The 287,123-nt window shown below is 48.8% G+C and overlaps 2 protein-coding genes across 2 annotated transcripts; both read left to right on the top strand.

Moving 5' to 3' along the window:
* Positions 1 to 6,381: 6,381 nt before the first annotated feature.
* Positions 6,382 to 225,219, top strand: MYO18B (myosin XVIIIB). Its single transcript, XM_061169252.1, has 43 exons — positions 6,382 to 6,462; positions 7,985 to 8,143; positions 13,103 to 14,365; positions 14,902 to 14,968; positions 15,857 to 15,969; positions 17,271 to 17,447; positions 22,195 to 22,393; positions 24,454 to 24,596; positions 25,413 to 25,513; positions 26,565 to 26,628; positions 35,488 to 35,632; positions 55,410 to 55,583; positions 58,689 to 58,779; positions 60,537 to 60,729; positions 63,982 to 64,062; positions 66,123 to 66,270; positions 72,370 to 72,529; positions 74,969 to 75,152; positions 75,961 to 76,183; positions 80,862 to 80,971; positions 91,201 to 91,266; positions 95,929 to 96,057; positions 96,878 to 97,021; positions 98,496 to 98,585; positions 111,679 to 111,798; positions 112,084 to 112,192; positions 115,390 to 115,514; positions 119,967 to 120,121; positions 123,777 to 123,900; positions 124,773 to 124,973; positions 128,699 to 128,809; positions 133,038 to 133,142; positions 141,991 to 142,143; positions 157,972 to 158,085; positions 159,530 to 159,646; positions 160,431 to 160,514; positions 161,557 to 161,694; positions 164,063 to 164,248; positions 193,059 to 193,189; positions 201,956 to 202,000; positions 203,266 to 203,403; positions 221,619 to 222,807; positions 225,041 to 225,219. Exons 1-42 carry the CDS (start codon positions 6,382 to 6,384, stop codon positions 222,793 to 222,795), a joined length of 7,638 nt encoding a protein of 2,545 aa, XP_061025235.1. The 3' UTR covers positions 222,796 to 222,807; positions 225,041 to 225,219.
* On the top strand, positions 171,054 to 171,370 carry LOC133075802 (transmembrane protein 258-like). The gene has a single exon (XM_061170173.1). It carries the CDS (start codon positions 171,089 to 171,091, stop codon positions 171,311 to 171,313), a length of 225 nt encoding a protein of 74 aa, XP_061026156.1. The 5' UTR covers positions 171,054 to 171,088; the 3' UTR covers positions 171,314 to 171,370.
* Positions 225,220 to 287,123: the final 61,904 nt, after the last annotated feature.

Raw genomic sequence — 287,123 nt, forward strand, 5'->3', positions numbered from 1 at the left:
CTGGGAGCTATGCGAAATTGCTCACCTGGCAAATGGTTGAAGGCTCCAGACAAGAAAATGGAGGGTGCACCCCATAGGTGTCACATGGGATGCCTTATCTGTCACTCCGACAGAAGCTCAGAGTCCTTCCCGTATAACACTCCAGACACAACCTCTCATCTATCAGAGTTGATATGTGAGTTGAAACCTACTTGCCCCCTAGCTGTACTGGTCAGGGTCCTGATAGGAAACAGCTTGACCTTCTCGCCGGGTGACCTCAGGCAAGTGCTTCAACCTCTCTGAGACTCTTGTCTGCTCTATGGGAGTGGTGCCAACCGTGTGGTTGCTGTCTTGGGAAAGAAATGTGATAATGGATTTCAAGATAATTAAATTTCAGGTCCCGTAGGAATTTAAGGGGGCCAGGGGCAGTTTAGGTGTAAGGTTTCTATCTCAGTGCTCGGCACAGTGTAGGTTCTCCCTAAATGTCGGTGAATCACCCCGTTCTGGTTCCTGGGCTGGGGCCTCCAGGCCGGCTTTGGCCATGGAGTCGAAAGAAAATGAAAAGATGATTGAAAGCAGTTACCAGTGATTAAGCATGTGGGTATGTGGCCGTCCTCTTCCCATTTTACGGCTGAGAAAACAGTCTCAGAGAACTTCCTGGGCGCCCACAAGGGAATAGTGGTGGCGGGACATGAACGTGGGCCATGATAACAGATGTAGATGCTGACAGCACAGGGGGACGTCAGAAATCCCCGCTGTAGACTTGCTGGCAACGGCCTGCTCTGCCCCTCCCCAGCCACGCTCCTAAACATTCATCCATTCAGTCACTCGACAAATATGTATGGAGAGCAAGTGTGTGCCAGGCACTGTCCTAGGCTCTGGGGCCACATAAGCTAACAAAACAGATGGAAATGCTGAACCTCTTAGGGGCCATGTTCTGCATGGGGAGTCAGAAACTAAACAAAGAACACACAGCATGGTGGACAGTGGTCAAGGGCTATGGGGGAAAAAGAGTAAGATCAGATGATGGGCAGTCCTGGGATAGGGTGCGGCGAGGTGGAATGGAGCTATGCAGCAATTTCAATGGGATGGTGAAGGCAGGATCACTGAGAAGGTGACTCTGAGCAACGACTTAAAAGAGCTGAAGATGTGAGCCACGCAGAAGGAAAAGCGTGTGAAGCAGAGGGAACAGAATGTGGAAGGGTGCATCCAGGTCACTCCTCACTGAAGTGGGGGAGCAAGGGGGAGAGACGTTAGGACAGGTGACCACGAGGGCCCTGTAGGCCACTATAAAGACTTGGGAGTTTGTTCTTTGAGACAGGTGAAGTCATTGGAGGATTAGCTGCTGGGTTAGGGCTGAACATTGAGATGTGAGAGGGAAAGCCTTGAGGGCCCCATGGGGCCACTCAGACCAGCATGTCTACATGGAAAACTGTTTCAAACCATCCCTGGCTTTGGGGGTTACTTCTCCTTTCACCAGCCTCCCTCACCTCTGAGGGGAGACTTGAGACTTTGTCCCACGAATTCGGAGCACCTGGGGCCTCCTCATGGGCTTAAAACAGCAGCTGATGAGGCAGGTGTGAGTTTCAGGCCAGGATGAGAATGTGGTGATAAGAACACTTGCTTAAATTAAGGCTTGACAAAGCCACCCCAGTAGAATTGGCTCCTGGCCCTGGGTCAGTGGGGCTGGCCTGGTGCCTTTGAGGGGCAAGACAGGAGGAGGAAAGGCCCGAGACTGAGCTCTCTCATTTCCCCCATGTGCTCTGGACCCCTGGGCCTGCCAGCAGCCCGGCTGAGGACTACCCAGACCATCAGCCAGGATCCCCCCTAGAGCCTTGAAGCTGAGGGCTATTCTTGGGAAGCAGCCACTGACCTGGGCGGGCCTGAGCCAGATGGGAAGTGTTGCGGGGAGGGCAGTGGCCAGGGCAGCAACCTCAGGTCACGCCTATTCATAACCTGGGCTCCTCTGCCCAGGCGTGTAGCAGAGTGAATTCTGGCTGTGAGTCACTTGGGTCCTCTCCAGTGTCTCCTAAGGGGATGAGTGGGGAGGGGGTCTTTTGTCCCCTTCTCTCCCCCAGCCCCTCTCGCCAGAGACCTGGGCTCCTGCTTATTCTCCAGCTTTATTTACCTCTTGTGCCTCTGCAACCTGGAGAGCCCACACTATGGGGCCTTCTTCTTAAGGCAAAGACTTGGCTGTTTTCACTCGAACATGTTTTAAGGGTCTCCCGTTGGCACGTGACCTCATCAGAGCTGAAATATCCCTTCTTGGGTCTTCGGATCTTGTGATTTCATCGTTGCCAGGCCCTGCAGGAGCGCTGCAGTGTCAGCCAGCGCTGTGCTGGTCAGTGTTTAACGCCCGGCTCTGGGAGCAAAAGCCCTGCTTTGTGGTATTTGCCAGTTTCTGTGGTGTAAACACTCCCTTGGCTGATTTCAAACTATCATGTGACAGCACCCCATGTGGAGTTGGAAAGCGGGGGGCCACAATGGGCTCTCGCGAGATGATGAGAGTCGCTTGACATCACCTCACGTGGGGGTTGAAAAGCGAAGTCACGGTGGGATCTCGCCAGATGAGGGGAGCGGGGTGATATCGCCCACGCGGAGCTGGAAAGAGGGCCACAGTGGACTCTCGCGAGATGATGGGAGTGGCTTGACCTCGCTCCACGCGGAGTTGGAAAACAAGGGCCGTGGTGTTGTCTGGCGAGATGGGTTCAGCTCAGCGCCACCCCGTGAGGTTTGTCTCATCAGCTTCCAGGATGTGCAGTTGTCTCTGCGCGGGGCAGGGTTTCCGGGAACGCTGCCCGAGCCGTCTTCTTATGGGTAAGTCCCTGAAAGCAGCTCTTTACAGGCCAAGGGGACCTCCGAAAACTCGTGAACCATGGTAACTCTGAGTGTTGAGGATGGGGTTATCTTCCAGGAGGGGGCTGGGAGGGGTCAGTGAGGGATCCTGCTCAGAGATAGAAGTGAGAAAAACCGAAGGGGGAAGAAAGAGGCTCCTTCCTCCCCTCTTGACCCCCTTCGCTAAGATCTTGCTGTATAGTCGTCCTTCGGTATCCCTCGGGGATTGGTTCCAAGAACCCTCCACAGATACCAGAATCCATGAATGCTCAAGTCTCTTATATAAAACGGTGTAATATTTGCATATAACCCAGCACAGCCTCCTTCATATACTTTAAATCATCTCTAATGCACTGTAAATGCTATGTTAGCAGTTATAAATACAATGTAAATGCTATGTAAAAACAATGTAAATGTAAATACAACGTAAATAGTTGCCAGGGCACAGCAAATTCAAGTTTTGATTTTTGGAACTTTCTGGAATTTTTTTTGCCCCAAGTTTTTTCGATTCACGCTTGGTTGAATTCGTAGATGCAGAACCTGGGCATATAGGAGGGCTCTTCATTTTCTGTGTGGGGTGCTTTGTTATTTGCCCATTTTGGATAGTTCTTGTGTGTGTGTGTGCGCGCGTGTGCGCCGTGTTGCCCTCTGCCTCCTTTACCTCACAAGCCAATCGGAGCACCTTCCAGTGTGATTGCAGATACTTCGCAAATGGGCCTGAGACACTGCAGGCAGGATGGGAAATGACTGCAGCCACTTTGGAAGACGGTTGGGCCAGTTCTTAAAAAGTCAAACATAAAGTTAGCAGACAACCCAGCAGTGCGACCTCCTGTGAATCTCCCTAAGAGAAGTGAAAACACATGGGCACACCAAGGCTTACAGGACTCTTCATAGCAGTATTATTCATCAGGGCCCAAAGTGGAAACAACCCAAATGTCCGTCAGCTGGTGAATGGATAAAGAGGATGTGGTTTATCCATACGGTGGAACGCTGATATACGCAACGATGCAGACAAACCTCAAAAACATTATGCAAAATGAAAGAGGACACACGTGAAAGAGTGCATTCTCTAGGATTCCATTCATATCAAAAGTCCAGAAAAGGCAATATGTAGAGGTTAGAAAGTAAATTAGTGGTTGCCTGGGGCTGAGGGTGGGAACAGCTAGCGAGGCAAATAGGCATGAAGGGCCTTTTGGGGGTGATGGGATTCTGGTGAGGGTTGCAAAACTCTATAAATTTGTTTAAAAAACTGTAAATTTATCAAAAAGCATCAAAGTGTATACTCACAATGGGTGAAGCTTACGGCTGGCATAGAAATTATACCTCAGAGAAAGCAGTTTTTTATTTTTACTTTAACAATTTAATATTTTATTTTATTATTGACACCTGGATATGAGGCTGACAGGTTCTTTCCACTTTGGGCTTGCTAATTTACATTCCCCCCCCCAACATTTCTATTTATAGTACGCGAATAAAGGAGACCGGAAAACTCGCTTCAGCAGGTTTGTACAGACACTGGCCTAGAAGGTCTGACGTGGGCTGAATAAAGCTGTTTTAAAATGTTTCCTAAGCATCCTTTTCAATGGGTTCATACTATTCCTTTAAGTCAGATGTGCTCTAATTTATGCAACTTCTCTAGTTATCGGAGACTTAGGTTTTTTAGTTGTACAAGCAACACAGTGGTGATATTTTCTGGTTGAGGATCACTTCCTCAAATTTGTTTTCCAGAAGAGGGCTTTCTAGGTCAAAAGTTATGTATGTATGTTAAGGCTTTCAAAATGATGCTAAAAATGCTTAATCTTTTCCCCAAAGCTCTGGGTCAATTAATAATAGTCAAGGTTTCCTACCCTTTCCTCATTTTCACGGTCAAACCGTGGAGCCAACTGCTACCGCACAAAAGAAACACACAGTCTTCTGTGGTTTTAGAAATCAGGAGAGTGGCTGTCCTCAGGGGAATAGTTACTAGAAGCGGGCATGAGGGATGGTCAAGGGGCTGGTAATGTTCTATTTTTTGAATTGAGATATGATTTAATACAGTAAAAATTTCAAGCTTAATTGTACAGCTGGATGAATTTTTACACATGCTATACTAGCGTAACCAACACTCTGTCAACCTAAATAAACTTAGAAGGCAGTAATCCAACAAAAATTTTATTGGGGATTAAAGAACTGTAATTCGGGCACACAGATTTCGGTAGCAACGCAAACAGTGTCCTGCTAGGGAGTAAAATTCAGAGGCTTTTAAAGGCAAAGTGGGGAGGTTTGCATTACAAAGAATTTTAATTGGAGTAGGAGGTCGAAGTTGGTCTTCGATTAACGTGATTGAGCGCTAAGGCTATCACTAGAGGGAAGTAAAAGTTCCTCACTGGGACAAATCTCAGGTGTTCTTGCAGAGTCCTTGGAATCTTTGTGGTTTGGACCAGTTCCGAAGTTCGTGGTTGCACCGGGGGAGGATGTGTGTAAGGTCCCCCTCCTTGATGGCCTAACAGCCCCATTGTAAAACCCCTGACATAGGTGACTCCATTTTATTTCACATTTCACAACTCGCATCAAGATACAGGACATTTCCATTGCCCTAGGAAGTTCCACTCGTGGTGCTCCCACCTCCATCACTATAGATTAGATTAGATTAGATTTGCCTGTTTATTATTTTATTTATAATATTTATGTATTTATATAATATGTTTACAATATTTACTATAATATTCATAAAGAATACTTCAAATTAAATTCAAATGTACTTTTAATAATTTTAATTAAAATTGTTAATTTTAATTAAGATTAAAATTTAATTTTAATCAACATTTTAAATTAAATTCAGTATACTTTAAAATAAAATCATGTTTTTATTTTAAAAGTTTAATAGTTTTAATTTGGTCAGGGTGCTAGTTATATAGTTGTGTTCTTTATGTGAGAGCCACTGAGCTATACACTTACTAGTATGTACTTTTCTGACTGTGTACATCAAGAGAAAGTTAAAGTGCGGGGTCAGGGGGCAAGGATATCAGGGCACTGTCCACTCCATGGCCAGCAGCTCCCTGCTGACCGCATTCCTCCCAGATGTAAATGACAGTGAGTTGTGCCCGGCTTTGTGGTCTTGGTTCGTGGCATTGGTGGGGGTTAGAGCTGGGCAGTACCCACAAGCTAACCTGTCCCTCTCTTCTCTCCCCTCTGTGTCTCCGTGGGTCAGTCTCGTGTCCATCATCTCATGCGCTACGTGTGTCCATAAAGCCGTATTCCGTGCTGCCTGGCAGAGAGCTTCATCCCATCCCATCCCATCTCATCTCATCTCACCTCATCTCATCTCACCTCATCTCATCTCACGGTCCTGGCACTGCCTCAGCATGGCCATCTCATCACGCCTGGCCCTGTGGGAGCAGAAGGAAAGTAACGGTCAGGGCTCGGGCTGCAGCCACATGGGCCAACTGGACCCTCCAAGGACAAGTCATGGCCCCGGTGACCCAGGCTGCCCCCTCCCACCTGGGGCCACCGGGGGCAGGGATTCTGACATCCAGAGCCTCCCTGGGGCATGTCCAGTCCCCCTTCGGTCTTCTGCCTCGGTTAGCCATGGCCTCTCCAACCCAGCCAGGCATTAGTGACCATGCCCTTGACTCCTCCCAGGGCTGCCTGGTCTCCGTCTGTTCCGCAGTAGGTGGCGGGGGAACAAGGGTAGACCAGCTGTCCAGTCTCCATCCTCATGGCAGCTCTGATGAGCATGAGGGTTGTGTGGGAGAAGTGTGGGTGGGGAAGCGGGGGGTGAGGGGGCAGAGGCAGGGCTGTTGGCTGCCAGGTTTATGCCATGGGGATGAGTTTCTGCGGTCCCTGCCTTCTGTCACCATGGAGAACTGGCAGCGGGCCCTTCTTCCCAGTGATTCTGCTTTTCCCTTTTGTGTTTCTCATAAGATTCCATGAAGGGCCGCCTCTTTCTTTGATGCTTGTTATCTCCTCTTCACCTCATCCCACGCTGTGGACACGATTTAATGAATTGGAGGCTGAAGGGTGGGGTGGTCGAGAAGCTTCTTTCTGGCTGCCTCTGCCCCTCCCAGGCTGATCTGGGTGTAGCATGGAACAATGCTGGAGGGAGTGGAGGTTGGCACCCGCGGAGCGTGCCTTTCACTCTCAGGTTTCAGTCCACGCGAGCGTGGTGTAAACGTGAGCCCACTCTCCGTGTGTCTCTGGCTTCTCTCTTCCTAGGCAGAAGTCTGCCTTATCTCCTGGCCTCTGCTGTGTCTCCTGGACTTTCCTATCTCTTTTAGATTCCCTTTTATCAGCAGGGCTGCAGAGATCAAGTCTTTGCCACCCTCTTGAAGAGGACCTTGATAAGGAGCTTATTTTAAACCAGTGTGTAGCTCTGCCGTAAGAAGCGCTGGAGATTTTTCTCTTTTTTAAACTCATGAGCAGTCACAATGATGCTGGTTAAAGACGCACCCCAGTCGCTCACAGCCAGGCCCAGGTCTCAGCCTCCAAGGTCTCTGTGGCAAGTCTCAGCTGCAATCCAAGTCCAGCTAGCTGGCTTAGACCACATTTCTGGGGTAAAATGCAGGCTTTAAAGCCCAGTATTGGGGAGCCCCTGGCTGTCCAGATTCTGGCTTAAGGACCATCAAGAAGTCACGGCACTGGGTCAGCGGAGCGGGCTGTAGCCATAGGGCTGGATCCTTATATAAACCATGACTTCCCGCCCTTCCCTCCCTTACCATGCTCCTGGCACAGAAAGTGATTAAAGTGATGAATTAAGTGCTTAATCTATTAACTACAAGCTGAGATGGGACAGGAGAGTGTGGATGGTTCCCTGTGATCCATCCCCTTCTGGAAACCTGGAAAAGCTCCTTCTGAAACAGGTCTTCCCAGAGATGGGTCTGTCCCACACCAAGGAAGGGAACCAGTGGCCTTGTTCATGCAAATTCGTATTATGAGGAAACTGGGTCCAGGCAGAGATCGCACCAACTGGAGTAACCTCTGAAGCTCGTGCATTCCATTTTCATTCGCTGTCTTGAGGCTTCCCAGAGCCTCGCCGAGCCTCTCCTGCTTTGCTGTGGCCTCTTGTACGTGAGCTTGGTCGTGTATGTCCTCTTTGGGCGCCTCCCTGGCTCTGTCGCAGATTCTTTAAAGGGCAGCTTGCCTCCACTGGTTCATTCACTGAGCTTTCTCCTTCCTTGCTTCTGCAAAACAGATTCGGGAAGAGGACAGGAGCCCTCCACCATCCTCGCCCCCTCCCCTTTTCTCTGTCATCCCAGGGGGCTTCATTAGGCAACTGGTCCGGGAGACTGAGAAAGAGTCGAAGGAAGCAAGACGGCGGAAACAGGCAGCACTTGCCTCCCCGGAACGAGAGGTAAGTGGCCCCACAGGAAGGGGACCAGGTGACTCTCAGTACCTACCATTCTGGGGACTTCCCTGGTGGTCCGGTGGCTAAGACTCCGCACTCTCACTGCAGGGGGCCCGGGTTCAATCCCTGGTCAGGGAGCTAGATCACATGTGCATGCTGCAACTAAAGATCCCGCATGCCGCAACGAAGACCTGGCACAGCCTAAATAAATAATTTTAAAAATACCCACCATCCTGTCCTGTGAGCATCCTTTGAGTCACTTGCCAGCCTTTGTTACTGCAGTCCCCACTTCAGCTCGATCTGTTGAACTCCTACACCTCTGTCAAAACCCAGCTCTAATGGTACATCTCTGGAAAGCTCTCCCATTGCCTTCCTTTAATTCCCACTCCACCCTCTATGCCTGTCTTAATTGTGGTCAGCATAGTAATTAGTTGATCATGTGACTTATTTGACTAGGCATTCCTTAAGAGCAACAACTCTCTCTCTCATTCGACTCTGTATCTTGAGCAGCTCTCATAGAACTTGACCCATAGTGAATGCTCAAAAATTTTTGTTCACTGAGTGAATGGATGGTAACAGTTGATGTACGAGGGGATCATTCTGCCACTACTTTTGTGAAAAGGGAAACCTAAATATTAACTGAGGATGTATAGATAGTTTGCTTTCATTTAAGCAGAAAAGATGTTCAGTTGGTGTTCTCTGATTATTGCTGTATTGGTTGTTAAAATTCTGAAACCCTTCCATAGCAGGTGGTAAATGCCATGGCCCCAAGTACCCCAAGTGCCCCCCAGCTGCCATGCTCAGCTAGGCCCCTTTCCTGAGTCCCTCAGAGTGGCCACAGCCAATGATTAAAGGCTCACTGCTTGGCACAGGAGGGACCTCAGGGCCCTGCTCCAGCTGGCGTCCCTTCTGACTGGTCGGTGCCCACTTACATGTTCTGAACAGCACTGCTGGATGGAAGCAGTAGGTGGACGAGGTGCAGTCCCTGTGCTTGAAGGACTTGCAGATTGACCCCTGATGGTGTCCAGTGCTGCCTCCCTCCTTTCCCCCGGCTCTTCAGCCAGGATGATGAGCCTGGACACCAGGGAAGCAGGCTTGGGGTGCTTGCACCTTGGGCATATCACAGTGTTAACAGAAAGTGCATCTCCTTGCATCTCTGCTATGCCCTCTTGACGCTGGGTGGATGCTGCAGCGGTTGGGCTGAGAGATCTGGTGGCCTCAGGGCCTGGAGTTGGCTTGAGCCCAGTGGCCACCCTGGCTTTGCCTCCCATGCCCCTTCAGCTGTTGTTTGCCTGGCAGGTCCCCCACGTGCCTGCACCTGTCCAGTCACAGTGACTCTGATGCATCAGCGAAGTCCTCTAGCAACTGAACGGCAGCAGCTGCTGAAACCCCCCTGCTGAGCCTTTGTGGGGGGGTGACAGGGAGGGCAGGCTCTGTCCCCACCCGTGGCTGACGCAGGCGTAAGTGGGGGCCAAAGTCCACCTCCACAGACTGCTCTTAGGTCGCGATGCAGTGTTACTGTGTGCCGTTTATCACTCGACAAGATTCACTGTCTTCTCAGGGGCTCATTTGATACCCTGTACAGCAAGGGGGTGGATGGGATTATACCCACTTATCAGAGGTGGAGACTGAGATTCAGAGAGGTCAAGGCATTTGCTCAAGGTCATGAGGCCAGATAGAGGCAGACCAGGGCCAGAGTCTGTGTGTCCTCTGCTCTGGCAAGCTGCCTGGGAAAGGGCCAGTCTGGGGAGTGAGGTGGCTGGTGTGGTGGCCACAGAGGCCTGGGGAGGAAAGGGTTCCAGGAGCCTGCAGGCTATGCTGGCTTTGCTGTGCACAAGTTGAGAAGCAGAGCTAAGCAGAGGACAGGGATAAGCTGTCACTGCAGGGCATGGATGGAGACTCTGAGTATGATGGACAGGCCTCAGATGACAACAGGTGTCTGGACCATGGGCCAAGATGTTCCCAGGGCTGGAGCAGGGCAGCCTCAGGACATGTTGCTGCGAGGCAGAGAACCCTTGCTGGGTCCTGCCAATTTAATTTTCTTGCCCCGATCACTAAATAACTTTGGCCTCTCTCTCCTCGCCCCAGCACAGCCGTTTCATTGGAGCCTCATATGATCCTTGCAGGGAGCCATTAGACTCCATCACCATTTTGCAGGAGTGGAAGACGAGGCTCTGGGAGGTGACTTGGTTTTCCTAAGGCCACCCAGCCAGTGAGGGATGGGGAGAGACTGGAATAACATCGGGGCCGAAAGAGATCCATATCGAATGTCAGGAGAATTGGGTTCTAGCTCTGGCCCCACCACTCTATGTGTTCCAGGCCAAATCCCATCCCCTCTCTTGGCCTTAGTTTGTTCATCTGTAAAATGGTTGGGCTGTGAGTTTCCTCTCAGCCCCAGTGATTCTAGATGTTCTTCTTCCCCCTTGTACTAAGAAGGCTGCAGATGGGATCTGAGGGTTTTGGTGACTGAGAAAATCTGAAGGAAGAGAGTGCACAGAGTAGAGGGGAGGGAGGTTGGGATGGGTTGTCTTGCTTGGCCCACCCCTGTGTTACTGTCTCCTCTACGGGGGTTTGGTTAAAAATAAGGCCCTGACTCACTGTTCAAAATGGTGTGGACAGTGGTGAGATTTGCCAGCTGCAGCCAATCCCCTTTCGAAGGTGGTGTCCTGCCTGGTCCCAGAAGGTCAGACTGAGCTTCCGGGCTCTGGCGTTCTCAGCCCCGGTTGCATGTTGCAATCACTTGGGGGGCCACCACCCAGACCAGCTGCATCAGACTCTCTGGGAGTGGAGCCGAAGCGACAGAATTTTTTAAAGCTCCCAGGAGATTCCAGCGAGTCCCAGAAAGACAAGCGAGGCTGTCAGTACTCAACAGTTAAGGGCACTGGCTTCAGACTCAGAGAGGCCTGTGTGACTTTCCATTCTGGGTTTGTCTCTTGGGCCCCCTACATCTCTGTGTTTGCTCCCTTATCTGTAGAATGGGGAGAAGTTCAGAACCTACTTCATTGGGTTCTTTATTAGGTTAAGAAGGATATTGCATTATGGCGATGTAGGGCCCATTGCAAGATCTATAAATGATAGCCATTATTATTATTATTATTATTGTCATTTTTACAAAGATGAAGATTGAGACTGTGCTCTGGAGGCATCCATCACCTAAAACAGGAGAGCAACACAAATCAGAGCTAGAACGGGATGCAGAATGTGGTCATGGTGCAGATGGTGCACGAACAGACAGGGCTCTGGGACTCTGGGGGTCTATGAGGCAGTTTCTGATTGAGGTCTTCAGGCACACGTTTGTGGAGGAGGGGGCATTTGAGCTGGGTATAGAAATACGAGTAGAATGTGGACGAGTGGAGAGGGCAGGGGCGTTCCAGGCAGCAAGCTCAGCGTGAACAAAAGCATGGAAGCTGGGAAGCGTCAGGTGTGGCAGGAGATGCCAGGTGTGGCTGAAGCATGGAGACGAGCAGGGACAGTGAGACCAGGTGGAGGTGGGGCCTCCTTTTCAAGAACTTTGAATGGCAGATGGCTGTGTTGAATGGCTTTCCTGGAGGCTCTGGGCAGCTTCCAGAATCTTTTGATGAGGTTTTAAATGACTGGCAGCAAATGGACAGGACATCAGCTCAGCGGCTGTGGCCGTGGCCCAGGTGAGAGAGAGTGGACCTGGGTTTGGGAAAGGAGACTCAGGTGTGAAGCTTTGCAGGTGGAATCAACGCAATCCTGGGACTGTTCTGGATGCAAAAGGATGAGAACCCAGATGCTCAGGCACAGGTGTGTGGGAGGCTGGTGTTAGCAGGGTCCAAAGTGGCAGAACCCAGACTAGGGCAGATGGTGCAGCCAGGCATCAGGGTAGAACTCCCCCCGTGGTCTCCTTCTGCAGAGGCAGAGGCAAAGCTGTCTCTGTGAGCAGTTCAGGCCACAGCCAGGCTGGTTTAAGGATGGAGGGCAGGGCGGGGCTGACATCACAAGGCAGTAGAAAGACATGAGAGAGGAACAGGCAGTGGAGACCCCTGAGTGTCAGGTACCCAGATGTCTCTGCCACGCAAAAGTGGAAGACCTCAGGGCAGATCCAGAGCCCTCACCTGGTGTGCAGGTGTGGTCTGAGGACCAGGGTGGCGAAAGTAGCAGGAGATCACTTTGTTCAGTTCTCTGCAATTTCCACATCTCAGCCTACAAAAAATCTGGATGGTCAGGTGGTATCTGCCTGCACTGAGGGAAAACCAAAGCTCAGAGAGGATAGGCGATGTCGTCCAAGGTCACCGAGCTGGAAAGCATCAGAGCCAAGACTAGAACAGGTCCTCTGATGACAGGCTCCATGTCCTTTCCCCATCCCTTCCTGGCCCAGCAGGAAGAATCAGGCATAAATAATAGAACAGTGACAACAGCACCAGTGACAGCAGCAGCAATAGCCCCTGTCACTGAGGACGTACTAGGTGCTGCGCTCAGCTTCCATATGCTACTGGGAAGCCTTACGCCCACCTGGTGACGTAGGACATTATGCTTCTTATTTTATTGGTAAGGAAACTGACTCAGAGAGGGGAAGTTTTTTTGTGTGTTTTGTTTTGTTTTGGCTGTGCTGCGCGGCATGTGGAATCTTAGTTCCCCGACCAGGGATCGAACCTGTGTCCCCTGCAGTGGAAGCGCAGAGTCTTAACCACTGGACCACCAGCGAAGTCCCGAGGGGAAGTAATTTATCTAAGGCCACACAGCTAGTGAGTGGCAGAGTTCGGAAGTGAATTTGGGTCTGTTGGGCTCCAAAGTCCACTCTCCTTTCATAATGTCACCTGGCCTTGAGGTTCTGAGCCAAAGCCTAGGGTGTAGGGTGCTGGGGTTTGGCCCATTGCCCGTAGATGCTTGAGGGTCTTTGGATGAATGAATGGCTGGCTGAACAAATGAGTGAATGAATGAGTGAATGACAAAGCTGTCTGGTCAGCAAGCAGCTCAGTATGGTTGTGGTGTCTCTTCTAGACCCCAGAGATTTCCACCAGCCAAGCCAACAGTGGCACCAAATCTGGAAGCCAGCACATCTCCCAGGACGACCAGTCGAGCTCTCCTCAGAGCTCAGACATTCTGGGCAAGAAGAGTGAGGGGGCTGGCACCATGGACCCGGTGCTGATGACCAATATCAATGGCGAGAAGCCCCAGGAGTCGGGCCCCAGTGTGACACCAGCCAAAAAAAGCCTGCCCTTCAAGAGAGGGATGAGGAGGGGCGATGTGTTGCTGATGGTGGCCAAGCTGGACCCGGACTCAGCCAAGCCAGAGCAGAGGACCCAGCCCCGGGATGGCCCCGCTTGCAAGACCCCAGCCACAGACCCTGGAGGGGAAAGAAAGGGGGAGACCCCAGGGACTCCTTGTGGCCCCCAGGCCAGCACCAAGGATGCAGCTCTGAAGGCTGAGATGACCCAGACCGGGGATCTTGGGAACCCAGGAACTGTGCTACTGACAAAGGGCGAGAAGGATCAAGGCACAGTGGGGAAAGGGGGTGGGGCCCCGCAGACCAAAGGGGCGAAAGGATGTGAGCCCCAGGGCAGAGAGGGGCTGGGTGAGGGGGGGCAACTGGGGGCAACGGAGAAAGGGAGAGGGGACCCCCCAAACAAGGGAGCAAAGTGGAATTTCTCCAAGGATGCAGCAGGTGAAGGGAAGTGGGCTGGGGCCCAAGCCCAGGTGAGAAAGTGGGGAGGTTCCCTGGGCAGAAGGAGCAAGTGGGACGGTCCCCAGAGTAAGAAGGACAGAGAAGGTGCGCTCCGAAGTAAGGCAGACAGGATGGACGAACCGCAGACGAAGGCGGAGAAGACGGGCACAGTGCCGGGGAATGTGGGGGAAGCTCCTGGAGCGATGGAGAAAGCAGGCGAGCCTCAGCGCATGACTGGAAAGGCAGGTGAGCCCCAGGGGAAGATGGAAACGGTGGGACAACCTCAGAGCGAGCTTGGGGAGGCAGGTAAAGCTGGGAGTAAGACAGAGAAGGACTCTAAAGCCCCCAAGGAGGTGGATGCACATGGAGAGACCCCAGTTACAGCTGGGAAGGAGGACCAGCCTGAGAACAGAGGGCGGAAAGCAGAGGAGGCCTGCACTAGAGCAGGTGATGGGGCTGGGGCCCTGGAGATGGAGCCGCAAGGACCCGGACAGCCTGCTCTGGAGAACCGTGCGGAAAGGCCTCAGAGGCAGGAGAGCCGAGAGGGGCCAGCCCTGCAGGAGGGGAGCAGAGGAGGCCAGAGCGGAGTCTCAGACCAGGTGAGGGGGCTGCGGCCCCGGGGGCGGGGAGGGGCAGGCCAGAGAAGGAGGGGTGGGAAAGGCCTGCCCCTGGAGGTGGACAAGGCAGGGACAGGAGATGGACCGGGAATGGAGGGCATGGCCAGCCTAGAGAAGGGAACAGGCACTCCCCCGACCACAAGCGGGGGTCTTGAGGACCCTGCAGCACCTGTCCCGGGATGAGATTCTCCACAGAGTGAGGGAACGTCCCAACCATGTGAGGTGTCCTCTCGAGCCTGAGCTTACGTTGTCACACAACAGTTCTTCGTGCTAGGTAAACAGCAGATTGCTCAAAATGCAGATTCCCGGTCCCCACCTTGGAGCTTACCATTCAGAAAGCTGGGGTGGGGCTGTGGCTTCTGCATTTAAATAAGCACCCTCACCCACACCGGAAGATTCTGATTTCGCTGGTCCCAGACGCACTGTGAGAAGTGCCCACGTAAGGGGTCTGCCCCTCACACGGGGGTTGGGGGAGGGCAGCGTCATCTTGGTCTAATTTATGTGATCTTTGCCCTCAGGCTCCTGAGGACAGATGGTATGAGGCGGAGAAAGTCTGGCTGGTTCAGAAGGATGGATTTACTCTTGGTAATTAGGGGTGTTAGCACATCTGGGGGCTAAGCCTCTCCCTCTTACGCCCTCTGCTGCTGCCAGCTGTATTTGCCAGGTCCTGATCCCAGTCTGCGGAGTAAGGGGAGGGAAGGGGGTAAGGGGCAGCTGGGCCTGGGATGGGGATATGTGGCTTTGGGGTGGGAATAGGTGGATGTCATTTCACCCTTGGCAGCTGGTCTGTTGGGTGCTGTTTTCGAAGGCATTTGTTCCTTGGTAATTAATTAATTTAACTAATTCATTAAAGCAGCAAAAGCATTGTTTGCTTCCTGCAGTGTTGCTCCAGGAACTTGGAGTCTAGTGCAGGTGGGCAAATGGATTTCATCTCAGTGGATTTCATTTCATTTCATCTTTTGCTGGTGATTTGTGGCTAGTGACCAAACGCTACCGAGAAGTTACTCTGAGTCCCATTCAGAACACGGCTGGGAAGAGTGATTGATTAGTGATGTCTGTCACGGGCCCTGGAAAGAAAAACGGCAGCCTGTATGCCATTATCTGCCGTCCCAGGTCTATATATGCATTGGGTCAGTGCACCCAACCATCTGGGTGCCTGGCATTGTGCCAGCTGCTAAAAGCCCCAAATGAGTCAGACCCAGCCTCTCTCCTCAAAGAGTTTGGGGTCACAATTCAGAACCCTCCCTGTAAATAAGCTCCAAGGGGAGGCGATGCTACCCATTTCTGACATGTCTCAGACCTTGCCAGCTCCTTGGCCTGGCTCAGCAACTCAGAATCAATCTCTCTTCTCCTTTCTTTTCCTCTCCTCCCCACCTGCCCCCGTCTTCTGCCCTCCCCTCTTTCCCTGCTCCTCTTTTTCTCTCTCCCCCCCCCACCCTCCCCTTCTCTCTCTCCCACTGGGTTGTCTACCAGCAACGGTGCTGAAGCCAGACGAGGGAACAGCCGACCTGCCGGCAGGAAGGGTGCGACTGTGCATTGATGCCGACAAAAGCATCACTGAGGTGGATGAGGACCACGTTCATCGGGTGAGCCCCCCGTCCCCCTCCCTGCCTGCTCCGCACCCTCCTTCCCCACCCCTGGGAGAGATTACCCGGTGCTTGACTGCACATAATACTTCGGCTTGATGCCCTGGGGGGGAATTATAGGGAAGATCACCATTGAAGTCATTACTCTGCTGGAGGTATATTGTTAAGGGCTCATTACTCTGTCCCATGGTGTCCCCTTTATGAGGACACACTAAGAGATGTGTTTGTCAGGTCTTGGGACTGGGAATTCTTCTGCTTGATCTGAGAAAGTGATTGTTTTCCTTTTTATGGACATTGCAAATCATGCTACAAAGCATGCTTCCTTTTTCACCCTGGCTGCCAGGGAATTCAGAGCCAAATTAGCAGTTTGCCATTGACCATAGCATAGGTTCCAGTGGCCTACCTTTTGGGTATCAACCTTTTGTTTTTTTGGTTGTTTTGCATAATTTTTGCACTACACCATGAATCTATTTGCGGATAAGTCGGAGTCTAATGATAGAAGTAAAAGGTCCTATCCTGATCCTTTTCCACCCCTCACAGCCTACTAATTGAGAAGGAGTTTCCTCCAGGAGTTCCATGTGGGCCTCGTTCATCTTCATCCCTCTTTGCTCCTTCTCTGCCCACCCCGGGGCCTCTACTCCCACCAGTGTTGGGTTGCAGAAGGCCAGTGTCCTCAGAAGAAAAACTGACACATAAAAGAGCTGAGGGTTGACCCAAACACCAGAGCATTAGGCCCCCAAAACTCCTTGAAGCTGGAAAGAATGGTAGGAAGGTTTTTAGAGTGGATGCCCTAAGGAGAGGCTGCAGGCGTCCCTTGCTTCTAGAAGGGTTTGGGCATATTTCCAAGCGATCAGTGTACGACGGGCTATCAGAAATGGGGCAGTTAGGGCATTGGCCTCCATCCTCAGTGTCACAGAAGCACACGCAGAGCTCCCCGACAAGACCCAGAAGAGGAGGAAACAGCAGAGGACACTTCCTCACTCTAGAGCACCACCCGTCTTTCGTGTTTGAGAGACAGAAGGTGCTTGAGTCTTGCTGTGTCGTCCTGAGAGCATCCCCCCTCCCGGTGCCATGAGCACAGGGAGGAAGGACCATGCGGGGATGGGGCGGCTGCACAAAGAGCAAAGGAGAAGAGGTGCCCCTGTTTCATTTGTAGCGTTTCCTCACTGTCTCCAGAGTCCTTGTGTTCTGTTCTGGTCTTTGGCACAGAGCTCTCGAGGGACAGGGTCACCAGGGCTGTGTGTGTGTTTGGGCGGGTGCGGGGCCCAGGAGGCCAGAGGACACTGTGTGCTGGTTCACAGGCCAATCCCCCCGAGCTGGACCAGGCCGAGGACCTGGCCTCCCTGGTCAGTGTCAACGAGTCCAGTGTGCTGAACACGCTTCTGCACCGCCACCGGGCTCGGCTGCTGCACACCTGCGCTGGGCCCGACCTGATCGTCCTTCAGCCCCAGGGACCCACGGCGCCCTCTGCAGTCAAGGTGAGGGGGGACCATGGGGCCAGGGCTGGGGGACTGCACAAGAGGGGTGGGGTGGAGGGGTCCCTCTGCATCTCAGGGGAGAGCAGGGCAGCCAAAGCTCCCTGCAAACATGTCTGTGGGCAGCATCCTGCAGACGTGGATTCTGGGGCACCGTGGGCATTGGGTAGCCTTGGGGACCACATGAACCCCGCTCCTTGGAGGGGAAGGATGAGTAACTGATAGAGCAACAGGAGCGTGAAAGACAGTAATAATAAGAGAGAGCATATTGACTGGCTATCAGCTGTGTACCAGGCACTGCTGCAAGCACCTTCGTGTGCATCTCCATCAATTCTCAGGCCCACCTGACAGGACAGGGACCATGACCAGCCCCGTTCCATGGACGAGAAGCTGGGCCAGCTGCCAAACTCATGCCCAGCAGGTGGAGGAGCTGGGGTGAAGCCCACGCCGCTGGCCCCTCTGTGCTCTGAACCCCATGCTGGACCCGCGGGAGTCCCAGGCACCCATGTGAACGGGGAAACAGAAGCCTCGGTTCCGCCTTTATTTATTTTTCCCTGTGGAGTGTAAAATGGCCCGTTTTTTGTTAAGACCACAGTCAGAGCAAAGGAAACCTGTCAGTGCCACCTCTTGGAGAGGTCTGCAGCTACAACTGAGTCATTTGCACCCCATCCCCTCCGTTCACTCAGTGGCTCCTGATTGAGGTATCGATTGAGGGTCCTGTATGCCAGGCTCGGAGGGAGGAGCAGGGAAGAAGATGGGCAGATAAATCTGCCTTCATGGAGCTTCCATCCTCGTGGGGGAAGACAGGCCCAACATGACAAAGAGAAACATGTGGAGGAGGAGACAGCAAGCTGGAGGTCAGGAGGAGCGGGGACGGGTCGTGCCAGGTCTCATACGTGGTCATAGTGACTCTGCTTCTACTCTGAGCATGATGGAGATTTTCAGCAGGGCAGTGATGTGGTCTGACGCTGAAAAGGACCCTCCTGGCTGCTCAGTGGAGGTTAGATAGAGGCAGACAAAAGTGGAGGCAGGGAGACCCACCGGAGGTCGAAAGTCTTATCTGTGCTCCATTCTGAGGACTTGTTGGTGGGAAGGTTCAACACGCCACAGGTACCTTGGAAAGATCAGGACACCTCTCCAGCCTGGGTGTTTTCATCTGTCAATGGAGGATGAAAAGCTGCATCTTACCCTTTGGCGTCCCGTGGGACAAAGCCATTCCTAGCCCCGGAATGATGCTAAGTCCATTAAAGAGGGGACAGTGGCCCTGCACCCCCTCCCCGGGGCTTCTCTTCTCCTGGACGCCCCCCCCCCACCCTTCGGTCGCCCTCCAGGCCCCTCCCCAGCCTGGCTGTTCTGGCCAGGGGCCTGGAAGGGCGACGCTGCACTCTCCCCTCCCTTGCCAGGGAGGCTGTGCTTCTGTTACTGCAGCCCAAGGCCCCGAGAGCCTGCTCTGGTTCCTTAAGGGCCCCTGGGAGGGGTGTTTGTCGCAGGTCTCTCCGCAAGCCCAGTTCTCTCGACCGTGACTGTCCTCGATTGCGGCGTCTGCTACACGGCCTGGGTCAAAGAGCCTAAAAGTGCGGGGATTGGGACCCAACCTGGTAGGAGGAACTTGAGTCCCGTGATCCCCCTAAGCCCCTGTAACCCTGCGGTGGGCGTGGGTCCCCCTCAAGTCACGCTGCCTCCCGCACCCACAGCTGCCTTCTGTCTTTGGCTGAGTCCCCTCTGGTTCCTCAGATGGCCACCAGGTGGGAGCAGAGACCTGCGGTGAGGCTGGGACTGAGGCCTCCTTGAAGATGGGCTAGGAGGGGTCCAGGCAGGGCTGGGGGCCTCTCTCACTGGGGGTCTGGGCCTGCCGGGTGGCTGGGAGCTGGGTGCGTGCCTGGGGGTGCAGGCCTCTTTTGGGGTGAGTGTGCTGTGACTGCGTGGGGTGTAGATGGGCACACCTGTGTGCAGAGGCCTCTGCAGCTGTTGGGTGCGTGTGCCCTTGAGCGTGCCCGTGTGCAAGCATGCAGGGGTACCTGTGTGTGACTGCGGGGCCTGGGTCTGCAGAATCCTCCCTGTTCCCCTGCAGGCCTGAGAAGGCTGACGATTGGGATAGCCTGGCCCTTGAACTTTTATGTTTCCAAAGCGGGAGGTGGCTCCGAGGCTCGGACCTCAGGACCCCCTGCCCGCTGCGTTCCCTTAGGCTGTGTCCAGCCAGTGTGGCGGCTTGTCCTACCTTGCTAGCTTTGGGGTCCTGCTGAGCCTTTTTTAGTCATTTATTTTTTTAACATCTTTATTGGAGTATAATTGCTTTACAATGGTGTGTTAGTTTCTGCTGTATAACAAAGTGAATCGGTTATACATATACATATGTTCCCATATCTCTTCCCTCTTGCATCTCCCTCCCTCCCACCCTCCCTATCCCACCCCTCTAGGTGGTCACAAAGCACCAAGCTGATCTCCCTGTGCTCTGCGGCTGCTTCCCACTAGCTATGTATTTTATGTTTCGTAGCGTATATATGTCCATGCCACTCTCTCACTTTGTCACATCTTACCCTTCCCCCTCCCCATATCCTCAGGTCCATTCTCTAGTAGGTCTGTGAGCCTTTTGATTTGTGTCAGGATGGGGACTCATTGCTGTTCCTGGGGGCCTCGGGGTAGGAAAGGCCAACAGTGCACTGGGGGTGCTCCTTAGCCCCAGGCTGGGGGTTCGGGGAGGGGGAGGGCCGCCACACCAGAGTTTGTGCCCCTGGTCCTGCCAAGCCACTGGGAAGGTGGATGCTAGCCCACTTGTCACCCGCTTAGCATCCTGGGCCTCCAAGGTCCTCCTCCAGCCAGGCCCGTTTCCCTGCTCCCTTTGGTGCCTTTCTACTGCCCTCACTACCTCCACCGCCCTCTTCCGTTCTCCCTGAAAACCACCAGGCTAAGCAGACATTTGTCAAGGTCACAGTGACCTCCATGCTGCCAAGCCCAGCGGACAATTCTCCGGCCTCCTCTGACTTGACCCTCAGCAGCACTTCAGGGGCTGGTCCTTCCCTCCTCCTGCCATCACTCCCTTCCGTAGCTCAGGAATTCCACTCTCCTGGTTTTCCTTCTGTCCCGCTGGCCCTCCCTCTCAGCCTCCTTTGCTGGTCCCTGATCTCTCCAAGGCTGGGTGCCCCATCCCTACACCTCTTCTCTCTCCCTCTTTAAACGCCCACTTCCTTGGTGATCTCATCCAAGCTCATGGCTTTAAAATGACTCCCGTTCAGTATAATTTAATTAGTTGGTTTTTTATCATCTGTCTTCTCCCAAATGAAAGCAGGCTCTACAGGCAGGGCTTTTTTTGTCTTAAGTCAGGTTTATTAAGGTATAATTTACATACAGTTAATGTCACCTTTTTTAGTGTTCACCTCTGTAAGTTTTTGACAAACACGTATAGTTGTGAAACTGTCTCCGCCATCAATTACAGGACAGTTCCCATCACCCCCAAAAGTTCTCCATACCCTTGTGGTCATCCCCTCCCCCATGTCCCGCCCTTGGCAGCCACTAATCTGTTCTTTTGTCCCTTTTCCCTAGTTGTGCCTTTTCTGAAAAGTCATATAAATGGAATTGTACTGCGTGTAACCTTTGGAATCGGCTTCTTCCACTTATCACAATGCACAGCGCATTTGAGATTCACCCATATTGTTGCAGCTGTGAGCCGTTAGTTCTTTTATTCTATTGTATTTTATTGCACAGCTTTGTTTATCTGTTCAGAGGGGGACCAGTTGTCCTGGTTTCCGTGGGAGGGAATGGTTTTTCTGGGACATGGGACTTTCAGTGCTAAAACCAGGGTGGCTGGTTATCTTAGTTCTTTAGTTGAGGGACATTTGGGTTGTTTCTAGTTTGTTGATGATTTTGAATACCTACTCAATATAACCAGTGACAGAGGGTTTTTTGGTGAACACAAATGTTCATTTCTCTTGGGTAAATACCTAGGAGTGGGATTGCTCTGTTGTATGACGAGTGTACGTATCACTGTAAAAGAGGCTGCCAAGCTGTTCTCCAGAGTGGCTGTATTGTGTAGCATTGTGGGAGAATTCCACTTGCTCTGCATCTTAACCAGAACTTGGTAGTGTGTCAAAAAAATTAAAAACAGGTTTTTTAGCCATCTTAATAGGTGTATAATGATATCTCCTCACGGTTGGCAGAGATTTCCTTTATTCGCCTTGAGCAGTGTTGTGCCCCCAGTGCCTGGGTTAGTGCCTGCTATGTAGTAGACACTCGATGAATATTTTTTTTTTTTTACTGAGTGAATGAATGTATGGATGGATGAATGAATGAAGTCAAAGGGGCTTCCGGTATCTAAATCTGTTATAGCAAATACATAGCACACGTACCGCCAATTCCCCCGTGCCCCATTCTGTTTCCATGGCAGACGTCACTAATCAATTGAGCCATTTTATCCACCTGCTTCATTTCAGACAGGTACGATCCGGTCCTTTGTGTAGCAAGCAAGATGAGCCCCATGAGCTAATGCAGCTCTAGTTCAAGCCTCTCATTGGCTGAAGAAGAGGCCAGGCTCAGAGCAGGGTCCAAGGCTGCCCAAGGACTCACAGCAAGCCAGTGGCAGGACTAGATCTCCAGGCTGGGCTCTCCCCAGAAAAATGCACGACGTCTCTGACAAGGCTGGAGTAGGATGGGAGGCATGGACGTGGATCTGGGCTTGAGGCTGGGTTGGAGCATTGTGGAGTGCTCCCTGGGCCCCGGCTGGGTGGGAAGGCTGATGCCGGCGATCTTCCTGCAGGTGCCCAGGAGCTGCCGGGATGGCCTACCCGCCCACGTTGGCTCCCTGGCCCAGCGGGCGTACTGGGCTCTGCTGAGCCAGCAGAGGGACCAGAGCATCGTGGCCCTGGGCCGGAGCGGTGCTGGCAAGACCACCTGCTGCGAGCAGGTCCTGGAGCACCTGGTGGGGATGGCAGGCAGTGTGGATGGCAGGGTCTCAGGTACAGTGGTCTCCAGGTGACGTGCAGCTGGGACGTGGTGGGGGCGGTGGCGTGGGGGAAGGGAAGGGAGAGTCGGAGGGGGTGCTGGGTGGCTCTCTCTTATATCTGCTCAGCTAGCGTTCACTGAGCACCTGTGTGCAGACCCTGTGCTGGCTTCTGGGCAGGGCCACCCCTAGTCTGTCGGGTACTTTTGTGTGAATTAGAAACAGGTACTCCTTGCCTAAGACACTCACTGCCACATGTGGAACAGTCGTCACACATTGACATTGTTAGAACCAAACACTTGACCACCGTGCTCTGGGCCATCATCCTAATAAGTATACAGGCCTATGGCTATCTGATATAAATGCTGTGCCCTTAGGTGTGGTGTCCTTGTGCAGCGCACGGCCCACTGGACTGTGCAGAGGACCCGATAAGTAAAAACAAAGACAAGGAGGCACTGACAGCCGGAAGGGAGACTCAGCTGCACATCTGTGCCAGACTCCAATGCTCTGCACCACTTGCTGGCCGAGCTGGGGAGGGGAGAGGCGGAGGGAGCACAGAGAAGGGGCCGGGGGGCTTCCTTGAGGAAATGATGTTTGAGTTGGGCATGAAAGAAAGAGTGTCAACATTGTAAATCAACTATACTTCAGTAAAAAATAGTGTCAATTGGTGATAATAATTACAATATTGATGGTGATCGTGGTAAATGCTTGCTGAGGACTTACGCGCCAGGCTCTATTCCAAGCAGGTTAACTTATTTATTATTTAAAACATCCCTATAAGGTAGACATTATTATTATTTGAATTTTATAGATGAGGCCATTAAAACGCAGGGAGGTTAACCAGCTTGCCCAAGGCCACACAGCTCATACATCCTAGCACCGAGATTCAAACACAGACAGTTTGGCTCCAGAGCTGTTACCCCTGGGCCAGTGTTCTCAATGTATTGTTGCCCCTCTGAGGAGCCTTTTCAGTTGTTCTTTCTCCTAATCGTCTCCCACCATGAAAAGTTAATGCCATAGATTCACCATGTATTTGTTTATGCAGTGTGTGTGTATGTGTGTATATATATACAGACACACACAGACATATATATATATATATATATATATATATATATATATATATATATATATATGTATGTATCTGTGCTCTATTCTATACGTAAGAAAGGAAAACTGCCCCCATCCTCAAGAATCAGTTTCTGCCCTCTTGGGGGCAGTATTCCCCCTGCTGAGAATATATGGCCCAGGCAGTATTGCTTTTCTAATAATAACAAACAATGCTAACACCACCATATTTGGAGCATGTTCTGAGCACTTTACATTATTAAATCTTTTAGTCTTTGTGGCAACCACGTGAGGTAAGTAAGTACTATTATTACCCCCATCTTATAGATGGGGTATCTGAGGCACAGGGAGGTTAATTTATTTGCTCCAAATCAGGTGACTAACAACGGGGAGAGGCCATATTCAAGCTTGTTTAACCATTGTACTATCCTGCTTCTCCACTGGGGTTATTCCAATGCTTTATTGATCACCTGTTCTGCACCTGGCCCAGGTTAGAGCCCTGTTAGGAGCTGGGGATACAGCAAGGGGAGGCCCTCCCAGAATGTAGTTCTGCTGAAAGTGTGTGTTGGGGGAGTGGGAGTCAGGCTAGGCTGTATCCAGGTGCCTAGCACATAGTGGGTGCTCGTTAAATAGTTATGTTAAAAAGCCTGGGACTGCAGGGCTTTTTGAGCTGGCTGTGATGGGCATTCCCCGAGAGCAGGTCCAAGAATGTTAATGCCCTGCCCTCCTCCTAGACTCCACCAGGCCCAGGAGGCCCTAGGGCAGCCCTTGTCACTCAGATCGTACCAATCCTAGGTGTGTGTATCTCCCCTTCTGGGCTCACTCTTGCTCCCCCCGCGCCCCTGCTTGCAGCACAGGGCCAGCCCAGCAGCGGAAGAGGTGTGGCTTAGAGCTGAGTTGGGGGAGTGGAGGGGGCCTTGCTGGGGCCTGGGGCCAGAATGGGGTCCTGTGAGAGGTGGGGGTGGCAGCACCCGGGCCACGGGTGATGCCCTGTCTGTGCCCCACCAGTGGAGAAGATTCGAGCCACCTTCACTGTCCTCCGGGCCTTTGGCTCCGTGTTCACCAGCCACAGCCGCCGTGCCACCCGGTTCTCCATGGTGATGTCACTGGACTTCAACGCCACAGGCCGAGTCACGGCCGCCCAGCTCCAGGTGAGGCCTCTGGGTGGGAGGGAGAGGGGGCTCTTTGGGGCTGCAGTAGCCTCAGCCCCCCTCAGCAGGGCCCACGCCTCCAGCTGGGACCCTGGAATGTGTCTAAATGGTCATCGCTCCCCAGGCCAAGGCCAGCTCCTCCCCACCTCGCTCAGTGCCCAGACATCTCCTCCCCGAGCACGGCGGCTCGTCTGTGCCTCGGAGTATCACAGGGATGAAATATTCATGAGTAGATACATAATTCAGCCGCTCATTAGCTGGGTCTTAAAAGCGGAAGCTGAAATTAAACAGGCGCTCGCTGGCCTTCTGCGGCAGCCCATGTGTGACAGGCACATGGCCTGATTGTTCCTCTCTCTGAAATCACCCGGCTCCTCCCCTTCCCCCCGCAAACATTCTGTTTGAACAGAAAACAGGATTAGGTTATTAGAAGGGTTGTTTGTATGTGGAGCTAGGAGAATACCCAGACTCGCTGGTGCACGATAAATCCCTTTCTGTCCCGGCCCTGAAAGTCTACCGTGCATCACCGTGTGGGTCAAGTTATTAAGGGCTTCGGTTGCATAAGAGTGTGTTGGAGGGCGGCTCTGGGTTAATTGTTAGTACCCTTGGATTCCTTCATCGGAATGAGCCCGTTGCATTCATTGCCTGCGTGGACTCTGAATCAGTGAGACAAAGGGCTGGCACGTTTTGATTTGGAGGCGTCCAGCCAAGTTGGGGCCTGAGGTGCTGCCTCGAAGAGTGGGCCTGGGGGTTGGTGGGGGTGTGCGGGCAGCCTAGCGGGGCCTCGTGCTGATTGGCGCCTGTCCTCTCCCCTGGCAGACGATGCTGTTGGAGAAGAGCCACGTGGCCCGGCAGCTGGAAGGGGAAGGCAATTTCGAGGTTTTCTCCCAGATGCTAGCCGGATTGGACCTGGATCTCAGGTGAGCGACTGGGCTGAGCAGGGACGGCCAAGGGCAGTGAGACAAAGGGCCTCTGCTCTGCAGGGCCCCAGCCCTGTGTCTGCCCAGAGCTGAGAGGCAGTGGAGCCCAGTGGTTAGGAATCTGGCCTCTGATTCCTGCTGCCTGGTACTGCTCCTGGGCTGGGTGAACCTGGCCAGGTGTCACCTGCTCTGAACCTCCGTTTCTTCCTCTGTAAAGTGGAAATAGTACCTTGACTCACCTTACAGGATTAAGTGAGATAATTCACATATGGCTCTTTATACACGCTGGGGGGGGGTGGTGGATGTCTGCTGTGACGGTGACATTTTGGTACAGGTTCTGACAGCAGCGTGGGAGGTGGGCAAGGAACAGCAGACCCCAAATCTTCCAGAAGCTCCTAAACTCTGTGAGAGCCTTGGGTGCACCTGAGGTAGCTCAGGGCGAGGAGGCACCAGGTGGAACAGCAGAGAAGCCAGAAGACTCATCTGGGAGGGCCTTCTGGGGGAGGTGGCCCAGGGAGTCATCTCTGCCCCTCGCTGACTCCTGGGAATTCTTGGACATGTGGCTCCCTGTCTCTGAGCCTTGGGTTTCCTCATCTGTTGAACGAATGAGTAAGGTTCTATCTAGTGAAGCTCCAGGGAGTGCTCACCCCAGGCGAGGGGTGATAATTTTCAATTTGCCTCTGCGTCCCCCATCATTTGTCTCCTGCCTTCCACCCCCGTCTGAAGGGCAGGCCCAACCTGTCCTGAGCCTCCTGGCTAAGGCCAGAGGGGCACCTTACCCTTTGGAGAGAGGGCAGATTAGAGAGGAAACTCCCAGTTTTCAGAGCAGGGTAACTGAGGAGTAAGGAAGCTTCTGGAAGGCCTTCACTTAAGGAGGGCCCATTGAGGGCAGCAAGTGAGGAATATTCGGGAGGCAGGGCCAGGGCCTGAGGCAGACCCCGGGGCCACCTGGGGCACTCTGTGGAGCCCCGTGCCATGATGCCCACCTGCCCTGCCAGGCCACTGGTGTGGGTGGGTCCTCCCTTACTTCTGGTCCCTTCTCTGTTTCCAGGACAGAACTGTACCTGCACCAGCTGGCAGACAGCAGCGCCTTCGGCATGGGCGTGTGGCCTCAGGTAAAGAGGAGGTCCTTCCGGGTGTGAGTGGGTGTCTGTGTCCCCATGGCCAAGATGGGAGGGTCCCCTGTGTGGCTCGTCCCTCTGCCACTGGGGTGAGTAGTTGGCAAGGGCTGGTCACGTGGGGGAGGCAGGGTTGCCTTTATGGGGCCTGGGCTTGTCAGGGAAGTGAGTCTTGTGCTAATAAAGGGAACCAGGAGGTGGTTTGTGTAGAGGTAAGGGCGCGGTCTCCGGGACAGGCTGTCTGGGTTCAAACCCCGGCTCTGACACTTAACTGGATATGAGACCTCAGGCATGGACCCTAGCCTCTCTGAATGTCTGTGTCCTCTTCGGTAAAATAACAGTAGCTAGCGGTATCTGCCTCATGGACCTGTTGTCAGGATTAAATGAAACGATGTGCAGAAAGCAGCTAGCACTGGGCTTGGATTACATCAGTCAGTGGCAGTTTTCTTAGGAAATATTGTTGATGATTAATGTGGCTTCCTGGAAGATGGGGCCTGGGAGTAGGGCCTTGGGAGGTGGTATTCGGTTGTTTAAAAAAGCACATTGTTCACTTGTTTATTCTTTTATTTATTTTTTTATATTTTAAAACTTGTTTTGAGTCACCCACCCCCACCCCCACTCCTACCATCACCCCCTGTGCCAGGCCTGTGCTGAGTGCTGGGATTATGGTCCTCATCCCTGAATTTTCACCCTATCAAGAGAGAAAGACTTGGGAATTAATGCAATCGTGTGGGATAAGAAAAATGCCAGAGTTTGTACAACATTCTGTACACCAGAGGATAGATGAAAGCTACTTGGCCTCAGTCAGGGAAGGCTTCTTAGCCAAGGGGACATCTGACCTGGGTTTTGAAGGATGAGTAGGAGCTTACCAGGCAGAGGGGAGTGAATCATTTCTACTCTGAAGCCCTTTTCCAAACATACGTGTCAGGGACACAAATGGCGCTGGAATAATTTGGTATCATCATGCAAAAAAAAAGAATTTCAGTCTACAAATTCACACCATGTACAAAAATCGACCAAAAAAAATGGATCATAGACCTTAATTTAAGACTTAAAATCATAAAATTTCTAGAAGAAAACAGGAGGAAAATTTCTGTGACTTTGGATTGGGCAAAGGCTTCATAGATGTGACCCCAAAAGCACAGTCCATGAGAGAACAAATTGATGAATTGCACTTTGTTGACATTAAGAACTTCTGCTCTTTGAGTGTCACTGTTAATATGAAAATACAAGCCACAGACTGGGAGAAAATACTTGCAAATCACATATCTGAAAAAGTCTTTGAATCCAGAATTTATAAATGACTCTCAGAACTCATAAATAACCCAACAAAAAAGATGGGCCAAAGATTTCAACATAGACTTCCCCAAAGAAGATACTTAGATGGCATGTGAAAGTATATTAAACATCCTTAGTCATTAAAGAAATTGAAACTCGAACCATGATGAAATAACTACTACACAATTGCTAGGGTGTCTACACTTGAAAAGATTGATCGTACCAATGCTGGTGAGAATCTGGGGTAACTGGAGCTCTCATACCCTGCTGGTGGGAGTGGAAAATAGTGCACCATCTCGGAAAACGGGCTCTTACAAAGTTAAACATACACCTCCCACGTGGCACGCTAGTCTAGTCCTAGGTGTTTATGCAGGAGAATGGAAGTGTACATCCATGCAAAATTTATTTTACATGCAAGTTCATTAGCAGTTTTATGTGTACTAGCCAAAACCTAGAAACTACCCAAAATGTCTATTAACAGGTGAATGGATGAATTCATTGTAGAAAACCATAAAGGTGGTATCCTACTCAGTAATAACAATGAACTGCTGATGCATCCAAGAACATGATGGCTCTCAAAATAATTGTGCTGAGTGAAAAATCTCAGATGAAAGAGTACAGCCATATAATCCCATGTATTTGAAACTCTAGAAAATGCAAACGTATCTGCTGTGACAGCAAACAGGTCAATGGTTGCCTGGGGTTTTGGTTGCAGGAGGAGGGGAGAGAGGATTATGAAAGGGAATTTTTGCGGGTGATGGATGTGTCCATTGTCTTGAGTGCCGACGCTTTCACGGGTGTATATGTCAAAGCTTATCACAGTGTACTTGTTAAAGATGAGTGGTTTATTTTTGCCAGTTACACCTCAGTAAGGCTGTCTCAACACTCTCTCTGCTGGGTACTATCCACAGAGTTACTGATTAAGTAGGTCTGGGCTAGGGCCTGAGAATCTGCATTTCTCACAAGTCCCCAGTTGATGCTGAAGCTGTGGGTCCAGGGACCCCGCTTTGAGAACCACTGTAGGTGAGTCTGTTTCGACAGTGAGTGGAGTGGGATGGAGTGGGGTGATGCGGCTCCCCCAGCTTCACCTGCCTGACACCCCCCTCCACGGGGGGGACTTGCAGTATGTTCTTCTTTCATGCCTCTTCTCCCCCTGGTTTCCGCGGCGCTAGGAGCCCAGACTGGCCCCAGCACGGCAGGGGATGCGAGGCTATCCCAGTGCTGGGTTTTCTTTAATGAAGTTGGGCCACATGTATCCATTTGAATCAGCAAGAGCGTTGTTGTTTGTTTTCTTGGTTTTGATGAGGAGAAGGGCTCAAGCCAGGCCCTCGCGAGCATCCCAGCCTGACCTGTTTGTTCACAGTCTGCATACAGGAATGGGGCACAGTGTGAACCCAATCAAAGAGGTGTTTGAAGTGGCTTTCTTTTTTTGTGTGTTTCTGGGGGTTGTTTTTTTAGACCAGTTGATCTGTGGGAACTGGTAGGGTATTTCTTTGTTCTCACCCTGCTACCTGGCAGGTATGGAGAGTGTTTTCTTTGTTCTCTAAGAGCAAAAATACAAGCTGGAAATTCGTCGGTCTTTGATAGAAGCCTGGGCTAGTTTTCTGGGATTGGGCCATCAGGTACTGACTCAGTGAAGGAATTTGGTGGTCAGGAAATCACCCCAAGAATGAGAGTTGCTAAGTACAAGCCCCCGAAGTCTCCAGAGTCAGCAAATAAAAATATGGGATACCTAGACCATATTCATCTTGTAACTGATCTAACAGCATGGTGACTATAGTTAATAATACTGGACTTACTGTACATTTGAAATATCCTGGGAGAGTAGAACTTATGTGTTCGTACACACCAAGAAACAATAACTGTGTGAGGTGATGGGTGTATTAATTAACTTCATTGCGGTAATCATTTTACAGTGTTTATGTATATCAAATCCTCACATTGCACACCTAAAAATATACAATTTTTATTTGTCAATTATAATTCAGTAAAACTAGAAAAAATACACGATGCCCGGTTAAATTCGAGTTTCACATAAACATCGAATACTTTTTTTTAACTTAAGTGTGTCCCAAATATTACATGGGCAGGCCTGGAGGGTTGAAGTGTCAGAGAGGGCTACCTGGAGGCGGTGAGTACAAGCTGGTCTTGGACTGTGAGAGAAGTTAGGCAGGTGCAGTGAGGCCAGCCTTCCTGCTGCACCGAGCTCCCGATGCAGAGGCAACGGCGGGGGAGAGCCAGTAGTGCAGTGGTTGCAGAGCACAGGGTGAGGGTGTGGGCCCGGGGGGCTGTCAGCTGGAGCGGCGGGGCCAGGTTGTGGGGAAGCCGGCCCTCGGGGTGGTGCTGGCCCTCCGTGGCCGCCTTCACTCGCTGATGGCCAGCTTCCCCTCCTTGTCCCTGCGCTGTGTCCTCCCTGCCTGCCACATTTCAGCTTTTACTTACTTATTTATAAAATTTATTTATTTTATTTTTGGCTGCATTGGGTCTTCATTGCAGTGCGCGGGCTTCTCACTGCGGTGGCTTCTCTTGTTGCGGAGCACGGGCTCTAGAGCGCAGGCTCAGCAGTTGTGGCGCACGGGCTTAGTTGCTCCGCGGCATGTGGGATCTTCCCTTCCCGGACCAGGGCTCGAACCTGTGTCCCCTGCGTTGGCAGGCGGATTCTTAACCACTGCGCCACCAGGGAAGCCCCACATTTCCGCTTTAAATGGAACTTATTTGAGATCTGTTAGGGCACCAGGACACATTTGAAATCACAAAGCTTTCATATTATTTTCTCCTCTATAATTTATTTTTCCTCAACCTAGACTGATGTTTTAAAAAAGTACCAGCAGCAGTGGTCATAATAATAATAATAATCCTTGCCTCCCAGCAGTTTGCTTCTGGCTGGCAGCAGCCAGGCTTTGGCCCGAGGCACATTTATTTTTTATGACCCAGGCGTCAACTGTGGAGGAATGGGCTCCAGACAGAAGGATGGGGGATCAGGCACTCCTGCCAGGGGCTCTGCCAGGAGCTTTCTCTTACTTGATTCTCCTAAGGACCCTTTGACAGAAGAGATTATTATCACATGTGTTGGTTGGGAGGAGTAATCAGGCTCAGAGAGGTGAAACTACTTGCTTAAGGGCACACAGCTTTTAAGTGACAGAAGCAGGGCATCCAGGTTGGCCTGACTCCACATTGTCTCTCTTGTTCGCCCCTCGCTGTCATCTCAGGTCTGTGCCCTGGCTGCAGACCGCATGCTCTGGGATGTGCCCCAGTGTGCAGCCTTGGGTCACTTCTCCTCTCTCAGCTTCAGTTTCTCCCCCTGTGGAGTGGGTGGAGCAACGCCCTGACCCTCGGTCTGCCCCTAGGGTGGGCGCTCAGTAGAGAATCTGGCGTATAGTGGCTCCGTCCCTCCCCAGCTGCGTGGCCTTGGACAAGTGCCTTAGCCTCTCTGAGCCTCAGTTTCTCCTCTGAGAATTGGAGAGACTCACAGCTGCCTTACAAGGTAAAAGCACCTAGTGCAGCATTGTAGGTGCTCAGTTAACCCTTCTCTTCTCCCTCCTTAAATGGACTCGCAGTGCCCGGAGAGAATGTGGACCCGTCAGTGTTGAGGTAAAGGGAGCCCTTGGCTCTGGCTGGACACCTGTCCTGCCCTCCCCATGGTCTCCGTCAAGTTCACCCCCCTGTGCAGGCACCCACGTTTCTTTTGCAAATGGATAGATTCAGTGTTCTGCATTTCCCTCCCGGATCCGGCTCCAGATCCAGGGGCTGGAACCGTGGGAATCCTTCCAGGCCTGGGTTGGTTGGTTGTAGAGACACAGGGGCGCCCACCCTGGCCCTGGAGGAGGGGGTGTGGTTAACATCCCCGTGAAGCAGAGTGCGACCCCGGGCCCGGACTGTGCTTATAACCAGGGGCAGAACTCCAGGGGCCGGTTCCCTCGGCCAGGGAGGCCCCCGGTGCCGCGCCCTCCACCGGAGAGCAGTGCCCAGCTGCAGACCGTGGCTCCCTGCGGCCCTGCACCCTGTGAGAGAGGCCTGCACGTGCCCCCTCAGGGGGCTTGGCACCTAATGCACCATGCCTTCCAGCCCCGCGCCCTTCTGCTAGGAGACGCTGCCTGCCTGCCTGCCTGCCCGCCCAGCACCCGCTTCTCCTGCTCGTGCTGGTGGCTTCATTCAGTGCTTCTTCCCAGAAGTCGGCTCCTTACCGCTCCCCGGGGCGCCCCAGGCCCAGCACTCACCCTGTGCTGTCAGTGTCTGTCTGCACATCTGTCCCCCTTATTGGACTGGGAGACCCTCAAGGACGGGCCACGCCTGATTCACTTGCCAGGGACTGCTGTGCAGCAGCAGGGAAGGTGTCCCTGGAAGGCCTGACAGCCTGGGCAAAGGCATGGGGTCGAGCCCAGCATTAATTGAGTGCCACTGTGTGCCGGGCACTGTGCTGGTGCTTTACGCACTTCAACTCATTTAATCCTCACAGTGGCCTGGGAGGAGGTTTGGCTGTTATTTTCATTCTACAGTGGTGGAAACTGAGCCTCCAGCGGAAGGGCAAGAGATTTGTGCAGTCACACCGCAGGGACGCAGAGCTGAGAGAACACGCAGTTCTGTCTGCCTCCAAATCCAAACCTGGCCTCTCTCTGCATTGTCGGAATCTCCTGGGTGCTCTAAATGCAGCCCGGTTGAATGTGGAGAGAACATTTTGGATTTTATTTTTTGCACTAAATTACCTGCCACCTTGGGTTAACCTTGCGTCTTTAATTGCATCAGACAAAGCCTGGGCATCTTCTGAGTCAGCTTTTACTTTTTCACTTTCTTTTTTTCAATTCAGTTGAGACATACAGTCAAATGTTTATGAAAGCACTAATTTTAAGTGTACAACTCAGTGATGATTATATTCTCACACGCACCTGCAACCCCACACCAGCTCAACATCTAGAACATTCCTCGTTCCAGTAAAGGCTCCCTTGAGTCCCCACCCCATCAGAGGCATCCCTCCCACCTGAGTCATCATCCTAACTTCTCTTCCCATAGGGTAGTTTTGCCCACATCTGGACTTCATGTAACCAGAATCCACAGTGCGTGGTCTTTTGTACATGGCTCCTCTGTCTCACGTGGAATCTGTGGGGTTCATACACGTGCTTGCATGATCAGTGACGTGATCTTTTTCATTGCTGCGTGGTACCCCATCACTGTGCCCTGGCTGGACCACCCACTGTTTATCCATTCTCCTCTTGGTAGACATTTCGGCCGTGAGTTGATTTATCCCACTGATCTGATTTCTATTTTCGTGATTTTGAGGCAAGGACTGGCTTTTGTCAGGGCATTATGCAGAGATGTCTGGCTCCCTAGAAGTTTAGAGAACTGTAAACATCCTCGTGATTCTAATTGCTTTAGATCAGAAGCATATATATTCATCCCTCCGTGTCTTCTGTTGCAGCAGAGACCGGGGGAGGCGGGGAGGAGAGAAAAAGAAGCAAACAAGCTTTAGTGGAAGTTTTCTAATTCTTCTGTTCATATGAGCTAAGTGGCAGATGATGGGGTCTGCCTGTAATTTAAAGTCAAATGCTCATGGCTGACAGTGGGAGCCATAATAAATGTGTTGCCACTGTCCTTTTGGTGTCCTTTCTCTGCTACTTTGAAATCTCATAAATAACCAAGAGCATGTTGGTAAGATGCCTTCCTCTCCTCCGTTTGCTCCAGCGGAGCAGCTGCAGTTGCTAGGTTGAGCTCCTCGTTGCTAGGGTTTTTGTGGTCCTGTGGTGCCCCAGAAATACGATGGATCAGTGGAACATGCTTCTGCTATTAATTGAAATGTTTCCACAGCGAATCTCTCAATGTCACTGCATGCTTTGACGTTGTCCCAATAGGTCGATGATCCTTGCAGGTTTCTTTCCCAGTTAGAAGAATTGGCTTGAGTGGAGGGGACAAGTGGCCTGGACGGGGAGTCAGAAAGCCTGATTCTAATCCTGTATCTGATACTAACTTGCTGTGTGACCTTGGGCAAGCGTTGTCCCCTCTCTAAGCATTGGACTCCATAAAATTCAAGGACCTGCCAGCTTTGACAGCTTACAGTTCATCACCCAAGCTCTGTAAACAGGCCAAGTGCAAATCAGGTCCTCATTATCTGTTGGAGGATTATTGACAGAAGAATTCTCATCCCCAACTCACTTCCTCTCAACCCAGCAGGCTTCTGGGTCGCGTCTCCTTGGCCAGATGGTGTGTGTGGAGTTAGGAGTTTCAGACTAATTTTAATATTCAATCAGACATAATTGGGGGGACTTCCCTGGTGGCACAGTGGTTGAGAATCTGCCTGCCAGTGCAGGGGACACGGGTTCGAGCCCTGGTCCAGGAAGATCCCACATGTCGCAGAGCAGCTAAGCCCGTGCGCCGTAACTACTGAGCCTGCGCTCTAGAGCCCGTGCTCTGCAACAAGAGAGGCCACCGCAATGAGAAGCCCGCGCACCGCAACGAAGAGTAGCCCCCGCTCGCCACAACTAGAGGAGGCCCGTGCACAGCAACAAAGACCCAAGGCAGCCAGAAATAAATAGATAAATATATAAATTTATTAAAAAAAACAAACATAATTGGGATCATAAATCTGAAAAAGGAAAAGTGACACCCTACAACCCATAAACATCTGGTCATATTATTTTCTCTTTCCTCCTGCTTAAAAGTCTTTGGCAATTTCCCTCTGCGTGCCCTGGGGATGGCAGACAGGGTCTCTTTCAGTTGCTGAGGCAGATCATTGGGTGGGGCTGCAAGGGGGGACATCCTGAAAAGAATCTGGACTCGCTGGCTTGCTGTGGGATCTTCATCGATTGGTGTTGTCTGCCACGGGTCCAGGAGTGTAAATAGGGATGCGTGTTTGTCCATCGTGGCTGGAGTTTTAAGCCTGTTCCCTTTAATATTGTGTTTGAGGCCTTCTCCATGGCACCGGCCAGCTTCTTGTGCTTATTTCCTCCCCCCGCTCTGTCTGCCCCACCTCCAAAAATACCTGCTTCTCTGTCCACGTTCAGTTGAGCACCTGTTGTCTCCAAAGATGTCCTTTGTTCCCGTTGTTCCCTCTGCCCGTCAGGCCTCTATTCCATCCAGTTGGTCAGCTCTGCCTATTTGTCTTTCAGACTTCAATCACAATCTTGTCTCATCTCCTGCGACATTCTCTTTGACTCTCTCGAGTGGGATTGATCGGCCAGGCCCTCCTCTGAGATCCCACAGTCCCCCACTTAGCCAGTTTCGCACTTAGTTGTTTTTACGTCTCTTTCCACTTCTAGCTTGAGAGGTCCTCAAAGTCAAGTTCTGGATTTCGCTCATCTCTGTCTCTCCAGAGCCCAGCACAGTGCAGAGCCTCAATAAATCTATTGAATGAACACACGAATGAATAAAAATCATGTCGCCTTCCAAAGTCAGATAGACATGATTTTTATAACTTTCCCAGCAGCCTGAGTTCGGTGTGTCAGTACTCCCCAGCTTAATCGTGGGTAATTTACCATGGTCATAAAATGACCACACGTTCCCCCTAGACCGAGCCCTGCTTCCACTTGCAAGTTTGCATTTCCTCCACCGTGACGGCCTGTTTGTCTTCCTCTCTCCCCTTGCTCTCAGCCTGAAGACAAGCAGAGGGCGGCGGCTGCCTTCGCCCAGCTCCAGGGCGCCATGGAGACGCTGGGCGTTTTGGAGAGCGAGCAGAGGGCCATTTGGCGGGTGTTGGCAGCCATCTACCACCTGGGTGCGGCGGGGGCCTGCAAAGGTACGTGCCTGCCGCTGGGCTCACCTGGGCTGCCGGCTGTCTCTGCCAGCAGGTGCCTGACAAGGCCCTTCTTTCCGTGAGGTGGGACAGGGTCAGCCTGTCATCTTCCACATCTCTGGGACTGCTCTCGGGGGGGCTGCCGAGCCAGGCGTGCCGAGAAGGAAGCGGGCTGGATGTTTCAAGCAAACCGCGTCACCCAGCACTGTCCAGTGGAGCTTTCTGTGATGATAGGGGGTGGCTCTCTGTCCAGCAGGATGGCCGCTAGCTGTACGTGGCTGTCGAGCTTTTGACATGCAGCTGGTGCAACCGAGGCGTTGAATTGTTCATTGCATTAAATTCTAAGTAACGTACATTTAAATAGCCACATGTAGCTAGGTAGTGGTTACTGTGCTGAGAAGAGACACCTTGAAACGGGTGAGAGAAGGCTGGGTCCACGCACTAAAGGTGATGTTTTCTGTCTGGACATCTTGGCGATGCTCACACCATATGCGCTGGAGCTGACCCAGCTCTCCTTCTCCTCCCAAACCTGCTCGCCATCCTTAACTGTCTTTTTGCTTATTGTCCCTGCTTCAAGTTGGTCTCCCCAAGTGATTCTCATCGTCCCTCTCCCTCCCCCATCCCTATCCAGTCGTTGACCTTGCCCCGTAGATACTTTCTGTGACGGCATTTCTGTCCTGACTTCTCTATTCTTACTATTATCACCTTAGACTAAGTATTTGCTAATCCTTTTTTTGCTTGGACTGTTGTGGTAGCGTCACTGCCGATGGCTTGGCTCCACCCTCATTGTGACCACTGGGCTCCTTTCTAAAACGTAGACCTGTTGTGCCATTCCCTGCTTAGACTCCTCCCGAGGCTCTCTCTTGTCTGCTACATCAAGTAAAATTCCTTGGATTGGCATTCAAGGCTCCTCGCTTCCCTAACCAGACACTTGTGCCATTGCTTTTGGCACTGCGAAAGGTCCCGGGGAGACGGTCAATATCGAGAGCAGTGTGGCTCCTGCCTTCATGGGGCTTATGGTACCTTATACTGTGATTGTGTCCTTGTCTAGCTGTTTCCTGTAGAGAGTGGCTTCCTTTGGGCCCAGAACATAGAGTTGGAATTTACTTTTTGAATGGACACACGTGTTCATGGAGGTCTGTCCTCTGGAGCTGTGTTGACTCTGGCTGACATTCTGGGCCATTCCTCTGTGGGGCAGCACACTTCTTTGGAATATGCTGGCATGTTATTCCTGCCATTCCCATACCCATGGGCCTTGTGGCCTGTTCTTTTGATTTTCATACCCTTGAGCTGCATTGGTCCACTGATTTGATTTTGGACATTTCTAGAAGTTATGCTGAGTCAGAAATAGGTAAGGTAGGGAGTCCACAGTTGGTCCAAGCCAAGGGCAGACATGCTTAACTGGGCAAACATGGAAAAATCAAATGCCACTTGCCTTTTCCAAAAATCAGCCGTGGGCCATGCCCAACGCCCTGACCATTTGGAAATCAGCCAGCTTTGTAAATGGACTGGGATTGGGGATGTCATTGCACAGTTCAGATCAGAAAAGCTGTTGAAGGTTTAGAGTTGGGGCACAGGCATCTATAGATTGGGGATGTGTGGAAGGAAGCAAACGTATTTTACCGAATAGAAAACTGAGGCTCAGAAGGTCTAGGTGCAATAAACTCTAGGCTGGGGCTTCCCTGGTGGTGCAGTGATTAAGAATCTGCCTGCCAATGTAGGGGACACAGGTTCGAGCCCTGGTCCGGGAAGATTCCACATGCCACGGAGCAACTAAGCCCGTGCACCACAACTACTGAGCCCGTGCTCTAGAGCCCGTGCTCCGCAACAAGAGAAGCCACCACAGTGAGAAGCCTGCGCACCGCAACGAAGAGTAGCCCCTGCTCCCCGCAACTGGAGAAAAGCCCACGCAGCGACGAAGGCCCAACGCAGCCCCCCAGAAAAAACTCCAGGCTATGGGCGCTTGAGGGAGGCAGATTTGAGTTCAAAACCAAACTTCTCTGAGCTTCAGAGAGGCCTCCTCTTTCATTGGGCCAAGACTGGGGTTGGTGTGAGGATTAAATGGAATAAAGAAGAGAAAGCTGAATTAAGCTGCTTTTCCCGGAGGCAGACCCTGAGACAAAAATTGCATGTAGGCTTTGGGGGAGGGGGTATCATGAGGAACCAGTAAGGAAGTGAGGGAAGAAAGGCAGGTGATGCTGGAGCCTTAAGGAGTGGATTAGCTCTGGGAAGTGGGGGGCCAGTATCTCTGGGGACCTCTGGGAGACTCTGAAGAACATGCCTCCTCATCGTGTATTATCTGAGGGACGAGGGAGCCGGGATATTGATCTACCACCTCCTGCTTCTCCCTGGTTGAAGGTTGCTCCTGGGGAGCATTCCCCCCTGCCCTTCCAGCCTGCCCCACGCATGAGCTGAGCATGTCCGGCAGCCAGGAAAGCAGAGAGGCGCAGACAGGTACCTGTAGTGACAGGCCAGGGACACGTGTGGGGTGGTATGTACGGAATGGCCAGGGCGAGGGGTGGTGGACAGGTCATCCATGCTTCTAGCTCAAGGCGGTCCCTCAGTAGATTGTGCTGTTGAGCCTGGGTTAGGTGACTCTCCCAGGGTGTCACAGCCACATGCCTCTCTGCTTTGCTCAACTCGAATAGTCTCGTTCCCTCCCGGCACTCAGCAAAGCCTAGGGAGAGGACAGGGCGGTTGGGACCTACCTTCCGATTTCCATTGTCACGCTTGAACCCTCTCTGCCTCGGATGCGACAAAACAGAGGCTAAGGGAGCCCCCAGTCTATTGACCTGTCACCAGAGAAGTTCAATGCCTGACTTTCTTCTCCTGAGGCTCATGGGGCACCCCCTCTGATGGGGGCTCGGGACTCATACCTGTAGCTGCCTGTAACGATAAAAGAGAAAGGCACGTTTATAAATATTTTATTAGTACATGATTATGGCAATAATTCCTCCCAGCCTCCCCCCACACCACCTGATAAATTATTTTAAGAGGAGCTGCTGTCAGTCTGCCTGAGAGGCCTGCTTGATGATTTACTTACTATATATTCTGCTTTGGAAGATTTCATAATAGGTTGCTCTAAAATCAGCTATTAAGAATTTCAAAGTCATATATAAATGTCTTTGCTTTGTGTCATAACAGATCATTTCGAAATATATTAAGAATCATTTCCGTTAATCAGGGTTTTTTTTTTTTTTTCATTAAAACGATGCTCTCCTCCCAGCGCACCCAGCTTCCTTAACTTATTTTGAAAGTCCTGATCCTATTTTTAAAAACCAGTATCAGTCCCTGTGGGGAGATTTCAGACCTTATAACTGGACTTAGGATATTTGAACTGTTTCAGCAGTAACGACAACCACCACTAATACTGGTTTCGCGTTTGATGGTTTCAAAAGCACTTATACCTCTCTTGTGCCTTTTGATCTGATTGGATTCATACAATAACCTGGTGAGGAAGGATAGCGCCATGGGCAAGAGTCAGCCTCCTGGCTTGGCTTCTCTGATCCTCAGTTTCCTCCTCTCTAAAATGGGGCTAATGATGGCACCCACTTTGTAGGCTTGTCATGAGGATTAAATGAGTCAGTGCCAAACGTGTGAGCACAGGACTTGGCTTACAGCTTTATAAGAGGAGGAATGCGGTTTACCTGACGTCACACAGCTAGTATGTTCCAGAGTGCAGTTTGGAACCGCGGCCGGTCTCCCTGCAAAGATCACTCCCCTGCCCTAGACTTTGCAGAGGGCTGTTAGGATCATACCTTGCTGGAGAATTGACCTGTTTTCCTGGGCCCTGTGCTGAGTGCTTACAGACGTGATGTCACTGCACAGCCTTAGACTAGCCCAGGAGGAGCGAGAACTATTAGATGCCCATTTTACAGATGAGGAGACTGAGGCCTGCCAGAGAGGTTCATCCTCATCCCCAAGGGCACACAGCTAAAGCCAGAGGTGGGATTTGGACCCAGGTCTGCCCAGGCACTGAGCCTAACCTCTGAGACGACACCTCTGGCCTCCCTGGCCCTGTGTGCCGCTGCTTCTGGCCTCACAGGCTCCAAGGGCTGGTGATGTCACTTTTTCACTGGGGTGCCCTGTTTTTACTCATGACACTTCTGGCACCAAATGTGTGGGGTTTTCCTTCACCAACCAGTCCTCTGATTCTCTGGACACCAACTGGGTGTCCTACAATTTAGTCCACTCCTGATACTACTTGGAGTTAATGCAGGTTACGGGCTCGGTCCCACGAGACTGTACCACTTCAGACATTGTTCATAAGTTTGGGCCACCTGTACTTCTGATGGACCAGCTATAAAGTTGGGCTCCCACAGACCCCTCCTTGGTTTGATAATTTGCTAGAATGACTGGCAGAACTTAGGAGGGCTTTTACTTACCAGTACCTGTTTATTGTAAGGCATACAACTCAGGAACAGCCAAACGGAAGAGATGCGCAGGGCAAGTTATAGAGCAAGGGGCTTCCCTGCCTTCACTGTGCGACCCTCCCGGCACCTCAGTGTGTTCAGTGACCCGGAAGCTCTCTGAGCCCCATCGTTCGGGGTTTTTGGAGGTTTCATTACACAGGCGTGATTGATTAAATCATTGTAATCAATCACGGCCCCAGCACACTCCTGGGGGCCCCTGAGTCTCCTCTCTTGGGGGAGTGGCATTAGGCCCCCACTGACCCCCGAGTTCCTGCAGGGCGCTGCCACCATGACCTTCCCCCACCACCTTCTGGGTCCCTCCAGCCCGTATGACTTGGTGTTCTTGACCCCAGGAGGCTGGCTGCCTGTGGGGCTCTGGATCACCCTGCCATCAGCAGTGCCCTGGGCAGCGTCGGAGCCAGAGAGGGCACCCCCCTAGAATGTGGCAGAGCAGCGACACAGGCATCTCGGAGTCAGCTAGTCCTGGGTTCAGGTCTCAGCTTGGCCTCTTACTTAGCTGTGTGTGACCTCCGCCAAGTTCCGGGGCTCGCCGGAGCCTCCTCTGGAAGAGGGAGAAAGGGCGGCGGAGAGCCGACTGGGGTCTCACGCACGGCTGCGGTGCTAGTAATGCTTTCGCTCTGGGCTGCGTCCCATGGACAGGCCCGGTGGCTCCTGGCTCGGCCGGCCGGTCATAAAGAGGCCGCGTTCTTCCCTCTCTCTGCAATGTCTCCACCTCCTTTCTGTTTCTCAGGCTCACTGTCCCTGCTGGGTCCCTTGGGAAGGCCGTGGGAGCGGGCCCTGGGGGCTGCCTCGGTATGGCAGGCAGAAAACCCTGGGTGATTTGACGCGGGATGGTTTGCTGTGAACCAAGACTCATGGCCTGGGCCGTCCCTCAGGAGCCATCAGGGAACCATTTATCCAGCCTCGTGTTTCTTTCCTTTGGCAAAATGTGGCCCATGGAACAATCAGCTGGCACCCATGGGTTTTGAATGGCAGCAAACAGTTGTTCTCTGGAGCTCACTTGACAAGGAGAGGGCGGGGGAGGAGGGACACGCTGGGCCCTGCAGTGGGCAGAGCCGGCCTTGAGTTCAGGCTCCTCCACCTCCTGGCTGTGTGATTTAACCTGTGCAAGAGATTTCACCTCTCTGGACCGCAGCTTCCGTGCCTGTAAAATGGTAAAACCCTGTCTACCTTCTACATCGTTAGTCAGGTAATGGCTGCATCCCACCCACCTGGCACATGGGCGGGGTTCAGCAAGCCCTGACTCTCTTTTCTTTGCAAAGTGCTTTTTGTTATCTCTTGGCTCTGTTGGCATCAAAGCCTGCCCTGACATGGGCCGGGTCGGGGTGGAGAACTCAAGCCTTCAGGGAATGCAGCTCATTGCTGAAGGGCACATGGTGAAACCTCTGTGCTAGTGAACGGCAGCTTCAGAACCGGGATCCAGTTCCAGACTCTCAGTCCAGTGCTCTTTCCACAGCTTCGAGGAAGGTTCTGAGGGCCAGGGAGAGTGTGGGGTAGTGGTCAGAGCAGTCAGGAGTGACACGGTCTTGTGCTCAAGTGGAAGTGAGGATTCCAGCACTTGCTAGCTTTGTGACTGGTCATGTGACCTTGCTGCCATGACCTGGCAGCCCCATGTTGTTCCGTGGCTTGAACAATGATCATTTTATTATCTCCCCAAGCTCCTGGGAGTCTGCAGTTTGGAAGGGCTTGGCTGGGCTGCGGTCAGAGGGTGGCTGACCCAGAAACAGTGGGGCTGGAGTCGCCGGGACTAGCCGGGCACCTCCGTCTTTCCGAGTCTCAGATCTCGGGTCCCAGCGTGGGCCTGATCGGGCTTCCTTGTGGCCTGGCGGCTTCGGGGCTCCAAGGAAGCTTCCAGAGAGCAGCATGGAAGCTGCATCACCTCTTCTGGGCTGGCCTCAGCTATCATGCAGTGTCACTGCTGCCATGCTCTGTGTCACAGCTTCAAGGGCCAGGCAGTCTAGACTCCAACCCTGGATGGGGGAGTGACGAGGTTCGAGAACATGTCGGGTGAGAGATACTGGTGTGGCCATATGTTGGTCTTGAGCAAGGAACTTAAGCTTTCTGAGACTCAGTTTTCCGACCTATACAATGGGATTGAAAACAGTAGTGACTTCACAGGTCTGCTAAGCAGATGAAGTGAAATGTATGTCAAGGGCTAAGCTCAGTGCCAGGCACTTGTCAGAGCTGCTGTTGTGAATTAGGGCGTCGCAAAGCTTGGAGATACTTGCCGGCTCCCTGCTGGGATGGCAGGAGGATGCTCCTGGGATTTCTGCTCCCTACTTTTATTACCAGTGCCCCCCAGTATCCTCTGATGCCCCTAAAGACCCTTTTCCCACAGGAGAGTAAATCGAGGAGGAACTCGGAGCCCTTTTTGCAGCAAGAAACAATTCTCTTGTCTCGGGACCTCTTGGCTGCGTGAGATTAAAACCAGTCACGACCCTCTTCTCAGGAATGTTCCCTGAACAAAATCCTCCCGGGGTCTTGCTGTCCTGCATGTCAGCCCAAGGCTGGGAGTCACTTACCTGTGTTCTCTCCTTTAATTCCCACGGCAACCGTGACAGGTAGGGAGGGAATTCCCACTTGGCAGTTCAGGCTCCTGAGGCTCAGAGAGGTTATGTAACTTTGCCGAGGCCAAACGGCACCACGTGGTGGGGCCAAGGTTAAAATCAGTGCCTGTCTGCCTCCAAAGCTAGTGTCCTTCTCCTCTGTGAGGCTGCTCATCTGGCCCAGTCTTTGGGTGCATTTTGGGTGCTCGGACCTCCACCTCTCCTCTGAGAGCAGCTTCTCAGCTCCGTCCCAGTCTCCAATCTCCGTTCCTTCATCTGGAAGGGCATCCGCTAAGCAGAACCGAGGCAGGAGAGCTCGGAATCGAGGCTAACAGCATGGGCTCTGGGGCCAGGCAGACGTGTGTTTCACCCCAGTTCTCCTGTGTGATCTGTGACTCTCTTCACCTCTGAGGCTCAGTGTCCTCATCTGTAGATTGGGGATAACAGTCCTTGGGAGGCTTAAATTATTCAGTTCGAATGTGTAAAGCTCGGCCACCCTTGTTGTTATTGCTATTATTATTGTTAATGGAAAACCTGCCCACCATCCAGGCATTTCCCCGGCAAAGCTTTGAGTCTACAAAGATGACTCGGGCTGGTCTTTAATCCTCTCCAATCCCTGTGGTCCCGTAGCTGTAAGAGACGTACACCCTCCCTAGAAAGTATGAGACTCTTTGTCACTCTGCCCGCTGTCCCTCATTACTCCATAAAAATGACAGTACTGTTCAGAATCCAAAATAACAAGGATGCGGTATCTGCCTTGATGGCCGAGTTGCTTTGCTTTCCTTTGGCTCTGAAGGCTGATGGGAGGTTTAATTTGTTTGTCTTTTACTAAATTTGCCAGTCTACTTGTTGCTGACCCCATTGCCTAATATATGATGCAGTCGGGCCCATGTATAACCCAGGAGGGGCCCTGTAATGGAGTGATGGAGGGAGGCTGCCAGTCGGCCACCACTCCGCGCCTGTTCTAATAAAGACATCAGTCCCTGAATGGATGGGGCCGTAACTCGGGGAGCCCGGAGGGGCCCGCAGGAAGAAGAGACGATTGTAATGATGACGGGAACCCAGCCCCCTACCTTCTGCTGGGAACCCGCCCACCCCCCCCGACATCTAGCAGCCAGGGGAGTCCGTCCAAGGATAGGAGGAGGTGGCCTGATGCTCCCCAAGCCCGGATAAGACCCTGAGCACAGAAGATCACGGGGAGTAGTAACAGTGATGCTGTCAACGCAAAGCAATCACCATATATTCAAGCACTTTACTCTTTTTATTGTTTTAAAATAACTGTACAAATAATACTGTAAAGTTGTCTTCCTATGAAAAATGGAAACAATACAGACGAACACAGAATGTCGAAAGCAGGTCCCCCCGACTCCCTTGATCCTCCTGACCTCAAAGGTGACCGTTGTTAAGGTGCAAAGGTGACATTTATTACAACTGATGAGCCAGTACTGATACACAGTTATTAACTGAAGTCCCCAGTTTACCTTGGGGTTCGCCCTTGGTGTTGTACATTCTCTGGGATTTGACAAGTGTGTCATGTCATGTCGTGTGTCCACCATGACCGTGTGATCCAAGCTAGTTCCACTGCCCTAACAGGCTGGCTTTTTTTTTTTTCTCTTAAACTTTTTGATTTGAAATCATCATAGATTCATAAGTAGCTGGAACAGTAACACATCGAGTCCCTGACCCCTTCCCCCAGTTGTGGCTGCGGACGTGGCTGCAGTCCCTCTCAAAAGCAGAGAGTGGCCGTGGCTGTGTCACTGTGTCCCCAGTGTAGGCCTCACCCTCAGGCCTTCTAGACTGAGCACGAGCTACACCTGTGCACGTGACAACTACGGGGGTGGCTGGCTGGCGCTGTTACAATATAAACAAGTTCACACCGGCTCCATTTCCACGTGCTCTGCTTCTCCCCGTGCCGGCGCGGCATGGGCCTCTCTGCCCGTGGCTCACAGCAGCGCCCCTTGTTCTCTCCCTTAACTGCAGGGCTTGCCTGGCGAGGGGGCCTCAGTCGATGTCGCACTTCTCCAGCTGATGAGCGTTTGGGCAGTCTCCTGCTTTGGGGGGTTCTAAACTGCGCCACGTGGGCATACATCCCTGTATGTGGAGGCGGTGCAGGGGTGAGCGTTCTGGAGCCATGGTGGCCTGGGCCTGGGCCTGCTGGACCAGGGGGCGTGTTTGAGGTTGAACATTTCCATGGACACGGCTCGATTCCCCTACCTGTATTCACAAGGGTCGGCTCACTGCAGCCTCACAAGCCTGGGGGGGATGTGAGACTGGAGTCTGGCTCTCTGAACACCTGGGCCGTGGCTGCGTTCATGCTGCTCCATCCCCCCCCCCCGCCCCCGCCCCCGCGGCCTCCTTTTCTTCATCCTCCTCCTCCTCCCCCACTCGCCCTCTTCCCCCTCCGCTCCCCCCTTACTGCTCTCCTTCCTCTCTCTCCTCTCCCTCCTTCTCTCTTCCTTTTCTTCTTCTCCTCTATGCCTATTGGATGGTAGGCCCTCGGCAACGCCGTTCTTACATTCCAAGACAAAACTTCCGTCTGATCAAGGGAGGGAGACCCAGACAGGCACGTTGGAGACGCCAGGAGAAAATTCTAGGCAGGAGACACCCAAAGTTCAGAGGGGTCAGCCCCGCCCAAGGGGTCCTAGGGCCTGGGACCCTTGAACCGAATCTCCCAAAGAGAGCGGAAATCAGGGAGGATGCTCCAGACAGAAGAGTCTCGGTGAGCAGAGGTGTGGTGGCCCGAGCAAGGCCTGGGGCCTCCGTGTCCCCGTCTGCGAGGCGCCAACCTCAGACCCCGGCACCGGTGCTGCGGGATTGAGGGAGGATTACCACGTGGCCCTAGAGCAGGCCCCGCAACCCCGGGGCTGGTCCCTGCCTGGGCCCTGTCCTCCGCCTGCCTTCCCGTGCCCACAGGCCCCCAGCTGGTGGCTTGGCTCCCTGCCCGACAGCTGCCGCAGCCGGGCCTATTCTGGGCCACAGGCAAGGATTGATTCTGCATTTTCTAAGGCATATTGAATTCATTTGTTAAGCTGGAATGGCGGCTGTGGGATGTAAACAGTTATATTATAAAAGCCACAAACCCCTGAAGTGGCTGATGCTAGAAGGCTTCCCTGCCGGCAGCCCCGGGCTTCAGGAGGGCAGGGGGAGGAGGATGGAACCCCCGAGAGACCCGACTTCAGGTTGGCTTAGCCACTCTTGCTGGGTGGCCCTGCAAAAGCCCCTCCCCTCTTTCTGGCCTCTGTTTCCCATAAGTAATAACAGCAGCTGACATTTATCCAGTGCTTACAAGGTGCAGGTACTATTCTAAGAGCTTTGGCCATCTCAATGATCCCCTGGAGTAGGCACCATTACCCCATTTTACAGATGAGGAAACTGAGGCTCAGAGAGGGGAAAGGACTTGCCCAATGGGGATGATGGACACTCTCTGGTGTCTCTTTTAGCCTTGCTCATCAGAGACTCCAGGAGGCTGTGACTCAGTGAGGACCTCACCGTACATGCATGTCTCACCCTTCAGTGACAGAGCATAACAATACTGCTGACAGCAATGATGATGATGCTAATGATGGGATTAGTAACCGTTACTGTTTCCTGAGAATCTGCTCTCTGCCAGGCTTGATTTAAGTTATTTAAGCTGTGCATGGTTATTTTATTTAATCCTTGTTAACTCTATATGGTGGGTTATACCCATCTTATGGGTGAGTCAGTGGAGGCTCAGAGAGATAAAGGCAATTATCTAAGGTCCTGGACTCAGCAAGGGGAGGAGCTCAATTTGGGACCGAGGAGTTGTGTCTTTGAAGCCTTTCTCCCTATTCTTCATGCGACGTTCTGCTGGATGGTCCACAGTGGTCATCAATAAATGGGGAATTAGTAATCATACCTTTTCATATGGTTCTTACACTGATGAGATTAAGTGCTTAGCACAGGGCCAGGCATGTGGTGAGTACTCCGGAAACACCAGCTGTTGTTCCTGGGCTTCCCTTGGGCCCCAGCTTCAAAGGAGACAGTGTGATAAGTTGAGGGACCCCTGCTCAGTCTACCTTGGTGAGGGACCCTTGAATATGGAAAGAATGTTGGACTGGGGGCCAGCCAGAGCCGGGTTTAATCCTGGCTTCTGCCTCACTAGCTGTGTGACCTCACACAGGTCACTCACCGGCTGAGCCTTTGCTCCTGCAGTTCCCCCAGGTGATGAGTGACGCCTTCGACTGAGGTCTCCCTGATGACTCTGCTTCTCAGGTCGGATTACCTGCTCTGGGGACACTCCCAGGCAGTTTCACACCCAGTGTCTTGTTTCATCCTTATAATGACCCATTGGGAGAGGAACCATCCCATTGTACAGATGTGGAAACTGAGGCTCAGAGAGGTGAGATTTCCTGTTTGAGATCTTGCAACCAGGCGGAAACTGCCTTTGGATGCCCAACCTCTGGTTCTTTCCACAACTGCCCACCATCCCAAAGATGCCATGCCTTTCTCCTTAAGCCTCTTGATCAAATTAGTCCAGGAGACCCCTACCCATGCTCCCCTTCTCCTGTCAACTCCCGATGCACATTGGCATACTCAAGGTTAGAGCAGTCCTGCAGGGAAGCAGCCCATTTTGGTTGGTTTAATTGGATGCCGCCCCAGCTGATTTGTCCAGCAAGCCCTCTTTGTCCAGAACGCTAGAGCATCAGGGGTGGTCCAAGTGTTGTCTTTCCAGTTGATAGGGCGTGAGCAGTGATTTATGTTGGATTATGAGTGACTCAGCAGCGATTTATTGACGGCTTGTTGGCCAGGCCTTACGGGGTGCGCTGACTGCAGATGGACAGGTGACTTTCTCTAAGGTCTGTCCAGGTTTGCAGGGCTGCGTGGCACCCGGGGGCAGCAGGAACAGGCGGGAGCCCTAAGATGCAGGAAGAGACTCAAAGTTTTGGCCTTTAACACAGTCCCATTTTCCAGGATCCCAGCAATTGAACTTGACCTGACGTCCCTGGGCAGAATTCTCAGAGTGTGATCATAATCCTGGACATTTATCCAGCAGATCCTGTGCTAAGCGATCTGCACCTGGAACCACGCTGACGCTTCACGAGGACTCCATGGGGTAGAGTCCCATTTTACAGGGGAGGAAACTGAGGCTCAAAGAGGTGACACGGTTTCCCCAACATCACGTGGCTTTTGGCAGCGGAGGTGGGATTTGAACCTGCGCAGTCTGTTTCTGGAGCGCTGCCTTTTCTCGTAGCACCCACAGCCTTTTAGGCTTGTCTGTTCCCTGCAGGTGGCCTCCTCCTTCATAGGCCTCCGAACTGTAAACCTCTGTGTGAGGAAATGTGAACCGGGTGCGCCGGCGTTATAAATAAGTCACATAACATTCAGTAGTTCAGCAGCAGCATGGCTACTGTCGGAAGGAGAAATAACTTGGTTATTAATAAATGCAGGAGGTCACAGTAATTGATAGCAATTGAACTCACGGTGCATGAGGGGAGAACAGTCGTGTTATTTTTTCCTCTTTCTCGGTTTTTTTTTTTGTATTGAGCATAAAGGGAAAAACCTGCCTTTGCAGGTGGATCTGAGGAGCTCAGAAACTACAGTTCCATAACTTTCCCTTACTCCTTTTTTTTCTTTTTTCTTTTTCTCGTTCCTCCTTTATTCATTCTTCTATTCAAATCCCCGCCTGCCTCTCACCAGCAGAGTGATCTTGGGCAAGTGACTCAGGTAAAGCAGTTTGCCCGCGGTCACCTGGTTAATCGAGGGCTCTCTCAGCTAAGCCAGTATTTCCTAAACCGGTGTCTCCTGGGACATTAGATCAAGATACTCTATAAAAGCATTCCAAGGCCAAATAAGTCTGAACAGAACATCCCCTTCTTGGAGCTTCATATGATATACTTTAAAGGCTCTGAGATGGCCCAAAGTTAAGAAACTTGTTTCACCAAAGCGATGCCCACATTAGTATAATGCAGAATTCATTTTTCCCCCGTGACGCTGATGAACGTTCCATGGAACAACCGCTATGAGGAGGCCCTTTGGGAAACTCTGAGCCCCAGCCGTGTGGCTTCTGTGCCCCGCTCCATATCCCTTTGGCCACCCGGGGAGTTTCTGACTCAGCCCTGCCCTTGGTAGCACATTGGCTGGGGCCAGGCCTCACCTCAGATGTGCAGATGGCTTCTGAATGATAGACAAAGGCGCACACACAACAGAGCAGCGTGCCAAGAACTTGGCTCCCTTTCAGAGACCCTTCTGAGGCCCTCTCTGAGCCTTGGCACTTTAAATGGGTGCAGCTGCTGAGACAAGGGTTCAAGGGGTAGACTTTCATGTGGGAGGTGATCCCAGGAAGTCCTGGGAGGGGCGTGAGGAAGGGAAGTAGGGAAGGAAGGCAGCCAAAAAGAGTCACCAAAACCAGCTGCCGCCGTGGGCAACTGGGGCTCCATCCCACTAGGGACCTCTGGGGGGCAGCATAGAGCACGCACCCGAGTTATCGCACTCAGAGGGCCTTACCTTCGTCGCGCCGGGAATGTTAATCCGTGCCACATCCTCCCATGCCCTGTTCTTCAGCAAATGCCAGCACGAGAGAAGGCCCTCAGCTGTAGGGCGCACAGTGAGCGTCAGGGGGTACTGTGGAGAAGCAACAGCCCTGCTCTGGTCCGCCCACCATGTTGCCTTCTGAAGTCTGCCCCTGTTTCCTTTTGACCTGACCTACAGCCCACGTGTGTGCTCAAGCTAGGTCTAACATGGGATGTTGGAGTACCAGAGCCGCCCTTAACCCCATGCCATGACCTGGGGGTCCGGGGACCTAGACTCAAGTTCTAGCTCAGCCGTTTACCAGCTGTGTGACTCAGGGCAGGGCGGTGTCCCTTTCTGGGTCTTGGTGGCCTCTACTATAAATCAGGCCTAACAGTATTCAGCCTGCAGATCTCGCAAGGCAGTTGGGAGATCAGCCAAGGTCATACAAGCGTTCTCCCGCTCCGTATAGACATGTCCAGGTGTGCATCCTCCAGGCCATGGTGAGGTGCATGGGCCATTTGCTACTGAGCATAATAATAGAACTGGTATTTGCAAGTAGTTCTTTAATACAGAACTGTTTCAAGGGTGGGCGGTCTTATCAGACATGCATTGTATTTATGTAAATCCAGCCACGCAAAGGCAAATGTGAGGCCAGTGGTTACAGATACATATTTTTTCATATGTCATGGGCCCTAAAGGCAAGCCACCCATTTCCTTTGGTGGTCCACTGGAGGGGAAGCTGGCAGTGTTGGACTTAGGGAAATATGCTACAGTACTGTACAATTTAAGAGATCCTCAAGGGTAATTTTAAGGGTACTTGATATTTCACCTTAGACTCTGGTTTCAGAACAATACCCCCTTATGAGAGAAAGCTCCTCTGCACGGGCCCATGGTTAGCATATTGAGAGCTGGAGTGAGAAGGCTTGAGTTCAAATCCTGCCTCTGCCACTTACCAGCTGCATGACCTTGGAAGGTCACCCTCTCTGCGGCTCAGTGTTCTCATAAGTCAAGGGGCGATATTAGCATTGACCTCGTAGGGCTGCAGGGAGGGTTAAATGAGGCAGTGGTGTCCAGTGCTCAAGCCCAGTGCCTGGCCCTGGGAAGGGGTACTGTTGGTGCTGCTGTCTGATGCTGTGATGTTAAGGTCGCCTTTGTAATACTGTTGGGCGTTTGCGTTCTGATTCTTTTTTCTTGGATGGGTGAGACAGAGGATAGGTGACGGGTGGGGCACCAGGGAGCATTTCCTGTGGGTCACCATCACATGTCCTTGTGTGATGTTTGCAGAAGAAGAGGCAGAGGATTCCTAGATGGTGTGCATGAAAGCCTATCGCAGAGCTGAACCCTGGGCCCGCCTGCCACGGGGTCCTGTTTCCCACCAGTGACCAGCAGAATGGCTGCAGCCAAACGCATATGCCTGAAATGGTCTCTGCACTTGGCGTTGGGATCATTCTGGGCACAGCCTCCTCGCCTCCTGCTGTATGGCAAGAAAGCATCCTGATAGAGTGTGTGATCCCCTATGGGGTGGGCTACGAGGCTGGGAAAAATCCACAGACCCTCCCCTCCAAGATTTTTTTGGTGCTCTCTCTCTGTTTCCATCTCTGGCTCGTTGCCTCTCCCCCTCTGTGTCTCTCTGCCTCTCTCCCTTTTGTTTTATCTTCTATTTGACCTTTCCTGTTAGAGAAGGCGGCTCTAAGGTTCAGATGGGCTGGTTTGTGGGGGAGAGGGAAAAACAGTGTTTCTCTCTCCCAAATCTTGGAGATCTGCCACTTTGGGCAGGGCTGGCCATCAGTGAGAAACGTTAATTTCGTCGTTGACTCCTTGTTTCATTTCATCACTCACCGTATTAATGTTTATTGAACGCTTCCTGGTGCCAGCTCTCTTAGGCCAGAGCAGTGATCACACAGACCTCTGCTGGCACAGAACAGCGGGCGGCTGCACACGGTGTGACATCAGCACGGGAGGGTGGGACTCCCCCTCTGCCCCTCACTCCTGGAACCACCTTGGACAGGAGATGAGACCTTACCTACTCCGTTCCATATCTGAATGATCTCAGGGGCTTAGAAGAGGAAAGCGAGGAGGCGGGGGGAAGTGCTAGCACAGTGCCTGGCACACGGCACACGCTCCCTGCTTGGTGGCTGTCCTCGTTCGTTTGGTGGTGGCTTCACGGGGGCTGGAGCCCTCTGTGTACTGGCATCTCCGACCTCGGTGGCATCCCGAGGATAGCTCTGTCCCCGGCTTTGGGTAGGTTGGCGGGAAGTGCTGAGCCCAGCGTGTGTCCGCCTTTCCTTGGAGGAGAAACGACCTCGGTGGGCTCAGAGTCCCTGGGCGTGACTGGCATCCGGAGTTCACCAGTTCGCTATCCCTTCCACACATGCTCTCCGTGAAGCAACAGACAGATCTGCCGGAGGAGTCCCTGCAGCCCCAGGACAGGGCAATCCGGGTTGGGGTGAATGGTGCCCTCCCTGGTTTTGCAGGTGGAGAAGGGAATTCAGATTTGTTCAGCACCTTCTCAGGGCCAGGTGCTCTGCTGAGAACCTCACGTGCCACCATCTCGCCCAGTCCTTGCAGCCCAGCGAAGAGGTGTTTGAGGTTTTATGACTCCGTTTTGCAGATGAAGAAACTGAGGCTCAAAAAGGCCGTGAGACTGGTCCAAGGGCTGCCAGCTGGGAATGACGGGAACGGGACGCAGACCCTGTCTGCTCCGGTGCCTGTGTTCCTGTCCAGTCCCCTTTCTCCTCACCGCAGGTGCTGCCCCAGGGTTCTCAGCCTCCACTGAGAAGGCGTGGCCTCCACCCAGGTCTGGACAAAGATGGAGGGGCCCATGGGGTTGGATTTGGTGCCTGTACAGCCTTCGGGAGCTGGAAGCAGAAATACATTTTCCCGGCAGACCTCCCGTGTGCCTCCTGGGTTTCACCAGCGGGATGCTGCTCAGCGCATTTGGAAATATGCCCCTTAAGTCAGGCGGGACCTAGAGAGTCCTGCCCAGTCCATTTCCTGCTCCTCTTTTCAGAAACAACCATTGCTGAGCCCCTTCATGAGCTCTCCCCAGCTCAGCGAGGCTATAGGTCACTGTGGGCAGAGTGTGGGAGACTGTTTCAGAGGCTGGCAGTGGAGGTGATGGGGCAGGAGAGGGGCAGGACGTTGCCCACCTAGACAGTCATCTCCTGTTTAATTCACTTTCAACCCCATCACAGGAAGAAGGAAATCTCATTCAGGGCTAGTAGCCTTTAACTCCTCTCTGTAATACTTGCTAATCTCCCTTTTTCAACAAAGAGAAAGCAGACCTCAGACTCCCAGGTAACTGTATCTAATTAGAATCTAATGGTATTTCTGTACGCATATTGTATTTATTTCTACTTTCTATTTGTGGCAAGTGATAGCAGTGTTGGTTCAAAAACTGGCCCCCACTGTGGTGGAGGGCAGGGAGAGACTGAAGAAGGAGGCAGCCGCTCCAGATTGGTGGGTGGCAGGTGTAATATGCAAGGGAACTGACATACAGGGCTTGTCTTGGATGCTGCAAGAAGGGTAGGTCTCCACCCCCGCCCGCCAGAGTCTTAAAGTTTATAGAGGCCGGAACTGGGCTCAGTCACGGAGACCTTCTGGATGGTCTCAGTAACACCCCGCTCTCTCAAGGCTGTGCCCTCGTAACAGCTCCCACCGTGGGAGTGGGGGAGGGGCTGGATGTATATTCCAAGGGCAGGGGAGGGGGTGAGGAGTTTCTAATTGCCCAGGGCCAGCTCGCAGGTCACCTGGTGGTCATATCCTCTCAAGGACCTCCTTCAACAAATGGGTTCTTGTTTAAGTTAGTGCTATAACATTTCCTTTCACAAGGTATTTATGTACGTGAAAAAGATTAGTGATTCCATTTAAAAGAAAGTCCTATCTAAGGACACAAGGATTTGACAAATTTCCTAAAGGTGACATTGGAAGGATTGATTTTGGGGAAATAGTTCTTCCACTTAGTCTGATTTCTGGTGACTTTTCCGAATCAGTTTTCTCATCTGTAAAATGGGAATAATACTGCTTTCGAGGACTTTTGTGAAGATTCAATAATAGTAATAATAATAATAAGTAATTACAACTTGCATGTATTGAGTTTTTTTCTGTGTCACACCTGGAATTCCAAGACAGGCTTTCTGACTCCAAAAGCCATGAGCTGAACAAAGATGACATGTTGAATAAAATGGGGTCACTGAGTGGTAACTGCTATCATCACCATCACCACCATCATCATCATCACCATCACCACCACCGTCATCATCATCATCTCATCATCTCCACCATCACCTCCACCATCATCACCACGTCATCACCACCATCGTTGTTACCTTCTTCACCATTTTTTAAAGTGGCAGGGGACTTTCCTGGTGGCTCAGTGGTTAAGAATCCGCCTGCCAATGCAGGGGACATGGGTTCGATCCCTGGTCCGGGAAGATCCCACATGCTGCAGAGCAACTAAGCCCATGTGCCACAACTACTGAGCATGCGCTCTAGAGCCCGTGAGCCACAACTACTGAAGCCCACGCACTCTAGGGCCCACGTGCCGCAACTACTGAACCTGTATGTTGCAGCTACTGAAGCCCATGCACCTAGAGCCCATGCTCTGCAACAAGAGAAGTCACTGCAATGAGAAGTCCAAGTACCGCAACGAAGAGTAGGCCCTGCTCACCGCAACTAGAGAAAGCCTGCGCGCAGCAACGAAGACCCAATGCAGCCCAAAAAAAAAAAAAATTAATTAATTAAAAAAGAATAAAAATAAAGTGGCAGGACTTTTTTACTAGCCATGTAACCTCTCTGATAAAGCTGAGATTCAATCTTTAAAATGGAGGTAATAAAATGCTGTTCTTGAGATAATCAGTGCTGAATAACTGGCATGTAGGAGGACTGGATAAGCAGTGGCCAGAGCTCCTTCTTCCTGGGTATTGTCAAGGCCCCAGATAAAGTCTTTTTCCAAATTTCCAAATTTTTCTTAAACCAGGCAGATTCTTTAAGATGTCTGTTTGAAGAATTGGGCCCTTATGATCTCTTTCTCATGGATTGAGAAATCTCTGTTGGCAGCTGTGATTCTTATTTCAAAGAAGGAAACACATTTATGGGAAGATAGGAGTTGGGAGAAAATTACTTAAGGATGGAACTAGTGTTTGCTTTAATAAGTCATTATTTTTTAAAATTTGGATTACAAAGTTAGTGCAGAACCACTGCAGAAAGTTTGGAAAATAAAAAATTCCCCTACCCTGTAATTGTTCGTATTTGGATATATTTCCTTTTTGTTATTTTTTTTAATAGTAGTTTAGAGTGATTTACACAATTGATGTCATACTGTGGCGTGATTTTCTAGCCCATTTCATTTAACATTTTGAATATAAGAATTGACCATGTTGTACGGTCTTTGTTGCTGATATTAAGTGGCATTATAATAGTCCATAGAGAGGTTCCCCATTGCTTCTCCAACCTCGTCTGGTTACTCCCCTCCCCGCTTACATCCCAGCCACGCTGACCTTCTTGGCACTTCCCTAACACATCATGCTCATTCCTGCCTCAGGGCCTTTGCACCACCTCCTCCTTCTGCCTCTAAAGCGCTTCCCTGGTTCTTTGTGTGACCAGCTCCTTCTCATCTTTCATACCCCCAGTCCACCTATCACATGCTCTTATAGAGCCGCCTCTGACCACCATGCATCCATAGCCACTCCCTCAGTTTCTCTTGACCCCATCACCCTGTTTTCTTTTCTCCTTAGAGGGAAAAAATAATTTTATAATTTCATCACCTGAATTATTTATTTATTTGCTTACTTGTTTATTGTCTCCCTCTCTCAAAAGACTGTAAGCTCCGTGAGGGCAGACGCTTTGTCTGTCTTGCTCACCACCGATTTCCCAGAGGCTGACACAGTGCCTGTCCCATAGTAAGGGCTCCAGAAATATGTATTGAATAAAGAGGAGGGTGGTTAGATGGTTGGATATGTGGCTGGGTGGGTAGTTGAGTGGCTAGGTTAGTGGGTGGCAGGGGTGGTGGTTGGATAGGTCAGTGGGTATGTGGGTGGGTAAGTCATACTCTTACTGACCATTCCCCAGTCCCACGTTTAGAGTGTTCCCCATGATATTTTTAATTGCTTTGGGAAAGTGAGCAATGCAAATGGCAGGGAAATAGGACAAACATGTCTCTTGGGAAAGCGTCTCCTGCCCAGGGCCATCAGCTGGGGGCCCAGGCCTGGGCAGTTGTTCAGGCTCTTGCTGAGGGTGGGAGGTGGCGAGATTCTCCGAGGTGTTCTTGGACGCCCGCCCACCACCCGCCCAGGACCTCACCACCCTCCTCCTGCTCTGTCCCCTGCACAGTGGGCCGGAAGCAGTTCATGCACTTCGAGTCGGCCAACCACGCAGCAGAGGCCCTGGGCTGCGAGTATGAGGAGCTGAACACGGCCACCTTCAAGCACCACCTGCGTCAGATCATTGAGCAGGTGACGTCTGGGCCGAGCCGCCGGGGCCCGGAGGACGAGGAGGCCAGCTCAGGTACCGCGCTGCTGCCTCTCTGGGTGGGCTGTGTCCCTGCGGGGCCAGCCCCGCGGGGACACACCAGCATCCTTTCCCTATCCATCGAGGATTTACTGAGGGTCTACGGTGTGCAGACCTTCTGGGTGCAAGGGAAGCCACTCCCCTGGAAATGGGCTTGGCTCCTTCTGGCACCGTGCTTATGGTCAGATAGTTAGCTCTGCCCAGGGGTCAAAGGCTGCTGAAACCCAGGAGGGGGCCCTGTGCTGCAAAGAGGAGATGCTGTGGATGGTGCCAAGGGACCAACGCGTTTCCAGTGGATGTTGTATTTGCTGAGCCCCTACGCTGTAGACAGAAGACTCACCTTCCACTTTGAGGAACAGAAGTAAGGCCAGGATGGTTGGCCCAGCTGGGAGGACAGTAGATAAGGTTGGAGAGCTCAGTGGGGTCAGCTCACATAATAGTCTGTAAACTAGGGGTTTTCTGCTCAGACCAAGGGAAGCCATGGAGGCACACAGGCAGGGGAATGGCATGATTTGTTTTATTCTTCATGAAGCTCAGCCTGGAGGAAGATCAGGGAATGAGTGGGAATGGGTACAAGTCACCTTGGTGAGGTGATGGAGGTGGGAACAGATGGGATGAGGTGGACTAGTTCAAGGTCTAGTTTACAGTTAGAGCTGATGGCATGGGCCCTAGGTGGAAGCGAGGGGCCAGGACACCTTCTAGGACTTTGGCCTGAGCAGCAGGAGGAATGGGAGTGCTTGAAAAGACCTGGGGGAAAAACGGGAGCTTTGCACTGCACCTGCTAGAGTGAGGTCTGCTGAGTCCCAAGTCCGCAGCCTCTGCAGCCAGATGCTTTGGCTGCAGAAGGTGAGGGCGGAGGGACCCCTTGGAGCCCCAGGGTGCACTGAAAACCCTCTAAGAGTAGCTCTCCCAGAGACCACAGTGTCTGGGCTTAGTGGGTAGCACTGTTTGGAACTGTGGTTTTGGGGTCCATCTCTTAGAGGCCCCTCGGATTCCCGTGGCTGCTCCACCTGCCAGGGACTTCAGCTTGATGGCTGATGTCACTGAGACTCCACTGCCTTCCAGGTCTGTGCCCTGGTGTAAGCTGGGGTCTGCTTAATGGTTACAGCTCCTCTCGGACACAGGCACACACACATACCATGCACAGGCATGCGCACACACGCATGTGCGTGCACCGTCACGTGCACACAATGCACATATGCACACACACGCACACACGAGCACAGATGCATGCACACGCTGCTTGGTGAAGCTGAGTCACCCTCTCAGGCTGAGGTCTCAAGGGTAGACGTTAAGCAGGCAGGGGACCGGCAAGCTTATGAGAGATGCTGGGAGGCTGTGGGTTGCCTAGCAACGACCCAGGTTGGGGGCAGAGTTAAAGCAGGGACGGGAAATGCTTTGGGGTTGCAGTGGGCTGCCTGGAATGTACAAGCAGAACTGTTTCTCTAGGCACTAGTGCGTGCAGATTTGGAAATTGTGTTTCCAATCCTGTGGATGGAACCAAAACCTAAGGGTCAATATTTGTGATCTGAGCCCTCCACTCCTTATCCCGCTTTGCTCAGTGACCCCTAATCAAGGCTGGCTGTTCTAATGGGACCAGTGTGTGTGTTTGTACAAAATTGGGGCCGCCATTATAATGATTTTCTAAGCTTTTTTTATTCCTCCTAACACTATAGGCAGGCACTTTTCCATCTCATTCAATATTCTTCTAGACCTGACTTTAAGTATTCCTTTGTATGGATGGACTACAAATTATCTAACCCATTTCCTATTGTTGGATGTTCAGTTTGTCTCAAAAAAGTGATTTTTTTTTTGCCAATTTAAGCAACAATTGGGAGAACATACATACTTAGAAATCTTTGTTTCCCTGAATTATTTCATTAGAGTAAAATCCTAAGAGTGAAGTTATTAAGTCCAAGTATATGAACATGTTATAGCTTCTACTATAAAATTGCCAAATTTCCCTCTAGAAAGAGGGAACAACAGATATTTACTGAGCAACTGCTATGTGTCAGGAATTGGGGATTTGGAGCCAGCAAACCCAGAGGTAGTCCTCATCCTCAGGGCGCTCCCTGCCTGGGTGGCGGGGGGCGGAAATGCAGGTGAACGAAATAACCACAAAGTACATATGTGCTGTGGTCAGTGCTGTAAAATCAGGGTAGATCTGTCCTCCTGTGTCTGGTTTACTTCACTTAGCATGACGTCCTCCAAGTTCATCCATGTTGTAGCAAATGGCAGGATTTCCTTCTTTTTTTTTTTTTTTTTTTACTATTGAATAATATACTACTCACATCAGAAATCTCAAAAAGTCAAACTCATAGAGGCAGAGAGTAGAATGGTGGTTACCAGGGCGGTGGAGGGAGGGGGAAATGGGACATTTTGATCAAAGGGCACATAGTTTTATTCAAGATGAATAAATCCTAGAGGGTAGATGAATAAAATGATCAGTAGATGAATATCTCTACTGTACAGCAAAGTCCCTATAGTTAACAATACCGTATTCTATACTTAAAAATTTGTTAATTTTATGTTAAAAGTTCCTATCTCACGTGCGTGCACGCATACACGCATGCGTGCACGCACACACACACACAGAGGGAGGGAAGAAACTTTTAGATGTGATGGTTATGTTTGTGGTGTGTTTATGGTGATGGTGTCATGGGTGTATACTTCAAACTCCTCAGGATGTATACATTAAAAATGTACAGGTTTTTTGGTATGTCAATCATTACTTCAGTTTGAAAAATAAATAAAATTTTCAAAAAAGCAAGGTAGACCTGGGAATTGGCTTAATGGGTTGGTGGTGGTGGTCAAGGCAGGCTTCCCTGAGGAGGTGACATTGGGTTGAGCCCTGAGGGTTGAGCAGGAGATCACAATGGAGGTTAGGGAGGTAGGGCCAGGTTACACAGGACCCTGGAAGACTTGGTAAGACACTTGAACTTGGTCCTAAGAACGTAAGTAATTTCAGCAGTAGGGGGACGTGTGTGTGCGCGTTGGGGGAAGATGCGCTAAGGCCAGTAGTGATGGCATTGGAGCGACGTCCTCGGCCCCAGGCAAGGTCCTGACCACGGGGTGCCAACCCCCCCCTCTTCCCCACTGTAGGGCTCAAGATGACAGGAGTGGAGTGTGTGGAGGGCATGGCCTCGGGCCTGTACCAAGAGGTCTTTGCCGCCGTGGTCTCTCTCATCAACAGGTAATGGCAACCTTCTCCCGGTTACAGAGGCGGCCTCTTTGCAGTGTATGAACGAGCCCAAGCCCGGGGAGTTTAGCAGAGTGGGGTTTTGTTGAGCTGGAGAGGGGGTTGTTGAGCCACGTCTTACGGTGCTGGGTTTAAATTCCACCTTGGCCACCCGTGGGCTGTGTGACTTTGGCGAATCAGTTCACCTCTCTGACCTCCCCTTCTGCATCTGTAAAAATGGCTCTTTCCTTCAGGGTCACTGCAAGGATTAAAAGAAATCACTAAAAAATTAAACAATAAAGTAAAAAAAGAAGTAGTGTCTGTAAACAACTCTTCCTAATCGTGATCATAAAATACTGCAGGTATCTGCAGGTAGTACGGCCGGGAGCCTCTGTCCTCTACCGTGCTGAGTGCTGCTCTGAGCCCTGGGGAATCTTTAAGCAGTTCCAGTGAGGCCAAACCAGATCTGGGCCAAGGGCTTCCCTCCCTTCTCTGTGAAAGCGGGAGGCGTAATTAGGCTTCTGGCATCCTGTTAAGGGGAGGAGGCTGGCGTGTAGCAACAGTGCAAGTGGGGTTCTCCACAGACACAGAATCGGCTCCCTCTCTTGCTGCTGGAGTAATTACCCTCTGAGACCACAGACACATTATCTAGAAACCAGGGGGATCATGCGTGCTTAGGGGAAGAAGTATTTATTGGTGAACTGCCAGTGGAGGGTGGCTGCTTCAGCCTGCAGAGGGTGGCTGCTTCCTGGTTGGTTCTGGGAGCCTGCCTCCATAAAATGGGTGTATTGGTGATAATGATACCCACTGTCCTTACGTTTATGAGCACCTAGCAGGCGTCTGGCTTTCTGAACATTAACTGATTTAATCTTCATGCATGTCTATGTGGTGGCTGATCTTATTGGCCCCATTTTACAGATGGAAAACTTCAGCAAATAACAGCAAAGAGCTCAGGTTCAAACTAAGGGCCCTCCAAAGTGGTCATGCTGGTCATGCTAATGATAATAATAGCAGAAAACACTTACCGCTTTACCATGTTCAGAGCCGTGGATGTCTTACCACATCCAACCCTCCCAACAGCCTTCTAAGTTCATCTCCGTCATTAGCCCTTTCACAGCTGAGTTTCAGAGAGGTCAGGCAACTCTCCCAAGACACACAGCCCCTCCGTGGCTGAGCGAGGGTTGGAGCCCACATGTGACTTTCTCCAGAGTCTCTTAACTCCTGCTTTTTGATGTGAATAATCCCTTCTCTGTCCCCCTGATAGATTTGTCAAGAGGCTCCAAGGAGGTGATGGCTTGAGAGATCTTTGTAAACTGAGGCAGGCACTGAACAAAATTGTTTTTCTATAGCAGCGTGTCACTAAGCAAGAAAAGGAGACTATAGTCTTAACTTTATAGCCAATTCGTGGTGCGACTTTAAGCAAGTCATTTCTCCACTCTGGGCCTGGTAGAGAGAGCACGTTTCCTGAAGGCCTGTGGTGTCCGTGGGAGGCACTTTCCATACTTCAACTCCTTCTCTTCTTACTGCAGCCCCTGGGGTCATCCTACTCATCCCTACCACCATTTAACAGTGGGGGGAACCCATGCTCAGAGAGGTTAAGTAACTTTCCCAAGGTCACACAGCCTGCAAGTGGTGAGATCTGCTGGATCTGCAGACCCGCCCAGCATGCTGCTCCGGTTTCTCCATCTCTGTGATGCAGGGGTGCGGGAGGCTTGGACCAGTGGGGTTCTAAGAGTCCATGTCCTCTCGGGGCCCCTCTCCTTTCCCCCCAGATCCTTCTCCTCCCACCACCTCTCCATGGCCTCCATCATGGTGGTGGACTCTCCAGGCTTTCAGAACCCCCGGCACCAGGGCAAAGACCGGGCCGCCACCTTTGAGGAGCTGTGCCACAATTACGCTCACGAGCGCTTGCAGCTGCTTTTCTACCAGCGGACCTTTGTCTCAACGCTGGAGCGATTCCGAGAGGTACGGCTGGGCTGGGGCGGGGCCTTCGCAGGGCCTCAGTGAGGGCGTGAGGCTGGGCGGGGCAGGGGAGGGGGTGGTAGTCTGGTCCTCCGGTAGGTTTTAGCTTCATCCTGTCTGGTCCGTCGATGATTAAAACCCAAACTCCAGGCCTGGCTCCTGGGCCTCTGCTGCTCCCCTGTCTCCCTCTACAGCCCAGTCTCCAGCCACGGCCCCTGCGCCTTACAGTCCAGAACTTGGGGTTCCCCAGGCCTCGCTCCCACAGCTGTCCCTTGTTTGTGCTGACCTCTTCCTCCTCGCCCACATACCCAAGCTGAGTCCTCCTCCAACAGTTAGTTTGCATCTTCCCCGTGGAAGGCCCTTCGTGCCCGGTTGTGGGTGAAAATAGTGGGTTTGCACACCTTTTGGATCATAATGTGGGAGCATCTAGGAAAGGTGAAGATGCAGTTCCCTTTCTATGAGGCCCCCCGGAGAAACTCTGTATATGTGAACCAGGAAACCTGTACAGGCACGTCCCTGCCTGCCCTCCTTTACTTATACTTAAAAAAATTTTTTGAACTATAACATTTACACAGATGAGTGCCTGAATCAGAAGTGTACAGCTTAGTGAATTTGTCCAACCATGCACACTTATTGCAGCTACCACCCAGGATAAAGGGAGAGAACATCGCCAGCACCCCAGACGCCCCCTAGCATCTGCTCCCTCCTTCCTCCCTGAAGGGGACCCCTTTGGCTCCAGCAAGTGCTAATGGCAAAATATGAGAAATGATCATATTGTTTATTAGTAGGATAATGGGTATTGAAATTATGGTCATTTCTTTGGTTGGATCCCACACAGCAATAAACATGAAAACATCAATATGAATAAATCTTAAACACATGGCATTGCTGAGACCTGGGGTCTCACTCTAACTCTGTCACTTATTGGCTGTGTGGCCTTAGGAAAGTCACTCACCCTCTCTGAACCTCAATTTCATCACATGTAAAATAGAAATAGCAATACTCCTGTATCAGTTACCATTTCCCGCAATAATTCTGCATAATAAACTATCCCAACACATAGTAGCTTAAAAAATAACCTTTTGTTATTGCTCGCAGGTCTCTGGGTTGCCTAGGTAGCTCTTCTGGTCTTGGCTGGGAGAGCATGTGCCTGTGGTCAGAGGCAGGTTAGGTAGGTGGCTCTTGGCTGGCTCTCCCCTGTGTCTGGGGGTCAGCTGGCCATGAGCTGATCCAGGCAGCCCTTTGGCTAGGATGACTCACCTGTGTTCCAGGAGTGCCCTGTCCTCCAGCAGGTTAGCTCAGGCTGTTCTCGTGGCGCTGGGCAGGAGTCCAAGAGAGCGAGCAGGAGTGCTCAGGGCCCCTTGGGACCGAGACTTGGAACTGGCAACGTCACCTCTGCTGTATTCAGTTGATCACAGCAAGTCCAAGGCTGAGCCCTGACTCACGGGGCGGGGAAATGGCATCCAATTTTTGATGGGAGAAACTTCCATATCTGTACAGAGAGTGTGGATACGGGGAAGGGGAGAGGTGGCGGTTATTTTCACGATCATTTTTACCGTACTGCCTAAAGGCGCTATTTGGAGCATTTGATGAAGTGGGATAGAAAATGCATAATCTGTATTAGGCATTCCACATATGGTAGCAGCCATCATATTTCACTTATTTCTGATGATGAAAGTAAAACATGTTTTTTATTTAAAAACTGGAAAGTGCATATAAGCGTCAAGAAGCAGAAAACACAATCTCTTTTAGCCCCACCACCCAGAGGCAACCACTGTTACCACTGTCTGTATCTTATACCAGCCATTTTTCCATATATGGTCTTCTCTACAGATTTCCCATCCATCTGTACACACGAGTTTGTAGTGTTTTTCCTCATAGCATTATGTTATTCACATTTCCTCACTCCATTCACAGCTCTTAGTAAGGATGCATGTTTGTGGTTATGTCTGATTCTATCTGAACTCTCTTTTGGCCGTCTGGGTTATTTCCACGTTTATGCTGTTATAAACAACACTGTGATGAACATCTTTGAGCATAGCATTATCTGGATGTTTCTGGTTATTTTTATATGCCAACTGTTATTATCCATAGTTTTTTTGCTCCATCCAGCACCCAGCACTCAGCCCAGCACTTATTAGGTACTCAGTAAATATTAGAAAAGTTTGCCCTGAATTATCAGTTCCTGATAAAGCTCTCACCATGATTGCTGACCACCCTGACGAACAATATTAGGATATTATTGGGATGCTGGTTTGTATCCTTTCTTCTCACACAAAGGCTAAGGGGTGATGATAAAAAACAAATAAACAAAGAACCTAATTAAAAATGGGCAAAGGAGTTGAATAGATATTTCTCCAAAGAAGATATACAGATGGTCCATAAATACACGAAAAGATGTTCAGCATCACTAGTTCAGGGAAATGCAAATCAAAACCACATTGAGATACGATTTCACACCCACTAGACTAAAAAAAGTAAGAAGTGTTGGGGAGGATGTAGAGAAGCTGGAACCCTTGTGCACAATAAAAATGGTGCAGCTGCTGTGGAATACAGTATGGTGTTTTCTCAAAAAATTAAAAATAGATCTATCATTTGATCCAGCAATTCCACTTCTGGGTATCTACCCAAAAGAATTTCAAGCAAGGTCTTGAAGAGATATTTGTACGCCCATGTTCACAGCAGTATCGTTTGTAATAGCCAAAAGGTAGAAGCAACCCAAGTGTCCGTCAGTGGATGAATGGATAAAGAAATGTGATCTATTCACACAAGGGGCTATTATTCAACCATAAAAAGGAAGGAAATTCTGACACATGCTACGACTGGATGAACCTTGAGGACATTATGCTAAGTGTGCAATAACCCAGTCACAAAAGGACAAATCCTGTACGATTCTGTTCATACGAGATATTTATAGTAGTCAGATTCATAGACACAGAAATAGGGAGAGGGAAATGGGGAGTTAGTGTTTAATGGGTGCAGAGTTTCAGTTTTGCAAGGTGAGAAACGTTTTGGAGATGGATGGTAGTGACAGTTACACAACAGTGTGAATGTACTTTACACCAATGAACCATGCACTTAAAAATGATTTAAATGTTAAATTTTATGCCACGTCTACTCTTACCACAATTAAAAAATAATGATAAAAAATGGCCAAAGTGTGACGATGAGTCCTCACTTTTCTTTCCTCCTTCAGAAGCTTCTTCCCCTTCAGCTCATGGAAGGAGCTAACACTGAACTTCTGTGACTTTCTAGGAAGATGTTCCTGTGCAGTTTGACCTCCCGGAGCCGTCCCTGGGGACCACGGTGGCTGCTGTGGATCAGAGTCCCTCGCAGGTAACACGGCCTCTCAGATGCCGCACGGCCTTTTTAGAAATCCTGGCAGATTTGAGCCTTTGAGCTACTATATCTCAAAGCTGCCTGCACCTAGCATGACCCAGGGATTGTTAAAAACACTGACGCCTGGGGCCCACTCCCCGATTCTGCGTTGATTGGTCTGGGGGGTGTGGCCTGGGCAAAGAATATTTAAATCCCATCAGGTTGAGAATCTGAGTCTGCGTCTTAGAACGCACCCACACCTGGACTGTGGTCTGAGCTGAGGGGAGTCCAGGGCCGGTGCCCAGAGGTCTCCAGCCACTGTCACCTGGAAAGATGGGGTGTTCAGACGATGGTGCTGTGCCCAGCAGAGACCGGGACAGTAGGGGCCCCTGGGGGATGGAGAGCGGGGGTGATGGTGGATCCAGGCTCTTGAGCTCCTTGGAGGCAGACAGGCTTTAGTTTGGGGGATACCTGAGTCTTTATCTCCCTTTCCCCAGCCCCAGACCCCACTGTGCTGACCCCAGATCTGCACCTATGCTCAACCGTCTCCCAGAGCTGCCCTCGGCCATTGCGCATCTTGGTGTGAAAGTGCTTGGGCCATGGAACTTGCTGGGCTCCGGTCCGATCTTGGTGACCTTGGGCACGTCACTTAACCTCTCCAAGCCTCAGCTTCCTCATCACCCAAGTGGGAACGATAGATGGTATCCCCTGGGTTGTCGTGAACGCCCGTGGTATCTGGCACGTAAAGCCCCTGCAGGGTGTGTGGCACACAGTAGGTGTCCCGCAGGTTGCGTTTCTCCTGCACTTGGACACCTTGTCCTGGTCCCTTGGCTTCTCTGGGCTCACAGCGGGCTGTACCTGCCCCTGCAAAGCTCTCTCAGTCTGTGAGCCCAGCCGGCCCTTCACACCTGCTGCTGCTGCTTCTTGCTGGCACCTCTCGGGCTGGTTCCCCGTCCCTGTCCTGCTTCCTCACCTGGGAGGGGCAGGCCTGAAGGGACCACCCGGGCAGTGCAAGGAGGGAAGGACCATGGTATCCCCGGGACCCCTGGGCAGTGGCTGGAACAGCTACCTTCTGGGGATGGGCTGACTGTAGGTTTCAACCCCAGCAAATAAGGCCAAGGTGAAGATTCAGGATACCTGGGATCCAGGTCCACTTCTGCCCCTGGGCCTCTCCATGTGACCCTGTACGTGTCCCTTCCCCTCTCTGGACCCCTCTCAGTGGGGTGTGGACTAATATTCCTGAATTAGGGTGACCAACTGTGCTGGTTTGCCAGGGACTTTGCTGGCCTCAGCACTGAAATCCTTACGTCCTGGGAAGCCCCTGGCCCCAGGCACACTGGGACCGTTGGCCATCATATGCATCGCATTCCCACTTTAACGACTTGGCACCATTTTCAGATGTGTCAGCCCGCTGTGGGCCCTCGGATAAGTCTCGCAGACTATCCAGACCTCTTTCAGTTTCCCGTAGGCAAAGCGTCAGGGTCGCCTGGATGGTCTTTGACACTGGTGGCTAGATTTAGAATTCCGCGTCTGTGCCACTGAACCAACTTCACCTTCTCTAAGACATGCTTTGGGAACTTTTTTTTTTCCCCTCAAGATTTTAGTTTAAAAAAATACAAAGACTTCTAAGAGGAAGTGATGCGGATGGGATTAATCCTTTCATGTTTGGCTGTGCACGAATAGACCAGCTGCCTGTGTGGAGCCAGAGATGTGTAGTTTACAGAGTGCTTGCCCTTATTAAACCCTCACGACAGCCCTCGGAGGAAAGTGTTACCAGTCTCCATCTTGCAAAAGAGGAAAAATGAGGCTCAGAGAGGTGCAGTTAAGTTGCCCAAGGTCACCCTGGAAATGAAGACAGAGGCAGGATCTGGACCCCTGGTAACCAAGAGATTGTTAGTTTTGTGGCTTCGACACTGAGAGTTTTGCAGTGAGTGGGAGTGTGGGGTGTAGGGAGTGTGGATCTAGGCCTGTGATGCCTGGGAGGCAGGTCCCCCGACTCCCACGGGTGGGAAGAGAAACCCGGGCCTGGCCTCCGTCAGGGGATCAGGACTCCTCAGTGTATCCTGATCTCCTGCCAGGTCCGCTTGCCAGCCGGAGGAGGTACTGAGGATGCCAGGGGCCTCTTCTGGGTCCTGGATGAGGAGGTCCGGGTGGAGGGCTCCGGGGACGGCGTGGTGCTCGAGCGCCTCTGTGCCGCCTTTGAGAAGAAAGGTGCTGAAGCTGAAGGTGAGGGAGCAAGGTGGGGCGGGGTGCTGAGACCAGCCTGGGGTTAGAATCTGTCTTTGTCAAAGCCCTGACAAGGCCTGCACAGCAGGGTGGGGGAGTCTGAGTGCAGAAACGTCTGTGCATGTGCCTGGGTGAGCTTTCATTCATTTGTGTGTTCATTCGTTCATGTATTCCTCAAGTGTCCTGAGCAGCTACCGTGTGCTGGGTACCATGCTATATGGCGGCAAACGCACTGATGGGATCTGTGTCCTTGCTGGGGCGAGTCGGGGATGGGGGAGATGACAAGCTAACACATAAGCGCATGTGTGGCCGCTGAGCCTGAGATGGCAGACTGGGGTTTGGTGGTGGGCAGCAGGCAGACCTCATTTCTCTGGGAGCCGGGGGCCCTCAGGGAGAGAGGTGTGCAGGTGAATCTGACAGAGAGCAGGGAGTGCAGTACAGGACAAGGTGGGAGATGTCATCTGGGCTCAGACCTCAAGCCCTTGCAGGCCTCACAGAAAACGTTGGTCTTAACCCAAGAGCAATGAGAAGCCATGAAGGATTCTAGGCAGCGGGGGGTATGGTCAGATTCATGTCCTAGAAAGTTCACCCAGACTGCAGTGTGGAGACACGATAGGAAGGAGGCCAGGGAGGTGAGAGCGGAGCTGCCTGCCCCGGGGAGGTGGGCAGACTCTGGAGGTACTGAGCAGGCAGCGTCCCCAGCACCGGGTGATGGGCTGGATTGGCAGGAGGAAAAGTGCGAGGGGAGATGGACACTTCGAGCTGGGACAGTGAGATCAGAGACCACAGGGTTTGGCATGTGTCAGCCTCAAGTTCAAGTCTGGCTATTCGTACTTTCACCAACGTGGCACCGAACAAATCTCACGTAGTCTTGAACAATGGGGTTGGAGCTCGCCCTGGCCCCCCTTTCACCAGAATTTCCGCTGCTGTGATTGGGTGAGAGGATGTACCTGTGGAGCTTTGTCGTCAGCTGCCAGGTGTGATGTCATTGATGAGGCCGAGGCTGTGGATGTGACGAAGAATATCATCCCTGTCATTCCAGGGGCTGGAGGAATGCTGTCCGCACTCCACGCAGGGCCCATGCTCTGAGCTTTGTGCAGCGTCTGGTAGAATTCTGTCATGTATTTGGAGGTCGATATTCTTACCCCCCAGGATGAGGAAAGTGAGCTCCAGAGAGGCTTGTAGAGACGCTTGCCTAAGATCACCCAGAGGGTGAGTGTCAGAAGGCAGATTCAACACAAGCCTTGTCTGGATCTAAACCTCTGTGAGCCCCCCTCACCTGGACGCCCCCAGGCACGTAAGAAGACAAGTACACTCTGAGGTCTTTTAGGTCCTAAGTGACATGGTGGTCAGGATGTGGGCTCATTCATTCATTGGTTCATTCAACAGATATTTCAGGAGCACCTAAAATGTGGTGGCCACTGCCCTAGGCCAGGAAATACATCTGTGAACAAAACAAAAATCTCCACCCCAAGGGACTGACTTTCTAGCAGAGGCGATGTATGATAAAGCAAAAAAAAAAAAAAAAAATCTGTAAGATGTTGAGGACCACAGTTCTGGTTTAGATCACTAAAGGAATGAGGGTTGGCAGTGAAAATGGCCAGGGATTCAGCCCTGGGACGTTCCAGGGTCAAGGGGCCAGGGACAAAGCTTGTGTCCAACAAAGGCGGCTGGGGAGGAGTGGCCGGGGATGGAGGAGGGGAGTGGGAGGATGTGGCACTCTGGAAGCCACAGGAGGAGGGACGGACCAACCGAGTTGAATGCTCCTGATAGGTCGAGTGAGGCATGGCTGAGGAATGGCACTGACTTGGCGTGCGTGGAGGTCACTGACCACCAAGACAAGTACAACTCCAATGGGAGTGTTGGGGGTGACCGTCTGACTGGAGTGGCTTATGAGAAATTGGGACGAAGAGTTGGAGAAAGACGTGTGACAGCTCTCAGTGCCGCTGGCCTGGGGCCTCTGTCCGGGATACACCGCCAGCACTCCTGCGCTGGATTTGCTGACAGCAGCAGAAACAGCAGTACCACCTGATGGCTGCAGCCGCTCTGCCTGGACCGTGCCCAGAGCGTTAATACCCCGATGGCTCCTGGAGAGCTTGGGTCTGCGGCGACTTGCCCAGGGCCGACTCCTCCCGCAGGCAAGAGGGGCAGTGCCTGGGGCCCACGGTACTCTTAGGGGCCCACGGTGCTCTTAGCGGCCCATGAAAGTCTTTTGATTTCTGTTAAAAGTAGAAGAAAAAACGTTTAGGTTAAGTACATTGTTTTAAGTATATGTTATGGACTGAATTGTATTCTCCCCGCAAAATAATTTATATATTGAATTCCTAACTCCTAGCACCCCAGAATGTGACTTTATATAGATATAGGGTCTTCAAAGAGGTAATAACGGTTAAATAAGGTCATTGAGGTGGGTCCTAATTTCATATGACTGGTCCTTAGGAGAAGAGATTAGGACACAGACATGCACAGAGGAAAGATGCAGGGAGAAGGCAGCCATCTCCAAGCCAAGGAGAGAGACATCAATGAAACCAGCCCTGCTGACAACCCCTTGATCTTGGACTTCCAGCCTCCAGCCTCCAGAACTGTGGGAAAATTAATTTCTGTTGCTTAAGCCACCCAGTCTGTGGTACTTTGTTATGGCAGCTGTAGTAAGCTAATATAATACACTTATATATTACTAATATTAATCTATTTGCTTTTATACCAACAGTCATGAAATGTAATTTTGTGTGTATGTATATGTATGTATTTATGTATTTATGTATATGCGTATATATATACACACACACAATACATATCTATATCTATATATATGGAAAGAGAGGGAGGAAGGGGGTCATAGCGCAGGCCCGGACTGCCCTCCCCCGGGAGGGTGGGGAGGGGGTCCTAGTGCTCCATGTGATGCTGCCGATGATCATCTCTGTTCCTGAAGGTCACCTCTGTTTTCTGAGGTACGTCCGCCTCTGCCAGCCAGTGAACGGGGATGGAGGGGCAGATGAAACTGCTATTTGTGGAGCCCTTAGTCTGAGCTGGGCATTGTGGGCTCCACTACGCCCCAACTCCAGGGGGCATCTGGGGCCTTGGAGAAGCCATGTGGCTGACCGGGGCCCCGTAGGCACCGAGAACGGAGCTGGCACTGTGCCCAGGAGGCCTCACTCAGAGAGCCAGCCAGGCCCCTGACCCTTCTCCAGGCTATGAAAGTAGCCTCTGTCTGCAGGAAACGTCTCCAGGGTTCTGGAATGGTTTTTATTTTTCCGGCGGATGGTAGACCCACAGGAAGCCAGGAGGCAGATCTGTTAAAAGCCCACCCAGGCTATGGACCCCAGAGACCTGGGTTGGACCCCTGCTCCACTAGTTAATTGCAATGCGTGTGAGTTCTGGGAAATCGCCTCCGTTTCCCGTCTGTAAGATGGTGATACCCCTGGGGGCTGGTGTGAGGACGGAGGAGCTTGTGTGTGCCTACATGCTCCTTCAGCTCCCTCCTCGAGGGCTCCTCCTCAGAGGCCTCCCTGACCCCTGTCTGTAGCTGTCCCCTCTTCAGCCACGTTGTCCCATCACAAGACGCCCTGCTTATTTCCTTCAGGGCCCCTTTTGGGCTCTGGGATGTTTGGTGAACCGTTTGCTTTGCTTGCTTCTCGTCAATCCCCCGACCACCCTGTATGCCCCGAGGGTGCGGGGTGCCCCTGTCTTGTTCTCTGCTGTCTCCCCAGTGCCTGGAGCATAGCAGGGCCCCCGTGGACACCTGCCATCTTCCCTTCTCCACCCCTCGCTTGCTCTGCTCCAGTCACATTGGTGATCCAGAATCGAATGAAATGGAGTTCTCGAATGGAATGTTTTCGTCCTGATTTTTCGGCTAAAGACACACAGAGTAGGGTCAGAAGTGGAAAGTGTCTTGTAGGGTGTGGCTGGGGCAGGACCCTCGGCCCCTCCCCTTTCCCCGTGAGGCCTGACCATGCTGGTCCCGGACACCCCGAGCAGGATGCTGCAAGGCTCTCGGTTCCCAGGGGAGAGATTCTTGTCTGGACTGACTGAGATAGACACATTAACTCAGACATTTTGGTATTAAAAAATATATATATTTTGCCTCTAGGGCTTTCTGATTAGCTCTGATCATCGTTCCAACGTTTAATGGGAACGTTCATTCAAGCAGAACACATGGGGCTTTCTGGCTGACCCAGCTCGCTGTCTGTTGCCTCTCACCTAAGGTGCATGCTGGGCGCCAGTGACGCTCACATCACAGACCAGAGTGAGGACTGAGTGATGGAGGGTGGCCAGGGCTTAGCAGACATGAGCAGCCTTTCTTCTCTCTTGGCCTCCTTCCCCTCCCCAAATGCCCTTGGGGTCATCATTCGAAGCAAACTCTGTGCTAGCTGCTGGACATCATGCTGAATGGACACGACCCCTGCCCTCACGTTGCTGCCGGTCCAGGGTGGGGAGGCAGCCTTGCAAGCAGACACCTGCAGCGTTGCAGGGCGTCGGGGACGTATGTCCCAGGGCCGAGTGTGTGCTCTGTCCCTTGCTCTTCTCTCTCTCTCTTCTTTTAATCTTTTGGCTGCACTGCGTGGCATGTGGGATCTTAGTTCCCCAACCAGGGATTGAACCCGGGTCCCCTGCATTGGAAGCACGGAGTCTTAGCTACTGGACCGCCAGGAAAGTCCCTTGCTCTTCTCTCAATGGAAGGACAGGGACTGCACGGCTCTGACGGGCTCATGGGTCGCTCTTGATGCAGTGATACTTCACTTAACCAGAAGTGGGCCTTTCTGGTAACTTTAATGATCCAGAACGTAGAGGAGACCCAGGAAGTGAGCACAAAGGATTTCCAAGCAGCCAAACAGACGGCAGAATCCATGCCGCTTACTTATCAGAACTGAAGACTCTCGGACTTTGTTTATTTTGTGCAGAGTTCTAAGAAACGCAGGTCCTTCGTTTCTTAGCTCAGTGAAGTGTAGAGGAAGAAAATTAAGATTTAAGGGAGGCAGTCAAGATCCTAGATACATGTTGGCCCATTGGCAATCACGGGATGAGAAAAAGTAGAAAGATCATTCAGAGTAGATACAAGAACCGAGATGGTACTACACCTCCTGATGGTAATTGGTCTGGAGCCATTACTCAGCCTGAGAGCATCACTGCAATGAGAGTGATATGAAAAATGATAGGAATTCATTCATTCATCCATCCATCCATTCATTCATTCCACAAGCACTTCCAGACTCCAGTCATGTGCCAACCGTGATGCTGGGCTCTGGGGATGTGAAGGTCAACCTTTTGTGATTCCAGAACATCAGCAAAAGTTTCAGTGCAGGAAGTGGCAGTGACACCCACGACTGCTGCTTCCGGAGTGACTGCTCTGGCACCCCACCAAAGTACTCCACACACCTTATCTCCTTCAGACCTTATGCTGCCCTGGGAGACATGTATTATTTAATCCACATTTTGGAGAGGAGGAGACTGAGGCTCAGAGATGTAGGTGGCTTGGCCCCTGTCCCACTGTAATAAATGGTCACGTCAGGATTGGAACCCAGGTCTTCTCAACTCCAAGCCCATTTGTTTCTCCCACTCTGTCCCTTGGAACCAAGTGTCTGCCGGCATCTCCCAAGAATATGCTGTGCATTTATTTGGTAGCTGGTATTCAAGACAATTTCAGGTGGTACACACACGAATTTTCAAAATATTTAATAATTATGTATTTATTTCCACAAATATTAGAAAATAAATATGGCTGGCACACCAAATCTGCAGTATAATGCTTCTGTATAAATACATTTTACCGGTAAAAACATGAGTCGATTGAAAGAAAACATTAAGTAAATAACAGCCCAGGTTGATACATGGGTATGGCAAAAATCATGGAGATTGTGTGTGCTGATGGTAGTTGGGAAAAACAGGTATCCTGGATTTAAGAAAGCAAGGAGGAACAGAATCGAGGTTGGATGTAATGCACATAAATGTACAAAGCAGGAGAAATATGGGTGCCCAGAACTGGTAGCTTCAGCTAGGTTGGAACATATTAAAATGGGAAAAGCGTGTTCTCAGTGATGCCAAGTGATGACAGAGTGTCCCCACCAGGTCCCAAGACTCATGCCCCGTATCTGCTTTTAGGGACCTCTGCCCTCCGGACCTGTGAGCAACCCCTGCAGTGCGAGATCGCCCACCAGCTGGGACACGACCCCGTGCGCTATGACCTCACGGGCTGGCTCCACAGGGCCAAGCCTAATCTTTCGGCCCTGGACGCCCCCCAGGTCCTGCAGCAGTCGAAGAGGTGAGCCTGGCCAGGGCTGGGGACGGGCCGGGGCATTCGAGGTGCTGGGGCTGTGAAGTCACAGCAACCCAGTGATGGAGAGCAGTACAGGAACCCCTCCCTAATGACGCAAAGACCCGTACTCAAGTAGGAGCAGTTCAGTGTCTCCCAGGGCCAGCCTGAGTCCAGCTGAGGAGAAAAGCCGGCCTTCTGGGGAAGTGGAACAAAAGCTAGGAAGCTGTGACTTCTTATTTTGGCTTCTGGCCTTTCATTAAGTATCTGGGAGATGATGTGACTGGAAGGACTTTTATGGACATCTTCAAACTAGGGGGTCGTAAAACCAAAGTGATAATGTTTTGTAGTATTAAAAAAAGCTCACTGCATTTCTTGACTGCTCTGCTCAGAAGTGCTAGCAGAGGGCTGCTTTGACTTCTAAGAGCTATTGGGAAATGCTTGTTTGTTTGTGTGTGTGTGTGTGTGTGTGTGCGTGTGAGTGAAGCTGAGACCACAACGTTTACTAACCACCTGCTATGCACCTGGCATCAGGGTGAATGCTTTATAAGCATCTTTTAAATTCTTACAACAACTGTATCCCTAGGCCCATTTTATAGATGAGAAAACTGAGGCCCCAGGAGGCCAAGTGGTTCGCCTTTGATCACATAGCAAAAAAAAAAAGTGGCAGAGCCGGGGTACAATTTGGGTCTAGGTGGTCAGAGTTGATTGGAAAGCCTGTATCTGGGGGGGCTCAGGGGCGCACAGCTCCTGGAGAGAGATCAAGTCAGGATGGGGCAGAAGGAAGGGTAACAAGCACATGGAGGGCTGTGTGGGGAGCCAGCAGACCTGGGTCAACTCCCAGCCTTGCCCGGTGTCACCTGGGTGACTGTGGGCAGTCCCTTTCCCTCCTCTGGGTTTCTCGCTTCCTCCACCATGATATAAGGGTTTGTTGGGCAAGGCCATGTTGCACAGCTCTGGAGTCTGGCAAATGTACAAATGCTGCTTTTGTCTTTTTCAAACTGCGTGAGCTGGGTCACAGTTTCACAATCTGAGAAATGGGAATGATGCTGCCAAGCTTACATCTGTGCTGTCAGTCTTCGGTGATGTAACATAACAGATGGCTTATCAAGGAGCCTGGTTCATAGCCGGCCCTCAACACACATCTGGTGGCCTTGTAAATTTCCCTGCTGCTCTAAAATCCCGTGGCTCAAGCTGAGTGAGGGGTGTAGGGTTAGGGAAGGGCGGGCACACCTTGGTTGATCAGATGGCCTGGTGAGTGGGGGACGTTCTGGGAAAAAGGAGCAGCGTGTGCTTGGAGGTGAGAGAGCAAGGCAGGTTGGCGGTAAATCCCAGCAGGGTGTCTTGCAGGCTTGAGAGCCAAGCATTGGTGATTTTGAGAGCAAACGGTGCTTTTTCTTAGCATGTGGTTCTGCAGCCAAGGTCGCTGATTCACCAGGACTGCTGGTATTGCTTTCTCATTCCTGGGCCCATCTAGTCTCTCAGGTGGGGGCTTCCCAGGAGGTTCTCATGCTCACTCAGCTTTCGCTTTATATACATGGAGTGGAGGGCCAAAGAGGACACGTGACTGCCCAAGGCACAAATTGAATTGGAGACCAGAAGTCAGGTCTCCCAACCCCACAGATGGGGCAGTCCTTGTGCAGGGGTCAGGGCTGCGGGCCCGACCTTCTCTCCCTGTACCAGGGCTTGGTGCCAACATCCTTCGCTCTCAGGGCTGCTGCTTCCAGGGGCTTCACGCCCCCAACTGCTCCCTCCCCAGATTTTTATTTCAACGTGAGTGTATTCAAGCCATTGTTAGTCTGTGCGCTCTGCCATGCATCTAACCACTCTCAGCATCCTTGATGCATCTGGCAAGACTCATTTCCTTAATATTGGACAGTCGGGTAGGCATAGAGGCGGGTGGATAATGGGTCTTGAGGGCTGGGACCAGGGTGCGGCCCGGACTTGCAGGGAGCGATGGAAGGTGCCCGCAGGTGTCCACTGGAGGGGATGGGCTGGTGCAACCAGAGAGGCACGGGTCCTCCTCTGGGCCCCCGCTTCCTCCTAGGGCGCAGTAGGGTCTGCCTGCTGCTCAGGCTGTCTGTTCGACAACAAGCACGGTAAGCACCTGCTGTGTACTGGGCCTGTTCTCGGGATAACCAAGGTGATTTTGCCCTCTAAGGAAGTGCAGGCGGGGTAGAATTCCTGCAGGTACGTAAGTGACGGAAACGCCCAGTAGAAGGAAAGCTGCTCTGAGGTCAGGGGAGGGAGGGAGGCATGGAGGAAGGGGCTGACATTTGTCACCAAGCAAAGGCTCGTGTGGCAGAAGGGACCATGAACAGTAGGCAGTTAGGGTATGATTCGAGGGGAGGGTTCGGGAGGCAGATTAGCAGGAGGCAAGGGGGGTCCCCTTCGCTCCACCCTGTGAGCCCCCTGCAGCACCTCTCTCTTTCCCCTCCTACCTGCCAGGGAGGAGCTGAGGGGCCTGTTCCAGGCCCGGGCCAAGCTGTCCCCTGTGTGCCGGGCCGTGGCCGGCCTGGAGGGCACCTCCCAGCAGGCCCAGCAGAGGAGCTGCACGGTGCGGAGGACGTTTGCCAGCAGCTGGGCCGCGGTGAAGAGGAAGGCCTCGTGCTCCCAGATCAAGCTGCAGATGGTGAGTGGGGGCCCTGTCCCCGCGGAGTCATGGCCTCACTGCCCGCCTCCAGGGTGGCTTACCCACCCACGTCATCTCTGAGCTCCCCGGCGAGCCTGAAGGGGCCGGCAACACCCACGTTTCACCAAGGAAGAGACCGAGGCTCAGAGAAGCAAAGAAACTTGGTGGAAAGTGATCCATCCAAGTCTGAGGCCAAAGCCTCAGCTCCTTGGTTTAACTTAAGCAGCTTCAGGAAGTTTGCAGGAACCACAATTGCTCTCTTGACCAAGGTGACAAATGTCACAGCCAGACCAGCCCCGCCTGCCTTCCTTACCTCTCACAGGCCTGCATGTTTACCTCTAGGCTCTCCATAGGGGAGGCGGCAGGACCCAGCACTGGGTGTAAAGATGTTACCTGGACACCTTGATCCAAAAACAAGTGGTCAGGCTGAGTCAGGCTGAGCTCCGGAGGGTGGGATGTGGGAAGGATTGGTTTGAAGAAATGACTCGTAGCATATTATACTGGAAAAGCCCGCAGACCAGGTCCCGGGTTCTAGTCTTCCTTTTCGGCTAGTGGTCCATGCGGCCTGAGGCCACTCGCTTGTCCTCTCCATGTCCCAATTTCTCCATCTGTTATAATAAGGGTTGTTAATAAAGGTCCTTTATTTCTCATGAGTACAAATCAGGCCATGGATAGGAGGTCCTTGGTGTAGGACATAGGGGCCCCACAGAGATGCCCAGGCCAGACCACATATACATTTGGGGAATGTTCAGACCCCTGTCTGTCTCACCCTGGCCCTGACCGCGACCCCGTCTCCTCTCTGTCCTAGGATGCATTGATCAGCGTGATCAGACGGTCTCAGTTACACTTCATCCACTGCCTGGTGCCGAGCCCAGTGGTGGAGAGCAGAGGCGGGCAGGGGTCTCTGACTCCACCGCAGCCTGGTAGAGACAAGCCCGGGGCAGGCGGGTCCCTGCCCTTGGACATCCCGGCACTGAGGGTGCAGCTTGCAGGGTCCTACATCCTGGAGGCGCTGCGCCTGCACAGGGCAGGTAAGCGGCAGCCTGGGAGCGAGCACCTTGTCTCTGACTCCTGGGACATGCTCCTGCACCAGTGACAGCTGAGGGACAGGAACATCAGCTATGTGCCAGGAGCTTTCCATGCAGCATCCCGTCGAAACTGCCCAGCAACCCTGTGAGGGGGGAGTTATGATTACCCCATTTTACAGATGAAGAAACTGAGGCTCAGAGAGGAGAAGGGACTTGCTTAGGGCCACACAGCGGGATGCGGCAAAGCCTAGGTTTATGCCGAGGTCTCTTTGAGTCCAAAGCTCATCTTATTTCCTGACTTAGTTGTGAACTCCTGGAAGGCTACAGGTGTGTCTTACTCATCTTCCTTTCAACAACAAACATCTCAGGGGCATCTGCCTTGGAGTAGAGGGTGAAATTTCCACAACGATTAATATTTGGTCTTCAAGACACTCAGCCTGGTTTGGGAGATCTGTGTGGAAACAAGCCTGGTCCATGATGGGACCAGGGCATGTGTCACATGGGGATGCCCAGAGGAGGAAGCAGGGAGACTGGGAAAACCTCCTGGAGGAGATAACGTCTTAGTTGAGTCTTGGAAGGAAGCAGGTAGCTCACCTCTGGCTGGTGCAGGGAGAGGAAAAGCTTGGCCGAGGGATCACCGTATGCAAAGGCAGGGAGGCATGGAGGAGCCTTGGTTTTCAGGGAATCGGGTTCAAAATGAGTGGGGGATTGTGGGAGATGAGGGGTGGATCCACCAGGAGAGACAGCCTGTGAATGCTGTCTTTGGAAGTTTGGCTTTCCCGGGTCCAGCTGAGGAGGTGATGGAGTGATAGGGGAATGAGGGGTTTCAGCCAAAGGAGCGAAGTGTCAGGCCTGTATTTGAGAAAGCAAGCGTGCACCAGGGTTCCCCCATTAGCTCATCTTATGAGTTGAGTTTGATCTGAAATTTTCCCATTCTCTTCTGCCTCTGAGACCCCATAGGCCACCCCATGGATTCCCCTCCCTGCCAGAAACAGCTCAGGCGAAGTCAGCGGATGGGGTGGCAGGGCTGGCAGGGAGTCTGGGTGGGCACCCATTTGTTTAATATTTCTGTGGTCACTGACGCCTCAGCTTGTGAGCACTGCCCCCGTGTCCTCGCACTGTGTTAATACGGAACCCCGGGCATGAGGTAGTTGACGGAGAAGCCGGGAGCAGCTGGAAGCAAAGATGAGCCCCTTGCTCCCTTCAGCATCACATTGATTTTCCCCCCTGTCCACGCAGCCACAGGCACAGGAAGACAGATACTGTCGCACGGGAAGAGAGAGGTGGTCACAGCCCGTGGCCGATCGATGGTGCCCCGCTGGCCGGAGGCACCCTGGCCCGAGGGTTGGAGTCCCTGCGCTCAGGCGCAGGTCATCGTCCCCTTCCTCCCTGCGGGTCCGCCCTCTGCGTTCTCAGCGCCGCCCGACTCAGGGAGCTTCCAACTCAGTGAAGGGTTGAAGTCTAGTGGTATAAGTTCCCAAATTTCTGTCTCCCAGACCTGGTTCATTTCCTCATTGTTTTCTTGTTTTGTTTTGTTTTTTAATTAATTTATTTATTTTTGGCTGCATTGGGTCTTCGTTGCTGTGCGCGGGCTTCCTCTAGTTGCAGTGCGCGGGCTTCCTCTAGTTGCAGTGAGCAGGGGCTACTCTTCCTTGCGGTGCGCGGACTTCTCATTGTGGTGGCTTCTCTTGTTGCGGAGCATGGGCTCTAGGCGTGCGGGCTTCAGTAGTTGTGGCTTGCGGGCTCTAGAGCGCAGGGTCAGTAGTTGTGGCTCACAGGCTCTAGAGTGCAGGCTCAGTAGTTGTGGTGCACGGGCTTAGTGGCTCCGCAGCATATGGGATCTTCCCGGACCAGGGCTCAAATCCATGTCCTCTGCATTGGCAGGTGGATTCTTAACCACTGCACCACCAGGGAAGTCCTCCTCATTGTTTTCTGCTCTGAGTCACTTCTGTCTCATACCATACAAGAAATATTTACAAGCATACAAAGATCCATACACATGTATCACATATTTATGGTTTGGAATCTGTGCACATGTAACGTATACACAAGCAGACGTTGTTTTATTGTGCTTCGCTTTATTGCGCTTCACAGAGAGTGCACTTTTTTACACATTGAAGGTTTGTGGTAACCGTCTGTCAAGCCAGTCTGTTGTCACTGCTTTTTCCTACAGCATTTGCTCACTTTGTGTCTTTGTGTCACATTTTGTTAATTCTTGCAATGTTTCCAACCCACCACCAGCAAAAATTTACAACTCGCTGAGGGCTGAGATGACGGTTAGTATTTTTTAGTAATAAAGTATTTAAAAAATTTTTTTAATTTATTTTTATAAAAACACAGAATTATAAATAGTGTATCAATTTACTTATTCAATTAATACCCTTTAGTAAAAATACAGTGATTATAAAATTCAACAGGAAAATACTAGTAATGAAGTATTTTTTAATTAAAGTATGTACATTGTTTTTTAGATGTAATGGTATTGCATGCTTAATAGAATATAGTATAGTCTAGGGACTTCCCTGGTGGTGCAGTGGGTAAGACTCTGCGCTCGCAGTGCCGGGGGCCCGGGTTTGATCCCTGGTCAGGGAACTAGATCCCGCGCGCATGCCACAACTAAGAGTTCGCATGCCGCAACAAAGATCCCGCGTGCCGCAACTAAGACCTGGCGCAGCCAAAATAAATAAATAAATAAATATTTTTTAAAAGATGAGTTTAACATTGAAAAAAAAAGAATATAGTGTAGTCTAAAGATAACTTTTATACGCACTGGGAAGCTAAAAAGTTTTGGGGCTGCTTTATTGCGATGTTTGATTTGTTGCAGTGGTCTGGAACTGAACCTGCAACATGTCAGGTGTGCCTGAATACATATACACATGCACGCATGATCCACACATACATATGCTGTTTCTCAGGTACCTACGATGTGCTGGGCACTGCGGTTACACATACTAACTGATGTTGTTCTCACAAAGCCTGGAGGAGAGTAAATGCTCAGCAAACCTTACGTATGGGGCAGACTGGTGGACAGAGCTCAGACTCTGGAGCCAGTTGGCCTGAGCTTGACTGTGGCCGACACTGGCAGGTCCCTAGATCGTGCCTGCCTTCTATCTCCTGTGATAGCTCAGGTCTCAGAGAGCTGTCGAGTGGGTTGATAAATTAATAAGGGAATAACAGAAACGTGCCTGGACCTGGGAGAGTGCTCAAAACACATGAGCCTCCTTTATTGGGTTGGCCGGAAAGTTCATTCGGGGTGGCACAGCAAAACCCGAACGAACTTTTTGGCCAACCCAATACTACAATCATCATTGGATTTAATCCTCATCGTGACTGTGTGACAGGAGATCTTATTACTCTCATCTGACAAGTGAAGAACTTGAATCTCAAAGAAATAGGGTCATTTGTCACTGGTCAGAGGGCTAATCAGGGCAGATGTGAGATACGAACCCAAGTAAGTCTGACTCAAAAGGACAGGCCTGTAACCTCCCAGCCCCCAGGTCTCTGTGCGGTCAGCATCCTTCCAACCTGGCCTGAAACCCTCCTCTTCCCCCAGGAAGGCTTCATGGATTTGCCACATGTACCCACCATGACTCTTCCTCATGGTTTATGCATTTGGCTTATTGTAAAGTGAAGTCTCAAAATGGAGTGAGATTTCGCCAGACGTTCTCCCATCCAGCCACTTGAGGGGTCTTTTTAAGGCAACTGAGGCTCTACCACGCCCCTTGTATCCAGGATGAAGTTCAAGCCTCGAGGTCTGGAATTTGATTTCAAGTTCTTTGGGGACCCAGTCCCTGCTTGTCTTTGACCTCATTGTTGGTTACTCTCCACTGGGTTCGCTATCATCGCTGTCTGGGTTTGGATCCCATCTGGGAGAGTTAGGGTTGACTTCACTTTGGGCTACGTGGCTTGAACTCTCGGGGCCTCAATTTCCAATCTATATAATGGGTGTAATAATACAGTCCCCAGAGTGTCTGTAACACAAGGAAGTTGTTATCCTAGTGTCTTGCACACATGAAAGCTCAGTAACTGCTTTTGCTATGACTGTGGAACAAACCTTGTATTTTCCTGCTGTGGCTCCCTCTGCCTGGACTTCCTTCCACACCAAATCCTCTGGCACACTCTCACGGCCCCTTCAAAGGCCAGCTCGAACGTCATCTTCTCTCAGTAGCTTTTCAGATGCCACTTCCCAGTTCCCACACAGAAGGGTGCAGCTGTGTCCATCCTGCATGTTAGATTTAACATGTAGATACCGTCTGATGCTGCATTTCCCACATGCAGTCTGTGGGGCGGTAAAAAGTATTAAACCAAAAAAAATTTTTTTTCCATGGTCCAAGTTTGGAGAACTCTGGGTTAAGGAAAGCTAATAAGGGCATCTTCCCTGCAGAGGTTCTGGAGCCTTTGACGTCAGTTCTCACACAGAATGTGACCTTCTAAGAAGCAGATGAGGGGGCAGCTTTTTCAAACTTTCATTGGAGCCTTTTATAGGGTCCTTGTTCTGGGGAATGCAGTTGGGAAATGCTGATTGAACCCAATTTCTTAAATTAACAAATGGGGAAACTGAGGCCCCAAGACGTGAGGGCACACAATGAGTAGCAAGGCTGGGAGCAGACCCCTGGACTGCTGCACCCCGGGGCTGCGCTTCTCATTTGGATTCTTTGTTCTTCTGCTCCCCCCACCCCAGGCTACGCTGACCACATGGGGCTCACTCAGTTCCGCCGAAGATTTCAGGTGCTGGACCCTCTGCTCATGAAGAAGCTCATGTCGGCCCCCGAGAGAGTGGATGAGAAGACGGTATGTGGAGCCAGGTGATGGGGGAGGTGGAGGCCCCATTGCTTCTGCTCCGTAGGGGATGGCCCTGGGGGCAGCTGGGGCAGCTGGGATCCGAGAGCTGGGCCTTGGGGGCTAAGATGACGGTGGCGTGAGGTTTGACTCAGACCCCTGCTCCAGACTTTGCCCATGCCATGTCACTTAGGACACCGCCTATCCCAGAATGGTCCTTCTGAAACCCTGCGTGAGGAAGTGCAGTGAAAGAATTAGAGCCACGAAAAGAGCAAGTCCCAGCCAGGAGGGCTCCTAGCAAGATGAAAAGTCATCATTCCCACCCATAGGAGTGTTCCACGCGGCACCAGCACCCTGAGATATAGTCTATGAAAAGAGGGCTCTGTGGTCCCAAACACTCCCCCTCAGGGCCTTTGCACTAACTGTCCCCTCTGCCTGGAGCACTTTTCTCCCCAGTCCTTGCCTGGCCAGTGTCATTGTCATCTTGCTATTCAGATCTTGGCTCAGATGCTATTCTCCATCACATTATCTTATTTTAATAGTCGCATAGCACTTATCCTTATCTGAAATTATACACAGATTGCTTGTGTGTTCTCTAGCTCACAGCAAGTGCTCGATAAATTTCCCGTTGGATGAATGAATGAATATACGTACCTAACCTTGTTATTTCTGCGCCTGGGTATCTCCTTTCTCCATCTCTACTGTAAACTTCTGGAGCCAGAAGTCTTCACCCCTAGTGCCAAAGCCTCGGTAAATGTTTCTATTGAGAATGGCCACCAGCTAATCAATGATGATAGAGCTCTTCAGAATTTGCAAAGCCCTAGTGCATCCTCACAACAGCCCTGCAAAACAAGAGCTATTACATCTCTTTTATAAATGAGGAGACGTAGGCTCATGGAGATGAATGATTCCCTTGAGGCCACACAGCCGAGCATTCATGGGTTTTGTCCTTGAACCCAAATTTCTTGATTCCAGGGAGTGCCTTTGAGAAAGCCTGAGCTCCAGAGTCAAACAGACTTGCAGTTGACTCCCAGCTGGGGCTGTGTGAACGTAAACGAGTGAATCCATCTTTCTGCCTCAGTTTCCTCATCTGTAAAATGGGAACAACAATAATACCAACTCCAGTGGGGCGTTTGGAGGATTATATGTAATAGTATAATTGATGTGCTTGACGCAGGGCCCGGCATACAATAAGGGCTCATTATATATGAACTACTGTCAGCAGCATCAGCACCACCATCATCATCTTTCAAGGCCAGAGTGATGGCAGCCAAGCCACACAGACTGGATATTCACAACCATGTTGAAACTCCCCCTCCAAGTGAGTGTGCCCATGCGTGCCTGAGCTCACTGAGTCGTGAGGCAAGAAGAGTGAAAAGAGTCACAATTCTTAAGTCCTCTCTCGGCTCTTTTCTGCGGCAGGGGCCAGGGCGCAGGCCACCTCCTGCAGACAAGGCGACATTTCTCTGTGGCCCTCCTGAGTCACCGTGGGGAGGGGACCTCAGACGCAAGCTGGTGTGGAGCAGGGCTATCCCCTCCAACCCGTCTTGGAAACCACGAAACTCTGCCTGGCTTGGTGCCACCAGCCACTCTGTACTCTTCATTGGGGTTCTTTATCCTAGTTCCCCCCCAGTCTTAATCTCCGTTCAGAGCATCTGGAATGGAACCATTGAAAGGGGCTTGGGCTCCTCTGCAGTTGAAAACAGCACAGAAGTAGGGCGTGGGGGAGCTTTCTGCGGGGGCAGTGGGGGTAGCATATGGAAGCATTTCTATTCTGGACGACTCAGCAGTTCTCTCTTGTAGCCAAACCGAAACCACCTCCATACCCTCGCTGGAGGCCTCGGAAAGTGGAAAATTACAAGTGGAATGGACTCGGGAGTTTTTGCTCCTGCTTATTCTCTTTTTATTTGCTCACAAATTTCATTTGCTGCAGCATAGGATTTTGGTAGCAACAAAAGGAAACACCATCCTGCCTCTTATGAAAAAGCTGATAAATATTCATTTGCCAGGCAACATGATATGCCATGAATTATACATGAACACGTGCTTGGGTGGGCAAACTGTCAGCCTCTGTGTGCAAAGCATTTAAGACCTCAGGATTTAATAAGACAAGTTTGACAGCTAGAAAAGGTCAATATTATCATTAGACACTAGACAGCAGCAGAGGGAATTCATTGTCAGGGTGTGAAATGGGCCTTGGTGCGTCCCCTGTGTGCCCAACATGCACGTGGTGCTTAAACAAGGCTCTTTCCCAGTGAAGTACTCTCATTTGGAGGGTCCCTGATGGATATTTTGTGCTCCCGAAACAAAAATAGTGTGTGCCTTTTACCACAGATGCACAAACCCTCATCACAAAATACCAGGCGTAATGTGAAAAGGTTACAGCCCTCAGTAGATAAAGCCTCCCTGCTCTGGGAATTATCCCCATTTTACAGCAGAGGCAACTGAGGCTGTCACCCCCCAGCCGGGCAGTGGGGCAGTGGTAGAGCTGGGATTTGAACTCAGGCTCTCAAATTGCTCATATAGGGCTTTTTACTATTTATTGTGGTAAAATACGCATAACATAAAATTTACCATCTTAACCATTTTCAAGGATACTTAACCATTTTTAAGCATAGTGACCTTAAGTACATTCGTATTGTTGTGAAGCCACCACTGCCATCCATCCATCCATGGATCCATCCATCCATCTATCTCCAGAACTCTTCATTTTCCAAAACTGAGACTGTCCTCATTAAACACTAACTCCCCATCCCCCGCCCCCCAACCAGCCCTTGGCAACCACCATTCTGCTTTCTGTCTCTATGAATTTGATTGCTCTAGGGACCTCATATAAGTGGAATCATCTAGTATTTGTCCTTTTGTAACTGGCTTACTGCACGCAGTATGATGTCCTCAAGGTTCACCCATGTTGTAGCACATGTTGCAGCACATTCTTAAAAGAAGAATTTCCTTCTTTGAAGGCTGTATACTGTTCCATTGTGTTTATGTAGTACAGCATTTTGTGTATCCATCCTCTGTCAGTGGACAGTTGGACTGCTTCCACCTTTTGGCTATTCTGAGTGACCCTGCTATGAACACAGTGTACAAATATCTCTTTGAGACCCTGTTTTTGATTCTTTTGGGTATATACCCAAAGTGGAATTGCTGGATCATATGGTAATCCTATGTTTAATTTTTTGAGGAACCTCCAAACTGTTTTCCGTAATGGCTGCATTATTTTATATTCCCCCCAACGAGGGTTCCAGTTTCTCCACATCTTTGCCAACGTTTGTTATTTTCTGGGTTTTCTGTTTGTTTGTTTGTTTTGCAGTAGTTATCCTAATGGGTGTGAGGTGGTGTCTCATTGTGGTTTTGATTTGCAGTCCTCTAATGGTCAGGGCTGGTGAGCATCTTTTCATGTTCATAAAGGACTTCCGAATGGGAGCCTTTTGAAGACAGAGTATTCCGTGAAGTTTTGTATCGAATGTGCCATCCGTGATGTTAATTTAAAATAATTATTATTGATCCCGTCCAACTGTAACCAAGTGCCTGCTTTGCACCAGGCCCTGTGCTAGCTGCCAGAGAGACAGGAATGAACAGAACACAGCTTCGTGGGGAAGAAAGATGAAAATGAGTAATTTCCAGACAGAGGGATAGTTCTGGGATGCCCCAGGAAACACATCTAAAACTTCTGATTTTTGCAGCAGGGGTGAGGGTGGGACATTCAGGGAAGACACCTCAGAGCAGATGATGATTGAGTTGAGCTTTCTGGGACAATTTCGAGGAATCAAGTAAGAGAAAGAGTACAGGGCAAGCCACATTGGGAACAGCATGTACAGAGAGCCAGAGTCACGAGGTTACATGGCTAATCTAGTGTGGCTGGAGCATAAATGCTGCCAAGTGTCAAGAAAAGGGTCTGAGGTTGTTGGCAGGGGCCAGACCACAGTCATTGTTAGCAGGGATAGAGTCTGGGCTTTATCAGGTGGTCAGTGATGGCTAACCAAAAGGTTATCAGCAGGAGCATGGCTTTGAAGACCAGATCGTTATTATTTGAACTGGCTTAAGCAAAATTATGAAGGAAGTCAAGTCCGCTCTGCCCATTCCATGGCCCTCTATAGGGAGCAGTGTTTTCACGCCGACTTCCAGCCGTTGAGGATGCCCGTCTCTTCAAGACACCCAGGCACCTGCTCCGGTCTCCAAAATGACCCTGTCTCCCCTCTCTAACCATCATGGGTCCCATTGCTCTCTCCCAGGTTATCCCATCTGGTTAAGATTATGCCTTAACCCACACTGAAGCCCTCCCAGAGTGACCTCAGGCAGGTTCCTGGAAGAGCTCATTCGGTTCACCTTGGCTCTGTCCCAGATTCTGGTCCCTTCAGTCTCTCTGCTGCTGAGGCAGGAATCACTCAGTCTCCCTGATCCGTGATAGGAAAGCCCTGGGCCCACCCTCTTCCCCTGAGTCTACAGTGATGATTGATTTTAGCCAACCAAATCTGTGTCCCTGGGGACTTGATCTGAACACACCTAAGGCATGCCAGTCTGTCTTCTCAAAGGCAGCCACTCTTGTTCCGTCTTAGACCCTGGTAGACACTCCCGATTTCCTCTGAATTTGTCTCAGAGTCCTTTTCTGCTGGGGAGAGGCCCCTGTGAGCCCGTGACTGGGGTGGAGGGGTGGGGGGAGGGAGAGAGGGAGCTGTCCGCTCTCACGATGCTAAACGATTTTTACAGGGCCTTCCATAGCCTTAGCCCTCTGGAATTTATTCGTCATCCTTTTCTTTCTCACCTTGCTGTCCTCCTCCAGTTGGGGTCTACTGTTTTAATAATTCTACATGTTTTCCATTCTGTGTTAACCAACCCAATTATATAAATATGTGTGTGTTATTTATATGTTCGTCCATATAGTTTATGCTTTGTGCCAGACATTCTATTTACAGTCTTGAGCCTATAGAGTTAAAGAACAGAGATATAGTCCCCACCCTTATGGAATGATTTGATCAGTGTGTAAGTGAGAGTTTTCAGTGGTTAAAAGCATGTGGTTTAGAGTCAGACAGACTTGGGTTCAAATCCTGGTATCTGCCATCTCTCTTTCCATTCATCCGTGCCCCATGATGCTTGATAGCTGTATGACCAGGGACAACACGTGATAGGGCATAACAAAGTGCCTGGCACATAGTAGGTGCCCAAACACATGGCAGCCATTGGGTCATGGTGTGGGTTTCCTGCAGAAGGTGCTGTACTGATAGCAGCCAAATGGTTTACTAGGAGAGCATCTATCTCCACAGAAGTGGGTTCCCTGCATCACACTACCTGCTGAGGATTGAGTTGGGGAAGCTCTTCCCAGCCATGGCTCTTTGTGGTTCCTGGAGTCTTCCGCTGCTTGTCTGGCATGTTCAGCTTAACGTGAGATGTCAGACTGTGTGCTTTTTATTGAACATTGGAGAGAAAGCTCTGTGCAAAATTCTAGGACACAAAAGGATTCTGCAAGTGGAGGCATGAATTGGGTTTCTCCCAGGTACATTGAAGGACTCATGATTTGAGCCTAGAATGGTGAAGGTGAAGGGTGTGTCATCACTCCGCAGTGCCAAAGAGGGGCTTATAACCTCAGAACCTCCACCAGTTATTAGTACTTACTGAAACTTAACATGTGCCAGGCATGATATTAAGTACATTATGTGCATTGTAAGAGCTGCTTGGAAGTCTTTAAGTCCAGCATCCAAGCCCACAGAGGGTTTCTGTTGACTGCTTTTTGTTTGTTTGTTTTCTTGAGTATAGGTCACACTTTCCAGTTTCTTTGCGTGTCCTGTAATTTTTTGTTGAAAGCTGGCCATTTTCAATAATATAAAACTGTGTCTCTAAATTCTGCTCTTTTCCCAGTTACTTGGTAACTTATCTGAACTAGGGTTATGGAGTCTGGCTCCCCCATGTTGTGAGACTGCTGCCATCTCTTTTCAGTTTGTTTCACTCTTGTTTTTATTATAAATTGTGGTTTCTCAAGAGTTGCCCCTGTGTCCGCACAGCTTAGTGGTCAGGAGAGGTTGTGGTCAAACATTTTGAATCTGTGAAGCTTTTATCTAATTCTTATGGTACTCTGTGTGGGTTGGAAAATGTATTCAACATTCAGGCATTTGCAGTGTGCCACAGATTTTACTTTCTGTGTGGCTCTTTCACATGTTTTCTGCCTGTGCACGTGGCCTTATATTTAAGTAGGGCTATTTAGATGACTAAGGCTCTCTCAGTCCCTCCCGTGCATGTGTGTAGCTTTCCAGATTGCCAGGAATATATGGGAGGTTCTGAAGGCCCACTATGACTGTCCCATTCCCTATATCTCCTTGTTATAGGGACCTGGCTAGTCACTGGCCCATTGCTTGCCCCTGTCAGGATAACAGGCTAGCTGTACCATTGACCTTCTCCATTTGTTTGCTGCCAGGAGCACTACTGTTTCTGACAATGTTCCTGGGTGTGGGATGTCCCCTTACTTTGCTCCTTGTAAGTGAACTCCTTCTGGCAGCAAAGTGGATGGTTTTCACAGCTTGCCTCGCCCTGGTAGGACCACTGCAGTGACAGAGCTTAGTGGGGAGTGGAAGGGTCTTGGTCATGACTGCCATAAACTCCCACGGTTCTTAAAGGCCCAGTAGTTTCTCTTGAATAAATGTTTCTCAATTTGCTGTATCCCCTTGCTCAATTTCCAGAGTATCAAAGTTGTTTTTGAAAACTGTATCCATTTCTATCATTGTTTTGGGGGGAGAGGATTTATCAAGCTCCTTGTATGGCATTCTGGAAGTCTCACTCCTACACACTACTTTCGTGGTCTCATTAAACCGCCACCACATCCTTGTAGCATAGGCATGACTACTCCTATTCTAGAATAGGGCACCAAGAGGACCAGAGAGGAGGAGCGGCGTGCTCAGGGTCACACAGCTAGTGAAAGATGGAGCTGTACTGGATCGCAGCATCCGAGGGCAGAGAACAAACTGAGTTCTCTGATTCTCTGGGGTTGTGTCCCCCTCCATTACTTCTTAGCATGTGATATTTGACAAGTGCTTTCATTGCACTTGACCTCACTTTCTTTCTCTATAAAATGGGCATAAAACTTCCTAAGATAGTCACAGAGGTTTGAAAATTAGATGAGTTATGGGTAAAGCACTTAGAGCACTGCTCAGACCCCAAAACACAAGGGAAAACTCTTTTTTTGGAAGCAAAATGGCCAACATTTTACTCAGCCTTCCATGCCGAGAGGTTTTACCTCAACTGTCGGGACAATTCAGATGGATTAGCTGATTCCATAAAGATGCAGAACAAGGAAGAAATTTCTTACAGCCACCTGGATTCTTGCCCTGTCATCCACCAGCTGGCTGTTGACAGTGATCATATTAGGTAGAAACAAATGAAATCACTGGTATTTCACCTAAGCAAGTGACAATTTCATGTGGTTCGATCTAAGAGTAATATTAATGTTGATAATGAGAGCAACTGAGTACAAAGTCACTGACAAAGTCATTTTCATGTACATATTCTCAGTTAATTGTCCCAGCCCCTGTACAGTCTAGGCAGGGAATGTTAGCATCATTTTGCAGGTGAGGAAATTGAGGGTCAGAAGCACAGTTCAGTGCCCGCAGCCACCTGTTCACTCTGTCACTTGGACCTCAGCGCCCTTATCTGTACAATGAGGTCAACAGGACAGAATATCTCTGTGAGGCCTAATGTGCTTGGCTACACAGACATCTAAAGGGCTCTAAGAAAGCAGGGAGACGGAGAAGAATCCTTGGATCTTGTGGGGCCGGGTGTGTGTTTTGGCCGTGTTTGGGGTACACCTGAGCAATGGAAGCTTAGTCTGCATTCTGCAGCACCTCTGCCGTTTTATCCAAGAGGGAGGCCGATAGGACCAGCTCTGGGACATCAGGACAGGCTCAGAATGTTTCCTGAGTGCCTACTGTATGCAGCTATTTTGTGAAGCCCTCCACAGGCACAGCCACAGAGTCTTCCATAATAGGTGCCATTATTTCCCCCCACTTTTCTGAAGAGGAGCCTGCAGCTCAGAGTAGAATGTTGGCCCAGGGTCACACGGTTCGTGAGTGGTTAAACGAGAATCTCAGTCCAGGTGGATCTGACTCCACATCCTGATTTTTTCCTCCCACACGTGGACTCTGCGCGTTAACTCCAAAGTAGGTTAGAAAATTGTCACCAGCTGTAGGCTTCGTTTCTTTTCCATCCATCCATCTTGTTTTCAGCCAATGTTTATTTTGTTTTCTTCTCGTGCAGAGAGAAAAAAATGTTGTAGTCTGGATATGTTGGTTTTATGCATTCTGCTGCCTATAGCTCCCTTGGAACATTTTTGGCTAAAATGTAATAAGTGAAACCACTGAATTTTTGGAGGGGGCGCTATGGAATGTTCCTCTCAGAGGCCAGAGGAGGAAACTTCCCCCCAGATTACAGCCTCAGAGTAGACTTTTAATAAGCATTTTTTTTTTTTTGTATCTTAGGAAGTTTTCTGTGATGCCGATGACCCATGGAATTGAAACTCATCTACCAGATCACTCTGTCTCATAACACCTTTTGCTTCTTTGAGTGTCGCAATTACTTTTCTGACAGCTTATTCTGAAGATAGACTTTGTGATTTCCGGTGAATGGAAGGTCCGTGAGGGGTGGTGTGAGGGTGGAGCAGGAGGGGAATTGGCAGTCACCAGGGAGCCAGGCACGACCTGCGTTCATCTGAGGGTACGGATCTCTGGCAGGCTTGTTTCAGAGCCTACGGGCCTATACGACAAGAGGAAAATTCCATTGAATGGCTGGTGGTTTGGCTAAGGCTGCATCCAGGGATCTCTGAGTGAATTTGTTTCTCCTGGAGGGGGTGGCCTTTCTCCACACTCCCCCCCACCCCTACCCCGTTTCTACCCTCCCTGGGTCTCTCTTGCTGGGCGTTCCCTCATTCAGTCGTCATATTTATTGAGCTCCTACCGTATGCATAGAACAGTACCAGGTGCAGTGGAGGAAACAGGTGAATTAAACACAGGCTCTCCCTCCCTAACCTAGGTCAGGAACACAGGGTTAAAGGCCACGCCATTTATTCACATATTTGGGAGAGAGAGGCCGTCTCCGGCACGTGTGATGAGAAGGACAGGGTGCTGGGGAGGCTGTCACGGGGGACACAGCAGGTAAATTTCCCAGTAGCCTAGGGCCCTCTGCAGCTGTCTGGGGCCTGGGAAGCAGTCGAGACATAGGTGTTGCATTGTGTCCCGACACACCTTGATTCGAGTCTGGTTCGGCCCATGTGTAACTTATAACCTTGGGGAAATGCTTTCATTCCGTTTTTTTAAAATGGTGGTAAAACATAGGTAACATAAAATTTACCATTTTAACCATTTTTAAGTGTGCAGTTCAGTGGTATTAAGTATATTCACACTGCTGTGCAGCCATCACCACCATCCATCTCCAGAATTCCTTCATCTTGTAAAACTGAAACGAAACTCTGTACCCAGTAAACACTAACTCCCCATGCCCCTCCCCGAAGCCCCTGGCAACCACCATTCTACTTTCTGTCTCTATGAATTTGGCTGCTCTAGGGACCTTATGTAAGTGGAATCATACAGTATTTGTCCTTTTGTGTTTGGCTTATTGTACTTAGCATGATGTCCTCAGGGTTCATCCATGTTGTAGCATGTGTCAGAATTTCCTTCCCTTTTAAAGCTTATTAATATTCCGTTGGGAATATATACCACATTTTGTTTATCCATCCATCTGTTGATGGACACTTGGGTTACTTCTACCTTTTGGCTACTGTGAATGATACTGGCATGAATATGAGTGTGTGCGAGTATCTGTTCAAGTCCCTGCTTTCACTTTTTTGGGTATCTATCTAGAAGTGGAATTTCTAGATCATATAGTAACTGCATGTTTAACTTTTCGAGGAGCCGCCATACTGTTTTCCGTAGCAGACACATTTTCCGTTGAGTTTTGCATCTGTGGTTTTCTCCTCTATGAAATGGGCATGGTAGTATGACGACCCACCTAGGGTTGCTGTGAGGCTGGAACGAGGTGGTGTCTGTGAAGGTCCCAGCAGGGTGGATGGTACACAGTAGGTGCCCAGTACGTGCTCATCCTCTGCACTTACCTGGGGAGGTGGAGCTCTGTCAGCTCACGGACATGTGGGGTCACCCTCTCTCTCCCGGTGTATCCCTCAGCCATGCAGCCAGCTGACCTTCCACTTTGGGAGTCTCCTGCCCTCAGTCTGTCTTCCTTTCTAACTCTCCTCTTTTTCCCAGGCTGTGGCAGAGCTCCTGCAGACCCTGGATCTGGAGAAGAAGACAGTGGCCGTGGGGCATAGCCAGGTGAGTAGAGCTTCTTCCTTTTGCCGTTCTACCCATGACATCAGGGACGCACGTGAGACCTGAGTCTTGTCCTTCCTCAGCATCCACTACTTCTGCGTGTCTCCTTTCCACCAGACAGGGCTGAACACGGGGCTAAGTGATCTCTGCCCTTGTTATATGACAAGGCTGTTAAGACAAAATGTTATAATGTGGGAGGAAATAACATTGGGGAATATCATTTATTAGAGGTAACACTCCCAGGGACCTCAGTGGTCTGGAGAATTAACATCTGGACTTCAGGTAGGACTTTCGGAACCTCAGAAACACCCATCTTCACTCCGAGCCTTGTAACTTTTGCTTTGCAACCAACTGTAACACAACAGTAGTCCTAGCGGATTAGCAGCAGTAAGTGAAAGGAGAGGGCATGAGAAGAAGGTACATGATTTTAGGGCTGAGAGACGTAGATTTCTCCAAGCTGGTGTTGAGCCAAAAACCCTTCCAGAAAAGTTGAAACGTTTAGAGAAGAATTTCATGGAGCCCTAATATGCTCATACATCTTGTAAGTTTTCAAGAGGGAAAATATAGTGTTTAGGGCTCCCCAAATGATCTGACCCTGGAACCCTCACCCTTTTGTTTTTGTGGAAGACCCATTACCACCTCCCAGAACTAGCGTTCCCTGGGTCATAGTGTGGGGAGTGGGGAACAGAGGTTGGAAACTCAAGGACCCAGGAGGAGGGCAGGGGAGTAGGGACAACGTTTAGAAATACAAACCAGAGAGAGAAGAGACCAAGGGACCACCTCCCCACTTAGTTATCTACTGATTGATTAATGGCACCCAGGAAACCTTTGTCAATTAATTGCCTTCCACGTTCAGGTACCGTGTAAAGTGTTGGTGGCATTATTGGCCATTAGTACCTCTTGCAAAGTGAAGTGTGCTGCCCCATCACACCTCTTTCCTCGGAGAGCTCACAGTCATTCATGCTGGTCATTGCCCCCTAGACACACTAGCCTCTCCCCGCAGGCTTCTTGGTCCTTCTACAGCCTATGGTTGAAGCTGTTAGTCTGCTGTGGTTCCAACCTGATTGATCCTGCTGGGAGCTGGCAGCAACTCTGTGGACATTTCCAGTAGAGGAGATAAACCCCTGGGTTACTGGGCTCCCACCGCAAGCCTGGTGCTATGCTAGGCAAATTCATATATTATTCCTCTTTTCCCCTCACAGTCTCTCTTGAGATAATTACAGTATCCCTTCTTCACAGATGAGGAAAATGTACCTCTGGGAAGTCAGCCCCTTTTCCAGGTCCTCTAGGGAGCCAGGAGCACAGCTCCCATGGAAACCTGTACTGGTCCAACCCCCAAGTTCTCTTCAATACGCTGTGGGTTCTGTTGTTTATTAATGGAAATATACAGCAAATTCTTTACACACAGGTGTTTATGGTCTTGAATCAGAGGAATTCTTCTTCAGCTCCAGGAACTTCATCCTTCTAGACCAGTGGTTCTCAAAGTGTGGTCCCTAGACCGGCTGCAGCAGCATCACCCGAGAGCTTCCCGGAAACAGAACTCTCAGGTGCCACCCCAGACCCACTGACTCGGAAACTCTGGGGATGGAACCCTGCAGTCTGGGTTGTAACATGCCCTGTAGGGGATTCCAGTACATGCTCAAGTTTGAGAACCACTGTTTAGATAAATTACTTAGTTATTTCATGAATTTCAAAACCAGTCCCTGTGATCCCATCAACTATTGCAGAGCAGGGAAGAAAACAGCAAGATGAAAAGTCGCTATACAAAGTCTCACAGTGGCGAGGCAAGATGTCTACAAGCCAAAAACATCCCCATAATAAAACATTATTATTATTAATACTTGGCATTCACTAAGAAACTGTCCAGAGCAAATCAAGGTCACTGTGTCCTTTGGGAAGCCAGGCAAGGCAATAGACTGAGATCTTTAAGGGCAGATGCAACTCTCATGCTTTGCAGGGTTCGGCACTTAATAGGTGGGAAGGCTGTGAATAGGGGAAGAGAACAGGCTGACCTGGTCCACACCCAGGCCCCACCACTGCCTAACTGTGTGAGTCTTGAGTAAGTGATTTAGCCTCTCTGAGCCTCAGTTCCCGCATCTGTAAAATGGACCCACTGCTCTCTACCTCCCAAGCTGGCTGTGGGAATCAGTAAATTACAGGGGCTGGCTGTCATCACTTGTGGCAGGCATTTGCCAACGGGGTCAGGATGCTTGTCAAACAGGATAGCGTTTTAACGTTTAAAGAATTAAACTCCTCTAATCTGGAAAATTACTAAGAGACGGGTAGCTAATTCCTCAGCAATACCAGAAAGGAGAGCGGTTGCCATATTAGATTTTTAAACCTTGGCTTGCCTAACAGTGGCTCCCAGAGATCCCTTAAAGATAGGGATGTTGGGATGTTACACTCTGCGTGGGCCCGATAAGCAGCTGGACCCCTGAAAAGTGAATAATTTAGATTTTTCTTTGTGATTCTCAGCCCCCGGTACCTTATCGAAGCCTGTGCCGAGGGCCATGACATTTATGAAAAAGGTGGGATTCCACATGCCGTCGGCCTTCTGGTCGGCAGTACACTCTTAAAAGGAAAAGAAAAAAAATCAAGCTAAGATTCTGCAGCGGCGATGACTTATTCCCACTCTGCGTATGGTCGTTTCCAATTATCTTTTTAATGAAAGCCTCATACTTAATAACGGGTTTGGCAGCACTCGCTGCCTTTTGTAATATATGGACTAGCGCTGTCATCACTTTGATCATTGATTTTTTTTTTATAGCAGCTTTTGGGACTCACTAGCTTGTGAAATTAATACAGTCATTATTGAGGCAATCTGATAGGTAATGAGTCAGTCGTGTCTTTATTTCAATGAGGCTAATTGTCTTGGTAGTCCTGGCTGATAGTGTTCTGTAAAGCGATGGAGGGTTGCAAAACAGAGTTAGCACCGATTGGCTGCGCTAATTTCCATTTTCCCTCTGAGAAAAAGTTTACCGTGGGATTAGCAGAGTGGTCTTCATTACAGAAAATAGGTTTAAGGGAATGGAGAATCGATTGAGACCCTTTGTTCCACCTGGAATCAAACTGCATTTCAGCCTCAAACTCCCGGTGTTTGGATCATGTGAGCGAGGAAATGAAGCTTCCTGCCGACGTTGAGAACGGGTACAGGGCGTGGACTTGAGGTTCTGGGTTCAAGTCTCAGCTTTGCTGACCACCAGCTGTGTGAACTTGAGTCAGTGACACAGCTTCCTTGAGCTGACAGATTCCTCGTGGGACTGTTCTGCGTATTAAAATGGGACACAGGAGAAAGAGCTTTGGAAAAATGTAGATGCCATGCAAATGTTAATTACATTCAGTGACAATTATAGTCTCGTCTGGAGTCAGAGAGAGGGAAATAAATCCCGGTGTTACCACCTGCTGGTGGAGGATTGTTGGCACATGCCTTTTTTAGCCTTAGTTTCTCCCTCCATGAAATGGGGGGATTGTTGTAACTACCATGTAAGATTTTGCATGTAAAGTGCTTTGCCTGCATACCAAATGGTTAGTTCAGATCCAGAACACAGGAGGGCTCCATCAATGTTAGCCATTGATTGATAATGTCATGGATTACTTGACAATATCAGTGATCAAGGTGGAGCTCACCAGTGGCTCCAGAGAAACTGAACACCTTTGGGGCTACAAGCCACATCTGGCAAAGAAACGCACAGGACTGTGCTTAGAAATATGCAGCACCAAGGTGTCTGAAACGTAACCCTCCCCTGTCACCGACTCATACATATCCCAGCAGCAGAGTGTCTTTCCTTTGCCTCTGGGGAGGTGACACCAGCTTTAGCGACCCCACCGCATTGGCCGGAGCAGGCCTGGCCCCAGAGCTTCCAGTTCTCTCTGAAAACCCTCCCGTGTTCCCTGCAGTCTCTTGGGGGCAGCTGCGAGGGTGCCGGGGAGGCAGTGATCACTTTGCTGCAGGGGCCCTCATCCATTATTGATGCGCCAAGGCCTGGAAACTGTGTTTTCCGCTGTGTTCTGCTCAATGCCTACACCTCCCGCCGGTGGCACCAGCCAGGCTCCATCCGCTCCTGACCAAGGAGGGCTGCCCTCACTTCCCCCACATTCTCTGCCCCTCCTTATAAGGCAGGACCGAGTATTTCTGGGGTGGCGCTTGTCTCATGGCCAACAGCACTTATCAAAAAAGAATGCACACCCAGGACTGACACCAAGCCCATGATTCTGCATATCCTGGGGTGGGGCCTGGGAATGTGCATTGACCACCTTCCCTGGGTGATTCCGGTGCACAGAGACGCTTAGGCAGGTCTGTCCTACCAGTGGTTCTCAAATGAGTGTGTGCATGAATACCCTGGGGATTAAATGAAAATGCCAGTTCTGATTCAGCAGCTCTGGGGTGGGGCCTGAGATGCTGCGTTTCTAACAAACTCCCAGGAGGTGACGATGACCACACTCAGGTGCGTGGACCACACTCTGAGCATCCTGGGACCAGAAGAAGGGAAAGAGGAGGCATCAGGAGACAAGATGCTTTGACCATTTAGACCCCCAGTCAAGGGCAGCTACTGACAGATATTTCGGGTAGATCTAGGAGAACTGGGGTCTGAGCGGCAGCCCCTCCCACTTGAGGCAGTCTGATTCGGTGGCAGCGAAGTCACCTGCAGCCTTCTCTCCTTCCAGGTCTTCCTCAAGGCGGGCGTGGTCTCCAGGCTGGAGAAGCAGCGGGAGAAACTGGTGTCTCACAGCATCATCTTGTTCCAGGCGGCTTGCAAGGGCTTTCTGTTTCGCCAGGAATTCAAGAAGCTGAAGGTGCGGGGGCCCAAGTGCCTTGTGAACCTGGCAGGGGTGCTGGTTCCTGGAAAAGCACCATCTGTGCTGGTCCGGGGGCTGTCATCCCTGCTTTTCACACTTCCTCTTGTGCATGAATCTCCAGTGGGATGTTAACGTGTGGATTCTGGTCCAGTGGGTCTGGGGTGAGCTTGGGGGTCTGCCCGTCTCCCATGATGGTGCCAGGGCTGCTGGTCCGCAGACCCACCCCGAGTGGTCAGACTTTAATAGACACTTTGTAAGATGATATGATTGTTCTAGGACCCTGACATCAAATCACCACCGATGTGAGCCTTGGTCAGGGTATCCACGAGGTTGTCCAAGCCCTCCTGGGTTGGAAATGGTTTCAACCTGTCCCATCTCTGGAGAACTTGGCTTTCATGGGTCAGCAGAGAGCACGTGGGCAGGACCCGGCCACAGAGGCCTTTGGGACCAAATATCAACTAGTGACATGATCGTGGCCACTGTTTCTCGCGGGCAGCGTCAGGGATTTTTGAGGATAGTTTTGCCTTGCACAGTGACTTCTGAGCCTGATCCCCATGTAAGAGGTGACCCTGTTGTGTTACGTAATGTTTTCTACTCCTTGTCCTATTATTATTATTAGGTGATGCAAGATTAAACTGTGGCCTAATATTGATGCCAGGAGCCTGACTCCATGAAAGGAAGGTTGTTTTTTTTTTTTTAAGTTTACCCAATCCCTTCCACTAGGATAAACCCATTTCCTCTACCCCCTTTGCCACCTTCTGCCTCCTTCAACTGGGCTGGGAAAGGCCCTTCAGTTTCCACTCTCCCTCCCCTGCAGATTCACCGGCTGGCTGCCCAGTGCATCCAGAAGAACGTGGCTGTGTTCCTGGCGGTCAAGGACTGGCCGTGGTGGCAGCTCCTGGGTTCCCTTCGGCCCCTGCTGAGTGCCACCATCGGGGAGGAGCAGCTCCGCGCCAAGGAGGTGGGTCCACGGGGCAGGCAGGGCGCCTCCCCCCGCCCCCCCCAGCCCTTAGTGTTTGCATCCAGACCCAGTGCCCCACCCCTCGAAACTCTTCATCTGGGAATGCTCCACCAACAGCCCTTGCTGCCCCCTTGCAGATAGCTCTCTGCTCCCTTAGACACAGACCGCCCTGCACCACGTGGCCAGCTCCTCCCTAGGCTAGTGGGTGCTGGTCAGAGGCGCCATCACCACCCCGGGGGCGTGCGAACACTCGCTTACTGCTCATCCCCGCGAGACTCAAGGCGAGCGTTTCTGAGTCCTTTATCTTCTTACCTCTCAGGGGGCACTCCCCTTACTCTCCCTTCTACCCCGTTAGCACCCACCTGGTATAGATAACTGCTCTGATTGGTTTCTGGTTTATCCTGTCTGTTGTTCCTTTTTGCAAAAATTAGCAAATACAGGCACTTCTCGGAGATAGTGCAGGTTCAGTTCTAGACCACCGAGATAAAGTGGATATCACAATAAAGTGAGTCACGTGAATTTGGTGGCTTCCCAGAGCCTATAAAAGTTGACACTGTACTTTATTAAGTGTGCGATAGCATTCTGTCTAAAAAAACAATGTACATACCTTAATTAAAAAATAATGCTGTTGGAAAAAATGCACCAATAGACTTGCTCAACACAGGGTTGCCACCAACCTTCAATTTGTAAAAAAAATACAATGTCTGCAAAGTGCAATAAAGCCCAGCTCAATGAAACAAAGTATGCCTGTATACACACATACATACACACACTGAACTAATGGTTCCTTTCTTTTTTATACAAAAGGTAGCATACTATGTTTTCTTCTGCAACTTGCATTTTTCACTTCAAAATATATTTTAAGAATCATGCCATGTCTATTTTTTTGGATTTTCTTTAAAAAAATGTTTTAATTGAAATATATTTGACCTGCAACATTGTGAATTTAAGATATGCAACATGTTAATGTGATACATTTATATATTGTCACAGGATTCCCATTTTTAAAGAAGTCTTCCTTGTTCTCTTTTCATGGCCACATAGTCCTCCTTGGTGTGTGTGTTTCATGGTTCACTCCACCAGCCTGCAGTGGGTGGGCATTTCAGTTGCTCCTAATGGTGGTATTGTAAACCTCGTGCTGACCCACTGGCCAGAAAGTGATAATTGGGGAAGATGAAGAGCTGAGCGCCCGTCTCACTCGGGCGTGCCCAGTCTCAGGGTAAGCAGCGGTCCTGTTCTGAGGATTTGCATTCAGCCCCTAGACTGGGCTGGTGTGGACCAGACTTGCATGAGCAGAGACACTGATATTCAGAAATGGTCAAAGGAAACATCCCTCGTAGGAACTTAGCATCTGGGTGTCATCACAGATAGGCTGCTGAATTGCCTACTTCATTCCCTGGCCACTCTTTATTATATACATGGAACCTATACCTCCAGTCCAGAATGGCTTCTGTTAAGGTGTTTGCTTTTGTAGGTGGAGCTTACAGCGCTGAGACAGAAGCTAGAGAAGTCAGAGAGGTCTCGGAATGATCTCCGGCAGAACACAGACCTGCTGGAGAGCAAGGTAGCCCCATCCCTCCTGTGCGGGGTCCCTGTGCGGGGGGAGGTCTGCTGATGGAGAAGATGATGAGGATGAGCCTGGCATTGTGCTAAGTGCCTTCACGCCTCCTCAGAAGAACCCTGTGAAGTGTATGCTGTTACTGTCCCCGTTTTACAGAGGAGGAAGCTGAGGCTCTGGGATATTAGGTTCCTTCCCCAGGCCACACAACCAGCAAGTATAGAGCTGAGATTCAAACCCATGTCATTTGGCTCCAAAGGGAAGAATTTCTTAAATAAGTCACAAAAGCACAAATCGCAGGGGGAAAATGATCACTGTGACCCCAGTAAAGTAATCAACTTCTGATTGTCAGAGCATAAAATAGAGACACACCACATACTTGGAGATGAAATTTGCGACTCATATAACTGACAGAGTAACCAGAATATGTAAAGAATTTCCTCAAATCAACTGGAAAAAAGGCAGACACTCCAGTTAAAAAAAATGGGCAAAAATTAGGAATTGGCAGTTCCCAGGAACAAGAGTTCCTGTGATCAGGAATTCAGATGGCCAATAAACTCATGAAAAGATGAGCAACTAACTAGCAATCAGGAAATGTAAATTAACACGACAATAGGTGTCATTTCACGCTTCAGATGGGCAAAATCCAGAAGTCTGATGTAGCCAAGTGCTGGCAGGGGTGCGTAGCAGCAGGAACTCATGCTGCTGGTGGGAGTGTAAGTTGATCTCATGGCTCTTGAACAATCTAGCATTATCTCTGAAAGATGAAGCTGCCTATACCCTATGGCCCAGCAATTCCACTTCTAGGTACACTTGGAGGAGAATCTCTCTCACCTAAATGAAAAGACAAGAAGCTTATAGCAGCAGCATTTGTCATGTTGAAGAAATGTAAACACCCAAAAGGGAGTCTGTTGACAGAATGGATGAACATATTTTGTTATACTAAAAACTGAGTTACCAAAGTGAAAATGGATAAAGAGGCAGGCAAACTGTGGCCCATAGGGCAAATCCATTCCATCACCTGTTCTTTGTAAAGTTTTATGGGCACACAGCCACGCCCATTCATTTGTGCATAGTCTCTGGCTGCTTTTGTGCTACAAAGGCAGAGTTGAGTAGTTGTGACAGAGACTGTATGACCTTCAGAGATTAAAAATATTTGCTATCTGGCTCTTTATAGAAGATGTTTCCTGACCCTTCAACCAGAGATACATGAACCAACATGGATTGCCCTCGAAAACAAAGTGCTGAAGGAAAAGGATTAATTTACAAAAGAATGCCTAAGATATGTTACAGTACATATCAATTTTTAAAATGTGCACAACAATACTATACATTGATTGGGGAATATACCTAAGTAGTTATGGTGTAAAGATATTCATGGGAATAATAATGCCAGATTCTGCGTAGTGGCCGACTCTGGGGGATGGAAGGGACACGTGACTGGGGAAGGTTGGGCTGGGGGAGTGTGTGACTGCAGGCCGGGGTTTTCTCTCTTTGGCTGGGGATTGAGTTCGTGGGCTGGGGATGAAGACGTGAACCGGATGGCCCTGCCCCCAAGGAGACGATTTCAAATTACAGACCCCCTACACGTCTTCATTCAGTATTATGTGGGGCGCAGTCAGTGAGCTGTGGGGAGACGGCGAAAGAGCTCTCCAAGGAAAACTTGCTGTCCCACTCAGCTCTCGGGGCCTGGATGAGGGTGAGGAGAGGAAGGCACGTGTCTGGGGCACAGAATTGAAAGGGGCACCAAAAAACTCAGCGAGATAAATAATATTTAATGCAGTATCTTTTTTTTTTTTTTTAATTGAACCATCTTTTTCCCTTTATTTATTTATTTATTTATTATTTATGGCTGTGTTGGGTCTTCGTTTCTGTGGGAGGGCTTTCTCTAGTTGCGGCAAGTGAGGACCACTCTTCATCGCCATGCGCGGGCCTCTCACTATCGCGGCCTCTCTTGTTGCGGAGCACAGGCTCCAGACGCGCAGGCACAGTAGTTGTGGCTCACGGGCCTAGTTGCTCCGCGGCATGTGGGATCTTCCCAGACCAGGGCTCGAACCCGTGTCCCCTGCATTGGCAGGCAGATTCTCAACCACTGCGCCACCAGGGAAGACCTAATGCAGTATCTTTTAAGAGATAAATTGCATGCAAAAAATCCAGGATGAGCAGAATATCAGAATTTTAAATAAATGCAGGGTTTGCGGGCCAAGATTAGGGTGAGGCAAGTGACGAACTCTGCACGGTGGGATCCTGTCTTGATTCTTTATTTAAAAGTTTGATATTTTAGTCATCACAGATTTTTGGCATTAATTTTGATTTTCTTAAAGATTGCGTTAACGTTTTTAATTTATCTTGATTTCTGAGGTTTTCGGTGCTCCCTTCAATTTTGCACCCTAGTTGAATGCTTCGCTGCCTTTCTTCAGGAAGCCCTGGGTACCTCACAGGGTTCTGGTGAAGTTCAGATGGAACTTATTTATTCCCTTGTTCATCACATACTATGTCTGAGCATCTCCCGCGTGGCAGGCATTCAGCCGGACCCCTTGGACACAGCCAGGGACAAAGCAAAGTCCCTGTCCTCACCAAGTCTCCAGGCCGATAGAGGGAGACAGATCACAAGTAAATAAACATGCAAACTGGTTTCAGATTGTGGAGTGCTGCAGGTATTAAGCAGAGCGAGGTGACGGTGGAGGGAGGTCGAGTGGGGGCCAGTATTTCCTGAGTGGTCAGGGAAGGCTTCTGTGGACTGAGATATTTGAATCTAGATCAGAACGATTTGCTGTACCCATCTCTGTGCAGATCTGGAGGAAGGGTAGAAACAGCAAGTGCAAAGGTCCTGAAGCAACATGAGATAAAGCTCAGTCCAGAGCAAAACTAGAGCTTTCTCTACCAGCGAGGCTATGATGTTATCATTACTGGTAATATTGCTTGGTTTGGTTGATGGCTAATGGGGACTGTAATTAGATTCACCATCAAGCCAACATAACTCCTCCTTGGCCCTACGTTCACAGCCTGAGTTGAGCCTGGCTGGCTCACGTGGGACATGGAATGAAGTTGGGGTGGAGGGGCTGTCTCTTTTCCACCCTTCTCATCCTCCCCGTGACTGTGTCCACTCTCCCCACCAAGGGTCCTCTGTCTGCTTAATCCACACCACTCCTATGGTCAGGCAAGAGGCAGGGGCCCCTGGAAGGGAGAGTCACGTCTGCACACAGAGTTAGGAGAAGCTGGGCGGGCGGGGCTGCTGCGCCATGAGCCGGTGCCCCTCTCGTGGACGAGACTGTGAGGCGGAGTGGAAATGACAACTGAGAGTGCCTTACATTCTCCATCGAGGCTCCAGAGGGCCAGCGGCCTGACCTCTCTTGCCGGAAGTAGCCATGAGTAGAGCAGCAGAAGCAAAAAATCGGAGCTCTGTGGGCTGGTGGGGAATATCAGTGACTTCCCGGTAGAAATTCCTTCCCGCTGAGCTGACACTTGATGCAGTAATTCATCTCGAGCTGTCAGGTTGGACTTGGGGGTTTGCGATGTGTCAGCTGCTGGGCAAGACTTGGAGAGAGGAATGCGGTGAGCACCTTTAGCATCTAGAGCTCCAGCTTATGGGACACTGGGAGGAGAGAGGGAGGGAGCCAGGCTTCTGAGACCTGAACCAAGCATAGACATGTCAGCACCTACGGAATATTCTGTCCAGGCTCTTTTTGTCTTTGTATCACACACAGTTGAATGCATGGGGCCTTGAAAAAATAAGATAAAAATTTAAAGCTAAGAAAATCAGAGCAAAGGGAACTAAGAGTTGAGGAATATAGAAAACCAGGGAAAGAGTTAGAATATAGACATTTACCACTGGCCTCAGACTCACTCTTACTTCACAGCCTTTGCCTGTGCTCTTCCCTCTGCCTGGAACATTCCTCTCCACCCTCTTCACCTGGTAAATGTCGGGTCATCCCTTCTTACTTAGTTCAGGTGGTGCTTCCTCCAAGAAGCCTTCGTTGACCCTCTAAGGGTGGGTTAGGCCCCCACTATATTCTACCACTGGCCCTGTGCTTCCTTCCCCTCACAGCATTGATTGGTGCAACCTAATCACCTGTGTCCCAGCTAGACTGGGAGAACCCAAGGGCAGGGATGTGTCTTGCTTATCACGTCAGCCCGGCCCCAGGTACAGAATAGACACAGAATGGGTGAGTGGAACCATTAAAAGTGGGCTGAAATATTGACACTGAGCTTCCTAGCAACCAAAGCAAAGAGGGAAACAGGATATTCCATAGACATGTTGTGCCTAGGTTAAACATACACACACACACCTGTTGCTTGAGAAAAGAGTAACTTTTCAGGGTATTGAGATAATCTAGATATTAGAGAAGTTTCTCCCATGAATCCTCATTAAAAGGGCACCAAGGGCACTATTCACACAGTAAATACAAGAGGGGTCTGTAGGAATGCTTTTGGTAGCATCTCCTTGAAACGCAAGCCAAGGGTGTGACGCCAGTGCCATAAAGAGAATTCAGCCAGGAGTCGAAGCAGCACTTTATCCAGGAAGCACATTAAGATGACTGAGTGTTAGGATTTCTTCCTCTTCCTCCTCAAACCCCCCTTTCTGCCGCCTCTTCTTCCTCCTGTTTCTCCTTTCCTCCTGCCTTTTAGACTTTATGTTAAGGTCCAACATACACAAAAGTGCACACATCTTAAGTGTACAGCTTAGTGAATTTTCACAAAGTGGACACACCAATGCAACCAGCACCCAGAGTGTGACACAGGTCACTCCCAGCTTCCCTCAGATTCCCCCCTTTCAGCCACTACCCTCCACCCGTAACCACCAAACTGACTTCTGACACTATAGATTAGTTTTCTCCCTGTTTTTGCACTTTGCCTAAATTCATCAAAGGTGTGTACTCATTTGTGTCTGGTTTCTTTCATTTGACATCATTTGTGACATTCATCCGCCTCGTCATGGGTGATGGTGGATCACTCCCTCCCTTTGCTGTAGAGTAGTCCATTATGCGCAGAGACCACTCTTAACCCCTTCTACTCTAAAGAAACATTCAGTTGTTTCTGTTTTTCAACTATAAAGAACAAGCCTGCTGTGAACAGCCTCACACGTGTCTTTTGGTGCACAGGTCATACATTTCTGTTAGGAATACACCTAGGGATGGAATGGCTGGGTTTTAAGTTATTTCTGTGTTCAGTTTTCGTAGATGCTGCCAGACAGCTTGCTACCGTGTTTGTGTCGGTTTGCACTTGCACGTGGCCACAGGTGAGCATTCTGCCTGCTCTACATCCTTACCTGCACTGGGCATTATCTGCCTTTTTCATTTAACGATTTTGGTGGGTGTGCACTTGTACAACATTGTGATTTTAATTTGCACCTTTTCACGTGTTTTTGGCTATTTGGTTATCCTCTTTGGCAAAGTGGTCTTTCACGTCTTTTCTATTGCTTTTCTTGTTGATTTGTAGCAGTTCTTTATATGCCGTGGATATAAGGTCAGTTGCTCAATGTTAAGTAGTACACATGCCTTCCACTCTGTGGCTTGCCTTCTCTGATGTGGTAATTTGAAGTGTTTTCTGAAGCCCTGTGTCTCTTCAGACCCACCAGAGGGTGAGGAGGAGGTCAGAGGGCTCCAGGACTCCCATACCTGCATCCATTACAGTATATGCACTTTTTTGGTTTCATTCTATGTTTTTATCGATTCTCAGATGCACATTATTTTCTCCCTTTGTACATCTCTGGACTCAGGATGCATCTTAACAGTCATTGGCAGCTAACACTAAAAATTGGCCGCATGTTCGTTTCTTACATTCTGTAACGGTGCATCTTACAATCAGTGGCAGCTCAGATTTGGTGGAATGTAGCATGTTGGGGCCCCAGTAAGATTCTATTTGAAGAAAGGGCTCTAATTCCCTTCCCTCCCCACCACCTCCCACCCACGACCTGGGCAAAGCTACTGTTGATTTATATTGGTTGCTTTTGCACTTTAAAGAGCGTCGGAATCATCCAGAGGAGCTGTTAACCCTGTAGCTTCCGTGGTCCCATCTCTCAAGGCTTTGACCCAGGAGGGAATCTTGGAGGTGGGGGTCCTTCAGTGCCTCTTCACCAAGCCTTGAGGTGACTCTGACGCGGGAGGCTTGTGCTGTGTTAGAGCAGTGGTGAATGTGTGTCAGAATCCCCGAGAGGACGTGTCAGGATGTAGATCGCTGGATCCCGGCCTTCGAGGTTCTGAGTCGGTGGCTTGGGGTGGCCCTGGAGCTTCTGTGTTTCTAATAAGTTCTCAGGTGATGCTGAACCTGCTGGTCCGGGAATCACACTTTGAGAAACGTTAATACAAAGTATCTCTTCCCACATCTCCTTCCACACGGTTCTCCTTTCTTGGAAGCGAGTTTCTGTTGACAGTTGGGGAGCAGACACTCCTTCAGGGCTGTGCCTCCTGAAGACCCCCAGCCCCCTTCACGGCGTCTGCACCCCACCCTTATCTCAGCAGAGGGGGGGAGACAGCTGCAGAACCATGGCTGAAACTTGGTGTTGCCTCATCAGTGGGAACTCCATTGGACGGGGCTTAGTCAAAAGACAACGTTATGGCAAAATGATTTGAGTGCTTCATTTGCGAAGGAGCAGAAGAGGAGACGAGGAGCCTCTGAGTCGCTGGCTGTAAATCTTCTTCAAGCAGAATCGGCCTGGATGCCAAGTGGGGCTTTTTATTTTCACAAGGAAGCAGCCAGTCTGGTAGGGAGCCCTTGGCAGGCTGCGGGAGCACGTGGCGGTGCGTGAGAGAGGGGTGGTCTCTTCTCTCTCTGGAATATATCCAGGACCTTATTTACGGCAAAAGACGGAGGCCCACGCGCCCCGATGTCTGGCCTCATTAGCCCAGGAAGTTTCACTTCTGGGTAAGGAATTGCCGAGAGAATCACCGGGATGCAGCGGGGACTGGAGACTTAGGGCAGAAGTGCGTTAGCGCAGCCCTGAGGGAGGTGACTCTGATGGCCGTGACGGTGTCCAGCAGCAGCTGACCTCTAGGAGGGGACAGGAAGTGACTTGCTGGGGGTCACGGGCCTTGACCTCATCCCAGCTCTCCTGACACCTGGTTCCGTGCTCTGGCACAGCGCTCTGCCTCGGTGGGGACGGGATGTGGTAGCCCCTAGTCCCCAGGAGAATAAAGCAGCCTGGTTTCCTCCCTGACTCAAGATGTTAGGGTCTCTCGGGCCTTCACTGGGGGCACATGCCGGGGAGGGCATCCTCCCGGCGGACAGCCAGCTGCAGAGGCTCTGCCGACACTGGGTGAGCCTGTTCAAGGATGGCCACGGTGGGGTGAGCCAAAGCCCCACAGAGGAGGGCTCGGCTGGAAAGTCCATTCTGTGTGCCTCTGCTTCCCCAGGTGAAAATGGGGCCCGTCATCTCGTCTCTACCTGCCTTGCAACACAAATGCAGAAGCGGGGGCTGTACGAGGTGGGGATGAGGACAGTGACCTGCCCCGGGGCTCTGGGACAGGAGCGGAGGGTCCATCGGGACGGCTGACCTTGTGCCCTTATTGCTGCGGGATTGTAGGCAGGTTCTTCAAGACTCTGAGCCCTTGTGTCACCATGAGTAAGACGGTGACGGTAATATTACGCGTTCCTCTGTGTAGGGCTGTTTGGGGAGGTGCCTGTAAAGCAGCCATCACACTACCTCTGACGCATCACCACTGTGACTAATACACAGCTGACATTTTTTACCTTCCCCCCAGCAAACTGAGTTCCTCAAAGATAATGATACATCTCAGCTATTTCTGCACCCCTCCAAGCATTCAGTGGGCGTTGAATGAATGAATGGAATAGTACCGAATTTAGTAATTAAAGTAACATTTAATGAGCAGTGTGTCTGTGCCAGGTGCTGTGATAAATACTTTACCTGCATCATCTCATTTTACCTTCAAATCACACTGTGAGGGAGGTGTTGGTACCCCCACGTCCCAGATGAGGAAAGTGAAGGTCGTCGAGGGGAAGTGATTTGTCTGACATCACACAGCCCGTGAGTAGCAGAGCTGGGATTGGCACCCAGGTCTGGCTGGGATCGAGGAGGAGCATCTACCCAGACTGGGAATGGGCTCAGGGAGGGCTTCTCGGAGGAGGGGTCTTGAAGGGTGAGCAGGCCCAGCCAGGCCATGGGGTGGGGAGGCATTCCAGGTGGAGGGCAGAGCAAGGGCAGAGACAGAGAGCGGGGACCTGATCTGGCACCTGCAGTCCTGGCGGTTGGAGTGTCTCATGGAACGAGGGTGATTACGGGGTGGGGGTCAGGCCATGAAGCTGGGCCGGGTCACAGGGGCCGTGAGAAGCATGTTAGAGGGTTGAACTCCATCCTGAAGGTAGGGGCCGGACCAAAGAACATTCTCAGGATGGGATGTGTGGGTGACAGCATCTGAGGGGTTATTACCTTTTTGGGGGGTGCTAGGGTTCCTTGAAGACCCTTTCTAATGCTCGTGAAAGCCCATAACTGTCCCTTCTCCCCCCAAGGTCAGTCGGTGACGTGTCCATCCCCACATGTCCCGCTCAGGAGATGCCCCTTCTCTCGGCATTCTTAAAGCAGCGGCCCGTCTCCACCGACATGTACTCCTTGGTTCACACACATTTATTTGTTCACTCAGCATATGTTCTTTGAGCCCCCAAGAGGCAGTTTGATGGTGTGGTTAGAAGTGAAGGCTCAGGAGCCAGGCTGCCATAATTCATAGCCCAGCTCTGCCCCTGGCTGGCTGGGTGTCCTTGGCCGCCTGTACCCTGGTGCCTCATCTGCAGCCTAGAGCTGTCAGTACCCGCCTGTCTGCGTTGCCGTGAGGGTTCTGTGGGTTAGCCTGTGCTGGGCACGCCATCAGCACTGTCTGTGGTGGTGATTGTGACTAAGGTATTACTGTTACTGTCACTATCACTATTACTGTTACTTACGAGCAGGTGGCGTCCCCAGCTGGGAAGGGAAATACAGTGGTGCCTGCACTGGTGTCCGCCTGCATCTCTGGGGGCCCCCGGAGATTTGTCCTGAGTCATCCGTGATGCCTGGGGCAGCTTTAGGGGCAGGTACCGTGAGACCTGCTTAATCTCCTTGACCAGCAGACAGCGGCCCCCCCGCCCCTCCTGCCGCTGGCCTTGCCGTCAGGCTGCCCTTCACCTGTCGATTCATTTTCTCGCCTCTCTCTCTTTTCTCTCTTCTGGTTTTTTTTTTCCATTTTCTGTTTTAGCCACTCAGGTTGATGGGGATGGGGGCTTCCCTTCTACGGGGGGTCCACAAGGCTCCCTTTGGCCGTGGCCCCGTGGAGTGGTTGGGGTCCAGGGCTTATCAGGCCGCTGACCTGCACCCGCCGGCTGTTCCACGTCTGCTCCTGGAGGACGACGATTCCTGCTCTGCTGCCCCCAGGGGCCCAGGGGCAGGGGATTGAGTTGGGCAGTGGATGCGGGACAGAGGACCGTCTGGACAGAGGTCCAGCCAGGACCCGGGAGTGAGGCCGCCCCCGCGGACTCCCTCCGAGACTCATCAGCTCTGACTTGAGCACATCATTTCACCTCTCAGTGCCTCTGTTTCTTGCCCTGTGCAAAGACCCTCCTCGTAAGGCGTCTATGCCCAGTGCTCAGTAAGCTCATGTCTGTCCTCAGCGGTGGATGAGTGAGCTGTTTCTCATTCGAGGGCTTATTATGAACAAATCCTTTTGGTTAAACTGAAAAGTACAGGAGGAGAGGGAAAGGGTGCTGTTTGCTCTCGACGGGAAAGGTGACTTGGGGTCAGAGGGTCCTTGAGTTTAAGAGCCCAGGGCAGGGTTGAGCCAAGACACGTGGGCGCCTCACATGTGGTTTTCTTCTCTCCCCAACTCGACAGTGGAGTCTTTGAGGGCAGGGGTGCTTGTATCATGAAGGGCAGGTGACAGTGACAGCCCACGGGACCCCACGTGTGCTCGGCACTAACGTCCTTCAAATCCCCGTTACCCACTGTTGCCCCAAACTGCGCATGGTGTCAGCATGCAGGATATATTATTTCTGTTTGTGCAAAATGTACAGCAGATTAATTCCTTTCTGTCCCCCCCTCTCTGGCAGGCCCTTGGAGTCATTGTCCCTAAGTAGAAAGAGGGTTTCTGATGACTTGGCCAAGTGATGGACCCAGGGAGGTTTCCAGAATAATTTCTGGTTAACTGGTCCTGGAGCAATTTGCAGAGGACCCTTCTGGCTTTGCAGACCAGGCCCTCCCCTCATTAACTTGGCCTTCATTTTGCACTCACCTAATAGCTCTGGGCGTAGTGCCTACCCCTCACCTCACGGACAAAGCCCCCAGACCCCAAAACGTGTGAAGGGAGAGGGCTTTGTGGGGACAGGGGGAGGTCAGGGGCTACTGTCTCTATTAAAAGCGGCTGTCGTTTCCCCAGGTTAAAGGGACTAATTGTCCTTTGGTCTCCAGACTTGGGTCTGTGGAACTCAGAATTAATGCATTAAATTAATTTTGTGCTCCCTTTGCTCAGGCCCATTAGCACAAATTAAATTTCATACTAATTGGCTGAGGCAGAGAGAACACAGTTGTGTTTGGGGTCAGTGCTGACCTCACGGATGCGGGGCATGCTTAGGGGCGTGACCTGGGGCGCTCCTGGATTGCACTGGCCTGTAGTCGGCACCCACTGCAAGTAATCATTTTTCCAGCTTGAATGCCTTTGCACATCCCTAGGCAAATCTAACCCGTCTAAAGCGAAGTGAGGCCAAAATTAGGAGGCGATCCTAGCTATTTCTACGGCAGTAATTCTTAAACTTTGTGGTGCTGAAGAATCACCCTGGAGTGTGTTGAAATTCAGATTCCTGGGTCCCACCTCAGAGACTTCGGTTTGGGGGATCTGAGGATCCTGAGATTTGCATTTAAAGAACTGTCCGAGGTCACTGCAATGAATACTTTAGAGACGACAGTGTGAGGAATAGCAAAGGAAGCCACACCCCAAAGACAGCCAGGAACAGGGCCAGAGAGCCCTTTCCCCTTTAACTGGTGGTCGGTACTTGGATGTAAGGGACCTGGGTCCACACCTACGCTCTGCTGCTCACTTGCTGTGTGACTTCAGAACGCTCCCCTTAAGCCTTGGTTTTTTCCTCTGTTTATTGAAATTGGCATTTTGGCCTGAGCTGTCACTGGTATGGTCAGCAAGATGGGAGTGAAGCTGATGGGCTGGAGGAGGAAGAAAGGTGGGGGGCATAGAATGGACAGGGCAGCCCCAGCTCAATTTATGGTTTAGACTATTTAAAAAAGATATTTTTGTTTTGTGTTTTTCTGATTACAAAAGCGGTTTAAAAAGTCACCAGTACAGAAATGCGTCACAAGGAAATTGGAGTCCTCTGTGAGTCCATCCTTCGGGGATCCGCGGGGGGGGAAATCCCCATTCACAGTTTGGGAGTGCCTTTTTCTGTGCAAGTACAGACAAAAATGGAAACATGCCAAACGTTCTATTCTGCAACGTTGCTTTCTTTTTCCCCTTGGCAATATGACTTGGGGATTTTTTTTTTTTTTTTTTAATGTCAGAACATATAGATCTGCATCCTCCTCCTTCATGGGGCAGCTGAGTGGTTTTTGAGGCCGCCTGTGAGCTGATAGTGTTGACGGGGGCTGGGTTCCACACCAGAAGGGCTACCTCGAGTGTATGTGAGAGCACCACACAGCCGCCCCTCGGTACCACACAGAGGGTCTGATGGGGAACTGTGGTGTTCTGACATCTTTATATGCAAGATCTGTGGCATAGAATGGGATTGCCAGAAGGACAGGAGACATCACCTAATTCAGTGCATTTTGTAGTTCAGGTGACCACAGCCCCAGAGAGGAAGAAACTTGTCCAGGGTCACACAATATGTTAGTTGTTATGTCTGAACTTGAACACTGTACGGGGTTCTTGCCTCTATTTTTTTTTTTTCGTTCTCTCCCTCTGGACTTGAGCCACTGCCTCGCACAAGGGGTAGCCTCAGTTTCATGAGGACTCCTCTTCTGTGCAAGGTCAATTCTGTGCCTCTTGGTCTAAACTGTCCACTCATATGATTCTCTCCTCACTTTCTTCGGCATATCCTTTAACCCAGAAGGCTGTATTTTGGAACAATAAGACCACAGAAGCGCTGACTCGTTTGGTGTTTGTTGTTGGTTGGTTATTTTGCGGGGGGGGAGAAGTCAGTGCAAATGGGAATTCATTTAAAAATAAACATTTTTATTTTTAACTTTAAGCGTGTCTACCTCAACTCACTGAGGTAGGACCAAAGCCCTTTGAGGATGAGCGTCTGACCCCAGATCTACTTCTTTTTTGGACCACACCCCTAACACACAGCTACATGATTTCCAGTTTTGATTTCTTTAAAGCAGAGCAAATGGCAAAGAAATTTGAATGCAAAAGCCTAAATTTTTTACTTCTGTTTTTTTCTTTATAGTTTTTGCACCTACACCTGTTTGACAGAATTTTAAGAAGCAACTCACTTGTATTTGTTACCTCCAAAGCATTCAACCTAGTTTTCATGGAAACTCTTTGCCCGGTCACATTTTACAGGTTTATGTAATAGCTAATAGGATAGGTAATGTTGGTAAAAGTGTATGAGACATAAACAGGTTGGGAGCACACACAGTCGATACCGGGTGAGCGTGGCTGTCACCTGGTAGAGGCAGGTGGACCCTGGGGAACCATGGAGGGGTTTCCTGGCTGAGAGCATCCTTGGGGGATGGGCACCTGTGAGTGTGTCTTACTGAGGGAGCCTGTTGGTTGGTCCAGTGAGATGGCTCCCTGAAGGATGGCTAAGGAGAGTTTCTACTAGAATAACTGGTTTTTAATTGAACGCTTACTATGTGCTGGGCACCGTGCTAAGCTTTATGTGGATTATCTCAGTTCTCACGACAGTTCTATCAGTTATCCCCACCCCGCTAAAGCTGAGAAAACTGAGCATCCGAGAGGCATCCTGCCTAGTTCAGAGCGTTGGGCCAGGAATCCTAACACACCAAGACCAGTAAAATTCCAGCGTCCGTGCTCTTAACCACCTTATGCTGAAGGGTTGCCTTGCGATAAGACCCAGTGATTAGTCCAAGGGTGGTCCTGTGGAGTGTGTGTGGAGAGGGAAGGGTTTGCAGCGCCAGCAAGTAACCCTGCCTTAACCCTCCCCCTCCCAGATTGCTGAGTTGACCACAGAGCTGGCCGACGAGCGCTTCAAAGGGGACATGGCCTGCCAGGTGCTGGAGAGTGAGCGGGCAGAGCGGCTGCGGGCCTCCCGGGAAGTTCAGGAGCTAAAGGCGAGTGGTCGGGAGTGCTGGGGGTGGGAGCGGCCGAGCAGAGTGGCTGGGAGAGGTGGGCCTGCCCCCCCGCCCCAACCCCGGGCTCACATCTGGGACGCACAGGCTTACCAACTCCCACGCTCGGAGTCCTGGAGGACATTTGAGTCTTCCTAAGTCTTGGCCTTGGAGGTGTCCTGGGTGAAGACTGTGCAGGGGGTAGGTGGCCAGTACTGGTTTGGAGGCACCTTAGGTGAGATGGCCTCTGTCTAGCTCCAGTTTGAAACCTTGAGGCCTCTCTTCCAGAGCAAGTATGAGCAAGTCCAGAAGAATTTGGGAGAAGTGGAGAAGCACTTGGAAGAAGCCCAGCAGAAAATTCGCTTGAATGATTTGGAAAGGAGTCACACTGGAGGAGGTGAGCCACTGGGACCCCTGGGATTAGACGCTGGTGGAAAAGCTGTCCTTTTATTCCATTCATTCACATGTACTGCACGCTCACGATGCTCTAGGCGCTGCATTAGGGGCTGAGACGTTGGTGGAGAGAAAGGAACAGTCCTTGCCTTCTCAGCCCAGTGGAAGACACAGTCATTAAACAGATAATCCAACAATATCCCAAGTAATAAATTATCAGTGTGGCAGGTGCTGTTTAGTAATAATGCAAAGAATGATTTAAAAATATAGTGGTTCTATGGATGGGCAAGGCACCCTTATATTTATATGAGTCTTTTTAATATAATTTTTGAGGAAGGCAGTTCAGTGGTTAAAAAGTGAAATCTACAAAATCCCATTTCTGGATTTGACTCTAGACTCCATTGCTTATTAGATGGGTGGCTTTGGGCAAAGACATTATCGGTCCTCGGTTTTCTCATCTTTCAAATGGATGTAGCCATAGATGATTAATGGAAAGTGTTTAGCCACGTGCATGGTACAGAATGCTGAATAGCTGTTAGTTACTTTGTCATTATTTCTGATTATTACTGATAGCGGGATCATTATCCCTGCTCATCGCCTGTGGAGCAGCGACTACTGTCCCCATTTAAAAGTGACGTCAGGCCCTTAGCAGTTACTGAATGAATGCAGAGAGGGTGAGGGGACCCCTGAATTGCCCAATGAGAGGTATGTTCGGAGGAGCCAGGGGTTCCTGGTGGAGCCCGTCTTAGACGGTAACCTGGGGACTCACATCTCACGGCTGGATGGGTAGGATGACGTCTTTGTCACCTCCTCTCCCCAGTCTAAATGAGTCAGCTGAGGAGGATTCCCAGCGTGTCTGTCAGCCTTTATAAAACGTTGATATCATTCCTTCAGTGCCCCCAGAGAATCAGTGCCCTAGAAACATCAGGGACGCTCAGAGGAGCCAAGGCCAGAGGTGGTGGAGGAGAGGCAAGGCACATTTGCTTCCTGCTCTACTCTCGTTATCCTCTCATCCTGGCTACCCCCAGGGCAGGTGTCTACCAGGGAGGTTAATCCAGAGGAGTCTGAGGTTCTCAGATACCTGAGACCCAACAAGGCAGGATCCACGCAGGGAGTGGGGAATGTGTTGGCCCAGAACCGGCACCATTTCCCCAGAAGAACATCAGCCCCAGTTCCATCCTGACCGTGATTTATGTCTGAATGATACTCCCCGGCCATTTGTTTTCCTGTGCAAGGATACGGGAGTCGGACGATGGGGGAAATGCGCTTAGCTCATGAGCACATTAGCTGTGCAGGCTTTCAGCTCGGGATGCTTATTCCAGGAAGCTAATCCACAAATATTTTGTTTTTCATTATGAAAGTAATACATACTCATTACAGAAAATCTCTAAAATACAGGAAAGTTGAAAGAAGCAATAAAACACTTTAACCACACCACTGCAGTGGCACCACAGCCTCTTCTATGGATCAAGGTGCAGTAGAAATTACTAAAAATATATATGTTTTCCCACTCTACATGGTTAAGTATTTAAAGAGAACCTTTTACGGTATGCGTCCAGCACTGAGCCAGACCCTGTTGTGTGTCGGGGGGTGGTTTATAGAAGAATTTTAGTTGGGCCCTGCTCTCAAGAAACTTGCAATGTAAATGGGGAGGTCAGAGAAGCCCAGGAAAGATGTGCCTGGAAAATGAAGGGCTCACTTATACGTACTGGTGAAAAACGGTGCCCATGGGGAGGGAGGCTGGAGGTGGAAATCAGCCTTGAAGAATGGAGAAGTTTCCTCATCTGTTCGTGCAGCCCACTCACACCCCTCTCTGGAGCACAGAGTACACAGGCTGCCTCAGAAATCCTTTTGCAGGCTGTGCTGTTTGCTACTTGAGACTTTTTACCTGGCGGGGAGATAGGATTCCTTTCCTACCATGATATTATTTACCTTGATGGAAACTTGAAGAGGCTCTGACTTCTTACAGTTATATCATTCTTCTGTTTTATGTGAGAATCCCTATTGGGGTGACCTCCTACAAGACCTCAGTCCTACCATCCATTCATCCATCCACGTACCCACCTCTCCGTGCACCCTAACGTCCATCCACCCACCTCTCCAGTGAAAGTTATGGAGCGTTTATGATATGCTGGGCATCGTAGTAAGTCCTTTGGACACAATCATGAACAAAACAGAGTTTGCTGCCCTTATGAGTTTGAGTCCTCTTCTGGATTTCCTTAAGTTCCTTTATGAGACTACTGGTCATCCTGTGTTGAAGCTGAATTTTTACATGTTTGTCTCTACAAGTAGATACTTCCAGAAGATAGAATGGTTTCTTATTCATGATCCCTTGTGCCTGGTGTGGAGTAGTGTGCCCAGTGAGTGTTTGGATGGATGGAAGGTAGATGGAACAATGGATGAAGGACAGATGGGTGGATGGAGGAATGGATGGGTCTGTATCTTAAACTGTCCATTTGTGCAGTGTTTTCCACATCTCCATTACCTTAAAGGATGTTACTCTATTATTCAGTTAAAAGATATCACAACTTACTGCAGCCTGTTCTCTTCAGCCAGACAGTTTTCGTCACACCAGCAAATGATTTTTCTTAGATTTTTACCAAATCAAGGGATTGTTTTGCTATCACGTAGAGACATCTTGCGACCAGTGTGTCTGTTGCTCTTCATTTAATAGACACTTTAATTATTGCTCATTGATTTATTTGTTAATTAATTCAACCAACAGTCACTGATTTTATTCTCTGTCACCCAGTGTGGTAGGCCAGTAGGATGACTCCAGTTGGAGAACTTGTGTTACCATGTGGGGGGGAATGGCTGTGTGTGGGAAACTCTTCTAGAGGGTGTGGAGAAACCCGCAAATGACTAAAACAGCTCCCCTACCCTCAAAAATTATGGACTTTCCTTGGGGAAAAAAAGGTCTTTGCACACTTGTAGAGAAATTGAACAGTGTAAAACGACCAAGCTTAAAATAGTGAGTGGTCAATAATGTTAGACACCTGGAGGTAGTCAGGGCAGGCTGCCTGGAGGAAGTGGTTTTTAAAGCTTGGACTTAAAGTGGGATTTCCTAATCTGAAGCCTGAGGTCGAGCCTCAGGAATTCTATTAACACTGTGAAATTGTGCACAAAGAGCTAAGACCGTGGGAGAGAACCACCCTCGTTCACTGAGCCTCCCGTCCTGGCCTCTCTGACTCTGTTAAACAGCGGACGAGTGGCAGATGCGCTTCGACTGTGCTCAGATGGAGAACGAGTTCCTCAGGAAGCGTCTCCAGCAGTCCGAGGAGAGGCTGGACTCGGAGCTGGCGTCTAGGAACGAGCTGGAGCAGAAGGTAAGGGGGTGGAGATAGTCTGGGTGGCAAAACTGGCAGCAATTGGGCAGGGTCTCACCTCCCTCTTCAGGGTGTTGGCTGAACCCAGGAAGGGAGAGAGGGCATCACCTGTTCCGTGCTTCTCCACCTCCACTGATATTACACATGAAGGTCGCTATGGGATATGGGTAATAGTTTCTCTACATGCGAATGTTCTACACTGTGGACTAAAGAACATGAAAGTGAGCTCGGGATACCTGAGTTCCAGTTCCCTTTCTGCTTTAACCTTGTGGAAAGCACTCTTACCTTTTGGGTCTCAGGTTTCTCATCTGTAAAATGATTGTAATGTGCTCTTAAAATAGTCAAATGATATCAGCCCCCATTGCCTCTAGCCTAACTTTCCACCTCCATCTCTCACCTATATCAGAGCAACAACCTCTTAACTGGTCTCATTGCTTCCAGCCTCTCCCCTCAGCCACACAGCAGCCAGGGGATCTTTCAGCATCTCTTTCAGATTGTTCTGTTATCGCAAGTTAGACTGACTGTCGCTGGGAATTGTTTGCCTGTGTGTGCTATAAATTTTGATTGTGAGTTCATCTTCCACAGGCGCCTCCCACACACCAGCCCCACGTAGTCGGCATTGTAGATGTTCCTTTTTTCCCTTCTGACTCATGGTGAGATTTTATGTGTCTTTAGCTTTTTTTTTTTTTTTAATTGAGTTGATCTTATTTTAAAAATTTTAAAAACCTTTTTATTGATTTTAAATGGAGTCTTATGTTTTTGGATGTGTTCCTCTTAGAAGAAGCACTTTTGCACTTTTTCTTCTGCAGCAGCCCCCGAGGTTATGCTAAATAAATTCTGCATTTCAGATTTTTGCAGCATGTCCAAAGTGTCAGTCTGAGCTTTGAACCCACATGAGGCACAGACCTGGGGTTTTGATTTCTCATGGGAATCCTTTCTCCCTGACTGGGAGCCAGAGTGGCAGCAAGCATTCTTAACCACCTTCCAGGCCATGGGTGGAGCTTTCCTTGCCCCCTGTCAAATAGGTGCAGCTCTTTCAGGGTCCTGGCTTAGTGCAAGGGTCTTCCTTCCAAGCTCCCACCTTCCATGGCCCCAAGGCCTTGTCTCCTGTCTCCCTCTGGGCATTTGAACACAGCCTCTATCATTAGGGATATTTCTGGATCTTTCTGCTGCTCTTCTTCTCCCCCACCTTGACTGCCATAGTGTTAGCATCTACCATGAGTGTTCTTGTTTTGTGTCCTCTGCATTTCTGACATCCTACAATTTCCCTTTTTTTCTTGAAAGTGCAGCTGGGCATTACAAATATAATGTAACCTTGTCTGGCATATCTAGATGAAAGTAATTTGGCCTCTGTTTTGCATTGTCTCCAACCACCCCTAGTCTACATTCTACCCAGTCTACACTTTAACCAGTGGTGTGCTGATAAACTGTCGCTCTAAAAACAGACCCTGATGTGTAATGTTTGCCAGTTGCCGATTTCCGTGGTGTAAATGTTCCCACCATGGCCAATTTCAGGCTACCATTGTGATGTTACTGAATGTGGAACTGGGAAGAGATGTGCAGAATCAGCTCTTGTAAGTTGGTACAAGACAGCTCCAGCACACCACTGAGTCCAACCCATTCAGTTGTTTAAGGCTCACAGGAAAATTGAGAGGAAGGTACAGAGGTTTCCCATCTACCCCCTATCCCTACACTTGCATAGCCTCCCCCATTATCAACATCCTCCACCAGAGTGGGACATTTGTTACAATCAATGAACATTCGTTGACCCATCACTAAGGACTGTAGTTTGCTGTAGTTTACATTAGGGTTTACCCTTACTGTCATATATTCTGTGGGTTTGGACAAATGTATAATGACATGTATCCATATTATAGTTTCATACATAATAGATTCACTGCCCTAAAAATCCTCTGTGCTCCATCAGTTTACCCTCGCCCCCAACCTCTGGCAAGCACGATGTTTTTACTGTCCCCATAGCTTCGCCTTTTCCAGAACGTCCTATAGTTGGAATCATACCATATGCAGCCTTTTGAGATTGGCTTCTTTCACTTAGGAATATGCATTTGAGGTTCCTCCACATCTTTTCATTTATAGCTTGATAACTCATTTCTTTTTAGCTCTGAATAATATTCCATCATCTGGGTGTATCACAGTTCATTTATCAATTCACCTACTGAAGGACATCTCAGTTGCTTCCATGTTTTGTCAGTAAATATCCATGTGCAGGTGTTTATGTGGATGTAAGTTTTCAGTGCCTTTGGGTGAATGCCAAAGTACATGGTTTCTGGATCATATGGTAAGAGTATCTTTAGTTTTGTAAGAAACCATCAAACTGTCTTCCAAAGTGGCTGTACCATTTTGCATTCTCATCAGGAATGTGTAAGAGTTCCTGTTGCTCCACATCCTTGTCAGCAATTGGTGTTGTCAGTGTTCTGTATTCTAGTCATTCTAATAGGTGTGTAGTAGTATCTTGTTTTAATTTCCCTGATGACATAAGGTGTGGAACATATTTTCATATTCTTATTTGCCATCAGTAACCTTCTTTGGTGAAGTGTCTGTTAAGGTCTTTGGCCTGTTTTTTTATTTGAGTTGTTTGTTTTCTAATCATTGGATTTTAAGAGTTCCTTGTATATTTTGGATAAGTTCTTTATCAGATATGTCTTTTGCAAATATTTTCTTCCTGTCAGTGGTTTTTCATTCTCTTGATAATGTCTTTTGCAGAGCAGAAATTTTTAGTTTTAATGAAGTCCAGCTTATAAATTCTTTCTTTCATGGGTTGTGCCTTTGGCGTCATATCTAAAAAGTCATTGCCAAATCCAAGGTCATCAAGGTTTTCTCCTATGTTATCTTCCAGGAGCTTTATAGTTTTGCATTTTACATTTATGTCTGTGATCCATTTTAAGTTCATTTTTGTGTAAAATCTGTGTCTAGATTCATTTTTTTTGCATGTGGATGACCAGTTGTTTCAGCACCATTTGTCGAAAAGATTGTCTTTGCTTCACTGTATAGCATTTGCCCCTTTGTAGAAGATCAACTGACTGTATTTCTGTGGGTCTTTTTCTGGACTCTATTCTGTTCCATTGCACTTTTTTTTTCCCCCTCCTTCCAAAAAGCCTTATTCTTTCTCACCTCTGGGCCTTTGCATATGCTGTTTCCTTTTCCTAGAACACTTTCTTTCTCTTCCCTACCTAGATATCTCCAGCTAACCTTAAGATCTCAGCTTAAATGTCCTTCCCTCCAGAAGGTCTTCCCTGACACAGATTGGGTTGGGTGCCCCTGAATTATTTCCCCAGATACAAGCCTCATCATGCTGTGTTGTAATTATCTGCTTACTTCTTGGTGTCCCCATTAGAGGTAAGCACAATAAGAGTTGAGGTCACATTTCCTGTCCTGCTATTTTATATATATATATATATATATATCTCCTCATTGTGAGAGAAAAGTATCATGGAATCAACTTGCAGAGGTGGGCCAGGAAGAGATCACACGGGATTTTATAAACAATGGAAGTGAGGCTCTCTGGAGATGGTTTTAGGGGTCACTTCCAAGATGGACATTGTATCATGATCCTCAGAAGACATAGATAGATAACCAGCAAGGGACAGCCACAGGGAAACAGCCCAGTTCTTCTATAACAAATTATAAAGTCGGGTCAGCCTCCCCAAGGAAGGAGGGATACTCATGCTACATTAAAAAGTAATAAAAGTGCAACCTTTTTCTGAGCAGCAGAATATATGAAAACATCCCATTTGCCTTCAAATACTGAATTTAGAATTACAGGCTTCATTAACTCAGCGTTTTGCTTATTTAAAGCAATTCTTTAATGAGGCCATTTCTTCAAAGCGAGTGTGCTGAGTTGCCCTCTCTCCCAGATCTAAACTAGGACATTTGGGAGGGTGTTTCCTGGAGGAAGATGCAAGTGCCGTGGCTTTTCCGTTTGTTTCCAGCAGCGCGTGTCCCTGTGGAAGCCAGCCCATCTCAAGTGCCAGTTACCGCCTTGACCTTTACAGCCCGTCTCAGGGGTTTCCTGGTCAGATTTTCTCCATGTGCCATTTTGGCTGCTTCATGGCTGATCCGCATGCGTCTCCCCAGATTATGCCCACTGATGGGGATATCAATTATGCATAGTCCTCAAGGGGCTGTCGAGTTGAGGCAGGGCATGTAAAGAATCTGTGGGCACACTGGCAGGAGGATTACTGAGGAAAATTAAAAACCCTAAGAGAGTGATAGACACCCCCGCCCCGTTTTATCCCTGAGCAAACTGAAGCTCAGAGAAGTAGCTTCCTCACGGTGACACAGGTGAAAAGTGGTCAGGACGGGGTCGCTCCAGCCCCCGTGCCTATTCTCTGCCCATTACACTCACACTGGAAACAGCAGCTACTTGACCTAGAAAGTAGGGGACAGTTCGGCGCTGACGGAGCTGGCTGATTCGTTCTACTCCTCCCACAGCTTGGGGAGCTGCAGAGTGCTTACGAGGGCGCCAAGAGGATGGCCCAGCAGCTGAAGAGGAAGTGCCACCATCTGACCTGCGACCTGCAGGACACCCACTTCCTGCTGGAGAACCAGCAGAGCCGAAACCACGAGCTAGAGAAGAAGCAGAAGAAGTGAGTCGCGTTCCACGTCGTCACCTGGGCGCTGGGGTCTTCTGGGGTCTCCGGATTCTTCCAAACCCCTCCACTTCAGTCAGGGCTCTTCGTCCATGGAGCCTACCATCCTTGTTCTGCTCTAATTTTCCTCTCTCTCCCCTCACACATTCCTATATGGTTCTCCCAAGAATCCAGCAAGAAATCATTCTTTTCTGTTATCCAGTCTCAGCTCTATTACCAACTGACCATGTGAGCTTGGGGAACTTTCTTGGCCTCTCTGGGCCTCCGCATCCCCACTTATCAAGTGTAGAGTTCGTTGTGGAGGGCAAAGACAGCCTGGCCTGGTGGTTAGGGGTGCAAGTGCTGGTTCAAGTCCCAGCTGGGCCTCTTGCTAGTTGTGTGACCTTGGACAAGTCATTCAACCCTTCTCAGCCTGATTCTTCTCCTTAGGTGGAGCGCCCCCCTTGTGGTGAAGACTAGATGATACAGTTGGTAGATCCCGCAGGACTAGAGTCTGGTTCCTATTCCCACTGTCGAAAATGGTGAGGAGGCCAAAAACTTGAGTCAGTGCCCTTTTCATTTGAAGTTTAGACTCTCAGCTCACGTGAGCAGTTCTGGCAGGGACTGGGCTTTGTGCACAAACAAGATGCCAGTCTTGAATCTGCACACTGGTTCCCGTGCTTGCTTTCCGGCGGTGCTGTCACAGGTTTCCGTGGGTGGAGCCTAGACCAGGAGCCCAGGTTTACACTCACAGGCCTCCTTACGTGGAACCTCAGCTCCTGGGGTGCCTTCATCCCTGGATTCCTTGGCTGTGTCCAAAGTTCTTCAGCTCACCTGGTGAGGGTAAAGGTGTGCAGGGGTCCTGTTCTGAGCCAGATAAGCCCTAATAGAAACTTCCTAGGAGGAAATAGATGAAATACAGCCTCTTTGAGAAGGTCCGGGATAAAAATACAGAAAAACCTTGCTATGTGTGCCAGTATGTGGTTTTGCCGAGGGCGCCTATTTCCAACAGGTAACAAGCTGAGTTATATTTCCATGGGACCGGCACAGGTTTTGAACTTGATCTGCATTAAATATTGTTTCTCTCATTTACCTTTGAGCTTTCCTGAGCTGGCTCCTTCATTTGGGGAAAAAAAAAAAAAAAAAAAGAAGCTCTTTGGGGTGTTATTAGTATGCCCCCAAAATGAGAGAAGTTTATTCTCTTCTTGCTGATAGCTGACTCTGTTTCCTTTTCCAGCTTCCCATGGATGCTCTGGCTAAACCTTGTCCTTGCAGTGGGGAGAATGGCTTAGTCCCACCTTGGTCATTTCCTGGGTGACCTTGTCAAGTGACACTACCTGTCTGGGCCAGACAGCGACTGATGTTTCAGAGCCGTCCTTGGACTTAAGCAGGCCACCTGGTGCTGAAGAGTGGCTCTGACAGACCCCTGTCTGTAAATTGAGAAGTGGGACCCCATCACCCCTCAGGCTTCTGCCAGCTGTGACAATTCTGGCCCTTATCTGTGGGTTCCACTTCTGAGAGGCCTTATGAGGGGGTTTCAGATTTCTGATGGGTGGCAGGGGGCAGGGTTCTGCCCTTGGAGTTTATGCAGCCAGAAAATTCCATCTCTCTGGTCTTTCCTGTGATCGACCCCCTTGGGCAGAATCCTTCATTCCAGGTCCTCAAGAACCTCCCCATGATGGCCCCCGGGAAAGTCCCCATTTCATCATACTTACATTTCTTCTTCTTAAGACTTACCTGCCCTGTCATGCTCTCTACTCCACTACCATATCTTAGCAGAAGTTAATTTATGTTTTGATGCTCATTGCAAATAGCAGCCATTACCTTTCTAGGTGGGCTAGCATTTTAGCAGGGAGCCCATAAGGGGGTAGAAGTCTGTGTCTAACGGTGGAAATTCAGGCAGAATGCCTGAAGATCTAGAAGTTAGTGTTACTTCCTCACACCTCTTTAAGTTTAATTGAAGTGTAGATGCAGCTGCCTCCTTAGTTTGCTGGGCTCTGGATGGAGTGATGTCTCCATGCTGATAGAGTTCCCTGCCCCACCTTGGCTTCTAAGTTCAGAGTGGCCCAGAAAGGCTCCATTTGAGTTTGGCTTCTTGTTGCCATGGTTACTCATGGGTCACAAAGCTCAGTTCCGAGGGCTGATGGAGCTCCCAGCTGCTTCCACAGGGATAACGCCTGTGCTGGAGCCACGGGAGGTTGGACCCCCAGCCCGCTCCTAGTGGGGTGAAAGGTATGAGTCCCTCTGGCCTCAGGCAGTTGGTCGGTCAGTGTGTTCCAAAAGTTAGGGTCTGTTGGAGGCATTCTTTGGCATCAGGTGGCCCAGTAAGGACTCCTTTAAAACATCCATCACTGTCTGGCCCCCACTGTCTTTCCTTCCCTGTTCCAGGGCATGAACAGGTAGATGGGGGACCAGCTAAATCAGCAGAGAAGCTGGCTCAAACCCGCTTTGGGATTTTGGCTGAATCACTTCACCTTTCTGAACTTCAGTTTTCTCTTGTATGAAATGGTTATAATGTGTTTCTTACTGAATTGTTATAAGGACCCCATGGATCCCAGCTCAGAGCCTGGCATTTTGGGACTGCTGGACCATTATCATCATCATCAGTGTTGCCATTCAGAGGCAGCGAATAGTGCCTCTTGAATGATGTCACCAACAGCCAATCAGAAAGCCTCTGGGCCCTTCCAACAGTAGGGCTCCCTCATATGACCTGTAGTTGGCTCTCTCAGGAGTCTTGAGGCTTTGAATGACCATCTAGCGTTAAGGGACACTGGATAATCTTGTAACAAGGGAGACCTTCTTCTCACCAAGGCCAAAACCCCACGCCCAGTTCAGCCATTCTGGCCACACCCAGTTCCCTGGAGCAGGTGGCCTTTCTGTGTGGGCTGAGGGCAAGTGACCAAAGTCACATCTTATTGAGGCTTGTCAGAGCCTCTGCCAGTTTCCTTGCCTGTGATATGGACAGAGGCTGATGAGTGGAATGATGTCCAGTCCAGGAAGCGCTTCCCACCCAGTGGTCACCATCGTGGAGGGGCAGGTGCGCTCCAAAGGAGGTACTTCCTCATTCCCTGACGGCCCCCATAGGACTGTCCAGTCTCTGTGTTTTCTGCTTAGGAACCAAATGAAGACAAGATGGAATGTATAACTGTCCAGCATTCTATCAGTAATAACCGTGCTCTAGTATGGCTAATGAGTGCATGAGCCCCACAGTATCATGCACAATATGAAATGTTGAATATCCCTTGTTTGTGCTGATAAATACATTCATATACCAATCAATGGATATTAGATGACAAACCTGGGCCTTGTAGAATTAAAGGTCCTTGGCGTATGTCAGCAAACCTGATAGGTTAGTTTTTTCTATATATCTATATGTTTTTTGTTCTTATTCTCTATTTGTATAGTTTTATTCTATTTTTATTTTTGTGTATATGTTTTTATCACATTTTAAATAAGTGTCCGGTATTTTTGTGGAAACTGTAAACCCTCAGCGTTGCCCTCTGGTGTTCAGGATTCCTACCCCACATCCACAAACCCTCCATCATTTAATTCTCTTTCTCTCCCTAGCTGTTCTCAGCAAGCTAACTGCCTCTCTCCAGCACCCGCCTTCTCTCCCCCGCCCCCGGCCCAGGCACACCCACCTCAGGGCCATGACCGCGTTCTGCTCTAACAGGTTTGACACGCAGCTGGCCCAGGCCCTGGGAGAGTCCGTGTTTGAGAAGGGCCTCCGCGAGAAAGTGGCCCAGGAGAACACCAGCGTCCGGTGCGAGCTGGGCAAGCTTCAGCAGCACCTGAAGGTGAGGGGCGGGGGCACGGCGCCCCCCTGGCTCTTGGTTGCTGGGTCTCAGGAAACCCCTCGCACGCCTGCTGCAGATGGGGCGAGAGCTCTGCGTGTGGCCGTCCTGGTCGGCCGGCCTTGGCCTGCCGGGGTCATGGAGCCCAGCGCGCCTGAACCAACAAACCGTGGGTGGCAGGTGATGGATAAGCAGGCCTCCCTAGCTCCACGTCCCTCACGATCTTGCTCCGGTCACCTGCCTGACTTCCGAGCTGCCCACCTGGGAGCGAGTAGAGGCTTGGCTCAGGATGAGTTAGCTATAGACCCAGCTAGGGGCAGTGCCCTGTCCCCTGCAGGTTCCAGTGCAGAGGAATTTGATTAAAATATGACACAGGCACCTCCCTCAGCTGCTCCTCAAGGCCTGCTGTGGCTCCCTATTACTCTGGGAGAACCTCTGCACCTCTTAGCCTGGCGGGCAGCTCCTTCATGATGTAGCCCAGACTTCTTTCACCCTGGAGCTGACTTTCTAACCTGGAAGAGTCATTCCTGGCCACTTTGCTTCCCTGCTCCAACATCTCAGGCCCAGCCTTGGCAGGTACACAGCTTTCAAATGGGGCAAACACCTCCTGTTTGTGCTCTGAGGTCTAGCTCTAGGGGCAAGGGTGTTGCTTCCCACAAACTCCCCACCCCAGCCTGTCTGAGCTGTCCCAGGGAGGGGCCCTTGGCGTCCCACAGGGGGCGCGGCGGGGGGCCGCGAGATCCAGGTGGAGATGGCAGTGGAGATGACGTGCACTGAACAGTGGAAAGCGCCCTCCCGCAGGTTGTAGAGGTGTCCCAGGGGGAGCAGGAGTACGGTCATGTGACTTCGGATCTCTGCCCACTTTGTCTCTGTAGCGAAAGGAGCAAGAAACCTGGCAGCTGAAGCAGGAGGTGGAGATGCTGCAGGCCCAGAAGCAGGAGCTGCTGGGGTCGCCCTCTCTGGGGGAGAATTGCGTTGCGGGCTTGAAGGAGAGGCTCTGGAAGCTGGAATCCAGTGCCCTCGAGCAAGAGAAAATCCACAAGCAGCAGGAAAACACCATCAAGCAGCTGGAGCAGGTAGGAAGGTCCTGTCCAGGGCGATGCCCTGCCCCATGCTGACTCCAGTGCGGAAGGTTGTTACCCGAATACGACATAAGCGCCTCACTCAGCTGCTCCTCATTCTTCTGTGGCTCCCTAGCACCCCAGAGAACCTCAACCCCCCTAGGTCTGACATTCAGACCTTCCATGATGTAGCCCCTCCTGCCATCCTGCAGGCGTCAGTGTCAGCTCCTCCGAGAAGCTTGCCCTGATCTCCTTCAGGAAAACAACCCCACCTCCACGCCACTCCTTAGCCGTTTGGTTCTCCTTCATAGCACCTGCCATCATATGCCATAGTGCTTTAAAAAATGTGCTCAATGCTTCTCTCCCCCGTTAGGATATAAGTTTCAGGGAAGCAGGAGGACATTTTGGTTGATCTTGCTTATCAGGGCATCCCCAGAGCCTGGAATGAGGCCGGTGCATAGTTGGTACTCATTAAATAACTGTTGACCCAATATCTGGTGTTTATTGAGCACTGTCTGTGTACCAGACTCAGCCCTAAGCTCTCCTCACATCTCACCTCATCAATCTCCCCAAGAAATTTATATGCTGAGATATTAGTATTATCCCCACTTTACGGATGTGGAAACTGAGGCTCAGGGACAGGGAGAAAATGGCAGGGACGGAATTTGGAGCCTGCACCATCTGACTCCACAGCGCCTCGGATACCTGTGCTGTGCACAGCCTCCAGGGAGATGGGAGCCCTGATCTTTGGAAAACGCAAAATAACTGAGGGGAATAAGGCAGGAATCCAATACTCTTGTACCAGCCCCCTCAGTGAAGCACCTGATGAATATTTTGTCTGCTTGTTTGTTTATATGCCCAACTCATTCCACAAAGAATTCGAGGCAGCTTATAAGATGTATGCATAATAAAATAGAAGAATAAATAAAACAAGCCAAACCAGAAAAACACAAATTAAAACCGGTGCTAAGGAACGGTGGGGTGGTGAATTAATAAGCAGACACGCAGAACATACGATCTTACACACTTAATAGGTTTAGCTCTAAAATTCCTGGTGGCCAGAGAGAAAAAGGAAATGTGAGTTACATGCTTTTTTATCATCCCCAAGATAAAAACAAGCCAGGTTTTTGAGGGGAAGCAAGGCTTTTCTTGATGCTTAGTTCTAAAGAAATTTCTCATGTGGGATTTCATAAGGGGTAATTTTGTTGAAATGGTTTTAAGGTTGGAACTCCTTGTTCAAGAACATCTGACCAGGCAGCATGAATACGTAAAAGCAAATAAACTGAGCAGCTCTGGTGAAGTGGGGTGAGGGAGTGGGGGCGGTCAGGGGGAGGCTGGGGTGCTGTCCCTTGCTTCTCACTTATCCCCCCTCCATCAGGATGGAGTCTGCTGAGTATTGAGACATGGATGTGGCAGGCGTGGAGGGACAGTCTGGAGTGGTTCAGAAAACAGCTTCTTTACTCAGTCAAACCCGTATTTATTAAGCACCTACTGTGTGCCAGGCACAGGGTGGATGCTAGGGATGCAGCTGTAAACAAGACGAATGTGGTCTCCGCTCTGCCGAAGGTTATAGTTATGCTGAGTGTTATGAGAAGGTTTAACTTGCAGATCTGGTTTGGGGAGCAGGTTTGGAACAGTCAGGGAAGACTTCCTGGAGGAAGTGACATTTACTGAAGCTGAAAGCTGAAGGATGAGTCTGAGTTGGCTGACGAGGAGAGTTCCAGGCAGGGGAAACAGCCAGTGCAAAGGCCTGGAGGCAGGGGAGTCACGTGGCATTTAAGGAACTGCAAGATGGTCACATGTAGATGGGGTCTGTGTGACGTTAGGCGAGCCCCCTGTTTTCTCTAGACTTTAGTCTCCTCATCTGTACGATGAAGTCGGAGCCTTGTCAACCCCCTAGCCTCCCCCCAACCCCAGCTGTGAATCTGTGAAGGTTCGTGAAGGAGGTGGGATATCTGTGCAGGTCGTTCTGGGACGTAGAGGGTGGAACAGCGTCACATAGCAACCCAGAGTCAAGAATAGAGTGAGCACTTTGGAAAGTTGTGTTACCTCTTGAAGATGCCACCAGGGGACCACTCGGTGCTCGGAAGCAGAAATGTGCTACGGTGACCTCAGGGACCCGAGGCTGAATGCAGCTTCCCAGTACCCCCGTCAGCTTACACAGGAGGCGAAGCTGACTCAACCCTTTCATCCATCTTCAGCTTCACCCATCACCTCACACTGCACTGGGCTATTGTAGACATCCAGGAGATATTTATTGATTACAACATAGCACTTTTTCCAGGAAATTTTATGTTAACTCATATAAGCTTGACATAAATGCTACTGCAGATGTCAGGAGTGTCCAAGAGGCTAGGAAAAAAATGAAAAAGAAATATTACATTTACTTGCTTTAAATGCTCCTCATTTTGGATTATCTTCCCATAACCTCTGTCATTTTAAAGGAGGCAGGGAAGGAAGTTGGCATTTAAAGTGAGCCTGCTTTCTGCCGGGAACTACAGTAGGGGCTCTGATGCACACCATTCTTCTTCCTCTTCACCACAGTCCTATGTAGTAGAGAATATCATCAACGTTGGGAAAGACCACAGTTGTCTTTTTTCGACTGCACGTCCATGTTAGAGAGGCAGCAGTTGTAGCCTCATGAAAGCTTGCTGTGAGGTGCCAGGGCAGAGTAGCAAATGGTCAGGACGCTGTAGTTTCTACAGTCTGACCCTCTGCACTGGTGGGTTCCATGCTGCTCTGTGACCAACAGCATTGAAGAGGATACATCAGTGAAAGCTTAACAGTATAGGTTCCTGAGGCCCGTATCCTGGAGATTCTGACCCAATAGGTCCAGAGTGAAGCCCTGGAATTGAAATATTTTTTAGAAAAGGCACCAGGTAATTCTAATATGCCACAAAACTTGACAAGCAAGAGCTTGGATCAGTCTCTCAATTATGAAAATCAAGAAAGTAAATTCTTGAACTAGAATTGGATCCCATGACTTCTGCCTCCAGTTCTGGAGCCTTTTGTGTAAGATGGCACAGCTTAAACATCACACGCAGCTCTTTTCCTGCCCTGAGCAGGTGTTGGAGGCTCTCATTGAAAAGGCTCATCTCCTTAATAGGAACACAGTTCTTGGTTATGTCAGGCTTCCGGGAAGGGAGGGGCCAATCCTTACTCTGTTTTCAAAATAATGGGGAAAGAAAACGTAATCTTTTTGTGCCAGGCATTGTGCTAAGTGCTTTATATGTCATCTCATTTCATTCTCACAAATGTATTTTAAGAAGGCTGTTTTCTACAGAGCAGGGTAACTAACCAAAGGCAAAGTGAATTGTCAAGGTAGCATCTTGGGCAAGTTATCTCCCTCTCCAGGATTTCCTGTCTTCATAAGTAAACTTTTATTCTACCATCCATTCACCCACCTATCCACCCATCTAGAAGAACTTCCCTGATGCCTGCTCCAGGGATGACAAATTTGTTTCATCCTGAGAGTGTTGAGAAGGATTCCAAAATGATATCTAAACTCAGTGGCAAAGAGTGTGATTGATTAGTGACGTTATGTTATGACCACGGAAGGGATAGAGGCAGTATTTGGGCTATTTATCTACCATTTCTGACCTCCCTGGCTGCCTGGGGCGGGGTGGGGGGGATAAATTGACTCTCATCCGTGCAGTCCCAAAATGAAAAATGCAGCTGAAATGCTAAGAACGACATGAACGGTGTGGGTCACCCTCACGCGCTGTCCTTGCTGCCCCCAGCTCCGCCAGCGGTTTGAGCTGGAGATTGAACGGATGAAGCAGATGCACCAGAAGGACCAAGAGGACAAGGAGGAGGAGATGGAGGACATCCGCCAGTCCTGCCAGAAGCGGGTACGTGAGCCACGAGCACAGCTGTGTCCTGGGGTCCCGGCAGGGTCAGTCTGGGTGCCTCATCCTTAGAGTGAGGGGAATCCCAGGACCTGGGGACGGACTCTTCAACCACCTGAGACCTTAGCTTCCTCAGTGCTTTCAAGGGTGCTGGGGCAGACGTACCTGTCCTAACTACGATCCTCTGAAACTGTCTAGCATAATCACCCCAAGATTTCTACAAAGAGCCCACAGTGCCTTGTGACTGATGCTTTGGGTAAGGATTTATATGTTTCAAGAAAGGGACCAGTCCCTTCTGGCTATTTGCCTTGCACATCATTTCTTACATTTTATCCAAGCTCTTTGCAGACATTTCAAACAGTGTATAAGAAGGCAGTAAACCCTTGAAATCTTACCACCAAGGCACCATCATTATTACTATTTTTAAATGTTCTTTCCTCTCTCTCTTTCATTGTACCCACAAGTGCATATTTGTAGAGATACCGTTTTACCTGAATGGGGTCATGCTGCTTTGAAGCCTGCTGTTTTCACTGGGAAGTTTGTCCTGGGCCTCCTCTCATGTCAGTAAATGCGGATCTAATTTACATGTTTAATGTCTTATAAAAGTATTCCACCATAGGCGTGTGCTCTCATTAATTCTCTTGTCATTGGACATTTTCTGTTTTTATGGCCAATGCTGAGACAAACCTCCTTACAGATGCATTCACTGATGTGAATGTGTAAGATGAATCTTTAAAATGGAATTGCTGAGAAGCTTTGGGTTAAGCCTCATTTAACAGGTTTTGTCTGGGCAGGATTTCTGTGGGCCTTTCATTGCCTTGGGTACATTGTGAATCTCCAAGAAGGGGCCAAGTAGCATTTCCCAAAGTTGACTCTGATTATTAGTTCCCTAAACAGAGTCTCTACAGAGACCTCCAAACTGCAGGGCCTGAGAGCATGGGTGCTGGAACTCATAGACTCTTGGTTTGAATCTTTGCCCTTCCAACTTAACAACTGTGTGATTTTGGGAAAGTGATTTTAAACCCTCAACTCCAACTAAACTACACTCCATTCTCTGTATCCACCGCTGGTCACTCAGAGCCAGTTTACAAGACACACAAAAAGCCAACGTTGCTACTTTATTTGGAGTCACAGAGGCTTGGATCAAGTCCCAACTCCATCAGCTATCAACTGTGGGGCGTTGGAGAAATCACATAACCTTGCTAATAAGCCTCACTTCTCTCATCCGTAAAATAGGATAATGATGGCCCCCTGCCGGGTCACAGGGAAGATTCAAGGAGATCACAGATGTGGAACTATTGCACAGAGCTTTGTAATGTAACCCTTGATGGTTGGAAACTTATGAGCAATACCGGTGTGTGTGGATTTTCAGGTAGCTGATCCTTCCAGAGGAACCAGGGAACAAACCTGGTGGTTGCCTTGCTCTTGGGTGTGACTAATCCATCCAAGGGAAGGAGGGTTCAGGGACTTGGTGCTCTGCAGATCCCCCCAAGAGCATCATCCTGGGCGGAGCTGGAGGAGGCCTCAGTGGTGTCAGGACCTCGGTGGAGACGGGACTCTAGTGAGCAGGTCCTGGGCAGATGGGGTCGCCTCGACACCCTATCATCGCTCTGGGGGGGGAGGGGAGTAAGTAAGAACTGAGGCCCTCTCCACTCCCAGTGGTTGGTGCTGCTGCATCTGCTGCCCTTCCTGCTCCTCAGATCCTCCTTTTGGGGCCCCTTTAGGGCTCATCCCCTCTGGGGGTTTACATGGATCATCCCAAGGGGCCAAGTGCGTTCCCCCCAGAACTCCCCAGAGTTGGAAAAGAAGAGTCATAGATTTTAGGTTCAACCAGACCTGTGTGCCCTTGAGTAAGTCTTGTAACTTCCCTAAGACTCAGTTTTCTCATCTACAAAATGGGAGCAATAAGAGAAAATGTTCTACCTTACCTATGCTGTTGTGAGAATAAGAGGAAAGAATGGCAGATGCCTTATAAACTGTAAAGTGCTGGGAGTTATCATTGAGGGGCCAATCTCTGCTTATTTTCCATTATTGCATATTTGGGAGAAATGAATGAGATTCTTTGAATACCCAGTGGGCACCATGTTTCAGGCTGGGTTCTTTATGTCTGTCAGCTTATTTAATTCTCATAAGCACTCTGTAAGGTTTATAGTCCTGGTTCTACAGATGAGGAAACTAGAGTCCCAAAGGTGAAGGGTCTTCCCCAAGGTTACCTCACTGGGAAGTAAACGAGCTCGGACTTGAACTTAGGTCTGTCTGACTCGAAAGCCCAATCTCTTAACCAAAATAACTAGATTTAAAAAGTTTTTTTTTAAATTCTGCAAATGTTTGGACTGTGGAAGGCCATTTAGGAAGCACTTGATAGAAGTCAACCTTGGGCAGTGCTGCATCCTTTAGCACTTCCCTGCACATGAACTCACCATAGGCTCTGATAAGTACTGCATGGAAGGCCCTGTTAACTCAGTGGCTCCCACACTTATTCTAGCATGGACTTCCCTCCCTTCCCCCCCTCCACACACAGTATACGTGTGAACACCATGTGGAAATGTTCTACAGAACACACTCCAGAAAACTTTGCCTTGCTTGATATATAATTTTTATTGTATATTTTTCAAAATGAGTTTCAGCTTTTGCAGTCTTCATTTTAAGCAAATGTGAGCAGAGTGCCTTGTGTCTCTCACTCTTAAAAGAAAATTTTGAAACGAACTTTCTTCTGAAATGACCATCCATCAGTACTTTTTTTCTCTCCGTGGTTCAGGAGATGGAAGCCCCCAGTCCCTGCCCATGTGCCCTCAGGTGAAGGGAGCACAATTTCTAGTGCATTCCAAGAGTGCCTCAGAGCATCATGAGTGCCCTGAGCCAGGACCCTGATGAGTTGGAGATGTGACCCAGACCCTCCTGAGGCTTTTCCATGGACAGATTTATAAAGGGGGAGGGGGAGGTCAGAGAAGGGTGTTTTTCTCCTATGACAGATACTAACACTGACTGCACATCTAGTGACTGCTCTGCTCAGTCTGTCTCTCACCATGGCAGGAAATCAATCGTTAGAGACCTGGGCGGGAATGCTGATGGCTGTCTGGTGTGGCACAAGAGCTGGGGCCAGGAGACAGAAAGCTGACTGTTCTCAGCAGCAGTTGACGTAGGAGTCTATGCTTCAGGACCGCTCTCTGACTCAGTTTGCCCGTCTGTGAAAGAAGGTCATTGAGAGCACAGGATGGAGAAAGGAGGAAGGGGTGAGACAACACACATGAGAGAGTCTGGTGCAGAAGAGGATGTGCAAAGCACCGTTATAGTGAGGCATCCACTTTAGCAGGGAGTGCCTGCCTTTGCTGGGTGATGACCAAGAAATCAGAGCCAACTGTAAATTAAATGAGTTGCTCGTAGCCAAAGGTCTTAGTCAGTTTGGGCTGCTATCACAGAATATCGTAGACTGGGGGCGTGGGGTGGGGGGAGCTTAAACAACAAACATGTATTTCTCACAGTTCTGGAGGCTGGAAAGTCCAAGATCAAGGTGCTGGCAGATTTGGTGTGGGGTGAGGGCCCTGCTCCTGGCTTGTTGATAGACGGCTGCCTTCTCACTGTGTCCTCACACAGTGGAGAGAGAGAGGAAGCAAGTTCCCTGGTGTCTCTTCTTATAAGGGCACTAATCCCAGCATGGGGGCTCCACCCTCATGACCTCATCTAAACCTCACTATCTCCCAAAGGCCCCATCGGCAAATAATACTGCATTGGGATTAGGAATTTTGGAGAGACAAACGTGCAGTCCAAACACCAAATAATCTCAAATGCAACTTTTTTTTTTTTGCTACATCACAGTGTATTTAATAAGCGAGGTGAATGCATTTTATTATGCTGGATACAATGTTGTGCAGAGTTTTAAAAAGTCAGAGTGCCAAGACTTGTAACTATTCAAGCTAGGTCATGGCAGAGGAAGGAGACATGTGTTAGGAAATGGGAAGGGAACTGGGGGCGGGGACTTCACAGTGAATGGCAGGGGGCTCCCCGTAATTGGCCAGCTCTCCCCATAGTTGTCCGGCTCCTGAGCTTTTAGGCTCCCAAGTCCTCTGACAGAGACACCCCCTCCTAACTGCTAGGTGAGCCGTTGTGGAACTGGGCGAGGGACCATGAACTCCACCTCCCCCACCCCATCCTCCAGAGGGTCCCTGCCTCGTGGGGTTTGTCGGGTAGAGCTCTTCTATCCTATGCCTGCATCTGCCCTTTGTGCCCACAGCTCCGCCAACTGGAAATGCAGCTGGAGCAAGAATATGAGGAGAAGCAGATGGTCCTCCATGAGAAGCAGGACTTAGAAGGCTTGATCGGAACCCTATGCGATCAGGTAAGAGGGAGACACCAGCAGACATTTGGGAAGCGCGTCCCCTGCCTCCGGGGGCCCTGTTAGAGAGCTGATTCGTGGGGAGACCAGCTGGAGGGGTCTTAGGACCAGCCCAGGGTAGACCTTTCAGCTGGCCTCCACCTGCTCCTCCCAGGCGCCTTCTTCTCCACCAATTCTGTCTCTGCCCTCACTCACTGCCTCTTCAGAGGGCACCTTCCGTGGGGGGAGTCTTCACACAGCAGGGTTCCTGGAAGAACCCTTGAGAATAAAGAGAGTGGGCCCAGCCACAAGTGACAGACGAGGTCGCTTTGCCTTCAGCCGCTGTCGGGGTGAGAGTATAGACAGCCTTTGCTTTGATGGGCTGACTGTGAATGGTTGCTGTGCTCAGAGCTGGCCTCGTGAGAACAGACTTCTGCTGAAGGCAGAGTCAGGCCAATGGCGCTTTAGACCCTAGCTGGGCCACTTCTGTCTCCTTGGCTTTGCGTGATCTAATGAACTGCTCTGAGCTGCTGGAGAGCAGAGCCTTGTGGGGTTGTTGCCGTCGTCGCCGTAGACCAGGGTTGTCAGCAGCAGCACTGCAGACGTTTTGAGCTGCATCATTCTTTGTTGTTGGCGGCCGGCCGGGGTGCTGGGGGGAGGTGGCGCTGTCTCATCGTAGGCTGTTGAGCACCATCCCTGGCCTCCACCTCCTAAATGCCAGAAGCATCTCCCCCAGTTGTAACAACCACCAGTGTCTACGGACGTTACCACATGTTCCTCCAGGACACAATCAACCTCCCTCTTTACAGAGAACCACTGCTGTGAAGGAAGCAGCCAGCGGGGCCCAGAGCCAGCTCCCGGTATCAGAGTTGGGGGGAATCGCTCCTCCATGAAACCCCGACATTGGAGAGGAATGCTGGTGGCTTCCATGATTTCTTTTTAAGTATCATAGGAGTGTTTTTTAATGTATCTACTTAACTTGTGTTCATTGTCTTTTAATTAGTAACGATCTTGCTGTCAGTAACCTCCCCACAGTCGTTCCTCTTGTTCACAGAGGAATGTGGGCCCCCTCCAAACGGTCATCCAGGGCAGCCAGGCTTCGGACAAATAGGTGCTCACTATGTTTTGTTTTGTTTTTTTTAATTGAGTAAATGAGTGAGTTCTAGAGCGGGACCCCTACAGCCGTGAGAGTGAGAGTCGGAAGCTGAGGACATCAATGGGAGGACTACATGATCTTCCTTCTTTGGGTTTTCTGGGTTTTCAGCCAAGCAAACTGGGGCCACTGAGTGCAGAGCCACTGAGGCTCCTCTCCCTTTGGCATCAGCGCGAGAGAGAACACCCCAGGATTTGATTCTAGAATGATAGTCGGAAATCGTTGGGAGAAGGTTGCCTTCTATCCAGCATGGTCTGTTTAAGAAAACAAAGGAATTCAGTAAAGAAAGGTTTTTATAAATATTGCTAAAATTTGAAGTTTTACATGTAAGGAGAAGGTAACTTTAAGTGAATGAGAAGCTAATTTTGTGTTAGTCACCAAGCTGGAGCCTTTGAATAACATTGCATTGGATACTTTTAAATGTTTTAGTAAGACATTTGCCAAACACATGGGAAAGTAGAACAGACAGTGTAATTGATGCTTGTGCATCAAGAGGACAGGGTTCACATAAATTAACATTTTGCCGCATCAGATTCAGATGTTTTTAAGGAAGCAAAGCATTTCAAAAACAGTTGGTGGCCCCTTGGTTTCTGTTCCTCATCTCCCATCCCTTTATCCTTCCATCTTTTCGGCCTTCACTCCCAGAGGGGACCATTCTCCTGAGGTTGGAGGCTTTAATTCCCCTGCGTGTGTATTTAAACTTTAACTGTATACAGTACATGTGATTCTGCCTTTACTTCTACTGCTCTTCAGTACTCTGTTTTTGAGATTCCTCCATGATAATACATGTAGCTCTAATCTGTTCTTTTTTAACTGCTACACAGTATTCATTTTCTTTAATCCTACTCTTCTGTTGGTGGATATTTAGCTGTTTCCATTCTAGGACGCAGAGCTACAGTGCATATTCTTATACGTGTCTCCCTGTGCACGTGGGAAAGAGATTCTCCAAGGTATGAATCTGGAAGAGGAATTGCTGGCTGTTAGGAATGTACCATTTTGGAATTATTAGGTGTTGCCCGGATTGTTCCTCAAAGTGATTGTGGCGGTTTACATTGTCACCAGCAGTTTTTTCTTTGCTACCACACATTCCCCCCCGCGACACGTGGCACTGTCAGACATTTAAAGATCTTTACCAGTTACTGACTGTTAAGTTGTACGGCTTGTCCCTCATGACTAGGGAAGTTGTACATTTTTCACGTTTATTATGGTTTTCTCTTATGTGAGTTGCCTGTTTATAGTGTTTTGTCTTCACCTTTTTTTTCTATTCATTATTCACGATCCTGATCCAAGATGCTAATCCACTTTTGGTTGTATATTTTGCAAATATCTCCTACTCTATGGATAATCATTTCACTTTGTTTATAATGTTTTTTACTTAATAAAAAGTGTTTTTTATATAGTCGTATTCATCAGTTATGGTTGATTCTTTTAAGATTTCTTTCCTTAACAGAGTTCGTAAAGATATTTCACCATATTTCTGAAAATTTCTAAAGTTTTGAGCATTTTTAGGCCTTTAACCCACCTAGATTTTATTTTATTTTATTTTTTAATTAATTAATTTATTTATTTATTTTTGGCTGCGTTGGGTCTTCGTTGCTGCGCACAGGCTTTCACTAGCTGCGGCGAGTGGGGGCTACTTTTCGTTGCGGTGCGCGGGCTTCTCATTGTGTTGGCTTCTCTTGTTGCGGAGCATGGACTCCAGGCACGCTGGCTCAGTAGTTGTGGCTCGCGGGCTCTAGAGCGCAGGCTCAGTAGTTGTGGCGCATGGGCTTAGTTGCTCCGCGGCATGTGGCATCTTCCCGGACCAGGGCTCGAACCCGTGTCCCCTGCACTGGCAGGCGGACCCCCAACCACTGTGCCACCAGGGAAGTCCCACCTAGATTTTATTTTGGTATGTGTGAGGTAGGAATCTATATTTTCCCGATATAGACCACCTTTGTTTTATTTCGTGAGTAATTTTTTCTACAATTTCCATATATGTATGGCTGTGTTTTGGGGCTACCCATTCTGTTTAATTGGTTTATTCTTCAGTTCCTGCACCATGTGGTCTTAATGGCTGGGTTTGATAACTTGTAAACAGCTTATCTTTCTCATCTCTAAAATTGTCTTATCTATTTGCGATCCTTTAATCTTCTTTTTGAGATTCCATAACAAAGCCTGGTGGGGATTTTCAAATGCATTGGTTTGTAAGTTAGTTGGGAACAAGTGACATATTTTTTTAATATTGAAGTATTGCAATCATGAGCATGCTATGTTACTTCATATATCTATGGCTTTCATAAATATATTTTTTATTGTAAATTAATACCTTATAATAATAAAAATAATATTTATTTTATTGTATATTTTATTACTTTTTTCCATATAAGTCGTGAGCTTTTCTGTTAGATTTACTTCTAGGAATCTTGTAGTTTCTGTGGCTCTTATAAGTAGAATATTTTTCTATACTTCTATTAATTATAGTGGTACATGGGGATATACTTTGCTTATAATTGTGTTATAGTTTTCTCTTTATATATTTTGAGGTTATATTTTTAGGTGCATTTAAGTTTGTTATTGTTTTATTTCCTTGGCACATTGTACATTGTTCTTCTAATTGTTGTATGGTGTCCCTTTTTTCTCTGTGAATTATTTTTGCCTTATTTTATTTTGTGTGATTTCTTTTAGTTTGCCCACAAGACCTTTTTTTCTCTTTGTTTTTAACCTTTCTCTGTGTGTGTGTGTCCCTTAAACAGATGGATACTTTTTAATGCAATATTTTAGTCTCTAACTTTTCGTTGGAGAATTTAATTCATTTGCATTTATATAATGACTGATACATTTGAAATTATTTCTATTCTTTTGTGTTTAATTTTGTTGGTTTATTGCCCCCTTTCTTTGCTTCTTCCTTTATTCCTTTCCTCCTTTGGGGTAGATTGATAATGTCTTCTATGATCTCTTTTGTTCTATTAGATACTATCAGTTCCTTCATATAAATGAAACAAGTGAGGCTCAAAAGGTAAAGCACATTGCCCAAGATCATATAGGTTGTTAGTGGCCTACCTGAATTCGAAGTGAGGTCTATCAATATATTATTTGAAAACCTGTATTTTTTAATTAAATCTAACACCATGCTGCTTAAAAAGTGATTAAGATTTAGTTAACTAGAATTATCCTTTTCTGGGCCATCTTCTTTCCTAATGTTATCAGGCAATCCAGATCTGCCATTAATTTGCTGTGCAACCTTCAGCTACATACGTTCTCTCTCTAAGCCTCAATTTCCCCTCTGTAAAGTGGCTTGATTACCCCTAATAACATTTTTAGATCATTTGTTAAAAGTGCTTAGAGAGTTCTTTGATGACAGACATTGAACAACTGCCCCAAACAATTTACCCTTAATGATAAATGGTGAAACAGTCCAGGTTGGAACAGAGTTTCCCACAACAACACTAAACATTATTTAGTTTTATTGGTTAATTATTCACCAGCTTTATCTAAATTTGAATCTTTGTGCTGCAAAATGTAAACTTGCAGAATGACATTTATTTCCCATTAACCTAATGAGTTTTGGGGTGTTTTTTTTCCCCCTCCTCTTGTGTAGCAATTTATTATGAAGGGGAGGATGACTTGGTCTGAGGTTTTGTTGTGAATTTGTTTGCAGTGATCCCTCTGGAAAGGAGATGGTGCCAGCATTTTCAGAGCCTTTCTGGCAGCAAGAATGGGGTCATCCTGAATGTCCCTGATGCTGACCTGCCCCACAGGAGAATTAAAGGCACTTTAGGATGTGTGCAGAGCAAGAGCAGATACAAAAATGAGGAAGGTGCAAAAGCATGCTGCTTGAGTGTAATCATGGCAAAGAATCTGGGCTCTCGAGTTAATAAGTCCCGGCTCAGATTTCACCAGGCACTCTGGTGCAGTGGTTAGAGACTTGAATTCTAATACTGAGCTGCCTGGGTTCCAGTCCCTGGGTAGCCACTTAGAAGCAGTGTGGCCTTGGGCTGATCACTTACCCTCTCTGTTTTATCGGTTGTGCCTCCATTTCCCTATGACAGTACATGCTGAAGAGCTCCACACAGCTCACAAGACGTGAGCTGGCCCCAGGGAACTTCTCTCATTCTGTGACCTTCCCCATTCCTGTGTTTTATACCCTCATGCTAATCACCCAGAACCGCATATTCAAGATGGTTTCTCAGCTGTGCCCCTTCCTGCACCTCACCTAACTAGCTCCTGCTTACTTGAGACTGTGTCTAGTCCCATCCCAGCCTTGGCTGGGATGCTCCTCTGTGCCTTCATAACACCCTTTTTTTTTTTTTTTTTAAATTAAAGAGCAAAACATAACCTCTTTTCTTGTATATTTTACTAAAATTACCTCTTTGCAGTCAGAAAAGTTGGGTTCGTATCCTAACTCTGCCACTTATGATTAGCTGTGTGATCTTTGGCAAACTGCTTCACTTTTGTTAGCCTCAGTTTCATCATCCATAAAATGGGAATCATAATACTTCACACCCCATAGATTCACCATGCGGACTCCACGTGTTCATACCCATAAAGCGTTTAGAACAGTGTCTGACGCTTAGCAAGCCCGAAGTGTAAGCTATTACTATTTTAATAAAGGCAATAATAATAATGTCACTTTCAAGAGACTATCACAGGAGTGAAATGCAGTAATATGTGACAAAGGGCCTGGCACCATGCCCAGTCCTCAGCTCCTCAGCTCAGGAGGAGATATATATATATAAATATAAATACACACACCTCAGCATTTTAAACTTAAAGCAATAAATCTGAGAACTAAGAGGCTATATTCTAAGAACCAACTCATTTTTCAAAGAATTCAGAACTGGCGGTAGAATAATAACACAAAGTCTAGAGGAATACATTCCAGGTCATCAGACAGTACTCATAATCTTTTATATTTGTAAAGCATTTGACAGCGTACAAAGTGCTTTTCGATCCATTATCACATCTGATCCTTGTCTTATTATCTCAACATGGAGGATAGGGTTTTTTTTTTTTTTTTACCTCTTCCTTTATAGGTGAGGAAACTTAGGCTCTGAGAGGTGGCATGACTCAGCCTCAGTCCCACCGCCAGCAAGTGGCGAGCCAGGGTTTCAAGCCTGGGCCACCTCATTCTAAATCCCAAGTTCTTTCTAGAATATTCTGGGGCATTCTGAGCATCCAGGAATTGGTTGCACTTGGTGTGGAGGCACAGATGTCCAGGGGTGTAGAAACTGGGTTTCATGGATGACACACCTGCACCCCATTTTCTTGAAAACTCCCCATCTGACCAGTGGTGCCATGTTCCTTCCTCTAGTCTCCTGCAGAGAAAGGGGCTGTTAGTTTCTTTCAGAGACATTAACCCCAATGCTTTTGAAGTAGGTGTTCTGTTTCTAGGGGAGACCATGGGCTCTCAGGGTTTCATGGGGCCCCTACCTGATTCTGCACCTCCCTTGGTTTGTCTCGGCCTGTACTGTTGGCCACTGGGAGTTGTTAACGAATCTAATTCGCCCTCCCCGTGCCAAGTCCAGGCTGCGGCTTCTTCAGGAGCCACGTGACTACTGTCTTGGAGGACAGGATCCTGGGGGAGGGAATGTGCTCACCTCTGGGCAAGGTCCCTCTGCAGAAAATGGCCTGTCTTTATACGAGCAAACGAGACCCGCTCAAGGGACAGAAAAGCTTGATTTAGACCTTCAAAAGCAGCACAAGTATTTCTAATACCATTTACTGATGTGTAACATACATGCAGGGAAGTACACCTTATCCCACCTGTACTGCTCATTGAATTTGCATCAGCTCTTAAAGCCGGCACCCAGATCAACACCACAAACAACCCCCCCTCCTGTATTACCCAGTCACTGCCCCTCCAGGGTAACTGCTGTCCTGACTTCTGTCAGCAGAGGGCCTCGCCTGACATGTAAGCTCTTGCAAGGTGATGGCTATGGTACAGATTATGAGACAGAATAACTTTGGATCCTTACAGGCTGTGATAACAGTCATGACAGCAGCTCAGATTTGTTGTGCCTTTACTGTGAGTCATGCTGTGGGCTAAACACCTGTTTAATTTCCACAGCAGCGCTGTGTGGTTGCTGCCATTCTTTTTTTTTTTTTTTTTAACATCTTTATTGGAGTATAATTGTTTTACAATGGTGTGTTAGTATCTGCTTTATAACAAAGTGAATCAGTTATACATATACATATGTCCCCATATCTCTTCCCTCTTGTGTCTCCCTCCCTCCCACCCTCCCTATCCCACCCCTCTCGGTGGTCACAAAGCACCGAGCTGATCTCCCTGTGCTATGCGGCTGCTTCCCACTAGCTATCTATTTTACGTTTGGTAGTGTATATATGTCCATGCCACTGTCTCACTTTGTCCCAGCTTACCCTTCCCCCTCCCCATATCCTCAAGTCCATTCTCTAGTAGGTCTGTGTCTTTATTCCCGTCTTGCCCCTAGGTTCTTCATGACCTATTTTTTTTTCTTAGATTCCATATATATGTGTTAGCATACGGTATTTATTTTTCTCTTTCTGATTTACTTCACTCTGTATGACAGTCTCTAGGTCCATCCACCTCACTACAAATAACTCAATTTCGTTTCTTTTTATGGCTGAGTAATATTCCATTGTATAGATGTGCCACATCTTCTTTATCCATTCATCTGTTGATGGACACTTAGGTTGCTTCCATGTCCTGGCTATTGTAAATAGAGCTGCAATGAACATTGTGGTACATGACTCTTTTTGAATTATGGTTTTCTCAGGGTATATGCCCAGTAGTGGGATTGCTGGGTCGTATGGTAGTTCTATTTTTAGTTTTTTAAGGAACCTCCATACTGTTCTCCATAGTGGCTGTACCAATTTACATTCCCACCAACAGTGCAAGAGGGTTCCCTTTTCTCCACACCCTCTCCAGCATTTATTGTTTGTAGATTTTTTGATGATGGCCATTCTGACCTGTGTGAGATGATATCTCATTGTAGTTTTGATTTGCATTTCTCTAATGATTAATGATGTTGAGCATTCTTTCATGTGTCTGTTGGCAATCTGTATATCTTCTTTGGAGAAATGTCTATTTAGGTCTTCTGGCCATTTTTGGATTGGGTTGTTTGTTTTATTGATATTGAGCTGCATGAGCTGCTTATAAATTTTGGAGATTAATCCTTTGTCAGTTGCTTCATTTGCAAATATTTTCTCCCATTCTGAGGGTTGTCTTTTGGTCTTGTTTATGGTTTCCTTTGCTGTGCAAAAGCTTTGAAGTTTCATTAGGTCCCATTTGTTTATTTTTGTTTTAATTTCCATTTCTCTAGGAGGTGGGTCAAAAAGGATCTTGCTATGATTTATGTCATAGAGTGTTCTGCCTATGTTTTCCTCTAAGAGTTTGATAGTGTCTGGCCTTACATTTTGGTCTTTTATCCATTTTGAGTTTATTTTTGTGTATTGTGTTAGGGAGTGTTCTAATTTCATACTTTTACATGTAGCTGTCCAGTTTTCCCAGCACCGCTTATTGAAGAGGCTGTCTCTTCTCCACTGTATATTCTTGCCTCCTTTATCAAAGATAATGCTGCCATTCTTGTTTTGCCGATGAGGAGGCTGAGGCTTGGGGAGGAGAAAGGTCTTGTCCAAGGTCACACAGTGTGAGTGGTGGAGGCACGATTTGAACTCAGGGAGCCAGGTTCCAGAGAACTTGGACCCTGGCCACTACTTTGCCGTCTTAGCTCACGAGAGCCTTCCCTTGGCTTCCAGATAGGCCATCGGGACTTTGATGTGGAGAAGCGTCTTCGGAGGGACCTCAGAAGGACTCATGCGCTATTGTCAGACGTGCAGCTCCTGCTGGGGACCATGGAGGACAGCAAGACGTCGGTCAGCAAGGAGGAGCTGGAGAAAGTGCAAAGCCAGGTGGATGTCACGGGGTCCTCTCAGAACCCCATGGGGAGGATGCTGCGGCCAGCGGGGGGAGAATGGTTCTCCCACCCAGATGGGCGTGGCCGCAGCCCTGATGTCTGACTTTCACAGACCTGCGGGGAGGTGGAGGGCATTGCGGGGCTGGATGGCTCACATGGATATGGTAGATGAGGAAGGGGGTTTATAAAAGACTTAGGAGTCCTGTTCCCTTCTTTAGGCCTGAGGCAGAGTGAGTTTGAGTCCTTGGGCAGATCAGGGCCCTGGGGCAGAATGGCTGAGTGCAGCACGCACGCGTGCCTGTGTGCATGCGTGCGTGCATGGTGACCAGCGGGGCTGGATATGAAAGAGACAGTGCTGATACTGCAGACCCTACATGAGGGTCAGCATCTCCATTCACAAGAGAGGTGACTCACCCAGAGTCCCACAGCTAGAGGGTGGCAGAGTCGGGATTCAAACCCAGGTCTTCAGGCCCCACCTTCCCTGGCTGCCTCAGAGAAGAACGGGAGGCGGATGAGAGGTGAGGCCAGGAGGGAGCTGAGCACCTCAGGAGGCATGATGGGCTCAGACTGTCCTGGTTTAGTGCTAAAAGTCCCGTGTCCCGGGCAAGCCCTCAGCCCCAGGGGCACCAGGACAGTTGGTCACTCATTTCTCTTCATGGCCATGTCAGAACATTAGAATCACTTGTGCTTGAATGTGTCCCCTCCCTCAATCCTCGTGGTACCCCTGGGGGAGGGCAAATGATATTGTGCGCATTTAACAGATGGGAAAGTTCTGTCCACAGGTGGGAAGCAATGCACCCAAGGTAACACAGCAGGTAGGTGGCAGGGTTGGGGTTCAAATCCAGGGCTCGTGATTCTAAGTGCAGAATCTGGGGGCTCTTTTGCTTCACCCTGCGTCTTCCTGTCTGTCTGACCGACCAGGTGGATGGAGGACCCTGAGCCTCCTCTGTCAGGCAGTCAAGATGTCTGAGCACTCAGCCACCACTCAGGCATCTTGGGTTCATGTGGCCCCCTTGGCAGGAGGCCCTGTATTCTGCCTGTCTTCCATCAAAATATTCCTGATGCCATCCAAGTCCCCCTCTCTCCGTAGGTGAATGTTCTTGAAAAGGAACCACAGTGGTTTTGTTTTTTCCTCTTTTCTTTTTTCATTATTCATGAGAAATCTCCCTCTGCAGGGTTAAAATGTGTGTTCTTGGAAAATAGTGGTATTTAGTGAAGGCGCCTTGAGCTGAATCAAAGAGCTTCATTCTTCTGAAAGTCCTTCTTCCCCATCTCTGCATCCGGCTCCTATCAAAGAGAATTCACAGCCTTGGCTTTCTGTTGCTGTTGTCATGGAAATTGTTATAAGGATGGGATCGTGTGGACCAGAGGTCAGGGTACAGTTGCTTTGGCTCCCAGCACACGTGTCCCGGATGCCAGAGTCAGAGCTAATCAAATAAAGTAGTGATGACATTGGGCATTGCTGTCTCTCCTCTCCCGTGTACGGTATTTGTCCTTTACCTGAAGCCTCCAGGGACAGAGGCAGGGAGAGCAGACGGGAGGGGGGAAGGGAGAGGGAGCTAACTTTGCTGCCAGCTGTGTCTTCAGTGCTGGACTATTCCATTCATTCCTTCATTCACTATTTATGCTGCATCTACTGAGTGTCAGGCGATGTGCTAGATCTAAGTATATTATGGTTAGTAAGACAGGCATGGTCTTCTCCCTTTGAAACTGATGTCTGCTGGAAAAGAGGACAAGCAAACAATGATACAAATAAACAGAAATATCCCACACCTTAATTCAGGTAGTAAAGGAAATAAGTGGGGTTATTATAAATAATAAAGGGAATAGGGAATTGCAAGGGGTCTCGTTTAGCTTGGGTGATCAGCTAAACTCCCCTGGGAGAAGGAGAAGCAGGCAGAGACCAGAACGTGCGGGGCCTGGGAGGTTTGGATTTTATTCCAGGGGTGATGAGAAGCCGTTGGGACGTTTTGAGCAGAGCGTGACATAATCGGATTCAGAGGATCACTCCTCTGTGTGGGGAAGGGATTGAGGAGGGATGAGTGCATGCCGTTAGGAGGCTAGAGTACCCCTCTAGGCTGGAGGAAAGGGTCTCCTGGGTTAAGTGGTTGTGGGGATGGTGAGAGGAGGCAAAGTGGGGGCTGGTTTGGAGCTGACAGGACTGGTAGATGGTCGGGGTGGCAACAAGAAGTGCATTACTTAGATCATCCTCACCAGAACCCTAGGAGGTGGCTATTTCTATTTTTGACCCATTTTACTAATAAGGAAACAGGCTTTGAGAGGTTGAGTAATTTACCCAATGGCACACAGCAGCGTATGTCTTAATGCCGCCAGCACCGACAGTTCTGTACCCATGATTTTAACATTTTTCAACCACCTACTATGTATCAGGCTTTTCCTTGGAATTTCGGGGTCCCCAAACTTGGCTGCACATCTGATAACTTAAGTACCGTTTAAAAATCACAGATTTACAGGCCCCCCTCCTCCTTTTTTCTTCCCATTGAGACCCAGGATCTACATATTTTTTAAAATTAATTATTTTATTTTTGGCTGCGTTGGGTCTTCGTGGCTGCGCGCGGGCTTTCTCTAGTTGTGGCAAGCAGGGACTACTCTTCGTTGCGGTGCACGGGCTTCTCATTGCGGTGGCTTCTCTTGTTGCGGAGCGTGGGTTTCAGTAGTTGTGGCACGTGGGCTCCATAGTTGTGGCTTGCAGGCTCTAGAGCACAGGCTCAGTAGCTGTAGCGCACGGGCTTAGTTGCTCCACAGCATGTGGGATCTTCCCGGACCAGGCCTCGAACCTGTGTTCCCTGCATCGGCAAGCGAATTCTTAACCAGTGCGCCACCAGGGAAGCCCCAGGATCTACATTTTCAACAGTCACATGAGGGGATTCCAATGCTGGTCTTAGGACCACCATTTGGGAATCATGGGCCTTGTTTACCCCTCAAAACACCCTTTCAAGGTCCATGGCATAGGCCCATTTTGCAGATGAGAAAACTGATGGTGAGGTTATATTAGTGTGACAGAGCCTAGTTCAACCAGTTTTACAATTCATTAAATATTGAGTCAGGAGAACTGGATCCCGCACTTGCTAATGTTGTGACCTTCACTGTGTGACAGGACTTCCGTGAGCCCTTCTCCTGAAGCGGAGCATCGTCATCGCCTCGTGTCCCAGGTGCTTGTGGGGGTGAGGGCCAATGAGGTCTAGCCCGTGAAGGCTTGAGAAGCTTGAACACCCTCTGCAGCCTCTACAGCTCGCTAACCATGGTGCCGGGTAACCTAGAGAAAGGTTTTCTCTCTGAGGGCAAAGCTGAGGGAATGCGTTTGAAAGCACCTGTTAGTGAACTGTGTGTGTTCAGCAGATCCCGATAAGGTGTCCACTCTGGACGAATTCGAGGCCAGGCTGCAGGGATAAGGAAGAGCCCTTCCCGAGAGGGGCTCCCAGTCTAGGCGAGAGGCCGAACTAGGAGCAGACTGTGGCCAGCAGGGTGTTGAATTTTCCTGGCGGAATGTTGGGGTTTAGCTGAAGAGGATGCCCTTGATTTAGCTGTGGGAGAGGAGCTGGTGGCTTCAGCTGTCTCCTTAAAGGTGGGAACGAATGGCTGGCTGGGTAAGATGCACATGGGCGTTGTAGGAGGGAGCACCAGGGGCGGGGGCGGGAGGAGACAGGGAGCGTGTTCCACTTGGCCTAGTGCTGCTGGTGTGCAGCGTTCCCCAGGGAAGAGCAGAGAGGGTAATGTCGGTCATCGAGGCTGGAGTCAGCTCGTGAACGGATTAGTGAGCCCAACTAAGGAGTTTGGGTTTTATCCCAAAGGTGATGGGGAGCCATAGAGAGCTACAGAGCAGGGAAGGGCACAGTCAGAAGTGCTTGTAAAAACAACGGCAGGATTCTAGGCCCAACTGAAGCAGTGATGTGTGGCATGCCGGGCTCAACCAGAGGCATGGGAGGGTTCCCCTAGGCAGAGCATCTCCCAGAGCCCCTGCCTTCTTCCCAGGTGGGCAGGCATTCCCCTCTGCCCGTTGCCCTACCATCTAGAGTCCCGAGAAAATTATTTGGCTCTTTCTGCCCAGTTTCCCTCCATTGGGAGACTTGGCTCTGTCTCAGCCAACACCTGAGGCTAAAGACTCTGGGGTAAAACATGGAAGACTCCCAGAGGAAAGACACACACCTTGTGAGTTCAGATCCTGCCTCTGCTACTTAATTAGTTGTACGATTCTGAGCAAGTCACCCTGCCTTTCAGAGGCTCCTTTTTCTTACCTAAAAAAAAAAGAGCCTGATATTCCCAGCTACTGGGCTAGTATAAAGAACCCTAGACCCTGGATTCAAAGGAATTCTCTAAATTGAAAACTACAAGACAATGAGTTTTAAATGTAGAGCTGCCCACTGGCCCCTGCGTCCCACCCCCCGGCGTCAGCTGGTGGAAGACTTTGGATCCTGGGCCCAGGATTGCACAAGATCTCTTGGACAGGTAGACAAGGCCATGTGTGGGGTGGGTCTAATGACACCTGTTCTTCAGGAGCAGTTACTAATTAATTCCCGTGGAATGCTTCCACTGGAAACAAACTAATCTGGAGACAGAAGCAGTTCCAACAACCAAGATATATCATTGAGATAATCGCTGTGCATAAATAACATCTGTGAGCGGCAGATGCCGGCACCTGGCTCCGAGGAGAAAGTGGAAGGTGATGTCTGCTCCCAGGCAGTGGCGGCTTTTTGTTTAAATTTGATTCGTGCCTTGACCTTTGCCTCCTCCCGGAAGGAACTATGTTATTTGCTTTTTTGGTTTTGTTTTGTTAAATGGAGAAGAGTTTGCACTGAGCTCTTTAGTTGCTTACTTAATTCATGCCAGGGGGCCGTGTTGCCCCCTTCCTGCTGAGGACAAAGCTGTTGCTGAGTCTCAGCCATTGTGCCCCCTAAAGAGCTCTGGAATCTAGCCCCTCCTCGCTTCTCCCCCTCTTATCACACACCACCTGCATCTCTCATTTGGAATTCTCTCAAGTCTGCTGGCCTCGGTCTTGTCCGAGCAATCTTTCTGCCCCCTGATCTTTGGAGAGAGATTTTTAAAATATAAATACAATCTTGGTTCTTTGCATTCAGGATCCATCAGTGGCTCCCCATTGCCCTCAGAGTACAGTCCGCCTGCCTCAACGTGACCTTTAAAGATGCACAGTCCAGCTCCTACCTTCCCGTCACCTCTGACCAGCAGCTTAGACCGTCTTGGGGTCCCCACACCAAGCCATGCCTTCTGCCGGACACTTGCTTCTCCCACTGAAACCTCTTTGCCTGATGGGCATCTAGTCATCCTCCGGACTTGGGTTTGGGCCTCATCTCTGGGAGCCACCTCTGACCTCCAGGGTCTGGGGGAGGGGCCCAGCTCCTTTCTCTCACGAGCTCCTGGGCTTCCCCCCAGGACAGTCCAGATCATTCTGTCAGAGTTACCTCTTTGCTTGAGTCACAAAAAGGTCAGAAGAGATTGAGGTGGGACTGGAACCCCCAGAGTCTGACTTCAACCCCTGGCAGTATGATAACCACCACCCCAAACTACCAGTGTGCCTCCTGTTGGCCTGCTGCCCACTCTGGGCTCTCCCAGCCCGTCTGGAAGCTTCAGTGCTCCTGTAGCCCCTCCACTGGGGGATTGCGGCTTGGCTTCAGTGTCCCTCAGGTGGGCCGTTAGGCCTGGTGCATCTTACACACAGTGAACCCCCAGTGGTCCCTGCTAGTGCGCAGACGACTGAGGATCCCCGGTGCCCTTAATCAGGATGGTGGTCTCCAGGTGTCACCCGCGCTTCCATGAGACGTTGAAGATAACCAGCAAGCTCTGGGAGGACGATCCCGACAGGAGTCTTGCGTGTGAGCGAGCACTGAGGGAACACTTCTCTCCAGCCCGGAACCACAGAACAGGTGGCCTGGATGTCTTATTTGAAGAGACTTTTCTAAAGAAAGATTGTGTTGGAGTGAATTGATTCAATATTAACATAACCTCCTGCCAGAGGAGATAAAGTCCAAATTGTAATTGGTTAAAAACATGGTTATCAGGAGCCTGTTCACCCCACAAATATTGACACTTCCAAGGCGGTGATGAATGAGGCGGGAAAAGGCTGGTTTCATTGCAGCCTTTGGGGAGCACCGTCTATGCGTCTCTCCCACAGGGCCTGGTACTATTTAGCTGCGGAGTGCCAGGCCCCCAGAGCAGCCCGGCCACCCACCAGGGTAATCATAACCACGGGAACATTGATGGCAAGCATCCGTGGCTTACACCGTGCCAGGCACAGGGCCAAGCACTTAGAGGTCATGACCGAACTTTATCCCCCCAACCCACTTGAGTGTAGTGAGCTCCATGAGTAGAGGGGCCTCTCCTCTCTGGGGCCAGAGTGCAGAAGCGTGTCTGCACACAGCAGTGCTCTGTGCGAGAATAGGGCCCCACGGGGTGGGGTGAGTCTCCATAGGAAGCAACTGGTCTTAGGCCCATTTTATGTGGGAGGAAGCTCAGCGTATGAGAATCCTGCCCAAAGTCACAGAGTTTGGGGGGCAACTGGAATGTATTTTAAATAATGTGCTTTGAAAGAATTTCAAACTTACCAAAAAATTACAAAAATAATTCAAAGGACTCCTTTGGATCCTTCACCTAGAGCCCTCACTTTTTAACGTTTTGCCACATTTGCTTTATCATTTTCTCACTAAATCACATTCTCTGAATTATTTGAAAACAAGTTACAGACATGAGGTCCCTTTACCCTAATCAAAATTGGAAATTTTAACATTGATAAAATACTATTTTCTAATCCAGGGGTTAGTGAACTATGGCTCACAGGCCAAATCCAGCCCATGCTGCCTATTTTTTCATTGTTGTCTTGTTTTTGTTTTTCTTATTACAGCCTGAGAGCTAAGAATGGTTTTCGTTTTCAAATGGCTACATTTACGGTTAGATAAGTACCTGCATATATACTTCAATTTTGCCTCTCGGCCTGCATGGCCTAAAATATTGTCTAGCTTGTCCTTGAAGGAGAAGTTTGCTGACCCCTGGTCTTATCTGCTGACTATTCAAATTTTGCCTGTTGTTTTACTGGTGTTCTTTGTAACAATTTTTCTCCCTGTTCAGGATCCAACCTAGAATGTGTTAACAGCCTGTGCTGTTTCGTGACACCATCCATAGAGCCCTGAGCGTGTTCCCGGGACATGGGACTTCTGATTTTAAAACCAAAAAAGTCCCAGGCAAACAGGGGTGAGCTGGTCACCGTAGAGCCAGTGCCTCAAGCCCTAAGTAATTCTGGCCTCTCCGTAAGGCCTGTTCTCAGAAGGTACCCATAGGTTTAGGGGAGAAGCCAGTGAACCAGATGAGCATTTAAAAGCTGTTCCTCGGTTACTCATCCGCTCTTGTTACCCCTTGGCTGAATTCCCATCCTCTTCCTGTTCTCTCCTTGTGTCTTGCTTTCTTTGTTCCACTGATATAGACGAGACCTGCTGATGTTACCATATGTCTTAGCTGCTTCATTCTCCTTGCTAGTTTATGAGACTGTATCACAATTTAGCCACCTTGCTATTGATGGACAAGTAAGTCATCTAGATTTTGGTTGTTAGGAATAGAGCTGCTATGAATGTTTTCCCATGCTATCTTACATGGGGGAGGCACATGTGTGTGCATTTCCGTAGGGTGTACCCCTGGAGGCCATCCAGCCCCTCCCCAGTATGCACTGTCTCAAGCGGGCGGGGAGGGTGTGCGGCTTCAGAGCTTTCTTTTGTAAAGTGAGGAAGGAAGATTTAATCTATCCTGGTGCTTTTCAAGTATGTGTGTATTTTTGTGTGTGCAAAAGAACCCTTTTATTAAAGGGAAGTCTCATGAGAACACCCTCTGCCCTGCCCACCCAGAAGCTGGGCCTTGACTGTGTTTCCCCCGTGTAACCTGGACAGACTTCCTTCCAGCTTTACAGAAAGGGACCTGCTCGGGGCCCCGGGGTTTGCTGAACGTGTCTGTGGTTGCTCTCCCCATCCAGCTCATCTGCTCCTGCAGGCAGGGTCCTGCCCCTGCCCCTTGTCCTTACCGTGGAGCCTCTCTCTGGACACCTGCCGGCATCTGGGTCAGAGATCTGTGCTCGGGAGGACCCGGGGGCGGTCAGGCAGCGGGTGGCCTCCCGAGGGGGCATTCGGGGCTCCTGCGAGCCGCCTGGGGTGGTGGGCAGCTCAGGCTGCAGACGTGGGCAGCCCCGCCGACAGGGGCCGGCTCAGTGATGCGCTGACCTGACCTCGCAGCCTTGCCTCCTCAGCACGTGGGTGTGGAGTCCCTACTGTGTGGGCCCCCAGAGGTGAGCAAGACCCAGTGACCCTCCAGAGCCTGCTGTCCAGCGGGAAGACAGACGTGGAGGCCCTCAGACGTTGTACTAATTATTTAGAGGAGCACTGGAGAGCTGGAATATAATTTTAAAAGGGGGGGCGTGAATAGGATGGGGGCAGGGAGAACCTTCTTTGAGTATTTTATCCTGCTTTTCCAAGTGTTGTTTTTCTTTTTTTCTTTCTCTCTTTGGAGAGCACCTGTGAGTTACAAATCCATTGTCACCAGAGGGAAGTCAGGAAGGAAATTCTTGAAGTCTGTTCAGTCATGTAGGACCTGTGCCGTCCTTAGATCCTATGACACAAAATTAGAAAGGACTCCTAAACCCTCAAAGAAACAGACTTAAAACAAGTAAAAGGAGACCTGCTTTACTCAGCAGGTGGTAAGCACATGCCACAGGACTTACAAGGAAAAGCTGTGCGTTTAAAAGAGACCTCAGTTCGTGTCCTGGCTCCAGTCACCGTTTAATAGCTGTGTGACCTTGACAAATTAACTGACCTCTCTGAGACTCAGTTTCCTCATCGATAAAATGAAGATGAAACTGTGTACTTCATAGAAGCGGTACATGTTGCAAATGAACAGACACGTGGTCAGCATCCACAGAGACAGTTATTATTATTCCACTACTCATCATGATTATTATTACTCTGAAGATGAAGATGATGGAAACAGTAAATCCTCAGAAAGCATTTCAGTGCATCCATAGACGATGGTTGTCTAGCACAATGTAAGGAAAATCATGGAATGTTTAGTATATGCCCAAATAGTTGGAGATCAAGGACACAGAGAGTAACCACCATATGGTCTGAGGAACTTTCCCTTGAGGCCACTGTCATCAAACTTCTGAGTTGGACAGACCATTGGTGGACCTGACCTGACATTTTTAATATGTTGCACTTACTAAATTTGTTCCCTATCAGGGCTGTCTGTAGTTTGAGATATTGGTGATTCCCTTCAGGGGAAGCCTTCCTACTGAAGGTTAACTCTTCTAAGTGCACTGATGGGATGTCAAGGCCTGGGATGTGTTGAGATCAGCCTGCCAAAGCCACCATTTCTTAGAGCACTTCCCCGTGGCGTTTGCAATGTGGTATTTTTAAATCTTCTGAGTTGTTCAATCAGACCCAGAAATCCAGGTTCTAACCGCTCTGCTGAAATATCAGAATTTTCCCTCTTTCCCCACCTCATTCCGTGTGTCGAGCCAACTCATCTTGTAGCTTAATAAGTCCAGAGCAAACATTTTACCCAGGTATTTAAAGTGGGCAGATGGCATTGCATAGGAAAGTAATGCTATTCATCGGTTTGTAGTTGCTGTCTGTGTGCTGGGAATCTCAATCGCCCTCCCACTGAATGAGAGGGGCTGGGTGCTGGGGAGAGAACGCCTGAGATGAATTCAGCAATAGAGAAAGACTGTGTGCAGAGGGGGCTGGTGGTGGCCCAGAAACAGCCTGGGTTTAGAGTCTCATGGACTTGACTCTGACCTTGGGCAAGTCACTCCCCTGCCCAGGCTGATTCCTCCCTTGCAGGGCTGTTGTAGGCTACAGTCATAATAAGCATCAAGGCCTATACCGTGCCTGATATGGTTGGTGCTGAAGAAATCCATCCCTCCTTTTTCTCCCCATTGAACAGTCCGGAAGGGGGACTATTTATCCCCCTATGAGGAGGGATCCATATGCAGAATAGTTAAATAGATGTTTGTTATTCTATCGCAGGGTTTTGGAGGGAGCTACTTTGATCCAACTTTTGACAGAAGAGCATCAGCAAACACTCTCACCACAGTTCTGATTGTTTACTCTGTGGCTGACCCTGTGTATGTATTAGCTCTTCTGACTTGCTCACTCATCCTGTATCTGGGTTCTGGGTAACAGCAACCCAGCTCAAATTTGCTCCAGCAGAAAAAGGGACGTTATTGGCCAAAATATCTGAAAAGTTCTGAGGCTGCGATTGCCTTCAGGCTTGGCTGGATCTAGGCGCTCCAACCATGTCATCAAGAATGTGTCTCTTGCCTCAACGACCTTGATGTCACCTTGTATTCTTAGGCAATCTCTTCCTTCTTGGTGGCAGGAGGGCCCCCAGACACTCCAAGCTTATATCCTGCATCAGAAAGAGCCAATCTTGTGTCCGTAGTCGCAGACAAAATCCTGGTCTCCGTCGTGCTGTTGTCCCACGACCAACTGCTGTGGCCAGCAGGAGGTGGTGCTCTGCCTGGCTAGGCTGAGTTGCATGCATCTTCTCTGGGCTTGAGGGAGGAGGGTTGGCCCCATCATGGACATTTGGGGGGTGGACATTCTTTGCAGAGAAGATAGGATGCTGCTGTCAAACGAAATGAGAGCAGGCGTGTCCAGTCACATCACTGGATTTTCCCTTTGGAGCATGCATGGTGGGCACTGCTATTATAGGAGTACAGCATAACAGGCTGGCAGCCAGGCTGCCTAGTTCCATATACCAGCTCTGCCACGTAGTACCAGGGTGACCTTAGGTAAGTCACTTCACCCCTCTATTCCTCAATTTCCTCAACAGTAGCAACAAGAATGGCCATTGACCCTAGCTCCGCGTGTTGTTGTCAGGGTTAAATGAGTGACGGCAGAGCCACGCCTGGCACCGTGTCAGAGCGCAGGCTCCTAACCCATGTGCACGGCAGCCCCCTGGGCCGCTGCAGCGCTTCGAGCCTGGATGCCGCTCGTCTCATCTTGCCCCCCAGAACTCAGGCTTTGAGGACCCTTAGTGTCCTCCCACACTGGTCCAAGAGTCAGGACCTCACCACATGTCCCCAGGCCAGAGCTTCGACACCCTTCGTTCATGCACAAAGGTGTCCATTTGGTAGAGGGCTCCTGGCTCAGGGGCTGGGGAGGAAATGACACCCTGCCTTTCAGCAGCCCCTGGGGAAGGGTGGCTGATCTAATGAGTGAATGATAGCGTGACCGGACGTGTGCGAGGGGGAGATGAGTTTCTGGCTGTTAAAGACATTTTGGTGCTTTGTACCCACATACTTTGCAAGTTATTGTATTGATTTTGCAAGAAACAAGATTTGGAAGGAAAGAAAAACGTGAACTTGTGCGAAAATCAAATCAGTTGTGTCATTGAGAGCCTATTGTGGGTCCCGCCCCACGCTGGGTCTGGAGAGGGATGGAAATCCCGGGGGGCCTTTTTCTCCCCCAGCGCTCCCCACCCCATGCTGTGGAGGTCTGCTTGGAACCTGGGAGGGTTTGTCCATGGGGACTGGATGGTGACTTGGAGCTGCAAGGGGGGTGTGGGATCCTCATAGCCAGGCTGGCTGCCAGGGCTGGAGGTGGGACCCCAAGAGCCCTTCCTGGGGAATCGCTTGTCAGCCGGCTGCTCTCTGACTGCTCCACCCTGACCTCCTCCCGGGAAGACACTGTCAGAGCAGCGGTGGCAGCATCGCACCACTGAGGGATCTGATCTCAGCCCTGACACCATTTGCCACCTGACTTCATAAAAACGTCAGTCAAACAGCCCCAATATGGAAATAATGTGCAGTGAGTTATTCTTACGCCACGTCAACCATAATGGAAAATCAGCCGGAGATGGCCTGTATTTCTTCCTGCTCCCTGAAGTGTAATAAATTGAAATTTTTAAAGCTCGGCATTAAGACGGCTCGCCAGCAGCAACCCCAGGCCTGCCCGGCAGAGGCCATGGGCTGGGGGATTCCTAGTGTTGCTGCAGTAGCCCCAGGCCCAGCGAAAATCTGGGCCTGCTTGACTTGTGTGCCTCTGGGGTTGGCACCCTCCCTGCATACATCCCAGTCGGCCAGGAAGCCTAAAAACCCTCCCTGGGATTGTGGTCCAGGCCCTGCCTCCCCCTGGCCCCGTGACCTTGACAGCTCACTTGGCCTCTGGCACTTTCACCTCTAAAACGGGGTTAAAAGTCCCCACTTCTCAGGCTGTTAAGGGCTGAAGGAGACAGACAACAGCGACATCCACCATTGCTTTTTTGACGTTTTCTCAGTGCCGGGTGCTGTGCTAAGCACGCTCATGTTTTCACTGGTTTATCCCGCACGGGTGGTAGGATGTGACCGTCCCCGCTCTACAGATGAGGAAACTGAGGCGTGGTGAATTCAGTGACTGGCTCGAGAGGCAGACCCCCCAGGTCTGGCCCCAGTGCCCACGCTCTGGCCCCGCTCGTGGTGCACCTGGCGCTTAGCAGATGCCACACGGGTTGCTTTCCTGCCTCTCCCCTTTGGGATGAACTCGCGCATCCCTGGAAGGCTCCGGTCACGAGCCACCTCAGCGCCACCACGTGGGTTCAGACTCCAAGTTCTGTCCATTCTTCCTGATGTGTCTACCTCTCATTCTACAGTCCCCGCCTGGCTCAGGTCACTGTGACATGGCTTGAGTGGCTTCCATGGTAGCACCAAGCCACTCGGCTGTTTTCTCCGCAGTTGGAATTCTCTCTTCATTTTAATCCATGTTAATCTTTCCAGAGCATGGCTTTCCATGAGGGGCAGCGGACCCCAGTGGCTAAGGTTTGGGCTCTGGAGTTGGAACAACCAGGCTCCTCTGCTGCCGGCCGTGTGCCTGTGAGCAAGTTGCTTCCCCTCAGTGAGCTTCAGTTTCCTCCGAGGTCAGTTGGTCCTCATGGTGGCGCCTTTCTCCTAGAGGTGTTGTGGCGCTGTTGTGAAACAAGGCAACTAGAGCCCAGTGCCCTGGAAATGGTCCCCAAGCAACAGTAGCTGGTGTGGCCACTCATGCCCAAACCATCAGGGCCAAGATAGTCCTCTCTCCAGCCCGGTGGAAGCTGGGACTAATGCCAGCAGGCCCTCCACTGCCTGCATGCTGCCTCTGCGCTCCTTTCTGCCTGGGGATAAATCGTCCCTCTCCCTGCTTGCTCCAGGGAGACTGGGGAAAGGAAGGAGCATGTCTGGGTATACTATCTGTAAAATGGGGATAAAAATAGAGCCTTCTTTCTCCAGGGGCTCAGAGAAGAACCAGCAGCATCATGTTGATGAAACCCTCCTTCAGCTGAAGGAGGGGCTCAGCAGATGGGAACTGCTGTTGTCTATCGGCTCTGCCCTGTCGAGCTACTCACAATGACTCTCGCCTGCCTCCCGGCCCTGGGCCGAGCAACTTGGCCTGGCAGCGGGGCCCCGCCGGACACCTCCCTTCCACTACTAGTTATCTGACATCCTCTCCCACGCTGGCCCATCTGCTCCTGCCTGCCCATTTCTTTTGTTCCTTGCACACCGCCCTGTGCAGACCCTTCCGTTTCTCTCCACTTCCTCTCCTTCCTCTCCGACTGGAGCACCTCCACCACCCTCTTCCTGGAAGACCACAGCAGCATCCTCTCTGGCTGCCCTGTTGCTACTCTTGTCTACCAAAGCCCCTCCTCCCCACAGCAGCCAGAGGGAGATCATGCCACCCTCCTCCTCAGTCCTCAGAGAGCAGCCGTGGTTCTCCTACAGATTAAAAACAAAGCTAAGCTTTGCGTCCTGGCTCACAAGCCTCACTGATGTGATCCCCATCCACTTCCTCAGCATCGCCTCCTCCTGGCCTTCTCTGTGTAGCTGGCCAGCTCCACTGGCTGTCTTTCTGTTCTGCAGCACCGAGTTCCTTCCTGTTCCTGCCTCAGGACCTTTGCACTTGCTGTTGCCTCCACTCAGGGCACCTTTCCACGTAAAGCTCTACCTGGCTGTCTCCTTTGCATCATTTAGGTCTTAGTTTAAATGCCTCTCCTTAGCAAGGCCTCTGACTTATGCGTGAATCCAGGGCTGGCTTTGGGCAGCCCTCTATCCGCAGCACCCCCCACCCCCCCGCCCCCGGCCTTCCCAGAGGCCCTGGAGTCGCCTGCGGGGAAGATGAGACAGCGCCTGACTTCTCATTTCCTCTGTCGATTATGCTCTAACAATGCCAGTTACCTCCTTCGCTCCACATCATTTTTCTCAGTGTGTCTTGATCCCTTCCAGTCGCTGAGGGAAACCGGCCACCGAGCCCGTTCTGCACCGAGCTGCAGAAATATGCTTTCCTTGGCGCCTTGAAGATGGGGCTTTTGTGGGCTGAGGCTGCTGGCAGTGGGGTGGGGCTGGGATTAGGGTGCCGTGTGGGGAAGCTGCGGGAGGAGGCTGGGTCCTCGGTTTCCCAGCCTGCGTAATGGAAGTATTAGCAGTGCACATCTCCCAGATCTGCCAGGAGGACTGACGGGCGATATTGGAACGAATGGCAGCCTGCCTGCTCCCCATCTCCTGTGTCATTACTATTATTCTAGCATCTGGGGTGAGCTCCTGGACATTCTGAGGAAGATGTTCTCTGCCCAGTTTGGAAGATGAAAACGGTCCCAGGCGGACTCTCCCCACAGAGCCCCGCCTTGGTCAGCTGTCCTTGGGGCATCCTTTGCCCTGGCTCCCTCATTTTCCTTTCATAAATCAATGCGCCCCATTCACTGGGTGGCCTCGGGGATCAGATTGTGTGCATGTCATTTCAGTAGGGGTCTAGTTGGCTTTTCTTTTTCCCCTATCTGTTAGCACCAGCCTTAATGTCATTTACTATTTTGGAGGGACAGTGGCCTGGCAGTTGAGAAAGCGAGCTGGTCTGGACGATACAAGTGGTGTCTTTGCTCCATGTAGCTCTGTGACTTCAGACAAGGCGCCACCCCTCTCTGAGCCTCAAATGTTTGCCTTCAGTGATTTATAAGGTGGTTTTCTGCTTGGAGATTCTAGGGTTCAGAAATCAGGGGGAAACTCAATTGCAGAACGAACTTAGGGTTTGTGCATGACTGTGGTCTCTCCTGGGGGAAATGTCTGTCTTGTGGGGCCACACAGGTCATTGTACCTATCTCCATGGCCCCACTTTGCTAGGATAGGAGGCCTACTGTGTACCTGTGGATGGAAGGAAGAGAAAGAAAGGGTGAGGAGGAGAAACTTTGAGTCAGTGGCTCTTAACCATCAAGAATCTAGTGAAAGTCATGTACCAGGAAATGCTCACACACAGAATATTTTGCCTACCATTTAAAAGGGGGTTCACAACTCTGGTTAAAACTGCCTACTTGGCAAGTCCCCACTGAATGAACTATGAGCACCTCCTCCAAGAAGGCTTCCCAGCCCCCATCCTGTGTTCCAGGGTCCCCATACCCTCCCCTTCCTGGTACCCTCAGAGGGGCTGTCACTACCTGTCCCTGCTTGTCTCCCCCATGGGAGGGCAGGGGCCACCTTGACTGTTCTGTGCATGCCCCGTGCCTGGCACTGAGTGGGCGGCAGCAAATATCTGCTGAACGGAACTGGGGACTCGCTCCTGGCACTGAATTGGGGGTCGCCTGGCTTTACTTTGTGGGGCAGTGCTAGTTCAGTTTTGAGTGGGCTCAGAACCCAGCTGCCCCTACTGCAAACACCTCTGCTTCCCCCTCTGTGGGTTGATGAACACCCGTGAAGAGGGGAGGGTCGCCTGTAAAATACTCTTCTGCCTGGGAGGGCTGGGCTGGAGGGGAGGGACGTTCCAGGAGACAGTGTCACAAGGCCTCTCTCCCTTTCCCCTCCTCCTCCTGCCTGGTCCAGCTGCAGCAGAGTGAAGCCAAGTGTGAGGATGCCTTGAAGACCCAGAAGGCACTGACGGCCGACCTGGAGAGCATGCACAGCGAGCTGGAGGGCATGACCCGCAGCAAGAGCCTGGTACCGGTCCCTCCTGGGGCTGGGGGCCTACTGTGTGTGCAGCATTAGAGGAGGGACCGGGGCACTCATTGTACTGTACTTGGAGGTACAGACATCCATTGTAGACCTACTGGGTGCTAGATGCTCCGAGAGCACAGGCAGCCTACTCAGAGCTGAGCGTTACAAAGGTATAAGGACACACGTGAGGGTCAGCTGTGTGTTCACCTGTGCGAAGGGAGGCCAGGAACCCTGCTGTGGACCCAGTGTGCGCTCAGCCCCACGGGGATGCTTCCAGTACGAGCCTGTTGTTTGCTCAGCACCTGAAGTGGGAGCACAGCTATCTATTGTGAGCCCACACTGTGCCCACCACTGGAAGCAGCTCCTGGCCATCTATTGTAGACCTACTGTACACACACACACACACACACACACACACACACACACCACCACCACCACCACCACCGCCGCCACCACCGCCACCACCACCCTCGAGAGCACTTGGTCACTATTGTTGGGCTACATCTTCACATCCTTTCTTCTAAGCTAAGCCAAGGGTAGCCTGTGGGCCCACTTGGGCTCACTCCTAAGAGAGACCCAGCCATCTGTAATGGGCCTACTGTGTGCTCAACGCTGAACAGGAACAAATGAACGTATATTATGGATCTGTTATGTTGGTGAAGATTGGGTGTGGGTTTCTAAGTGCCCCGTCTGGATGTACAGGATTGGCTTAAATTTATACACAACATGTGAAATCCGAAGTTTAGACAGAGCTAGAGATTTATTGGCAAAAGCTTTTCTCAAGATCCCCATTGGCCCTTTTGTCCCAGATTTTATTTGTGCTAGATCAAGGGGAACTTGCCCGCAAACATTCACGCACGCGCGCACGCAAGGATGAATGTACACACTCACATACAAAATCACCAGACACGCATATAAAGTAAATGCCCTCGTAGGTAAGATATACATTTAAGTTTAGCCATATTTATTGAGATCACTGACACATGTGCACCATGTACACTTAAACTGTATGTATGTAGATTCCCAGGTAGGCTTACACGGACATATATCCATTCACGTACACACATGCTGCATTCACGCAGTCGCAGGCAGGCCCAGCACACACACACACACACACACACACACACACACACACACAGCATTCATTGACACAGCCATGGCCTCCCTTACAGGCAGATGTTCACTCACCTGACACACCCACAGGCAAGTCCCCCTTTGTTCTTTTTTTTTTTTTTTTTTAATTTTTAAAAAAAATTGTTTGGCTGCGTGGCATGTGGGATCTTAGTTCCCCGACCAGGGATTGAACCCACGCCACCTGCATTGGAAGCGGGGAGTCTTAACCGCTGGACCGCTAGGGAAGTCCAGCCCCGCCTTTGCTCTTCATCAGCCTCCTGTAGTCCCCCTTTTACCCCCCTTTTTCTCACCCACCATCGTCCTGCCCCCGCAGGTAGACGAGCAGCTGTACCGGCTGCAGTTTGAGAGGGCGGACCTCCTGAAGCGCATCGATGAGGACCAGGACGACCTGAACGACCTCCTGCAGAAGCACAAGGACCTCATTGCTCAGGTAATGGCCTTGGTTGGAAGAAGGCTTGGTGGCCTTGGGTGGGGTAGGTGGGGACAGTGAGAAGGTGATGTGGTCGGGCCACTCTCTGGTGCTAGGACCTTGGAGGGATAAATGCCACACAGGTAAACAGCAACTGTGAATCACACTTACTTTTGTTCAAAATGGAAGTTTATTTGTTCATTTACAAAAGCAGTAGATTCGTATGCCCATTATAGATAATGTAAATAATAAATACCTGTGGAAAATAGAAAGCTAGGGGCCCTCCTATCCTCTGGAATTCTTTTCTTTGGGGATAGTCGGTTCAACAGTTTGGTTCAACTCTTTTTTAAAGGACCTTTACTCTCCATTGCCTCATTTTAATCTCTGGACAAACCCTATGTAGAGGGTCTCAGCAGAGACTATCAGCCCATTTTACAGATGGGGATACTGAGGTGCAGAGTGGTTCTGTGGCTTGCCAAAGCTGGTATCCAGGTCTAGAATCCCAGTTACCTGACCTAGAATAGTTCTCTTCCCTCAGAATTCTGGTCCTGGTGCCGCAGCCAGCTCATTCTGTCTGGGCTCTCAAGGGTGTATAATAAAGCGCTGGACAGTTGACCGAAGCTATGGGCCTGTGTAGTGGGAGTGACTGGGTGCACACCGAGATGAGGGATACTGGGGAGGATGTGAGGTGCCCTTTAGAACCAGTTGTTGTCATGCTCTGTGATACGTAGACATCTGTGGGCAGGGGGAGAAGGGACTTCCAGCAAAGCCTGTGGTCTCAAGGTGACATTTTTCGTCTTACCAGTCTGCTGCCGACATTGGGCAGATCCAGGAACTGCAGCTGCAGCTAGAGGAAGCCAAGAAGGAGAAGCACAAGCTTCAAGAACAAGTACATGCTCAGAGTCGCCGTATTGTGGGGGAGGATCCTGGGAACTGTCATTCATTCATTCACTCAACGTCAGTTGCATGACAGATGGATTGAGGACAATCCCGAGGGGGGGTGGAGAGGGGGAGAGAGGAGGGTGGAGAGAGGAGAGAGAGAGGGAGGGGGAGAGGGAGAGGGAGAGGGAGGGGGAGAGAGGAGAGAGACACACACGCGCGCGCGCACACACACACACACACACACCTGCCCATGCTTGTTCAGGATCCATAGATGCCCCACGCAGTGAGGCTCATCAGGCATTCCATGCAGGATGTTTACCCCTGAGAAATGGCTCCAAGGAGAAGGGGCTGGTCTGTGCAAGACAGGATCACCATCCTTTGTGACATCTTCCTTTGAAGTCATGGTTCCTCCAAACACCCCTAAATTTCCCTCATTACCTAGTGGGTTGCTATCATCCATGAAATTCTCAAAGCTCTTCTAGAACCATTGCGTGTGCCCACTTAGGGTGGCTGTCGGAGTGACCTACTCTCCAACAGTATCTTGGGGCACAGAGTGACAACAAGCAGAACAAAAATAATAGCAGGAGTGGCCACTTGCCGGGGGCTTGCCGTGTACCAGGCACTAATCTCCTTCACACACAAACATGAAGAAACAAGGCTCAAGGGAGGACACTGACTTGCCCGACACACCCAGCTAGAAAGTGGGGAGCCAGGTGTGGAACCCCGAAATATGTGCTTGGCTCCCAAACCCACTCTTGGTTGTGTTCTTGATGCTGAAGCTTGCTGTCCACAGCCCGGCTTGGTGCTTCATCAGGGCAGGAGGAGGAGGTGAGAGAGGCACTGACTGAAAGGCCTCTTTGGAAGCTGAAGGCACAGGAAGGGGCAGGGTCCGGTGTGGGGTCCTCAGCTGGGATCCAGCAGTTCGTGCTTGTGCACCTGAGCTGAGAAGGAGCAGTGTGGATGGGCCCGGGGCTGGGTCTTGCTGGGACCCCCGATTCTGGGACTCGGGGCTGCCAGGTGGTCAGCGGCCTTCTTGGGTGTGTCCGCAGCTGCAGGTGGCCCAGATGCGCATTGAGTACCTGGAGCAGTCCACCGTGGACCGAGCCATCGTCAGCAGGCAGGAGGCGGTCATCTGTGACCTGGAGAACAAGACGGAGTTCCAGAAAGTGCAGATCAAGAGATTTGAGGTACTTGCTGGCGTGTAAATTTTGCTCAGGCGTAGAGCTATGAGGGCTTTCATGTGAACCCATCCTTCTTCCCACCGTCCACCTGTCCACTCATATGCCTTTGTCTGGATCTGTATCACTCATCCATCTCCTGAGTTCCCTTCCTCCATCCCTCCTTCCTGTCTTCTATCGCACTGTCCCACAAGCTCCCCATTCACTCAACCTAGTCACCTCCTCTGTCTCCATCTCCATACACCATCATCGGTCCATCCATCATCCCCCTTTTCCATTTGTTCTTCTTCCTTTCTCTATTTTTTCTTCTCTTCCTCTATTCTTTTCTTTTCCTTCAGACCTTGACCCCTCTGTCTGTCCATGTTTTTATCCATTGATCCAATTCTGCCCATCTCCATCCAACCACTCATCCACATATGCACCCGACACTTGTTTTTGAGCAGAAATTTATTTTGCCCCTAGTGTGTGTTAGGCTTTGTTTTGGGTGCGTGGAAGACAGATGTATTAAATAGATTCTGTTTTCCAGAAGCATAGAGCTTTGTAGGAGATGTGGGTAAGATATGTACATAAATACCCATAATAAGGAGAGAGGGCTGTGAGGTTTGGAGGATGGAGGTCCTTTCAGGCTGGGGAATCAGGGAGGCTTACAGGAGGAGGTGGCTTTGGTGCTGGACCTTGAAGGACAGGTAAGACTTGGATGGGCTGGGGTGGAGTTCAGTGACTGTATTCACATTTAGCTCTGTACACCAATGGCATGGGACATTTACCAAGGAGATCGCCATTGCCAAAACCTTCCACATCAGCTACTCCACGTGATGTTCATCACAGCCCCATGGGGCATGCAGGATAGAATGAGAAGATGGCCCCAGAGGGGTCAAGTGAGTTTATTCAAGATAAAGCCAGGTAGTGTCAGTGACAGGAGGAGATTGACTCTTGACCTTGGCTCCATCCTGGTCTCAGGTTCTAATCTCCCTGCAGCCAGGGGGCTTACCCAAAGTATGACGATATGTCTGAGCGATGGGAGGCTGCTCTTCTCATTCTGAAACATTTACTCCCAATCCCCTGTTGGGCTTTTGGTCTCTAAGAAGGCTGCTCTGGATGAAGACCAGAGAAAAATTCTTTGCCTTGGCCCTCAGTGGTTCTCGGAATTGCTCAAGGGATCCCTCAAGGCATAATTGTCTCTGCAGATCACCATGAAACTTTGATCTACTATATTTTAAATGACTAAATACATAATTTGAGCTATATCACATATCATTTTTTGCTTGATTCTAGCATGGTCAAGTGATAGCAGAGAAGAAAACAATTGTAGAGTAACTTTAAATGGCAGATTCTATCTCCAAATTCACTTTTCCCTCTGCCATCATTATTGGAATTTAGTAGAATCCCAGGTCCTTGAGGTGGGGTACCTTGGGGACACAATTGGAGGACTACGCTTCTTATGACCCTCCTGTTGCCCTTTGAAACCGTTGCTAAACTCCAGTTGAAAGGGGAAAGAGGAAACAAATCATAAAGCTTTTCTTTTAGGCCATTATTCAGTCTCTGATCTGGAAAGGGGCTCGGAGTCCTTAGCAGGCACCTAAAATATTCATGTGGGCTGCATTTTATGTCATCACTCGAGTATTTACCCATCAGAATCGATTGGTTCCAGACTTGTTGGCCGACTAATGAATTCTGCAGAACAGCCCTTGGGTTGGTTTTCTGTAGCACTGGTGATGCTCACGGCTCTTTTCTCTCTATTCATAGTTTCATTGTGTCCTTGTGGATTTCCACCCCCCCACACACACACAAAGAAAAATGCCGTGAAATATTAGAGCTGAGGCTCATGGGAGATTATTTGCTCAAACTTCCTCATTTTACAAATCGGGAAACCAGAATCCATGTTGGGGAAGGGATTTGGACCCCCTGGCATAGTGTCCTTTCCACCGTGCCGCTCCACCTCCCAAACCTTGAGCTGAATGAAGGTCGCTATAAATCTTAATTCCCAGCCCTTACCCAGCACATCCTGTGTGCCAGGCACCAAGCTAAGCCTTCTGCATAACTTAACATGTTCAACCCTGACAGCATCCCAGACATCATCCTGTCTCTCAGAGAGGTTAATAACCCGCCCAAGGTCACACAGCCAGGAAGAGGTAGAGGTAGGATTTGAACCCAGAACATGAATTCAGCATCTGTCACTAAGCTACACTGCCTTTCAGAATAGCAGCTATCATTTTCTATGTTTTCTTCATTTTTGTACCAGAAATCAGGATGATTACCCTGATTACTTTATAAAAACGCACAGAGACTCAGCAAAAGATTTCTTTCTGGAGCCTCCTGTGTCGGGCCCCAGGCTTCTAACTCCAGAGTGGGCGTGTGCTCTCTGCCCGGGCTGCAGGTCCTGGTGATCCGGCTTCGGGACAGCCTGATGAAGATGGGTGAGGAGCTCTCACAGGCAGCCACGGCCGAGTCCCAGCAGAGGGAGAGCAGCCAGTATTACCAGCGGCGCCTGGAGGAGCTGAAGGTGGACATGGAAGAGCTGGTGCAGCGGGAGGCCGAGGCCAGCCGGCGGTGCATGGAGCTGGTGAGTGTGGTCCTGTGACGGAGGGTTCAGGAGGGGAGCCTTCCTTCCTTCTGAATGGGAGCCTCAGGGCCTGGTCCCTGGGGCCTTTGGGGGTAGACCGGAAGCAGGGAAGAAACCGGAAGGGGATGGGCTGTGAGCCGACACTGCCATGGGCTGCAAATGCCAGGGACAGGTCCAAAGTGAGCCAATCGCATTCACTCCTGCAGGATGACTTCCGGCCACCTTTGTGCCTCAGACTCCGGACTTTCTCTTCCTGCCTCACACATTCTCCTCCAGAGGCAGGGCGGCCTCGTGCAAAGAGGAGAGAACCAACGTTTATTAAATGTCTCCCTTGCATGGAGTCTTAACACCCATAATGCCGTGTAAGCGTCGTAATAACCCTGTGAAGTCAGTATTATTATCCCATTTTACAGATGAGGAAACTGAGGCTTGACAGAGCTGAGATAATTTGTCAAGGTCATACCTTGTAAATGTCAGAGCTCTTTCTGGGCTGTTAACAGCAACCATAAAGATAAAAGATAAAAATGATCATGCTAAACCCCCCATTTATTAAGCACTGGCTATGTGCCAGGTTCTGGGTTAAACCTTTCTTGTTTAAATCTTCCTGTCAGTACTGTGAAGTAGATGGGAAAACTGAGGCACGGGGACACACGTGCCAGATTGAGGCCCAGAGCAGTACATTCACCTGCCTGAGGCCACATGCAAGTAAGACTTGGAACCCAGGTCTGTCCAACTCTGTAGTCTCTGCTTTTATTCACTAAGCCATGCTTGTCCCCTGGTGTGGCCCAAGGTGCATTTTAAAATTCGTTTCCTTCCCAATGGGAAGGTTTCTCCATTGTTCATTGTATTTTTCGGAGAACGGTTTCCTGCAGGGATCACAGAGCATCTGAGAGCGCCCACTCCTTTTCCCCGCAAGCCCAGATATCCCCGAGCCTCCAGGTTTCCGCTTCTGCAGCCTGGGAGGCATCTGGCACCCCCTTTGCCCTCCACCGTAGAGCCTTCTTTGAGACAACCCAGAACGTGCTGCAGTTCGGCCCAGAGGGCTTTAAATCACCATCGTCATCTCCTCCCTGCCCTGTCCACTCTGGTTTTGTGACAGGTCTCACCACCTTGTCCTCCTGCAGCAAGTATGTTTCCCGGGCCACTGCCTCCCGCGGCCGGTGTCATCCCCATAGCTCTGCCCCTGACAAGCCAGCAGCCCGGCTGTCATGTCGGGGTGAGGCGAGCCTCCGCACAGAGACCCAGGCTCCCAGACAAATCCAAGCACCATGACCGGCAGCTCCTCCACCCGCCTTGGCCCTGGGAGAGGGAAAGGCTCTTTCTTCCAACTGACGGGCTAACTTCCTCATTAACCAGCCCTGCTCCTCTGGCAGCTGAGCCCCCTCCTGCCATCTCTGGCTGCAGCGAGAGAACATCCCCAGCACTCCTCCTCCGATGTCTTCTTCAACTGGTCGGACACCAGGCTTTCCCGTCACATCAGATAGTGGTTTTCCTCCTCTCCCCTCTGCTCTTTTCCTCTCTCTCCCTCTCCCTCCTCTCCTCTCATCTCCTCTCCTCTCCTCCCCTCCCCTCCCCTCTCTTCTCACTTTCCTCTCCCTACCCCCGTTCCCAGGGACATGTTCAGATCTTTAAAGGCCCTAGAATCTGGAAAAGATTAAATGCAACCGCCATATATGGGTCAAAACTGCAAAGCACAAAGCTTATGTGTATGCTAAAATTAGACCTGCATCTTTCTCTGTTTTATCATTGTAAGATTCTGGGTAAGCTTACCGAGGCTGAACTATTCTTTTTATTTTGGTGTGTTTGGGGTTGGGCGGTGTATCAGTTTTCCAGGGCTGCCTTAGAAGTTTACCCCAAACTGGGTGGTTTAAAACAAGAGAAATTTATTCTCTCACAGTTCTGAAGGCCAAAAATCAGAAATCAAAGTATTGGCAGGTCTTTGCTCCCTCTGATGGCTCCAGGCTAGAATTCTTCTTTGCTCTTCCAAACTCTGGTGGTTCCGGGTGTTCCTTGGCTTATGGCCGGGTCACTCCAGTCTCTGCCTCTGTCTTCACATGGTTCCTCATCCTGTGAGTGTATGTCTCAGATACCCATCTGCCTTTTCTTCTAAGGCCACCTGTAATTGGATTTAGGGGCCACTCTAAATCCAATTTGATTTCATCTCAGGGCCCTTACTTTAATTACATTCGTAAACACCCTTTTTCTGAATAAGGCCATATTGACAGGGTCTGGGAGGACGTACCTTTTGGGGGGCCACCCTTCGACCCACTACGGAGGGAGGGCGTGTTCCTGCACAGCCGGTTGTTTCTGCAGCGATTCCGTGGATGGGCAGGGCTCCCAGGGACAGTGTTAGGCTGGCAGACCTGTCCTGATAGAGGATGTCCTGAGCTCACCAACCGACCTGCCCTCAAGTAGGCCCCTTGCCTTTGAGCCCTGGGATATTTCCTCCGGGGGAGGAGAGGATATCATATTTTCTTACTTTTTCGTTTATCCATTTATTCATTCAACACCAACTCTGGGCCTGGCACGGGGATGGGCGTTGGAGGGGAGGGGCAGGGAATCATGACGTCCCTGATTTTTACACACTCACAGCGTGGACAGAATGCTGCTCAGTGGGAGAGTTCAGTGAACGCTGTCATTTTCAGAGGAACCCTGTTGGCGAGGCCTCTCCCGTTGCGTGGCATCCTGGCACTTTTCCAGGCATCCCAGGAGGTGACATCTCACCTCTCAGGTTCACGTCTGTGCCACCAATTTCCCTTCCTCCATCCTACCCCTGTAAGGTAAGGGGGGAGCTGCTCCGTGCCATGTGTTCTCGATAAACTTCACCTGCAAGGCAGTCAGTCAGGGTTCTGGTTCTTTCGTTCATGCAATTGGTATGTATCCCTAGGTTTTACTCTGGGCCAAACCCAGTGCTGGATGTTGGGGACCAACAGGGAACAAGACACACCCTCACCCTTGAGGAGCGCATGCTGGAGGGAGAGATATTGCCAAGGCCATTGCTTGTGTATTTTATTTGTTTCTCTGCAGTGGTCGCTCAGAGCTTTCACAGGCAAAACAAAGGGTCTGTGTGCTGGGATTTGGAGGGTTCTTAGAAGACCAGTTGGCATCATGCTCCCGGTCATCACCACAAATCAATTCTTTGAGTAAAGCATTGCCTATTTCATCTTCTGTTTTTAAAGTTCACATCTCTCTGGGAGGGATAGTGAATTTCTGAGTTTCCTGGGCCAAGCATACCTTCCTTCCTTCATTCATTCCTTGGACAAACATTGATTGAGTCGCTCTGGGCTCAGGCTCTTTGCAGATGTCATCTTCTTTCACGCTTATGTCACCCCAGCAGGTATGGACGCAACAGGTGCCTGGCCCAGGGCTGCAGAGTCGGGAGTGGCGGAGCTGGGATGGGCTTCCCTGCGTGTCCAGCGCTAAAGCTGTCACTGGGACACCACGTTGCCCTCCCAACCCAACCCTGCTGAAAAATGGCTCCGCTGCGGAGGCCCCAAAAAGGATCCCACACTCTGGGCCCTGGTGAGAGGTGGGAAGGATATTGATGGATCTCCTCTCAGTGTTCCTTTCCGCCCGTCACACCCTGTCCCATTTGTCACTGTTGGTGTTGGTTTAAAGGGCCGCAAGTTGTTCCGTGTGAATGATTTACACCCCTGGCTGGCAAACCGGCACGTCCAGATCAGGATCAATTACCCAGCCGATGGAACTTCTCTTCCCAGAAAAAAGAATAATGAGATTTTGCCATTAATTTTCGTAAATGCACTATTCCTGGCGACTCCAGGAACCATTATGGAGAAAAGAATATTCTGGCTCTAAATCATTCAAGTCCTTTTGTCACTGGGGTGGCAAGACAGCTTATCCGTGGATTTATATCCTGTTGTTTTTCAATAGTTACAGAGCTCAGGGGAAACCACCTCAGCCCCAGGATAGGGTGACCAAGGGCAGTCAAGGACAGTTGGAAGAGTTAGAGTTGAGGGTGACAGGAAGGCCTGCCCTCTGTAGGCTTTCAGCCAGATGCACTGGCTTTGGAGGCTACACCTGTCGGGTTACCCTTCAGCACCTTGGCCTGACTCTCTATAGTCTTAACTTTCCCTTGAAAACCTTAGATGGCGCCTCTGCTCACTCTTAGCTCAGCACCCAGTGACCCAAGCTAGAAATCACGGTGGCCCATCTCTCTCTGAGTCATACAGATTAATGACCACACCTGCTGATTTTATCCTACTGAGGTATTTTTCAAATCCATCCTTTCCAGTCCCAACCCCGTGTCCTCTCTCTCTGTTTTAATCTGCAACCCCTCTGGTCTGGGCCTGTACAGTTAGCTTGTATCTTGGCTCCCCACTGTTCCTCCACTCTTGCTCCTCCGTGACAAAGGTCATTCTAGAAGGGACACATCTTACTGTGTTGCTCTTCTGCTAAGAAATCTTCCATGGCTCTGCACTGCCTTCAGAGCAAAGCCCCAACTTCTTCCCAGAAATCTAGCCTCTGTAGACTTCTCTGCCTTTGGTTGTCTGCCTCTCGTCACCTCGCGTGATCTACTCAAGCACAAAGGCGTCAGGCCCCAGCGCCAGGTCATTTCTGGCCTCATCACCTTTGTTCTCCTGCATCCCTCTGCCCGCCTGCTCAGCCTGTAACAGGTCAGGGCTCACCTCCAGGAAGCCCTCACTGTTACCCCCGCCCGTCACTAAGTTACGTACCTCCTCTGTGTTCCCACATCGCCTTGTGTTCACCCCATTCATACGGGTTATTGTCATTGCTTGTGTTCTTGTCTTCCTAGACAGGGAGCACCTGAGAGAGGGGGGTGGGTTTTATTTGACTCTTGGTCTCGAGTTCAGGGTTAGGCACAGGTAGATTCTCAGAAATTGCTGAATGAATAGTTTCCACAGCGTTTTGAAGTTTTACCTTTTGAGAGAACAGCTCAAAAATTATCTTAAAAATTGGAACTTTCAGATCAACACACTTTACTTTGCGTCCTACCATGTGCCCGTCCCTGTGCCTGATGTTATGTGAGATGCAGACGTGAATGGACCAAGGACTGTGCCTCTGGAGATCTCAGGTTCCAGAGGAGGAGATGCATGTGTCTCTAAATACTTCTGGTACAGGATGGGATGTGCGAGCAAAGGAGGCAGTGGTTTGGTAGAACCGGGAGACATGGAGAAGATTGCATGGAGGATGCAGTGTTGGCCAGCAGCTTTGGGCGAGCAGCTGTCTGATCATGGTCATCTCAACCTCGTCATCGTCTCTGACCTGCATTCAGCAAATGTCTAGGGCACGCCAGCCGTGTGGCGGGCCGTGTCCAGGTCTCCAGAAAGGCAGAGATACACCCACATATCGGGATGTAAACACAGACTCTTCACCTCCGCCTTTCTTTCTTCTCTTCCTTCTTTCTCCTTGCAGCTCCCCCACTGGCCACCAGCTGCAAAACCCCTCCCTCCCCCCACTGCCACCTGCTCTCTCCTGCTGCTTCTCTTGCTGGACAAGTTCTCACTTGACTGGGTGTGGACATGTGGTTTCTCTCTCTCTTTCTCTCTCATTTTCTCACACAGTTGTTTTGGCTCCTCTTGGGGAGGAGGAGGGTGTGTATTAGCTTCTCAGGGCCACCGTGACAGATTGCCAAAAGCGGGTTGTCTTAAAACAATAGAGATGTGTTGTCTCACAGTTCTGGGGTCCAGAAGTCTGAAGTCATGGCGTCAGCAGGGCCACTCCCTGGGAAGGCTCTAAGGGGACTCCTTCTGCCAGCTTCTGGGGGCTCCGGGCGTTCCTTGGCTACGGCCACATAACTTTAATCTCTGCCTCCGTCTTCACATGGGCTTCTTCTCTGCCCTGTCTCTGTGTCCTCTCTTCTCCTAAGGACACCAGGCCTTGGATTTAAAGCTCCCCTAATCTGGTATGACCTCATCTTAACTAACTACATCTGCAAAGACCCTATTTCCAAAAAGGTCACATTCTGAGGTTCGAAGTGGATATGATTTTGGGGAGGACACCTTAGTTCACTGCAGGCTAGTGGAAAGAGCACTGGACTTGAAGTATGAGACCTCGGGTGGCTAAGTTAACACTGCCTTTCCCCATCAGTAAATTGGGAGCAAAAAACAACCGATCTCATTGGGAGGCCGTGAGGAGTAAATGAGATGGTGTATGTGAAAGTGCCTGATGATAGCACACAGTAGGCACTTAATAGATGCTCCCTTGTTTTCTTTCCCCTTTCTTTTCACTCCTCCGATGACTCTTTCTTGGTCCACTCAGACTTCGTCACAAGTCTGCCAGCTCTGCGGCCGCATCCTGTCCTACGCGCACGATGGCTGGGGCAGTGTTGATGAGAGCTAGCTAGTGCTTTACCGCTGACTGTGTGCTGGACATTGAGTTAAGAACTTTACATGAGATCTCTCTTTTAAGCCTCTCTGTCTGAGGTAACCATCCCTGTTTCACCAATAAAGAAACTGAGATCAGAGAACTGAAGCAACTTCTCCAAAGTCACAATCCCAGTTAAGTGGCTGAGTTAGAATCTGGACCAAGATCTCACCAGCTCAAACCCATTCTCTTCCTCAGAAGATTTAGACACGTGGTATTTACTCATTCAAGTACTTTTTTAAAAAGTGAGTCATAAAAAGTAATACTGCCTTTGATTCTGTAATCTAGGGTTTCTCAGTCTTGGCATTATTGACATTTTGGGTTGAATAATTGTCTGATGTGGGGCTGTCCTGTGCTGTGTTGGATATTTAGCATCTCTGGCCTCTACCCACCGGATGCAAGTAGCTCCCCACCCAAGTCATCACAATCAAAAATATCTCCCCCGGTGGCGGAGTGGTGGATTACCCTGGGCCCGGCAAAGTGGAGCTTGCGGCCATGAGCAGGTACACGAGCCCAGTGAACCCGGCTGTCCTTCCACATCTGACCGTGGTGCTGTTGGCCACTGGCATGTTCTTCACCGCCTGGTTCTTCGTTTATGAGGTCACCTCCACCACATCCACTCGGTGTATCTACAAAGCACTCCTCATCTCTTTCGTGGCCTCACTCTTCATGGGCTTTGGAGTCCTCTTCCTGCTGCTCTGGGTCGGCATCTACGTATGAGCTCCCAAGGGTTCCAACCAGGCGGCTTCACTGAATCCCTGCTTTTGTAAATTAATTTTTTTTTTACTACGCCGGAAGTGTCCCATCGGCTGCTCACAATAAAGGCAGATGTGTGACCAAAAAAAAAAAAAAAAATCTTCAGACCTTGCCAGATGTACCCTGGGGAGCAAAGTCACCCCATTAATAATCACTGCCCTGATCTCATCCTCACAGTAACCCTTAAGGTAACGCCTGTGATACTCCCCATTTTACAGATGGTCAAACTGAGACTCAGGGCAGAGGGGTGATGTGACGCACCCCAGGTCACAGAAAAACTGGAGTGGGGGTCACATCAAGAAGAGAAAAATTCAAGGGTGGGAGGAAGAGGCAGCCTAACACCTTCCACACGAAGGAAAAAGTCAGTAGCAGTTCCAGCAAAAGCCAGTCCTAACCTTTCCAAGACCCAGAGGTGACTTCACAGCAGAGTCTAATTCTAAGTGGGATGGAAGGCCTCGCTGCAGGCTGTGTGCTTTTAATAATGTTTAAATAAAACATGGGAGCATGGGTGAGATCTCTGCACCAAGCCTGGCTTGTCAGCAGCCCAAGCAGTCATAAATAGTTAATAGACAACCACTCATGGCTCTACTTCTTTTAAACCCAGCATCAATTATATATGGTTCATGAATTATTTATTTGGTGTTACTCTGGGGTATATTTTCCACTTTCGGGGGGTAAAAAATGAAAAGACTGTGAGGCCTAAAAGAGATGAGGGGATGTCTCCCTTCAGTGTTGGTGAATTTTCCTGTGAGGAGAAAGCCTCCCATGGACGCAATGGAGAGGTTCTCCCTTGAACTGGGATCTGGGAAGACTCTGCTAGATCACCAGGAGAAGAGCTTGGGGTGGCCGTGTTCTGGCAGAGGGTTAACAACCGGCTCTCCAGCGTAGGTGGAATCCCAGTTGGTCTGTAGTGTTTTCCAATCTCCTCTGTGGTGTGAATCTTCCCCCGGGGCTGGTTTCCAGCTAACGATATGGGGTGTTGGGAAGCCACGCCCAGTAGTACTGTTACACGGCGTCTCCACTGGACAGACATGATAGCCAAAAACAACTTCAAAAGCCTGGGCAGAATGTTAGTAAGTTTAGGAAGCAGTGTGTTTTGTGTACGTGTTACCTTTGTCTTTAATGTGATTTATATAATTGTAAGTTGATGATATTCGATTTTTAATAATACGTATTTGTGTAACAGCTGGCTTGCAAAATTCCTGAAAAGTCAGCAGTCAGCCCTTGCCAGTCTGTGGGAGCTGGTTCCAGCGCATCACAGGCTTGGAGTCTCCTTAGGGCGGGGTCGCCCTGCCCTGGTTAGGAGTGGAAAGAGCAGAAGCGTGGAGTCCGAAGGCTCTCACGTCAAATGTCATCGCTCACTGACTGTCTTTTTTTAAGCCAGATTACTTCACTATGAGAACTCTGTGCTCTTGAGGACGTGCTTTCACCTCATGTATGAAATGGGTGTGATCAGATCTACTCAGAAAGACTGAAGCGAGTAATCCACACCATGCTTCTCGCCCCGCCTGTCACATGGCTGTCCCTGCAGGCATGCTGGCTGCTCTGTCTTCCCCTCTGGTTCTCTTTCTCCTGTCTTCTGAGAATCTGGCCGTAGCTGGTAAGGGCTTCAGGAAGCCCAGAGCCAGATTCTGTTTAGTTTTCGTGTTTGTTTTTGCTTTTGGTTTGTTTTGTTTTTTGGCCGCCCGAAGACCCATGTTTCCAAACTCTAGGTCAGAACACAGACACCTCCCACACCTTTGGGGTATATCCACCAAACCAAGAGTTAAGGGTTTCATTTTAAAAAGCTCTCAGTGTTTTTCTCCCGCCAATGGCTCTGAACTTCAGAGCATAAAGATGAATTATTTTGGCTGGGAACTGAAGTATTTAAAAAGGCATTCCATGTGGAGGGCATTTGGGGCCATGATCAGGGTATAAATAACACCTTTTATAGCTCTCTTGACAGGGAGATAGCTCTCCTAATTACTGTCCCGTTATCTCAGTGTGATCCAAAATGGCCCAACACGTTTATAAACTCCCTGTTCACACACTGCTTCCCTCCCCACTAGTCACGGCCTCCTGTGCTCTCAGCTGGCAGGGGAAAATGTGGGCCTTTGTATCATCCCCACTTCCAGGCACTGTGGGCTCCCTCTGCTTGTCTCCCCACAAAGGTTTCCATACAAAAGAAACTTGGTCCTAAAAGGGACTTAGAACCTGGTGTTGCCAGCCCCAGACATATTTCTGAAACGGAATTTTTCCAGGCTCTCCTGATCCCCGGTGGTGAATGTGCTTGTCTCAATTCAAGAGGTGTTATCATCTAACGAAATGAGTTTTTTTGTGTCTGCCTCTGAGATGAGATATCTAGATAATAAAATCTATTACCAAAAGCCTACCTAGGAATAATTGGGTCTATTACTCCCTGACTTGTGGCTTTGTTTCTGTATCAAAAACAGCTGCTCCAGTAATTAATCAGAATTGAAAGTTGCTAATACCAATTACAAATAATGCATGGAGTCTGGAGATGGCAAACAGAAGAGCAAATACTAATCTTGTCCCCAGAGACTTCATCAGTTGAACTTTTGTCACCTTAGACTTGCTGGAAATTAGAGTAACTTAACCTCCCAAAGTTACTTAAAAAAAAAAGAAAAGGGGAAGGAGATAATGATTGAACGGTGCAGGTGTACATTAAATTATTAAAATAAATCCAATTGGAATTGTTTAGATGAGATTAAGCCACACTTAACTGCATGTCAGAGAGGCTTGGGAAGGTTAATCTTCACAACTGAAAGCACAATCATTGTCCCAATTGGACATCTTCAGGAGGCAGTGGTCCCAGGGAGCCCCAGATCAGACTCTTAATGTTTTAAATTCATTTCCAGACTATAATTTGGTTTGAAAAACAATTCATCTCTTTCTGGTGCCTTTTTCTTTTTCTTTTTTTGTCTTTTTTGGCTGAACTTAAACAATGAGAAAGTAGATGGAGACCTCAGAACTTGAGGATAGACCAAACAATGGTAAAGAAAATGGTTTTTTGGGGGAGAATTGGCTGATTTGGAATTGCAAGCATGTGGAAATAGAATGGATGAGTGAACTGGTCTAAATTACAGCTCTTCTGGTTGTAAGTGACAAACCTCCAACTGGCTTAAGCAAACGGAGTTTATCAGTTCATCTAATGAACTGGTCCTTTACAGAAAAAAAAAATTTTGCTTACCTTTGCCCTCAAACATTGTTTGGCACATAGGAGGCGTAAAAAATGCACGCCAAACGAAGTGGGAGCTTGACAGAAGTGGCAGAGAACTAGGAGTCAGGAGACTAGGTGCAAATCTCAGTGCCATCACTTCCCTACTGTGTGCCTTTGGTCAAGATGCTCACCTTCTGTGTCTCTGTTATCTTATAAAATAGGGATAATCATTGCAACTCCATCACATCATTTCGAGGAAGATTTAATGAAATAATGCATTTAAATGCTTATCACAGGGCATAAAGCAAACTCACTGTCACATCATCATCATTATCACTGTCTTAATTTGTTCAGGCTGCCGTAACGAAACACCATAGACTGGGTGGCTTATAAACAACAGAAATTTACCACTCACAGTTCTGGAGGTTGGGAAGTCCAAGGTCAAGGCACCAGCATGGTCGCATTTTGGCGAGGGTTCTCTTCCTGGTTCATAGCTGGTGCCTTCTTGCTGTGTCCTCACACAGTGGAAGGGTCTAGGACTGTCTCTGCCTTCTAATCCCATTCATGAGGGCACTGTCCTCATGACCTGATCACTTCCAGAGGCCCCACCTACTAATACCATCACCTTGGGGGTTAGGATTTCAAAATATGAATGGAGTGGAGGGCCAACATTCAGACCAAGCAGTCATCATCACTGTCACCTCCATCATCACCACCACCATTGCCATCCTTATTGCCATCGTAATCATCAGCACCACCACCATTGCCATCCTTATTGCCATCGTAATCATCAGCACCACCACCACCATTGCCATCCTTATTGCCATCGTAATCATCAGCACCACCACCACCGCCATCATCATTCACCATCGTCACCATCACCATCATCACCATCACCATCCTCATTCTCAACACTATCATCGTCATCACCACCAGCATCACCATGAGAGTGAGACCCAGAGCAGAGAGCACAGAAGAGCCCCCTCGAGAACAGGCAAGCTCTGAGCTTTAGAGCAGAGGTATAAGCCTAGGCAGTGGTTAAATCATTTCCAGTTGGACACTTCTGGGAATTCTGTCCCCCACGTGCTGTCCCCCCCCCCCCCAGCACCGTGACCCATGGGTTCATAGATGCCTCCTTTTTTGTGCTCAGTGTCCTGGGCACCAGCTTCATTGGAATTCTGTTGTTTGCCCAGTCTTGCCTTGGCTGCATTCCAGGTAAATGACCTGGAGCCCATCCTGCTGCATGTCACCTCTGCCGCCTGCCTGCTCACATAATTAGAATCAACACATTCATTTCCCTAACAGCAGTCTAATCTTCCCCCCGAAAAGTTTTCACATGGAAGAAGAAAGACAAAGACAAGCTACATCTGTCCTTGTTCAGGCAATTTGCAGCTGTCCGCAACTGACATCCACCCAGCTGGGCAGCCGAGCCAGGCTTCCTGTTCGCTTTTGGTGGGAGGTGATGCAGCCGATGCTGTTATTAAAGTTTGGCAGTGGTTTAGACATGCAGTGTCCTGCTGGAAGGAGGCTTATAAACAAACACTCAGGGGGAATCCTTCAGGCTCCAGCCTTTATGAGCTAATTGCTTGGCAGGTGGGGAAAAAAAGACGACTGATGTGACTTCTCAGCAAACAAAAGGAAAAGAACTTAGGAAATAAGATGGTTTTCACTTCTTCTGAGAGGGTGGCCAAACCTCACGAGGTTGTACCCAGTAGCAATGAAATGTGCTATGCCAGGGATCAGCAAATGTTTTCTGTAAAGGCCCGGTAGTAAATATAGTTTACATTTCGCAGGCCATACTGTGTCTGTCGCAACTACTCAACTTTGCTGTAGCACAAAAGCAGCCAGAGACAGTACCTCAATGAATGAGCATGTGTGTTCCAATAAACCTTTATTTACAAAAACAGACAGGCAGTGGGCCAGACTTGGCCCCTAGACTGTGGTTTGCCAGCTGCTACTCTAAGCTCTTTTGGAAGGAAAAGTGGAGTAGGGAATGCATAGCAGAACTAGATTTAAATCATGGTTCTAGCTCTTCCAGACTGTGTGTACCGGGCAAGTCACCTCTTTTTGAGTCTCAGTTTCCTCATCTGTAAAATGGGCTCTAAGGTAACCTGGATATTAGAGGAGTGTCTTGCACATATTAAATGTCAATAAAGTGTAATTCTCCCTAGTACCCACCTCCTCACCCCTGCTTTACTCACGAGGGAGTAAACCTGATGAAAGAAGGCTGCCTGGAGCTTTCCTGTTGGCCCCTGCTATGGGGACAGGATCGGTGATGCCAATTTTTCTGTAGCTCATTTGAAGGTCTAGCGGCTCTGAGTTTCCCAAGGATGGTCCTTCTGTTGTCCGTTTCTACCAGGGCCCTCCCACGCCAGGATGCCCCCCCCTGGCTCAGCCCACCCACCTCCATCACAAGGACACAAATCAAGATTCTGTGTACACACGTCTCTTGTTAGAATGAGTAGCTGATGAAGGTAGTTTAATGTGGGGCCAACATTGAAGACTGTGCCTGCAGGTCAAGGACACTGTGTTTCAAAGCTAATATTATCTCTGTGTTTTAACTGGTGCGATTTTTAGACAGGGTCTTCAGGATAATTCTGACATTTGTGTGATGATGCTAATAGTTAAGAATCACTTGACCGGGGGGTGGGGGAGGGGAGGAGATTGCTCTTTGTAGGAGAAGGGTAAACACAACCCTGATTTGTGACTCTGTGGGTTTACATATTTATTGTTTCTGTTATGGACGTCAGCTGGAGGTTGATTTTAAGTTGGGTTGTGTATAGTTTGTATTTACTTATTATTGTTGTCATTGTCGCTGTTATGATTATTATTTCTATAACAGCCTACCATTTGTGCCAGGCCTAAACATGGTTTGTACATTCTGCCATTTAATTCTCCCAAAGTCCCTGTGACCTACCTCCAAATCAAAGTGTCATTCTCAGACCAGCAGCCTTGGCTGCAGGACCTCAGGCCCCACCCCACACCCTTGAGTCATGATCTGCATTTTAACAAGACCCTCAGGTGACTCACACAGAGAGGAAGAGCCCTGATGTAGGTGCTTCACCCTGACTCTGTTACAGATGAGGAGCAGGAGGCCAAGAAAGGTTAGAGACAGGGCTTCTCCCATCCAGACTCTAATCACACAGTCTACTGCCCAATTTAGCTTATGGTCCCTGCCTTTGTATCAGTGATTTGGTGGTTTTGCTTCTGTCTTTTTCCCCCAGTGACACCGTCTACTTCCTTCTTCTTCTTCCTTTCTTCTGATTCTTTAAGAAGAATCACTTTCTTCTTAACCCTTCCAGGGCGGGGCCCAAAAGTTAACTACACACCAAGGAAGGGTTCAACTATCTACTGCGGTGAGACATTTGCATATGCAAAACTGAGAACCTGCTATTTTTTTGTTTTGTTTTGTTTTTTGGCTGCATTGGGTCTTCCTTGTTGCCTGTGGGCTTTCTCTAGTTGCAGTGAGCAGGCTTCTCACTGCGGTGGCTTCTCTTGTTGCGGAGCACGAGCTCTAGGCACGCAGGCTTCAGTAGTTACGGTGCGTGGGCTCAGTAGTTGTGGCGCACGGGCGTAGTTGCTCCGAGGCATGTGGGATCTTCCCGGACCAGTGCTTGAACCCGTGTCCTCTGCATTAGCAGGCGGATTCTTAACCACTGCACCACCAGAGGAGTCTGAACCTCAGGATTTTAGAACAGGGGCCAGGTAGTAAATATTTTCAGCTTTGTGGACCACAGAGTCCCTCTGTCTCAACCTCTGAACTCTGAAAGCAGCTGTAGACAAGACATAAACAAATGAGTGTAGTTGTGTTCCAATAAAACTTTATTTACAAAAACAGGCACAGGCCAGATTTGATCCCAGGAGCCAGAGTTTGCACCTTGTTTGGAACATAAAGTTGAAAGGGTTTCCTCAAGTGCTGGGATTTGCGTAGTAAACTCACAGACCTACTTTAGAGGTTCCGAGGGGCCCCACTCGGACATGGGGCCGTTTTGAGGATGGTTTTGCCTAGTTCAGACCACGTCTCTCCCAGGACAGCATCTGGCCTCCAGGGAGGGAATGAGGGGAGGAAAGAGCTTCTAGGAGCTGTGGCTGACGTGCTCCCTGGCGCTGGGAGAAAGTCAGAGAGCCTGTCTCTGAACAGAGAGAAACCAGTGAGAAGCCGTTGGAACCACGCCTGCCTTCCCCGGAGCCAAGCCTCTGGATGAGAAGCGAGAGATGACCCTGAGCGGCTGCGAGGGCAGGAGGGACAGACCTGGGAGAGCCCTGGGCCCAGCTGCGGGGCGGATGTGTTGAGGCTTGTCCCTCCTAGAGGCACGTGCCACCAGGCCGTAACCTTGAGATGTGCAGGGGAGAGAGAGAGAGAGCGCGCAGCGCTTGGTGGTTGCTTTTCCTTCCTGCTGGGTCAATAAGTGACTAAATGGACCATGAGCAGCCACGTGGCTGTTGTAATTCTAGACTCCATCAAAGGGAAGATCAAAAAAGTGCACAGAGGGAACTTCCTTCCGCATCTCTGAGTCTTCCTGCTGGGTGCCCGGGAGCTGACACGTACTGCCTGTCCGTGCTGTGGCCCACCTTGTGCCCCATCTCATTAAATGGGCACTGCCAATCCTTGGAGCGAGGTGGTATTTTTATCTCTATTTTACACATTTTAAAGAGGCTTACATAGAGGTGAAGTGACTTGCCCAAGGCTGGATAGCCAGGAAAGCTTGGCACGGGGATATGGAATCAGTCTCCTGACACTAAAACCTATGCTCTCAATCACGGTGCCGGGTGTTTCTCAAACATCGAGTGCATACAGATCACCTGGGGATGTTGTTCCAAGTCAGAACCTGAGTCAGCAGGGCTGGGACAGGGCTGGAGAGCCTGCATTTGTGACCGGCCTCCTGGTGATGCTGGCACACGGACCTCACTGGGAGTGGCTGGCCCTACATGATACCCTCTCCTTATTCCAGAGCCTCTGAAGTCACGGGAAGGGGAGGTTTATGTTTTGTAAGATGAGGTCACACAGCAGGAAGTGGCTCGTTCAGGATTCAGATTCATATCGGTGTGATCCAGAGTCTGTGTCTTCTAAATTAATATCTCCCACCTACCATTACGCCTTTAGCTTGGCTCTCACCTGGGGTCGATTTTGCCTCTCAAGTAATAATATCTTACACTATCTGGAGACATTTTTGGTTGGCACAACGTAGGGGCGGGGTGCTGCTGATACCTAGTGGGTTAGAGGCCGGGGTTGCTGCTAAACATCTTGAAACACCCAGGACCACTCCCCTCCCCCCGCCAACAAAGATTCATGTGGCCCCAATGGCAGTAATGCTGAAGATGAGGAACCCTGCATTTTAGCTCAGCCTTCTTCAGTCCAGAAAATCAAAATCCATCCAGAACCCCTCTCCGGAGGCCATATAGTGCCCTTGAATTAGAGGAGTTAGCATCTGAAACCGTCCCACAAAAGTGGCATGAATAAGTGAGAATCAGGGGCTTCCCTGGTGGCGCAGTGGTTGAGAATCTGCCTGCCAATGCAGGGGACAACGGTTCGAGCCCTGGTCTGGGAAGATCCCACATGCCACGGAGCGACTAGGCCCTTGAGCCACAATTACTGAGCCTGCGCGTCTGGAGCCTGCGCGTCTGGAGCCTGTGCTCCGCAACGAGAGGCCGCGGTAATGCGAGGCCCGCGCACCGCGATGAAGAGTGGTCCCCACTTGCCGCAACTGGAGAAAGCCCTCGCACGGAAACGAAGACCCAACACAGCCATAAATAAATAAACCCAAAGTTTAAAAAAAAAAAAGAAAAAAAAGAAGAGCCTTTCTTTAAAAAAAAAAAAAAAAAAAAAAAAAAAAATAAGTGAGAATCATAACTACCAAAAATGTCCATTTCCCAATGGATGGGTGGAACTTTCCCTGAGTCTGAAACGTGGCCAGGGTGTTCGTGTCTCTGTAACATCCTCTTGCCTCTGCAGATGGAAGCCAATCAAGTCTAGAGATCACTGTCTTCATCTCTGGTCATTATCACGCCTGGCCGCCCGCTGCTTATCGGCGTCTTTTGCTGTTTGTGTCGCACGCGCCGTTTTCTCTGACAGTAGCTCCTTCACCTGTTTCTCAGTGAGACGGCATTGTCTCTGGTCCAAGCACAAGGAAGGCCAGGATGGCCTTGATCGCCAATACCAATATCTCTCTGGTCCTTGTTCTCCCTGATCAGTTCTTGCGGGGAACGCATCTAATAATACAAGACTGTTAATGGGGGTTGATTTACCTGGGAGGGATTGCTTTCCCCGCTCACCCGAGTTCATTCCTGATGGTACTTTGGTTTGTTGAGAACGCCGGCCAGGGCTTTAGTTGTGATGAGGCCATCAGATGTGTCTGAAAAAAGAAGGAGATCTGAAGAGGGAAGAAGCAGTGTGATAAATAATGTCTCATATGCGCTCAGCTCTTCACAGTTTACAAAGCACCTGGATGTGACTTGAGCCTCACAGTCTTCTGTGTTGAAGACTGGGAGGGAACTGATATTGATGGAGTTGAGGGGACAGACTCGAGGGTGTGCTCGTTGGTGCCTGGGGAGCCAGTGAGGATGTGGGGCTCGTTGCCAGGTCTTGAATCTGGTGTGGGTCTCAGCTGTTTTCCGACTCCTGTATCTGTGGGCAGTGTCTGCAGCCTCTCGCCACGTCTCTCTTGGGACGCTCTGGACACATACGGATGCTGACAGGGATGAGACCTAACCTGCCCTGGGGGTTTGGCACGTTGGCAGTCAGGATTTTGTCTGATGTGGGGGCATGTTTGCGTGACTTGGGAGCTGGCAGTGATGGAGTGGGACAAAACATGAACATGTTCTGGTGGCGAGGGGACTGGAAGGATGTGGGGGACCATGTTTGGGGCATTAAAATGGTGAGGCCAGTGGGGCGTGAGACTGAGGTCGCCAGATGCCTACATGAGGCGTGTGGGAGGGCCAGGAGAAATGGGGGAGTGGGGGAGAAGAGACCCCCCCAAACTTGCTGTGTTTCACAAGGTGTCACCCAATAGTTCTGAGAGCAGGAAAGAGGGCTGATGTTTATCGAGCATAAAACTTGCTGTGTTTTATCCGACATTCCAAGCACCTTCCACCCATGAGTCCTCAGCTAGTCCCACAGCACAGTGATGCTGTCAGTACTCCCACTTTACAGATGAGGAGACAGGGTCAGGGAGGTGGGTGACAGGCTTGCTCATAGTCATGCCGCATGTCGTGGAGCTGGGTTGCAAGCCCATGTCTGTGTGAGTTGAAGACCTGTGGTGGTCAGACCTGCTGCATACGGCCCCCGCCGTGAATGTAGAGCTGGGAGAATTTAAAGCTGAATATTTATGGGGTGACTTCTAAGTTCCAGTTACTGCATTAGGCATTTGGGATATTAGGCTGAGTATAGCCCTACTCATAAGGAGCTCAATATAGCAGGAAATTAGAAATTGGAAATTAATTACAATCTGATGGAGGTGTGTGCTTAACTCAGTGACTTGTCCCAATGCACAGAGATGAAAGTGCCTGATTCTACCCAGGGGAACCAGAGAGGCCATCCCAGAAGAGGTGGCTGTGGAATGGGTCTTGAGGGATGAATAGGAGTTCACTTGTCAGAGTAGAGAAGAGCACTCCAGGTGGAGGAATGGTAGGTTCAAAGGCACAGAGGCCCGAAAGGACACGGCATGTTTGAGCACTGTGGGAATTACTGATGTGTGGGTGTACTGTTGGCCGTGGAAGGAGAGGAACCTTGGAAGGTGAGTTGGAAGAAAGACTGTGAAAGCCTGGATAGGCTCAACTGCACAGTCTGGACTTGGGGAGGTGAAGAGGCACTGAAGGCTCTTAAGCAGGAGATGACTTGATTGGATTAAAAAGATTCTCCCTTGGATGCTGTATGGAATGTGGATTGGAGAGGGGGTTGGACTGAAGAGGAGGACCAAGACGATGAGAACCCTCAGGAGATGGTGATGAAGACTAAATTTACAGGGGATGGAGAGCAGGGGAAAGAGGCAAGAGATAAGCCCACTGTGTTGATATGAGATACTGTACTTGAGGATCAGAGAAGGGGCCAGGGGTACATAGGAATAAGTTGTTCTCACACTTTAACTTCTTTGGATGCAAAACCTGAGGCCACTTGAGAAGTTTCAAAGTCCGGTTCAAAAGTTCAGTAATTCAAAGTTCAAAGTTTCAATAGTTTCTCTATTTCTGCAGTCATGTGGGGTCGTGGGCTGGGAAGATCTATGAGCGTCATTTCCATTTAAATTGAAATAAGACATGTCAAAGGTGGCTTGATAATTACTGCCTGGAGCAATAGCCCTCTGATGGGGGAAGTGTGGTGTCGGTGTACATGGTACAGAGAATTTCCGCATTTGAGGCTTAATTACATTGATATAATTATCTGTCAGGAAAATCAGGTGGCACAGATATGTCATATTTGCACTGGAGCAGAAAAAATGAAATGCCTTTTTTCCTTTTTGCAGGAAGCAGTTGGGTGGGCAACTCTGGGAAGCGGGGAGTAGGGTGTTCGGATTCACGCCAGGTCAGGATGTCTTTCTGCGGCTGGAGGTTTTGTGAGGGCCCTGCGGGTGTCAACCTTGAGAGAGTTGCACTCTGGTGACAGTTCTTTGTCCCTTTCTGAAGATGCTGCAGCAGAAGTCACAGGCTGGGGGCAGTTCTAGGGCTGGGAGGGCTACGAGCTCTGAGTAGTTAGAGCTATAAGGAACCTTAGAGAGGTTTTTTAAAAGTTGTATTTGCAAACCTTGTGACCCTGAGACTCAACAGCGGAGTTGCCCGCTGGTGCCTTGAAGCCTGATCACCCTGCCCTCCCCACTGCCATCCTGCTGGCTCCAAAGACCCTCAGCCACATTCCCCTTCTGTGTGTGAGGGTCTCATGCCCTTTCAAGGAGGCTCTGCCTTCTGCCACTCCCCACCCATCAGGAGAAACGTGGGACCCCAAGAATCAAGTACAGAGCCCCCTTCTCGCCACTGTAGCCCCAGCCCGTGGCACTGTTATGACTCGAGTAGCGGGAGCCGGGGTTTAGGCAAAAATGGCTCATCCGAAGTGTGAGAACAGAGAAAGGAGAGAGGCCCACACTTGCTGACAGAGAGATGACCTGGGTAGGAAAGGCTGTAGTTCTGCTTCTGCCACCCAGTGGCCCAGCAACCTTGGCCAGGTGGCTTCCTGCCCTGAGCCTCAGTTTGGGCCCCTTGTATATGGTGTGTGTGTCCACAGATGTTTACGTGATGCGTGGACGTGCGTAGCAGATACATCTGAGACTTTCTGCAGGCCGGCTCTTTATCATCTAGAACAGCCCAAGTTACCTAAAATATTAACTTTCCAGAAAGCTATAAAGGCCCTCAGGCAGTAGCTGGGGGCATTTTAAAACAATCAGCTTGAAAAATGAGAAGGGAAAGGAAAGATAGCAAGCAGGTGCCCGGAGCCCCACGCGTTCTTCTGCCTGGAGATACCGGAGAGTCCTGGCAGGGCAGGGGCGCCGCGGTCCCCTGCTTGTCCGCCTGGCTAGCTCCATTCTGCCTTTCCTGTTAAACTCTTTTGCCCCAGTGCGTGTCCAGTAGATGTGTCTATACACACATGCAGAAGTGAACACAGGGTGGAGACAAACCAGCATAGTCATCAAGAGGGGCTGTCCCCGAGGTAACAGACTGAAGGGCAATTTTTAATGTTTTTTTTTCCTTTGGCAACTCTATTTTCTAAATTCTGTGTAATGAACCCTATTAGAACCAGAAAAGAAAGGTAATGATGTATGAAAGAAAAATAAAAGAGCACACGGTGTTATATTAGTTTGCTCGGGCTGGTGTACCAAGTACCACAAACCATGTAGCTCGGTAAAACAGCAACGTATTGTCTCACATCCTGGAGACTAGAAATCTGAAATCAAGGTGTCGTCGGCAGGGCCTTGCTCCCCTGAAGGCGCTGGAGAAGAAACTGTCCCATGCCTCTCTCCTGGTGGTTTGCCGGCAATCTTTGATGTTCCTTAGATTGTAGGTGCATCTCTTGAATCTTTTGTCTCCACGCGGCGTTCTTCCTCTGTGGCTTCACATCATCTTCCCTCTATGCATGACTGTCGCCATTTCCAAATTTCCCTCTTCTCATAAGAGCACCGGTGATATTGGATTAAGGCCCTCTCTCGTGACCTCGTTTCAACTTGATTGCCTCTGTAAAGACCCTGTCTCCAAATACAGTTGCATTCTGAACTACTGGGGATTAGGATTTCAACATATCTTTGGGGGGGACATCGTACCACCTATAAACAGATGTGCTCCGAGAAACGAGAAGCTGTTCAGGGTTCCTCCAGGGTTTTCCTTTGTGGGTGGGGGAGTCACTGGAGATGGGGCCTGTGGGTGAAGAAGTGTCAGTGTTACTGTGAGGGCCAGCCTCCAAGATGGTTCTCAGCGGTCCCCATCTCTGCCTTCACACCCCTCTGTAGCCTCCTCCGTACTGTATCGGAGTTGGTCTGTGTGACCAATAGATGGTCAGGAGCAATGGTATGTCACTTGGAGGCTAGGTTATAAAAGGTCTTTGGCATTTGCCTTGCTTTCCCTTGGATCACTTGCTCTGGTAAAGCCAGCCACCATGTCATGAGGACACTCAAGCAGCTCAGTGGGGGCCCTCGTGGCAGGGAACTAAGGCCTCCAGCCGATAGCCGTGTCAGTGAGCTTTCTAAAAAGGACTCTCCAGCTTCAGGGCGGCCTTCAGACAACCATAGCCCTGGCTGACATCTTCACTGTAACATTATGACAAATCCGGTGTAGGTGTCCCATTGCTGTTGCAGCAAATTACCACAAACATAGTAGCTTTAAAATAACACAGTTTATTCTCTGGTAGTCATGAAGGTCGGAAGTCCAAAATGAGTCTTAAGGGGTTAAAATCAAGGTGAAAGGAGGGCTGGCTCCTTCTGGAGGCCCCAGGGGATGATCCATTCCTTGCATCTTCCAGCTTCTAGAGGCAGCCAGCATTTCTTGGCTCCTGGCTTCATCACTGCAATCCATGATTCCATCATCACAGCACTGTTTTCTTCCCCACTTACCCTCTCACCTCCCTTTTATAAGGACCCTTATGATTACATTGAGGGGCCACCCAGCTTATCCACATAATCCAGGATAAACTCTCATCTTAAGATTTTTAATTTAGTCACATCTGCAAAATTCCTTTTGCCATCTAAGTGAACATAATCACATGTTTCGGGGATTAGGACGTGGACATCTTTGGGGGCCTTATTCATCCTACCATAGACCATGAGCCAGAACCACACAGGTAAGCCACCTCTGAATTCCTGACCCACAGAAAACCATGAGAGAGAATGATATTTGATATTTCAAAATGACTAGGTGTTGAGGCAATTTGTTATGTAGCAATAAATAACTAATACAGACTGGGGATTGTAATCCAGAATTTGGTTGTAACACTTGACAATCGTAATTCTGGATTTATTGTAATGTTTTCCTTGAAATATACAACTAGAAGAGTGTGCAAATCTTAAAAGTGTACAGTTGGATGAATTTTTACAGACTGAAAACACCCTCGTCTGTTTTTAATAATGAAGCCTGGATATAGCCCAGATGCCTCTGTGCTCTGTACCAGTAATTCTCCTGTTTGCTCTCAGATTCATTCCCACCGTTTCTCTGCTGTGCTCTAAACTGTTTTAAGAGCTTGCTTTCTGGTAGGTTCAGCCAAATGAACGGCAGTGAGGGACAGTTGAAAGACAGGAGAAGGAGAGGAACCAGAGTATTTCTCCCTCTCACACTGCCTTGGGGTTGGGGGGCATCCCTGACTGCAGCCCAGCCTCTGTAATTCCGGATCCCATTTGGGACCCTCCTCCCTGACTGCAGCTCCCATTGGGCAGCCCTGCTGTTGCCTGTTGGATGGCCCAACTTCTTGGCTTTTCCTTCCAGCCCTGGGTTGGCAGTGCCTTCCTGTAGCTGTTAATCTCTTCTGGCTTCTCATCTTTTCCATCACCTGAAAAACCAATTCCCTATATTAAATTCCTTTGGTTGAATGATCTGGAGTGATTTCTAGTTTCCTGACTGATAACAGGCTCCTTGGAGGCATTGCATTTAATCCTTCTGGCTTCAACAAAAAAGTATCAGGTTCATAGAATTCATTTTCTGAAAAATGAGGCTATCCTCACTATACAGTCCCTGCAGGTTTCATGTTTTCGGAGTCTTTACTTTGAAAGAAGGAAATGGGAACCTTTGTTATGTATCAAGTACGTGCCACAGTATTAGGTATACCAGATATACGCAGTTTTACATTATTTCACTTGTTCCTTGCAATACTGTTTGTCGCAGAATAACACTGTCATTTTAACAGATGAGGAACTGAAAGTAAGAAAGGGTTAGTAATTCTTCAAAATTCACATGGTGCTTCAGGGTTCATCTCGTCCTAAAGCCAGTGCTTCTCCTGCTGCTCCCATGTTGTTGGTAGTTTGCATCTCCCTCTCCCCACCAGCCAGGGTCCCTCCCTAAGTGTGGTTGGGCTTCAGCTTCCCTTGGTTTCATAGAGCACTCATCAATTTTCAAGGAGAAATACCAGCCCCCCCCACAACCAACTTATGTAAGTGTCTTCTTTGAGGATTCAGGAGGCATTTCCAGGAGGATTGAGATCATTTGAAATGTGGCAGAGTTGGGAGTTCCAGTTGATGCTGGTGGATGGAGCACAGGGCAGTACTGGGGTGAAGCACTTAGCTTGGTGGTTCAGAGAAAGGACTCAGGCCCCACACTGCCTGGGTTTGTGCAGTGATTGATTAGGCATGCCTGCCACAGGCGAAGAAAAGGACAGGAGGAGTCGTGAGGTATTTCCTGACCCTTTGGAAACAGGCAGGCCGGAGCTTGAACCTACGTGTCACTGTCTAGCTGGGTGACTTTGGGATCTTTGATGAGTCTCTCTGTGTCTGTCACCACATCATTAAAATAAAACACTTCGCAGGATGATTATGAAGAAAGGACATTGTCTAGTGACAACTACCTTCTCCCTAGTCCCCTTCCAGCTGGAGGTTGGGCTCTTTTTCAGTCTTAAATAAGAGAATTTGATGCATCACTTGGGGTTTTCTAAGGGGCACCCCAACTCTTTCCCAAAATGGGACTGAACACTTCCTGCTAATGCTCACCCCATTGCCAACGTGGCCTTGGAGCTCTTGCCAGGACACAATGCACGGGGCTTTTACTTTCCCCCATAGCCTTCTTTCTCCCAGGCAAGTGACCCTTGGACAATTTGAATGAAACAACAGCAGTTCCTCATAACCTTCGTTTCTGGGGAGACTCCCCCCAGCTTTGGAGACACAGGCATCCTTGGATGAAGCAGGAGCAAATAGAGGCAAAGGGGAAAATAGCTGTGGGCTGGGGTCAGAAGACCTGGGTCCACTCTAGCCTGTCATGTCTTGGGTGCATGTCCCTGGGCAAGTGACTTAACCTTCCTGAGGCTCAGCCTGCTCATCTGTAAAATGGGGATAATGAGGCTGCCATGAGCGGCATTGAGCAGGTGGGCCAGGGGGTTGTTTATTGCAGTGCAGAGAGAAATGAAGTCCTGTATTTTTAATTTTCTGATGATAAAAGTAAATCATATTCTTTGCAGAATATCGGGAGAAGTATAAAAAGGGGGGGAAAAATCACCTGATATCTCACTGCACAGAGATAATAGCTCTGCTACGAGTTTGTTGTAATGTTCTCGCGTTACTTTTTATGTGTTTATATTGTATGTGATTCTGAGGGTTTTTATAAAGATAACGTGAGATAAGGTTTTTTTTCAAACATTTAGTAGCACGCCTGCCCACGTGAGAAATAGAAATAAATACGTTCATTTATTAACTATTCTCAAATACTTATTAAGTATGTGCTATGTTTCAGACTGGGAATATTTGTGTGTGTATCTGTAAATACACAGGAGAACACACATTCACACGTATACATATTTATGTATTTACATTTATACATTTACATTTCTATATACTACATGTATACTTTATATAAACGTATATTTATACACATTTACACAGCATATGCATGTGCGTATAATTTTTTCTTAACACCAGGCTCTGTAACATGAAGTTTCTATTTGTCATTAGGACATAAGAAAAGAATAACAAGATGAATTTTCATCAGGTTTTGAGGATGTTTTGAGATAGTCTGATCTATAATACAAACTAGGTGAAATTAACTTTGGGAGGCCTTGCGGGACACCTCCAAAGTTTAGAGAGGCAACCTCCAGAGCCACAGAAAGTGACATAGGAGAGTCCTGTGCATCTGCAGGCAGGAGAGGGTCCTCTGAAGATTGAGATGCCCGGGGCAGAGAAACCAGACAAGAGTTTTAAATATTAGCCTCTAATGGAACATCACAAGAGGAGATGATTTTAATTGCAGCCACTAATTATCGTACAAACTGCTCCCAACACGGGCGACTCCACACGGCACGTTCCAGGGAGAGCAGTTTGGGAGTTTAACAAGGGTTGATGACTCTCTCATGTGATGCATGGGAGGCTGGCGCGTACATATACCTCGTAGTCTTGTGTTGATCTCTGTGTGCGTGGTATGTATTATGTGTGCCTTAGTGTGTGTCCGTCCTTCAGTCACCTCTTACAGTCATGCAGTAACGCCACTCAATCCCAAGACATATTGAGTGTCTGCTCTGTTCTAGATAGCAGCAATACAGAAGGATCAGGGCCCTGAAAGAATGATGCTCATGGAAGTTAGGATTTTATCTACACTGCCTGTGCCTAGATCGGTGCTGCTGGCACATAGTTCATGCTCAGTAGATGCTTATTGAATGAATGGTATGGCAGTATATATATATATAATGAATATATAATGATCTATGTTAGTATGTTATGTGTCTATTACAATGTATATCACTACATTGTAGCTGAGGAGTAATATGGACATACGGTATATTTATTAGTAGGTTTCTATTGTATACATCTTACTGTCTAAATAGTTTTGTTCCCTAACTTTCCCCCCAACTTCTTCCTGCTCCAAGCCCCCAAAGAGAGAGAAAAACAGAGAAGATCAAGCTCACACTTGGCCTCAAAACACAATCCCATTTGCGTAGCAGTCCTGACCCGATCGTGAGCGCTGCTGGTCACGGAGGTGGAAGAAGCCCCGAGGGGGGGCCTCCCCTGTGACCCCTTCTCCTGGTGCACCACCCTCCATGTCTCTCGAGCCGTCTCTGGCTTGGGCCTTGTTTTGTCTGCCCCCAGGAGACTAGTGTGGGCGCCGCATCCATTTCGCCTAATGACTTGGTCTCGGCAATCAGCAGACTGGTTGGTTTTCAAGTTGAAACAGGAAAGGTTTGCTGATTGCTGATTACACAGACTCTGAATTTCCCAAATCTGTCTCCCTGGGAGGTTCCTGCTGAGCCTGAGGCACGTCCCCAGGCAGATGGGGGTGGGGCGCGGAGGGCAAGGGGCACAGTGGAGGGTGGCGGTAGCCGCAGGTCCCCGGAACCACAGGCCTCATCTGTCTGTTGATGGTTTTCTTGCTCTCAGCTCTCCTTGCTCTGCCTAGTTAACTCACCCTCTAAGCTGCCCTTGCTTTCCACCCCTGTCTTTCCTCTGCAGATGGTGAAAAAGCTTTCAGAGTCCTGCATTCCAGCCTCCTTATTCTCTGCGTGACCTTGGCAAACCTCCCCGGTGATGTGGGGACACCCACCCAATTGCTCCTCGTTCTCCTCTGAGCGTTGAAACGTAGTAATGCCACCGCTGGCCAAGCCCTTCCTCTCTGCCAAGCTCATTCGATCCTCACAACAGCCCTGGGAAGGGGACTACGGCTGCCCCTGTTTTACCCGTGGGGGTCAGAGAGGTTGAATAACTTGCTGAAAGTCACACAGCCAGTGAGTGGTAGAGCTGGGATTCAAACCCAGGCATCCTGGCTCCAGAGCCTACTTCCACTCTCATGATATTATGGATCTGGTGCATCTCAGGTCCCTATTTCCTCTGCTCACCTGCTTGGTCCTGGCTCAGAGCCACCTGTCCCTGAGACCCAGCATCCTTCCCCTCCCTATCCTCTGTCTGCCAGGAGGCTTCATGCGGATTGAGACTGTAAGACCTCGTTGCTCCCTCTGTGTGACGTTGACATGGGCCAAGGTCACCCAGGCACAACCAGGAGGGGACATCTGGGCTCTTCTCTCTCAGCTCATATGGCCTTAAGGGCCTCACCTGAGAACCCAAGACTTGGCTGCCCAGTTTTGTGGTCTCCTGGCTGCATGACCTTGGGTGGGTCTTTTTGCTGTTCTGGTGCTCAGTTTCCTCGTCTCTAAAAGAAACATTCACCACGTGCCTGGAATGGCCCAGACATGGACATGGGTAGCATCTCCGTGTCTTACAGATACACAGGTACCTCGTCCCTTCGCCTCCCAGGGACGCTGTCATCCTGGCCCACTAGCAAGAAGCAGCGCTCAGGCGATGCTCCTGTAATCTCCTGGGATTGTGTGCCCAGCCATCTTCCTAGGTGTCTTTATGAGCTGACAAGGTCACATCCTGGGCGAACACCCCCCTCGCCATCCCACGGTGTGTTGTTTCCTCTGACAGTCCACCGACCTCCTGCCTGGGGGCCCTGCCTCAAACCGTTTCTCACCTTGTCAGCACCAAGATGGGGATTTCACAGCTGGCAGTTTCAACCAACAGCACCACTCCCCCACCTCTCCATGCCACCCCTTCTCTCTCGTCAGCTGGGCTTGCTTCTTTGGCTTTCTTGGTCTTTGCTCACTCTCTCTCTCAAATTGGAGAAGACTCAAAATCAGTGTAAAGGCACAGATTTACAATACCGCGAATGGACAAGCTGGTCTGCTGTGCAGAGCTGAGTGTGTCCCTCTAACGAGGAGCAGTCCTGGTCCCCGCGGGCTTTCACTGGGGCGGGCACACAGAGCCCCAGAAAGATCACTGGCCTGGGAGCGGGGCAGACTCCTTGCTGCCTTGAGTGACTTCAGTGGCCTCGGTTTCCTCATCTACAAAATAAAGAAAAACAATCCCAGGCTCAGAGAGGGACTGTGAACCGTTCACGGTCCCGCAGCTAGTGGGTTGTGTGGGGAGCTGGGAATTGTGCTTAGATTGACCCTCAATCCTTATGTTTTCACCCCTTCACGCTCTCATCAGTTGGTATATACATGTTTCTTAAGACAACAGTCAAAAAAGAAACTTGACATAATTAGAGCAGCTCAAAAGAAAACTCCTATCCATAACCCCTCTTTGCTCCCATCCATAAATATTCTCAACTCTCCAAGTGTTTTCCCAACTGCATGTGTGCTATTTGCATGTAGACTTGGGCACGATATTCTCTGTTGTCTTCTGCTTGCTTAACGTTATTTCACAGAAGCGTTCCATACTGCCACCATCCTTATTTCTAATGTTGACGTCTGCCTAATAGCATCAAAGTGACATGCTGTGATTTCCATAACCAGTCCCAGTTGCTGGGTGACAAGGCGGCTCTCAGCGTCTCGTGTCATCAGTAGCACTGCCGCAGGCATCCTCGGGTACAGAGCCTTGCTCTGTGTTTTGGTTTATACCCCATGGGATTAATTCCCAGAAGGTGGGTTTCCGGTTTTAACCCAGGGTTTCTCAGGCTGGACACTGTTGACATTTGTGTGAAGTAATCCTTCATGGTGGAGGTTGCCCTGTGCGTTGTAAGATGCCGGGCAGCGCCCTTGGCCTCTACTCTGCTAGATGTCATCAGACTACCAAGTGTGACAACCAGAAATGCCTCTGGACGTTGCCTGATGTCCCCTGGAGGGCAGACTCACCCTCAGTTGACAATCATTGTGTTAAAGGGGAGGAGTGTGGGAATAACGTTACAGATGAAAGTCAGAGATTTTCCAGAGAGTCTGGACAAAAATCCAGTCAGAGCAGAAAGTAACGGGATGAGCATGGAGAGTCAGATGCACCAAGCTTGGGTTCCAGCTCGAGTTCCAGTTCAGGCTTGCGCTCCCCCAGGCCTCATTTCCTCATCTGTGAAATGGGATCAGTAATAAAGAGTCACGTGCCAGACTTGTGAGGAGTGAGTGAGGCCAGGAGCATGAAACGCTGAGCACAATGCTGGGCGTGGAAAGGTCTCAATAAACGCCAGCGGTGCTGGCCGGCTCCGCGGGGAGCCCCACTGGGGTTTCCATCTTTGCCTTTTGCTGCCTTTGAGGATGGAAAGCTGGGGGAGTCTAGGTGACGGAGTTGTGAGGGACCCGTTCTTGTTCTGCCCTCCCCCCAATCTCCCGCTCCACATCCATCCCTGGGACAGAGACTCCGCTTCCAGAACCAGCCTCTGCAACTCTCCTGGGAAACATTCATTGACTCATCCATTGACCCATCTATCCAGGGTGTCCACTTGGGGCCGGCACCCCCGGTGTGGGTGAGTGAGCTCTGTGTGGGGCCGTGCCCTGGAGCCCCCAGGCATCCACTTCCTCCTCTGTAAAATCCAGAGCATCTGAGGGTCCACGAGCCTGTCCATAGAGGGAGCCCCTCGTGGGCACGCACCCCGTCACAGGGTCCCAGGGAGCGTCAGGCTCCTCCCCAGAGCTCTCGTAGGCGGGTGGGGGTCTTGCCCAAGGTCAGCGTGTGCTGTGGTCTCTGTCTCCAGGAGAAGTACGTGGAGGAGCTCGCCGCAGTGAGACAGACCCTCCAGACAGACCTGGAGACGTCCATCCGGCGGATTGCCGACCTGCAGGCAGCCTTGGAAGAGGTGGTGTCCAGCGACAGCGACACGGAGAGGTAAGCTACCAGGAGCCGGCTGGGGCTGGGTGTGGCAGGTGGGCTGCACCCTGGGGAGCTCTGCAGCCTTCAGTGGACAGTGCTTCCCCTCTCAGGTCTGGGGGTCCGGGGACTCAGGCGCACCGGGGCGTGGGAGGAATAACTGGCCGCCTCAGGCCAGCAGAGGCAGGATGCTTCCCCGCTGGTGGTGACGTCTCTGTGTTACCGCCAAACGCCTAGAGCCCGGCTCGCCCATCTTGCTGTGGCGTCTCCACCTCCATCTCAGCCTCTGCAGCAAAGCCTGGGCAACGTTTTCTTTGTGTAGAAAATGAGACGGTGAGGGGCGGGATGCCCTGAGTTACCCGTCAGGTGTGGTTCCTCCTGGGACCAGCCAGCCACCTCTTACTGGGGTGTGGGCAGGGCCAGCTGCCGACCGGCGGGAGGTGTGGGTGAGCCGGGCAGCGGGGGAGGAGAGAGAGTTGTGTGTGGGCTGTGGTCCAGCCAGTGGGAAGAACCAGGCATCTGTGTTAGAGCTGACCACGCCCAGTCCAGAAAAAAGACTGGAAGGAAACACACCAACGTTCTAATACATTGGGAAGGCATTACTGGTGACCTAAATTTTTGGTTTTTTCAGGCTTATGTAGATTTTCTCAAATTTCTGCAACGAACATGCACACACATCCCTAGCTGTACTAGCGTCCTCTTTGGGAGATCTTGCTCATATAAGTCATGTACTTTATACCCCGATATGAGACCGTGAGCACATTCTCTCCTTGATGCAGTCCTGGGCTGGTGACAGCTGCTCAGCAGCGTGTAGCCTCCAACTTTCCCATGAAGATGTTCATTCTCAGCGTCAGTGTGACAGAGACCCAGTGGACTTGCCATGTTCTAGCCTCTAAATCAAGGGCTTTATCTCAAACGTCCTCAGTTTGTGCAAAAATGGCTCCCACGCAAATATTGTAAGGATTTCTACCACGCCCTGCTAGTTTCCACAGCTGCCAAATTGCTGGTGAAACGGCTAATACTGATGCTGCAGCTGCTTCCAGCTCAGGGTCACGTTCAAGAACCCCCTCTGTCTCCCCTCCTCCAGTTTTATTAGTGTCATGACAGAACTAACATCTGTAATTACAAACCCCTGGCGTCAATATTACCCGCTCGATGCTTGGCTGGCCTCTCCGTTAATAGAAATGCTAGGGCTTTTGCATTAATCATAATGGGAATTAATGGTTGTATATACTAGTATTTTATGTTCTTTTTTTTGTGTGTGAATGAGCAAAACTTTTAAACCATTTTTACTTGCATAGCAATAGATTGCTTTTCTAATAAAGAATAAAAGTTCTAAAAATAACAAGATTGGAAAGAGGCAGAGCGTCCATGCTTGGAGGTGTGGGGACAGGCTGGACAGAGGTGTGACAGAGAACAAGGAGCAGGTTCTCACCTGGGGCATGAGGTCCTGGCAGTGAGGTCACAGGTGGTTGCAGACATCACTCCGGTCTCTGTTTATAGGGGATCCCCTCAGGCCTTAAAGGGACCCTGCCTGCACCCTCCTCCTAACAGGAGATTCTTTTATCTGTCTTGCTCCAGGTGACAAGCCTCGTGCTCACCCCCTGGTTCCCATCCAGCTTTTCTGAGCTCTAGTCCCTGGGCCCCCAGGGATCCAATCTGAACCCTAGCTATCTGTCTGCATTTTCATGATCTTTTGTCTCTGGGGCTTTACATCTTTGTCTTGGCTGGACGTCTGGTGCCTTTTCCTCGTCCGAATCTCCAGTGTCCGCCCAGTACCTGACTCACGCTTCCTGACGTCGGAGGGGCCCTGACCTGCGTCTCAGGGTTGTGCGAGGGGTGAAATGATCATAGAACCCCAGGTGTGAAGAAATGCATCTTGTACCTGGAAGAGCCCAGGCAATGCGTGGGATTCTTGCAACTGGAAGTGGGGGCGGCTTGGGGAGGGCGCAGGCGCTGCGTTTCAGCCAGCCTGATTTCCAGTCAGGGATCCAGCGGTTCATGTCTGCCTGACCTTCTGTGAGTTATTCAACCTCTCTGAGCCTCAGTCTCTTCATTTGTAAGACGGGTTGATGCTAAGAAGTAGGTGAAAAAATCTGACCCAGGTTTAGTACCTTTTACCTGGCAGGGGCTCAGCCGTCATCAGTTTCATTCATTCATTCATGTGACTGATTCTGCGTGTTCCACACCAGACACTGTGCTGAGTGTTTGTCTTATTCCACTTGCTTCTTGTTATCATGTTTCTCCATCCTACAGATACAGGGAGATTGAATAACTTGCCCGAGTTCAGGCGGAAGTTAAATTCCTGAGGGAGTAGTGAGGGAGGAGAGCACAGGTATGGTCTCTGCCTTCGTGGAACCCACATTGTGATGGGCGAGCGTGTGTGTGTGTGTGTGTGTGTGTGTGCATGTGCGTGTGTGTGTGTGTGTGTGTGTCCCCGCCCATGAATACAGTGGACAGACTGACAAATAAAATGCTAGGATACAGTAGGAATTACAAAGACAGAGAACGCAGAGCTCTGATGAATAGCAAGGGAGGTAGACATGGCCTCTCTGAGAGGAAGAACTGAACTGAAACCTGGATTAAAAGAAGGAGCCAGACGCGGGAGCTCTGGAGAAAAGTGAGTCAGGGCAAATGAGGAACGTTCTAGGAAGTGAAAGTTGACCAGTGTGCCCGAGTGAGATCAGTGGGAAAGAAAGGCTCTCCTCCTCTTGCTCGTTCCCTCTCTCCCACCTTTCTTCCCCTTTTGAAGTGGCCCATGGAAGCCCACCGTGTCCCCGTGAAGCGCCCCAGAACCCCAGGCAGGATTGACGGGCACAATGTGTGGGTCCACCGTGGAATGAGAACGCGGGGCTTCTTGTTCAGAATAGGTTCGGAATTCTAAGGCAGTCACAGCAGAGTGTCACACCAAGCACAGGCCCCTCTGGGCACGGGCTGTAAGCCTGCGAAGCCAGCCCTGAGCCCAGGGTGGTTCTCGGGAAGCATCTCCTAATGCTCAGTAGGCCTTGGTCCTGACTCGCTGTCTTGTAACTTAGATTTGAAACTTCCACAGAGCGTGGGTTTCAGTAATAGCATAGGAGTGGGGGAAGACTGGGGAAAAGTTGCCACAGAGAAGCCTCAGCACTTCTCAAGTCTCAGTTTCAGAGGATTAGTGTCGTGCAAACCATGCTGTCTGGCCGCAGCGCAGCTAAGTTGGTTATCAACAATACAAAGAAATACGTGCACCGCTGGGTTCTAGAGCCGCCGTCCAGAGCAGAGCCCCAGCTCCTGCCCCAGGGCCAGCCCGAGCTCTTCCCCAGCCTGACAGCTCAGCCCTGCACTCCCCTCTTAATTGCCTCATCGCCTGGGGAAAGAGGGTTGGATTGGAGCCTGAGGGATTGGGCCAAGGTCTGTCTCCAAACTGAGCTCTCAATTAGGATTCAAACCCACCCTGGGAGAGAGAGAGCGAGCGGTGCTTCAGCTGGAGGTGAGTTTCTTTGGGAGACTTGTTCAAATTAGGAAAAGTCGCATTTCCCCATGTTGGGTATTAGATCCGAGTGTAACGGGCCTTCCAGGCTGGAAACGCGGCTACGTGCTCAGAAAGCCAGGTGGCCAGTGCGGCAGCATTTAAACGCGTACCCGCCTGCACCGGGGCCCTTGCGGTGTAACTTAGACTGTGGCGTCAACCTCCTTAGATTAATGGAGAAATGCTTTAAGCTGTTCCCCCAGGCCTGGAGCCTGCTTATTACTCATGGAGGGAGGGGTGCATCAGCTGACAGCCCCATCTGTTCCTGGCCCAGGGTCTGCAGCTGCTCTGTCATCACCTTGGCTGGGAGTTTGGGGCAGGGTGGGGGGGAGTGTGGAGAGGTCAGTGGATGACCCCTGACTCCTGGGTCAGCCAAGAGTGTCTCCACACCAGCTGGCCCCATCTGAGATGAAGGCCCTGGAAAGGAGTTCTCTGTTGCTGTGTTGAGTGTAAGTTGTACATTTTGCAACATACGTCCTTTTAACTTGGCTAAAACAAGGCTGCGGCAGGACAAGTAGAAAGATCTGAGTCTAACCAAAGAGTGCAGCTGCCACTGAGGGCATAATTCTGAGTTAACTTACTCATCAGTGGGCCCAGGCTCTGGTCAGACTCTAACGGTCCCTGCTACGAAGTAGGACGGGCTCTGGGACTGCCTGTGTCTCTTTTCCCACAACTCTCTTACCTTCTAATTTTGCTTAGAAGGAAGAGCTTAAAGCACTTCTCCATTATTCTAAGACATCCAAGTTACATCACAGGGCCCTCATGCAGAATAGCACATTTAAATGATACCACAGAGGACACCTGTCTTTCTGAGCATCTTTCTAGCTTGGAAGGCCTGGATACCCAGCTAGTAGGGTTCGTGGGGAATGAGGGCTCCAAACTGCTGTATCCACACTGGCATTACAGGACATCATGATCATTGGGCTAATACTCTTTCCTGAGGACTTACTTTGTGCCAGGCCACACAGCCTACCTGTCTCACATACATAGTTCTCACAACAGCTCTCTGAGGTTGGTAACCATTATCACCTCCAGTTTACAGATGAGGAAACTGGAGCTTAGAGAGGTCAAGAAACTGGCCCCAGCTCACACAGTAAGTGATGGGGCCGGGATTTGATTTCCAGGTTGACCCCATCACCCACACCTCCAGTGACTAAGCTCTGCTGTCATGTCAAACGTACCCCATCTTTCCCCTTTCTGTTGTCAAGGTCTTTGTTCTCTGCCAAGTAACTGGCCTGTCATTCTGGTGAACTTGTGTCTGTCACTGTGACGTGGTGCCAGTGCATTCATGTGTTACTTCCCAGGCAGTGTTTGCATTCAGGCTGGAGCTGTCTAGCCAAGACTCCCCTGAAAGGAATACAGCAGAAGACATTTAGTTACTTCTCTTGCTCATCAGCAATCCCCCTGTCCACAAGTGCCTGGCCCAAGTTCCTCTTGAAAAGTCACATGCACCAAGGCAAGAGAAAGAACCACTGACCACATGTCAGGAGATGAGGGGAAAACCAGGCACCACATATCCGGTTCCAGTGCTGGCTGCACTACCAAGGAGATCAGGACCATGGACAGGTCACCTGCCCTTCCTGGGCCTCTGCTTGCCCGCCCAGCAGATAAACAACATCATCATCATCATCACCATATCATCATCGTCATCACTGCTGAGAACCTCCCATGTTAGGGCAGGAGGTATGGTCGCGAACAGGCAAACGTGGATCTGCCTCATGGAGCTTGAAGTCCAGAGACTCTTTCTTCTTGTGGTGGAAGGGTCAGTGGGTTTTAAACTCCTTTAAGAAGAACCCCCTCTTTTACACCAAAGCAGACTCCTATAGAAAATTCGAGCTTAGGTTGAAGTACAGCCGTCCTCTGATCGGAGTGAGAGAGGACGTTTCCCCATGGGTGGACTCAGTGTTTGAATTTGCTCCCTTCTGAAAGGGCTCTTTCCCCCTAGACTAGAGACTCATTTATTTTGAGATGTCCAGTTGTGCCAGATGAATTAACACCAGCCTGCACCTTGGTTAGTTGCATTGTGCTCTGCAGACATTCCTGTGCTGGGTTCAATTAAAGATCGAACCAGTGAAGTGGGTGAGGAAGTATGCCCAGCTGCCCAGACCTTGTCTCCTACAGAGTTCAAGGCCAGTTGCCTTAGGATTATGGAGACATTAGCTTGCCCAGGCACCCACCAGGATCTCTGGGCGCACCCTCTTGTAATCAGGGTCATGGACTCCTGGGGTGGGAAATGGGCCTGAAGCCCCTCCCTCTCTATCATCATGCCTCAAGTCCCACCCCTACTGCGGCCCGTGTTTGCTGTTCCTCCCTGCTTGCCGGCACGAGAAACCTTGTTCCAGGTACAACTCACTGTCTCTGTTTTTAAGGCGCATGCCACACCGTTTTGAACTCTACGACTTGGGCCGCAAGACTCTTCAGTTCTTTTGTCTTTCTAATGAGATGTAGCCCTGTTCACGCAAACCCCTCCCTCCGCTTCCCAGGGCCCTTGCCTACCACATTCTAGTAGCTTCGTTGGTCAGCTGGAACCAGTGTCCTTAACTGGGGTCTGTGAACTAGTAGGTTGAGGGAGGGGGTGTCCACACACGAGTTCTAGAGATTATACTCTGAACCCTCAGATACTGCACTAAAATTTTGAGTCTGTGTTTGTGCATTTGGGGAAATGGAAGTTCCATGGTCTTCATATAAGATGCTCATAGGGACTTCCCTGGTGGTCCAGTGAGTAAGACTCTGTGCATGCATGCCGCAACTAACAGTTCACATGCCACAACTGAAAAAGAAGATCCCGCATGCTGCAACTAAGTCCTGGCGCAGCCTAAATAAGTAAATAAAAATAAATCTTAAAAAAAAAAAAGCTCATAAAAGGCCCAGGACTCCTGCTCTAGGGCCTAAGTGCATCCTCTCCATTGCACATAATTTTTAAGCATCCAAGCATCTTGGCTCAAACGCCTCATTTCACAGACGGGGACACCTGACACCCCGAACAGGGAAGAGAGGAGGCCAAGGCCATACAGTGAGAACACGAGGATTCAGTTGCCTTTCCTCACAGTCTGGTGTTCCTTCTGCAGCCCCAGCGCATAGAGCCTTAGAAGAGACTCAGGCCACCAGCAGGAATAAAGCTGGTTCTGCTCACACTGGCCACTTCAGTTAAAGTTTTTAAGTATTTTTAAATAGTTTGTTTAGGGCTTCCCTGGTGGCGCAGTGGTTGAGAATCTGCCTGACAATGCAGGGGACACGGGTTAAGGCCCTGGTCTGGGAAGATCCCACATGCCGTGGAGCAATAGGCCCGTGAGCCACAATTACTGAGCCTGCGCATCTGGAGCCTGTGCTCCGCAACGAGAGGCCGCGACACTGAGAGGCCCGCGCACCGCGATGAAGAGTGGCCCCCGTTTGCCGCAACTAGAGAAAGCCCTCGCAACCCAACACACCCAAAAAACCAAATAAATAAATAAATAAATAGTTTGTTTAAAAGCTGTATCAGAAAAAATTTATATAGATCCTCAAGAAGATTTAGGGTCACTTACAAAAATACTTTTATTCTATTGCAGGGGTTTTCTATTGCTGTCATAGCAAATTAGCTCAAATTTTATGGCTTATTATCTTACAGTTCTGTTCATTAGAAGTCCAGTCTAATCTCCCTGGGCTAAAATCAAGGTGTCAGCAGAGCTGTGTTCCTCTGGAAACTCTAGAGGAGAATCCATTTCCTTGCCTTTTCCAGCTTCTAGAGGATACCCACATTCCTTGGCTTGTGGCCCCTTCCATCCTCAAAGCCAGAAATGTTGCATCTCTGACTCTTCTTCCATAGCCACATGTCCCTCTGACCACATCTGGGAAAAGGTCTCTGCTTTTAAGGATTGGAGTCGTTAGACTGGGCCCACCCCAATAATCCAGGATAAGCTCCCTGTCTCAAGATCCTTAACCTTAACCATATCTGCACAGCCCTTTTTAACATGTCAGGAAACACAGTCATAGGTTCTTGGGATTAGGGATTAGGATCTTGACATCTGTGGGGTCATTATTCTGCCTCTCAAGGGGTCGTTCACAAAAGGTGCTTTTTGTTAATACTGGAGAAGTCAACAAATTTTTCTTTAAAAGGCCAGATAGCAAGTATTTCAGGCTTTTCAGACAATGTGGTCTCTGTTGCAACTATTCTGCTCTGCCACTGTGGAGGAAAAACAGTCGTGGACAAAATGCAAATGAGTGGGAGTGGCTGTGTTCCAATAAAACTTTATTTATAGGAGCAGATGTGTAGGTTAGATTTGGCCCATGGCCGTCATTTACAGACCCCTCTTCTATTGGATTCACCAGGCAACGTCTGAGAGAACTTCTGCTCTAGCCTTTTCCCTGGGGCTAAAGGGACGAATAAGATGTGTTCTTGGCCTGTGAGGGGCTCTTTCAGTCTGGTGGGGATGAATAGGTGTTAGTAGAGACCCCAAGAGTGACTGGCCCTTGAGGGTAGGGACCAAGGAGCTGCAGGTGCATCCTTCAGAGGAAGTGACCAGGGCTTCTGGGAAGGAATTGCCCAGATTTCACTGAAGAATAAAGCTGGGAGGTCCCGGCCTGAGGAACCAGGATTAAAATCGCGGCTCAGGTGTCTGAGGTTTGTGGTTTGGCTGTCTGCACCCGTACACTGGGTGGTTGCACTCTGGTTAAGGGCATGAGCTGAGTAGCTCTTACAGACCTGGGATTCAAAGCTGCGTGACCTTGGACAAGGGTGTCAGCTTCCTGAACTCCAGGAGGGAGACTGGCAAGGTGGTTAGTGGGATCGCGTGTAATGCGTATTTGTTGAATCAAGGGATGCTCCCAAGAGAATAGCTACTATTGTAATTAGCTCAGAGTTTCCCAGAATGCACTGGGAAAGCCGACCACCGCATCCCTGTGTCTGATTTGCAGACACTCACAAAGAATATAGAGCAAATGCTGTGCTTGTTGACAATTATGATGCTATTAATAGCAGTACTAGTTGTACTAAAACAGGAGGAGTGGTAATGGTTGCTACCCTTTAATTAACATTGCTTATTTGCCAAGAACCATGCTGAGATCTTGATAAGGGTTATCTCAGTCTGCTCCACCACTCTGGGGGAGGAGGCCCATTATTAGCTACATTTTACAAAAGAGCACAGGAGGCTCAGAGAAGACAAGTGACTTGCCTAAGATCACACAGTGGCAAAGGTTGGAGGTGGGACTCAAACCCAAGTTTATTTAACATCAAAGACTGGGTTCTTCCCCAGCCCCTGGCAGCACAAGGATAACAGACTCTTTCTTGTGCCTCCTTCTAGTGTCCAGACAGCAGTGGATTGTAGCGGCAGTGGCAGAAAAGAGACGTAAGTTAACCCTGAGTAGAACTGAGCCAATTACACCAAAGCCAAAGACGAGCCCCTGGCCCTCTGTGTCCAGTTTGCAGAAGGAACATCCACACCCACTGGAGAGTTATCCGCAGTGCCCATGAGAGCTCTGACTCCATGGTCATAACATATAGCCCCGGGGATGTACTATTGAACCGTCCAACTTCTCGCAGACAAAGAGAAGCCCATGACTTACCATGCCACTGTCCTCAGACACCGTCAGTGGCTCCCCGTTGCCTCAGAAGAGACTTTTTAGACTGACATTTGAGCCCTGCACATTCTGACCCTTACTTCCCCCTCCACCTGGGACTCCTGCTTTCCATATCATCCGTGCCTTCCGTACCTATGTGTGTGCTGTTCCTTCCAGGCCTGCGTAGTCAAGCCCTAACCTTCAAACAAGATGTAGCTCAACTGCCACTACTTAATTCCTTCCCTTATGCCTCCAAGAAGCAAATCAAGGCTCCCTCCTTGTCCTCCTTAGAACCTATCTTGTCTTTATCTACAGCATTGATAATTTTCTTTTATGGTTATTTATATAGATGTCTACTCTGCTAAAATGGGGTCTTGAGGGCAGGGTCAATGTTGGGTTCATGTTTATAGTTCCTTCCCATGGTGCCTGGCATAGAGTGGTCTATAAACAAACAAACAAATTTGTGTATATATCAATATATAAATTTATTATATATTATATATAATATATATTTGAGTGAATATATCAACCAGAAAATAAAATAATCATTGAATACCCACAGCAATGAGAGGCCCACACAGGCCTCTCCCTGTGCTGCTTTCAGAAATAGAGGGCCTACAATTAAGTCTTTGTCCCCAAAGACATTCCAGCTAAGGTAGGCAAGGAGTTAAGGCCTTCACACTTGACATATTCCATGACCATATCATTTGGTATGAAAGTCAGTGCCAAACTTTACTCCAAAATTAGAGATACCTCATCATCTATATTAGAGTGTTTATCTTCCCAAGGAAGAGCAGTGGTTATTAGCACGGGTGTTGGAATTGGGTGACCTTAGTCAAGACCCAAGCTGGCCTCCCCAAATCCCATTACTCTCATCTATGTAAGAGGTGCAGCACTGGCTCCCACCGCTCAGGGACGGTGTTGTGAGCACTGATTAAAGTTAGGCATGTCAGCACTTAGCACAATGCCTGGCTCATGCTAAGGGGTGACTGTCTAGTTATTGCTGTTACTGTGGTTGTCATCATGTTGACAACATCTTGCATTCTGGTTCTAGAGATAACGTCTCCATCCTCAGCTCCCAGCCAGAGGGCAGTCTGCAGTCCTGGTTGAGTTGTACTCTGTCCCTGGCCACAGACACGGTGAGGACCCCCTCTCGACAGTCAGCCATCAGCAGCTGTATCCTCAGCCCCAGGTAAGAGTATCTCCCTGCTGCCTCTGGATGACCAATAGCTGAAAGAATCTCAGACTTTGAAGGTTGCTGTTCAAGTCTTCCATTTCCTCTGTCCTAGACAAGGACAAGCATGGTCCAGTTTGAGGTATGACCCTGCCACTTCCTAGCCGTGTGACTTTAGGCAGACCAGTTACCCTCTCTGAGCCTTCACTTCCTCACCTGTAAAAGGAAATATAATTGTATTTACTGCTCCAAACAGGTGAAATGATGAGAATCTAATACAGCCCTCTCTAAAGCACAGTTTTCCAGATGATTTTAAATAGCGGATGAACATTTTAAAAAATAGCTGTGGATTTATTATAGTTGTTTTCTATCTAAGGCAAATCCCACTAGTTTTCCACTTATAGATAGTTTGGGATTTAAATTTTTCTCTATAAACATATTTACTTAAAGTTTTTTGGTTTTGTTTTTCTTTTAATGGGGAGTCCATATAAAGACCGTTAGGCTGGATGATTTCCTCCTCAGAAATTTCAGCTTTGTTTGAATGTCAGAATTCTATATTTTTTTCCTACCATAGAAGGAGACAAATCCAGTCACAGCCTGAGATGGGACCCTCACAAATCTATAGGATTGGCAACAATAAGTTGCTCCAACAAATGGGCCCCGGGGCTCAGCCTTAGCTCTAGGACTTAAATCCATCTTCCCTCTTGCTTTTCAGCTCCATTCCACTCAGCTCGTTTGGTTTTCCTTTTCAAGGGCAGCCCTCTTGTAATTAGGAGCTAATGGCCATAAATCAGAAATTATGGATTAAGCAGATGCGTAATTAAGATGAAATGCACACTGCTTGTGCGATAACAGAGGAACCAATGTGATAAGATAGAAAGAAAAATCACAAACTAATGGAGCAAACCCAGACAACCCCGTCCTGACTTGAAACGTGTTTGCTCTGAAGCAGGGAGTTGTCTCTACAAAAAGAAAGGGGTGGAAGTTCACTCCAAGCTTTCGGGCATATTCGGGAAATGGCAAATGTCTGGCACGTGTCTGCTGATACTCTTAGGCTGAAAGGTTTGATGTCGAAAATATCAAAGGGAGGCTCTGAGAATGGGGTGCATTGGGGGAGTTAGTTAAAGCAAGCTTATCTGATTACCGCTCTTAATTAAAAACAAAGACCTGTGTGGAGAAAGAGCCATGTCCTCTATGAACTCCAAACGATGAGGACTTTTTCTCTCCTGGTAACTAAATACCTCTGTTTTTCCCCGTCAGCCAATGTATAAGGCGGCAGAAGCAGAACCTGAGGCAGCCAGAGCTGAATGAGGAGGCTCATTAACATAGTACCCAAGTGTCGTAACTATAATTATATTAGGGTGCATGATAAGGAATGACACCCTGAGTTGTTTGGCACCCGTTTGAGTGGGAGGTGGGAGGCTGCAGTGGTTTCCGTACACGGACCGAAGTCAGAGCATCTGGCTTCCAATCCCACATTCGCTCCTCTGAAGCTGCGAGATTTGGGGCAAGTTTTTGGTTTTTTTTAAAATAATTTTTATTGGAGTATAGTTGATTCACAATGGTGTGTTAGTTTCAGATGTACAGCAAAGTGAATCCGTTATACATATACATGTATCCACTCTTTTTTGGGTTCTTTTCCCACATAGGTCATTACAGAGTATTCAGTAGGGTTCCCTGTGCTATACAGTAGGTCCTTATTAGTTATCTATTTTATATATAGTAGTGTGTATATGTCAATCCCAATCTCCCAATTTATCCCTTCCCCCCCCCCACCATTCCCCCCTGGTAACCATAATTTTGGGGCGAGTTGCTTAACTTCTCTGTTCATGTTTTCTTGTGAGTAGATCATTGTCAGGGTTAATGAGAGGATGCACTCAGAGCCCTAGAAAGAGCTCAAGAAAATTAGCTGCTTTATTAGTGTTGGTATCTATTTGATGCCCAGAGTAAGCCCAGGAGACTGATGTCATTACCCCCACGTCGCACAAGAGGGATCTGAGGCCCAGAGGTTAGGGAACAACTGATTGAGGCAAAGACGGCCACACCCCAGTTCCTGTAGCTGCGCCTCGGGCAGCGCCTCCAGGCAGCCCTCTCTAGAGCCTAGTACCCCTTATCTTGCCTGCTCCCCCTCCAAGTCCTCAGGCTTGTCCAGCTGCAGTTCAGAGCAGAGGGGCCTGCGCCAAGGACAGCAGTGGGGCAGGAGGCAAGAAGAGACCGTAAGCTCCTTGTCAGTTTTCTTCATGTTGGTGTCCCTTGGGCTGGCACACAGATGGTGCTCCATAATGTTTGCTGAATGAATAGCTGACCATGACATCAACACTTGAGCAGAAGTACTAACTGTACTTGGTCACAGCTCATCATCGACTGTGACTCAGGGTCAGAAATTTGCTCCATGTCATTCAGCAAGTAAGTGAAAGAGGCAGGATTTGAACCCAGGTTTGAATGCCTCCGAAGCCTGTATTTGTGTTTGCCACACTGCCATGACTGACTTTTATCCAGGAGGTGGATCACTCACCTGGCAGAGTTTACTGGCAAAGAGCTGGCCTGTTATTAATATTAAAACTGCATAAGGATCCTTATTCAACATTCAACATCCATCCAAAAGATATTTATTAAGTGCCTACTGAGTGCCAGATTCCATGGCATTAAGCCCTGAAAATTTTAAGCCCTGTCCTTGGAATACGTTTACAATTTAAAGGTTGTAGAACTTCTGAGTTCGAAGGGACCACTGGATTATTTAGTCCAATTCTCTCATTATATAAATGGGAAAAACTGAGGTCTGCAGAGAGAAATATCTTACCTAAGCTTATAGTAAGGACTAACCCAGAGTTCAGGTGCCTTGACCTCCAGCTTTATAATCTGTAAATCCTTCTCCCTTTTAAGAACTTAGAATATAACTGAGAAGACTACAGTCCTCTTGGCCACCACCCCAACCTCAGTTGCCTTCCCAAAGGTATCCATCGTCTTCAGTTTGGCGTGTATCCTTCCACATCTTTCTCTGTGTATTTATAAACATACATGTACTTGTAGCAAATACATAGCATTTTTTTTGGCTTTTAAAACACATAAATGATATGTTATTTTATGTATATTATGCTCTACCTAAAGTCTTATGAAGTGCTTCTTTCCCTCAACAATATACCGTGGAGATCTCTCCCTATCAGTCCACATAAGTCTATCTCATTCTTTTACATTCCTGCAGAAGATCTTAAAATGATGCCATGGGTTTATTAAACTGCAGTCTTCTTGTTTCACTTTTAGTTGAGTTCAAGATATTTGCTATTAACCTGTAACCCTTTTTAAAAAAAAGCACACATCCTTATGCACACGGGCAAATGATTCTCTGGGTCAAAGGGAATTTGCGTTTTAAACTTGACTAGATGCTACCAGATCATCCGGGTGTTGTTTGTGCGAGGAGGCAGGATAGCATACAAGGCTCCTGTGTGCTCCCATACCCCCCGTGTTCCCTGGCCCATCACAGGGCTCAAGAAATGAGTCCCTTGGGCATTCCCAAATTTGACTGAGAAAGAAGGTCAGTCTAAAAAGAGAAGAGAGAGAGAAAGCAGTCTTCTGCCAAAAAAATAAAAGCATTCCTTGTATTATTTATAAGGGGATGTCAGCTCAAGAGAAATACACCTAAAGCTTTATGATTTCCAGCCCAGGAATCATGCAGCTGCCGCTGATAAATGCAAGAGCTTCTGGTGACGGAGACGCTAAATTACCTCCGTGGCCCCCGGGGAGGGAGTTTATGGGCTTGGTGGTGGCAGCCACGCTTGGCCAGGAGTCTCTCTTGATGGCTGGCTGCAGGTGGTGCCAGGGCGTCCAGGGCTGGTATGCTCTCCCCAGCCCTGCAGGGTACCTGGCCTCTCCCTCCTGCCCTCCAGGCCGTTGCCCTGCCGGAAGAGTGCTCCAGGAAAGGCTTCTCTCCTCTCCCCTCTGGACCTCACAGCACCTTAGGCTTTCCAAGGCAGATCCAACCCCCATTTCTGTCTAGACCCCCATCCCCACGTCCCACAGAACCCCAGCCTTGGTCACTCACACAGTTCTGCAGGGTCCACGCACTGATGGGCATTAATTGAACCAGCTGTTCAGATGCTGATGTCTTATCACTGGACCGTTGTTTCTTTCATTTTACTGGACAGTTATTCCAAACCACCCTGACTTTCCTCCGGCCCTGATTCCTCACTCTAAGGAGACACCCTAAACTCCTGGTTCATTCAAAGAAAAGAAAATCATGGCCTGAACTTCTGTGGTGTCTATAAATCCATCTCTCTCTGCCCTCGTCTTCCCTCTGGTCTCAGAAGATAAGATCCAGTCCTGTTCAAGTCGAATCCGTATCCCGCTGCCCCCTCTCCCCTGCAGCGCGCAGCATCCCCTCTCTCTCCTGCGTCCTCAGCTTCTGCCTTTCTGCTTGTCCTTCCTCCACAGGTTATAAGCACCTGCGGGTCCTCCCCGTTCTAACCGTGTCCTCACCCATCACCTTTCCCTTCCCTTTGGAGCCAGGCTTCTTCACAGCGAGGTCCACATGCACCGTCTTCACTCACCTCACGTTTCTGCCTCACTTTCCTCCAGCCCTGAGCCTGCCCCCGCCACTGAACTGAAACTTTTCTCACCGTGTCAGTGGCTCCCAAAGGGACACACCAGGGGACATTCTCCAGTCTTGATCTTTTTCTGGACTTCTCTCCTGCACTGGCCTCTGTCAGACACTTCTCAGAACTCCCTGCCTGCCTGGCCTTGTAGCTGTTTCTGCTCCTTGGCGCTCCCCAGACTTCTCCCCAGCCCCGCCAGTGCTGGGGATCACAGGATGCTGCTCTCACCTGCTGTTTTTCTCTCCACCTGGTCCCAGGCAATCCTCTTGTGATTTTAACTCCCTCACCGTAAGCGGATGACCCCCAAATCTAGCCCTCCAGCTCTTAAGTTCTCCCAGGTTTCAAACACGTATATCGTATCTAACCGCCTACCTTTAGAAGCTCGCCACCTGGATGTCTCCCTGGTGTCTGAACCCAGCGTATCCAAGGGGAGACTCCTCCCTTTCCCCCACCAATGTCATCCGTATCATTTGGTGGTTCTGTCATCCACAAAGCCACCCAAGCTGGCGCCCTCGACTCATCTGAGGCTCTCATCCCTCTCGCTCATCCCCAGTCAGCTGATCCCTAAATCTTGTTTATTCTGCCCCTCCCCCCTTTAAGCAAATGCTTTCTTTTTTGGGGGGGGCGTGCTGGGCTTCGCGGCATGTGGGATCTTACTTCCCCAACCTGGGATCGAACCCGCATCCCCTGTAGTGGAAGCATGGAGTCTTAACCTCTGGACCACCAGGGAAGCGGCCAAGCAAATACTCTTGACCCTTTTTACTTCTCTCCATCCTCACTGTCAGCACCTTGAAGTCAGGCTACCATCATTTCTGTTCTAGACTCTGGCAAAGACCTTCCAACCCCACCCTCCTCTAGTCCCTCCTCTGAGCTTCAGCCAGGATGATCTCTCTCAAATGAAAATCTGGTTTCGGTGGCTTCCCGTCACCTACAGCAGGAGTCAGCCAACTACCACCCACAGGCAAAATATGGCCCTTGACCTGCTTTTGTAAATAAAGTTTTATTGGATCAACAGCCATGCTCTTGTTTTTTTTAAATTTTACATATTGTTTATGACTGCCTTTGCATTATGATGGCAAAATCGAGTAGTTGCAACAGAGATCGTATGGCCCCAAAGGCAAAAATATATGCTATCTGTCCTTTATAGAAAACCTTTTGTGACCTCTGCCTTACAGGATAGAACAGGATGGAATTCAAGCACCTTAGTGGGCTTCCCATGCCCTCTGTGACCTGGCTCTTGTCTGCCTCTCTGCTTTCATTTCCCTGTATCTTTTCTTCATGCTTTGTGCCCCAAACGGTTTATGTTACTCCCTCATACGCTGTGTTGTTTCCCACCCTTGGTCCTGTGTCCATGGTTTTTGCTCTGACTGGACCCCCTTCCCATGTTTCTTCACTTTATGAACTCTTATTTGTGACTCAGCTCAAGTGTCACCTACCTCAGGAGACTTCACCGACTCCCTGGCTGGGTCACATGCCCCTCTGCCGTGGTTCTGCAGACCCCACGATTCCCTCTCCCATAGCACTTTCCATAATATGTTAGGATCATCTGTTCGGGTGTCTGTCTCCCTCATTGGCTGTGAACCATTTAAGGACATAAGCTTTCTCTTTTCCTTCTTACCTCAGCACCCACCATGGTGTCTAGCACATAGTAGGTGCTCAATAAACATGCATTGAGCAAATAAATGACCAGTGGATGGAAGTTAGATGGCCTCTCTAATCACTCCGATAGGGTGATTAGAAGGATGATGCTGATATGAAGAGCCAAGTGTGGCTTTGCCAGACGGGGTAACTGTCTTGTATCACAGAGCAAGTTGCTAGCAGCATGGAACAAGGATTTTTGGAATATAGTGGGGGAACCTGATGGTCTGGGGCTCCCTCTGTTGGGGGAGGGATGGGGAGTGTTCAAGTGTTTGGGATCCCCATTTGGTAGCCTTGGGAAGTCCAAATAAAATTGTGTGTATCCTGGTCAGAGACTTTATTTATCCCTCAATTTCAATGACCGATCTGTCACCACATAATTAGAGATGCTGTGATTTGAATTTATTACCAAACATGGCTCTGCACTGTTGCTATTGGACTTGTACCATATTGCAGTGTGAGCGTGGAGATTATTGTATAAATTATTCTCACTCACATAATCATCGTGATTTTAATTACTGTGTAATCTTCGCTAATTACTGTTGTACGTATCATTTGCTTTGGTACTGATTTAACACAACTGCTTTTCATTTGGCTAAAAGACGGCATTACAACTTTTCCTTTTTCAGGGAAAAATTTGCTTTCTGTAAACATTTGCAGCCCCATACTCTTGGCTTGTGGTTCTTAGTTTAAAAGCAAAAGAGGGACTTCCCTGGTGGCACAGGGGATAGGACTCCATGCTCCCAATGCAGGGGGCCGGGGTTCGATCCCTGGTCAGGGAACTAGATCCCACATGCATGCTGCAGCTGAGAGTTCGAGTGCCCCAACTAAGGTGCCCGAGCCACAACCAAGACCCCGTGCCGTGCCGCAAACAAGACCCCGCTCAACCATATAAATAAATTAAAAAAAAAAAAAAGCAGAAGATTTAGACACCACCATCCTCCTTTGATCAGCCCCCATGGATTTTTATGTAGGATAAGGCTGGCTTGAATCAGTAAAAAGGTCTAAACTATAGGGGGTTTTTCGTTTGTTTTTTTGTCTTTTTTTGGCTGCGTTGGGTCTTTGCTGCTGCGCACAGTCTTTTCTCTAGTCGCGGCCAGCACGGACTATTCTTTGTTGTGGTGCACGGGCTTCTCATTGCGGTGGCTTCTCTTGTTGTGGAGCACGGGCTCTAGGTGCGAGGGCTTCAGTAGTTGTGGCATGTGGGCTCAGTAGTTGTGGCTTGTGGGCTCTAGAGTGCAGGCTCAGTCATCGTGGCACACAGGCTTAGTTGCTCTGTGGCATGTGGGATCTTCCCAGACCAGGGCTTGAACCTGTGTCCCCTGCATTGGCAGGCGGAGTCTTAACCACTGAGCCACCTGGGAAGCCCTAAGGTACTGTCTTTCAAATAAAATTGTATTACTTTCAAGGAAATGCAGTTACTCTACTGCAGAAGTGGGGGCCAAGGATGGGTCATGTGAGACCTGCTTAAATGATTAGATAAGACTCGTTTGTAATTAGTTCATTAATTATGTAAATGTGAATGGATGATACTTGGTGTTAAAAACAGCTTGTTCTCAAAGTAGGTTAAGCATTGACTGCTAATCTTATTTCAATAGCACATTTATTTAGTGGTCTCTGCATTCTTAGAACCAGAGCTCTGGATCATTTTAATCCATCCTGAATGTACTTAATGAATGAGCCTCTCATGAAAATGGTTTTATGTCTTCCTAGGACAAAGGGTTCTTTTCAGTTTTATCAGTATTAAGAAGATTAGTGCACAAGATGTGGAAGCTGGAAGCATGGAAATTTTCAATGCAAACATACTAACCATGGACCCAAGGCCTGAGCAAGTGAGGAGCACAAGTCTGGCTCTGTCCGGGGTTTATCTTTGGAGCCAGCATCACTCTTGGACAGGCTTCCGTGGGAAGGAGGGCTGTTTTCTATCCAGAGCTCCAGGTCTTATACGATAGATCTGCAGATCTTTCAGGAATTTTGAGGCTCACCTAAGTTAGATGCAAGTTTGCGTAAAACCATTTGGATTAATCACTGATAGTTCAGAACATTCTTGTAGTATCTGTGGTTCTCTAATTGAGCTAAACTTTTGTTAAGTAAACTTATCAAAACATACATACTGGAAACTGCATCTTTTGAAATTTTCAAAAATTGGTCATACCTTTGTAATAACTACCAAAATCGAAACCAGACCGTTGCTAGCCCCCTAACACCTTCTTGTATCGTGTCCAGTCGTGACCTCCTCCTTACTCAAAGGTAACCACCATCCTAATTTCTGCTCTGAATTTAGATAAGCCTATTTTTTGAACTCTCCAATGCCTTTAAGTTTAAATTTAGCTTTTCTGTTTTTCCTAAGTAGCAGTTTCCTCTGATACAAGCTAGACTATCAAGCTGGATGCTGAGCGAGACTTTTCTCCTCCTTTTGCTCAGTAAGCATTTCTTCCTTAGTTTCCATGCCCAGGAGGACATGAAGGGTCACTCGTACTTCCCTCCAGTCATACGTGGGTGAACTGCCTTCCCCTCTAGACTATAAGCTTCTTGAATGCGAGGTTTATTCACCTCAGTGTCAGCAGCAGCTGGCGTCGTGGCACTCAACAAATGATTCTGAATGGCTAGAAGGAGGAGTGGATGGATGGGTAGCTTCCGTTCGCTTAAAGCTGCATTTTTATGATGAACTGGGTGCTGTTATGAATAAGTCAGAGATTTTATGTGGTTATTGCCATTGTACAGTACTCAGCTGAGCTAATGTCTATGCATAGAAAGTGAAAGAAAGCATTGAAAATTTATTTAAAATCTGTTGAGCCCAAGTTGAATCTCTAATCCGATTTGATTACTTTACATACCCAGTTCGTTCTTTCAGGACATTGTGGAGGTTGTATCAGAGGGCAGGCTCAAGTTTGAGAGCCAGTACTTTCCCGTCTCATCAGATTGTGAACCCCGGAGGCTCTCTCCTTCTCTGTTTTTCCAGGGGGACAATGAGGGGTTCAAACCAGATGTGGTTCCAGCTCCCTCTCAATTCTGAAGTTGATAAAATTCTCTAGAAATAAAACCAGGCTTTGGATTGGGTTTCGACATAGGAGGAATCCCCTCTAGGTTGTGTACTGGAAGTTGGTTTTGAATCTCTTGGTTTGAATCTCAGAGAAGTGGGTTTGGCTGACCCGTAAGTGGGACTGCTGGGGTCTGAATGAAGCAGCCAGATGAGGCAGATGGAGACTTTTGTCGCCTCTTTCTTCATTCCCATGATCCCTCATCTTTCTATTCCTCCACTCCTTCACTCTTTCCACTCCACACACTTCCCTTAAGGGACTCTTCTAGATCCTGGGAATTCACAGAAGAAAAATACAGTCTAGTTCAGAATTAACAGTCTTGTTGGGAGTTATAAACAAGTAAGCAAACAATTATAGGATAGAGGCTGGGGGAGCACAGGGGCTGCAGGAACCAGAGGAGACCCCTAGCCCAGCCTGGGAGGTGGGCGAAGGCTTCTGGAGGTGGCTGCAGTGGGGCTGAACATTGAAGGGCGAGTAAAAATGTTTGCTTTTCTTTTTTTTTTTTTTTTTAATCACTCAATAGAATCACCCGTAAAGTGTCCTTTCCTTCCCCTTTCCCTCTCTCTCTCCTTCTTTCTTCTTCTTCTTTTTTTTTTTTTAAACAATGAAGGTGTCTGGGCACCATCAACTCTGCTAGCCTCCACCTTAATTTGACAATGGTTTTTTTTTTCATATTGACTTGATTTCTATCTTTACCTTCCTCTCTACTTCTGTCTATATCTAAACACATTTTTTTTATGCCCAACAACGTGAAAGTAAGTTGAAAACATCATGACAGTTCTCCTTAAGATAATTTCACATCTTTATGCTGCGAAGAAGGACGTTTCCTAACTATTTGCACCATTATTGCAGCTAAAAAAATGAACAAATCCACTGTATCATCCAAGATACCAACATTCATATTAACCCAATTGTTCTGAAGTTGTATCACTGTACTTTTTGAAAGAAGAATCCTATTAAGGGCACTCATTGCATCTCGTTGTTTTGTTTCTTTGGGTCTGTCTCTTATAAACTATTTTTTTAGAGAAGGTTTAGACTTACAGAAAAATTGAGCTGAAAGAACAGAGCGCCCATATTCCCCCGTCTCTGTCATCCTACCGTCAGTTTCCCCTCTTATTAACATCTTCCATTAGTCCTTATTCTCTTTTAAACTAGAATGGTCTCCTTACCTCCCCGCCCCCATTGAAACTGACTTTTTTGGTAGAGTTTCAGGCATGATTCTGATGGCAACTCTGTTCAAAACCCACTGGTCCTAGTACCTGGTGGCCAGTAAGAATGTGTGGGTGAGACAAGGCAAATTCTGGTGACCCACAGGAGATACGTGGGCAGGTGTCCACTGAGGGCAGTTAATGGGTCATTTTTTTTAAGTGTCAAGGACTCAGCACCTGCTTAAGATCAGAGAAAACAGCACGCAAGGCTTAAGAGTTATCTTGCCTCATAAAAACGTTATACTATAAGGAATATAGGGTATTTACAGAGTCTACTTCCTGACTAAAGTCTCTGCACCTTCAGGCCAGAAATAACCAGGCGGAGGGCCTCTCTGCTGCTTATTCCACAGCTTTCCTGCTTGCCATCAAGCAGGCCTCCCTGGGCATCACACCCCCGTGGCCTCCTCCTTGCTTCGAGTCTTTCCCTTCAGCCGAGTGGCCTTTCTAAGCCCTAGTGTCTCTGCCTGTGAAATGTAGACATCAGCCCTTGCTGGTCCAGGGTTTTGAATAAGCTAATAGCTGGCAGGAGGGCTCTTCTACTTGGGGTGTCTTCCTCAACCCCTCCCACCACCAGATCCTACCCCTCTTCCGAAAGCCTGACTGCACCCTGCCGCCTCCAGAAAGGCTGTGCCCTCAGGCCGCAGCGCCTCGCCTCTCCCTTGCCAGCCTCCTGCCGCGTTTCACACTCCACGGTTCACAGTGTACCTGGAGTTGCTTGCACTGCTGACCCTTCTGCATGGGTTGATCCAGTGTCCACACCCACAGTGTGCCCTCCGAAAGGCTGAAGCAGCCCGTCTCCTACTATGAGGAGCTTAGCTGAGCGTTGCATTGATACAGAGTCAGTGAGACCGAGGTGAGAGCCTCGGCTCTGCTCCTTCCTCTCCATCTGCCCTCTGAGCCTCCATTTCTTCCTCTGTAAAATGGAACAGTCAAAGGCAATAGCGGGCAGCAGAGTAGAGTGGTCAGGACACGTGAATCCCGAAGCTGGATTCCTTAGTTTAAATTCATGTTTCTCCCGTTTATTCCATGACAAATTACTCATCCTTCCTGAGCCTCATTTGTGAAATAGGAAGATTATAAGAGTTGCTGACTTAGAGGACTGTCATGAAGATAAAATTGAATAACGTCTGCAAAGCCTGAAGGCGCAATATACAGTGGCTCTTGTGATGCAGAATTCACCTGCACACTCTAGGGACTTAATAAATGTCTCGTGTTTCCTACCGCATCAGGCACAGTTTTGGGCACCATGTCAGCTTCTATTACAGACCATCAACTGCTGTGTTGGACTCGGTTCCAGTACCTTCAGGCCATCTTCAGAGGACATCTGGTTTCCCATCCAGGCCTCGATGTTAAAGAACATCGATACATTTTTAATTTCCTCTTTAATTTCAGGGTGTCGATGAAGAATGGGGGGGGTGATAGCATGTCTTTTGGGATGATTCATGGTGTCATTAAATCTGCATCGAGTTTCCTGTAGTTACCGTTGGCTCAGGCTCTGCTCAGACTAAGACCTGGGAATTCTGGTTTTTATTGTGTGACCGTGACTAATGCCAGTGAAGCCAGTGTCTCCCTGACTTGGGCCTCTCTATGTTTTACTCATTGTGTCTCAGTGGATTTTGAGCAATGTATGTGTGTAGACATGAGTTCAAGTGGTTGAGGTTTCCTCTTAGCTTTCTACCTGGGGGGTGTGTGATGTTGTGGAAGGACAAAGCAATGGCTTCAGATCTGGCCAGCCAGGGTTCAGATCCAGGCCCTGCCACTGAGCAGTGTGAGCCTCAAGCAGATGGCTTCTCACCGGTGAGCCTCAGTTTCCTCATCTGCAAGATGGGGTGATCATCCACATCCTGATGAGATGATATATACAAAGTACATGCATTTTTTTTCTTCACCCAGTATTCATGGAATGTCTACTGCTATGGCAGGCACTAGAGAGAAAACGATGGAGCCGCATTCACAGGATGGCCTGTCAGGGGAGGGGGTGTGGCCCAACTTGGAGACACGTGTGTCAGCAGCTGGCTTGCTCTGAGGCTGAACAGACCACTTGGGTATCCTCACCCCTTTTCTGTGCTGCTCAGAGCAGCCTCGGACATAGGAATTGTTTATTCTTGAACATCTGCCCTCAATCCTCAATCTAATCTAACCTGATGGGAGGGGCCATTAATTGAAAAACAATCATTAAGATTTTAAACATATATTTATTAGTAGTAATGTTTTGAAATGAATAAGTAATATATATGCAAGTTCAATTGCACCAGAATCCACCTGGCATGAAGAGCTGGGGGCAGGTGGAGGTGTACATGGGCTACGCTCATGTGTACTGACTGTCCCGATGATGTACATTGTCTCTGTGAGGTTGGGAGTTACTGTTCCCACTGTCACAGCGAGGCTTCGCAAGGTACCTGGCTAGGAAGGGACAGAGCTAGGATTTGAACCCAGGCCTGTCTGCTTCCTGAAACGCGGATTCTTAGCCTTGCAGGTTAGAAAGAGTAAAAATTCCAGCATTTCTGCATGATCATATCCTGATTTATCTAATAAGCCTTCATACATGTTGAGCCACCAATACCTAGAGAAAAAGAAATAAAAGGAATCCAAATTGGAAAAGAAGTAAAACTGTCACTGTTTGCAGATGACATGATACTATACATAGAAAATCCTAAAGACGCTACCAGAAAACTACTAGAGCTCATCAATGAATTCAGTAAAGTTGCAGGATACAAAATTAATACACAGAAATCTCTTGCATTCCTATACACTAACAATGAAAGATCAGAAAGAGAAGTTAAGGAAACAATCTCATTTACCATCGCCTCAAGAAGAATAAAATACCTAGGAATAAACCTACCTAAGGAGACAAAAGACCTCTACTCTGAAAACTATAAGATGCTGATGAAAGAAATGGAAGACAACACAAACAGATGGAAAGATATATCATGTTCTTGGATTGGAAGAGTCAATATTGTCAAAAAGACTGTACTACCCAAGGCAATCTACAGATTCAGTGCAATCCCTATTAAACTACCAATGGCATTTGTCACAGAACTAGAACAAAAAATTTTTTAATTTATATGGAAACACAAAAGACCCCAAATAGCCAAAGCAATCTAGAGAAAGAAAGACGGAAATGGAGGAATCAGACTCCCTGACTTCAGACTATACCACAAAGCTACAGTATTTGTGTATATTCTTTTGTTCATCAATTTGCTTAATGGACATTTATCAGATGCCTACTATGCGCCAGAGGACTCAAGGTCCACTCATTCATCCAACACATATTTAGTGAGCACCTACTATGTTCTAGGGCTCTGACACTCCACTCATTCACTCAACAGATATTTACTGAATGCCTACTGTGTGCTCAGACACTGTTCTAGGCACAGGAGTAGAGCAGTGAATGCAACAGACAAAAACTCTTGCCCTCCTGGAGCTCTCATCTCCGCAACATTGCAGGGTTGACCTGGTTTCCCCCCATTGTACAGCTGAAGAAACTGAGGCCTAGAGAAGTTAGGTGACTATCCCAAGGCAAGTGAGTGGCTAGTGAGTGGCAGAACCAGACTAGACTCCAGGGGACAGATGTTACCTGGTAAGGTGACATCGGAGACACTGTTAACCCTGTATCACATCACAGAGTGTGGAGGAAGTTTCCAGAGAAGGGTGCTGCTGGCTGTGGGGTGGGAACCCCACCTCTGCTACTCCCAACTGTGTGTGCCACCCCGCCTCAGTGTGCCCAGAGCTCACAACTCCTACCCCCCAGGGTAGCCGTCGAGGTTATAAACGGACGTGGCGGTCAGCTCCGTGCAGGCAGGTGGCCCACCCGCTTGTTCTCCCCTGTATCCATGGCAGCAGCACGGCACCCAGCACACAGTAGGTGCTCAGCCAGGGGTAACTGTTTCGGGCCCAGCCTAGAGCCTGTGTGGCTGGATGCCCAGGAATGCTGCTGGCTCCTTATCAGGCAGGTATGCTAGAAGCCTCTTCCTGTTGGGATAGACTGAAGGGCAGGTGCAGAAGTTCCCAAGATGTTTCTGGAGTCCCTTCTCAGAGAATCACAGTGCCCCCGCCTAGGTCGTGTCTGCACCCGTCTCCCAGCGACTCGGAGCACCTCCTGTGCATCACGTCTCTCCCTGGCTGAGGCAGGCACAGCAACGTCTTGATTAGCCACCATCTGTCCGTCACGCGATGCCAACGGAAGGGAGTTCCACCTGAGCTGAGCCGTCCCGTGAGGACAGCTGGGAAAAAAATGAGTCTTCCCAGGCCCCTGGAGGAAGACGGGGGAATGTGCTTGAAGTGTCCAGAGCCAGGGCAGAAATGGAGAGGATCACCGTGACCCAGACAGCAGAGCTAGAACCCACACCCTGAAGCTTGCAAGAGGGCGTCTGCATTCAGATTCAGTTCTGTGGTCTCCACACAGAAAGGAGTGGATGCAGCAAACTTCTCCCTTGGAGTGGTGGAGCAGACAGGAAATAGAATAAGATGCTGCAGAGGCGTGGGTGGATTTCTGAGTGGTAAACCCAGGAGGCAGCGCTCAGCCGAGACGAGGCTTCTTTCTCTCCTTCTCCCCCACCCCTTCCCCATCTCCCCTCCCTCCCTCCTCACTCTGCCCCCACTCCCAGTCCTCTCTGCCCTCCCCCGCTGAGTCTACACTGCTTGGACTGTGTTCTGGTTTCAAGCCCACCAGCTGAGGCTCTGAAGGCACCAACCAGACCACTCCAGAAGGAGGGACCCTGCCCACTCCACCCCATGACATCAACACGGGGGCCCCCAGCAGGGCTCCGTGATCAGTAGCTGGTGGCAGCCAGGTGGGCCCTGAGCGGCTGTGCCTTCTGGAAGATGCTGCTCCTGGTGGGCCTTGGGGAAGGCGGGCACATCTCCGCTGGTCTGGCGCAGCCGAGGTCCCCCATGGCTCCAGCCCAGCGAGCCTGTGTCCTCTGCGCCTGGACAGCAGCACACATGGGCTGCGACCTCCAGACCCCGCTCCTGGGCTGCTGACGGTTTCGTGTGCCCCCGGCCTGTCCCACCTTGTGGTCAGAGATGAGGAAGGCCGGTCCTCAGCTGCCAGCCCACACCCCATCTGCGGCCCTCCCCTCTGTCCCCCTGGCCTTGCCCTCAGCCTCCCTCTTCCTTCGCCACCTCCATCGCCACCGGTCTCTTCCTCTCCATCCCCCCATCTGTTCTCACTTCACCTTCTCTCTTGTTGGTCCTGCTTCTACTTCTCCCCACTTCTCTTCTCCTACCACTCTTCCTCCTCCCACTCCACCCTCTCCTCCTGTAGCTTCTCTTCCCTCCCTGTCTTGGCCTCTGCAGCCAGAGGGGAGCTGGGGCGAGTGGGATGGCAGAGTCCCAGGAGGCCCGGCAACAGGAGCCCTGGGTGCTGCCACCCCCACGTGACAGATGATGGAGGAGACTGAGCGCCCAAGACACATTCATCACGTCCGCCTCCTTTCAGGGCCAAGACAGGACGGAAATGACTTTTGTCAGCTCTGCAGCAGCCCAGTGCCCCTGGCAGCTCCAAGCTGTTTATTAAAAAAAAAAAGATGAAGAAAAGAAAGAAAGAAAGGCATGTGAATGCCATCTTGCCACGTGTTAGGGGAGCAATTCTGAAGTGATGATGTTGACAAACACCCCTTCAGGTCATCACACAGGAGCTCTCCAGCTCCCTTCCCTGCCTGCGTCCAGCTGTGACGGAGATGGAAGGTGACAGGCAAGAAATAGGAAGGGAGCAGCTACTCTGGGCAAATTGCGAGGCTTTTGTTTGAGCACATGGGGGCCAGCCTTTGCCGGGAGTGATGGGACGCAGGGTCACCTGCCCGTTCATCCTCCTGCCTACTCCTCTTGGGACTTCACATGAGGCTTTCGTGGAGCCCAGTGGTGGGTTAGGCTCCAGAGACCCAGAGGTTGTTAGTCATCGTAATGAGCCCTAACAACTAATTATTGATGATTAATAGCCATTCATTATCGATTATTATTAATCATAACTGTTAACCATTATTTGAGGAGCTAGGTGCCCGGCACGGGGCCCAGGGCTTTTCTTCTCTCCCCTTGATCTCCCTGTGAGATCAGGACGGTGACCTGGGCTAGGAGGAGGGGGAAGGAGTGCATCCAACGAAGGGAACTGCAAATGCAAACCCCGGAAGCAGGAAGAGCGTGGCCTGTCCCAGGAGACCTGTGTGGCTGCAGCAGAGTGAGCCAGGGGCTACCTCACGAGACAGGAGGTTGGGGAGGGGGTCGGGAGCCTGAGCCCCCTGGAAGACTAAGGATAGTGAGGACAGTGCGTGATGGAGGCAGCGCATCTACACGCCTACCTTGGGATCCATCTCATGGTCTCCTCACCGCCCCCAGACTGTGACATTGACCCTCTTCACCTAGCTGACCTAGGGCATGAGGAGGGACAGATGAGCGCAGCCAGTCAGATGTGCCTGTCACTCATGGAACCCTTTCACAGAGCATCATCGCCATGGTCCTGGGTCAGGGGAGGTGGCATCAGAAGAGAGAGGCTTATGGGATGGTAGGAGCTCAGGAAGGCAGTGCCTAGGTCCCTACCCAGGTCCCTGAAAAAGATCCCAATCCCCTACCCTATCTGTACTCTCCACTCCTGACATCACCTCCAGGGGCCATGGGCTTGGCTTCTTCTGAGACTGAAAAGCCCTTTGGGTCACTGTGGTCAGCTCATTTCCTTCTCAACTATCCTACCTGGTCAGGGGATGGAAATGGTGATAATCAGACTGTGGTGAGCAAGACACCTTCCTCAGTCTTGTGCCAGAATTCCAACCTTTATGCGTAGGAGGCTGGCTCTTGTAATCATTCCTGTCGTGACAGAGCAGCAAGCAGGGGCTAACGGCTGGGAACCTGCATCACCATTGCTCCCACCTTCTTCAGGCTGAGCCCTGGCCCTGGCTGCCACGCCCAAACTCTGACATTTGGCACCCCTTCTTGCTTTTTTATAGATTACAGCTTTGCTGGTGTGTGGGAAGGAGGTCGTTTGTCTTAGAGGGAGGACAAATAGATTTTATTTTTTAAAGGAACAGTGGATGGACTCCAGTCTCTCTCCTTTAAGCCCTGCTTTTCGTTTTACAGTCTATAATTTTGCCCCACTGCGAGATTCCCACTTTTCAGAGGCAGAGTGGTTTTGGCTCAGCTGCTGCAAAATGCCTCTGCCTGGCAGTCCCAGAATAGAAAGCGTCTGTCCTCTTGTGTATAGTCTTGGTTTCAGGTTGATTTGATGTAAATGTTTCCCTTTTGAAGGACCGTATTTTTTTTGTTTTTAATCCCACCCCCATCCCATGAAACAATCAGGGGTATCATGGAGCATCTCATTCAGACGCATATTTGGGTCACTGGCTCTAGCAAGCTCTGCTTGGTGGGGCTGTCCTCCGGGCTTGGCCCTAAATAAATAAATAACCTCCCGTAGGTGCCCCTGAGTCTTCAAGAAGCAAATTACCTATTTCACAGCAGGCTGTGTGGTGATAGGTCCTATCATGTTAGAGACGATGCCTCGTAAATCTGAGTCATCCGTCAGAGGTGCAGTTTTAATCTACTCAAACGTACTTCGGTTTAATTATAGACAGAAATTGCATTTCAGAAAGCGACGAGAAATCATTTACACGGCTGAGTCTGCACATTAAATCACACGGTTCGTTGGAGGGTGCAGGTGGGGTCAGCATTTCCAAAGAAAAATAGTATTAGTGCCTGCGCTCTGGGGCTCAGTCGCGCCGACTGTAGAGACGGCACGATGTCTGCTGACGGAGGGTTTCTTCTTGGCGCAGGATCCAGGAGGAGGCTGGCGACGGGGCCCGGGACGCCCACGGCAGGACCTCGGGGGACAAGGCCGCGTCCCCGCTCTCCCTCCGCCGAGGAAAGTACGGCCACTTCGGGGACGGCGAAGAGTGTGGCGTCCAGAGAAAGCCTCCGGAGAGGTCGGGCACGCCGTCCTCCTCCCCGAGTGGAGACGCGTCCCCGCGGCCCAGGGACAAGCTGCCCAGCCCGTCGGCCGCCCTGTCGGAGTTCGTGGAAGGGCTGCGGAGGAAGAGAGCGCAGAGGGGCCGGGGGTCGCCGCTGGGCCTGGAGGACTGGCCCACTCTCCCCATCTACCAGACCACCGGGGCGTCCACGCTGCGGAGAGCCAGGACCGGCAGCGACGAGGGCGCTCTGGCTCTGAGGGCCGGGGCCGAGTCTCCCCTGGACGCGTCGGCCGGGCTCCTGCGGTCCACCAGCCTGAAGTGCATCTCCTCGAAGAGCGTGGGGGGCCCCAGCCCGCCGCCCGAGAAGCTGAAGACCCGCTTCAGTTCCTGCGAGTCCCTCCTGGAATCGGGGCCCGGCTCGCGGAGGACCCCGAGCTCCCCGACTGCGCTTAGGCGCTCGTTCTTGTCGCCCACGCTGCGCCCGCGGAGGCGCTGTCTGGAGTCCTCGCTGGAAGATGCGGGCTGTCCGGACCTCGGGAAGGAGCCGCTCGTCTTCCAGAACCGCCAGTTTGCACACCTGATGGGGGACCCTCTAGGCAGCGACCCATTCAGCTGGAAGGTCCCGAGCCTCAACTATGAACGCAAGACCCAAGTGGGTTTCGATGACTTCCTCCCGGCCATCCGGAAGCCGGAGACGCCTACGTCCTTGGCCCGAGCGGCCAGAGATGGGCAAGACAGTTCACAGCGTTCAAGCGTCCACTTTGAGACGGAAGAGGCCGACGGGGGCTTTCTCTCAGGGATCACCACCGTTTTGAAAAAGAGCCCGGAGCCCAAGGAGGACCCCGCTCACCTCTCCGACTCATCCTCCTCCTCCAGCTCCATCGTGTCCTTCAAAAGCGCCGATAGCATAAAGAGTCGGCCGAGAATCCCACGGCTGGAGGGTGACGGTGGTGAGAGAACATCCCCCGAGATCGAAGAGCGGGGGGCAGGGAGGAAAGCGGAGGATGTTGAGAGCATCATGAAGAAATACCTACAAAAGTAGGAGCCAGCTCAGGTAACAGCGCCCGGCTGCCCTGTCCTCCTGGGGGGATGAAACAAGGTGGTCCACCCAGGGCTGGCAGCCTGGAGGCAACCGGCTGCTGCTACTGCTTTTAGGTTTTCACTGAAATAATGTGTTGCTATTTATGCAAATAATGTGTTGCTGGTAAATGCAGAACTTATCAGAGCCCTCACTAGGTGCCACCGGTTTCTCTGCTCTTGAAAATACAGACCCATCAGCGTGAGGGTCCTGTGGGGGGCGGGGGGGAGGGTGCTGAAGGAGGCGCTGGGCTTTTAAAGTTTTCCCACCCTTGTCCTGTTCTCTTTCCAGCGCTCCTTTCACCTGGTGCTGGGGGAGCCGTGGAGGCATCTGTCCACACAGTGACGGGAGAGCCCGGGTGGATGGGGGGAGGGTCAGGCTAGCGTAGACGAGGCCTTGATGTTAGTGAAGTCCAACTCTTGCATTAAATGTGTAAAGAGAAACTGGGGCCCAAGAAGGGGGAGGAGGGAACAAGTACAAAGGTCACAGAGTGACATTGTGGGAGCAGCAGTGCTTCCCTCTGCCTTCTCCTCCCCGTCCCGATCCTGGCACTTATCTGCAATAAAGGTAGGAAGAGACATTCGTTGCTAATAACAGCTCCAGTTTATTGAATGTGTTTATCAGGCAGTCATTTGGTGCCCACAGTTACCCCAAGAGGTGGTGAGTATGATTTATTCCCATTCTACAGGTTGACAAACTGAGAATCATATAGGTTAAGGCACTTGTACAGAATCACCCAGGCAGAACTGGGATTCGAAACTCCAGAGTCCCCACACTTTTGTTGGTGATACTTTTTCTTAGGTACGTGTTCCAGGCCTCTTTGTGAGTAAACTCGGAGCCACACTGATGGAGCTGGGTCTTTAAAGGGGTTGCCTCTATGGAGGGCAAACTGAGGCAGAGCTTAGAATCGTACATCTAAAGGGGGGGATGGAGCTCACAGACTCCAGCCTCACTCTTGGACAAGTGAGGAAGACCTCAAGATCAAGGTCACCCAGTGAGTCTGCCACCAACCCAGCCACGCTGACTCCCAGTCCAGTGCTCTTTGCCCTGAGGCCAGGCTGGCCCCTGACTGCCCCTCGCAGGGCATGTTTCAGACTCCAGGGCACTGAGTGTTCCGCTTCACAGCTCCCGACTGAAATGCAAAGGCCCATGAGGCAGGCCAGGAAGCAGCGGAGGGGGAGTTAGAGCCTCCCTCCGGGTTCAGACGCGATGCAAACCCACAGCCCAGTGGCGGGCCCCCCCAACCCCGGCGTCCGTAAATCTCCGTGTCACTGAAGCTCAGAACTCGCAGCGGCTCAAGGCTCAGGTGGTCAAGTGGTCGTGCTCAGCCCACACCTGGCTCAGCCACCAGCCCTCCTTCCAGAGGCCTCCTGGACCCAGACAAGCCGCACGTCCTGTCACTTTGAGAGTCACCCTCAGCCCATCAAAAAGCCATTGCCCCTTCCACGGAGATGGGCTTGGACTGTATCAGAGCAAATTAAATTGACTTAACATGGCCTTCTCTCTGCTCTCAATTACTGAGGAGAGATCTGATATTCATTTACATTATTATGCTCTCGGGGACACAGAACGCAGTTTCAAAGGCCAAGTAAAGGTCACACGTCCCGAAGGGGAACAGTGCTTAGCAGACGTCGTCACAGAACATCTTGTCTCTGCCATTTTTTTTTAAAGCTCAGCTCCCCTTCCCCCCTCCCAGCAACGCTCGCTGTGATAACGGAGTGCCTGCCTAAAAATCTCCGCCTTTGATTTGCACGCTGGAGTCTTGAGCTCGACAATACAGCTCCATTGCCCACGATACAAATGTGTTACGGGATTCGGAACCACTCAAGCCCCCAGAGCCCAGTTCTTACCTGTAACTGCCGAGCTATGCAACCTTGCTGAGCGTCTGTGTTCTCAGCTGGAAAATGGGGGTAATAATGCCAACTACCCAAAGTAGCATTGTGAGTGGCGTGTGAATCAGAGACCCCAGCCCAGAGCACTGCCCCAGCAGCCACAGTGCATGTCAGGTACCTGCACTTGGAAATGGTGGCCCTTCAGGATGTCTCTCAGGCTCCCTCCACTCATTTCCCTTCTGCCCCCCTCCTATCTCATTCCGCTCAGCACATCGCTGCAGTAACACCACCTGGGAATATGGGCTCCAGGGGCTTCCACCCACCAAAACACACTCCCCAGGCCCCATTTCTCAGCTCTGACCTGCATTTGTTTCCAGCCTCCTGCGACACACTGCCCTCCTTGAAGACTTCCCGACTCCACGACTTTCCGGAGAGAGAGACAAAGACCAGCCAGGCCTCCCCGGGGGCCTCGAGTCCACAGCCAGTGTGGCCGCCCTCAAGAGGCCAGGGGGGCCCAGCAGAGGCACATCCCATGGGGCGTGGGGCTCCCAGCGTGCTAGGTCTGTACCAAATAAAGTGTTGGCTTCTTGGCATCTGGGCTTTCTCTCTATTCTATGATCATGTTACCTAGGACTCTGGAGGATTGATGGGGTGCACCTTGGGGTAGAAGGGTTCCGAGGAAGGGAACCAATGCAAACTGTTTGTAGTTTCGGGTGCACACTGCTATTTCTTCCCCTACGTGTCTACATGCAATGACCTTGCTCTCTTCACTTGGCCAAGTTCTGCTCAAATGTCACCTCCTCCAGGAAGTCTTCCCTGATACATCAAGCTGCAATAAATGCTCTTTCTCTATTCTCCCTTAAATCCCATGCTTCTATCATATTTCCCTTGTCTATTTACATATCTACATTGTGTGTAGATGTGCAGGCATTCAAGAAATTTTGATGAATGAGTGACTGAACAAGCAAATGAACCACGGAACAAGTCAGTGGCTCATACACCCTGAATACCTGAAACACACTGACATATATGCATCTCTACAAATGTCCGCCCACAGCAACATTCAAGAACTTGTGACCCTCTGTTCCCACAGTCCCCCGTACACCTCACATACACAGCCTACCATGCACACACAACTATGCACGTGTACCTAAAACTACACTCACAAAGGCACACTTACAGCCTGGACACCTGCTTTATCAAACATCCTTGAAGTGTCAATAATCCTAAAACTATAGGCTAATGTTTATTGATCACATACTGTGTACTGACCACCATGCTAGGCATTTTACACAGTGCATCTCACTCCAACTTTATAAAGTCCCAAGAGATAAATCCACTTATTTTTTCCTATTTACAAAGGCAGAACTAGCTTATGCCCACATTCAGGTAGCCAATGCTGCTTCTCCTTAAGTTCCCACTGGCACAGACTCCACGTCCTACCCCACATGTGCCTCTATTCCTAGGGCCCCTCTGATACAGCCAGTCACAGCTGCCATCAGGAAGGAAAGTCCTCTTGGGATCACCGGTGTGTTAATTTGCTAGGGCTGCTGTAACAAAGCACCACAAACTGCATGGTCTAAACAACAGAAACTTACTATCTTGAAGTTGTAGAGGCTAGAATTCCAAAATCAAGATGTTGGCAGGGTTGGTTCCTTTGGAGTATCTTAAGGGACTCTCTCTTGGCTTATATGTGTCCGTCTTCCTCCTGTGCATGTCTGTCTCTGTGTCCAAATTTCCTCCTTTTATGAGGACACAGTCATAGTCACAGTCAATCAACCCTAACCTCAACTTGATTGCCTGTGCATAGACCTTATCCCCAAATAAGGTCACACTCTGAGCTCCTGGGGGTTCGGGTATCTTGAGAGGGGGTGGGGGACACAATTCAAGCCATAACAACTTACCAGTTGGCGCTCACCCCAAGAAGGGGAGATCTCAGCTCTGACCATCCTCGCCAGACGTTGTGGGTAGAACTGGGAAGGGGAGGAGAGATGGGGCAGGAAGGAAATTCACCGGATGCCCTCCCTGGAAGACCTCACCATCTGCCCGTCTCTCTGGTGGAGAGAGTCAGTGGAAGAGTGGACTGTGTTTTCTCAGATGCAGGAGCGTTCTCCCGCTTGGTGAGTCTGTAGACAAATACATCATATATTTATATGTATTTAAGGAACATCCCCCACCAGCCTGCCATGCACAAGAGTGGCCCCAGCTCACCGGAGAGAGCTGGGGCATGTGGAGGGGACATCCGAGATCTCTGCAGGGAATCAGAGGTCCTGGCAAGGAAGAGGGTGCTGTTCAAAAGCTTGCCGACATTTGGGTGTGGGGTAAGGATGGGAGCAGACACAGCCCTGTGTCTTCCTCCGGTGGAACCCATGGAGCCTTGGAAAAACCACTTCCCTCACTGGGCCTCAGTTTCCTCATCTCAACAGTGGGAATACTAGTTATTAGAATCTAATGGGATTTGGGCATGGGAGAGTGTAGCAGGCTATACTAGTTTGCTAGAGCTGCTATAACAAAATACCACAGGCTGGGGGCGGGAGTGGTGCCTAAACAACAGGAATTCATTTTCTCGCAGTTCTGGAGGCTGGCATCCAAGACCAAGGTGTTGGCAGGTCTGGCTTCTGAGGCCTCACTCCTTGGCTTGCAGACGGCCGCCTCCTTGCTGTGTCCTCACGTTGTCATTCCTCTGTGCCCATGCATCCCTGGTGTCTCTCTTTGTGTTCAGGTTTCCTCGTCTTATAAAGGAGCCCAGTCAGAGTGGATTAGGGCCCAGCCCAGGGGCCTCACTTGAACTTAGTCACATCTCTAAAGGCCCATCTCCAAATGCAGTCACCTTCTGAGGTTATGGGTGTTAGGACTTCAACATATGAATTTTGTAGGGGTCATAATTCAGCCCATAGCACATGCTATGCCAGAGAAGGTGACCAGTTAGTTTATTAATAATGATCATTATTATTAATGTAGTGATCAGATAAATATGTCCCAAACTCCCAGCTTGGTCCCCAAACAAAAGCAATAGTGGAAATCAGGAATAGAGATTCTCACTGCCTTCCTGGCATTGGAGTTTTGCAGACATTTTTAGGGCCTGGAACCTGTGTGTTTCCATGTGCTTCTCCTCCTGTGCCAGCAGGATTACTTATCCAGCCAATATTTGTTGAGCACCTGCTAGGCACCAGGCACTGTTCCCCACACGGGGAATCCATGGAGAGCAGGTGGAACCCCCCCTGCTTTTCTGGAGGCAACATCCTCGCCGGGGAGACAGACAATGAGCAAGAAAATAAATATGTTGTCAGAGAGTGAGAAGTGGTATAGAGGAAAATAAAGATGAAATTATCTTGTAAGTTTCCTGTTAAAATTTTTCTGGACGTTTATTTTACAGAGTACCTTTTGGTAAAGAAAGGAAGCCATCATTTTTCTTCAGTCGTGTGAGTGATGCATTCAAAAAAATTAAACCCAGATAACAATAGCAAAGCTTTCCTCATCGTGCATCAGGAAACAGAAATCCTGAAGATGCTGTTAGAAATCAATTCAACATTCTAGAAGATAACCACTGTCCCCCTGCCTCTCGAATCCCCCAACCCAACACAGCCTGATGCAGGAGATTCTGACCCAGCTGGGTCCTCCTCCCTGCAAGCTCACTCCAGAAATTCTAGCATGGATCCTGGTGTCCCATCAAGCTCAGCCCAGGACCCGGTGCAGTAAGCACCGTGCAAGCCTTCACTTCTTCGACTTCTGCTACCCAGGGTAACTAAATGGCTCATGCCCTGGGTTCTGCCTTTCCATCCGTGCATGACCTCGGTCAGTTCACGTCTTTCTGGGCCCTCTTTATTCATGTGTGCAATGAGTCTAGAACTGGTACCAGCCTCCCAGCATCCCGTGAAAAATCAAATGCTGAGGAAGCACTTAGCACAGTGCCTGGCACGTAGCCCGTGGTCCACAGTGGCACCACTGATCTTTGGGCTCAGAAACGCTTTTCCCTGGTGCCCAACTCAGAGGCTCCATCTGCATGGCTGTGCCCTGTGTGGTTTCCCTGACATCATAACCAAAGTCATTTCAAAGGTGAGGGTGTTGCAGGTCTCACATCCAGGTGGGTTGAGTGGCTGCCCCAAACGTTTCCTCTTGTTTCCGGGCCCCGGGGCCATTTTTAGCAGCATGCCCCGGTCTTGAAACGAGCCTGGACTCTCAGGACTAGAAGAAAGCCTCAAGGTAATTTTACAAGCGAGGAAATGGAGGCTCAGAGAGGGAAAAGATCTGTCCCAAGACAAAGGTAGGTCTGAGTTCAGAACTCAATTAACATTTTCTGATTTAATCAATATTTATTAATCTTTCTACCACCCCATGTCCAGGGCACTGAAGATAAAGCTGAGACTAGGATGGCCAGAGGGCCTACCTTTGTGAAGCTTGTGGTTTACTGCAGGAGACAGGTAATAAACTGGGAGATGTATCCATCGGCTGGGCCCGCTCACCTGATGGCCCTTCAGTAGCCTACCTGCTCCAGGTCATCCTCCCATGTCCGTCCCATCCCAGCCCTGCCCAGAGCCCTCCCCAAGCCAAGAGAGACCCAGCCCTGTCCCAAGCCCCCTGGCTGTCTGCACCGTTCAGGGCTGAGGAACCGAGGTTTTGCATCCTTTCGCAATCCCAAGGATTGTAAGTGGGAAGAACAGGTGAGGGAAGACTGTGGCAGCTGGGGGACGTGGGTGCTGGAGGGTGCTGGATGTAGCCTCGGCAGCTCTAGATGTGATGAATGGCCTGGCCGAGCTCCCGCTGTTGTCTTCCAAGAGTGATGGGCAGCCTCGGCGGGGTTCCCACCCCCAGAACCGATTGCTTATTTACCTGTCAGCAACCTTCAGGGCTCAGGGACAGATGCTAGGCAGCAGGCCTGGTGATGAGGTGAGGCAGTGACCTTGTCACCCTTTGTTAAGAACCATTGCCACTCCCACTCCTTGTATGTCTGCAAGGAGCCAGCCACTGTGCTGGGCGGTACTCAAACATCACTGCTAAGAAGTGGTGTTGGGGGTCTCAGCCCTATCAATCACGCGTGTGTTCTACACCTGCAAGAAAACACTTTAAATGACTCGAAACGCTGCTTTGTAAGTAGCTGCACGAAGGCTCGGTAGCCCTGGGCAAAATCCTGCTCACGCACATGACTTCAGCGTGCAGAGCTCAGGGCAGGGGCTTATTTAAGCCTCTCCATCCCCCACCCCCCATCATCTCAAGTTTGTGGTCTTCCCGCTCAGGCTGGCGCAGGGGGGAGGGGGAGACACAGCTGCATTTGCCCAAAGCCCTTGCCCTGGCCCTGCCCCCAGCTGATCCTGGGGAGTAGTCTCTGGCCCAAGGTGGAGGGAGGCTGGGAGACGCTATCCTTTAAGGCACAGTGACCTCGCCCTCCGTCAGCTGAGTCCAGTGACTGCAGCTGACTCTGAACAATTCAATAAACAGCAGTTCTTCATCGCTCAGCATGTGGGGTGAGGGAAACAAACAAGGGGTCAGGCAGAAGGTGGAAATGAGAGGAGAGGGTAGGGGATCCCCCACCCCAAATCAGGTGTTGAGGCTCAGAGAGGACGTGAGTGGTGACAAGGGGAGCTGGGATTTGAACCCAGAGCTCTGACTCCAAACCTAGGCATCCTTGATGATAATACCATGGGCCAAGCTTGGCAGTGTAGATAGTGCTTTTCTACAAGGTCAACTGGTAGAACAGGTCTATGGATCATATGGCTTCACCTTCGCCATCTCCCTCTGGCAGAACTAAGCCGGCCCTGCCAGGTCTACCTGGGAGGTAATGGGGCCCAGACTCTTGGAACAGGCTTGGATTTATTCCTATCTTCGCCATTTTTTAAACTGTGACCTCGAGCAGTTTACTAAACTCCTTTGGTTGGAAGAGGAGACACTAATTTTTAAAGCTTGTCTGGCTCACAGAAGCATGAGGACAAGGGCTAGTACACCCATTTTACAGATGGGGAAACTGAAGCTTTGCAAAACCAAGTGACTGACCAAGTTAGCAGTGAAGGAGCTGGGATTGGAGTTCAGAGTTCCTGACTCCTGGTTCAGGTTCAGTGGCCTCCTGCCAGTCTCGTGGCCTGGTTGTCTAGCTGGTTTGGGGAAAGGCTAAAAGGGGGTTCCAGCTCTGTCACAGGCAGGGACACACTGAGCAAGGGCCCCGCCCTAGCAGTCGTTCACCTCTGCTGCCAGCTCCGATCTCAAGCAACCTCCCTCAAAGGTGGGGTGGAATGGGGGGCTGGCTCCATGGGTGCCCGGCCTCTCTCCTATCTTTGAAGGAACCCAATTTCATACCTAATGGGTTGAGTGACATACCTAATTGCCATGGCCCAAGAAGCCATCAGATAGATTTAAATCTGTCTTCTCCTGAAAAGAGAGAGGTAACTGAATTTATTCTTGCTGCTGATCGCTCAATGGGTATCTCAGTCAGAGCTGGGTGGGTGCCATGGCTTATGGTCCCTGGACTGTTGCCCACTATACCTGTGTGTGGGAATCTCTAAGGTGAGTTTGGAAGGCAGGGACAAGCAGGGAGGGGCATGCAGGGATGTTCTCTGTAGCTGAGGAGCAGACACTGCTGGAAGGGCCTTGCTGGTACCAGTGCATTGGACTGGCACATTATTTTTCATGTGCAGAAACAGGACCAGAGAGGGAGCATCTATTGCCCAAAGTCACACAGCAAATTGGGAGCAGACCTGAACCTAGTGTTTTTCCCTTCACTTCTTGCTGCCTCTTGGAGCTGGAGAGAAATGATTCGAGGCTAATTCAGCCTTTGGTTTGACTGTGGATAACCCAGAGTGTACTAGAGAATCCTGATGGCATCTTCACATTCTTGCCTCAGAGATTTAGGTCCACATGCTTGCTTTCTCTGCAGCCCCAAGGGGTCCACATTCTTCTCACTGTGTGTCAGGACTGCTGGAGGCATGGCAGGTGAGCTCTGTAGCCTCTCGATGCCTCAGTTTCACAGTGACAAAGGCAGGATAGCAGCGATTGTATTGGATCCATCTCCCGAGCTTTCTCTGGTTCTCTTGGCCCCATCAATCTCCTGGACCCTCAGCTGCTGTCTGAATTGCAGCTACTATTACTGCAACATACATGCAGGTCAGAGAGCCAAACGCCAGGCTCTGTGGCTTCTCCTACCACTCCAGAAGGGGATCACCCTGGAGAGCACTTTCACCAGTGAGTGGGGGTGTGAAGGACTGGAGGACACGCTCCCTCTCCACCCCTCCCTCTGTTGGACCACGCCGGGCAGTTTTCCTGTGCATTCTAACAGAGACAGACCATGGAGCCCAGCAACCACCGTGGCCAGAACGTGTGACTGACCTTGTAGCTTATCTTTCCTGCCTTCCCTTCCTTCTCCTTCAGTCTCACTGCCCTGAGATTGTACCTTCCAGTAACATAACAAATGTTTAAACCTTGCCCCAGGTTTATTTCCTCGGGAGCCTGGGCTAAGACTAAAACTAGGGCAAAGGTTGGTTGTGAGAATTAAACAGATGGATGCATGAAAAAGCACTTGGAACCTCTCCTGCACTTTACAGTCACCCGTGGACTTGAGCTGCCATCATGATAGACATGCTGTTCATATCAGTCTTGAGTGATATGGTCCCCAAGTGCTTTGCCTGCCCCTGTCCTGGCCACTGCCCCCACGATCTGACCTGGGATCGATGAGGATCACGCCCGTTGCTGGATGGAGAATAGGTTCCAAGGGACAAGAGCCGAATCAGCGAGATCAGCTTGGGGGCCACTAATCCAAGGGAGGGATGAAGGTGGCTCAGACCAGAGTGGTCACCATGGAGGTGGTGAGAAGAGGACAAATTAGAAGGCAGAGCCAACTGGAAACTCTTGATGGAGAAATGAGTACCTGTTCCCTGTATTGACAACCTGGCGGGTGACATACCCAGCTGCCCTCGGTGAGATCTCTGCCTTCCCTTGGCTGCCTCTCTGCCTCACCTCTTCCTTGTTGGAAGGGACAAAAAAACTAGTGACTACCTGAACCTTCTGAGCATCCTTCACGATGCGGTCATCATGGCTGTGAACTGGGGATGCAGACGAGGCAAGGCATGGATGCCTTTTTTACAGATAAGGAAACAAGCTCAGAGAATGATATGCCCCTGGGCATCCAGCAAGTGACAACAGCCTGAGTTAACACCCCCTACTGGGTGTCAGGCAGGCCTGGGTTTCAGTGCCAACCCATTCAGAGAGTGTAATTTACCTGGGGCACTTCTGAGCCTCCATTTTCTCATCTGTGAAATAGAGTCAGTGACTTGTCAGCTTCATCATCATAATGAATAAAGGAGACAGTGTGTGTGAAAGCGCTCGGTATGGGGCCTGACACATAGTAGACCCTCCATAATGTCAGTTTCTCTTTCTTTCCCTGGATCCTTCTCCCAGCCTCCCCATACAAAGCCTTCCTGAGTGAGTTAAAGAATGTTCTCAAGGACTGTTTTTCCAGGAGCCCAGTGGGGCCATTCTGTTCAGCCGAGTGGGGAATATTTACATCTTTTCTAAAGGCAAATGATTTCCTTGAGATGCCGAATTAGTTCCCAAGCAGCCTCCAGGCTGTCTTGTAAATACATAGATATGAGTGTTAACGGAGCCCCCATTTGTCCAGCAAACCAGAACAGAAATGTTTGAGGGCTGTAAATATCAGGACTTCATTTCTCCCAGCCAGCAATTTCTTTCACTCCTGCTGTCTCCCTCTTCAAACACTCACTCTTTTGTTCATTCATGAATTCATGCAACAAACATTTACTGAGCACCTGTTATGTGCCAGGCACTGTGCTGGGCACTGGGAAACCAGGCAGGAGCAAGAGGGGCTGCGTCCTGCCTCCATAGCACTTATAGTCCAGTGACTACAAGACAAGACTCGTAAGTGTCAAACATAGTGCTTGGTGCATTTTTTAAAAATGACAATAACAATATCTCATATTTCTTTTTTAACTGACATCAACTTTACACGCAGTGAAATGCTCAGATCTAAAGTATGCTGTTCGGACTTCCCTGGTGGTGCGCTGGTTAAGAATCCGCCTGCCAATGCAGGGGACACAGGTTCAATCCCTGGTCCGGGAAGATCACACATGCTGCGGAGCAACTAAGCCTGTGCTCCACAACAAGAGAAGCCACCGCAATGAGAAGCCCGCGCACCGCAATGAAGAGTAGCCCCCGCTCGCCGCAACTAGAGAAAGCCCGCGCGCAGCAACGAAGACCCAACGCAGCCAAAATAAATAAATAAAAAATAAAGTGTGCTGTTCATCCTGTTTGCAGAGTGTCAAACAGTCACCCCAGAAAGTTCCCTCATGAAACCCCAGGAAGTTCCCTTTCTGGTCTGTTAAGCTTTTGATCTGTCCATCAAATCTGAAGGAAAGCCTTGCTGGGTAGAGTATATTCTTGGTTGTAGTTTTTTCCCTTTCATCACTTGTAAATATATCATGCCACTCCCTTCTGGCCTGCAGCATTTCTGCTGAAAAATCAGCTGATAGCCTTATGGGAGTTCCCTTGTATGTTATTTGTTGCTTTGCCCTTGCTGCTTTTAATGTTGTCTCTTTTTATCTTTCGTTTTTGCCATATTAGTTACAATGTGTCTTGGCGTGTTCCTCTTCGGGGTCATCCTGTATGGGGCTCTCAGCTTCCTGGACTCCAGTGACTTTTTTTTTTTTTCCAATAAACATGTAGATTTATTTTAAATCAGTTTGGTACATGATACAGATTGGTTTTGCAGTTTTTAATGAACTGAAATAGAAGTTTCTAAATACAGCAGTGTCTGTGCAAAAAATATCTGTAAGGTAAAATAAAGGATTTTAATAGAACTGCAATCTACATGAACAAATCAGAATAAAAATCTGAAAAGGTTTCTATATACCTTCTGGATTAAAAAAAAACCCAAAATTATTAATGGCTCAAGATACTAAACTGCTAAAGGAAGAGGGGAAAAGGGTGTGAGTTCTGTTGTAAGAGCTCTTTTTGTAAAATCTAATTCCATTTTATGATTCTGTTAGAGCATTACTCAAAATTACAGAAGATGAGAGGCTTCATCAGCTACATTTCCACAAAAATAGCTATAGTAATGTGTGGCAAAGTATTCCTATCTAGGTAAATGACAACTATACCATTGTAGCTAATTTTTACCACTTTGGGAGAATGGAAATCCTGTATATTTTCAACTGAATCGTGTATCTTAAAGCACTCACTAAAAACTAACAGCCATGGCACCATAATAAAATTTTTTGAGGTACCTAAAATATTACTACTGAGGGAAACAAAAATGTGAGGTAAGCCTACCTTTCCCCCCAAATCTTTGAAGCCAGAGATTTTAAACAGTTAAGGCACTTGAAAACATTAGGTATATGTACAAATGTCCAAGTAAAACAAACTTCAGCTCTACCAGCAAGTAAAGAAGAAACAGTAAATCTTCATTTTAAGAACATTTAATTATGTAACTGTAAGGAATTTTGGCTTATGAAATGGACCAAAGCAACTTGCATTTCTTAATATAAAATTTTGAAAACCAAGTGCTAAACTCAGCCACTATAGGCTAAAGGAAGTAAAACAAAAAACCTTAATGACCTAGAAAAGCAAAAGCTCATTTTAAACTGATTTAAGCCTCTGAATTAATCCAATGTGTCAAAGGCAGGGAAGAAGTATCCCTCTAAACCTGAAAAAACTAGTGCTTCATAAGGAAGCTAAAGAAATAAAAGTATGCATGCTTATCATACTACAGGAATTGAAACTAAGAAGAAGAAAGGATGGAAAAGGAGACAGAAAAATTACAATTTTATCCAGGGCAATCATCATTAAAAATCTACAGTAATCTGATCAACTAAAATTTTTTCTGAAATTACACTGCTCACATTTGCTGTCTCAAAACTTAAAATGATTGTCATTTAAAGAGTTAGTACATGATTCTAAAACAACTTATTTCTTTCTTGCCTTACAGAAGTTACTTTTCAAGAAAGCTTGGTGGAAATCCTTTTAAGGTACAACAGTGTTAGGATAATTTTTGAAGTACAAAGGAAAATGTAATTAAATCAACTTTATACTTTTTAACAGCCATAAGCAAAATGTTGGGAGGTTCAATAGATGAAGGCTTTCGACTTTGTATAACATCCTTTAAGTTACTCAGGCTTGAAATAAAATAGGTAAGTTTTCAATTAAATACTAACAGTATGGTATCTAAAAGCAGGTTTACTACTGCTCACATCAACAGTTACATCCTCAGACCAACCTTTCCCTTCATTAATGTGAAAGAACAAGTCACCAACATTTTAAGTTACAGTCTGTCTTTCAGTCTGTCTTTTAAGGCACCTTTCTTTATCTTCTCAATGATATGAGGTGCTTTACAAGTATGAACAATAACCTGCTACACTTTAATGTTTTGTATCCTTTCCATTCATTCTTTAAATCTGGAATGTAATTCCCTGTGTGGCATCTTTTTTCTAATGTAGAAAAAATAACTTGTGAAGCACAAAATTTTACTCTGAGGATACTAAATTTATAAATTTATTCCACTTTTGCAGTGATAGCCCAAAATCCACCTGATTGACGCTCATTTGGCACATTCTTCTCAGTTCTGGTCACTAAACTACATCCTGAGTTAGGATGAAAATAATGCAGCTTTCAGGCTTTAAAATGACTACATTTAAATTGCCAAAAGTGTCATGAGGTTGTCTGCTCAGGACAGTGTTTTCCTTCTCCAGGTTAGGAAAGTTTTCAGCTCTTGGGTCTGCAAATATGTTCTCAGGCCCTTTCTCTCTCTCTTCTCCTTCTGGGACCCCTATGATGCAAATATTAGTGCCCCTGCTGTTGTCCCAGAGGTCTCTGTCCTCATTCCTTTTCATTCTTTTTTTATCTATTCAGCACCAATGGTTTCCACTTCTCTATCTTCCTGCTCACTGATCCATTCCTCTATCTTTCAGTCTACTGTTGATTCCATCTAGTGCATTTTTCCTTTCAGTTACTGTAGTCGTCATCTGTCGCCTCATTTTGCCTAAGTCGCAGTTGGTATTTTTATGTATCTGGTAGGTTAGTTACGTTTCCTGTCCTTGGAGAAGTGACCTTCTATAGGAGATGTCCTATAGGTCCCAGGAGCACACCCGCCCTCTACACTCAAGCTATATACTCTAGGGGTTCCTCCTATGAGGGCTGCGTGGGTCCTTCTGTTGTGGCGGGCTGACTATGTGGGCAGTCTGCTAGGCTTGGTTGGCCCCTGGTCCAGTTGGTTGCCAGGCCCTGCCTTGTGTGGAGGCTGCCAGCCACTGGTTGGTGGGATCGGGTCACGGAGCAGCTGACTGTGGAACCCCAGGGGGCTCTGGGGCTAGTGCTGGCTCACTGGTAGGCAGAGGCAGGGTCCAGTAGACTCTGGGGCTGTTGCCCCCCCACTGGTGGGTGAAGCCAGGTCCTGGGGGGCTAGTGCCGGATACTGGCAGGCAGAGCTGGGTCCTGGAGTCTGGCTGCAGGGCTCAGGGGTCCCAGAGCTGGTGTCAGCTCACAGGTGCGGGGGGCAGTTCCTGACACAGTTGAGTACAGGGTCTGGGGTGTCCTGAAGCTTGTGTTGGCCTGCTAGTGGGCAGGGCTGGGGCCCACCTGGTCCCAGGGCAGGGTCTGGCTTGCCGTGAGCTGGCTGGGTCCGCAGGCTGGGGGTTGTGGTTTTCTTGCATCTGAGGTCCGCCCCAGGTGGGTGGGGCTGGTCCAGAGGCTCCCCGGGGCGGGGCCTTGCGCAGGGGATTCTGGGACTGTGGGCGGAGCTGGGTTCTGGGGCCCTCTGGCGGGCAGGGCTGCCTGCGTCCAGAGGCATCTGTGCGCTCAGGGGGTCTTAGGTCAGCCTGACTGATGGTAGGTGGGGCTGTGTCCCCGCCCAGTTAGTTGCTAGGCCTGAGGCGTCCCAGCACTGGGGCCTACAGGCTGCTGAATGGGGCCAGGTGTTGGTGCTAATGAGCTGGAGGGAGGCTCCCACCATGGCGGCCGCCTGCAAAAGCTTCCACCTACATCAGCGTCCGCGCGGTAGGAGCTCCCAAGAATTGCTGCCACCAGTGCCTGTGTCCCCAGCGTGAGCCGCAGTCACCCCCCGACCCCACCTCTCCAGGAGACCCTCCAACACCAGCAGGTAGGTCTGGCCCAGGCTCCTATCAAACGACCGCTTCTGCCCCGTGTCCTGGAGCGCATGAGATTTTGTGTGGGCCCTTTAAGCCCTTTAGGAGTGAAGCCTCTCTTTCCCCCGGCCCCCTGGGACTCCTGAAATGAAGGCCCACCCGCCTTCAAAGCCAAATGCTCTGGGGGCTCGTCTTCCCGGTGCAGGACCCCGGGCTGGGGAGCCCGACGTGGGGCTCAGAGGTCTCACGCCTGTGGGAGAACGCTGCGGAGTAATTATTCTCCGGTGTGTGGGTCGCCCACCTGGGGGTATGGGATTTGGCTATATCATGAGTCTACCCCTCCTGCCCGGCTCACTGTGGTTCCTTCTTTAGTGGTGGAAGATCTTTTCTGGTAGGTTCTGGTCTTTCTCATCCATGGTTGTTCTGCAGACAGTTGTGATTTTGGTGTGCTTCTGAGAGGAGGTGAGCGCAAGATATTCCTACCCAGCCACCTTGGTCCCAACCTATTTCTACTCCTTTGAATATCTAGAAATTTTAAAATTACACTTGTGGCTTGTGTTCAGTTTTATTGCGCGGTGCTGCTTCAGCCCCTACCTGCCTCTGACATCTCATACCACTTTCTCATTCACCAACCCCGCGACGCTGGCTTCCTGGCAGTTCCTTTCCTATCTTTGATCCTCTCCTCATGCTGTTCCTTGTGCCCGGAATGTGCTTCCGCTTGAAGGTCACGTGTCTGGCTCCGGTCTCGTCGCTCAGATCTCCGCTTAAATGTCCTCTCTTCTCAGAGTCTAAGTAGGTGTCTTCTGGTTACTTTATACCTTACTCCCTGTATATTTTCTTATGACCTGAATCACAAGTTGTAATTTAGTTATTGGTCTGCCGTGTGTTGTCTGTATCACCCACTAGGCAGTAAAACCCACGAGGACAGGAACTCTTTCCTGGCCTGAAACAGGAATGCAAACTATAATTGTTAGAGGAATGCCCTGAAAGGACTTGGGGCACAGGCTGAAGAACCCCCAAACTCTAGACCAATGAAATAAGTGTATGATGGACCCCCCAGATCATAAAATTAAGGCTTAGATTTACATGTAGTGATATTATTATTATTATCATTATTAGCTGGGGGTTAAAGACACGGAATTCTCAGGGACAAAGGAGGGCTCTTGTCATCTGCCTACAGCATTTTTCTCCATCAGCAGAAAGGAAGGTAATGCAGAAACTGACAGACTCTCTCACAGCTGGGACATATCATTCAGTGGCTCCCTATCACCCTGGGAGCAAAAGAAATCTCAATTCTTTATCATGATCTATAGGGCTATCTACACACAGTCGATGTGCAATTGTTTGTTAGAGTGTTTGCTTGTTATCTCCCCACAATTGTGAAGAAGGAAACTTGAAAAAGAATGGATAGATGTGATAAGGGAAGAGCAGACTTCGTAAGGGGGTTGACTGCTCAGGGGCTGTCCCCAACTGTCAGTCAAACCTCGTACGTCTCCAAGGTGACGCCTTGCCCCCAGCCCAGAGAACTATGTGTTCATCCAAATGCAGTGGCAATGGAAAGCAAGTCACCGATCTGGAGACCAAAGAAGCATTTTAAGAGCAGCAGAAGGCAGAGAGTGAAGTGAGGGAAAGAGGGACAGTAATTTAATTTAAATGCAATTGCTTCGAGGATAGTAAACACAGCCTCTGGATTTGGAAAGATTGAGCGGAGAGGGTGCACTTTCAAAATAGGCCACTCCAAAGTCACAGGTCTCATTTACCATTTATTTAAGCATCAGGGAGTACAGTACCTTTATTCACGATGAGATAATGAGTGCAGATGCATTTTGTAAACTTTAAAGTGCTTGGCAAATAAAAGGCAGTGGTTATTTTGCAAGCGTAATGTGCTCCTGACAAAACGTAATAAAGGTTTCATAAATGCAGAGTTGTGACCATTTCGGTCAAAGCTGAATCTCATGTGCCCAGCTCTGGGAGATACTAATACAAACTTGTAGGACAAACGACTGGCTGGAGAAACAATAATCACAGGGATTCCAGAGGGCTGTGTCTCTGTTCTGACCACACCTCCATGTGGCCTTGGGCAAGTCACTTCACCTCTCTGATAACCATAAAGCGGCCTCATAAAGCTGCCCCAAGGATTCAGTGGGAAAATGCATGTTAAATACTAGGCACAGCGGCTGGTATACAGCAAGTGCAAAAGGGTGGCAGACCCCCTTTTGCATTGCAAAGCCACAATCCAGACTTAATACCTTGGAGCTTCTAAATGAAAAAGCAGCTGTCCTTGCAAAGCCATTCTGAATCAGTGCTTGAGTTGACTTCAATTCTTACAAGAAATGGCCTCAGAAAAACAACCCTGTTAATCTTTGGTGAGAAATTAAATTATAAAACAAATAAACAAGGGTGAACACACCCGTCAGGCCACGGAGATGGGTGCGTGGAAAATGATGGGCCATTGTTGCATGCACAATCCCTCCTACAGAAACGCTGCAGAAATACAGTCGGCAGCGTGGGGAGTATGAGCCATTTATCCATGGCTGGAGATGGACTCACAGAGGTGCCTGTGGTGTCACCATTGTACACCGCAGTTATGCAGTACAGGCTCCAGGGTCCCATCAGAACTGGGGCGTAACGGGGCAGGGTGGCCTCCTGGGGAGTTTTGACGTGCAGCATGTTCTCAGAGCTCATACAGGCCACAGGCCATCTGGAGAAGCTATTTAAGGCTCCCTTCTGCAGCCCCTTACTCTGCAGGTGTTGGGTGAAAGGACAGTGGGAAAGAGAATAACAAATCTATTTGAATGGATAAGGACTTTTAAATAGTGGCGATGGGGGACTTCCCTGGTGGCACAGTGGTTAAGAATCCGCCTGCCAATGCAGGGGACACGGGTTTGAGCCCTGGTCCAGGAAGATCTCACATGCCGCAGAGCAGCTAAGCCCGTGCGCCACAACTACCGAGCCTGCGCTCTAGAGCACACGAGCCACGACCACTGAAGCCCGTGCGCCTAGAGCCCATGCTCCACAACAAGAAGCCACCGCAATGAGAAGCCCGCGCATCACAACAAAGAGTAGCCCCCGCTCGCCGCAACTAGAGAAAGCCTGTGCGCAGCAGCAAAGACCCAATGCAGCCAAAAATAAATAAATAAATTTATTAAAAAAAAAAAAAAGTGGTGATGGGGCGGAGAGCTGCGCGTCTTATTGTATCTGAATTCTGTGGACGGGGTACAGTAGGAATGAATACGGCAGGCAGAAGAACAGCGGGATTCTGGCACTCTCCAGTTCTTGGCAAGTTTCTCACTGTGCCTCATCTTGAGTTTCCTTGTCTTTACAATGAGAGTCGTAATAAGCCTTAGTTCCTTGGGTATTCACATGAATGAAATGTTAGAACAGTGCTAGGCTCATAGAAAATGTCCAACACACATTAGATATTTTTGCTCGTGGGCAGTAAGAAGGGGGTGGTCTGAGAAGGTCCAACAGTTAGGGACTCCATGGTAGGGTCTGAGGTTGGATAAGGTTGGGTAGAAAAGTTGCCAGAAATAATTACAAACTGTGTCGAGGAGAGAGTGTTCAGGGCAGGCACAGTTCTGAGAAAGGGAGGTGAAGAGAGCTCAGGGAACAAAGAGTGTTCTAGACTTGTGTGATTGACAAGGCTTGGAAGCAGACTGAAATAAAAAGACTACGGTTTCTTGAGCATCTCCTATCTTCCAGATGCATGCTGGGTATTTTGTGTACATAGTGTTACTTGATTCTCACAGCAGGCAAGATATAGATCCCTGTTCCCATCTTACAGTGAGAAAACAGAGGGCTGAACGTCACATAGCTCATGAGTGGAGAGATGGGATTTGAATCCAAGCCTATCTTTAATAAGTGAGTGCAATTTTCTTCCTAAAAAGTTTCATTATAAAGTAAGACCTGCCTATGGAAAAAATAATAAGTACCCAAAAATATGCAGTAAAAAGTGTTTCCTTCCTACTTCCACCCTGGGCCCATTCCCCAGAGGTTAAAACTCCTCATGATCTATGTTAACCTTTCCTGAGATATTTTTATGCCTGGACAAGCATAAAGGCAAAGTACACAAACTTTAAAATAATTTAAAAAACACAACTAGAGCATGTTTAATAAATGTTTCTGCACTTTACTTTTTGGCCCCTTAAAAATATGCCCGGGAGGTTGTCCTGTATCAGCATAAAGAGGGCCCCCAGAATATGCCACTGCATGAATCAACAATAATTTTTAACCAGTCCTGCTTGGTGGACATTTAGACTTTTTCCAGTCTTTTGCTTCTATAATTTTGTAATGAATATCCTTGAATATATCTCTGAATACATGTTTGCAGTCATTTGTAGGATAAATAATTAAAGGTTAAATCAAAAGATTAAGTACATTTTGGGTCTATTTTAGTAGGTATTGGTAAAATCTAAAACTGGTATGGTTTTCCACTATTCTAGAGCTCCGTCTTCTCTGTGGCTGGCTAAGCTGGAGGTTGGCTTGTTAGGTGTTAAAGGCATAGGTTTGGGGGCTAGGAATCCTTCCAACTTGGCTGCAGGGTATTTTGAGATGGTTTTGATCATTTCACACATTATCTTCTTACAGAAAAAGAAATGTCACTTCTGTTGATACAGCTGGTTACCAAGGATAGAGGTGGCAGTTCACTAATTTATTGTCTATCATGTCCTATATTGCCCTGATGCTGTTTTAACAGGAAAGATGGGACTCGTGGATATATATTATCAGCTTCATTCCCTCCCCTCACCGACCAAGGACAATTTTGCTATTGTTTGTCCAGCATTCTCACCCTTCCTCCCCTGGTCCTCAAACATGTATTATGCAGAAAGAAGGAGAACTCATTTGGGGGAGAACTGAGAGGTGGGGTTGGAGAGATTTATTTGGGAGGAAAAAAAAAAAAGTGGGCCAAAGAAGAAGGGAGAAGAAGAAAAATTGAAAGATGGGGTGCTGAGTTTTTGAATAAGAGTTGAGACTTGTAGGAAGGGTAAGAAGGAAATCACTTTGGGGCAGCTACCAGATGGGAGGATAAGAGAAACTGGGGAAGGGAGTTTTAAACATGATGCTGTGATTTATGATTTGGGTGTCTCCTTGAGAGAGAAAAGTAAAGGAATTGCTTTTTAGTACTTTTTGGTTGCTGGACTCTGCTTCCCTGAATGTCAGACTACTCCAAAACCAGACCACATGGTCCTCCAGGATTTACTTGGGTCATGCTATTATTGCTGTCAACATTGTCAATTATTCTCATCACCATTACTACTATCTGTTAAACCCATCTGTGTACAAGATACAGCATTAGTGTTTTATATAGTTTTCTTTTTTATATATATTACATAGTTTTCTTTTTAAACAATAAGGTAGGTAATATTGCTGCCCCTATTTTACAGAGGAAGAAACCCAGGCTAAATGTGGTTCAGCATTTTGCCCACAGCCTCATGTGTGTCAAGATCAAGAAGCCCAGACTCTAAGCCCCTGTCATCCTGGTTAGCATCTTATTAGTGTAACCTGTGCAAATACAGGGAGGAGGGAGGTGCTCAATTGGTACAATATGCCTTTCAGTCTCTTGGGAGTGAACCCAAAATTCATGGTTACTGAAAATTTTCCTGGGGAGCTGGAGAGCTCCCTTGGGAGACAGTGAAACCTCAACTCTTAAGAATTGCATAAAGGACACCAGGGCTGGAGTGCACTTGTGGTTAATAGAAATTGCATGTGCGGCCACGTAGAGGCGAGGAGGTCGACTGATGCTCAGAAACGATGAATCCAGGTGCAAAGAGATGAGACCACAGAATTAGACAGGGACCAGCTCATGAAGGGATTTGAATGCCAGGCTAATGGATTTGGCTTTGTGATAAAAACATGAGAAGTCTTTGAAGGGTTTTGAGTAGATTTTCCTTCTAAGAAAATCACTCCAGCTGCAAAGGAGGTGATACGTCAGAGGGGCAGAAGGAGAGGTTGGGGACAGCGGAGATGCTATTGCAAAGGTCCAGGTAAGAGATGATGTTGGGTGAACTCAGAGAGGAGGTGACACAAAAGGTGATGCTAAAACCTAATCGAGTGCGGAGGTGGAGAAAAAGGGTGGATCCCAGGATGCCTCTGAGGTTGTTAGTTTGGGTGACCGCTATTTCCCCGGGCCACTGATGCACATCAGCCCAGAGCAGGGAGTCCCAGGACCATATACACATCCTGCAGCCCCAGGAGACAGTTCTGCAGCATCGCCTACTCTCTGGGTCTCCCACTGATGAACCTGTATCATAAATTACATTGCCTCACCCAGATGTTCACAACTACATTTTTGCCTCCTTCTTATTCTACAATTCTAGCCTCTGGAAAGGGGATATCAGAACTTTACCTGGGCTCAATAAAATTAGCTATGTGCCCATCCAACTCCTGAGTTCTGGGTGCTTGGGTTCCCTGCCAGGAAAATCTGCCCATGCAGCAGAGCCCCATGCCAGGGACACGCAATCCCCATTCCTGTGATGAATTTGGATAAACATATGTTGGAGAAGCAACAAAGAGTGAGCTGTCCTTGATGAATTAGAATGAGCCACGTTGAAACTGGATCACTCAAGCTTCACGTTTGGAGACAGCTTCCAGGGGGCATGGGGTGATGGAGGGAGCGGGCAAGCAGAGTTAGGAAATTTCAAATCACCACAGATGCTTAAAGTTCCTTGAGGGGAATCTCCACATCACACTTCTTCCAAGTTGGCAGGTAAACAGGGCTGAGAGCACTGGAGAGAAACTGAGCCTTCTTTCTTCACGGAGCCCAGAGAAAGAGTAACTTTGTTGAGACAGCGTAGTAAAGGCTAGAGCTTTGGCACCAGTGTCAACTGGACATGGGGACAGAGCCTGGCTCTGTCACTTACTATGGGACCTGAGTCCAGAGACTTGACCTCAGGGTCTCGTTTTTCTCATCTGTAAAATGTAAGATAATGGTGTTACCCCCCTCCTCTGGTATCTTAAGGATCTGATGATGTAATAACACATAGAAGGTGCATTTCAGTAACACAAATTTTGAGCATCAGTTATGTGCCAGGCACCACTAAGTGTTGATCACTGAAGAGGGCAGATCGATACCCTGTCTTCATGAAGCGGACAGTCTAGTAGATCGTAAGCTCTTCAACCCCGTCAGGCTTCCTGACCTGGTGTGTGTCAGGCTCCGCGCTAGGAGCTCTCATTTGTAATATGTGAGCCCCAGTAAGAAGCTAAGAGGTAAGTATTGTATTAGCCCAACCTCTTTTCTCTGTAGAACAGTAAGTTCATTTAGGAATGAGACTGACACAGTGCTCCATCCACCTCATTGTGTGCCAGGTCCTTAGCTACCGAGTACCCCTGTGTAACAGAACAACCCTGCCCGCTAAGCTACTCAGGGAGAAGCTATCTTGTATCACTGGCTTTTTTTGTAACCTCATTACATTCTGTTTACTGATGTTGGAGAGAGCTTGTGTTCTGGTCTAGGCTGGGGAAGCATTAAAGAAGGACTTGTCTCCTTCAATCCTGTGAGAGCAAGGTTGCTAAGGAGACCATTGTCATATTAACTCAGTAAACACTGAGATGCTGATGACTCTAGTGAGGAGAGGCTTTCTCTTTTGAGATTGAAGGGGGAAAGCCATCATGGAGATTGTTGCCATCCTGTTGGCAAAGGGGATCAAATCACTTTGCAATTCTTTATCTTTCTGTTTGTCAGGAGGCTAGAAAGGAGTCAGGGGAGATGGAGAAACTCCGTCGTCATCTTTTAGCTAATGGAGAACCCTAGGCTCCCTAAGGTTACCCTGGAAACCCTGTGCCTTATACTTAGAGCAAGCTGTTTAAAAAAAAAAAAAAAAAAGCAGGAGAAAATAAAGAAAAACAAAATCAGGAGAGCCACTTTGGGAGAACGTACCCACCTCTTTGTAGCTGGGTTAGATAAACAGGTTCCTGATGAGGTGAGGACTTGGATGTCAGGCTGGTTTGAAGACACAGAAAGGATTCCACCCTCCTGGAGGAACTAATCCTATGCCTGAGATGAGATCATTTTGCTTGCTTAGGAAAAGTAAAGTGAAAGCGTGAATCTATTCCCTGACTGATTACAGACTTGGATTAATAAAAAAAAAGTGCCTAGGTATGCATTCCTTGCAATAAAGTATTTATCATAGGATGAAAATGATTGATCAGATGAGTAGTATTCCAGCTCACGGGAGATTTGAGTTCTATACTCTAAAGGATATGGATTGATCCAAAGTGTATCCAAATCTGGGGAACCCTCCCCTGTGGTTGGTTGAGGGTCTGTTATAAGTACGGAGACTGGGTCTCTATGAAGCCGAAATAGGAACCTACCAAAGAACTCAGTGCATCCACAGGCTTTGGTTCATGGAATCATATATCCATGGATCGTAGGGGCTGAATGGAAACATGATGATGATATCACCAATTTCAACTTGCAGAAGGATGGTCTGGGAGCCAGAAAGATTCGATTCCTTGTTCAAGGTCAAACAGGCCATAACTAGAAGCCAGGTCTCCTCACTCCTAGTCTTGTTTTTCACACCAGGAGAGTGTTGGGATTTTTCATGGTTTCAAGTGTCTTCGTGGAATTTACTCACGGTTGTGGCATCATATGATCGCATCTCCATTTGTGCCACAAGAGTGCGGACCAGATAAATCAGCTCCTGCTTCCCTTTTCTTCATCCCCTGCACTTGTACAGTACTTAAGCATCTCTGTCCCCAGCAACTTCGGTTCCTGCTCAGCTCTTTGTTGCCTGCGGTTCCTGTCCTGGCCAATCCCTGCTGAGCGAGCCAGGGTGATAGCCGGGCGTGGGGAGAGAAGATGGACAGCTACCAGGGAAGAATCTGTGGTTCGGAGGCCTTTTGGTGACACGCACACACAGAGAGACCAAAGAAGAATGGCTTTTTCAAACAGCATAAATAGAAAACCACGGAGCCTCAGTGCTCGCTGCTACATAATGAATGTTCTTGCCTTTTCCTAACAACATTTTAAGTCAGTAATTGGCCCAACAGGGGACACGAACTGTACACCGACTCACAGAATAGTAGAGAAAAATCTCAGAATGGCATCGCCTCCCACCAAGAGAGCTGCCTGTGTGCCGAGCCCTGTAGAGACTCGTGGCTGGCATTTAGAGGAGCACAGAGATTCGGCATAAGAAAGGGCTGTGGAGGACAACCATCCCTGGGGTCCCTGGCCTTTTCCACATCAGAGGGTTCTTTGATATGTCTCCCCCTTCCCGTGGGCCTCATGTTCTAAAGGATGCAGCCAGCAAACTAAACTGCTCTGATCATCTGAAAAAGGATGTGTTTCCCCACAGAATAACCACGGATCTATGTAGCTAAAGATCACTCAGTTAATAGGATGCTTCTAAAAGAGAAGTGGCGCATCCCATCTAAAATAATAACGATACCAATAATGATAGGATGTATTAGATGCCTCCTGGGGCCCCACCCAGGGATTGACAAACCTTATCTTACTTAATTTTTACTAAGTGGTCATGAGTGGTCATTTCACAGGTGAGGAAACTGAGGTACAAAGGAGTTCTGTAACTTGCCCACCAGGCTCCAAACTTGGGTTGATCTGACTACAAAGTCACTCTTAACCATTATATGCTGCCGCCTTTTCATTAGTCTTTTTGCAATATGGACAGTCATTTGGGGAATGTTCATTAGTTTCATAAGCTTCTGCAAGGTTGGAGGTTCCAGGTGAAATATTTTTGTTTGGATCTCAACATTTCTCTTCATAGTTAAGGCAGTGGAGGCCCAGAGGAGTTAGGATTTTGCTCAGTATCAACCCAGCTAATTAGCAGCAATGCTCATTTTAAATCCTGTCTTTTCTAACTTGGTTCTGAGCTCTCCTTGTCTCACCAGCTTCAGCAAGTACTGGTTGACCACCTACCAAACGGACAGCAGATAAGTAGCACGTATGTCATCACCCTCCAGGCTTATATCTGCTGCAGACATTACTAATCAATTATGGAACTCTTCCTGCTGAACCTGGATGTAGTTTGAGGCAGGCACTCCTGATCAACTGGATTTGGGAAATGAGATAAACCCTATTTACTGTTGTCACCACACACAGCACTGTTCAAGGCCTTCCAGACAACACATTATAAGTACGAAATGAGTATCTGCTTTCAAAAATGTTACTGCTTTCGAAAATTTTATCAGTCCAAGGTCACTTCTCTCAAAGTACTAGGAAAGACCAAGTTCAATGCTGGTGAATCTTAGAGACAGATAACCAATGTTCTGAGTTGATGTCCATACCCTGCTCACAGGGCCATGATAAGCCAATATGGGAGCGGGGATGGGGACTACCAGGAGCGGGCTGGCTGTGAACGGGAGGAGTTGTTAGCTGAAGGGCCAGGCAGTATGAGACAGCGGTAAGACTGGGATCGATCTGTAGGTGCACGAAGCTGAGGACGAGGGGTATAAAACCTGACAACAGAAAGCTGAGACTGACAGCTGCAGTATATATATATTCAGGAGCTCCAGACAAGAGAGCTCTTCTCCTCCCCTCCTACACCCCCTCCTCTTTTATGTGGTGGTCGTATAAATGGAAGGGTAATAGAACTAAGAGAGAAGGGTCATAGAATGTTGGCCTTCACAAAATCTTTGGGACCTCTCTGAAGTAGACTTGGACAAGGACATTTCCTGAGTGATGGATGCCGTGTGGTCAGCAAATTTGGTCAAGATTCTTCCAGCCAAAGTCTATGTCATATGGGTCGTTACTGCACCTGCCTGAGGGCCGTGGCTGCTGGGGTGATGGATCATGGGAGCATTAACGAAGGGGGTGAAAAGAACAAAGGGAGGAGGACCAAAATGTGGGGTGAAGGAGATGGTGGGGGCACTAAGTCTAAAGGCTGGGAAGAGAGGGCGTATGCGGATGCCGAAATGAGTGGCTCCATTTCCATTTGGAATTCCAAGAAATAAGGGCTTTCTGAAGAAGTGTGTCTTCGAGGGAAGAATTCTATTTCATGGATGTGTCAAAGTTTCGTACCAAACCCTCTCCCCGGCGAGAGGAGCTCGGGCATTGTCTGCACCCGGAGCTTGGGGAAGGGGACGGCGTCTCCCTGCGCTCAGCAGCTGCTCTCTGCACCATTTTGGACCAATTCCAGCTTGAATACATTGCCACTGCCTGCCTAAATCCACCCTTAAACCCCAAGAGGGCGTCTTCGAGAATTATTCTCACAATTCCAGAGACAGAATGAGCCTCTTTAAACCAATGAGAGAGCAGCCCTTGACTGGTGGTTCGTTATGTTCAATTCAAAATCAGCCCCCTGCTGTTCAAGCTTCCCTCGTGCCTGGGGCTCTTGGAAGAAGAAATTACATGTTGTCCTAGAGAAGGTTGGATATGGCGTGTGGGTCCAGGTTACAACATGTCGCATCTGAAAGACACATGTTGTGACAATGTAGTAGACTGTTGTGACAGCCTAGGAAAGGTTTTGCACATCAGAATCCTGGGGGAAACGATTTTAAGCATAAGAATATTTTTAATTTTTTTTTTTATGAGCTTTGCGATTTGTACAGCCCAAGATGCTGTTTCTGTGGAGAGAAGCAAAGAGGTCACCTCCTGGGTGTCAGGTGCAAAGATGGTAACTGTCTTTCATACGTCGCCAGGTTCCTACATGCTGGCGGGCCAAATCTGGCCCACTGTTGTTTGTGTAAATAAAGTTTTATTAGAACACAGCAAATTTGTTTGTATACTGTCAGGAAACAACAGAAAAGTTGAGTCATTGCATTAGAGACTGAATTGCAGTGGCCCTTCACAGGAAGAGTTTGCTAATCCCTGATCTAGGGGAAAGGCTGGGAAACCACGTAATCTTGTAATTTGAAGCTGAGGTTCTTTGCTAGTCCGGGACCTCTCTCACCTTTTTTTTCTGCTCAGGGAATTGCCAAAGGAGCAGACTCCTGCCGGTGCATTCGAGGCTCCTGGGTCACTGGCTTCTGTCTGGGTCCAGCACTGGCTGGTACTGGCAGGAGACTGGAGAGGGAGAAAATGGTTAATTACACACACATACACAACCTGGTCAGCATCTCCAGTGGCTACCGTGTCCCCTGCTGTGGCCCCAGATTCTGCTGGACTCGCCCACTGTGATGCCAGCTTCCACTGGGGGACCTCAGGCTCTGGGTAACACTGTCTTCCCCCTTTTACCTCCAGCCAAGGCGGGGTAGGGGTTTCCTGCGGGATTCCTCTCTGGGCCCTCTCACTGGGGCGTGTTCATGCCTCAGCCCTTCCATCACGTGTATAACCAGTTCCCTGTCTCAGATTCCCTATTCTTCATCCATACAGTTGTCTCTGTTTTCCTTGTTCGATCCTGACAGATCCAAGTCCTGACTCTGAATCCTAGGCCAGAGCCTGAGAGGCCTGCTCAGCATTTGGTTTTCTACCTTGACTGAGCTGTTAGAGTTTGGCTCTGAATTCTCAGGGCCTCTGTTCTGCCACGTGTTGGGAGCAGACACTCCATCCACCAAGGAGTCCTTGCTAGGACCCTGGGTTTCTCTCCCCTCGCCTGATGAGCACCCATCTCCATCCTCCAATCCTGCTCTCCTGCCCACGGTGAGATGGGCCCCCAAATCGGTGGCACTATTAGAGTTTCCAGTTTCTGGCTTTTCTGGCCAGAAAAGCTATGCCCCCACCATCAAGAAAGGTCATCCATCTGATGCTCGTAGCTTGTTCCTGAGTTGTTCACACTCTTAACGCACCTCTGCCCAGCTCCAGCCTCTTGGTCCAGTTAACACCAACTTCAGGTTGTTTGGCCTTGGTGTTCGTGGCATTTGAATCGTGGCCCTCTCTAGCCCATCTGTTTTTTGTTTTGTTTTCTAGATTTTAAAATTGGTTCTGAAAAAAATAATCCGTGGTCCAAACATTTCAGGAAATGCTAGTTTAGACAAATTTAAAGAGGTCTCTTCGCTGCAGGGTGTCTCAGAACATTTAAAATACAAAGCCATTGAGCTTATAGTGTTTTCAAAGCTTATTCGAATGTGGAACTCTTCTTCTCTGTGTGTGTGGATTATCTTGTGGGACTTGGGAAGCATGAAGCATTATTTGATATTATAAATTTTTGTCATTTTTTTCTGTCTAACTTGCGTCCTTCTCCCACCCTCCTTCTTCTGGTGACAGGATACTTCTCTCCAGTCAAAGACCTTTTCCATCCAGGGTGGGTGGAAAGGACACCCTTGCCACCATCTCCAGCACCAAGATTGGGAATGTGACCCAGTTCTGTTCTCAGGGCTTGGCTGAGGATAAGAATGAGGTTTAAGCTGGACCAATCAGAGTCCTTGCTAGGTCTTTTCTGGCAAGAGTTTCAGGGAAGACTTGTTTTTCCTTCCACTGGAGATGTTGAGTTGCTAGGATACTAGTGGGCCAGCAGGTCAAATGGCTGTCAGGTGGGTTTCTACTCTCTCTATTGGAGTAGAAACCCAAGCCAAGAAAGGCAGCAGAATTGAGAGATGGAGAGAGCGCAGAGCCCTGACAATACTGCCTGAGCCTCTGTGCTCAGCCAGGTCTGAAGCTAGTTCCATTTCTTTGACTCCTTAATCCCATGAGTTGATAAATCCCATCACCCCTTTAAAATTTTATTTTTGCTTAAGCTAGTTTGAGTTCACTTTTTCTCTCTCACAAATGAAATGCACCTGACTAATTGAGGAAGAAAACCCAGCTTCCTCTGGTTCAATATATGTGCCATGCCACCTTGGGTCAGAATCCCCCTGCTGTCCCTGAATCCTTGGGATGCAGTCCCCAGGGTCAAGCTCCATAGCTGGTGTTCTGGTCTACCCATTCCGGGTTCCCCAAAGAAAGGTGGCTGTATAGAAGTGAGTGCTTGAATATGGAGAGGCAGATGGAGCAAGACAAGAGCACAGTGCAGCTTCCGTCCCTAATTCATCTTTCCAGTGCCAGCTCACAGTCTTAGCATCCTGGGAACTGGTCGCAGGCAAACCCACTCGGTAGGCTCTTAGGGACATGGTCCCCCAGCCCTGGGCCTCCCCTAAGATTATGCCATGATTCTGTGTTTGCTCGAAATGTCTACATTCTCTGCTGTTATACTGTTCCAACACCAAAGATCATTGATTCCAGATCATTGATTCTGGAATAATTTACTTGGTGCAGCTAGAAAACAACATATGTTGACTTGAATGATACTCAGATTAATAAAAGAGACTCCAAGGCCTTCCAGATGAGTGGCAGTTTTAATTTGGAAACTGCTCACATGGAATGGCAGAAGTGCCAAGAATGCAGGTGTAAACAAGTGGCAGAAATGAGAAGAATCAGAGGTGTGAAGAGAACAATGGAAATATTAGCTTCCAAGCTCAACACTGCTCAGAGTCAGACAGGAGCTTCCACAGACAATCTTGTTGATACTCAGACCACCCTCTGAGCAGGCAAAGATGATGAGTTTCATTTTGCAGGCATTACTGAAGTGGCCAAAAATATGAAGTGACTTACCCAAGGTCACATAGCCAGAGGGAGGCAGTCAGGGCTTGACGCGGGATATCTGGCCTGGTCTAGCTCTCTTTACACGCAAGCCCGCGAGGCTGTGCTGGCTGCTTCCCATCCGTGGTCAGTGCGGGGCTCTATTTCCCTTTTTTCCAGCCAGGGCATACAGTGATTCTGCCCTTAATCCCCACCCCAAGGTCTAAATTTACCCCCCAACAGTACACATCATTTTGCTAGAACGTCTGTGTTTTCTTTCCACCACTAGCCTTTCCATTTGCCACCTGTGAAAACTGTGACTATAGATTCCAGCTGCAACCATAAAGGGTCAGAGTCTGAGAATAGTGTGGCTGCAAGAATATTGTGGCTTTTCTTTTTACCAATCATTCCTTTCTTGATTTAGTGGCTTCTGGCTTATTGGGGCATCTTAACAAATCAAAGAATATATTTTTTTTTAAGGAGAGTAAAGTCTTTCAAAGATAATCCTTGATAACATGACGGACATAAGTAAATTTTATCATTCTTAACAGACCCAACCAACTCCATGAAGATGAGCTAACAGACCTTAATGAAGACAGCAGCCATCATTTAAAACATTAATTATCTTTTCTTTGGTGTTTTTCTCCCCAACTCAATCATAAGCTCCAGGAGAAATTGTGCCTGTCTTGTTCATCACTGTATATCCTCAGCAGTATTAGAGGGTTGAGCGCATAGTAAATGCTTATGTTAAGAAATAATATAATGATTGAATGAATAAACAAACCATTAAGATAATTAAATCAGCACAAATGCAACTTACTCATTGGCTGATCCTAGATAAACATCAGCCTCTGAACTTTATGACCAATAACAAGTTCTCTTTTCATTCAGTATAATTCACTACCATTCAGCAAAGTAGTTATTGATCTCCTACTGTGGGCCATCTTAGATTTAGAGCCACTTCTTATACTTTTTAGAATAAATCAGTATGCAAAACACACAGACATTCAAACATGTAAACAAACATACACATACACACATTCACATATGTATCTGTATATAGATGTATAAAATGTATTTTTAAAAGTCTTAATTTTGTTCAGACGTCAATACTACCCAAAGCTATCTACAATTTTAATGCAGTCCCTGTCAAAATCTCACTGATGTTTTTTTTGCACAAATAGAAGAACTCATCTTAAAATTCATGTGGAATCTCAAAGGACCCCAAGTAGCCAAAACAATCCTGTAAAAGAAGAACAAAGCTCAAGGATTCACACTTCCTGGTTTCAAATTTTACTACAAATCTACACTATTCAAAATAGTGTGGTACTGACTTAGTGCCAGACATATAGACCAATGGAATAGAATAGAGAGTCCAGAAATAAATCCTCCCATTTATGGTTCAATGATTTTCAGTAAGGATGCCAAGACCATTCAGTAGAAAAGTACAGTATTTTCAGGAAATGGTGCTGGTAAAATTGGGTATTCACATGCAAAAGAATGAAGCTATACCCTTACCTAATACAACATACAAAAATTAACTCAAAATGAATCAAAGACTTAAATGTAAGACCTAAAACCAGGTCCACTCAAGTGCTAAGCGTGGTCATATGACCCAGACATGGCTAATCAGGCAGAACATTTCATTCTCTTGGCCATAAGGATTGATTTAGGGATGAGCAGTGACTTCAGTTGGTCCGATGAGAGTTAGCCCTGGGGCTTTTGCTCCACTCTTGGGATAGGGAGCTCTTTTGCCTTCTAGGGTCTTTAGCTGGAAAGGGGTAAACTTCAAGCTGTCTGTGGCCAATTTTACCATCTTGCATGTATCTAGGCATGGAGTCAACACACTGCCTTCAGGAAAGCAGAAGTGAGAAAAAGAGAATGTTGGGAAAGCGAAATGAACTGACAATTGGTGTAAACGTCTAGGTACAGCCACACCTGCAGATCACGCATCTTTATATATGGCAACGAATGCATCTTTGTTTGTTTAAACTATTTTGAGTTGGGTTTCTGTCATTTGCAACCAAAAGAGTCCTGATGAATATATCTAAGACATGTAACATTTAGCATAGTGCTAAAACATAATAGGTGATCAATGCTAATTAAATGTTGTCGCTAATCATCTAGCTGACAACTATCTAAGTACCTTCTATGTGCCAAGCATCTTAAGTTATGTCAAGCCCTGGAAATAGCCATGATATACTTGAAGGCTTGGATTCCAGTCCTGGCTTCATCCCTTATATGTGATCTTGGATAAGTTACTGCTACTGTCTGAGCCTCAGTTTCCCTCACTGGCAAGAAGAGGGGGTTGAAACAGATGAGACATTGCAAATTGGTGGTCGTGGGCTATAGCCAGCCCCTCTTTTGGTGTTTCATTTGGCCCTCACAGTATTTTACAATTTAATTTCAGATGCAAACTCATGTATCCAGCTTCTCTAGAAAAATTGGGAGTCAGCCCACACTGGGCCCCCATTGCCACATAGCAACGACAGACAGGTTTTAAGAGGGGCACGTCTGCTCTGAGTTACCCAGACTCCACCCCTCCCCATCATCTTATACTTGTCTGCTCCACTCAGCTTGTGACCTGATGACCACAAGAAGCATCTGAGTTTGTGTTTTCCAGACCAAACAGACTCTTTTGGCTCTAACATTTTCTGAGACGGCAGAATGTACCCTTCATGGTCCAGGAAAAGAGATTGAAACCAAGTAGGAAAACACCCACCGTACTTGGGAAGCAATCTGTTATTCTAACCTCTCCTTGGTCACTGGAGGGTCCCCAGGCCCAGAGAAATGGCAGCAGTCAGGGGGCAGAGATGAACAAGCCAAGATTGTCTTTCTTTGCTTCTCAGTCAGACAAAGAAAATCCCTCTCGGTGCAAAGCCTCCCCAGCAGCTTTGATGTCCCTCTTCCAAGTGCACCACTTCAGACAAGAGAGGCAGGCCGGGGCAGGGAGCTGAGAACAAAAAGCGTTTCCTGGGCTGCTAATTATTCTCCTTCTGTGTAAATAATTATCTGGAAGGGAAAAAAAACAGTCCACAGCGAAAGAGCTGGAAAAGCAAAAGGAAGATGAAAGGGGGTTGGGGATTTGATGTTTCCCCGGGAGCAATCCTTGAAGGGAAAGCAAGGCACAGCAAAACCCCCCTTACTTCCTGTGTTTTCAGCACCTAGCCTGGGACTTTCAAAGCCCTTGGCATCGGTGCTGTAATTAAATCATGGTTCTGGAAGCTGGTATGTGGATAATCCAACAGTTTTTGGCTCTGGCTCCTGCTGGACTCTGCTGGAGCCCTAGAGAAGTGAGGCTCTGAGGTCAGTTGAGCCTGAGTTTGAACTTGGCTCCACTGCTAATTATAAATGGGATTATGGACAACTTGCTTCTTCTCACCTTAGGACCTATGCAGAAGCTCACCCAAGGCTGAGTCTGGGTTGAAGGCAGAAAAAAACACCGTCAGGGAGGCCCGTTAGGAACTGGTAAATCACTTTGGTAGAGAAAGAGCAGCAGACTCGTGAGGCCAGAGAAGCAGGCTCGGGGAGAGGAAGCAAACAGAGGCCCGATATCAAAAGAAGTTTGGTGAGTCCTGACCATTTTTTCCTGAGTGCAAAGGGGCATTTGAGTTTCTGCCTGGAGGCATGGGAAGGACAGGTGAGTGGTATCTGAGCCTCCCAAACTGGCAAAGGAAGGGAATTGAGTTGGGGGAATCACTGCCCACTGTCTGCTCATCTAGTGCCTGACAGTGGGGCCATTCATTGGCAGGGCTTTCAGAGGCATCCATGGAGGACATTTAGAAGAAAGAATGAGAAACTGGACACCCCAGTCACCCAGCCGTCCACAAAAGACTCTCTGCAACCAGGGCTGTGTATACCTGGTGTGCAGAGGAAGAAAACTGCATTCAGCTGTTTGTACACTCCCAAACCATGAATCCAAGTAAGATGACACGTTATCATCTCATCTGCAACCTGGGGAAGCGGGATCCCAAAGAGCCTATTCCGGAATCTATTCAGCGCCAGAGAACTGGAGCCCCTGGCTTTGTGAGGGGCAGGGGGATTTCCTCTCCTCTCATTGGATCAAAAGACAGATGATACTCATTGCATTGGCATGTGTTGTGGAGTCTGGGAGTGGCGATTGCATGGCAGGGCTGTTCTGTCTACACCTGATGAGACTCTGAGGTCGCCCTTCATCAAGGGCAGTAAGAGAAGGTAACACCATGGGTCTTCAGGGGACGTGTGGGCTGAGCACCAGGAATTATTGATGAAAATGCAGAGTTAGCCCAGGCCCCAGATGAGCCAGGAGGTGGATATGGAGCCAGTTTATTTCCTCTGTGTTGGATCAGCTGGGGAATAAGATTGCTAAACTTAACCCTATCCTTAACCTTAACCCTAACCTTAATCCTAACCCTAATCCCAGTTAAATTTGAATTTCGGATTTAAAAACCCACAATTTTTAGCATAAGTATATCCCATCCAATATTTGGGACATACTTACATTAAAAAATATTCATTGTTTATCTGAAGTTAAAATTGACCTGGGCATCTTATATTTTATTTGCTAAATCTGGCAATCCTAGCTGGGAACTTTGTGGAAATTTAATGTAGGAAGTGAAGACTTGTGACCTGCAGGATAAAATGTTTTGGTTTGGCCAGCACAGTGCTTCAGAAATAAGGATGTTTCAGGAATTTCCTGGTGGTCCAGCGGTTGGGACTCTGTGCTTCCGCTACAGGGGGCGTGGCTTCGATCCCTGGTCTGGGAACTAAGATTCCACATGCCTCGCAGTGCAGCCAAAAAAAAAAAACTTCCACCTTCTCTTGAGAAGTCATAGATCAGGTCACGCCTCCCTGTTGGCTACCAGTTTACCACCATCCTTACTCTTGCTTGCCCACCTGGTCCCAATTTGCTCTTTTATTGTTTGCTGGTGGTTATTTCATTGGAGTTTGAGACCCATTGGCTCACCTCAGGGAACACAGGGAGAGACCCTGGTTCACTCACTGTGATGACAAACCCTCCAGATCAAGAGTCTAGAGTCACTGATCAGAGGTTCAGCTTTGTTGTGGTGCACTGTACTCTCCCTCTACTTGGGTCTTCATCCTCCCATCTAGAAAGTGGAGATAAGTCCTGCCCTACCTCACTGTGGAATGGGATGAAGATGGCAAGAAAGTGTGAGTCTGAAAGTTCTCTGAAAAAGGAAGTGACCCTGATCATGGCTTTCACCAGACCTCCATTCATGAGCCCTCCACTCTACAGTCAAAGTGATCTTCCCAAAATGTACATCCTGCCATGGTTTCCTGCAAGATGCCACCCAAACTTCCTCCCATGGCCTGCAAGGCTCAGTGGTTTGGTTCACCCTAACCTATCTCCAAACCCATCTACTCCTACTGCTTTACATGCAATGCTGCAGACCCTGAACTTTCCAGTTCCTCAAGCTCACCGTGGACATGTGAGTGTGATGCTTCTTGTGCCTGGAACACGCTCCCTGCCCCTCTCAGTGGTTGTAGCTTGAATTCCAACCCCCTTCATGCCACACTCTGTTAGGATATAGCTGTCCTTGCTGTGTGTCCTCTATCACTCTCCTTCCCCAGTCAAGACACTTCTCCACGTCAAAAGCCGGCCCTGGCTTATTTGAACTAGGACAAGGGGTTACTAGAAGAAGCTTCTGGAAGCAGGCAAACCTTAGGGATCGTAAAAGCAGAAGTTGGAGGATGGTCTCTCTAAGACATTGCCATGGGTGACACAGTCCCAACTACTTTCTGTCTCTGACAGAAATTCAAATTTCTGATCAAAATTCAGGTGACTCTGATCAAAATTCAAATTCATGACCAACAGGCTGTGATTGGCCAAATTTGGTCTATGCACAAGTACACGGCATCTGTGATTGGCATCCTTACCTGAGAAGAGTAAGTCTGGGGTATGGGGGTGGGGGGAGAAAGTTCTCCAAAAAGAAAGAGAAGGTGCTGTTATCTCAAGAAGCAAGGAAGGGACTCAGGTAGACCAAACCAACCAGTGTCTTGCATAGGCTTATATTGTCATTATTTTTTGGTTTTTGTTTTTTTTCCCTTTGTGCCTCTTACTACCTAGACTGCCAGTTCCTTGATATCAGCACCTTTTTCTCCCCCATAACACACAGAGCCTCATCTTCCCAGAAACTTATTGGAACCTCCATAAAGATTCGTAGAATGAATGTAAGTGCTCTGAAAGGGAGTCTTTGCAGAAAAGAGTTAACATAACAGGCCTGAGGCTGTGATCTTTAGAAAGGCCTGCTTTCAAGGTTGGTCCTTAACTGGCGTCTGGGAACTTGACTTTCAGAATGCTTCCTCTGTTCCCTAACTGATAAGGTTGATTCTCTGGGCCTGGATTATTTGTACAATGTGATTTATGGTTGCTTTCCTTCTGGGAACCTGGAATTTTGGTAGTTCCTAGATAGAGAAATCTATGTGATCAGCCCCCAGTAAACAACCTAAATTGTGAGTCTCAAACAGGCTACTAGGGGCATTACAACAAATATCACAAATGTGTGGTTGCATTTTTGCTACTGGAGGGAGAGTGCACCCTGTGTGACCTCCTCCCCCCACCCCCACAGGAGGGAGAGAGCACAGGGTCTTGTACAGGGATTCCTCCAGACCCTACCCGTGCCTCCTTCCCTTGCTGAGCTGCCTGCACATCCTGCCTGTGTCTCTGTAATGAACTTTAGCCGTGGAGACAATGATGTGCTGAGTCCCATGAGGGCTTCTAGTGGATCACTGGAGGTGTGGATGGTCTTGGGAACCCCCCAAACAGGACCACACCTTTCAAGCAGGGTCCACAATTTACAAGGCACTTTACAACAGCATTGCATTAATCTTCTTAACTGTTCTATGAGAGAGGTAATGTCCTCACTTTAGAGATTAGGACCCTAAGGCTCAGAGAGGGGATGGGTTTTAGCCAGGGACCCAAAGCTAATAAAGAGAAGAGTGGTTATGTGAACCTGCATATTTGCCTGGTTCTTTTTTTTTTTTTTTTTTTAAGTTTTTAATTATTTATTTATTTATTTATGGCTGTGTTGGGCCTTCGTTTCTGTGCGAGGGCTTTCTCTAGTTGCGGCAAGTGGGGGCCACTCTTCATCGCGGTGCGCGGGCCTCTCACTATCGCGGCCTCTCCTGTTGCAGAGCACAGGCTCCAGACGCGCAGGCTCAGTAGGTGTGGCTCACGGGCCTAGTTGCTCCGCGGCATGTGGGATCCTCCCAGACCAGGGCCCGAACCCGTATCCCCTGCATTGGCAGGCAGATTCTCAACCACTGCGCCACCAAGGAAGCCCCTATTTGCCTGGTTCTAAAGTTACGCTAGAGTATCCTCCCTTACAGGGCGGGAGGCTGTCCCCATGATGATAACCTTCAGTGTTCAGGACCGCTTCATTCTGAGCCTCGAAAGGGGGATTGTTCCTTTGGGACCAGCCACTGGATGACGCATCTCCTCTTGTCAGTAGCAGAGCTGATACTTGCACCTGTGTCCATTTGACTCTGGGGTCCCCAAGTTCAGAACCATTACTATTTCTTGGCTGTGTGGCCTCTGACATCTCACTCCATTGCTCCAAGCATTCATCCTTTCATTCATAAAACGGAATTAACTGTCATCTAACTGATTGTAAGAGGAACAGAAGCATCCCCTTTAAAGCACCTAGTATAAAGCCACCAAATGCTGTTTCCTTTCTCTTCCCTACATACTTCCTACATGAGCCTGTGTGAGTCTTACCACTCTCTCTTCCTGTTTCCCCATCTATAAAATTAGGGGGCTGATTTTAATGCTACCAGAGTCCTTCTGGGGCTGGCATCATATATCAAAGAATGGGCTTTCCTCTAGAGCAGACTTTTAAAATCCCACGAGCTCTGATCATAAGAGGCACATCAAACCCACCCTCTGCCACTTAAAAATGAGGCTGTGAATGTGTTGCACAAAGACAGTGAGGCAAAAACATGCTCCAGCCTCTCCCAGACACTGATCCTGGAGGAAGACAGGTCAGAGTGTTGAAAAGTTCTTTGTTTAACGAAGGCAAGGGCAGAGGGAAAAGGGAGGAATATACTTTGGAAAACATGGACCTTCTTTAACCAGTTCATTTTACAGATGGGAAAACTGAGGCTCCAAATCAGCTGTCACCCACCAGTCTAGCAGGGAGCACAGCTTGCATAAGGAAGCAAATGTTGAACTTGCATCCACCGTTGCCTTCTGGTCTTTCTCCACAGTATCATCAGTTCTTTCTCGGTGGGAGTCTCCCCCAAACTGGGACTGGGAATTGGATGGGAAGTAGTAGGTGGTCCTTTGTGCTAAACACCAACGGGCCTCTGGCCGTGGCTGTCCTGGAACATTGGGCTCCTAACTGATGGGTCTGACCCGTTTGGAGATGTTGTCACGGTGATGAAATAGAAGCTCGTGGGGTCATGGCGTGGAGAAAAGGTGACAGTGAGAGGTGCAGAGGCTGGTTGAGCATCACTCTCCTGGGGGACGACGTCTCACTGTCTCTCGTGGCCAAGTCCCCTGGCCATCAGCCCTAGGCAGGGAAGCCCCATTCTCAGTAGGACAGCCAGAATGGGTTTTCAAAATAACAAGCCTGACAATAGCTCTCCGATGCTGGAAACTCTTCAGCTGCGGCTTTTTGCCTCAAGGCAGTCTATTTCTTATCATAAACTTTACCTTTCTCTTTGGCCTCATCAGGTGCCACCAGCTTCCTCCTTGACCCTCCCCACCGCACACACTGCATTCCGGCCAGTGTCCACAGATTTCACTTCCCCAGACTCACTGCTCTGCCACCCATGTACTTTTGCTCGTACTGTTTTACCTTGAGCTCTCTCTCACCATCTCATTGCTTGGCCAGCTTCAGCTTCGAGAGGTGGGGTAGTGGCTGGTGAATGCATGGGGACCAAACCCAGCTTTGTCACTTCTTAGCTGTGCAGCTTTGGGAGAATGACTTAATCTCTCTGAGCCTCCGTTTCCTTGTCCCTAAGATGAGGATAATAATACTACCTGCCTCAAAAAATATTTTAAGAGTTCAATGGAATAACTCTTTACCTGTCATATAGTAAGTACTCAAAAAGTCGTGGTTATGATTGTTCTCCCTTCAAATTTCGATTTAGATGCCCATCCTCTGGGAAAGCTTCTCTGATTTCCACCCCCACCCCACCCCCCCACACACAGTCGTTATATCTCCCCAAGGTACCTGTACTTTCTCCAGCTCTGCATTTATCTCATGGTAAAGCAATTATCTACTTACTTTGCCATCCCTCTGCTTCCTTCAATCATCAGCTCCAGGCAGGCAGGAACTAGACCTTGTTGCGTTCCCCAGCACCTAGGACAGTGCTGGACTCAGAGTCAATACATCTGACCCATCCTAGACAATTTCTATTACTTACTTTTGTGTTAGGGAAAAATGAGCCAGAGCAGGCACTGAGTACCAGACTCAGGGAAAAGAGAGTATTTGCCTGAAGTCACCCAGCTTGTCAATGGCAAAGGCATAACTGACTCAACTCCTGAGTCTTGTCCGGGACATTTTCAGTTACTGTTGAGGCCATCCAAAGGGATCCCAGCTCCCACGACTGCTGAAAACTCAAGATTGGCATGCTCTCTCTAATTTTTGAAGGGGATAAGGAAAAGTTTACTCTGAGTTTTGTTTGTTTTTGCTCAATTCCCTGAGCAAGCATTCCATTTCCATAAAAACAATGGGTCCACGTCCTTTTCAGTAGAGCAGCAGTGGTCTCTTTGCTGAATCACAGTCACTGATGACTTCTTTTAAAGAGAGTGATCAGCTCAGGGAAATGCGTTGCCAAGTAAAGTGATTCCTTGGGGAAATGGGGGTGGGATCCAGGAGAGCCCTCAGGCTCAGATTTCCCCCAGATGAAATGTGGAGCGCGGTCTCTGGTTTCCGCTGTGAATTGTGTCTTTCAGGCAGCCCAGCCCTGGGCTGGGTCATCAACACTGATGCCCAAGGGATCACCTTGGCTCTGTCCAAAGCAAGCATCCCTTGTTCTATTATGTTCCACTCCTCCCTGGGAGCAGCTGCAGGGGTTTCTGAAAGGATGACCTTTTTTTAGCACAGAGATTATTCATGGCACTTAGAGCAGCAGGGTGGGCTTAGAAACCATTCCTGGCCACCTCTTTACCTGTAGGAAAACTAAGGCCAGGAGATAGAGCAATTGGCATGGGGTCACTCAGCAGGTGAGTGGCAGATCTGAGATCTGTCCACCTTCCTACGGCACCTGCACACTCTTGCTATTTCTGGATATCCTCTGGCTGATGAAACAGTCAGATTGAAATGGATTTGGAAGAGCCACACAAAAAATGGCAGAGTTCCCACTTGGCAATTGTAGGTTCCCTTGCGAAACCCTTTAATGGCCCACAATGCAAAAATTAGAACGTGGAAGACAAATACGTTAGCTAGGGTTTGTTGCCTAGATACCAGAAACTTTCCCAAATGCTTTATATTCGTGGCCTCATTTACCATTCCCAACGACCCAGAGAGGAGTCATCACCCTTTTACAGGTGTTCAAACTGAGGATGAGAGAGGTTAAGAGACTTGCCCAAGGTCACACTGCTGAGATGCAGCAGAGCCAGGACGTGACCCTGATTTTCTGACAACACAGCTCAAGCATTTAACTGTTAGGCTTTCCTGACTCCTGTGCTGCAAACGTTTAGTGAGGACCACTCTGTGCAAGGCACTGCGTTGGGTGCTAAAGAGCCAAGGATGAATGAGATAGAGCTCCTGTTCTCAAGGAGCTTACCTTCATGTAGGAAAGAAGGACAGAAACAGATAATTACTAAATTAGTTGTGATCAGTGCTACACATGGGGGCTAAACTCCCTTGTGTTGATTTACTTTTTCAAAGTGCTTACATCATTCTATCTATGCTTGTACTTGGACCCATCAAAAAGCACAACATGGGTATCATCTGCCTTTGACAGATGTGGATGCTGAAGCCAAGCAAGGAGAAAGGACTGGTTCGGGTAACAGACCAAGTTGGTGTCATGCCGGAGTCTACAGCATCCAGCTCAGGTTCTTTCTCCACTAGACAACAGGGAGCATCCAAACAGGCTCCTGGTGGCCAGAATTAGTCCAAATGCTGAGGATTAGTAAAAGCTGCAGTGGAGAGAAATCACTCCATTTATACTGTTCATTTGTGAATCCTCCTTAGTTTCAGAGAAGGACCTCTAAGATGAAATCTCTGGGTTCGGTAGAGGTGTGGTTAAGTCACCGGTAGACTTTATTATGGTCCTCTGACTTGTCACCTTTTAGGCTTGTTCTCAGTCCTCATTTCTTGGCCCAGACATAAAATTTTTGGAGTTGTAATCCTAATTGCCTAACCTGTGAGTTTACCAACGTGCTCTGTAATTTTCACTTTTTCTCTCTCTCTCTCACCTTCTCCCCAGCCCCTCTCACACGCAGACCTATTTCCTGAATAATGAACGATACAGAACAGTCTGCAGCCTCAATCTCACTGCTGTTTCTTGTGGAAATGAGTTTTGACCTTAATTAACTGTTCAGGAACTGGGCACATGCTTCCCACTGTGACCAGAGCAAAGAATTAGCCCTGAAGATAAACAGTAAGAGTGTAGGGTGGGGGGAGTGACTTATGGAATTATAAAGTGAGTAAGGAAGCATCCAGACTCCCCCTGAAGATGCTGTTTAATTCATTGCAAGGCTGGTGGCGGTCATGCTAGAATTAAGCTGGTGGAACGTCGCTCTGCCACTGAAGTGCTCAGTTCCTTGAAGAATCCCCGTCACTGTCCACGGTACCGACCGAGCTATTGTAGAGTCCACATAGTTGACCATTTCCAGGGACTTCCGTGTTCTAGGTAGGGCATGGGGCAACGTCCTGATCTGAGAGTTAGTGTAAGAGGTCATGGCTAGAAACCCATAAGAAGACACGAATTGAGATTGTGAGCCCATTATTGATGCTGGTGACACTGGGCAATTCTCTCAATCTCTCAGATCTCTAATCTATGGAGGAAAATGCTTGTGCTACTCACTCCACAGAGATATTCAAAAGATTTAGTATCATGCAGTGTATTTCAAAGTCTGGTTTTGTGCCCTGAAAATGTGATGATGATGATAGTGATAATTGTATTAAACTTGCAATAAAATTAAAAATTAGGCACCTGACATTGTTCTAACTAATATACATGTATGGATTCCTTTAATTGTCATAAGATTACCTCATATTATTCGATTGTATTATGCTCATTTTATAGATGAGGAACCCACAACACAGAAGGTTTATGTCATTTTTCCCCAGCTCATACAGCTAAATGGAGTAGGAGCTAAACACATGGAAAATACATTTATTACTGTGAAGGAAAGGATAAGCTATGAATATGGATTGTCAGTTCCCTTCGAGATCCTCAGCACTTCCCAGGATGGAGTCTGGACTTCCATACTCTCAAAAGGGAAGCTTCATGACTATCCCCCAAGACCAGCTTCCACACTGGCCCCAAGGAGATTGTTCTGAAACAGTGGTCCCACTGTGTCACTTTTGTGCCTTGAAACCTCATTGACACCATTTCTGTTGCCCATAGGACCATGTCCAGGCACCTTAGCTTGGCATCCAAGACCATTTACCATCAAGCTTTCCTGCCCCAGGGTTCCCTTTTCTCCCACAGCTGACACTCAGACCACCCCAAACTTTGCCCTATTTTCTGAAAAAGTCTTGACCTATGCTGTTCCCCCATCAGGGGGCAGTGCCCTCCCTCATCTAACAGGATAACTTCTATTCAGTCTTCAAGACCCTACTTGAATATTTCCTCTTCAAGAAGCCTTCCCTGATTTCACTTTCTCCTTTGTGCTTCTAGATCACTTGTAACTTCTTTCTGCTATAAGATCTAAGGTACATTTTAACTATTGTTAGGAATGTGTGTCTCCTCTCCCTGCAATTGGAGCGATTCCAAGGCCAGGTGTGCCTCATTCGTCTCTCTATCCACAAAACTTAACTCAGGGCTTGCCATTTACATTGTGGGTATGAAAAGATGAATGTGGCTTCTCCCAGAAGGAAGAGAATGGAGACTTCAGAGCTAATTCCCTAGAGGGAAGAAAGGCTAAAAATAGCACCACAGATTCAAAGTTAAAAGTCTGTGCTCAGCAGTTAAAGTCTAAGCATGGAACAGCAAAAAGAGATAAAGCTTGAAAGTCAGATGGTTTCAGGTTTGAAGGCTTTCTCTACATTTGCCTGCTCTGACCTGGGAAAGCCTCTTCTCTAGCCTCAGTTTCCTCATCCAGAAAACCAAAAGGATTATATTCTACATGGTGGGATCTCTATAGAGGTTAAATAAGCTGGAAATAACCCAAGTTTCCATCAACAGAATGAATATAATGGAATGTTATGCAGTTGTGAAAATGAATAAACTGTAGCTACACTAATTAATGTCGATGAAACTCAGAAAGTTAATATTGAGCTAAAGAAATAAATCCCACATAAAAAGCCACAGCATGAGACCATGTATATAAAGTTCAATTACCAGCAAAACTAAACGCTCTGTTGAGAGACAGAATAGCATGCTCATTATGGACTTTGGAGCCAACAACAGGTTCATGAGCAGGTGTCCCTTCTCCCAGCTGTGTGACCCCAGTGAGTTAACTCGGCTCTCTGTTCCTGTTTCTTCTTCTGCAGAATATTAAAGATGGCAGTGGTCCCTACCTCAAAGAGTTCTTGTGAAGCTGAAAAGAATTAATATGTATAAAGCACTTAGAAGAGTGCCTGGCACAGAGCAAACACTCTGTAAATGTAGCTCCTATTATTTTTTTTTTAATTTTTAAATTTTATTTATTTTTTTATACAGCAGGTTCTTATTAGTCATCATCTTTATACACATCAGTGTATACATGTCAATCCCAATCGCCCAATTCATCACACCACCATCCCCACCCCCCCGTGGCTTTCCCCCCTTGGTGTCCATACGCCTGTTCTCTACATCTGTGTCTCAACTTCTGCCCTGCAAACTGGTTCATCTGTACCATTTTTCTAGGTTCCACATACATGCGTTAATATACGATATTTGTTTTTCTCTTTCTGACTTACTTCACTCTGTATGACAGTCTCTAGATCCATCCACGTCTCAACAAATGACCCAATTTTGTTCCTTTTTATGGCTGAGTAATATTCCATTGTATATGTGTACCACAACTTCTTTATCCATTCGTCTGTCGATGGGCATTTAGGTTGCTTCCATGACCTGGTTATTGTAAATAGTGCTGCAATGAACATTGGGGTGCATGCGTCTCTTTGAATTACCGTTTTCTCTGGGTATATGCCCAGTAGTGGGATTGCTGGATCATATGGTAATTCTATTTTTAGTTTTTTAAGGAACCTCCATACTGTTCTCCATAGTGGCTGTATCAATTTACATTCCCACCAACAGTGCAAGAGGGTTCCCTTTTCTCCACACCCTCTTCAGCATTTGTTGTTTGTAGATTTTCTGATGATGCCCATTCTAACTGGTGTGAGGCGATACCTCATTGTAGTTTTGATTTGCATTTCTGTAATAATTAGTGATGTTCAGCAGCTTTTCATGTGCTTCTTGGCCATCTGTATGTCTTCTTTGGAGAAATGTCTATTTAGGTCTGTCTGCCCATTTTTGGATTGGGTTGTTTGTTTCTTTAATATTGAGCTGCATGAGCTGTTTATATATTTTGGAGATTAATCCTTTGTCCGTTGATTCGTTTGCAAATATTTTCTCCCATTCTGAGGGTTGTCTTTTCGTCTTGTTTATGGTTTCCTTTGCTGTGCAAAAGCTTTTAAGTTTCATTAGGTCCCATTTGTTTATTTTTGTTTTTATTTCCATTACTCTAGGAGGTGGATCAAAAAAGATCTTGCTGTGATTTATGTCAAAGAGTGTTCTTCCTATGTTTTCCTCTAAGAGTTTTATAGTGTCTGGTCTTACATTTAGGTCTCGAATCCATTTTGAGTTTATTTTTGTGTATTCTGTTAAGGAGTATTCTAATTTCATTCTTTTACATGTAGCTGTCCAGTTTTCCCAGCACCACTTGTTGAAGAGACTGTCTTTTCTCCATTGTATATCCTTGCCTTCTTTGTTATAGATTAGTTGACCATAGGTGCGTGGGTTTATCTCTGGGCTTTCTATCTTGTTCCATTGATCTATGTTTCTGTTTTTGTGCCAATACCATATTGTCTTGATTACTGTAGCTTCGTAGTATAGTCTGAAGTCAGGGAGTCTGATTCCTCCAGCTCCGTTTTTTTCCCTCAAGACTGCTTTGGCTATTCGGGGTCTTTCGTGTCTCCATACAAATTTTAAGATTTTTTGTTCTAGTTCCGTAAAAAATGCCATTGGTAATTTGATTGGGATTGCATTGAATCTGTAGATTGCTTTGGGTAGTATAGTCATTTTCACAGTATTGATTCTTCCAATCCAAGAACATGGTATATCTCTCCATCTGTTGGTATCATCTTTCATTTCTTTCATCAGTGTCTTATAGTTTTCTGCATACAGGTCTTTTGTCTCCCTACGTAGGTTTATTCCTAGGTATTTTATTCTTTTTGTTGCAAATGGGAGCGTTTCCTTAATTTCTCTTTCAGATTTTTCATCATTAGTGTATAGGAATGCAAGAGATTTCTGTGCATTAATTTTGTATCCTGCAACTTTACCAAATTCATTGATTAGCTCTAGTAGTTTTCTGGTGGCATTTTTAGGATTCTCTGTGTATAGTATCATGTCATCTGCAAACAGTGACAGTTTTACTTCTTCTTTTCCAATTTGTATTCCTTTTATTTCTTTTTCTTCTCTAATTGCCCTGGCTAGGACTTCCAAAACTATGTTGAATAATAGTGGTGAGAGTGGACATCCTTGTCTTGTTCCTGATCTTAGAGGAAATGCTTTCAGTTTTTCACCATTGAGAATGATGTTTGCTGTGGGTTTGTCATATATGGCCTTTATTATGTTGAGGTAGGTTCCCTCTATGCCCACTTTCTGGAGAGTTTTTATCATAAATGGGTGTTGAATTTTGTCAAAAGCTTTTTCTGCATCTATTGAGATGATCATATGGTTTTTATTCTTCAATTTGTTAACATGGTGTATCACATTGATTGATTTGCATATATTGAAGAATCCTTGCATCCCTTGGATAAATCCCACTTGATCATGGTGTATGATCCTTTTAATGTGTTGTTGGATTCTGTTCGCTAGTATTTTGTTGAGGATTTTTGCATCTATATTCATCAGTGATATTGGTCTGTAATTTTCTTTTTTTGTAATATCTTTGTCTGGTTTTGGTATCAGGGTGATGTTGGCCTCATAGAAAGAGTTTGGGAGTGTTTCTTCCTCCGCAATTTTTTGGGAGAGTTTGAGAAGGATGGGTGTTAGCTCTTCTCTAAATGTTTGATAGAATTCACCTGTGAAGCCATCTGGTCCTGGACTTTTGTTTGTTGGAAGATTTTTAATCACAGTTTCAATTTCATCACTTATGATTGGTCTGTTCATATTTTCTATTTCTTCCTGGTTCAGTCTTGGAAGGTTATACCTTTCTAAGAATTTGTCCATTTCTTCCAGGTTGTCCAGTTTATTGGCATAGAGTTGCTTGTAGTAGTCTCTTAGGATGCTTTGTATTTCTGCGGTGTCTGTTGTAACTTCTCCTTCTTCATTTCTAATTTTATTGATTTGAGTCCTCTCCCTCTTTTTCTTGATGAGTCTGGCTAATGGTTTATCAATTTTGTTTATCTTCTCAAAGAACCAGCTTTTAGTTTTATTGATCTTTGCTATTGTTTTCTTTGTTTCTATTTCATTTATTTCTGCTCTGATCTTTATGATTTCTTTCCTTCTGCTAACTTTAGGTTTTGTATGTTCTTCTTTCTCTAGTTCCTTTAGGTGTGAGGTTAGATTGTTTACTTGAGATTTTTCTTGTTTCTTGAGGTAGGCTTGTATTGCTGTAAACTTCCCTCTTAGAGCTGCTTTTGCTGCATCCCATAGATTTTGGATTGTCGTGTTTTCATTGTCATTTGTCTCTAGGTATTTTTTGATTTCCTCTTTGATTTCTTCAGTGATCTCTGGGTTATTTAGTAACGTAGTGTTTAGCCTCCATGTGTTTGTGTTTTTTACTTTTTTTCCCCTGTAATTCATTTGTAATCTCATAGCGTTGTGGTCAGAAAAGATGCTTGATATGATTTCAATTTTCTTAAATTTACTGAGGCTTGATTTGTGACCCAAGATGTGATCTATCCTGGGGAATGTTCCGTGTGCACTTGAGAAGAAAGTGTAATCTGCTGTTTTTGGATGGAATGTCCTATAAATATCAATTAAATCTATCTGGTCTATTGTGTCATTTAAAGCTTCTGTTTCCTTATTTATTTTCATTTTGGATGATCTGTCCATTGGTGTAAGTGAGGTGTTAAAGTCCCCCACTATTATTGTGTTACTGTCGATTTCCTCTTTTATAGCTGTTAGCAGTTGCCTTATGTATTGAGGTGCTCCTATGTTGGGTGCATATATATTTATAATTGTTATATCTTCTTGGATTGATCCCTTGATCATTATGTAGTGTCCTTCCTTGTCTCTTGTAACATTCTTTATTTTAAAGTCTGTTTTATCTGATATGAGTATAGCTACTCCAGCTTTCTTTTGATTTCCATGTGCATGGAATATCTTTTTCCATCCCCTCACTTTCAGTCTGTATGTGTCCCTAGGTCTGAAGTGGGTCTCTTGTAGAGAGCATATATATGGCTCTTGTTTTTGTATCCTTTCAGCAAGCCTGTGCCTTTTGGTTGGAGCATTTAATCCATTCATGTTTAAGGTAATTATCGATAGTATGTTCCTATGACCATTTTCTTAATTGTTTTGGGTTTGTTTTTGTAGGTCCTTTCCTTCTCTTGTGTTTCCCACTTAGAGAAGTTCCTTTAGCATTTGTTGTAGAGTTGGTTTGGTGGTGCTGAATTCTCTTAGCTTTTGCTTGTCTGTGAAGCTTTTGATTTCTCCATCAAATCTGAATGAGATCCTTGCCAGGTAGAGTGATCTTGGTTGTAGGTTCTTCCCTTTCATCACTTTAAGTATATCATGCCACTCCCTTCTGGCTTGTAGAGTTTCTGCTGAGAAATCAGCTGTTAACCTTATGGGAGTTCCCTTGTATGTTATTTTTCGTTTTTCCCTTGCTGCTTTCAATAATTTTTCTTTGTCTTTAATTTTTGCCAATTTGATTACTATGTGTCTCGGCGTGTTTCTCCTTGGGTTTATGCTTCCTGGGACTCTCTGCACTTCCTGGACTTGGGTGGCTATTTCCTTTCCCATGTTAGGGAAGTTTTCGACTATAATCTCTTCAAATATTTTCTCTGGTCCTTTCTCTCTCTCTTCTCCTTCTGGGACCCCTATAATGCGAATGTTGTTGCATTTAATGTTGTCCCAGAGGTCTCTTAGGCTGTCTTCATTTCTTTTCATTCTTTTTTCTTTATTCTGTTCCGCAGCAGTGAATTCCACCATTCTGTCTTCCAGGTCACTTATCCGTTCTTCTGCCTCAGTTATTCTGCTACTGATTCCTTCTAGTGTAGTTTTCATTTCAGTTATTGTATTGTTCATCTCTGTTTGTTTGTTCTTTAATTCTTCTAGGTCTTTGTTAAACATTTCTTGCGTCTTCTCAATCTTTGCCTCCATTCTTTTTCCGAGGTCCTGGATCATCTTCACTATCATTATTCTGAATTCTTTTTCTGGAAGGTTGCCTATCTCCACTTCATTTAGTTGTTTTTCTGGGGTTTTATCTTGTTCCTTCATCTGGTATACAGCCCTCTGCCTTTTCATCTTGTCTATCTTTCTGTGAATGTGGTTTTTGTTCCACAGGCTGCAGGATTGTAGTTCCTCTTGCTTCTCCTATTATTATTTTTATCTTTGTTATTACCACTGTCATTATTATCATTATTTAGGAACATGCACATGATGGCAAAACTATAAAGCAAGGAAATGATTAAAACAAAATTCAGAGTAGTGGTGTCTTTTAGAAGCTGCTCAATTATTAATCATGTTCTGTTTCAGGAGCCAAATGGTGAGGACACAGATATTCACACGATTATTATTCTTTAACTGCATATGTAGATTTTCACTGTTTTGTACGTACGATCTGTTTAACGATATAAATTTTAAAGATTAAATGGAATTCATTATTGAAGAGGATCAGAACCTTTCTCTTCCTGCTCCCAGCTGAAATCTGGCCTTTCCTGCAGGCCTCTTGGTGATGTATTTGCCTTCACAAAGGGAGCCTCAGCCTTCTGGAAAGGAACTGATCTGTTCAGCAGCTTTCCCCATTCAACATCCCCCAAGCAGTGTGTTTTACATTCATCTGCAGATGAAGATAAAAGGGTGATGTGTTGCCCTCTTTAAGATTGCTGGTGGGATAAACGTGAAAAGGAAGGCTTTCACATTTTACCCTAGGCTTTGCAGCACTTGCCTTCCTCGGAATTGAAGAATCTTGGCTTGCTTCTAAGTGCTATTTGAGAAGCAAAGTGCCCAAGGAAGAACAGGAGATTCTAAGCCCCAGAAAAGCAACATCTCCAGGTTAAGATTTTATCACCGATGCCATCACATCATGTGAGCTGTCTGATGTTCCAGGGATTTACCCAGCAGGCTTGGTGGCTGTTAGTCCTCCATGGCTTTTGAGCTCAAAAGCTTTATAAAAATAATAATGGTAATAATTGATTAAGCATTTGCTATGCACCAGGCTCTGGGCCCAGCATTCTGTATGCATGATTTCCTGTAATCCTCACAACAGCTTTATGAGGAGCTCACATCTATCCCCATTTTGTAATTATACAGAGAGCCAGAGAGGTGAAGACACTTGCCCAAGGTCACACAGAGCCAGGATTTGAATAAAAATTCGTCTCCTTTACACTCATAATCTCCTTTGATTGCTCCATAATTCTGAGAGAGGAGAGGCTTTCCCATCCCTGTTTGACAGATGAGTAAGCTGAGTCTCAGAAAGATGAAGTATCAAGCCCAAGGTGATGCAGCTAGGAAGTAGCAGGACTCAGTCTGAGCCCCATCTGACTCCTGAATGGAAAGGCTTGACCACTCCCCACCCTGCCTTCCATTCCCATGAATAACAAAGATGAATTTCCTGTGAACACAAATGCCAGTCTACACTACACTCCAAGAGTCAATGGGGGAAAATAACTGCCTTCCATGTAGGGTTTGGGCAGAATTGCCTCGAAAACACTGGACCAGAAAAAGGATGGAATCAGAGCACAGGGGGCAGGAAAAACATTAGAGGGTGTGAAACTGAGTCTGAAAGGGCAGTGAGCAGGCAGTTTTCAGCTGCAGAAGTGAGGAAGGTCACAGGCATCTTTGAGGAAAATGTATGTGGTAAGGACATGACAAAGAGGTAGAGGTAACAGAATGGGTGAAGCAAGAACATGTCATGAGAGGCTGTATACAAGAAATCTTGTGACAGATATGGTACCTTAGCATCCAAATGTTGGGTGTTGTAAGGTTGTCGTGGGTCCCAGTTGGTCCCCCATCTTTCCTATCCATCCATCCATCCATCCATCCATCCATCTATGCATCCATCCATCCACCCATCATTCCAGCTATCATTTCATCCATCCGTCTATCCATCCATCCATCCATCCACCCACCCTAACCCTAACTCTAACCTCTAGAGTTAGAGTCTGTCTATTCATCTATCTGTTTATTCATCCATCCATCCATCTACCTATCCATCCACTCAGAAAGTGAGGTCCTTATGAGTAGGAACTTCACCTGTATTGCTCACTACCATATCCCCAGCATCTGGAAGAGTGCCTGGCACAGGGTAGGCATTTAATAACTGCTTGTCAGATGAATGAATAAACCCTTCCACTGGGCAAACATTTGCTGAGTGCCCATCAGCCACCCTGAGGAGAGCATTCTTTACTTCTTGGAGCTTATGTTCTAGTGGGAAGAAATAGACAATAAAGAAAATAAATAGATAAATATATATCATGTCATATAAATGCATCTGGCCAAATAGTGTGTTTTAGTGTGGTTTCCCCTAAAAGAAGACTGAGTAGGGGATTCAAGTGGAGGTCATTTATTTAGGAGGTGGTCCTAGAAAGTACCATCAAGGAATGGGAAATTGAAACAAGGAGGGGAAGAAAGCCAATAAATAACATGTTAATGAGTAGGTTTTGCTGTGGGCAACTGGGGTTCAATCCTGCAAAGAACACACTTCATATTTGCCCACCAAGAGGCAGGGTAGCTGAGGTATTTTCCACCAACTCCTGCCTCTCATGGCAGGGTATGGATGGGTGTGTGTGGATGGGGGTGGTATTTTATATAATATAGTCAGGAAAGGTCTCTCTGATAAGATAAGATTTGAGAAGCGACCAAAGGAAGTGAAAGAGTGAGCCGTGCACGTGTCTGGGGGAAGAACATCCCAGGAAGTGGGAAGTCATGTGCAAAGGCCATGTGTGGGGTGGAATGGGCAAGGAGGGGAGAGGCGGAGGAAGCCAGATCACAGAGGAGCTTTTTAGTCACTGGTAAGGATTTCCACTTTGACTCCAAGTGAGATAGGAAATCATTGGAGAATTTTGAGTGCAGAAGTGTCATGATTAGATTTTGTTTTAAAAGGATGCTTCTGGCTGCTGTGTGAAGAGTGAACTGTAGTGGCAGGGACAGAGGCAAGGAGGACCATGGGGAGGCTACTACAGTAATCCAGGGTGTATTTGAAAGTTGCCAAGATATTAAAGCTGTCATCACAAGGAAAGAGTATTTAACTATGTGAGGTGATGGATGGTAACTAACCTTATCATGGTAATCACTTCACTATATATATCAAATCATTATGCTGTACACCTTAAACTTATACAATGTTATGTCAATTATATCTCAATAAAAATGAGGACAAAATAATCCAGGTTATATATCATGATGACCTGGGCCAGAATAATAACAGTGGAGGTTTTAAGAAGTCATCAGACTCTAGATTATTTGAAAGGTCAGTATTTCCTGACAGATGATACATGGAGAGTGAGAAAAAGGAAGTGACAAAATTGAGTCTGAGCAGCTGGAAGGACAGAGGTGCCATTGACGAGATGTGGGGGAAGGTGGACACCTTAGGTTGGATGCCTATTAGACATCCAGGCTGTCCTAAGCAGGATGGTCTGGGTTTGGAAAGACGGAGGCTGGGGATGTGTACTTGACGTGGGAGTTGTCAGAGCACAGCTTGTATGTGAAGCTCAGAAGTTGGATGAGACTCAGTGGAAGTGAGTGTAGAGGGGAAGGGTCCTGAGTCCCAAGGTGTCCCAGTGTGTAGAGGGCAGGCGATGAGGAGGAGCTCAGAAAGAGATGGGAAGGAGAAGCCAGGGAGGGAGGTGGAAAACCAGGAGCACATGTGTCCTGGAAGCCAAGTCAAGAACGCGTTTCAAGATGAAGGGAACAACCAATTGTAGCAAATGCTGCTGACAGCTCCAATAAGGTGAATGTTGAGGGTGGCCCATTGGATATGGCAAAATGGAGTTTATCAGTGACCTTGCTAGAACTAGTTTCAGGGCAGCCCGACTGGACTGGATTCAATGGAGAATGAGAGAAGAATTAAAGGAATCTGGACAACTCTTTTGAGTAATTTTTTTTTTTTTTCTAAAGGGAACAGATGGTGGCTGGAGTGGGATGTGGAGTCAAGGGAAGTTTCTTTTTTGTTATTTTTGTTTGTTTTGTCTTAAGAAGGGAGCTGTTGGACCAACTTTGCTCACTGATGGGAATGACCCCATAGAAAGAGAAAAACTGATGATGCCGGAGAGAAAGGGATCAGCTGCTGGGGTGAAGAGTTTACGTAGGTGCAGTGGAGGAGCCCAGGGTCCCAGGGTGGGGTCTGCAGCTCAGATGGGCCTCCCTGGGCACGGGAAGGGAGCAGGAGCGCAGGTTCACCTGGGGAAGCTTGGCAGGTGTGGACGTGGCAGGAGCACGGCACGGGGGAGTAGCTTCCTATTTTCTCAGGGGAAAGGAGTCGAGGTTATTAACTGAGACCGAGGAGGAAGAGTTGGAGGGTTGGAGAGAGAATTAGGAAAGTCGTCCAGCAGCTGGGATCAAGGAAATGCCACAGGGTTGTGAGGTCAACGAGCAGGAATTTAAAGTGAAAAACAGCAGCAGTCATGTGGATCTGTGGAGCCACAGGTGGGGAAAGGCCGGGACTCGGATTTAAGCTGGGTTGAGGCTTTGCCAGGTGAGTGGGAAGGAGGTAGAAGGTTGAGAATATGAAGGTTGAATGCAAAGGAGTGATTACACCAATGGGCCATCTCTTTCTGTCTCTGACACACACACACACACATTTACACACCTAGATACCTTGAGGGGATGTGGGGGTAGGTGTTAGTAACTTTCAGAAATACGATAGAGCTGTCAGCTGTGTGTAGCTGTGAAGTGAGCTACGTATATCGTGATCATAAAGTGACTGCTGCATCCGCTCTGCATCAGTGTATCATATTTTTTCCCCATCAAACCAGAGAAGAACAGCTGTGAGCATCAGGGAAGGAGGAAGTGGGAACAACCACGACAAAACTAGAAGCAAGTGTCTGAGATTGTTCTCCACTCCTCCAACCCAGTGTGTCTTTAAAACAAAGCACCCAGGACTCAAACGGGTCATGAATGATTCTCTCTCTCCTCCTGCCCTGGAAAGGCATAAATCTCAAGAGGGCCCATTTGGGACAAGCAGGCTCTCACTGGCATCTAATTCAAGTTCAAGAAAATTGCTTGGGACTGGCAGGGGGCAGGGAGCTAAATTCAGTGGGGAGGTGGGAGGAGTGTGGACAATGGTGATCAGTACATGTTATGTACAATGGTGATCAGTACATGAGCTTCAGTCTTATTGGGAAGGACTCCTAATTATATGATTCAACACCTAGATAAAGGATTTTTTTGAAGCACAAATAGCTTTTTCTATAATAGCTGTTTCTTTTCTCTGGCGTCCCTGGGCAGAGAGCCAGAGGACAAAGGAAGATGTCCTAGTGACCCAACCAATGCTGAGCCCTGTGTACTCAGTAAGGCATAGCAGCCCAGGTTCCTGGGCTCACGACTGCCCAGGGCAGGAGACTGGGGCTGGTGGAGGGAGGGTGGGATAAGAGCAAAGAGTTGCTGCTCCTGGACCCAACACCAGTCTCTCATAAATGGCTGCCCATTTACCATAGCCCTGCACAAGGAAAGATGCTGAGGCTCAGTGGGGAAGACTATGGGGATTGATTAGCAATGTCTGCCATGAGCTCAGACGTGGAGAGTGGTGGTCTATATGCCATGTATTAGCCACTTGTGACCCAGGGTATTTTTGTGGAAAGCCTATCAGTCCAGCTAGATGGGAGTGTGGCAATAGGGCAGAGTGTCAGTTAAGTAGACCCTTGCCAGAAGATAAATCTATTGATAAAACCCGCTTCCACCATTCTGCTGGGTTGGCCAAAACGTTCGTTCAGGGTTTTCCAACATCTTATGGAAAAACCCAAACGAACCTTTTGGCCAACCCAGTATTACACATGTGATTGGGGGCAAATGACTACATCTCTTGGAGTTTCTTTTTTTTTTTTTTTGTCTGCACAACAGGGGGAATAATCAGTACCTCATTGGTGGTTATGAGGATAAAACGACTGTTAAAACCCTTTGTGAATTTCTGTACAGGCACAAGGTATTGTTAATATGGTTACATTGATTTCTATTGTTTCTGCTATTCGTTTTTTGTACATTGTCAACTATGGGACAAGGACCCTGCTTGGTGCTTTTCTGTATATTATTTCTCTCTCGTAATGGCTCTGCAAGTTAGGTACTCATCATGGTCTCCCTTGTACGGAGTGGGGGGCTGAGTTTCATAAAGGGGAGATGACCCACTCATTGTCACACGGGCAGTGGAGATAGATCCAGGATAGGAACCAGGCTGGAGAGATCCCTCAGCCATTGGTTTTCATCTCCATTCTGTTGACCTCTTAGCACCAACCAGCCTAGGAACCCAGCTTCCTGGGTCCCAGTCCCAATTCCTTTGAAGACTCCCTGTGTGTCCTAAGGATGCTACATCCCCACCTGGAATTCAGTCTTTAGCTCCTGGAAAGAGACAGTTAGACTAGACGCATGGCTTTCAGACTGTGTTCCTTAGAGTCCCAGAGGTCTGCAGAGTTTCCCCCAAGGGAAAGTGAAGGGAAGCTAAGCCTGGGAATGAGGGAGATTGGCTTTATTTCTCATGTCAGGGTTCCAGGTATGATTTAATTTGAAAAGGAATACTGCTGCTTACAAAAGAAGTTTGGGAACCATCTCCTTAAATGATGGTGGCTGTCATTTATTCAGCACCTAATATGCCAAGCCTTTCACATATGCTATTCCCAACCCTCAGTAACAAAACTATAAGGTAGGCATTATTATCCCATTTTTAAGAAAAAGAAACTGAGGTTCACAGAGGCTCGGTCTCTGGCTCAATGTCACCTAGGTAGTTGTGCCAAATCAGGGATTCCAACTGAGCTCTGTCTGATTTCGAAGCCGGTGGTTAAACCCTCAGGCTGCTGGACCATATCTCTTATTGGAGGCAGTTTGTAATTAGTCTTAGTGCATCGTTATTGTCAGAAAAGACATTTCCAGGGAGTAACAGTCCAAATGATGGCCGTGAGGTCAGCTGAGGGAGTGTTGGGATTCCTCACCAGTAGAACTGGCTGGCAAGGGCAGGAACCTGTTTTAACAAGCAATCTTCTCGTTCTTTGAGACCTTTCCAAACAGAGTGAGCGTTCGTCGCAATGCAGAACTGAGAACGAGATTTTGCCAGCCGAGACTGCGTCAGAAAACTTTTTTAGTCTTTTGGGAGCATCACTGGCAAACGTAATTTGAAAATCTTTCTCCTTAACACGCTGCCTCCTGTCAAAGACTAGGATTCTCATGCATATTTCATCCCATTTCTTTTTAATTAAAAGCTATTATATATTTATTTTTCAGCTGCTGTAGAGGGAGGGAATGTAAGCATTCATTCAGTAACCACTTATTATGTCCTTTTACGTGCCAGCCCCATGAAGTGCGCTGGGACATGCAGAGATGATTAAGCCCCAATCACTCACCTCAAGGGGGTTACAACCCAGTTGTGGGGAAAGAGAATAAATGTGTAAGTAAATAAGTATATGAAGGGGTGCCAAGTGCTGTGGTGGAAGCGTATTCATTGGAGGGTGGTTCTAACCAGTGCCCTCTGAGTCAAATTCAGCCCATCAGCATATGTGGAGGCCCCCATAAAAATTGAACTTGTGGCCAAGAATCATCTAGAGTTTTCACATAAAAATCTAGATTTAAAGCTCCCCAGGAAAAGTCAAGAAATCTTCCAACACCAGGCCTGGATTTCCACATAGTAACATCAGCTGGAGCCAAGGGGTGGCCACCCTCTCCTGGAAGGACTCCGTTCTCTACTTTGCCTCAGTCACCACCACTCCCTATTGTCCTACACTTGGCCTACTAGGCTCATTGATGCTGCCACTCCCTGGCCTCTGGAGGGTTTGAGTTTGTGACTCTTTATCGGGAAGTAAGATAGCAAGGCCTCTGGCCTTGACTGGCTGCTTCTTTGATTTTCCCCTGGGTTACACATCCTGGTCTTTAACTCCAGCTCTTGGTGACCTGGGGGAGATCACTTCTTCTCTGTAGACTTCAATTTCCTCATGTTTTGTAATTGTTGAATTCTGGTCCAGGGAGGCATTCCAAAAAATGTTGAGGGAAGGAAAGAAAGAAGGAGGGAAGGAAGGGAGGGAGGCAAGGAGGGAGGGAGGAAGGAAAGAAAGAGGAAGAGAGGGAGGGAGGGGCTGTTGCATCACCTTCATAGACTTTGTGTGAGAATCAAGCAGGATGTTATGAACATGCTTGTAAAATTTAAAATGATATGCACATGTAAGCTACTTTTAATAACATAGTTGTGTTTCTGCACTTTGCAAAAAGCCTCCTGTGGAATCCTACAGTAGTGAGATTCTACTTTAAAAACATGTATTTCAGAGAAGTTTTGGAAGTGGAGTTAAATTCAATTATTATTGTTTTTTTACTGCAGAATTGTCAGAGCCTTCATTATACCTTAAAATGTAGTATGTATTCTCAGTAGAGGAAGATCCCGTGTGGGTATCTCATACCTGGTTGGCCAGGAAACCCTTCTTTCACAGAATTTCATGAAGGACAAGTGTTCTGTGGTACATCCTTTGAGAAATGCTGACTTGATTTCATGCAGGAGACCACCCAGGTCACTAGGGAAACCGACATGTTCATTATCATGTAAAAAGAAAGTGGCGGAAAGTATAGATGTTGATCCTGAATTTCAGTCCAATGTTTTTTGTGTGATAGTATCTTTCTCCAGGGATCCTTCCCTGACTACTATCATTTCTCCCCACCCTTTAGGCTGATTTGGGGTCTCCCCTTGGTTCCCCAGCTTCCCCCTCCTCCATGCTTGCTGCAACCCAGTATATAGCAGCTGGGTTATAATCCCCTAGATGGTAAATTCCATGAGTTCCATGAGCTCTTATCATGTGTGTCTTGTACATCACTGAATCCCCAGAGCCTGGCACAGTGCCTGATACATAGATTCTCTCTCTCACTCTCTGATACATATTAGATTCCCTTATATTATATATACAGATGATATTCTATAGATAGATAATAGGTGGGCAGAAAGAAAAAAGATAGGATCATATATTTAATATATATTCAGACAGGTACAGATAGATAGCTAGAAAGAAAGAGAAAGAAAGGATCTAATATATATCTAATACATTCAGATAGATATCTATATAGCAAGATGGATAGATAGATTGATAGAGATAGAATAAACCTCTGTTTACAATTGTGTTTCTATATAAAATTTGAGGACAGAAGATTTTTCTTGAAGCACCCAAATAATTCAAGAGGTGAGGGAAAAGCAACATTTTTATGCCAATTATCTGACGAACAGATTGCTGCATGCTTGTCCGACTTCCCTTCTGGGTCTGCTTTTTCAGCCTGGAGACGTGAACAGACGCAGCCTCGCTCTGCTCCAAGTAAATTACCTTCCATAGAGTCGATCACGCTGTTGGAAGCACGATGGAATGTTCTTTTGCTTCACAAAGTGTTGTCCTCAAAGTTTGCCTTTGATTTGCCTTCCCAAAGCTTCACAGCCTCCCGGCTTCTCCAGAGTTGCTCCTTTGATAAAAGCGTTCAGTCTCTCTGGTTTCCATTTTGCTCGGCACATTGGGAGCCTGTGGGGAGGCAGGTCCTGCTGGGAAGTGAGCAGAGCATTTCAGCCCATGTGACCAGAATTTCACGGCATCTCCGGGCTCCTGGCTCTGTAGCTGGCAGCTAAGGGGCTGTGCAGAAACCCAGGACCCCAGATGGGAAGGGACACTGGAGGACATCTCCCCAGATGTACTCCAGATCAGGAAACTGAGGACCAGAGAGGGGAGAAGCCTTCCCCAGTGTTCTGAGACTGCTCCCCTGAGACAACACGAACTTTGTATCTTTTCAACATCTCTCTTTAGATGTTTTTATGGGCCATGATGTTTGTTTATTCAGTTGTTCTTTGTTGTTTTGTTTGTAGCCACAATTTCCTCGGCCAGAGCCTGGAAAGAGACAGTAGATAGTATAATGATTAAAAGCATGGCCTCTGCAGTCAGACTACTGGAGTGCAAATCCTGGCTCCACCGATTTTCCTGCATTGTGACCTAGGGCAAGTTACTTGACCTCTCTGTGATTCAGTCTCTGCATCTGTAAAATGAGGGTAATCATAGATTGTTGTGAGGATTAAATAGATCAATTTGTGTAAAGTGCCTAGGATCTAGTAAGCACTGTAAATGTGCTTGCTACTTTCATTACCCACCAATGTCATTATTTTTCCTAATACATCTTTTTTTTTTAAAAAAGCCTTCCCTTCATGAATATCTTTTATTTATTTATTTAATTAAAAAAATTTTTTTATTTTGTTTTTGGCTGCGTTGGGTCTTCATTGCTGCACGTGGGCTTTCTCTAGTTGCGGAGAGCGGGGACTACTCTTCGTTGCGGTGCACGGGCTTCTCATTGCGGTGGCTTCTCTTGTTGCGGAGCATGGGCTCTAGGCGCGCGGGCTTCGGTAGTTGCAGTGTGTGGGCTCAGTAGTTGTGGCTCGTGGGCTCTAGAGTGCAGGCTCAGTAGTTGTGGTGCACGGGCTTAGTTGCTCCGTGGCATGTGGGATCTTCCCGGACCAGGGCTCGAACCCGTGTCCCCTGAATTGGCAGGCGGATTCTTAACCACTGTGCCGCCAGGGAAGTCCCCAATACATCTTCTTTTAAGATTTATATTACATGTTCAACATGTCTGCATGAAAGACGTCTTTGTATATTTGAAATAGATTATATATATATCCTTTACCAGCATCAGTTATACTCCTTCATTCAACCCAACACATATGCATAGGCCTACTAAGTGCAAGCACCAAATGCAAGCACTACTAAGCAAGAACACTAGTAAGCGCTACTAGTAGTACTAAGCACCACCTCCAGTACTAAGCACTACCACGAATATTAAGTACTGCTACTTAGCTTAGCACTATTGCTACTAGTAAGTAGCACTACTACTAAGCCTGACTACTACTACATACTACCACTACTTAGAAACATCACTGCTAGTACCAGTCACTACTGTTACTAGCCACGGCTACTACTAAGTGCAAGCAGTCCCCTAAGCAGAGTGAACAGCTTTGCCCCTTTCTAGCTTTAACTCTCCAAATCTCAACTTCCTTACGTGTAGAATGGGAATGACAACATACCTACCACCTAGAAGGGAGGTGTGAAAAGAAACTGTTCATGCAGGTCAAGGGTTTAGCAGAGGGCCTGGCTCCTGGCCTCCACTCTGCAAATAATGGCTCTTGGACACTGTTGTGTGGACAACTGACTTTGGCCAGACCAGCTACCGAACCCTAAAGAGAGTCTAAGACTTCAGAGGGCCTCAGCCTGAGGCCAAGAGGCTGCAGACATGGGGGAGGAAGGGACTAATATCTAAGGACTGACATCTAAGTCCCTACTGTGTGCCAGGCCCTGTACTGCCTACTCCTTGTGACATCTTCATAAGAAGGTTCAATTATCATCCCCATTTTAGAGACGGGAAAACTGAGGCTCAGAGAAGCAAAGCAACCTGTTCCATAACTATGAACCCAGCCCTGTCTGATTCCACTAGGTCAGAGGTCATCAATCTTTTTCTGCAAAGGGCCAGATGGTAAATTGTTTCAGCAACTAGTCAGCTTTATAATTGTGCCAGAGAGGTAGCTACCTACAATGCCCACGTGAAAGGACGTGGATGTTTCCAATGAAATTTGAATTATTTTATTTGACCCATAGCCATAGTTTGTGACCCTGCACTTCATTGCTACTTCCCCTAAGTCTGAGTCACACTATATATATATATATATTTTTTGGCCGCACCACGCAGCTTGCAGGATCTCAGTTTCCTGACCAGGGATTGAGTCCGGGCCACGGCAGTGAAAGCCTGGAATCCTAACCACTAGGCCACCAGGGAACTCCCTGAGTCACACTATTGTCCTTCTTTATTGAGTTCTTACTATGTGGGAGACACTGTGCTGGCCACCTGGGCTGTGTTTCCTGGTTTCATCTTTACATTTTCCCCATTTTTTTTTTTGGCCGTGCCTCATGGCTTGTGGGGTCTTAGTTCCCTAACAAGGGATCGAACCTGGGCCCTTGGCAGTGAAAGAGCTGACTCCAAACCACTAGATTGGAATTCCCATATTCTCCCCATTTTTGAGAAGGGAAAACAGAGGCTCCTCAAAACCTGTGAATTGCACAAATCAACTCTCTGAAAACATCATGTGACCTCTTTGTACGTACATCACCAAGCCAGAACCAAGGGAAACTTCGGAGGATCTCTCATTTTCCTCCTGCATCACGTGGGTTTTCACATTTACCTCTCCAACAGAATGGAATAAGCAGGCATGCGTTTGCAAAGGTCGCAGAATTCAAATAACGGGCATCATGCTTCCTTCTCCAAGAAAGCACAGGAAAATAGCAGGAGATGGCATTGCTTTGCATTCGTTACCAGGTCGGTTCCTGGGGAGGGGTGGGTGGCAGGAAACTGATGAGCTGGTCCCCTAAGATGGAGCCATGCAGCCTGAGAAGCCTCTCTTGCCTGAAAACAAAAAGGAAGTGATGGGCATCGACACTTCCTGTGAGCAATGAGGATGCTCCTTCCTCCTTGGAAATGCAGAGATGAACCCTTAGGACACCTGCCAAGGGGCGCCTCTACTCTCAGTGTCTCCCAACACACTGTCACAGTGCATAGATTTCTAGCATGACTGTTACCTTTCTAAGAATAACACAAAGGCTCAGTCAGTCAGTAACACAATAGTGTGAATTAGTTAGATCTCAGAGTGAAACAAGTACTGGACTGGGAGTAGAGAAACGTGGCTTTGAAACCACTGTGGCTTCAGCCACCTTGTCAGCAATGTGGCCTGGGCAAATTGCATTTCCTCTGCAGAGCATAGACGCTGAATTAGAGAGAAAGTTACAAGTGGTCTGTGAGCCACATGGGGCCCCCAGGCCTATTTTTATCTCTGTTAAATATTTTTAAATGTTTAACTGGGATAATTACTTTTAAATGACCAATTCATTTAATAATTTATTTAAATATATTTAATGCTGAATATTTCAATGTAATGATTTATTTAAATCATAAATTTTCAAATGATTTTTAATTTAGGATAATTAAATTTTTTTTATTTTGAATTGAGATAATTAATGTACACAATTAGGATTTGCCCCAGACCCCAGTGTTCCCTGATGCCTCACATATGACTGCCTCTCACATTCACTACACCTGCCCTGGCCTCTGTACTTATTTGATTTTGACTCTGGATTGGAAACATCTCTCTGGATTTTGATGTATGACAGTAGGCTGAAGGCTGAGCTCTAAAAGGATGGGTCCCCAGTCAAGTAAGTTTTGATGAAGGGGAAGACAGAACATCTGTCTTTACAAACAAAGTGTTTTCTGGGGAAGGTGAGGTATAGTGAGAAGCCAGGAGGTACCAAGGACACAGGCAGTGTCACTTCTCCAACAAAATGTTAGCGACCTTGCTGTGATGTAGGATATATACCTAGTTGAGGGACTTCCTTGGTGGCGCAGTGGTTAAGAATCTGTCTCCCAATGCAGGGGATACAGGTTTGAGCCCTGGTCCGGGAAGATCTCGCATGCCACGGAGCAACTAAGCCTGTGTGCCACAACTCCTGAGCCCGTGTGCCTAGAGCCCGTGCTCTTCGTTAAAGAGAAGCCACTGCAATGAGAAGCCCACGCACCGCAACGAAGACCCAACACAGCCAAAAATAAATAAAAAAATAAATTAAAAAAACAAAACAAAACATACCTAGTTGAAAGAAGAACCCTGGAGTCCAGTCTAAACACCAGGCTTCAAACCCAATTCCAACTCTGTTTCCCTTGGGCCAGTTACTAAACCTCTCCGAGGCCCTTAACACACAAGTCAATGGTAGTTATCTTTTCCATGTTTTTATTTTTTTCAACTTCCTGTCTATATAAGGCAGGACATTTCTATGTACACTTCCCCTCTTCTCCACAAAATAAGGAAGAAATTTCTTTCCCCGCTTTATAGATGAAGTGTCTCCATAGACCCAGGAGTGTAGGAGGTCACACAGCAAGCCCCAGGCAGGTGTCATCCAGCCCCATCTCACCTTACGTGCCACCATGATGCTTCTGGGCTCCACCTGTCAAGCTGGGGTGTTGATGAAACACACCTGCCAGGTCAGATGTAAGGATGGAGTGTGAGTGACCACCTGACTGCAACTCAACTATTTCATCCAGAAGATTCTCGTTCATGAAGCAAATGAGGAAGGAAACGGCCAGAGGAATCCACCTCCTGCCAAACCCCTTGATTTAGCGGGCAGTTATGGAGCTGCTGCCCACGGGCTGCCTGCAGGCCTGAGAGGGAGAAGGACTGGTTCCTCCCTGAATAATGGCTGGTGGTGCCGTTCCTTCCAAGGGGCCAGTTCCTCACACTTGTTTCTGGACAGCCTGGAGAGGGATGCTTTACCCTGAAATGAAGATGAGGAGGGGCCTGTTGAGCCACTTCCTTTCAGAATCCATCTCAAGACGAAGAGGAAGGAGTAGCGCAGGGCATGATGGAAAGGGAAGGCCACATCCATAAACTGCTCCCAAAAGGAATTACTTAGCAGCCCATGGCCCATCCAGAAGCTGGTGATGGAGATGAAGCCAGGAAGTCTGCGGGGGAGAAAAAAGTCACCCAGCACTTCCCTCGTATGTTATCATAGTTGATTCGAGTCGCTTTGTTTTTCCTTTTCTTAAATTGTTATTACCATTTCCATCTTCTCCCTGTTGAGTTTCATGGCCTGTTACAAGGGTTCTCCTCTGGAATAGAGCACGATGTAAATTCCCTGAACACTTTCCTCCTGAAGCCTGAAAATGCAATGATCCTTTTTCTGCCCAGACTGGCTCCTTACAGTTAAGAGGAGAATTGGAGAATCATCTAGGGAATGCAGCAAAGTGGGCCTTGCCCCCCACAAAAAGAAATTAAGGATTTCATATATTCTTTTTTCTTTTTAACTTTTAGACGCCTACTCAGAACCATGATCATATTTAAAGTCTCACACCAGCCCTGCGAGGTAGGAAGGAGAGGAATGATCCTCAGGTGGGAAAACAGGCCCAGAGTGGGTAGGTAAGTTTGCGCAAGATCACACCGCAAGCCCCAGCAGAGCTAGGTCTGGGGTCAGACCTTCTGACCAGACCTGTTCCCCATACCCTCTCTAGAGGGGTTGAGGGGAATCTGTTCACTTCCCAGGCAGAAGTCCAGCCCATAGTTTACAGACTGGACACCCAGGGTGTCCCAAATCAGGAGACGGGGGTTGTGGGTCTCCACACCGATGGTGGTCACTGGGCTCTATCTGAGTTTTTCTCCTCTTCCGCAAGTGATACATATCAAGGAAATAAAGGCAGCTCTTTCTCTCCAAATAGGTAGAAGCCCTTGATCTGGAAGGTGTTCAGTTTTCCACTACCTTGTTCATTTTCCAGGTAAGTTTCATGTCTCTCTTTCCTCCATTTGATACCATAATTGGGGCATTTTCCTGATGCCTTAATTCAGCAGCTCCATTTTGAAAATGTTCATTCACTGTCTCTCCAGGCCTCCTTTTCCACACTCCTCCCTCCCTCCTTCCTTCCACACCTGGTTCCTATAATAGCATCCCTTCATTCAGTGCAAATCAAAATAGTTTTTTTTAAAAAAAAACAAACCTTGTCCTTACAATTGATATCCTTCAGAAAAAAAAATTTAATGATTTGAAATTTTTCTGGATCATTTTAAAGCTCCAACAGGACTGCTGCTCTAGTCAAAAAGATGTCTGCAAACCCCCTCCTCATCATTCAGGGACAGAGAAATAGACATGGAAACAAAATGATTACACAAATCCTGTGTTTCATGTCGGGTTTCCTATCAGATATTAGCAACTCACCTCAAGGTGAAAGAGAGGGAAAATGAGATCTCGGTTGGAAACAGCAGGAATCACCAAGCAGACGATGCTATTAGCTCCTGGCTTCAGCTCACCCCACCCCAGCCAGAGCCATGCACTGGACTCTCTGCTTAGGAACTGGGTTCCAATCCCAGCTCTGCCACTTAATGGCTGTGTGACCTTGGACACTAATTTCATCTCTCGGAGCCTTGGGTTCCTCTTCCTTTACTTGTGGAGTTGTCGGGAATGTTTATTAACATAGTAGTGGTAGTCTTAATCAGTGATAGAAGCAGGCACCCATTAGTGATGCTTACTCTTCACCCACAGGGGGGATTTTTACTCCATCCCTGCCGCAGTTTTACAAGGGTCAGTGTGACGATTATATCCATCGTACCGCTGCAGACACTGAGGACCAGAGAGGTGCAGCAACTTGCCCAAGGTCACACAGCTAATACGCAGCATGCCAGAACTGATTCTGACGCCTGTGTTCTTAACCATGCTTGAAAACACCAGGATACCATGCCCTGCACAAAGTACATACTTATAAAAATTTTGTTCCTGCTCTTCTCCCAAAAATGACCCCATTAGGACAAGGGCTCAGCCTGTCTACAGCATAATAACTCTA

This window comes from Eubalaena glacialis, chromosome 15, assembly GCF_028564815.1.
Source record: "Eubalaena glacialis isolate mEubGla1 chromosome 15, mEubGla1.1.hap2.+ XY, whole genome shotgun sequence".
Taxonomy (NCBI): Eukaryota; Metazoa; Chordata; class Mammalia; order Artiodactyla; family Balaenidae; genus Eubalaena; species Eubalaena glacialis.

What these genes read in the sequence shown, in the direction of transcription:
- MYO18B (XM_061169252.1), top strand. Translation starts at nt 6,382, where the DNA reads ATGGCCTCTCCAACCCAGCCAGGCATTAGTGACCATGCCCTTGACTCC. An exon ending in CGGCGCCCTCTGCAGTCAAG is followed by an intron (nt 17,448 to 22,194) that starts GTGAGGGGGGAC and finishes ATCTTCCTGCAG; the next exon opens with GTGCCCAGGAGCTGCCGGGA. An exon ending in GGCAGTGGCAGAAAAGAGAC is followed by an intron (nt 202,001 to 203,265) that starts GTAAGTTAACCC and finishes TTCTGGTTCTAG; the next exon opens with AGATAACGTCTCCATCCTCA.
- LOC133075802 (XM_061170173.1), top strand. Translation starts at nt 171,089, where the DNA reads ATGAGCAGGTACACGAGCCCAGTGAACCCGGCTGTCCTTCCACATCTG.